At 44.2% G+C, this 265,868-nt stretch overlaps 4 protein-coding genes and 1 long non-coding RNA gene across 11 annotated transcripts; 1 reads left to right on the forward strand and 4 right to left on the reverse strand.

Moving 5' to 3' along the window:
- Nucleotides 1-8,851: 8,851 nt before the first annotated feature.
- Nucleotides 8,852-31,929, reverse strand: SPARC (secreted protein acidic and cysteine rich). Its single transcript, XM_005898217.3, has 10 exons — nucleotides 31,783-31,929; nucleotides 20,545-20,614; nucleotides 19,620-19,682; nucleotides 18,929-19,016; nucleotides 17,432-17,553; nucleotides 15,536-15,656; nucleotides 13,688-13,821; nucleotides 12,537-12,685; nucleotides 10,532-10,680; nucleotides 8,852-10,062 (listed from the first exon to the last, which is right to left on the reverse strand). The coding sequence occupies exons 2-10, from the start codon at nucleotides 20,599-20,601 to the stop codon at nucleotides 10,034-10,036; spliced, it is 912 nt and encodes a 303-aa protein (XP_005898279.3). The 5' UTR covers nucleotides 20,602-20,614; nucleotides 31,783-31,929; the 3' UTR covers nucleotides 8,852-10,033.
- A 1,044-nt stretch (nucleotides 31,930-32,973) lies between these two features.
- Nucleotides 32,974-41,446, reverse strand: LOC138988572 (uncharacterized). Of its 2 annotated transcripts, none has more exons than XR_011464870.1 (3): nucleotides 41,002-41,446; nucleotides 40,734-40,922; nucleotides 32,974-36,662 (listed from the first exon to the last, which is right to left on the reverse strand). It is a non-coding gene; the product is annotated as an uncharacterized lncRNA (long non-coding RNA). The 2 variants fall into 2 exon arrangements; XR_011464871.1 differs by lacking the exon at nucleotides 32,974-36,662 and adding an exon at nucleotides 36,669-37,882.
- Nucleotides 41,447-70,603: 29,157 nt separating this feature from the next.
- On the reverse strand, nucleotides 70,604-92,217 carry ATOX1 (antioxidant 1 copper chaperone). 3 transcript variants are annotated; one of them, XR_001351537.2, is made up of 5 exons: nucleotides 92,088-92,217; nucleotides 84,390-84,465; nucleotides 80,513-80,681; nucleotides 79,183-79,320; nucleotides 76,815-76,954 (listed from the first exon to the last, which is right to left on the reverse strand). XR_001351537.2 is itself a non-coding variant. In XM_014478939.2 (4 exons), exons 1-3 carry the CDS (start codon nucleotides 92,091-92,093, stop codon nucleotides 80,557-80,559), a joined length of 207 nt encoding a protein of 68 aa, XP_014334425.1. In that variant the 5' UTR covers nucleotides 92,094-92,217; the 3' UTR covers nucleotides 70,604-71,811; nucleotides 80,513-80,556. The 3 variants fall into 3 exon arrangements, 2 of the variants coding, with proteins under 2 accessions (XP_014334425.1, XP_005898280.1); XM_014478939.2 differs by lacking the exons at nucleotides 76,815-76,954; nucleotides 79,183-79,320 and adding an exon at nucleotides 70,604-71,811; XM_005898218.2 differs by lacking the exon at nucleotides 79,183-79,320.
- Nucleotides 92,218-107,377: 15,160 nt separating this feature from the next.
- G3BP1 (G3BP stress granule assembly factor 1) lies at nucleotides 107,378-141,666 on the forward strand. 3 transcript variants are annotated; one of them, XM_005898219.3, is made up of 12 exons: nucleotides 107,378-107,533; nucleotides 119,928-120,040; nucleotides 122,541-122,622; nucleotides 123,078-123,251; nucleotides 127,043-127,133; nucleotides 127,906-127,999; nucleotides 129,321-129,522; nucleotides 130,720-130,821; nucleotides 131,322-131,433; nucleotides 131,649-131,777; nucleotides 132,605-132,714; nucleotides 135,693-141,666. In XM_005898219.3, exons 2-12 carry the CDS (start codon nucleotides 119,946-119,948, stop codon nucleotides 135,897-135,899), a joined length of 1,398 nt encoding a protein of 465 aa, XP_005898281.1. In that variant the 5' UTR covers nucleotides 107,378-107,533; nucleotides 119,928-119,945; the 3' UTR covers nucleotides 135,900-141,666. The 3 variants fall into 3 exon arrangements, with proteins under 3 accessions (XP_005898281.1, XP_014334423.1, XP_070230758.1); XM_014478937.2 differs by lacking the exon at nucleotides 107,378-107,533 and adding an exon at nucleotides 107,943-108,200; XM_070374657.1 differs by lacking the exon at nucleotides 107,378-107,533 and adding an exon at nucleotides 118,732-118,838.
- Nucleotides 141,667-156,033: 14,367 nt separating this feature from the next.
- Nucleotides 156,034-242,472, reverse strand: GLRA1 (glycine receptor alpha 1). Of its 2 annotated transcripts, none has more exons than XM_005898221.2 (9): nucleotides 242,417-242,472; nucleotides 204,257-204,384; nucleotides 198,697-198,764; nucleotides 176,599-176,822; nucleotides 173,843-173,925; nucleotides 172,344-172,481; nucleotides 170,040-170,254; nucleotides 162,576-162,722; nucleotides 156,034-156,324 (listed from the first exon to the last, which is right to left on the reverse strand). In XM_005898221.2, exons 1-9 carry the CDS (start codon nucleotides 242,470-242,472, stop codon nucleotides 156,034-156,036), a joined length of 1,350 nt encoding a protein of 449 aa, XP_005898283.1. The 2 variants fall into 2 exon arrangements, with proteins under 2 accessions (XP_005898283.1, XP_005898282.1); XM_005898220.2 differs by having other exon boundaries at nucleotides 156,034-156,348.
- Nucleotides 242,473-265,868: the final 23,396 nt, after the last annotated feature.

The raw sequence follows: 265,868 nt of genomic DNA on the forward strand, positions 1-265,868 counted from the left end.
AATCACCTTTGCCATATGGTTCATAAAAAGAAAGAGGGTACTTATCACCGTAGAGAAAAACTAACAAAGGAAATACCTGGATTCCTCAGCCCCCAGAGAGGCTTGCCTCTCCTCTTAATTCCTGAATATTCAGGAATTAATAAGGAACGGAGAATTCCTGACAGATCCAAAACAGCACACAGGAAGCCTCCTGTTAAATGCTTCCTGACACAATGAGTCCACTGTTCACATCAGGTGGCCAAAGTACTGGAGCTTCAGCTTCAGCATTAGTCCTTCCAATGAATATTCAGGGTTGATTTCCTTTAGGATAGATTGGTTTGATCTCTCTGCTGTCCAAGGGACTCTTAAGAGTCTTTTCTAGCACACAGTTAAAAAGCATCAATTCTTCAGCTCTCAGCCTTCTTTATAGTCCAACTCTGCACATGACTACTGGAAAAACTATATAGCTTTGACTATACAGACCTTTGTCGGCAAAGTGATGTCTCTGCTTTTCAATGTGCTGTCTAGGCTTGTCATAGCTTTTCTTCCAAGGAGCAAGGGTCTTTTAATTTCATGGTTGCAGTCACATCCTCTGTGATTTGGAGCCCAAGAAAATAGTCTGTCACTGTTTCCATTTTTTCCCCATCTATTTGCCATGAAGTGATGGGACTGGATGCCATGATCTTAGTTTTTTGAATGTTGAGTTTTCAGCCAGCTTTTCCACTCTCCTCTTTCACCTTCATCAAGAGGCTCTTAGGTTCCTCTTTGCTTTCTGCCTTTAAGGTGGTGTCATCTGCATATATGAAGGAGGGGAAAGAGGGGTAAGAGGAGTAGACCTGAAAGGTCTCTCTGAGGGCGTGACATTTGAACTGAGTTCTGATAGTGGCAAAGAGGCAATGTTTTTGTTACTAATGAAAAGCTGGTAATAAAAGTGTTTTAATGTGGAAAGCTGGGGAAAGAGTGTAGTTTCAACAACTGGGACAGCAAGTGCAAAGGCCGTGAGGCAGGGCAGACCTCAGCTATTTCAGGAATACAAAGGAGGCCATTATAGCTCTAGTAGAGTGACTAGGATGTGCTGGGAGACATGGCTAGTTGTTGTTGTTCAGTCCCCCAGTCATGTGCAACTCTTTGCAACCCCACGGACTGCAGCACGCCAGGCCTCCCTGTTCCTCACCATCTCCCAAAGTTTGCCCAAGTTCATGTCCATTGCATCGGTGATGTCATCCAGCCATCTCATCTTCTGATGCCATCTTCTCTTTCTGCCCTCCATCTTTCCCAGCATCAGGGACTTTTCCAATGAGTCAGCTGTTTGCATCAGGGGACCAAAATACTTGAGTGTTAGCTTCAGCATCAGTCCTTGCAAGAGTATTCAGGGTTGATTTTCCTTAAGATTGACTGGTTTGATCTACTTGCTGTCCAAGGGACTCTCAGGAGTCTTCTCCAGCACCATAGTTTGAAGGCAATTCTTTGGCACTCTGCCTTCTTTACGGTCCAGGTCTCACAACCATACATGGCCACTGGGAAGACCATAGCCTTGACTATATGGACCTTTGTCAGCAGAGTAATGTCTCTGCTTTACAACACACTGTCTAGGTTTGTCATATGTTTCCTGCCAAGAAGCAAACGTCTTCTGATTTCATGGCTGATGTCACCATCCACAGTGATTTTAGAGCCCAAGAAGAGGAAATCTGTCACTAATTCCACCTCTTCCCCCTTTGTTTGCCATGGAGTAATGGGGCCGGATGCCATGATCTTAGTTTTTTTAGTATTTAGTTTTAAGCCAGCTCTTTCACTCATGTCCTTCACCCTCATCAAGAAGGTCTTTAGTTCCTCTTCACCTTCTGCCATTAGAGTGCATCTGCATATCTGAGATTGTTGATGTTTCCCCTGTCTTGATTCCAGCTTCTAACTCATCCAGCCTGGCATTTTTCATGTTGTGCTCAGCATATAGATTAAACGAACAGGGCGACAGCAGACAGCCCTGTCATACTCCTTTCTCAATCTTGAACCAATCAGTTGTTCCCTACAGGGTTGTAGCTGTTGCTTCTTGACCCGCATATAGGTTTCTCAGGAGACAGGTAAGATGGTCTAGTATTCCCATCTCTTTAAGAACTTTCCACAGTTTGTTATGATCCACACAGTCAAAAGGCTTTGGTGTAGTTGATGAAACAGCAGTAGATGTTTTTCTGGAATTCCCTAGCTTTCTCTGTGATCCAGCAAATGTTGGCAATTTGATCTCTGGTTCCTCTTATTTTTCTAACTAGGACATCTGGAAGTTCTTGTTTCGTATAATGCTGAAGCCTAGCATGCAAGATTTTAAGCGTGACCTTACTAGCATGGGTTCAGTTCAGTTGCTCAGTTACGTCCGACTCTTTGAGACCCCATGAACCACAGCACGCCAGGCCTTCCTGTCCATCACCAACTCCCGGAGTCTACCCAAACCCATGTCCATTGAGTTGGTGGTGTCATCCAGCCATCTCATCCTCTGTCATCCCCTTCTCCTCCTGCCCTCAATCTTTCCCAGCATCAGGGTCTTTTCAAATGAGTCAGCTCTTCGCATCAGGTGGCCAAAGTATTAGAGTTTCAGCTTCAACATCAGTCCTTCCAATGAATACCCAGGACTGATCTCCTTTAGGATGGACTGATTGGATCTCCTTGCAGTCCAAGGGACTCTCAAGAGTCTTCTCCAACACCACAGTTTAAAAACATCAATTCTTCGGCGCTCAGCTTTCTTTATAGTCCAACTCTCACATTCATACATGACTACTAGAAAAACCATAGCCTTGACTAGACGGACCTTTGTTGACTAAGTAATATCACTGCTTTTTAATATGCTGTCTAGGTTGGTCATAACTTTCCTTCCAAGCATGGGAGATGAGTGCAATTGTTCAGTGGTCAGCACATTCTTTAGTACTACCCTTCTTGGGAATCGGGATGAGGATTGACCTTTTCCAGTCCTGTAGCCACTGCTGGGTCTTACAGAGTTGCTGACATATTGAATGCAACACCTTGATGGCATCATCCTTTAGGATTTTGAAGAGTTCTACTGGAATTCCATCACATCCACTAACTTATTAGCTTTATTCCATCACATCCAACACAGCAGTGTTTCCTAAGGCCCACCTGACTTCACTCTCCAGAATGTCTGGCTCTGGGTGGCTGACCTCACCATCGTAGCAATCTGGTTCATTTGGATCTTTTTTGTACAGTTCTTCTGTGTATTCTTTCCATCTTTTCTTGAGTCCTTCAGTGTCTACTAGGTCTCAACCACTTATGTCCTTTATTGTGCCCATCTTGGGGCAAAATGTCCTCTTGATACCCCCAATTTTCCTGAAGAGGTCTCTAGTCTTTCCTCTTCTGTTTTTCTCTTCTAGTTTTATACACTGTTCATTGATAAAGGTCTTCTTGTCTCTCTGTGCTATTCTCTGGAAATCTGCATTTGGTTGGATGTACCTTTTCCCTTCTCCCTTGCTTTTCGTTTCTCGTCTTTCTTTAGCTATTTGAAAGGCCTCCTCAGATAACCACTTTGCCTTCTTGTTTGTCTTTTTATTCAAAATGGTTTTGTTTGCTGCCTCCCATACATTATTACAGACCTCCATCACAGTTCTTCAGGCACACTGTTTATAAGCTCTAATCCCTTGAATCTATTCGTTACCTCCACTGCATACTCATAGGGGATTTGATTTAAGTCATACCTGGTTGGCCTAGTGGTTTTCCCTGCTTTCTTTGGTTTAAGCCTGAATTTTGCTATGAGAAGCTGATGATCTGAGCCACAGTTAGATCCAGGTCTTGTTTTTGCTGATTGTATACAGCTTCTCCATCTTCAGCTATAAAGAATATAACCAGTTTGATTTCAGTGTTGACCATGCATTCTTTGGCAGAGTTCAGAGGCTGTCACAGCAAGTATACTGGGGTGGTTTGCCATTCCCTCCTCCAGTGGATCATGTCAGAACTCTCCACTATGACTCGTCCATTTTGGGTGGCCCTAACCCTGCACAGTTCATAGCTTCATTGAGTTATGCAAACCCCTTCAATACGACAAGGCAGTGATCCGTGAAGGGGGGGCATGGCTAGAGGGATCATTTATTAGACACCATCTGTAAACAAGACACAACCCTCTCTCCTGGTACTTACTTTCTCATCTGCTCAGACTGCTTGCTTCCTGCCCACAAATACTTCCTTCTATTAATACACCTCTGAGTCTTATCTACCTTTCAAGACCAGCACCTGTCCATCTCCTCCCAGAAGCTTCCTTGACTCTCCCAGCTCTTAGACATGGCAGGGTGGGGGTGGGGAGATTGGCACCCAGTATGTGTTGAAGCAGGAAGCTCTGTTTACTCTCTTGCCTCCTAAGCCAGTGTTTCTCAGGGTGTGGTCTTCAGACCACTTGCGTCACAGTTTCCCTAAAATGTTCCTAAGTTTTAAAAGTGTTTTTAGTGAAATATTTAAGTTTTAGCAAGTGGAATAATGTATATTTCTATGCTCACCATCTGTTTTTAAGAACTTTACCACTCATCCATGCTTGCTTCAGTAATCATAAATACAGGTGAAACCTGAGTGCTTGTCAGAAGTGCAGATTCCAAGGCTCTAGCCTGGGTCTACTCATTCAGAATCTCTGGAAAAAGAGCTGTGCATTTTTAACAATCCGTTTTCCCTCTTCCTACCTCACCCACCATGATTCCTATGCATAGTGAAGTTTGACAATCACTGGCATATCTTAGTTAAAATCTGCTCCATCAAGCAGTGGTCTGTTCTTCTTACAGCCAGCTCCGAAGGTTTTAATCTTTGCTATGCATCAGAGGCACCTGGGGGAACTTTCAGATATGCAGATCCCAGGCTCCTCCCTAACCTTGTAAATCAGAATGGGTCACAGGGATGTCAGCAAACTCTATGACCAAAACCTAGAAAAGGTGGATTTTGAATGGTTGCCGGGGGCTGGGGGAAGAGGGGGCATGGAGTGGGGAAGACCCGTCTCCCTTGTTCTGTTTGAAACATTCCTGGCATCATCTAAATCGGATTCTGATATCCTTACACTTGCTTTCCTCCAGAATAATGTCGGCAAGCATTTCCTATGCCTCTTTGTGCTGGGCAGAGCTGCCTGCAAGAGCCCTGACCCATGTCTGGGCTGCATTCCCAGCTGAGACATTAACTCAGTGAGTGGACTGGAGGTTGAGTCACCAGATTTAGCAAAGTTTTAAGTATGTAATGAATAATTTTCTAATAGAAGTATGTTCTAAACATTCCACGGGACATACACTAAAAAAAAAAATTGTTTATATAAAATTCAAGTTTAACTGAAAGTCCTGTGTTTTATCTGGCAGTCTTGCCTTTGGCAGTATCTTCTGCTCCTGCAAACCTCCGTTTCCACGTTTGGAAGATGAGGGGGCCTCGGCTAGATGACTTCTGTAGGTTCTTAGGACTTGGATGCTGTAGTAGTTCAGAGGCATCCCACAGTTCTGGGAGCCCTTCTCCCCGGCTCCACCAGAGGGCGCCCTGGCTCTCCTCAGCGGGTTCGGGGATTACGGTTCAGGGAGCAGACTGCTCGGTCCCTCTGGCTCTTGGGGGCCATCTGGAAACCGGGTTGTGAGGCTTCTATGTCCCCAGGTCTTTACTCATCCCTGGGACCGCTGGTTCAGAAGGAAAGACGGGGAGAGCTCATAGGATGGGACCATCTTATCCAGCTGCCGCTCTACCATTATTTAGAAGGGGAGGCTGGACCCCTTAGGGGAAGGCCCTAATCCAGGCAAAGACCACTGTCCTGGAAACTAGGCTTTAAGTCCCTCTCCAGAGCCCCTTTACCTCATGAGGGTTCCCTTATTTCTGTTTCCGGCTGGACATATTTTAACCCTTGCAGTTCTAAAACCAAAACCAGTGTAGAGACCAGGCAGCCCAGCACAGCCTAACCACTGTGACATGCCTGAGCACCTTCACAAAGAGGATGTGGTCTTGAAACTTTGTAAATGAGAGAGCACCAGGGATAAAGGACTCATCTAGGCAGTGGGGAAAGTGCAGGAATGTTGCCATCAACATCATCTTCCTCTCTGCCAGATACAATGACCCGGGGGGCAGGGGCCATTATCATCAGGATTTTACAGATGAGGAAACAAGCTCAGTGTTTGGTCATTGGGCTAAATGGGGCTCAGACCAGTTCTGTAGCTGTTGGGAGAGAAGACCTAGAAGATCTCTAAAGGGCCCCCACCCCCTTCAAGAAAAAGAGGAATTGCTCAAAGGGAGAGATACCCACCACTTCAGGACTGGAAATGATTTTAGGAGACTTACCAATTTGGCATTGAATTAAGTGTAATTCAATTCTCTTCTGGACCATTTGATTATCAAAGAGAAAGTCTTTTCTTCCTTTAATAAGAAACAGCATCCTTCAGGCACAGGGAATATTTGTAATCACATTACATTTTTTTCCACTGTTTTTTTTTTTTTTTTTTTTTTTTTTTTATGTCAATAGTAAATGATACTGATTTTTCTCTCAGGGTAATGAGATGATTTCCTTTAAATGTTAATTTTTTTTTTTTAAGAGATTTGACTTACAGGGAGCAAAGCACTGATGGAAGGAGAATATGAAAACATTGCCTGTAAGGATTCTGAGGGCCCCCTCAACTCAGCTCCTCAGCGTTGCTGCCACCCCAGCTTGTCCTCCTAGGGCTCCTTGATGCTGCCTTTCCCTTGAAAATTCAGCAAAACTCCCTAGAGGGAGAATTCTAGATATGGGTGGAGGGGGGAAGCTCTGGTTTCCAATTTCCCCCCATTTTATGAAAAATGAGCAAGTCACTCAGCCTCCCTGAACCTCAATTTCCTCCTCTGTGAGTATGGGGAGCAGAGCTGTTCTGAGAGCGAGAGCTGTGTATTATACAGGTGATCTCCCCCAGGTTGACCCAGGCACAAGGACTGCATCCTACAGTCTCCGGGAAATGTCACAGCTCCATCCCTACCTGAAGGAACAACCCATTCCAGCCAGGTTCCGTCAGAGCTCTCTGCTTTATGGCCTTTGCCGCACATGTTTCTGCCTCAAACGGTCTGACTTGTGCACAGTCTGCCTAGCCAGGATGAAAGCTCCAGGGCAGCAGAGGCCATGCCTGCGCTTACTCGAGAGAACATAAAACGTTATTGCGGGCATCTGGTAAACACCATAGATGAAGGAATGAGCCAGTTCCGAAATGCACCCTGTCAGTCTCTGCCTGGATTCCTCTAGATGATGGCACTAGGCTGGACTTGCTTCCACAAATGGCCAGGATCAAACTGCCCAGTTCTTGCCTCCCATTGTGTGAACAAGCAACACTGTAATACAAGTTTATGAGTTTTATGATTTTTTTAAATGACTTTGAATTGTTAGCAGTTTGAAAATAATGTAAGAGAGGGATAAACCAACTCTAGACTTGGCATCTGGAGACCTCGCTCTGTGTGTGGCCCATTGCAATGGACACTTTCTGGAACTATTTCTCTGTCTCAAAGGGGAGCCTCAGAACACCAGCTTGAAATATCACACCAGCATGATGGGCATGCCTGGGCCTTGAAAAAATGCTCAGTGGACTTAGTGGTGGGCCTTTCCAGAACTAGAGCGTTCTTTTTAAAGGCAGTCTAATCTTGTCTCTGTTTCAAAATCCTCCAACAACTTCCACTGCAAACAAAAAAATAAAATCCAAACTCCTCACATGGCCTACCAGACTTCAGGGTCTGGCCTCTGCCCACCTGTTCAGCTTCACCCAGTACCAGACAGCCCTCAGCCTGGACACCAGCCATGCAGGGGGACTTGTCATGTTCCCCACCCACTCAAGACCTTTGCCTGGGCTGTTCCCCTGCCTGGAATGCCCTTTCCCCGACCCTTCTCCTCTCTCACCTCGGCCCCTCCAAACACATCATTCTTTTCCTTCGTGACCCAGGTTTTTCAAGGAAGCCCTAGAACAGCCCTGTGCAATAGAACACTCTGTGATGATGAAAATGTTCTGGATCTGCCCTGTTCAGTAGGGTAACCGCTAACCACATTTTGCTGTTGAGCACTTGAAATGTTTCTGGAGTGACTGAGGGACTGAATTTTAAATTTTAAGTTAAATTTAAATCTAAATAGCCAGGCATGGGGAGTGATTACCGTGGCACAAGAGTAATCCTGATTCCTTCTGTGACATACACTGCTGGTTTCTTATATTCTCCCTTCAGTGTGAAAAGTGAAAGTATTAGTCACTCAGTCCAACTCTTTGTGACCCCATAGACTGTAGCCCACCAGGCTCCTCTGTCCATGGAATTCTCCAGGCAAGAATACTGGAGTGGGTAGCCATTCCCTTCTCCAGGGGATCTTCCCAACCCAGGGATCAAACCTGTGTGTCCCTCTTTGCAGTTGGATTCTTTACTGTCTGAACCACCAGGGGAGCCCTTCAGTGCTCCTATCACATATTATCATTTGTATTTAGTTGGGCATTTTTAAAACCCATTCCTCGTTAGACTGTAAGTTCCAGAAGAACAAACGCTTTATCTGCTTTGCCATAGCTGTGTCTGTAGTACCTGGAATGGGATCAGTCCATAGTAAGTACATCATAAACATTTCTTGATGGATGGGTGAATGAATGAGTGAATGCTTAGTGAAGGCATTGCTTTCATTGGTGCTTTCCCTGGTTGCTTAGCCCGGTGCTCTGATAATGAAATGCAATCATGAAAAAGGTCAGCCCCCAGGTCATAAAATTAAAAGCTAAATCCATGCTTATAGGCACCATACATTCCCGTGTATAAGTAAGCTTGTGTGTACAAAAGGGTAATAATGCATTTGCGAGGCTTTGCCTCTGTGTATTCACGTGTGGACATGTTACGTCCACAAAGCTCCATGTCAGGGAAATGAGGTCACTAGAACACATGCAACGTCACTCAGGGAGGCAGTTTCTAAATCAGTACTTTTTATTTTGAAAGATTTGTCAAACTCTTCACACCGTGGCAAGAGTTTGCATGATTAATAAGAAGCAGCTTTTTCATGAAATGCTTGGAGGTGAACGAGTTCTCAGCCTGTGAGATCCGACCATCCCATTGATTTTGAAATTTCTTTTGATTAATAGAAAGAAAAAGTGGGGAGGGGAGAAGAGGAGGAACATGCTAGCGACTGAAAGATCTCTGGTGACAGCCATCCAGATGTGAAAAAAGAAAACAGAAAACCCAAAAGAAAACCAATTTGCCACCTGCCCTTTTTCTGTTTTACCATGTTCTGCTCCTCGCTCTTGATTTTGGTCTTTCTGGCTGAAACAGCCTCCCTGTCCTGCATCTCCTAAAGGTAGTTTGGAGGGGAGCAGCCCTGCAGGACGTGGTGATCCACCTCTCAGAGGTGTGGGGGATTCCAGAGAACGGATGGGCCATGGTTCTGGAAAGTCTGAGCAAATTGCCTAATGCAAAAAGAAATGGCACTGCAAAGTGAGGAGGGGAGATGGTGAAGAACTGGGTATATGTGAGAGTTTATGTACTTTCAGAACACAGCCTCAGTTTCCTTCTCTCAGTCACAGCCCCTGACCATAAGATTCGTTATCTGCAGTTCTGGCTGGTGGATTCTGCAGCTCTCTCCCACCACTGATCCTCTAGCCCTAGAAGCATCCTTGCCAACATCACGTGCCTGTTACTTCCCTTTGTCCATCTTCAGGCCACTTAGGGATGACCCCCTGGCAGCCAATACCCTGATATAAAATTAACACAAAGTCTGACTTGGTGAATATTAGTTTCGCACAGAAAAGTAGAAAATCTGAAGATGCAATGTGTGTTGAAGGCAGACTCGAGCAGATCAAGTGTTCCACCCATGTGCCACCAAGACAATGGGCGGAGGTGCACGCGGCAAGAGGAAAACGGGACCATTCATGGGTGAGCTAGAGGCCGTGAGAGCTGAGTTACAGCTAAGAATGTCGTGACTTGGGTTAAAATGTCTGTGTTTAGCACCGTTAATGTATTCGTTTAAGTCTATATTAGCACCTTGACCCCAGGCAGAACAACAAACCATCCAAACATTTTAAACATTGGGGAAAACAGGAGGGGGAAGGTCAAAGAGAGAGAATCTGGTTCTGCAGGAGGAGGCATGGCTTTAGATCACGAGGTCCTTGTCGATGTCCTCTGCAAGGCAAGAAGGAGCAGAATTAGACTTGGGGGCCGGGGTCAATGAGGAAATGCTTCCCAAGGAGTTGGCGGATCCCGCCCATCCCGGGGGCCGGGGGCCAGGTAACCAGTCCAAAGTCACCAAGGGAGTCTGTGACTGAGAACTTTGGTCTCCCCTGTCCCTGGCTGGTCCTTGTCACTTGTGCTGCCAAATTACACGTGCTGTTTCCTGTAGGTGCCTGTCAGTTCCCAAAGCAGTGCTAGACACAGAGTGAGTACTGATGCTTGAAAAGGGAGAGAGAGACAACGGATGGATAGAGAAGGACCAGGAAGTCACCTGAAAGAGCGAGGCCCACCCAGGCAGGGAGAGCAGACAGGAGTTAACCAGGCACAGAGAAGAGACGGACAGGAAGGACAGACACACAGACAGCAGCAAAGAGGGAGTCTTTGTCCTCTCGGACAGTGGATCCTTTGCTCAAACACTCACTCTCCTTGATGCCGAAGCAGCCGGCCCACTCGTCCAGGGCGATGTACTTGTCGTTGTCCAGGTCACAGGTCTCGAAAAAGCGGGTGGTGCAGTGTTCCATGGGGATAAGGGGGGCGCGCAGTGGGGCCAGCTCGGTGTGAGACAGGTACCTGCAGGGGTGAGGTGGGGAGAGGCTGAGGCTGAGCGAGCCCCACAGCCCTGCTTGGGGAGACAGAGGGAGGGAGCCTGCCCCTTGGGGCTGAAGGAGAGGATGTTCCACAGGCTCTGCCACTGACCTGCTGTGGTTCTGAGCATACAGCACTGCCCTACTCTGACCATCAGTTTCCTCCTCCATCAAAGGGGGAGGAGTTGATCATAATGTCTAAAGGGCCCTTCCAGGTCTGAGGTCTGAAAGACTCTGCACTTTCACTGCTAAGGGCCCAGTTTGATCCCTGGTCAGGAAACTATGATCCCATAAGATGTGTGGCTGGAAAAATAAAAGGAAGAGGGTGCCGACTTCTGGGGAGGGAGCGTGGGAAGGGACTGGAATTGGCAGGCAGAGGGTGAATAGAACTTTATCTTTTATGTACTGTGTCCCTTGTGAGAGGGAGGCCTTCTGGTTTCTCTCCCCATCTCCTGTTCCTGTCCTCCCAGCTGGCCTGGACTCCAGAGCACATGTAGGATTTTTTTCCCTTGTTCCCCAGAGCCCTCCATTAGTTGTCCTCAAAACACTCTTGCCCAAGGAGCCCCAGGCCCTCCTATCTGGCCCAACTCGTGGAAGGGATTGGTTGAACTGAAGCTCCTCCCCCTTCTTTGTATATCAGTGAGGAAATCGAGCCCCAGGGAGGGGCAGGGACTCAGGCAAGTTCACGGGGCAGCTCTGGGACAAGGAGAGGGGAAGGACGGAGACTCTGACCCAGGCTGCTTTCCCAGATGCAGGGTCCTTGCAGCCCCATCTGGAAGCCTCCCTCCAGGCCCCTTCCTTGCTCAGCCTGAGTCCAGATGTTCCTACTTCTCCCCTCCCCTTCACGGTATGACTCAGATGGATCCCAGCCATGGAAAGAGCCTGGGAGAGAAGCTACAGGCAGTTTCCCAGCACTCAGGAGACCCCAGCCCCCCAGGATCACCCACAGGGTAGGCTGGACCAGGAGGGAGGGTTGAGCCTCCCAGAGGGGTGCAGCCCTGGGCATCCTGTGCAAGCAGAGCAGCCCTCCTTTTGAGCTGCTCCAGGAGCACACAGCAAGGGAAGGCAGGACGAGAGGGGCCGGTCCTGCTCAGCTGCAGACCATCAGCCACCACCTGCAACTTCCGGGCACATTCCTTACTTTTTCCTTCCATTGTGAGAAACAGACCACCACCCAGAGGGTGAGCTCCATGGGGGCAAGGGCCTACGTGGTAGTTCTCACTACAGTTAAATCCCCTGCCTGGAATTGTGCTCGACATGTAATAGACACTCAATAAATGTTGGTTGGCTGACCAACTCCTGGCCTATCCCACAGGGCGTTTACACAGCACTTCCTAACTCATTTCAACATGGGGCAGGAGTGATCAAACCAAAGCCTTGCCATGGAGACGGGATGGGCACTCTGATGGTCTTAAGAACTTCCAGAGCCAGTTTGCCCCATTGGGGCCGGGTCTCAGGGCCTTGCTGCCCCACCTCAGCCTTGCCAGCCCACGGAGTCTGGCGCTCCTTCCCAGCTCCTTCTACCTTGCTAAATGGATACCCAAGACTGGCACTCACGGGGTTAAGGAGGGGTTTTCAGTTCTGATGGCTTCTGCCTCTTAGGCAGTAAGGAGGGAGTGTCTCATGGCACTAAATCCTTTCTACATCCTTTCTCCTACACCTATCCTCTCTTGTCGCAGCCCTTAGGCAGGCTATGGGCCTCCAGGGCTGGGAGCAGCAGAGGCCACCGAGAAGTCTTCTGACCACATCTAGTGCACCTAGCAGCCCTGACCAGCGACTGCCCACTCCAGGGCCAAGCTAGAGGCAGCTCCCCTCCGTGATCGTGAGGTTCTGGGGTCTTACCCGTCAATGGGGTGCTGATCCAGCTGCCCGAACTGCCAGTGCACAGGGAAGATGTACATGTTGTAGTTCTTCTCGAAGTCCCGGGCCAGCAGTTCCACGGGATGGTCGCCAGCCTCCAGGCGCTTCTCATTCTCGTGGATCTTTTTCACCTGTGGGAGCAGAGATGCTGTGTGACAAAGGGTCCAGGAGGTTGTCGGGGCCAGTCAAGGTCCCTTCCCCCGACAGGAGGCCAGAGTAGGCAGAGACCAGCCAAAGTCAGGGTTCGGAATGAGGGAAGGTGGTCCAGGGGTTAAGACTGTGCTTCCACTGCAGGGGCACAGGTTTGATCCCTGTCAGGGACCTAAGATCCCACATGCTGAGCAGAGTGGCCAGGAAAAAAAAGACCAAATGAGGGAAGGAGGTGGTTAGATGAGTACCAGCATTATCTCATCCACAGAAGTGGAGGCATGGGGCCATCTCAATCAGAATGACTGGGGAGTGTGTCAAAATGCAGCTTCCCGGGCCTTCCTTCACAGAGACACTGGTTCATTGTGCCTGAGGTGGGGCCCAGGGAGCTGTATTTTATCAGTACTCCTAGTGCTTGATATGTCCCTTAAAGTCCACAGACTCAGAAGGAAAAAGGAATAGAATTGTTTATGTCTCGTACTTAACATGGAGCTAAACAAAGTGAGCAGGTCCTTTCATTACAGGACTCCTCAGAGCCTTTAGGTTGTGAATGTGCTCTGCCTGCATGCTAAGTCACTTCAGTCATGTTCGACTCTTTTTGACCCAGTGGAGTATATAGCTCGCCAGGCTCCTCTGTTCGTGGGATTCTCCAGGCAAGAATACTGGAGTGGGTTGCTATGCCTTCTTCCTCCAGGGGATCTTCCCAGTCCAGGGATTGAACCCATGTCTCTTATGTCTCCTGCATTGGCAGGTGGGTTCTTTACCACTACGCCACCTGGGAAGCCCCTGAATGTGTTCTAGGAGCTTTCAAAGGCCGCACAGAGGAGCCTGGGACAGAGGTGCTCGTTGGAGCAGGGATGTGGGCTTACATTTGGGGGCCTCGATCTGGGAATGGGACTGGGGATCTCAGCCAGCCTGGGGCCCGAAGTCAGGGCCAGCTCAGGGTTGACCAAGTGCCCTGAGATAGAATGAAAAAAGACCCTTACTCGCAGCTTCTGCTTCTCGGTCAGGAGGTTGTTGTCCTCGTCCCTCTCGTACAGCGTGACCAGGACGTTCTTGAGCCAGTCCCGCATGCGCAAGGGGAATTCAGTCAGCTCGGAGTCCAGGCAGGGGGGGATGTCTAGGATCAACACACAGAGGTGGTCAGCACAGACCCTGACTCCCTGCCCGAGGGCCAATGTGCTGGCCACGTTGCTCTCCCCACCCCCGCCCTTCTCCTGCTACTGCTTCAGTCTGTGGCCTTGGCACCGGGCTCAGCCTCTCTGGGCTGCAGTTTCTTCATACCTTTTGAACAAAGGAGATTGGGGGGGTGGGGAGAACACTCTGCAAATGGACAAGTACAAAGGCACATCCCCTGTTCCCTTGACTTTGATCTGATCTGGGGAGGGAAATGGTTTGCTCCAGAGACTCCTGCTTTTCTGGGTGTTGGGCCCTGAAAACAGAGGCCAGGACCCACCATGATGATGTTGACCCTTGAGAGGTGTTTGAAGCTGGGAGACTGAGGAACAGCATTCACTCAGAGGCCCAGCTTAGCCGGGGTGGGGGTTCAGGTATGCTTAATCGCCAGAACATTCTTAGTGATAGGATTTCATCCTGGTCTTTGGAACTCAAGGTGACATAATGTCGGTCCTGGAGATTTCATCTAAGTCCACCCTCATGGAATTATTAGAGATCAGTGTGGAGAGAAAGGGCTTGCTTAAGGCCACATTATCAGAGCCTCATTCAGCACCAGGGCATGTGGGTGCCAGGGGGCCTAGGGGTCCATCGTTCCCCAATCCTTGGGCCTGTGGAAAGTCCCCTCTGTGGTTAGGACCATGACCTTCTTCACCAGCAGCTGGGGAGTGGAAGAGAACATCTGAGAGGGAAATGCTAGGAGTCGGAGCAAGCGATACGCCCCAGAGAACAGAAGAGCCACTGGCACAAGCGTCAGTCTCACTGCCCAAGGATTCCTCCCCTGCCCTCCTTCCCCAGGCCTGAGCCGTCTCTTTTCACATCCAGGGTCCTGTAACTAGAAGAGCGGTGCTGACCACAGGAGAACCTGGTTCCCCCTCCTCCACCTTTCTGCACTCTGCACACCTGAGACAGGGGAGTGGCCCTCCCCGGTGTCATCTGGTGCCAGAATGTACCAGACACACCATGCGGATGTTGTCTTGGAGGGGAGCAGAGGGGGCCTTGCCTGTCTCGGATGACAGGGAGGCAGACACGCTGGAGCCTGGCCAGAGCAGGAGCCTGGGCCAGCTGAGTCTGCACCTGGGATCACTCCCCAGAGGCCAGGCAAACCTGGCATCCCTGCCCCCAGCACCTGGCTCCCAGGTTTCTAGAAGCAGGTGCTTAATCATATGTTTTACGCAGGCAGATGGGAATGTAGCAGAGTAAAAGGGCCTAGGATATGACAATATTGAGTAACAGGGCCTAAAGGGAACTGACAGGATTGCCTTGATTTTAAAGCACTCAAATCAAGTATTAGGCCCAGGAAGAACATCATTTTTGCTGCATAACTTTGAAGCAGGAAAGATTGTGGTTATACCTATAGAAGAACTTCCTCGTCATTACAGAAAAGAAGTGAGCTGTCTCAGATGCCAGTGAGAGGCTCCAGAAATCCGCCCTGATCCTGTGTTCCCTCCACTGCTCAGTCCTTCCCTGGAGGGGTCCTGAGTATAGATACCAGCTCATAAACAATCATCTCATTTTATAACTGGGATCCCTGACGCTCAGACAGGGGAAGAGAGGTGCCCAAGATCACACAGCACAGAGGTGGCAGAGCCAGCATCAGTGCCAGGTTGGTGCCTCCTCCCCGAGATGGGAGGCTTGGCAGGGCCCGAGGAGAGACTCACATTTGCAAGGCCCGATGTAGTCCAGGTGGAGTTTGTGGCCCTTCTTGGTGCCCTCCAGTGTGCACTTGGTGGCAAAGAAGTGGCAGGAAGAGTCGAAGGTCTTGTTGTCGTTGCTGCACACCTGTCGGCAAAGCAGAGCGCCTCGCGCTCATTCCCAAAGCCCTTCGCCAGTACTGCCATCCATGCCCATTTCAGAGATGGGGACACTGAGGGCCAGGCAAGGAACGTGATTAGCCCAGGGTCCACACAGTGAGTTAGGGGTGGGGCCCTGGCAAGGAGCCACTCTTTAGGCTCCTAAGTCAATGTTCAGCCCATGCTGAGAGCCGCTGCTGGTCTCTGAGCAGCAGAATGACAGAGTCAGGGCTGAGATATGGGAAAGCAAACCTGGGAGATACAGAAAAGATGAATTGAAGGTGAGGATGAGGGAAAGGTAGAGTACGCAGAAGAATTAATACAGCAGGCCTGGGATTGTTATCCTTAGAAAGGCCTTCAAGCGATGTTGGCCCTTGGCTGGTGTCTGGGAGCGAGGCTGGTGAACAGTTGTCTGCACTGTTAGAAAACTGTCCACAAATGATGCAGTGTCTCAATTTGCCTGGGTTGCTCATACAGACAGTATGGTTCATGCTGAACATCTCTTTTCCTGCTCGGAGTCTGGCATTTGGGTATATGCCAGGCATGGGATGCCTGCGTGGCCAGGCTTCAACTAAACAGTGGGTGCTGAGTCTGTAATGGGCTTCGTTGGGCAGAAGCCTTGCTCGCATGAGGCTGCAGTTCATCTTTGTAGCCGGGGAAAGAGACCCTTCATGGCAGGGGGAGAATAAGCAAGACTGTGCATGGATCCCTCCACATTCAGCCTTTTTCCAATTCCCTTTTCATCCAGCTACATATCCTTAACTATTAGCAGTGAGTGCAAAGATGTGGTGAGTTATGTTGGTCCTTCTTGCGAATCTCTGCGCATGAGGATGGCGGAGCAGAGATGCTGTGGGCTGAACAAGGGCAGTGACAGGAAGGAGTTGTGTCAGGAGGAGAGAAGCCTTGTCTTGAACACCCTGCACATACTTACTGCTTACATATCACTGCAGAGGGATTACTGATGGGCACTGGTGACCAGTGTGATAGGTGGTGAAGGGGTGAGGAGGAGGGAAGAGCTGACGAAGATGCTAAAATTTGGACCTCAAAGGGTAAGTTGTACTGGGGAGAGGTTGAAGATGGAGAGATCAGGTGGAGGTTGTGGGAATGATCCTGGAACTCAATTTGTGGCCCTGAGCTAGGTGACCACTAGCAAAATGGTTGATATGCATGAGTGCTCAATAAATATTTACTTGGATGGATGGATGGACAGATGAGTCCTATTGGAGACTGAATGGACAGCTTTGAAAGTTTTTTTAAATAGTACATATTGGGTACTTACTAAGTACCAGGCATTATCTGACAAATCCCTGCAATAGCTCTATGAGATAAAGTCTATTTCTGACCCATCTTTAGGGGTGAGAAAACTTGGAGAGGATCAGGAACATAGCTAAGATCTCACACTTGATGTCAACCTTTGCTGTGACCCAGAACCCACATGTTTGGACCTGATGCTTTGCCAAGATTCTCCCACATGAGAAAGTCCCTCGTGTGTGTTCCTTTCTGAGTCTCAGTAGGGCTGGAAGCTGGTGGTGCTGAGTAAATTCTTGCCCGTTGCTGGAGAGTCCAGTGACAGTCACTCTCCAGTGACTGCTGGAGCATCCCAGACAGAGACCCTCTCTGGCTGGGTCTCTTGCTGTGACTAGACCTACTGAGGGGACTTCTGAGCCTGGAGCTGCCCTGTGGGATCCCCCAGGCTGGCAGTGTTCTGGGCAGACGCCCTGAGGGCCGCAGTCCTCACCCCCCGCCCTGTCCCTTGGGCCTCACCTTCTCAAACTCGCCGATGGGGGCAGGGCAGCTGGTGGGGTCCTGGCACACACACATGGGGGTGTTGTTCTCGTCCAGTTCGCACACCTTGCCGTGTTTGCAGTGGTGGTTCTGGCAGGGGTCTGGTACAGCACGAGGGCAACATGGTTAGCCTCACCCGGGCTAGCACATCCATCGCGACCCAACCCACATGGATCCTTGGACAGAAGTCCTCAGCGTTGGCCCCCAACTCAACCTTTGGGCAGCCCTGCACCCTCCCTTCTCTTCTGCTGAAATCAGCTTGTCGGGGAGCAGTTGGCTCTGTCTGGAGACTAGATATTTGGTCTGAGGTCAGGGCCAGGCATACCTGCGGGGGCTGGGGATTCAGTCTGGGACCCAGGAGCACTGGGTGCCATATGGCTCCCCCGAGGATAGAAGCAACCACTGTGTTCTCGGCTGTTCATGGATCAGTGACAGTGAGGTATTTTGGACTTCTAGAATAGACTTTCTAGGATGACTTGGAAAGTCAGCTGTTGTCACGGAGCCAGGAAGCTATGCAGCCCAGCAAAACAGACCTGAGTGTCCGTAGCGGAAAAGGGAACAGAGCCCCAGGACCAGACTGAACAATAGAGTCTGCCTGTGTCTCGTAAACACCGGATAAGGGACATGGAGGGGAAGGAACAGGACTCAGTAGATGCCCTTCTGCTCCAGTGGATACTCAGGCCCTGAGGATGAGAGCTCATCTAGCCTTTCCTCCTGGTGCTTGACTACGGTGTCGTAGTCTTCCTCTGTTAGATGCCTGACCTGCCAGGTCCTGGGCAAGGGTGCCTCTACTTTCATCTCGTAGTCCCTCGACAACCCTGGGGCAAGGGTCCACTGTCTTCACCCTTCCCCACAGAAGACATGAGCAAGCTGTGCTCAGAGAAGGTTTGAGGGCTGTCAGAGGACATTGCAGAAAGTTTGGAGGCAGACCTTGGTTGGTCCACCTCCAGAGTTGGGACTTTAGCCCCTAGAGTGCGGTGAGTCTCCATTCTGTGGGTTAGGGATGCTGGACTGTGGGCGGGAGCCAGAAGCCCCAGGTCATGGTTCTCACAGCCTTATAGGAGTTGTGTCAGGCTTCCAGGCTTATTTCCTCATGGCCATGTGAAAATTAAATAAGCTTATAAGTGTGAAAGCGTCTGGGGCCATCAAGTGACCGGATGGGACTGGCAATCTCAGTAGGAACCTGACACCCAACTCTGGAACTAGATTAAAGTGCTGCAAGGGTACAAGGCCACTTCCAGCTTGAGACTTCCCTTCCTGGCACTCACAGCCTGGCTATAAATAGATCTTTCCAGATTCCAGAAAACACTCCCAACCTTTCAGTCAAGGCAGTTTGTCCTTCACAGCCCCTCCCACAGGGAGGACCCCACCCTGCGTTTCCTTGGGAAGGAACCTCACACAGGCTTGGCCCACACCCCAGGCCTGGGCGGCAGAGGGCAAAGGCTTGGTGTAACAAGATAAGGAGAAGGGACCTACTCTCGGCCACCACCTCCTCCTCGGTTTCCTCAGCACCATCATCGAATTCTCCTACTTCCACCTGGACGGGGTTGGCTCCCACGGGTACCTGGGGTGGAGGGAGAAGAGTGAGTCAAATGCCCCACCCCACCCCCAGACCTGGAGGAAAGGGGCAAAGGCTGGAGGGGACTTGCCCGAAGCCTTGGGTACCCACAGGGGATGGGGATAGACATGCTGAAATGGGTGCTGGGTTCAGATCCCAGGAGGCACAAGTGCCAGGTCCAGAATTGAGACTGAATCTATGGACTCGCTGTACCTCAAGGGCCCAGAACTCTATGGAGATGCCCTAGAGGCCACCAGGGGTGTCAGGGCAAGAGGGGGTGCCAAGCTCCCTCCCCTTCCAGCTGCACCAGGGTAGTCTCCCTTTCATCAGTTGATATTTGGGGAGACTCTGGATGACCATCTGAGAAAAAAATGTCACACAATTCAAACAGTAAAAAACAAATTTCGAATCATAGCTCCCACCTATGAGGTTGCAGGGAGAGTCTGGGGAGCACTCGGGCGTGTGTCATCATTGGGGGATCTACAGGATTTACATCTGTGCTGTGCATGCATGTGGGAAGGGGAACAATGGCCTGCTCCGACAGCCCCCGTCTGGATTCCCCAGTGAGCGGATGTTGGCAGAGACGAGTCTGGGGCCCCCACCACCTACCTCGGCCACCTCGGCCACGGTTTCTTCCACCACTTCTGTCTCATCAGGCAAGGCTTCCTGTTGCTGTTGGGAGGTGAAAATGGGGTTCAGAGAGGTTGGGGCCCGGGCCAGCTTCCCACCACTAACATGCCTCAGCCTGGACCACTGAAGCTGGAGAGCTGGGAGAGAGGCTCATGGGAGATCCCCCGAGGCTGTGCCTCAGGACCTGCCGTGGGTAGACAACTCGGGCACAGGAGAAGCCAAACACGCAGGCCCTGTGGGGCTCCGGAGCACCGCGCTTTGTATAGTTATATCTGGAGTGTCTATCAAAACCCAAAAAGCATTTCCGCAGCTTAGACTCCCATAATGATAGGAGACCAACTGGTCTGATGCAGACCAACTCCCTTCAGATGGGAACACTGAGACCCATAGGGGATGAACCCTGAATTTTAACAGATGTCAGTATCTTCCCCACAAGTGTGATACTATCATCATCATCATTATTTGGCAATTCCTTCTTGGAGTCAATTTGGAGTGAGAAGAAGCAAGATAGCACATGACTTTGAGGTGCCTGGCTGGCTGGGGCTTGTTTTCCCATCACTCCCATTAGCATCCCCTTCTCTTCTGGAAGTCTTCATATGATAAAGAGCTCACTTCCTTCTAAAACAATCCTAGTCGCTTTCTGGGGAAGCTCTGGTCGCTAAACAAGTACATCTTCACATTACATGGAAATCTCTCTTCCCTGGAATCTCCTCCCAATGATCCTCATTCAGTTTTTATTTTGAGCTTATTAGTTTAAGGGAAAAAAATCTTAAAAAAAAAAAAAAAAGACAACTCAAGAAGGGGAAGTGCTTGTCCCCTCTGAACATCCAGGGCTGGTAGATTCAATGCCCCTGCGCTGGTGGTGGGAGGTAAGACCAAGAAGATGTGACTTTCAGGTACTCACAGGGGCTGCCAAGGCCCTCCCGGCCAGGCAAAGGAGAAAGAAGATCCAGGCCCTCATGGTGCTGGGAACCCTGTTGGGAGAAGAGAGATGAATAATTCAGTGAGGGCGAGGTTTCTCGACGGAGAGTTCCTCCTGACACTGAATTCCTGTGACATGCAAAATAATTTTAGATGATCCATGGTAAACGATAGTGAAAGACAGGGAGAAAGTTGCTTCTACTTGGTTCTCTTTTAATCCTGATGGTATGAGAAAGTCTCAGTTTGGTGCTAACGAGTCTTTAACATCTAACACTCTTCTCTCACCCTTTTGAACAGAGGGCAGGCCTCTGGCTCAGAGCCTCCGCAGGAAATGACATCCAGCTGGAATTTAGTACAGTTGTTGTCTCCTTTGTATCTAGTTTAACAGTTTCCTTCTATTTATGACAAAAGTACGCAGGTTTTTCCATTTACGGTAGGGATCTTGTCTCTTTCCTCAGTACATTTATTTAAATTTTTAAACAGTGATTGGACAAAGACAACTGGTTAATTAATCAAGTCTGGGCAATGTTGAACCGGATCTTGTTCAAGGGCCCTTCAATCGCTGATGTTCTAGGATTCTTTTCTTCCTATACCCCAGACTCTTCCCCTCCTCTTCCTCCTCTCCTGTCTTTCCCCTGACCTCCTTCTCCCTGCTGCTGCTGCTGCTGCTGCATCATTTTAGTCGTGTCCGACTCTGTGCGACCCCGTAGACCGCAGCCCACCAGGCTCCCCAATCCCTGGGATTCTCCAGGCAAGAATACTGGAGTTGGTTGCCATTTCCTCCTCCAATCCTTCTCCCTGCTGCTGCTGCTGCTGCTAAGTTGCTTCAGTCGTCCGACTCTGTGTGACCCCATAGACGGCAGCCCACCAGGCTTCCCCGTCCCTGGGATTCTCCAGGCAAGAACACTGGAATGGGTTGCCATTTCCTTCTCCAATGCATGAAAGGGAAAAGTGAAAGCGAAGTCGCTCAGTCGTGTCCGATTCTTAGCGACCCCATGGACTACAGCCTACCCGGCTCTTCCGTCCATGGATTTTCCAGGCAAGAGTACTGGAGTGGGGTGCCATTGCCTTCTCCGATCCTTCTCCCTACCCCTCTTTAATAAGAGAATTTAATAGGCAGCAACCCCTTGCCAATTTGAGACAGTGAGGCCTACATTCTAAAACAAAGAACGATAGTTTTCAAGTATAGCCAGTGGAGACTTATGGCATACTTTCCTCCATTCTGCCCAGGAGGGATGGCACTTCTCTGGATTCTGTGTGGAAACTACCCAAATGCTTGCATATGTTTTGTGTTACCTTCTGTTTCCCCTTCACAGCTAAAAGATGTTAACTGAGATCTAGAAAGTTCTCTAGAAAATTCTCCCACCCAGGTCACTGCTGAAACCTTCCTCTTGATGCTGAGCTCTCGACTCTAACAATCTAATGACTGGAGGGCATCTTGGAGCAGAATCTCTGATGATTTGCTGCCAGAATGCTGTCCCTAACCAAGGAACTGTGGTGGGGATGTTTTGTTTCTTGTCCTAACTCAATGAACTTCCATTTCCAAATGGCTTTAGAAAGTCCTTCCTTCTACTGTTCAGCTTGCCTCCCTTCAAGCTTCTCCTGGTCTGCTGTGATCATCCATCTATGCCACACAGAGCAAGCATGCTCCCCTGCTCCTAAGCAGCTTTTAGTCAATGTGGGCAGTGGCCATGTCTTCCCCCATTTGTCCCTGGCTCCTTCCAAGATTTCTCAACTGACCAAGCACCTCGGTGGGAGGTACCATGACATCATGGAAGAAACACTTAGCTTGGAGCTAAATCCCAAGGATTCTGGTTCTGTCTCAATATTAACTTGGTATATTGGTTCAATCCTTCATCCTCTCTAGACCATGGTTTTCCTCTTCTATTACTTGAGAGGGTTCGACTAGCTGAGCTTTGAGGTGGTAGCCTGAGCCCTTGAGATGCCCTTTAACTGTCCCAAGCACATGCTGGTCTTGACAAACATCATCCCCTCCATTATCCCCATCTTCACTTAAATTATGGTATTTGCGTAGCAGAAAGAGGCACCAGAAGGGAAGACTTCATAATGGTCCTCTATTGGGGTTGAAATAGACACTAAACCTCAGTATTCCATGGCATGTATAAGAAATAAAACCAACAGAAATTTAAAGAAATCAACCTGGGGGCTTGGCTTTGCTTCACGGTGTCCCCAACTCCAATCTGAATGCAGTCTTCCCTTTCCAGGAGGTTTTGGAAATGTTCCTCACCCCTTCCCCCCGACACAGAGTTGTATGTTGTCTTCCCTCCTCCACTTCTCTCAGGCCTAGAGGTAGAAAAATCTCCTTTCTTGCTTCCCCGCTTGGAGACAAAAGCAAAACAATGCCTGCATGTGGCTTTGGATGAAAGGAACAGGAGAGAAAGCATGAATGAAAGGCTTGTCTGAGATCGTTAGAAGTTGAAGGGTCAGAGACTCATAACAGGAATAAAAAAAGTCACCTTGTCTGGGCTCCAATGACAGACAAGTCATACTGTTAGAGAAGCAGCCCAGCTAGGGCTGGAAATGCAATAAGCTTCAGGTTGGAGAGCCAGGAAGACTAGCGTCTCCAGGGTTTGTGTCCTTCATCCGAGCAGAGGAACTGCTCCTCCTCTGTGACCAGGGAAAGATATGTGGGTTGGCTCTTCTGTCTGTCCTACCTCACCAGCCTTGCTCTTTCCCAGTGGCACACTGACTCTTTCTGCCACCCCCATCCTTGGTGCTGCAGCCAGAAGAGAAAAGTCATTCTAGATCTCACGGTGCATTAAAATTTCTAAAGGCCTCACACACTGGCACCACGGCATGGGAGGGCTGTGAGTCCCGTTGTTCCGATGAGCGGTCTGAGATGGAGAGGGAGGAAGTCAGACAACATTCAGGCCCCTTCCAAGTTGACAAAACTCCTCCTCATGGACTTGGGTTGTGCCTCATAGAGGTTTTCTTTGAGACTGGGGTGGGGATCGGGGAGAAGAGTGGGATGTTAAGAAAAGGACACACAGTCTTGGAGGAGGAGGTGTTTCCCTAATTTGGGGGTTTGCCAAGTTTTCCCTCATCCCAACATCCTCTTCATCCAGATTGTTTGATGGGAGGGAAGGGCAGCATTGGACGGTTCTCGAATGTATGACCATACTCCCTGCATACCCATGAGCTTCCTGTCTGAGGTTCTCTAACCACCACTGGTCAAAGAGGCCAGGTGCCCATCCTGCAAAGGTCAGGGCGTGCATCAGTAACCCTAGCAAGGTCAGAACACAGGGCCAAACCCCAGCATCCAGAAATGATCAGCTGTGCACACATCCTTTGCCAATCAAACCTAGGCCTGGCATGCCCATCTGGTGAAAATATAAACACCTTTGTATAAATGAGCAGTATTAAATAAAAACTCTGTATCTCTTTAGTTTGTAATGATGCCTGTGTTTATCCTTTTAAGAATGTTTTCATAATCTGGCATCCCACTGGGGGCTGAAGGCATGTCTTTCTACCTTATAGTACAGAAGAGAGGGCTGAGGCCCAGAGGGGAAAAAACCTGCCCAGAGCCCCAGGGAGAGGGTGGCAGGGCTGAATGAAGACCAAGGCTGCCCCCCTCCACCTCTGGCCTGCCCTCTGCCTCACCTGCTGTTTCCCTTGGCAGCAGTTCCTCCGCTAGGTGCTCACCTGATGGGGCCCAGTTGGGCTGTGAACTGGCCCAAGGTACCCTGGAGGAAATGAGACTGGGGGGGGGGAGGTGGGCGGGGGAGCAGGAGGTGTGTTTCCCTTGGCCCAGCGGTCATCAGATGCAGACTTAGCTCACTCCCACCCCGCCACTGCCCCTGCCTCTTGTTCCGAACATCCAGTCCTTTCCTTTTGCCTTTATTTGCTCTGGAGACGGCTGAAAACCCGTCTCTGGCTGCCAGCAGGACCCGAAGCTGAGGTCACCTCTCCTCCTTTAGAAAGAGTCTGGGGATGGAAAAATACAGCCTCCACCCCCCCCCACCCCACCCAAGTTCATCTCCCTTGAAACATAAAGGGCCTCCTGTGGGCTTTCTCTGGACACTGAAGGGTTGCTGAAGGACAGAACTAGGGAAAAATCTTGGAATCATTAAATTTTAGACTTTGGATCTTGGAATCATAGACCCCTGAGGACATGAAGCACAGAATCTGGGTTACAGTCATCAAATCTGATTTGAGTAGAAGAGTTTATGAAGCAATGCAGTCTAACAGAACTTTCTAAGATGATGAAAATATTCTATATCTGCATTGTGTAATGTGATGGCTAGTGGCCACCGGTGGTTATTGAACACTTGAAATGTTGCTAGTGCAAATGAAGGGCTGAAGTTTTCCTTGTATTTCATTTTAATTAACTTAAATTCTACGTAACCACATGTGGGTAGTGGCTACCATATTAAGACAGAGCTTGCTTAGTCCCTCAGTCATGCCCAACTCTTTGCAATCCTGTGGACTATAGCCCACCAGGCTCCTCTGTCCATGGGATTCTCCAGGCAAGAACACTGGAGTAGGTTGCCTTTCCCTTCTTCAGGGGATCTTCCAAACCCAGGGGTCAAACTCAGGTCTCCTTCATTGCCAGTGGATTCTTTACTATCTGAGCCACCAGGGAAGCCCATATTAGACAGAGTGGTTATCAACTTTTATAGAGGCATTATGGCAGAGAGGTAAGCCCAGGGGCTCTGGAGACAGAATATATAGGTTCAAACCCTGGTTCTGCCATATAGCAGTTGTGTGACTTTCAGAAAGTGATTTTCCCTCTCTGGGCCTCAGTTTATTTCTCCATCTTTAAAATGAAAATAACATACTTACCTTGAAAGACTCATGGGTGATTACAAGAGATAAGCATCAGAAGAGTATCTTAAAAAACAAAGATCCCAGAATCTCCATTCCCCTTGAAAATCCAGGACAAGAATCCTAGCTCTTTGTTCATGGCCCAGGGGGAACAGGTGCTGGGCTGGAACAAAGTAGGCATTGCTCCTTTTGGTCTCGGGCACTCCAGCCCAGCCTCCACAGGCACAGTGAGGAAGCCAGGCCCCAGGCTGCCCTCTCAGTTGGGCTGCTGACGCAAAGCAGGCATCTTGCTTCCACCATTTGGCTTACTAACAAGGGTTCCCAAAACACATGTTCCTGGTAAACAAGCCCAAAGAGAGGAAAACAAGTCTAGAGGCTAATAAAGGAACTCGTGAGTGAGCCAGGCCCACCAGAATGCCAGGACTCAGAAGGAGGCCTGAGACAGTCCAGAGAGGTGCCACTGTGGCCAATGTGGCCACGTGGGCACTCACACCCCAGGGAGCACACACAGCCACTCAGAGGTGATGTGGAAGTCAGGATCCCTGGGATTGAGTCTTGGCAGTGCTGCCCCCAGCCCACCCTTCAAATTAGGATAGGCTCCTCTGCTCCTTGGCTTCACCTAGTGCCACTCCTCTGCACAACGCAGAGGTTGTTTTAGATCAGTGGTGTTCAGAGTCATACAAGCCAGGGAGCCTTTCTCTCAATGAAGTCTTCTGCGGAAGTCCAAGTTTGAAATAACTAAGAGCCGTTTACTTTTCTTGTACATATGAATGCACTATTATCTATTCAATGAATCAGCTTGAAATTAAAAAAAAAAAAACATTGTTGAGATGGGAGCTGGCACTGGGACACTCCCTGAGATGCCTTGGAGAACCTCTAAGTTCTTTCATGAGAAGAGTTTGAAGACCCTGAGGCCACAGTCCCTAAGGTTCCTTTCAGCCCTGACGTTCCAAGTCAGCTGAGTCAGAAGCCTATCAGAGGACCGCCTTTCCCAGCTTGGGCCTTGACTCCCTGCTTCCACTTCTAACAATTCTTGCTGGAAGGGAAGAAGCTAAGGGAAACATTTAGGGCAGCAGTCCCCAACCTTTTTGGCACCAGGGACCAGTTTCATGGAAGACAATTTTTCCACAGACCAGGGCGGAGTGGAGCATGTGATTAAAGCACATTCTATTCATTGTGCTGCTGCTGCTAAGTCGCTTCAGTCATGTCCGACTCTGTGCGACCCCATTGCTATTATTATTACATCAGCTCCACCTCAGATCATCAGGCATTAGGTCCTGGAAGTTGAGGACCCCTGTTTTAGGGTGCTTAAGCACAGGTTTGAAGAGGTTCAGAGGCAACTCGGAAATAGCCCCAGAGCATGAGACTGGTATCAGTCTGACAGATGTTCCATAAACACATCTAAGATGCCACGTTTTGCTGTGGTTAGAAGCCCCAGGGTGGAGCTTTAGGCTCTCCCCGTTGGCTCCCCCTAGCGACCACTGGTGCATCTGGGTGACCACAAATGGAAGGGATGAGAAATAACATCAAAGTGTCCAGGCTGTCACATCCTAAACATAGCAAGCAAATCCATGGCACATGTGGCTCCACCTGCCCCTCCTGTGCATGTGGCAGACATTACTAATCAATCATATGACCTTTCCCCCTAAAGTCCAGTTCAGTTCAGTCGCTCAGTCGCGTCCGACTCTCTGCAACCCCATGAATCGAAGCACGCCAGGCCTCCCTGTCCATCACCAACTCGTGGAGTTCACTCAAACTCATGTCCATCAAGATGGTGATGCCATCCAGCCATCTTATCCTCTGTCGTCCCCTTCTCCTCGTTGGACTCAAATCCTGGACACAGTTCTTTTGGCAGTTGCTACCAATGGATTGGTGGTATCATGCCAAGCAACACCTCTTTGCCATGCTTCTGATTTTAGAGATAGGAAGACTGAGGATCAGAGAGGGAAAATAATTCACTTGAGGTCATACGTGGCAAGCTGGTATCTGGACTGAACTTCCAGATATTCAGAAATATCAGGACGTTTGGGAAATTGTTTATTTTTCCATTTGATTAGTCTAGGATCCTATGGCCATAACTAACACATAAGGGGCCAGAAAGATCCTCATAATAAAACATAATAACATAAAGGGTGCTGCAGTCATGTCCGACTCTGTGCGACCCCATAGACGGCAGCCCACCAGGCTCCCCCGTCCCTGGGATTCTCCAGGCAAGAACACTGGAGTGGATTGCCATTTCCTTCTCCAATGCATGAAAGTGAAAAGTGAAAGGGAAGTCACTCAGTCGTGTCCGACTCTTAGCAACCCCATGGACTGCAGCCCATCAGGCTCCTCCGTCCGTGGGATTTTCCAGGCAAGAGTACCGGAGTGGGGTGCCATTGCCTTCTCCGAAAGATCCTCATATGAAATGGGTTAATACCACATTTCTGAAACAACCCAGCTAGAGTGAGAGTTGGTATCTCCATTTCTACTTTGCCTACAGACATCAAGGTCTATAACTGGACAAGTGAGTGCAGAGTTAATGTCCTGTCTAGACATCTCCTGGATAAGAAGGAGACTGTTTTCCTAAATAATTCTGTCAAGTCACTGGTTGCAGTCACCTCTTAGCCACCTCCTGTTGCCCTAATGACAAAGCCATGTGGGCTGTGTCAGGTCATGGCAAGCCAGCAAAGGAGGAATAGAGGTAGCTCTTATCACTTGTTATCCATGGGGCTTGTTGACTACAGGGAGGAGTGTCAGGAGAGTACCAAACTGCTCAAAGGAAACCAACAAAAAAAGCCAAAATGAACATCTGGATGTTTCCAGATGTCTGAAAATTTGGCTCAGACATGTTTGCTGCGTGACTTTGAGTTATTCTCCCTTCCTGAGTCTCAATTTCTGTCTATAATATACAACAGGTGCTCAGATGGTAAAGAATCTGCAGGCAGTGCAGGAGACTGGGGTTCAATTTATGGGTTGGGAAGATCCCCTGGAGAAGGAAATGGCAACCCCATCCAGTATTCTAGCTGGGAGAATCCCATGGACAGAGGAGCCTGTTGGTTGACATACAGTCCATGAGGTCGCAAAGAGTCAGACGTGACTGAGCAACTAACACTCAGGCGTCTATCCCTCCGCCATGACCTGTAGTTAGGTCTGGCTGTGCATGTCTGTGTGTGGCTACAAATGGCAATTGTGTATTTGCATAAGTGACCAGTGACCTTGAGTGACCAGTCACTGACCAGTGACCAGTGACCACTGTGTGAAGCTTTGTATGTGATGCTGCGTGTCTACCTGACTCAGCATCTGTGGGTTTCAGCCCATATAGGTGAGGGTCAGAGTTTTCATATGCATCAGATGGACATCCGAGACTTGCCTGTGAGTCAAGGTATTCCTCAGAGAGAGCCATGAGTACATGACCCCCTGTGTCTGCTCATGTATTGAAACATTTATTTTCAGCTGTGCCAGTGGGTGCCTGTCGGTGAAATCAATGTTTATATACTTGGCATCCTCGTGGGTTTGTGTCTGTCCCTGTTTATCCCTGCACACATACCTGTCTAAATAACGTCAAAAATCAAATATTTTCCTGTTTACCTCACATCCTCAGCTCTTTCCTCCACCATCCTTTTCTATTTATAGCTTATTTTTTTAGCAAGGAAAACTGCTCTTGTGAATAGCAAACCCCAGCCACACAATTGGTTGACAAGTCTCTACAGATGGATAAAGATTTTAGCACGACTATTATGCAATCCAAGTTCCCCTAGCCCCTCCTCTCTTGTTTCCTTTTCAACTAGGGGGCCAGGAGCTGTTAAAGGGGGCAGCCAGGGGGCCGACTATTCTTTCTAATGAAAGCAGCACCTGGCAGTTGGGTTCACAGGACTTCAGAGCTGAAAGGGCACCTGGAGACCCTAGGTTAGATTCCCCATTTAACAGATTAGGGAACTGAGTCTGGAGATGGGAAGTGTCTTTCCAAATGTCACTGTGAGTTAGGTTCCACCTCTGCCTTTGCCTTGGACACTGGAGGGTGCAACACTCTTGGGAAATATGAAGGTGCCCAAATCAAAAGAATTTGGACAATATTTATTTTGCTTACATGTGCGTGTCACCACTTTTAGTAAAGGGAAGTTGTATCCAAACCCTAAGATGATGAAGCTGCCGAACAAAAAAGCCGGGAATGATGTCACCAAGTCTTTGGATGCCATCAATTCATCCATTCTAAAAACCCATCTCATTAGGTGAGAGGGCCACAGTGTAGCAGGCGCTTCTCTGTGTATCATCCCCGTTTTGTCCACATAGTATCCCTTTGAGGTGGTGGTGTTATCACTTTTTGAACCAAGGAGGACCTGGTTCCCCTTGAACCTGGGGCTCAGAAAGAAGAAGCCATTAGTTCAAGGTCAAATGGCACCTTTGAGGTAGAGGTGGTTTTAAAACTTGGGTCTTCAAGTAGCCTATCCCAGGAAGCAGGAAGCATCTTATAGCCCCACAGCTGCCCTGGGGTCCCGGGAGATTGGGAGATTGGGAGGGCAGGACCTATAATTTGCCCTCTTGGGATGGAGTGGAGTGGGGGACATTCAGACCTACAGAGCCTGATATTCTGTTTCTAGTGTCCCCTCCCAGCCAGCAGGCAGAGACCCTGAAAAAAAGGTTACCGTGGCAACTCGCATTCCTCCTAGAGTGAGTCATAGCAAAGAAGAGCCTTTTGGTGGGTGGGACTTGGAGAAAGTTTCAAAAGTTGATTCCTTCTCCAGGCACCCTCCCTTCCCTCCCCCTCCCTCCCTCAACTCCAGCTCCCGGCTTTGTCGATGTGGCAGCTGATGGCTGCAAGTTAACTCTCTCTTCCCCCCAACCACTCCCATTTCAAAGCTTTTCATCTTCCTGCAAATACACCTTCACTTCCAGTCCCCACCCTCTCCATCTCCCACATCATGCCCTCTGACTACTTGGAGGGGCAGGCGTCCATTTGAGAATATTTTTAAGACTGAAGGCTGTGAACACCCTCTTGGATATTGCCACTAACTCTGTCTCTATTTCTGTCTGTGTCTATCTCTCTCTCACACACACACAACTGTATATACAATTTTAAGGGGCTTGCAATTTCTCAAAAACTAGCCAAAGGCTAGTCCATGAATTCTGCTTTAAGAGACCTTCATTGGAAAGTTCAGAAGACGTCGGGCATCCCAAACATCATTGAGTCCATTCCTCTTACTTTACAGACAGGGAGACTAAGTCCAGGGGAGACATTTACCTAAGATCACATGTAAAATGTATGTCTTCAGTCTGTCCCCCTACTTCAGATGTGCTTCTCATCCTCTCTCAGCACTTGGGGTGCACAGAAATTCAACCGCAGAGAAAACCCTTTCTCTTTGTGTTCTGCATAGAATAGCATTTTCTGGAGGAAAACATGTGCCCCTCTGTTTCTTTTTGGGTGGACTGGGCTTCCTGGAAGACATGCCTTCCCCAAGGCCCCCCTTTCCACTTGGTGCTCTTAGGGACTCAGGAAGCCTGCTCATGAACCAGCCAGTGAAGCCATAGGTAGGAAGGGCTTTACCTGAAGACCTAACAGCAGCCTAGAGTTTGAACTTCTCATGGCAAAGGTGTGAGAAGGTCGCCCTGAAACCCTCTCCATCTTGTCTTCTCCCTCCCACTCTTTGCAGCACACCACCACCACACCCAGTCTCCCATCGGACCCTGCGCCTCTCTGGACCCTATCGGATATCAGGGGTCTTCAAATCTAGACACACGGAGGGCTACTACTGCTGAGTTTCCTGCGTTTACACCCTGGGGAGCCCGGGATGAGAACAATGCCTAACCCCGGGCTGATTGTCTGACAGTGCTATTTCAGGCTGAATGGCACCGGAATTGGTGTGTGTGTGTGTGTGTGGGTGTGTGTTGGAGAGGGTGGAGGTTGAGAGGGGAGAAATTCCAGGGCAACAGGAGCCTTCACAGAGGTGCTGATGAAAGGTGAAGACCCCCTCTTATCCCTCCAAAGATCAGTTTATCACCCAGGCCAAGTCCCTTTAGGAAAACAGAGTGCAAGAACCAAGTTTAGAAAGTTTCTCCTCCTGGAATGGGAAGCAGGGCAGACTCTGGTGGCCCATCCCTCTTGCAGCTGTGCCCAGATCATATTCCCAGGAAAGGAAGAGGTGGCCCCCACTTGTAAAGGCAGCGTCTGAAACCCGAGAGACAGGCGCAGAGAGGGACAGGGAGAAAATACTCTCTCAGAGACAGTCGGATTACTTTCTGCAAATCCGAAGGGGAGACCACATGATCTCAGTTTCACCTGAGGAGTTAACAGGCAGCAAGTCTGTGTCCCTTGCCCTTCAGGAGAGCAAGGATGGAGTCCCTCGCCCAGAGACCTCCCAACACAGCTTCTTTTCCTTGTACACAAAGTGAGGAGTGGGCCAGGGTGCAGGCGGTGCAGGCCTAGAAGAGGGACAGGCAGGGCAGGGGTCGGACATACCTCAGTGGCAGGCAGGCAGGCAGCAGGCAAGCTCCGGGCAGTCTGGAGGTCTGCAGGAATGTGAGGGGCTTAGAGCCTGGCAACAGGAAACCACTCAGAGCTCTGGGCTGGGTCTGTCTCCCCCTCCACCCCGTGGTCCCTCCTCCTCCTGTGTCTCCTCCTTCCCCTCCCCTCCCCTCCCCTTCTCCCCACAGCCAAAGCTGTCTCTGTCTTCCAAGCCTTTCCTCCTCTCCTCGCGGTGGGCTGTCCTGACCCGCCTCCCAACCCCGCCCGCCACATGGGTTCTGGAGCTCTTGCCTAGACAGACTGACCGAGCAGAGCGCTGGGACTGGAAAGGCTGGGGGAATCATCTAGAACAGTCCCTTCCTCATTCAGAGGGGAACTGAGGCCTAGAGGGGACAAGGGATCACCCACCCAGGGTTCCCAAGGGGAATATCGAGGCCCAAGTGTCTGGAGTGTCTGACCGATGATCTTTACAAGAGCTCCCTGGCATCATGCAGTGCTGAGGAGGGCAGAGCCCTGCGAGGGGGTTGTATCTGTGGCAAAGGCAAGGCCAGGACTTGCCTCTGTACAGACTGAAGAAGCTGCCATTGATGGCGTCATCACTGATGGCTCGGGATACTGTCTAAAAATAACCACTCAAACTCTTAGCTGTGCCACCGATAGACACAGAAGGGGTTGGCCATCTAGCTGGGGAAATCTGTGTCATCAGTATAGAATAGATAAGGTGATTGCTGATACATATTACGATCACAGAGATAACAATGACCAAGGTTTACTTGGGACTTAGAATTTTCTCGGCAAACCCTTGACATAGATACTGTTACTATGCTGATTTTACTAATCAGGAAACAGAGGCGCTAAGAAGCTGTTACTTGCCCAAGATCACCTGTCTAGAAGTGGGGTAGGCAGGCGGATTCTACATTCAGTCCGGGTCACTTCTTTTTTAAATTAGGTATTTATTTTTGGCTGCCCTGGGTCTTTGTTGCTGCAGGTGGGCTTTCTCTGGCTGGCGATGAGTGAGGCGTACTCATCATTGTGGTGCTTTGGCTTCTCATCGTGGTGGCTTCTCTAGCCGCGGAGCACAGGATCCAAGGTGCATGGGTTCAGTAGTTGTGGCACACGGGTTTAGCCGCTCCACAGCATGTAGGACCTTCCCAGATGAGGGATTAAACCTGTGTCCCCTGCATTAGCAAGTAGATTAGCCTCTAGATACCAGGAAGTCCCAACCTGGTTCACTTTGATGTGGATGAACTCTTGATATGACAGGTCTTAGTTAAATATTTATGAGAATATCAGTGAGTGTATGAATATTTATGAGTGCGCAGCTCACATCTGGAGAAGTGTAAGAATTAATATCTGGTCCTTGTCGTCAAGGTGCTTGGATCTTGCTGAGATCCAAGCCTTAGGCATTCACCCACTCATATGAGTGGTTCAGACTCTGAGGTTTATCCCTGGGGGGTTAGAGTGGCAGGGTTTCTGAGTTGGAGCAGGCAGAGAAGGCTTCCTGCAATAGGTAGCTCTCAAAGCATGAACTGGGTTTGAATAAAATGAAAAGGGAGAAGGCAGAGAACATTCTCATGAATTTCTGCACGATGTGGGCTCTGCCTTCTCTGCCATCCTCTCCTCCTGTCACTCTCCTCCTTTTTTCACTCTACTCTATCCTCACTGGCTTCCTTTCAGTTCCTCAACAATTGAAACATTATTGCCACCCCAGGGGCTTTGCACTTGCTCTCACCTCTGTTGGGAACTTTCTCCCATCTGATTTTCTTGTGCCTGGAGTTTTTTTGCCCTTCAGATCTCTGTCCTAATGTCAGCTCCTAAAAGAGGCTCTCACAGGCTTAGTTCAGCACCTTGCCCTGCTTTGCGTCCTTCCTGGCACTTGTCATGATCAGGAGTGATTTGTCACCTGTGCTGGACAGACACGGCCTGAGAACAGGCACTTCACGTGTCTTATCCGCTGCAGCGCTCCAAGTCTAGAGCAGTGGTCAGCACAGAACAGGCACTTCACGTGTCTTATCCGCTGCAGTGCTCCAAGTCTAGAGCAGTGGCCAGCACAAAGCTGGCTCTCAGTCAGAGTGGAAGCTGTCTTTTACTAGGGTTCCAGCCTGCAATAGTGCCCAGTGCTGGTCTTCACTGGTCTTCAGGTGCAGTAAAGTCAGGAAGAAAAAGATAAATAGCATATGATATTGCTTATATGCAAATCTAAAAAGAATCATACGAATGACCTTACATACAAAACCAAAACAGACTCAGAGACTTAAAGAACGAATTTATGGTTAGCAGTGGGGAAGGGTTGGGGGGGCATAAATTGGGAGATTGCAATTGACATAGACACACTGCTGCTGCTGCTGCTGCTGCTGCTAAGTCGCTTCAGTCGTTTCTGACTCTGTGCGACCCCACAGATGGCAGCCCACCAGGCTCCCCCGTCCCTGGGATTCTCCAGGCAAGAACACTGGAGTGGGTTGCCATTGCCTTCTCCAGTGCATGAAAGTGAAAAGTGAAAATGAAGTCGCTCAGTCATGTTTGACTCAGCGACCCCATGGACTGCAGCCCACCGGGCTCCTCCGTCCATGGGATTTTCCAGGCAAGAGTACTGGAGTGCGGTGCCATCACCTTCTCCCATAGACACACTACTATATATAAAACAGATAGCTAACAAGGACCTACTGTATAGCACAGGGAATGTTCCTCAATATTCTGTAACAACCTAAATGGGAAAAGAATTTGAAAAAGAACAGATACACTTACATGTATAACTGAATCACTTTGCTGTATACCCGAAACTAACACAACATTGTTATCAACTGTACTCCACTATAAAATGCAAAGTTAAAAAAAAGGGAGGGGGGAGATTCTTGAACCTGAGAAAGTCTGGGTGTCTGTGCATTTTTCATTAGAGAAGGCCCATGGCTTCCTTCAGGTTTTGAAAGGGATGAGTCAGAAATCCATGAAAGTATTTCTGCACCAGCTGACCACCAAGACCTCTCCCAGTTGCACAGATCAAGAGCTCTGCCTCAGCTGTTTAGTACAGGGTGCTGGCAGATTCCTCAGATATCTGTTTGCACTGTGGACAGATGTGTGCTTTTATAGGATTGGTTGCTATAGCTCCCAGGGATCATGGGGACTAAAATTAACTTAAACATTGTGTTTTTCTTCATAAACTAAGATAATGATTCTGATGAAAGTGAGCTGATGGAACCATTCCCAGTGTTTGGCTGGAGTTCTCACGAGGCCTTCAGCTCAGGAGCTAGAAAGCTGACTGGGGCTAGGCCAAAGCTCTGGGACAAAGATCCCATCTGGGGGCTCTCTGTGGGGGGACCCTGAGCCTGGATTCCTCAGAGGAAAACTTGGAAGGTTTTCTGTCTAGGTCCTCCCTAGCACCCTGAGGGGACAGGAGCCTCTGAAGCAAGATGGCTTGGACCTAGGGAGGGAGACCATTAGGACTAAGGCTGGTCCTCTGGTCACCACCAAGGGAAGAGAGAGAAGTATACTTGGGCCAGGGGTGCTGGTCCTGGGTGCCAGGCCCTGCTCTGACACTGCGTCGCTGAGTGACACAGGCTCATCCCTGCTCCTGTCTGAGCTATGCCTTTTCCTTGGTTAGTATACTGGACAGCATGATGGTAGTCCTGTGTGTGCTCAGCTGCTTCACCTGTGTCCAACTCTTTGCCACCCTGTGGGCTGTAGCCCACCAGGCTCCTCTGTCCATGGGGTTCTCCAGGCAAGAATACTGGAGTGGGTAGCCATTCTCTTCTCCAGGGGATCTTCCCAACCCAGGGATTGAACCCAGGTCTCCTGCATTGCAGGCAGATTCTTTACCGTCTGAACCACCAGGGAAGCCCCATAGTAGTCATAAGAGCCAATATTTGTTAAACACCTTCTATGTGCCAAGCACTGAGCTAAGTGCTTGGTGCATATTTTCTGACCTAACCTTTATGAGATAGGAACTATTATCCCCATTTTAGAGATGTGGAAAGTGAAATTTCAGATCCATAATTTGCCCAAGCTCATGCACCAAGTACATGATTGAATCAGAGATTCAAATCCAGGTATAAGGGACACCAGTGCCCAAGTGCTTAACCTACTACACTCCACTTCTCCTAAGTTCCCCTCCATCTCTGCCGTCTGTGGGCTCTGGACTGTACCACCACTGGGTGCCCATCTCCCTAGTCGGGTGTGTTGCTGACCCCACATCAGATTGGATCAGCTTTTCACCTTGCAGAATGAGAAGTCAGCCCCTTGGGGTCCCTACCAGCTGCCCATCACCCCGTCCAGCTTCTCACCCGCTGTGCTCCTTTAGGTACCACCCCTGCTCCCTTGATCCTTCCCTTCTTGACATAGCACCCAGCACAGCTTTAGAACTCCAGGACAGTGCCCACAAGTGCACGGTGTCCAGGCTCCCATACCTCCCAGAACGTCAGCTGCCTCCATCACTCATTCATGGATTCCACTCCACAGAGGCTGTATCCATAAGTAGGGCCAAGGCTGTCTTCATGCCTTTTACATTCTAACAGCTAGAGGCAGGTGATAAATAAAGTTTCAGGTTGTGATCAGTCCTATGAATGAACTAAACAGGATGACTTGAGAAGGTAATGGGAGAATTATTTACTGATAGGGTGGTCAGGGTAGGCCTTTGGAGGAGGTCAATTTTGGAGAAAAAATGAATGATGAGTCAGTGAGAAGGGCTGGGGGAGGAGTGTTCCAGGCAAGGGGAGAATAACTGCCAAGACCCTGACTTCTTCAAGTGACTGAAAATGTGGCTAAAATTATAGATCAGAGATTTCCCTTCTCCTCATGGCCTTCCTCATCCTCCTCTCCTTCCTCTTCCTCTGCTTCATCCCTGTTCTTCATCTCCTTTCTCAGTGAATGACAGAGCCATCCTGTGAAGGAATTGGGGAAATAGGGAATTAGAACCTAGGCTGTAGATATAGAGAAACTGAGGCCACAGTCCCTCAGTGGAGATGGGACTCCAAACCAGGTCTCCTGAGCCCTGGCTCAGAGACCGAATCTCAGGCTCACTGAGAGCCTGCTCACCCTTCTGCTCGTAACTCCAGAGCTTCTGTCTCCTGGACCACATGATGGACCATCTCTGGGAGCTGAACTGGGGTCGGGTGGGCCACCAGTGTTAGCAGGTACGAGCAGAACTACCTAGAGAGGAAGCGAGAGGTCCAAGCTCTGGAAACAGACGGGGAGACTGTCAATTTGGCTTCTAGCAAGAAGGAAGGCAACCAAGCAGAAAGTTAAGTAAATAGAAGCAGTGCCAAGAAACGTCCCCTCAGGCCTCACATCAGAAGCAGTGTCAGCATCTCAGTGGTTCAGAGCTCCAAGGCCGTAAATCCTGAGTGGGCCTTGCGAGCAAAAAAAAAAAAGTTTTGTATGTGGGAACTTGAGGGCCTCGGGGAGACCAGCTCCCCTTGGAACAATTATGAGTAAACTAGAAAGAGAGATGACAATTTCCAATCTTTCTCAGCAGACACTGGGCAAAACACTTATGTTCATTAGCTCTTTTAAACTTCCCTTAATATACACACTTAGCTAGGATATTAGTTTTCCATTATTGCTATAATAAATTATCCCAAACTTGGTGCCTTAAAACACACATTTATGACTTTACATTTCTGGAGGTCCTAAAATCAAGGTCTTGGCAGGGCTGTGTTCCTTCTGAAGGCCTGAGGGGAGAATCTGTGTCCTTGCCTTTTTCAGCTTCTAGAGGCCAGCTGCCTTGCTTCACCTGTGGCCTGTTCTCCATCCTCCAAGCACATCTTTCCAACCTCTGTTTCCTGTGTTGCATCTCCTTTTACTGACTTTACCCTCTCACCTCCCTCTTATAGAGACTCTTGTGATTACATTGAGCTCACCCGGATAATCTAGGATAATCTTCCCATCTCCAAGGCCTAACTTCACCTGCAAAGTTGGTCCCTTTGGCCATATTTATAGTTACAGGAATAAGAACATGGACTTTCTGGAGGAGAGTGGGTATTATTTTGTCTACCATAGGGAGGTACAATTGCTTCCCAGGTGGCATTAGTGGTAAAGAACCCACCTGCCAATGTAGAAGATGCAGAAGACTCGGGTTCAGTCCCTGGGTTGGGAAGATCCCCTGGAGGAGGAAAAGACAACCCACTCCAGTATTCTTACCTGGAGAATCTCATGGACTGAGGATCCTAGCAGACTATAGTCCATGGGCTTGCAGAGTCAGAAACGACTGAAGTGACTTAACATGCATGCATGGAGGTGCAATTACTGTTCCCATTCCAGAGATGAGGAAAGAAAGGTTCAGAGAATTAAATAGCTTGCTCAAAGTCCCACTGTTGTAAAGCTAGAAATCTACACAAGTAGCTTAACTCCAGACCCCAGCTCTCTGTCGCTTCCCTAATCACAACCCTGCCTGTGCCATGTGAGGCTCCCTCCCTTCCCCTATCTGACCCAAGCCCACCCATCCTTTGAGCTCAGGCTGAATCTTTGTTAGTCTTTCAAAGTTTAAAGCTGATAGAGCCCTTCAGCTCTATCCAGGCCTACTCCTCCTTGTATGGCTGGGGAAATGGAGGATTGTACAGCCCAAGGTCACAGTATAGAAAGCTAGGCTTAGAGCCCTGGTCTCCAGGCCCAAGTGGAGGCCAACTCTGGCTGCTCCAAGTCTCTGGAGGCAGGGACGGGGCCACCTGATCCCTTTGGACTTAAGATTATGTATCAAAACTCTGACACACACCATTTGTGCATCTGGCTGAAGGTCAAGCCTGCCAAACTAAGACAGCCCAGGCAGAGGGAGACTGACTCAGCCTGTCTTCCTGTTACTGTATCTTTCCCTGGGCGGGCCCTCCCATTGGCTGAAGGGCACAAAGAGCCCATTGTTCTCTGGTTGTTGGGCTGAGTGGCGAATGACCAGGGCAAGGCCAAAGGGAGAGGAGGGTGGAATTTCATGTCAGCACCCGCTGTACTCTCAGCACTCCCACCAGCAAATTCACATTCCCCATCAGCTCTCAACAGTTTATAAAGGACTTTTCTTCCCATATCTTAGGGAGCAGCACAGTCAGTCCCTCAGGTAGAAAAGTAAGGATTCACTCAGCACATTCAGGGCTTGAGCAGACAGAACGTTCTGCTCATGGTCACCCAGATGGCCCAGTGAAGCTGAAATGACCACTCCAAACTGGTCTGAGGATCTTTCTACTAACCAGCTGCCTCTACCTGGGGTCAAGGGAGAACTTACCGAGGCATCCCCTTCCCCACTGAGGTGGCAAAGCATTCATCATATGTTGGCTGCACTCTCTCGAGTTGACACAAACCACCACCCCCCACCAATGAACAGTGTTTGAGTTGCAATTAGGTTCTGCCTTTAGTAGGACCCTGCCTGTAGTCTATCCTCGAGTGGTGTATCTTTTCTCTGCACCTCGATTTTCTTGTCTTATTAAATAAGCATGATTATACATCTGACCCTCCTGAGTACAAAGTCAGTGTTAGATTCAGAGAGAGTAGGTTTCAGAGAGTGAGTTAACAAGAGCAAAGTTGAAAGGCCCAACTTTGGAGTCAGATCTCTGGGTCTGGATCCTGTGGCAAGTGACTTAACTCTAAAACTCTGGGCAGGGACTCCCCTGGTGGTCTAGTGGTTAAGACTCTGCATTTCCACTGCAGGGGGCAAAGGTTCAAGCCCTGGTCAGGGAATTTAAGATCCCGCAGACTGCAAGGTACAGCCAAAAATTAAGGGAAAACAAACAAACAAACAATAAAACTTGGGGCATAGTATTTCAGATCCAACCTCAGTTTACTCAAATGTAATGGTACAATCCACCCCCTTCCCAGTCCCCTGCCTTTATGAGGATCTTGTAAGGATTAAATGAAATTATATATGTAGTGTGTTTGGCTCACTGTTTCATATCCTGCACTATCAAAAAATGTGAGCTATCTTATCATTAGAGCATTAAAAATTTCCCAAAGCATGTCCACATACTCTTAGTCCTCAGATAAAAAGGGGGACCCTGGGTTCAAGTGAGTTTGGGAAGTGTGGCATCAGCCACCTTCCTCATGGTTATTCCTGAGCCACAAGACAGTGTTAAAGCCTCTGAGAAGTTCTGCAGGAAAGAAACTCTTTTTTGGTCTGTTTGTTTGTTTGTTTAGGCTGCACCATTCGGCATTCAGGATCTTATTTCCCTGACCAGGGAAAACCTTTATGTGTCCCTCTTTTCAGTGAACTTCTGAATATGTCCCAGAGAACTCTGTTTCCATGAAAATGCCTTTGAGGGATGTCTGTTGGATCCAATGTCCTTGTCCAGGAAGGTGAAGTAACTTGTTCTGGGTCATGAGGCCAGTGAATGGTAGACCCGGGGCTTGACCCAAGCTCATGAATTCTTTGGCATAGTGCTCTATTAAAGCATGCTGAGGAAAGGTCTCCTGCTAGAGGTATAGACACATCATCATCAAGTTGCTCAATTGTGTCCAACTCTGTGACCCTGTGGTCTGCCAGGCTCCTCTGTCCATGGGATTCTCCAGGCAAGAATACTGGACTGGGTGGCCATTTCTTTCTCCACGGGATCTTCCCGACCCAGGGATCAAACCTAGGTTTGATCCGCCTGCATTGCAGGTGGATTCATTACCATTTAAACCACCAGGGAAGCCCAGAAATGTAGACAAATTCTCTCTAAATGTCAAAGATTCGTGTACAGAGTACATAGACTTTTACTCTGTCTTTGAGGTCCTGTATCCATGACTGAAGGTGCCAGGCTCCGTTCGGACTGAGCTATCTCCCCGTAGCCCTGGGTGGGGTTGGAGGAGCTCGACGATGGATTAGTTCTGCCTCCTCCCATCCCTGGCTCTGTAACACTCCAGCTGCTGGTCTGGGTCCAGGGAACACTCACACGCAGGCACCAATTTTCTCCTGAAACCCCACACGCCTGGAAATCTTTTCTGAAGGAGGGGGAAAGCCCTATAACCCAGTCCGGCAACGTGGCAGATCTTACGTGTTCCCTGACGTGGCCAGCAAACCAAGCCTCTCTTCAGTTTTAGCAGCTGTGGACCCAGGGGTAATGACGGCCCCGCCAGCCCAGCGACGTGGCAACCGGTGCTGTGACTCAGCTGCCCTGGGGGACAGCCTAGAGCCTCCATCCTTCTTTTCTGGGTCTCAGGAGATGGGGACACAGAAAGGAGATCTGGATTAACCAATTACCAATTAACCCCTTACCCCTGTCTCCAAGTCTCTTTTCCCCCACCATTGCCTGGCAGACTCACTCTCTTCTGGGGCTGATCCAGTAGGTCATCTCTCTCCACTCCTGGCTTCAGTTCTCAGACAGCAGCTTCTTGTAATGAATCTTCGAGACTTTCCACACCAGTGACGTTCACACAGGCTGCTATGGGAGTTTCATAGAGGAGCCTTAAGGAGACAGAAAGAAAGCCAAAAGGGCAGATCTCCAGATTCCCAGTCCATTTCTGCCTTCGACCAGAGCAGAACTACATTAAAAAAAAAAAAATTATTGGAGTATAGTTGATTTACAGTGTTGTGTTGGTTTTAGGTGTACAGCAAAGTGAATCAGTTGTATATAAACATATGTCCATTTTTTTGTTTTTAGATTCTTTTCCCATATAGGCCGTTATAGAGTACTGAGTAGAGTTCCTTGTGCTACACAGCGGGTCCTTATTAGTTACCTAGAGCAGAACTACTTTTACCTGTCTGACATATCAGGCTATTGCCTAAGATTTCATTACTTAATAAAAAAAATTGAAATGCACGAGTTTATTTTTAGCCCACTGGCTTTACCGGTGAAGAAAAAAATGAGCAAAGAGAGAGAGCGAGAGCAATCTGTCCCAAGACACAGAGTATCACAAACTCACAAGCTGTACCCAGCCCCGTGGGAAAGGAAAGAGCTCCATGAGCCAAATGTGAGCCCCGGACAATGTCAGACCCACTCCGCAGAAGCTTGAAGTCTCTTCACCCCAGGTAAGTAGCCATGAGGAAGGGGCTCCATCCACCTGCCAGGTACATCCCTGGAGAAGAAACCAGTGTTACCAGGGAGACAGGGTCATCATCTTTGGGAGCAGGCAGGTGACAGGTTTGAGAAGTTCCTCTAGACAAAGTGCTGGATCTAGCCGGGGGTGGGGGAGGGGCTTGGTCAACTTGGAGAGAACATGCCCCACCCAGAGACTCTCAGATCCCTTGCTGCTGCTGCTAAGTCGCTTCAGTCGTATCCGACTCTGTGCGACCCCATAGACGGCAGCCCACCAGGCTCCCCCGTCCCTGGGATTCTCCAGGCAAGAACACTGGAGTGGGTTGCCATTTCCTTCTCCAATGCATGAAATTAAAAATGGAAGTGAAGTCACTCAGTCATGTCCGACTCAGGCAAGAGTACTGGAGTGGGTTGCCATTCTCAGATCCCTTACCCCCTTTTTAAATATTTTCTCCTTCAAACAAAATCCATCTGCTGGAGGTATCTCTTATCAGCCACCAGTCTGGCAGCTTTATTGATGGGAGCTGAGGCTGGTTCACCTTTCCCAAAGGTCCCTCTTCTGTATCCTTCTGGGAGAAAGACCAATGTCTTACTTTCTGGTTATGAAAACTTTAGAGAGACCTAGCCTTGTGCTTCCTTCTCTCTGCTTTTCTCTTCCTCTTCTCCATCTTCTCATTTCCCATCTTCCTTTTTTTAATCTGAACCCTTTCTTTTTCAAATCCCTTATGACTATACAGTGGAGTGAGAAATAGATTTAAGGGACTAGATCTGATAGACAGAGTGCCTGATGAACTATGGATGAAGGTTCGTGACATTGTACAGGAGATAGGAATCAAGACTATCCCCAAGAAAAAGGAATGCAAAAAAGCAAAATGGCTGTCTGAGGAGGCCTTACAAATAGCTATGAAAAGAAGGGAAGCAAAAAGCAAAGGAGAAAAAGAAAGATATACCCATTTGAATGCAGAGTTCCAAAGAATAGCAAGGAGAGATAAGAAAGCCTCCCTCAGTGATCAATGCAAAGAAATAGAGGAAAACAATAGAATCGAAAAGACTACAGATCACTTCAAGAAAATTAGAGATACCAAGGGAACATTTCATGCAAAGATGGGCTCAATAAAGGACAGAAATGGTATGGACCTAACAGAAGCAGAAGATATTAAGAAGAGGTGGCAAGAATACACAGAAGAACTGTACAAAAAAGATCTTCACGACCCAGATAATCATGATGGTGTGATCACTCACCTAGAGCCAGACATCCTGGAATGTGAAGTCAAGTGGGCGTTAGGAAGCATCACTATGAACAAAGCTAGTGGAGGTGATGGAATTCCAGTTGAGCTATTTCAAATCCTGAAAGATGATGCTGTGAAAGTGCTGCACTCAATATGCCAACAAATTTGGAAAACTCAGCAGTAGCCACAGGACTGGAAGAGGTCAGTTTTCTTTCCAATCCCAAAGAAAGGCAATGCCAAAGAATGTTCAAACTACCACACAATTTCACTCATCTCACATGCTAATAAAGTAATGCTTAAAATTCTCCACAGGCTTCAGCAATACATGAACCATGAACTTCCAGATGTTCAAGCTGGTTCTAGAAAAGGCAGAGGAACCAGAGATCAAATTGCCAACATCTGATGGATCATCGAAAAAGCAAGAGAGTTACAGGAGAATATCTATTTCTGCTTTATTGATTATGCCAAAGCCTTTGACTGTGTGGATCACAATCAACTGTGGAAAATTCTGAAAGAGATGGGAATACCAGACCACCTGATCTGCCTCTTGAGAAACCTATATGCAGGTCAGAAGCAACAGTTAGAACTGGACATGGAACAACGGACTGGTTCCAAATAGGGAAAGGAGTACGTCAAGGCTGTATATTGTCACCCTGCTTATTTGATTCATATGCAGAGTACATCATGAGAAACGCTGGGCTGGAGGAATCAAGGTTGCCAGGAGAAATATTAATAACCTCAGATATGCAGATGACACCACCCTTATGGCAGAAAGTGAAGAAGAACTAAAGAGCCTCTTGATGAAAGTGAAAGAGGAGAGTGAAAAAGTTGGCTTAAAGCTCAACATTTGGAAAACTAAGATCATGGCATCTGATCCCATCACTTGATGGGAAATAGATGGGTAAACAGTGGAAACAGTGGATGACTTTATTTTTGGGGGCTCCAAAATCACTGCAGATGGTGACTGCAACCATGAAATTAAAAGACACTTACTCCTTGGAAGGAAAGTTATGACCAACCCGGATAGCATATTAAAAAGCAGAGACATTTCTTGGCTATGATTTTTCCAGTGGTCATGTATGGATGTGAGAGTTGGACTGTGAAGAAAGCTGAGCGCCAAAGAATTGATGCTTTTGCACTGTGGTGTTGGAGAAGACTCTTGAGAGTCCCTTGGACTGCAAGGAGATCCAACCAGTCCATCCTAAAGGAGATCAGTCCTGGATGTTCATTGGAAGGACTGATGTTGAAGCTGAAACTCTCATTCTTTGGCCACCTGATGCAAAGACCTGACTCATTTGAAAAGACCCTGATGCTGGGAAAGATTGAGGGCAGGAGGGGAAGGGGACGACAGAAGATGAGATGGTTGGATGGTATCACTGACTCGATGGACATGGGTTTGGGTGGACTCCAGGAGTTGGTGAGGGACAGGGAGGCCTGGCGTGCTGCGGTTCATGGGGTCACAAAGAGTCGGACACAACTGAGTGACTGAACTGACTTTCTTTTTCTGTTCTTCTCATTTCTTTCTTTCTTTATTTATTTGGCTGCACCAAGTCTTGGCTGCAGCATGTGGGATCCCATTCCCCTGCTTTGGGAGTGCAGAGGCTTAGCCACTGGACCACCAGGTAGTCCCTTCCCATCTTTCTGAAGAGAGTAGTGGACCAGGCATCAAGGGGCCCGAGTTCCTCACTCCATAAATAACTTAGGCAAGTCATCTCCCTTCTCTGGGCACTTGGCTCATTTGTAAAATGAGGCTGTCGGGTTAGGTCACAATTTCCAAATGGTGGGGGATGAGGATCAAGGTGAGGGGGCTCAGATTCTCTCCTTAGACACTCCCCCCCACCAAGGCAGCTGTTGTTGGGATATTTTAATCGGGTTCTGCAGCTAAATAACTCTTGAAAAGCACTATGTCATTTAATTCAAGGCCTTGAAGACTTTCAGTTCAGTGTTTCCTCTTCTCTTTCTCTACTGTTTCCTGTGTCTCTCCCTCCCCTCTCAGGTTTTCTAGTGGAGCCTTGTGATTCTCCAGGGTGGCAACCCTGAGTCTGCCCTGCTATCTCTCAGGAGGCCAGACTTTGCCCTTTGACTTGCAATGTGGGAGAAGTAATCATTTCTTTTCTGAAACCCCAGAACCGTAAGGGCCCCACCCCAGAGCTATGAGTAGTCAGAGCCAGCCACCCATCTTGGCCCCCGGTCCCAACACCGAGATCTCCACACCCTGCCCTCCCCCACTAAATGGCCCACTTCCCAGCCTTATCCCAAGTTGGATTATTCTCCTGATTCAGACATTTTTGTGGTGTGAAATCATCCCCGCCCCAGCCAGCTGAAGCCAGGAGCTCGCTCCAGCCCACAGCAGCTGGCCAGCCCTCCCTTCTCCTGCCACGTCCCACACCCTCAGCTCCTCTGCTCCAGGGGCTCAGAATTTCCATCTGATGTCCTTCCAAGGCTAAAGAGAGATTCAGACGGAGTGGCAGGGGCATGGCTGCTCTGTCCCTTCCCTGCAGCTCCTGTGCAGCTGCTGGCACAACGTGGCTAACTCCCAGGTCAAGGCGATTAAGATGAGTTTGTGAGATCCAGACAGAGGGACAGAGTTCAAGAAAGACAGAGGAACAGGCTCAGACAGAGAAGAGAAAGACATTGACCGAGCATGCCATGATTAAGAGAGAAGCAGAAGTGAGGAGAGAGGGGAAAAGGCACCCACAGAGAAACAAATGTGGAGAAATCGACCCAAAACTCAGCAATAAGACCAGAGGGTGACTGCATGTCCTCTTGATGTTAGACTAAAGCCTGGACTAACACACCCATCCAGGGACCACCTTCTCTAGGAGATGTACTGTTGTTTGACTTGTTTACTATTGATTAGGGGGCCTGGCTCTGAAGTTACATATTAATCCATAGATTTCTGTCCAGTTGAAGGCAGAACCCCAGAGGCTGGAGTTTTAAGGCCTTGTAGGACATTAACCAGTTTTGTATATGACCTAGCAGACTCTCCAGCTTTCCTTCAGTGCCCATGTAGACATGATCTCTCTTTGAACTCTCCTGGAATCAGCTTTACCACCCTGCTATTCCCTCATGAACAGGTTAAATAAATCATTGACATGTGCCCATTTTTTATTTTTATGAAAGTTTTTAACTTAAGAAAAAACAAACTGGTTTTGACAGGAGAAGCAAAAAATAGAATGAGGCAGATAAGGAAAGAGTGAGAGGCAGAGAGAGAAAGGGAAAGAGAGAGAGAGACGCACTGAGAAATCAGCAGGAAAAAGCAACACAGAGAAACAGAAAGAGCTAAAGGCAGAGATGAGACTTCTCTGGCGGTCCAGTGGTTAGGACTCAGTGCTTTGTCTGCCAGGGCCCAGGTTCAGCCCCTGGTTGGGAAACCAAGATCCTGCAAGCCTCGTGGCATGGCCAAAAGAAAAAAGAGATCAAGGCAGAGGAACTGAGACCCAGTCAAACTCATACACAAAGTCAGAGAGAGAGAAGGAGAGAGAGAGAAGAGCTAATAGCAGAGCACAGGGTCAGCCATGCATACGCACAAAACCATAAATAGTGGTAGCTTCTGGAGAGGGGATGGATTGAGCGGAAACGGAGGTGAGCGGTACTTTATACCAACTTATTACTTCCCTAGTGCATTTTTTATGGACATATAATTGCCTGTTGTTGGGTGCTTTTAAAATAGACACAGAGGGCAAGGCCAAAAGACACTGAGAGAGAAAAAGGAACCACCAAAGAGAGATGGCTGGCAGTAAGAGCAGCACAGGTAGGGCAAGTGAAACTTGATGGGAGGCCATGAGGCAGGATCAAGAACGGTTCACACCTGCTCCTGTGCTCACTGAGCCTGGAGCCCTTTTGGGCTGGGTGTGGGGCTGTCAGAAGTCTGTGTGGGAGGCAGGCAGGGAGCCAGAAGAAGCAGAGAAGAGGCAGACATGGAGGAGAGAGATGAGCAGGAACAAACAGATCCAGGGCCGGTTGAGAGACAATCAGGAGCTGCGGCCAGGCCTCCTCCCTCCTCCCAGAACCTGGGCACCCAGGCCTGAAGGGAGGCACCTTTCAGAGACGTTGTGGGGTCCAGGAGATAGAGGATGGGGGAGCCTCCCAGAGATGCTTCTCCAGGGCATGGAATGTGCCCTGAGAGCTGCCAGGCCCACAGGCAACCACCTCCGGTACATCAGCCTTATAAGGAGAAGCAGACCGAGGGCCTGTCACGTTCAACCCAGTTCATGAAAGGAGATAACTCAGGCCCAGGCAGGAGGAGAGACTTGTTCAAGATCACATGGTTAATTTGAATATCATCAGGAGGAGGAGCCAAGTCAATGACTCCTTCTTTGATGTTTTTTCCATTCTAGCCTCACCACTTTCCATTTTCCACACAGCAACTAGAATGGCTCTTTTAAAATGCTCATCACTCTGTCCCTTCCCTGCTGGAAACCCTTGCAGAATTCTCTCCCCCAGTGCCATTTTCTAGCTAATGAGATGTATGGCACTTGAGAAGGATCCTTTCAGGAATCTGACTCAGCTGGGTAGTCCATCTCTCTTTTAAAATATCAAATTATACAGATAGGGGCTCTACCCTGCCCGCCCACTGCAAATTTGCCCAAGGCCACGTACATCCTAGAGGCAGCTCTTCTTGTGGCTCAATCCAAATGTCTTATGTATAATGTCCTCAGCAGGCTCTTAACATGGGCTCTCTCCTCAGATCCCTACTGGCATGTAGAGTAGACTTAGCTGGCCCTGTTCATCCCTTCTCCTTCCCAAAGTAGTGAAGTCCTATCATAAGGTAGACACTCATTCTTGGTGGGATGAAAAAGGACTCCAAAGGACAGTTGTTATTTGAAGTCATACTTAGATTTGGCATGCAGAAGTCCACCTTTTCGCCTTTTCTTCCTTCTTTCTTCTTGCTGCCTGGAATGAAGGCATAATGGCTGGAGCACCAGCAGCTATATTGGACCACAAAATTACCTCAAGAGTGGAAGCCATTAGCTAAGGGGATGGAGACGAAAAAGAGCCTGGGGTCTGATGACCAAAGAACTGCCATAACAACCCTGGACACACTACCTCCAGCCATCTGATCTCAGCTTAGTGAATTCCTGAGAGAAGCCTTCACTAACCACCTAATCTCATGGATGGGTGGTATCATTGACTCAATGGACATGAGTTTGAACAAACTCCAGGAAATAGTGAAGGTCAGGGAAGCCTGGTGTGCTGCAGTCCATGGGGTTGAAAAAGTCGGGCACTACTGAGCTACTGAACAGCAACAACCCACCCCTAATCTCCAGTCACTCTGTCATCCACCCTGGGGGGATTTTCTTCCTTATCACAAGATAAATTCACCTGTGCTTTTTCATGGGCTTGTTCTCTATCTCCCTCTCCCCCAGAATCTAAGTGTTGCATGAACAGGGCTCTTGCATGTCTTGGTCACTGGTACAGCACTTGTGTTTCACACAACGCCTACATTTCTTCAACAGAGATGGTTTTTCCTTTTTCAAGAATTCCCCACATGAATTTTGTGTTTTTTTAATCACAATTTTTAGAAAATCAGTCTTAGTAGGTGCAACGATTAGGTTTAAGGAATAGTGATACAATTTTAAAGAAATTTACACTAATAAATCTTAAGGCTCACTGAAACTTGGTTTGATTTTTTTAAAATATAAATTTATTTAATTGGAGGTTAATTACTTTACAATATTGTATTGGTTTTGCCATACATCAACATGAATCCGCCACAGGTATACACTTGTTGATTTTTTTTAAATTTTATTTATTTATTTTTTGGCTACATTATGAGGCATGTGGGAATCTTAGTTCCCCGACCAGGGATCAAACCCACGCCCCCTACACTGGATACCCTTGGACCACCAGGGAAGTCCCTATGCATTTTAAAATTGGATATTCTGTTAGATTCAAGTGTAGAGTAGAGATACAATGTGCTGGGGATTCAGGAGGAGAGCTTGCTGTTGCAAGGGTCCAGGGATTAACAGTGAGGATGGAAATGTGGAAGCACAGTTGAGAGCTAGCTCTAAAGTACCATGAAGAGACTCTTGAACACGAATCTGATGATGTCACTGCCCTACAAAAACACTTCCTTCCCCACAGAATACCCTTCAAACTCCTTAAGGCAGGTTGGGTCCCTGCATAGCCTGGCCCCTGCCTACCCTCCAGCCTCATCTCTCAACACTTCCTATACCGTTCCTCCCCACCCAACACAACACACATTCTAATAAACTGACCCACAGTAACTGCTGCGGGCCACCAGGATCTCTTGAACCTATGGCTGCCTTTGTGTATCCTCTTCTCCCCACCAAGTTCTCTATGGACTTGAACTGCTCATTCTTACCCTCCATTAATGCTCAGCCTAGACATGGCTTCCTCTGGAAAGCTTCTCTGATTCCAGAGAACTGGGTTAGGTACCTCCCCTACAGGCTGTGTAGTTGTTTTTTCATCTCTCCTCCGCCCTCTGCTGTTTCCTGGGCCAGGGAATGAAGCCTTGTTCATTGTGCCCCAGCGTTTGCACTGCGCCCCACCCAGAGGGGGCGCTCCGTCACTCATTTGAGTGAATGGGATTATACCAAAAGGAGGAGGGTAAAGATAAAGCAAGAGGGCTGATTCCATTTACAATGGTCTCTTACGTCTCGTCCGCCCCAGACTCATACAGCTTTCTGGCTCCCTGTCCTTAGAGAGGTCTTCTCTGAGGTCCACACTCAGCCCTCAGGCTGTAACCCCGAGCCAGGTGGGGCTTGGACTGAATACAGGTAGGGATTCTTCCACCCCCTCTGGTCCTTCTCCGGTTTCCAACCTAGAGTTTCAGCCCCAAGGACACGCAGCATCCATCTTCCCTCAACAGCTCAGCTGGTCAGAGGATAAGAAAGAAGGCCCTGTGCTCCCAGGGAGAGCAGCCAAGGGAGCGGATCTGGAGTAGGGGTGGGGATGGGACAGGACAGGGGAAGTGGGGAAGGCCGGGGGGTGGGGGGGAAGGGATGGGCGAGAGTTGGGTGTGGGGGTCGGGGGTAGGGATCCACTTCAGGAGCTCTCAGAGCCCTTCACCCGTGACCTCCCAGGGCCTCTCCTCTCTGATGAAAAGCATCATTTCCCCTAATGTTTCTCAGCAACTCTCAAAGATCCAGAGAGAGGCAGCCAGGGATGGCCAGGAGAGAGGAGGTTATCTCTTAAAATACGGGGATGGGGGATGGGGAGTAGGGAGAGGGGGACAGTGGGTCATCCTGACCAGGGTTTTCCAGATTCAGGCATAAGGCACCACTTTCACCACCCTTGTGGTGTCCTCCTGAAACCTATCCTCTTATTTGCTTTATTTAAGCTTATTTTTTAAAGCTTCAGATCAGATCAGATCAGTCGCTCAGTCATGTCCGACTCTTTGCGACCCCATGAATCGCAGCACGCCAGGCCTCCCTGTCCATCACCGGTTCCCAGAGTTCACTGAGACTCACGTCCTTCGGGTCAGTGATGCCATCCAGCCATCTCATCCTCTGTCGTCCCCTTCTCCTCTTGCCCCCAGTCCCTCCCAGCATCAGAGTCTTTTCCAATGAGTCAACTCTTCACGTGAGGTGGCCAAAGTACTGGAGCTTCAGCTTCAGCATCATTCCTTCCAAAGAAATCCCAGGGCTGATCTCCTTCAGAATGGACTGGTTGGATCTCCTTGCAGTCCAAGGGACTCTCAAGAGTCTTCTCCAACACCACAGTTCAAAAGCATCAATTCTTTGGCACTCAGCCTTCTTCACAGTCCAACTCTCACATCCATACATGACCACAGGAAAAACCATAACCTTGACTAGATGAACCTTTGTTGGCAAAGTAATGCCTCTGCTTTTGAATATGCTATCTAGGTTGGTCATAACTTTCCTTCCAAGGAGTAAGCGTCTTTTAATTTCATGGCTGCAGTCACCATCTGCAGTGATTTTGGAGCCCAGAAAAATAAAGTCTGACACTGTTTCCACTGTTTCCCCATCTATTTCCCATGAAGCGATGGGACTGGATCTTCGTTTTCTGAATGTTGAGCTTTAAGCTTAAAGCTTAGATCCATTTAATTTTTTAATATAGATTTTTATTTATTTGACTGTGTCGGGTCTTAGTTCCTGCATGCAGGATCTTTAGTTTCAACATTCGAACTTTTAGTTATGGCACGTGGGATCTAGTTCCCTGACCGAGGATGGAACCCAGGCCCCCTGCTTTGGGAGTCTCAGTCACTGGACCACCAGGGAAGTCCCAAATGCAATTCATTTAAATGAGAGCTTATAAAACTTAAATGGAAATGTATCCCTGGCTGTGCCAGCTGTGTCCTGCTTGCCCCTGAGATCCATTCCCCAGCCTTCCGCATCTACACACCTCAGTGGCCTGTTTCCACTTGGGAGGGGCCAGTGGGGAGCACAGTAGGAAACTGGGAAGAGCAGGAAGAATGAGGTTGGTGTGTTGATTTCCCCCAGCTCCTTCCCTGGGGGATCACAGCAAACTGACTCTGTCCCTCAACCCAGGGGCCCAGCTCTCATCCAAGGCCCCCTTCTTGTTCTTGTAACCATCTTTCCCATCACCTCCTCAGGCCTCAAGCTATTGCTGGCCCTGGGGACTTGCACCGTCTCTGTGGCTTACCTACATGGGCCCACATCTGTATAAATAGCCCCTTGATTAAATTCTCAGATTACCCATTTTGAAAGTGCCATCTGTTTCCTGCCAGGAACCTGACTGATAAACTTGTCATACACAGAAAGCAATTGACACAGTGCTAAGAAAATGATGATGTCAAATTCTAACTCAGTCTAAAAAGGAATGAGGAACATTTTTTTTTTTTTTTTTTTTTTTTGACCACGCTGCCTGGCATGTGGGACAGTAGTTCCCTGACCAGGGATCAAGCCAGAGCCTCCTGCATTGGAAACATAGAGTCTTAAACAGTGGACTGCCAGGAAAGTCCCTGGTAATTTCTATATAATGCTATAAAACACGGAGAAGGCAATGGCACCCCACTCCAGTACTCTTGCCTGGAAAATCCCATGGATGGAGGAGCCTGGTAGGCTGCAGTCCATGGAGTCGCTAGGAGTCGGACACGACTGAGCAACTTCACTTTCACTTTTCACTTCCATGCATTGGAGAAGGAAATGGCAACCCACTCCAGTATTCTTGCCTGGAGAATCCCAGGGATGGGAGAGCCTGTTGGGCTGCCGTCTATGGAGTCGCACAGAGTCGGACACTACTGAAGCGACTTAGTAGCAGTAGCAGCAGCAGCTATAAAACAAGCTCCAGGACATATTAGGTTAAAACAACAACAACAACAAAACAAGGTGCTAAACAGTGTTTAGAGTGCAAGAGACAAATAAAAACGTGTATATGTGTTTGCTTATATTTTCAAAGAGAAATGAATGAAAGATAAACCAAAACTTAACAGAAATGTTTTCCTTAAGGAGAGAGAAAAAGGCAAAAGCTAGCTTTCTGAATATACCTTGTTATAGAATTCTAACTTTGGAACTATGAAATGTTTTACATAATTTAAAATGTGCTGTGCATGCATGCTCAGTTGTATCCAGCTCTTTTTGACCCTATGGACTGTACTCTGCCAGACTCCTCTGCCCATGGAATTTCCAAGCAAGAATACTGGGGTGGGTTGTCATTTCCTTCTCCAGGGGATCTTCCCGACCCAGGGATCAAACCTGTGTCTCCTATATCTTTTGCACTGGCAGAAGGATTCTTTACCACTGTGCCACCTGGGAAGCCCTAATTTAAAATGCTTAATTATATCAAAGAGATAAGTAAATCTAAAAAGAAAAAGATACAGGAACAACTGAACCTCATTGTATATCAAGTTGGTAGCATAACCATCCTAAGAATCATTATTTCAAGTAAATTTAATAGTATTTTGGCTGTTCACCCTTAATGAGATATATACTCATTATATCTGGAAGGGGGAAAAGATGTATTCCATAGACTTACTTTTCATATTAATATTATCCAGATATTATTATCTGGATACAGTAGGTAAAGAAATTATATGTGGTAGAGGAATCATATTGATACCGTTAGCACTTAGCATTTGGAGCCTAAGAGATAAATTTTTTAAAAATAAAAAATGAAAATGCTGGGCATTCAGAGCCCTGAGCTTATCACTTTTCTTTCCTTGTCTTTGCCAGCACCCTTAGAAGCAGCCAATCAGCTGCATCATCCTCCTTCATTTCAGTAAGATGCTCTATGACAGCAAATACTTGATCACTTAGAGCCTTGGCTTCTCTGGGTACTTGGTTATGAGAATCTGTGGCTGACAGTTTGTTTGTTTATGGCTGCCCTGGTTCTTTGTTGCTGTGTCGGGGCTTTCTCTAGTGGCAGTGAGCAGGGCTTTCTGTTTGTTGTGGTGCTGGGGCTTCTCAGTGTTTTGGCTTCTCTTGTTGCAGTGCACAGGCTCTAGACGTGTGGGCTTCAGTGGTTGCAGTACGTGGGCTCAGAGGCTGCCACTTGCCAGCCCTAAAGTGTGGGCAGTTTCAGCACACGGCCTTAGTTGCCCCAAGGCATGTGGGATCTTCCCCAACCAGGGATCGAACCCGTGTTCCCTCCATTGGCAGGGAAGTGCCAGCTAATAGTGCCACCATTTGCCATGGACTGCAAGTATCCCCTTTAGGACTGAAAACAGGTCATTAGTGCCTTAAAATCCAGCCAGACTAGAGAACCAATTTAAAAAACTCATTTTAATATTCTGTTCCTCAGGGGCCATTCTCATATCAATCTGTGTCTGAATCAAACCACCGGTTTTCAGGAAATGAAGGATTAGAGGAGAATATTTAGAAACACTGTGAGAATCCAACCAGCCATACCAGAATGTGAGAAATTCTGCAGGACAAATGAAATGGTTTCTTCAATAAATGGTGTAAAAAAGGTCGGTGGGGGTAGGAACTACAATAGATTAATGGGATGTAAGAAGAGTGTAGGGTGTGGGTTTCTTTGTATCTTGATTCAAATCAGCCAAATAGAAATAAAGATTTTTAAGATAATCTGGAAAATTTGAACACAGACTGGGTATTGAACGATAATAAGAAATTACTTTTTTTTTTAAATTTTATTTATTTTCACTGGGACTGCTTTACAATTGTTGTTTTGGTCTCTCCCATACATCAGTATGAATCAGTCATAGGTATACATATGTCCCCTCCCTCTTGATCCCCCCTCCCACCTCCCATCGCATCCCACCCCTCTAGGTTGTCACAGAGCACTACTTCGAGCACATCCCCACTGGCTCTCTGTTTAGCATATGATAATGTACGTATTTCAGTGCTGATCTCTCAGTTCATCCCAGAGCCCAGTTCGTCCCAGGGGCACTCTCTCCTGCCCTGGGGCACTCTCTCCTGCCCCTGCTGTGTCGTGGGTCCGTTCTCTAGGTTTGAGTCTCTATTCCTGCCCTGCAAACAGATTCCTCAGTACCATTTTTCTAGATTCCATATATATGCATTAACATATTTGTTTTTCTCTTTCTGACTTACTTCACTCTGTATAACAGGCTCTAGATTCATCCATCTGATTAGAACTGACTAAGATTTGTTCCTTTTAATGGCTGAGTGATATTCCAATGTATATATAACAAATTCCATTGTATGTACCCACAACTTCTTTATCCATTCACCTGTTGATGTACATCTAGGTTCCTTCCGTGTCCTGGCTATTGTAAACAGTGCTGCAATGAACATTGGAGTACATGTGTTTTTTTCAATTATGGTTTTCTCATGGTATATGCCCAGTAGTGGGATTGCTGGGTCATATGGTAGTTTTATTCCTATATATACTAAGGAATTACTTTCAATTGTGTTAGGTGAGATGAGGCAATTGTGGCTCCACCAAAAACAAAGTTCTTATCTATTAGCTTTACATACTGAAATATTTATGGTTGTGATGGTATAATGTAAATACAAGATTTGTTTTTAAATACTCATAAGAAAAAGTGTGTGATGGAGCTGGGTATGTAAACAAGTTTGATGAACTCTTGATAATGATTAGAGCTGGATGCTGAGTACTTAGAAGGTTAATAATATTATTCTCTTTGTTTTGAATTCTGCTTGAAACTTCCCACAAAACATTTAGATAACAATATTGAATTAAACTAAATTGTTTCTGTTTCTTGTGAAGGTTCTGATCCTAACATGGGCTCCCTTGTTGTTAAAAAATAAAAATAAAAAAGATTATTAGCAAGTGAGTGGTGTTAGCAATTTACTAGCTCCAAACCATGACTTTCTCCTTTGCATGATCAGAAGGCTTGGAAAAATATTTAAAGGAAATTAGTTTATTTACTCTGTGGATTCAGTGTAGTTTCATGCAAAAAATAATCTTCAGGACAGAAAGTGGTCTGTGTCCCACCTTGAGAAGCTCTGGTATTATAAAGTGAACCCAGGATTCAGGGCAGGAGGCCTGGGATCTAATTCTCACTCAGTACTGTCTCACAGGAAGTTCCCTTGCCTTGGGTTCTTTCTCTGTAAAATGGGAGAAATCAGGCTAAAAGATCTCAAGGATCCCTCCAATTATGTCGTGCTGTGATTTAGTAAATGATCAACGTGTCTAACAACTCATTCAGTCATTCAACAACCGATTTTTTCAACACCTGCTATTGATGGTGTTTATGCTGGGATGAGCCTGGACATAGTCTCTGCCTTCATAGAGCTTAGAGTCTAGCTGTAATTGGCTATTTCCAAAAGAATGTCAGTTATTCTGAAAAATAGACAGTGGCGTATTGGCACATTTTGGAAGGAGCCTGACCATTTTCTCCCAGGTCTCCTGTCCACTCAAATCCTGACTCTTCCTCCCCAAACTGCCTGCATTTCAGAACAACTGCTGCCTCTGGGACCAGGAGATGCAATCCTCTGAGTGCCTAGGTGGGGGCGGCGGGGGGGGCGGTGTTCTTATCCTGAAGCAGAGTCTTCCCTCCCCACACGGGGGCTGAGAGTGGGGAGAGGGATGGGCCAGGGGGAAACTTGGGTGCAATAAAATGGGGAAAGCGTCAGTGAAGGCAGAGGGACAAAAGGTACCAGCCCACGGCTTCCCTTACCTCACTGCAAGTGCTAGAATAAAGATACCACACTTTCCTATTCCTCTGCAGGGAGATAATGTAAAATGTCACTACGCGACTTTTTAACTAACCCATCAATGGGAATCCATCAATAGGAATCCATCCAAAGAATTGTTTTAACCTTTCTGCCTCAGTCTTCTCTGTGGGTTAGGGGTAAAGGTATCTATCCCCATAAAGCAATTAAAATCCTTAGCACAGTAACTGGAACATTTCACTGCTTCTTGCCCACTCCATGCATTCACCAGACCCAGAAACAACTGCCTAGCTTGCCTAGCCTTCCTGGAGTATAACTATCTTTTGTTTATTTTATTTTATTTATTTTGGAGTGTAACCTTCTTGTTGATTATCTGTGACCCTTGCTCTCAGTCTCCCTTTGGACCCAGAAAACTCAACTTTGGAACCCTGGTCATTCAATTTATGGCCCCTGGGTTGAATGACCCAAGCAGGTATGCTTGGAACACTCAAGAAATCAATCAAATTCTTTTCTATGAGTGTTCATTGGAATACTAATGACCATTAAGAACAGCCAGGAGGCTAGGATGGATTTGATCCTTTTTTTTTCCTAAAAGACTTTTGCAAATTCCCTTGGTAGACACACCCAGCCCTTGTCTCTATTAACACTAACCCCAGGCCAGTCCCATCACTTCACGGTAAATAGGGGGAAAAGTTCATCACTGACTCAATGGAGGGGAATTTGAGCAGACTCCAGGAGATGGTAAAGGAAAGGGAAGCTTGGCATGCTGCAGTCCAGGGGGTTGCAAAGAGTCAGACACAATTTAGAAACTGAACAAAAAAGCGAGAGGCCATTTCTATGTCCTTACTCTAACGTGCCCTATCTCATCTCCAGAATAGATCGTTTTACCCTTGGTTTAAAGAGGCATGTCCCAGTACCTCCATAACAATCCTAGACCCTTTAAAATTTATCTATCATCCAGTGGTTTCCCATCTCCCATGTAGTTAAGGCAGACTTCTCAGCTCTCCTTCAAGACTCTCCAACATCTGACCTCAACATATGCCATCATCTTTTATGCAACTTGTACTTAATTCACACTTTAGTGATTATTCTCTGCAGACTGCTTGGCTACTTTCTTGGTTTTTCTCAAGTTCAACAAATGCTTATTGGACTTTAAACAAAACCTTTCCCTTTCTGTATGATCTGTTAGAAATTTCAGATGCCTCCAGGCATATGTGAAGATTTGGTTAAATAGCCCAGTTTAACACAAGAGGGAGGGATGGAGCCTTACTGAACTGGAGAGTATCTGGTCTATAAAAGATATTCAAATTTAAAATGCTATGAACAAAGTAGTCACCAAACAAAACACATCTGTTGGCCTAGGACCTTCAGAAAATCATTGCTATCAGTTCTTTAATAGTACACCCCCAATTCCAAGTGAAATTATACACAGACTTTAAATATATTAACGCATAACGGTAGCGTTTTATCAGTGTAAATTTATTTTCTGATTTTAAACATTGTTTTGGGAATTTCCTAGAGGTCCAGTAGTTAGGACTTTGGACTTTCACTGCCAAGGACCCAGGTTCAATCCCTGGTAAAAGAACTAAGATCTGCAACCTTCTCAGTGGCTTGGCCAAAATAAATAAATAGCTAAACAAACATTGTCTTATCTGTTTGTGAAAGCCAGTCAACATGAAGAGCAGGCACTGATGATCACAAAAACTTAAAACTGGGATTTAGGTTTCAATTATAGACTTCAATCAGCCTCACAGCCAATTCATTGAATAATATATTTTTTACACCATAATATTGAGAGAATATCAATTTATAGATATAGTTGAAAATGGGCACAGTTTTTAAACAGCTCATTTTGAAACACAGAATATTTTGCAGTTAAACGGAGAATAACTCTTGAGAGTCCCTTGGACAGCAAGGAGATCAAGCCAGTCAATCCTAAAGGAAATCAACCCTGAATATTTACTGGAAGGACTGATGCTGAAGCTGAAGCTCCAATATTTTGGACACCTGGTTCGAAGAGCCAACTTACTTGAAAAGATCCTGAAGCTGGGAAAGATTGAGGGCAGGAGGAAAAGGGGGTGACAGAGGATGAATGGTTGAATGGCATCACTGACTCAATGGATATGAGTTTGAGCAAACTCCAGGAGATAATGAAGGACAGGGAAGCCTAATGTACTGCGGTCCATGGGGTCACAAAGAGTCAGACACGATTTAGCAACTGAACAACAAACAGAGAATAAAGGAGAAGCTTGATTCCAAAGTCTACACACACAAAAAAAACTTAACTTGGTAGTTAATCCCTGATATTTTGTAGACTTCTCTTTCTCAGAAATAGAAACACTGATTTTTAACTGAATGTGTGATGAACAGACTTTTAAAAACTGAATTTCCTCAAGTTCTTTGCAGATGGATGAGGTTATGTAACTAAGTTCTGGCCTAACAATGTACCCAGTAGTGTCATATGCAACTTTGGGGAAATGTCGTGCTGACAGAATGCAATTGGGGTGGGTGGAGCTTAAGCAGCCACTTTGGAACACAACATTTAAAGCCCATGTGGAGTGTGGCAGAGAAGCAAAATAGGGTGACTCCAGGTCTCGCATGATCATGAAGCTGTGGAGTCCTATCCCAAGGAGAGAGGTGCAAGGCCTTGCACCAGGGCCACCCAGGTGGAGACCACAGCCAAGGTTGCCTCTGAAGCTAACCCTTTGTAACTGTTGCCAAAAGCCCCCTTGATCATCACCAGCAAGCTTCCTGACCCCAAATTGGGCCAAAATGCCTACCTCGGTACTTACCCTATAGTGCCCTAACAAATCACCTAGTGCCACCCTTCCAGCAGGGATTTTCTATGTCTTGAGACTATAAAAATTGGCTGCTAACCCGTGAAAGGGCTTTCCAGGTGGCACTAGTGGTAAAGAACCTGCCTGCCAATGCAGGAGACATAAGAGATGTGGGTTCGATCCCTGGGTCAGGAAGATCTCCTGGGGGAGGGCATGGCAACCCACTCCAGTATTTTTGCCTGAAGAATCCTGTGGACAGAGGAACCTGGTGGGCTACAATCCATAGGGTCACAAAGAGTCAGAGGGGACTGAAGCGACTGAGCGTGCAACCCACGAAAAAAGCCTTAGCTCTCTCTTGAGCCAGCCCTCTGTTCTAACAGCATCCTGTTGGCTCTCCCTGGTCTGTCAGGAGGTCAGCCTGATGCATTTGCAGCACCCTCATTATCTCTGCTCCCTGCTCTTAATAAACTCACTCCCTTCTGAAATACTGTGTGTCTGGAAATTCTTTTCCAGCCCACACTCGGGCTGCCCTGACAGAAGCCAGAACTCCAGTCCTTGATAACTTGCCTCCAAATTTTGTTTGTTTGAGGGAAGAACATATTTCTGTGTTATTTAAGGCATTGCTATTTTTTCATTTGGTTTTTGATACTTACAGCTGAAACTGTGATACATAAAATTAAACTGATAATGGTCTTGAATGGGTTAAAATTTGTTACCTAACACTAATAAGTGTGCCTGTTGTTCCTTAAGATGTTCAAGTGAGTCTAATATCTAAAACAGCTGATGGGGAGCAGAATATGCCACTCCAAAATATGAAGGATGATTCTCAAACTTTTGGTCTTGAACCCATTTACTGCCTTAAAAATTATTGTGAGGGAGTTTCCTGGTGGCTTAGTGGTTAGGATTCTGGGCTCTCACTGCCATGGCCCAGGTTCAGTCCCTAATTGGGGAACTGAGATCCCATAAGATGTGTGGCATGGCCAAAAAAAAAAAAAAAATTGTTGTGACTTTGAATAAATGTTTTATTTAGTTATATTTGTCAATATTCACTGTGTTAGAAGTGAACACTAAGACCTTTTTAAAGAACAAGAATATACACACACCCCATTAGGTATTAGAGCAAAACAACATCTGGAGCCAACACATCACGTACCCTCTAGAAAACTCCACTGGATCCTTGGGAGAGAATGATAGTGAAAGAGGCAAATAACATCTTAGTGTATTATGAGCATATAGTTTGGAACTTGTGGACCCTTAAAGGGACCCCCAGAACCCTGGGACCACACTTTGAGAACCACTGATCTAAAATATGAAATTTTGATCAAATATTTGGGGAAGCTGGACATACCTTCAGTGCTTTAAGAATCTCAGAACAGGATGATGCCTAAGAATCAGCAGTAGATAGTTCTTGGGGTTTTGGGGGGCTACCAGCACCCATTCTCCATTCTTTGGGCACCATGCCTTGATTTCCCTCTTGGGTAATGACACCCTCTCCTGCATTCTCAGTCCAGCTTAGAGAAAGAGGCTAATTAAACTAGTCTAATTCCTAGCAGTAGGGCAGTAGGAATGAGGAGAGGAGAGAATTTGATGGGGACAGGAATGGTTTAATTACTTAAGTTACTTAGCATTCCAGGCTCCATGATAATAGTGACTGTTTCACGGAGGAGCATGAGGTGGAAGGCCGGTCTGAAGCAAAGGATCTGGCTGTTTTCCTCCTGGGCTATACTAGTAGTGGATGTGAGATCCAGAGTAGAAACAGCCTCTCCAAGTTCACACTGGGAGGCCCAAATGAACATGAAGCCAACAGGAGAGAGACAGAGTCCCATCCTGGGACATTGGTCTGAGTCCCTAAACCAGCCCAGGGCAGCCATCGCTATTTATCTGCTCTTCTGCTTAATCTGAAGACCTTCTATTTCACTCGGGGAGCTCTCTGTCCATGTTCAGCCAACGCACCCTCCTTACAATGAAGAGAGAGGGCATGTGACCCAGGGCTGGTCAATAACTTGTAGGCAGGTCTGTGCCTGGAAGCTTCTGAGGAAACTTGTGATAGGAAGGAGCCTTTGCTCTTTGTCCCTGTCTTCTCAGATTGCAGGCATGAGATGAGAAGGGGAGCAGCAGAGGAGCGAGAGGCACCAGGAAGGCTGCCAGAGGAACGAGTTGCTTTACAGAGTGAGATAAACGTGTTTGGATGCAAACATCTGTGACACACAGCAGCCTGCGATCCCTACATGGTAGACAGCCCTGCTCCTGGCCTTTTTGTTTACAGGAGCCTGTCAAGTCCCTTTGGGGCATATGCTGCTTTGGCTTGGGGGCTCTGTCACTTTCAGGAGAAAAAGTCAGATTTCTGGCTCTGAGGAGATCTTGTGTTTACTCAAGCGGGTGGCTAACCTCTTCTCACATCTCTGAGACAATGTGAGCCCTAGTCATAGCTTTAAGACAAGAGGAGATGATATTTGTTACGTGGCAGAGGAGAATCACCCTGTGGTTTCAGAGGAACAGTGGAGCAGGAGGGTGAGAGAGGAAGAAAGTCCCGGGAGAGGGCAAAGAGCAGCCTGAAGGAGAGCAGAAAACGTGTCCCAGCTTTGGAAAGGAACTGAAACAGCGTCTGGGGCCACTGTCTGGGTCATGCACATAATTCTGATGACTCTACAGCCAAGCTATGTAGGGGAGGCTCCTCCAACTTTTAGCAAACTGCAGTTGGCCCTCCCACTCCTGAGACATGTGAAGAACTGCATTCTTTGGGGGCTGGGCCTCTCTGTTCTGGACTTTTCCTCTTTCCTGGGGAGGGTCAGGGAGAAGTTGGAGGGAGAAAAAGACTTCATGTGAGCATGTGCCAACTTTACAGTCAGAAAATCCGAATCGAAGTCCTGATTCTGCACCAAATTGCTGGAGATCTTGAGCAATGTATTTCATTTCTCGAGACTCAGTTTCTTCCTGTGTAAAATGATCATTGTAAGAGTCATCTCATAGAGTTGTTGCAAGGGTTAGATGAGCTGGGAAGATGTAACATGAAAGTGTTACATGAGGAGTAACCACTGGGGGAACCGGGTAGAGAGTACAGGGACCTCTGAGTACTCTTGCTACTACCTTGCAGCTTCTTATGAATCTATGATTATTTCAAAGTTAAAAGTTCTAAAAAAATTCTTCTTTTTTTCATTAATAGGAAGAAAGAGACAAAAACTTACAAGGCCAGGTGCAGGGTTTTGTATTTTCCTAGCAGTCGAGCAGAGACAATGAGAGAATTTGAAGGGGACAGGAATGGATTAGTTAATTAGATTAATTAACTAGATCCTTTATAATGCTCTTAGAGATATAAAGTAAAGATTATAGAGCTTTTAAATGACTGGTGGTGGTGGGACTTTGTTTTCTTCGATCGTGGCTCTGCCCAGACTAGGCTGCTCGAAGCTTTGGAATTTTCCAGGGTTATGCTCTCACAGAGGCAGGTCAGCTATGTTGATCCCCTTTCATTGCTCCAGCCCCACCACCCTCGCAACAGGCTGCGCAGCCGTCCCAAACCCCACAACATTCCTCTCAGAAATGTGGTCAGAGTCAGGAAATAATACTTGGCTCCTGGGTTTTTCTAGAACCTTCTCTAAGATACCAAGTCTTTCAGTCCCCTGACCTCATCCCTTCCCTCCTGTGTCTCTGGAATGGATTAAAAGCCTCTGGCGCAGGAGGATATTATATTAGCAAGTAATGTGCTTAGCTCAGAGCCTGGCACATAGAAAGTGTACATTAAATTCAAGCTATCACAGTTCATGGAAAGCATCAGGACAAGTTAGTATGTGACCCAGCCCTGCTATCAAGATGCTGATGACGTTCACTAAATCTCTGAGCCTCTCTGGATCAGTTCTTCCTTCTCTGAAATAATGAAAGAGCTGAACCAAAAAATAGGTCTCTCTACTCTAAAGATCTCTGAAACTCTTGACGGAAAGTCTGAGCCATTCCCTGCTAAGAAGCTGCCCTGGCTTTGAAACACTGAGTTATCAATGCCTCAGTAAACTACACCTCCTCTAGGGAACTCCCAGCCCAAGAGGGAAGGCTACTGAATGACAGAGAGCTTTTCAAGATATTTGGCTGGGGCTATGCTGACTCAGAAGAAACAAACAGTACAATTCTCAGTCCTGAAGGTAACAAGAAGTCTCCTGCCAGTCCCCAGAGAGAAAGCCCACTGTTCGCTCATGGAACGGGGCAGGGCTTTCATAGAATTCTAGAATGTCAGTGCTGGAAAATCTCTTAGGGAGTTTCTAGTTCAGGGGTTTTTAAGCCATGTTCTGTGGGAGCTTCCACAGTTCCACAAACTGTTAATATTCATCTCCTTTTGTATACCTCAAATTGTATTTAAAACTGTGACTGGAAAACAACGAAGACACCAATATTGGTCACCTGTAACTTTCAACACATCGGAAAGGAAAATTCATTAGTATGTTGTGGCAGAGTCCACTGATATTGTCCCCTAAATCTACCCTTCCTTCTTTGTTGTGGAAACTTCAGTTGGTGTGGGTGTTGCGGGGGGGTCCATGGCCACCCAGGTTAAACACCACATTTCCCAGCCTCCCTTGTAGCTAGGTAAGGCCATGTAATGAAGTTTTGGTTAGTGGGATATAAGTAACGGTTGTGAGTGCTACTTCTGGGTGTTTTTTTTTATGTGAGGGTCTATGCTCTTCTTCCCTTTTCTCACTGGCTGTAGTGTGGACATGATGCTGAAGCTCAGTCAGCTACCTTGGACTTGGAAGTCTCATGTTGAAGATGATGGGAAAAAATAGAGAAGGGATCTTGGGTCATTGATGATCATTTCATTTACCTGCCTGTTTGTGGCTCAGATGGTAAAGAATCTGCCTGCAGTGCAGGAGATCTGGATTCAATCCCTGGGTTGGGAAGATCCCATGGAGAAGGGAATGACAACCCATTCCAATATTCTTGTCTGGAGAATTCCATAGACAGAGGAGCCTGGCAGGCTACAGTTCATGGGGTTGCAAAGAGTCAGCCATGATGACCATTTAGTTTTAACTTGATTATATTGAGTTCCTGGACTGTTTATCTCCAGATTTCATTTATATGAAGGAGACATAAACCTCTGTCATATTTAAAGTGAAGTCACTCAGTCATGTCCGACTCTGCGAACCCGTGGACTGTAGCCTGCCAGGCTCCTCCATCTATGGGATTTTCCAGGCAAGAGTACTGGAGTGGGTTGCCATTTCCTTCTCCAGGGGATCTTCCCGACCCAGAGATTGAACCCTTGTCTACCTGCATTATAGGCAGACGCTTTATCCTGTCACATTTAAGCCACTTTTATTTTCTTATTGTTGTTGTTTTTGATATTTTGGTGCTCAGCTTGTGGGATCTTATTTCCCCAACCAGGGATTGAACCCAGGTCCTTGGCAATGAAAGCACAGAGCCCTAACCATTGGACTGCCAGGAAATTCCCAAGCCACTTTTATTTTGGAGTTAGTGCTTGTTTAGTCTCTAAGTCATGTCCAACTCTTTCATGACACCATGGACTGTAGCCTGCAGGTTCCTCTGTCCATGGGATTTCCCAGGTAAGAATATTGGAGTGGGTTGCCATTTCCTTCTCCAAGTAAGAATATTGGAGTGGGTTGCCATTTCCTTCTCCAAGGAAACTGCCAGTTGTAACTACCACTCGGGTCAGGAAATATAATTTTGCAGTCATACAGAAGAACTCCACATGCTCTGACTCAATCACAGCAACCTCTTTGCTCCTAAAAGCACAATATCCATAAGATGTTATGGAAAAATCCAAATGAACTTTCAGGCCAACCCAATATACAGGATAAAGTTTAAGACTTTGTTTGATCAAAGTCTTCCTCTGGTCAAAAGTTAGAAAATAATGGAAATAGTGTGACCACCTCATTTCACAGAGGGAGAACATGAAGTTCAGAGAGGGGAAAGGACTTTCTAATATCAATCAGCAAATTAGTGGCAGAGAAAACTAAGACTTTCTCTGACACCTTAGCATTTCATTTTCTAATTCTTTCTAGGGGAAGGGGCCCTTGATACAAGGTATCAGCCTTACCTAGTTACTCAAGGATAGGAAAGATTTGCAAATACAGTCTGTTTAGTACAGGGCATTTCATCCTTGACCAGCACCAAACCTGGCTCTTTCCACTCAGATCTCAGGGCAGAGAGGCCGCCAGTGGTTCTCCCCAGATGGCTTTGCATTTGAACCTTGAAGGATCCATCAGCAAAGGTGGAGTCACAGACACAGAGCCATGCAGTGGGGATGCTAATTGGATGAAGTGATCTCAGCATTTCTCAGAACCCAGCATAGGGCATCTCTCCCATGGTGCTGTGTGCAACCACCCTGATACACAAAGGTCCTCAGAAAGCACTGTGGTTAAGTGTATTGCTGAGTCTCTAGAACCAATAGGAGTGAGATGCAGGCTGGAGCAAACCCGAGCTCTTCTGCCATATTCAATCAAATGTTGTGATCTGCATGGGGCTACGCCCAAGTCAGAATTCCAGGGAATCCCTTGTGCTCATGAAAGTCAATTATGTTACACGGTGAAAAGTGCCCCTTGTGCTTTCACGTAGGACCTGACAGCATCTCATATTGGCCAGACTCCACAGTCCTCTCTCTCCTAGGTTTTTGGATGTTTAAGGATCGGCTTATTGGCTTCTGCCTTATCCTATGGATTAAAATTAAATTAAAATTAGCAATCAAAGTTTAGCAAAGATGTTATATATTCTGTGTTTGGGGGTAGAGTTGTGTTCTGAGGACTCCAAGTTTTGAAAACAACACAATCTCTTCTTTTGGAAAATCCATGAATTATGGTATCAGTATATTGAAGGCTCTGTGAATTCCCAGAGTAGAGAATTTTGCTTGACTTTGACTGACCTAGAATTTCCCAAACTTTTTTGACTTTTGGCTCTTGTGTTTCACTAACACCATGGCCAATGATGCTGACCCCCTTTGAGGGATAAAGGATGCATTAATACACATGGATCCCATATACAACACGGCTAGAAATGCACCCTTCTGGCCCAGGTAGCTCATCTTTCTGGAAAAGTACAGAATTATCCCATATTCTGTAAAAACCCATTCCTAACAGACCCAAGAAGCAGTTGTGGAACTGACCTCAACCTGCCTAGTCTGGGGTGGGTTCCCACTGGTTTGGCCTCAACGCCTGGCACCTGGCTTGTTGTACCAAGATCCCTGGCCAGCCGGCAGCCACCCAGTGTGTGTCTGGGCTTGTTTTTCCTTCCTCTCCCTGCTCTTTTTAGAACACGGCTGAATGGCTCCAGTCTCCTGGCCCTTCTCCCAGCCAACACTGGACCCCTCCAAGTCTGGCCAGCTCCTCTCCCACCCGCCTTGATAAACACCAGCTCCAAGCTGGGAACCACAGTGCTGGGCTGTTTTCCTCTGTCCTGCCCCACCAGGAAGCCTTCCCTTTGCCTGGGCTTCCTTCTTGGGGCCGTGGCTGCCCACTCATTTTTAACTCATCGTCAGCCCAGTCACCTGAAGAAAAAGAGATTGCAGGGAGACCCAGGATGAAAGAGTCTTTAATCCTGTGGCTTTTGGAGTTTTGTTTTTAGCAGGAAAACCTTATTTCCAAAACAAATTATTGTGAAGAATTTACCAGTTTATAAACAGATAAATAAGGACATTTATGGCAGGCTTGTTTATTCCAGCAAAACACTGGAAAGAAACGAAATGACCATTGGGAGGGAATGGGTTTAATAAAATTATGGTGAAGTCATTCAATGGAATATTATGCAGCCCCCTAACAACATGAGGCAGTTCCCAATGATAATGACAAAAGTGCTAGGAAAATCCTTCCTCCTTATGGAAAATGTTTGGTTGATAATTTAATTTTGGGGCAAAAATGAAGATTACCGCTCACATTGCTATAATGGACCAATACCTATTCAAAATTGTCTTATATTTTTATGGTACTTAAATATGATGATCAAACATCCCAGTTCACCCAGAACTGAGGGGTTTCCCAGGACACAGGATGTTAAGTGGTAAAACTAAAAAAATCTCAGGCAAGGAGATGAGGTCATTCTTCTATACTCAGCAAGTTAAGACTGTTTTAGAAAGAATAAGATCATTACCAATTTTAGCCCCCAGTATATTCACAAATAAAATTGAACCAATATTTGTTTTATAAATAGAAGGGCAAAACTATGTGGATTAATATGAAATGTGGAATCATTGTAAGATGCTGTGAAATGCAAAAAAAAAAAGCCAAAGTACAGAATACTGTGCTAAGTATGTTCCCATTTTATATGTTTTTTCTCTTTTGTTTTTCCTAAAGTTCAGCATCAGAGAACAGTAAAGGACTTATCTGTATAATATAAAAATGAAGTTTATGACTTCTTGTCTATTTGTGTACCCCATTGTAAAATGGCTGGAATGATTCTTACCAAGTTTTGAGAATATATTTGGGAGGGTCTGACTTAAAATATAGGCTTCACAGGTGACTTAAAATACAGGTTGCTTGGCATACAAAATTTTCATTCTAGGGGTCCTTGGTGGTTTGGTGGTTGTCACTAAGTCGTGTTCAACTCTTGTGACCCCCATGGACTGTAGCCCACCAGACTCCTCTGCCAATGGGATTCTCCAGGCAAGAATACTGGAATGGGTTGCCATGCCCTTCTCCAGGGGATCTTCTCACCCAAGGATTGAAACTGAATCTCCTGCATTGCAGGTGGCCTCCTGCACTGCAGGCAGATTCTTTACCAACTGGGCCACCAGGGAAGCCCCAGGGGTCCTTGGGAGGGTATGTCATAGAGATAAGCAGTCATTCTCCAGAGAAGCTGACTCTGGTTAACAAGAGAGGCCCACAAAGTCACCAATTGGAAAAGATGCACCGGATGGGTTTGGGTCCACTGACAGAGAGAATGAAAAGTGGTTTCCAGTCAATGTCCAAAGTAGAGTCACAAGGTAGACTCTCCAAGTGGAAGACCTTGGTGTTCAGGCTGCTTCCCATGTGAGGAATGGGATCAGATGCCCATGCATGTAAGGATGATTGTTCCCAGTGGAGTTACTCTTTTGGATCTTAAAGCTTGCATTTGCAGACTATTCCTGAAAGATGCTTATGAAATTGGTGATAATCAGTGCCCCCAAGAAAGAGAACCACAGATCTAAGATGAACTGGATGTTCATTTTTCATTGTATATCCTGTTGAACTGTTGGCAGTGTTCTCCACGTTTATATATCATCTTTTTTCTTTTAATTTATGAGCTATTACAAGCACACAAAGAAAGTTTAGAGAATAGTAAGTTAGCATCTTTGTATGTACCTGCTGGCTTTAACAAATCTTAATGTTTTGCCATATGTGGTTGTATAGAAAAACTTATAGTTTTCTTCCTGTGTCTTTCTCCTTTGCTGTCACACAGAACACTTTCTGTTTTTTGCCAATTTATGTTGGAGAAGGCAATGGCACCCCACTCCATTAACTCTTGCCTGGAAAATCCCATGGACGGAGGAGCCTGGTGGGCTGCCGTCTATGGGGTCACACAGAGTCGGACACGACTGAAGTGACTTAGCACAGCATAGCATATGTTTGAAATGTAATTAATTTACGATGTTTGTTAGTTTCAAGTGCACAGCAAAGTGCTTCAGTTATATAGATATATATTCTTTTTCAGGTTCCTTCCCACTATAGGCTATTACAAGATATTGAGTGTATTTCCCTGTGCTATTCGGTCAGTCCTTGTTGTTTACCTGTTTTTTCTACGTATAGTGGTTTGCATCTGCTAATCCCAAACTCCCAATCCCTCACTCCCGCACCTACCCTCATCCTTGGCAACCACAAATCTGTTGTATATATCTGTGATTATGTTTCTATTTCATAGATATGTTCATTTGATAGTTCATTTTATTCATATATATTGTTCATTTTAGATTCCACATGTAAGTGATAGCATATGGTATTTGTCTTTCTCTTTCTGATTTTGCTCAGAATGATAATCTCCTGATTCATTTATGCTGCTGCAAATGGCATTATTTCATTCCTTTTTATGGCTGAGTAATTTTCTGTTGTGTATATATTCCACATCTTCTTCATCCATTCATCTGTCTATGGACATTTTTTTGGATATGTCTTGGCTATGTCTTGTGAATAATACTGCTATGAACATGAGGGAACATGTATCTTTTTGAATTATAGTTTTGTCTGGGTATATGCTCAGGAGTGGGATTGCTGAACCATATGGCAACTCTGATTTTTTGAGGAGCCTCTATACTTTCTCCAGAGCTACATGAATTTACAGTCCCACCAACAGTGTAGGAGGGTTCCATTTTCTCCACACTCTGTCTAGCATTTGTATACTTCTTAAAAATAACATTTATTTATTTATGGCTGCACTGGATCTTTGTTTCTGCACGCGGGCTACTCTCTAGTTGCCGTGTGCAGGCTCCTCATTGCAGCGGGCTCTCTTGTGGAGCATGGGCTCTAGGGCTTCAGTAGTTGGGGTTTGCGGGCTCTAGAGCAGAGGCTCAGTAGTTGTGGTGCATGGACTCAGTTGCCCCATGGCATGTGAGTTCCTAGTTCCAGGACCAAGGATTGAACCTGTGTCCCCCGCATTGGTATGCAGAGTCTTAACCACTGGACTACCAGGGAAGCCCCTGTAGACTTTTTAATGATGGGCAATCTGACTGGTGTGAGGTGGTTAATCTTAACAAATAAGAGGATCAGTCATTTTTTATTTTATTTTTTAGTTTCATCATAGCATGTGGGAAATTAGTTCCCTAACTAGGGATTGAACCCGTGCTTCCTGCAATGTAAGCATGGAGTCTTAACCACTGGACCTCCAGGGAAGTCCCAAGAGAATCAATCTTGATAGAAAGGTGCTGGGGGCCTAGAACCTCACCATCTATTTCTCTTTCCCCTGAGGCACCTGTAGGAACCTTGGGTTTCCATAGAACACAGTTTGAAATTACTGATCTAGTCCATGGATTGATACAATTTCTCTGCAAAGGGCAAGATAGTAAACACTTTAGACTTTGTGGACAATCTCTGTTGCAACTATCCAACTCAGCCATTGTAGTGAAGAAGCAACCACAGATAATACATCCAGGATGAAAATGTGTCCATGGAAACTACTTAGTGAAAGAAGCAGGTTACAAAACATCAGCACCAATAAAATTATTAAAATGATTATTGAGGGCTGCCCTGGTGGCTCAGGGGTAAAGAATCCACTTGCCGATGCAGGGGACATGGGCTTGATCCCTGATCCAGGAAGATCCCACATGCTGCAGGGCAACTTATCCCGTGCGCTGCAATTACTGAGACTGTGCTCTAGGGCCCCGGAGCTGCAACCACTGAGCCCATGGCATCCCAGAGCCCATGCTCTGCAACAAGAGAAGCAGCTGCAATGAGAAACCTGTGCACTGAAACTAGAGAGGGTTAAAGAAATAAACTAGGTAGGTTAAATAATTTGCCAGTAGATATGGAGCTGGGATTTAAACCCACACAGTCTAATTGCAGAGCCTGAGTTTGAAACACTACAGTATATTGCCTTTTATGTTCATATATATATATATATATATATATATATATATATATATTTAATAGGGCTTCCTGGTAGCTCAGTGGTAAAGAATCTGCCTGCAATGCAGGAGATGCATCAGATGTGGGTTCGATCCCTGTGTTGGAAGGATCCACTGGAGGGAGATTTGGAAACCTACTCCATTATTCTTGCTTGGAGAATCCCATGGACTGAAGAGCCTGGTGGGCTACAGTTGCAAAGGGTTGGACATACTGGGCAACTGAGCATGCATACACATAAATATTTAAATAAGCACGAAAAAGATGTAGAAAGAAATACACCAAAACGTTACACAGACTTTCTTCATCATGTAGAGATTATAATGCAGGGAGTGATTTATAAATAAGATGGTTTTAATTCTGTATCACCATCACAACTTACATAGTTCCATTATGAGGCAGTAGGAGTTTTTCTTTCTAAAGAGCTGTCCAGTTCTAACATTCTAGAATTCCTCAAGGCCTCTGCCACCTCTGGAGTTTGGTGTGAGGAGGAGGCAGAGGCAGGAGGTGGTGGTGGAAGGGTCTGGGGAGCTTGTCTCACAGCGCTGGAGGGCACTTGAAGCTCTTAGAGGTTCCGGGCTGCTCCCCCAGCCTCTAACCTTCCACCTCTCCCTCTAGCCCTTCCTACCATCTCAGCGGCTTTTCTGGCCTCTCTAATTACCAGGAATACAGAGGAAACCACAGCTTCTGTTTAGACCAGAAGGAAGAAAAGAAAAAAAGGAGTTAGATACCCGTCAGTGGCACTTAAGGGAGGATGGTTTCCAAACTGGACCCTGGGAGGGGCAGTGACGGAGCAGGGGAGGGGTCAGGTCTGAGATGGGCGGCGGCCTGACCAGGTAGCCTCAGACCTATTATGGAGCCATAGGATTCAGGAACACACTCCCCAAAATGTCAAGCGAAGTGGGGTGGGAATCAAGTCAAGTCGGGTGGGGTGGCACATGTGCCGGGTGCCAGGAACCATATGAGTGGGCCTAGCAGCAGTGGGGGCTCAGGGCTGCTTGGCCTTCTTGTGTTTTCTCAGCTTCCACTATCAAAAGGGCATCAACGAGGACTTCCCTGGAAGTTCAGTGGTTAAGACTCCATGCTTCCCCTGTAGGGGGCACAGGTTCAATTCCTTGTCAGGGAACTAAGATCCTACCTGCCCTGAGGTACAGCTAAAAAAAAAGGGAGGGGGGGCATTAACAAGGAGGCTGGTGACCAGGTGGTCTGATGACTCCAGCTGTGTCCCCGAGGAAGAGCTGAGGGGGTGGGCCAGGGATGGGAGTAGGAATGGGTAAGGGAGTGTGTTCTGCCTCTGAGGCACCACCATGGGGAGGGGCTAGACTGATGCCTGAGTGTCATGATATATCTAGCCTCCATTATGAGAAGTGCTGGGGAGGTGTGTGTGGGCTCAACACCAGAATTTCCCCGCCTCCCAGAGCTGTCTGGAGTTGAGCCAGTTGCTTGTAGAGATCTCTCTCAGGGCTGGTGTGCAGGCCAAGACTTGGGGCCCCACTGTTGGGGGGAGGCAGGGTGGGTGTGTGTGGACATTGGACTGGACAACCAGCCAGGTCTTCTTCCCCAAAACCCTGCAATGATGATAACAGTAGTCAGGCTGAGCACCCACCGTGTGCCTGCATCATCTCATTTCACTGTGAGAAAAAGGCATAGTTATTATTTTACAGATGAGAAAACTGAGATCCTGAAGACAGTTAAGCAACCTCCCAAGCTCATGCCACCAGGCAACAGCCAGGCTGGCACTGAACCCATCTGTTTGTCTACAGAGCCTGCATTCTCATCTAAGATCCAGCTGGCTTCTAGCTGCCTGGGGATTTTTAGTCCTAAAAGGACTAGGATGCTAGGAGCCCAGGATGAGCAGACCAGTGAGGGATGGCATCCTTGTTTCCAGAGGCTTTGATATTCTCTTTCAAAGTTCTGACTGGCAGTCTGAGATCTGTAGACCTATCCCTTCCTGGGGAGCAGATAGGCTCCCCAAGCTCTCTCATCCACTTAAACTAAGTGACCACAGCCCCTAAAGACATGGAAACCTAAAAGCAGCTCTGCGGGACACTCCCCAGAAATTACAGGCTTGTGTTTTTGAAGAGACCATCCCTAATTAAAGGAGAATGCCACGGAGAGGGCTGTGACCTGAACAACCACCGCTCTCCTCCCACTCAGCGCCATGCTTGAGGGTCCATTTTTCCTTCTCATAGTCTGCAGGGTTGAAAGGACCCAGACCTGTAGATCTGCAAATTCTAGTTTTCAAACTTCAAATTGTATAATGGTGAAACTTTTTGTTCAAAAGACTTGATTTGTGGAATGCCACTATCAAGCATTAGGCACTCCTATTTCAGTCCCAGAGTCTTACGTAAGCCACCTTGTATAATCTCACAATAGCCAGCTGAGGTAGATATATCATGATCCGTGTTCTACAGATGAGGAAGTGAGTTGCACAAAAGAATCCATTACTTTTCCCTCAAGGCCATGCAGTTAGTAGGTAGTGGATGTAGAATTTGCACCCAGATCTGCTCAAGTCCTGAGTGTGGCTCAATACCTCTGGGCTCTAGGAGGGAGCTGGGTAGGTAAAACTATGTTAAGCTGCCTTGGTTTGGCTTCTGCCTTGGTTTGGCATCTGCCTTGGTTTGGCACACTCCTGTGCCCTGTGGAGCCATTGTGGAACCAGACCGGCACCAGAGAGTAGTTTAAAAAACTGGAAACAAGTCCAGTGTCCATCAATGTTGAATGAATAATACTTTGTGGTATGGCCATACAATGGCATACTACTCAGTGATAGGAAGAAATAAACTACTGAGACCTCAATAACATGAGTGAATGTCAAAGTCACTGTGGTGAGTGGGAAAAGCCAGACAGAAATGAGTCTATTCTGTATGACTGTATTTATAGAAAAGTCTAGGAACTGAAAACTGATTGATAGCGGCAGAAAGCAGATTGGTGGTTACTTGGGGGTGGAGGGAGGGATGGGAGGATTACTAAGGGGTCTGATGAGAGTTTCCCAGGTGATGAACATCACTCTCTTGATTGTGGTGATAGTTTCATGAGTGTGTCTGTATATCCTTTAATATTATATATAGGCTTAAGTTGTGTGCCATTTATCAAATGAAGTTATACCTCATTAAAGTTGTTAAAAAAAAAAAGTCAAAAACTTGTGTTTAGCAGGAGACATGGATAGGAGATGACTTGTTCAAGCTTGCTCAGGGTCGACGGGCTCCCTCTGTGGACCCTCTGCTACCCTCTCCCAAGTCCAGCACTGGACCCTGCCCGGGCTCTGCCTCCAGCACCACAGGGCTTGTGTGGCTTCTCTCCAGCCCTGGGGATGTCAGCCCTGGAAAAGGTAAGGCTTTGGCCATGGAGGACACGGGGGGAAGGTGGACAGAGGCAAAGGTGACGGGAGCCTGGAATAGTGAGCCCCAAGAGGGGCTCCAGACTTCTGTATTCACACAGGGACCTTTTACAAAAATATAAACCTGCTAAAAGGATTGGACCAGGTAATTTCTGCCTCTGTAAGATTAACTCAAAGGATGCCTCCTACACATCTACCATGTCTGAGTCTGTCCTGGTCCACTGTCTTACAGGGACCAGATACAAATGAATGTCATATTATTAGAGAAATGCTAATCAAAACTACAATGAAACATCACCTCACACCAGTCAGAATGGCCATCATCAAAAAGTCTACAAACAATAAATGCTGGAGAGGGTGTGGAGAAAAGGGGACCTTCTTGCACCATTGGTGCGAATGTAAATTGATACAGCCACTATGGAAGACGGTATGGAGAGTCCTTAAAAAACTAGGAATAAAACCACCATGTGACCCAGCAATCCCACTCCTAGGCATATACCCTGAGGAAACCAAAATTGAAAAAGACACATGTACCCCAATGTTTATTGTAGTACTATTTACAATAGCTAGAACATGGAAGCAACCTAGATGTCCACTGACAGATGAATCGATAAAGACGGTGTGGGATATATACACAATGGAATATTACTCAGCCATAAAAAGGAATGCATTTGAGTCAGTTCTAATGAGGTGGATGAACCTAGAGCCTATCATACAGAGTGAAGTAAGTCGGAAAGAGAAGGATAAAAATTGTAAACTAACACATATATATGGAATCTAGAAAGATGGTACAGATTAATGTATTTACGGGGCAGCAGTGGAGATACAGAGAACAGTCTATGAACATGGGGAGAGGGGAGGGGAGGGCGAGGTGTATGGAGAGAGTAACATGGAAAATCATATTACCTTATGCAAAATAGATAGCCAATGGGAATTTGCTGTATGTCTCAGGAAACAAACAGGGGCTCTGGGGTGGGATGGGACGGGAGATGGGTGGGAGGTTCAAAAGGGAGGGGACCTATGTACATCTGTGACTGATTCATGCTAATGTTTGACAGAAAACAACAAAATTCTGTAAAGCAATTATCCTTCAATTAAAAGATAAAAAAAAAAAAAAAAAAGACTGACATAAACATAAGGGCAGGATGCACAATAAAAAGCCCCCAAATAGCCGCCATTACACATCCAATCAAATATCCCCACTGTGCCTGCTTTCTGCACTGAGGGAACAGATGTGTGGCCTGATCTTGAGGACAGGAAAGACACATGGATGAAAAGCTTTGCCTCAGCCCTGAAGCTAGGAGGATAAATGCTGGGAGGGCCAAGAGGAGATATAAATTACTTCCAGTTGTGGAGGTTTCCTGGAGGCTGTGGTATGCAAGGGAGGGAAAGGAATTTGTACGTGGAGACAGGCGGTGGTGGGGAGGCGGGCGAGATCATTCCATCTTGAGGCAGTGTGAACAAAAGCAAGGCAGCTGGGAGATGCAGCTGGCTGCAGAGAGGGCTGGGAAGGCTGGGCAGGTGGGCTGGGGTCAGGCACTGGGGCAAGCACCGGGGTGACATGTGGACACATTTGCTCCCCCCACAACACACACACACATCCTGCTGTGGGATCTCATTGGCTCCTGCTGCTTGGGGCATTAAAGACCAAAACCTAGGGCCTCAGCTGGAAACCTGGATTCCAGCAGGGAGTGGTAGGGTGGAGAAGAATCAAAGCAAAGGACCTCCTCCAAGGACCACTTGCCCCAAGAGGCACCAGTGTCTCCATCCTTGGGCGTTCCCAGTGGGCCAGCCAGCATCAACCAGGTCTCCTGGGAAACTGTGAAAATGGAAAAACTCAAGTTTGTACTCCCAGAGTCCACAGAAACGGTCTTCAACATCTCTGTGGATGGTCAAAGCCAAAGAATAGCACCATCTTGTGGCCAAGACACCTAGATACCGGGAAGGCTGGGAGAGGCCCTGTGCCCCTGAGGGACCACAAAGGCAGAATTGGATGAGACTTGTTTTAATGCTCTCATAATGGGCCAGAACTACACTAGCACACAGTTTAGAGCTGGCAGAGTTTTACTTAAGGCCCCGGGGGTGCAGATACTGTGCGCTGTACAGATGAGGAAACTACTTCTGGGACACATGGAGTGACTGGTCCAAGATCACAGGTGGCCGAAGGCAGAGCCAGGTCTCATCTCAGGTCACTGTTCAAAGCAGTGATGTGGTTCCCAAGACCTTTCAGTAGGAATGCCAGGTCAAAACTGCTCCCACAAGATGCCTTTTTTCCCCTTTCTCTTACAATCATGCAGTGAAGTTTCCAGGATCTAAATGCTGTGCGATGACCTCATCTCGCCCCAGTGGCCCATGGGAGATGTGCTTATATATTCTTCTGTTTCAAACATTCCTGTTTTAATTTCTACCATGGCATAACCCACATAACCATAAACTCTTTGAGACACTCAGAAATGTTCAAGCGTGTAAAAGGGTCCTGAGATAAAACAGTTTGAGAGCTGCTGCCTTAAAGTATTTTAAAAAAAGTAAATAAAGCTATACAAACGAAAACATTCCCTTTGTTTTGATATAACTGAATCAACTCTGTGAGGCACTAACTTTTAGGTTGACTGGGATTCTAATTGCCATCTCTATAGATATTTGATTAATTAAATACACATCAAAAAAATGTACGTGAATAGAGAATGTTCACTGAGTGATTTCTAACTGGCAAGCACTCTCTAAGTGATTTACATGAGTCATCTCATTTAATCCCCACAACCACCATTTGCAAGAGATGCTGTTACCACATTTTATGCCTGTGGACACCAACAGATTACGTGGCCCAGCTGGGAGATGTGGAGCTTGGACTCTACCCCAGACAGTCTCTCTCTTCCCATTATTCTGATATACAAGCACATCTTCCCATCATTATTCCCATTACCATACAATTTTACATCCCTTAAATGCATTCACTTGACAGACAAGTTTTTCAACATATGGAGTCTAAGAAAGTAGTGAAAAGAAAGAGGATCACCAACCAAACCCAACACCTTCACTTATAGATGAGGAAAAGTGAGGCCCAGAGAGGGTGAGTGATCTGCAAAAGCTCATACAGCCAAGATTCAGGATCCACTGGACCTGGGAGCTGTCAGAATGCCAACCCAAGGAAGCACTGTAGTTATTTCCTTCACAGCAACATGTGAGCAGCACAGCATGTAAGCAAGTGACAAGACCAGGCAAGAGACAGTATCACCAGCAAAATTGGCTTGACTTTATTGCAGGGAAGCTACAGAGGAGCAGGACAAATGAGGGTCTCCGCAGGAACTACCATTGCTGAGCAGGATTGCCAGGTCCTAGATCTGTCTGGAGGGCAGGAGAGGATCAGCATCCTGGAAGAAATGAGAAGTGAGGTGGAACACTGGTGCCATCTGCTGTGCACATGGAGACATTACAAACGCAGTAAAGATTCACGAAGAGGCAGTCGCAGGGGGTGAAGTGGGAAACCCAGGTGCCGAATAGGACTAGAACCCCATGTCCAGCCCTGCACGCTGCTCCTACAAGAATGCCTTGACCTTGCTAAGCCGATCACTGCTGAAGCCCTCTTCCAGGCTCTCGCAGGGCTGCTGGAGCTCTTCCTCTGCCCTGTTTCAACTTAACTGGGATGGCAACAAAAAAAAAAGCCATGAGCAAACAAATCTGCTAAGAGCCAGATGATCAAGGAGACCTAATAACCAATAAATATTCATCCTCTGGTTCCTGAACCTGGCTTCGAATCAGTCACTGAGGAGCCTCTTAAAACAGACTCAGAGACAGATGCTGCCTGGTGTGTGGGAGTAAAACTGGCTTGATCAGTGATTCTCACCCAGTGCTGTGGTGTGAACCTCCAGGAGCCTCTTCATACTACACATCGTTACTGACAGGTGTGCAGACCAAACACTATGATGCCTGAATTTGCTGTGAATATGGGGGTGGTGAGAGTGGGCCGTGGATGAGATGATGGCAATGACTCGATAATGTTGGATCTGGGTGACGGGCATGTGGAGATTCATTTTACGCCTACACTTGCATAGTTTTGACAGTTCCTATAATTAAAAAAAAAAATCTAAAATAGATAAATTATGAAAACTACTATGAGAACGTTCTATCTAGCCATTGAAAGGAATGAAGCACTGGTACATGCTAAGCTTGAGTGAATCCTGAAAACATTATGCTGAGTGAAAGAAGCCAGACACAAAAGGTCATATAATGTTTCCTTTTGTAGGAAACATCCAGAATAGGTGCGTCCAGAAGGGCAGAAAGCAGATTTGTGGTTGCCAGGGGATGGAGAGAGGAGGCATCGGGGAATGAGTGTGAGCTTCAGTGGGTACAGGGAGTCTTCCCAGTGTGATGAAAGTTTTGAAACTGGAGTGGAGGCACAACACTGTGAACACACTATACAGGCCCACGCGCGGCACATGTGAGGAACGGTGAGCTGAACGTTATGAGAATTTCACCTCAGTTTAAAAGGAAGAGCCTACTATGAGAAAAAACACACATTAAGCTATACATGGTTTACAATTGGCAGGTTTTACTTTATATATATATATATTTATTTTAAATTTATTCATTTGCCTGTGTTGGGTCTTGGTTGCAGCATGGGGGATCTAGTTCCCTGAGGAGGGATTGAACTTGGGCCCCCTGAATTGGGTGTGCAGAGTGTTAGCCACTGAACCACTGGACCACCAGGGAAGTCTAGGTATTAATTTTTTAGTTAAAATTTACATGCTCAGTCAGGAGTTTCCAATTCAGTGTGTCTACACTGGGGCTCCCACATGTGTGGAGCCACTGAGTAACTTTTCCCTTCCTCCATCCATCCTTGCAATAGAGACTTGTATAAACACAATCTTTTACCTAATATAAAATAGGGCTACTTAGGTTAGATGGAGGGGCCCAGGGTCCCCCCTTCCCTCTCAAAACCCCAGGGACACAGGATCCACCATGATGAACACTGCTGCTGCTGCTAAGTTGCTTCAGTCATGTCCGACTCTGTGCAACCCCATAGATGGCAGCCCACTAGGCTCCTCTGTCCCTGGGATTCTCCAGGCAAGAATACTGGAGTGGGTTGCCATTTCCTTCTCCAATGCATGAAAGTGAAAAGTGAAAGTGAAGTCGCTCAGTCGTGCCTGACTCTTAGCAACCCCATGGACTGCAGCCCATCAGGCCCCTCCATCCATGGGATTTTCCAGGCAAGAGTACTGGAGTGGGTCACCATTGCCTTCTCTGGATGAACACTGGTATGGTGGAAACATTACTCTCCCTTTAAAGAGCGTCCTTCATATTCAAAGGGATGTCATAGCAACCCCCACAAGGCAGGAAAGCAAGGTAGAGGTTACAGCCCCATTTTATAGGAGAGAGGACTAGGTCTCAGGAATAAAAGACAAATGTCCAAAGTCAGAGTGTGAACTGAGGGCAGAGCTAAAACTAGACCCCTGGAATACTGATTATTCACCCTGGGCTCCTTCCTGAACATGGTTGTATCCGTGGGCAGAAAGGGGAAGAGGAAGACAGGCACACCTGATCTGCATATGATGTCACCAGACACACAGGACATCGCCACAGCGCAGATTCCAACACCCACCTTTAGGAAGGAGGCTGCGGCTGAAGGTCACTGCCGTGGCGCGCCAGGCGGTTGGACACCTGACTTGCAGCCTGCTCCTGGCACTCATCTGCGTGAAGCTTTGGTCAAGTCACTTCCCTTCTCCAGGCCTCGTGTTTCCTGATTACAGTGAGAGCCATGGCCGACATTAGGGATGTTGTGATTGTTGTCATCCACGCATTAAAGGTGCACAGGGGCAGTGCCCCCTAGGAGGACTGTGCTCTGAAGGGTTCTGAGGCTGTGACTGGGCACAGAGGGAAGGAATGCTGCATGGATGACTAAAGTCTGCCCTGGCTCCGCAGTGAAGGGTGCTGGCACGGTGCCACCTGCCTTTCTGGATTGTGTAAAATCAAAGGGAACAGCCAGCTTAAACACGCTGCTGAGGTTTGTTTCTGTTGTTTTTCACCTTTGACGGCTGTGTTATACTTTAGTGTACAATGTGATGATCTGTAACTTATCAGATGAATACACCCACATGGAGAAGGAAAGGGCAACCCACTCCGGTATTCTTGCCTGGAGAATCCCATGGACAAAGGAGCCTGGTGGGCTACAGTCCAAGGGGTCGCAGAGTTGGACACGACCGAGCGACTAACACACACACACACCCCCATACCCTCACCAGACTAGTGTTCATTTTTCTAGAATTTCCATAGATGAAAGCATACAGTACGTTTCCTTTTCTTGGCTTCTTTCACTCACTTCTTTTATATGTGAGATTCACTGAAGTTGTTGCGTGGACAATAGTATTCAATTACATGGCTATTCCACAGTTTGTTTACTCACCTAGTGATGGCCACTGAGTTGTTTCCAGCTTTGGGCTATTACAAGTCAAGCCACTACCAGTATTTACAAGTCTTTGTATGGACAGTGCTTCCCATTTCTCTTGGGTAAATACTAGGCAAGGAATGGCTGGGTCATATAGTAAGCTTTAAGAAGCTACCAAACTGATCACACTTGTTTTTGCACCAGTCTGGGAAAAGGGCGTGTTTGGGAAGCTGATAACAGTTCTAAGTGGGGATGGAAGCCAAGGTGAATTCACTTACCTGGTCAGTGAGCAAAGCTTAGGGACTAAGTGAAGTATAATACCTCTGAAGGGACCATTATATTACCAAAGTAAAAGGCACACTGCCCAGGGCCAGACGCTTACATTTAAACCCTGTTGATCACAAACTATAGCCCAAAGTCATAGAGGCGTCTCCGGGATACATCAAGCAGTGCTCTTTCTGCTCGCAGGAGACTGGAAGGAGTCCCTGAGCTTGTGGTTTGCATTAGGTAATGATATACTTGGTGGCCATGTCAGGGCCTTACCCACCTGCCCATGTTGGTCCATCCTGCAGGCTGCTGGACGGGGCCTCTCTATTTGGGGCCAAGGTAGGAGACAGCCTTTCCTGTTTTCCCCAGGGTCTCCAGCAAAGTGTCCACGCTGTGCTCAGAGTTGATACAGACCTTTTTGTTGGGCAGGTCAATGTCAAATTGAACTCCTGCAGGAAGTGGGGTGGGGAAGACAGACATATACCCAGTCAGGCTCTTAAATTGTTCACCCCACTCTTTCCCTCTCCTCTAGACCAGGGATTGGCAAACTTCTGAAAGGGGCCAGAGAGCCCATGGTTTAGGAACTGTGAGCTGCATGGACTCGGCCCCATCATCTTCTGTAGATTGTTTTGTGTTGTTGTGGCTTCCCTGCTGGCTCAGCTGGCAGGGAATCCACCTGCAATGTGGAAGACCTGGGTTTGATTCCTGGGTTGGGAAGATCCTCTGGAGAAGGGAAAGGCTACCCGTATTCTGGCCTGGAGAATTCCATGACTTGAATAGTCCATGGGGTCACAGAGTTGGACATGACTGAGCGACTTTCGCTTTTGTGTCCGACTCTTTTGCGAATGCATGTATTGCAGCTTGCCAGGCTCCTCTGCTCATGGGATTTCCCAGGCAAGAATCTGGAGTGGGTTGCCATTTCCTTCTCCAGGGGATCTTTCTGACCCAGGGATCGAACCCATTTCTCTTGTGGTTCCTGAATTGGTAGGCAGATCTTTACCACGTGAGCCACCTGGAAAGCCCCATATTGTTTTACACGCCTGAAAAAATGTAAAAACCATTCTCAGCTATGCAATAACAGACTGTGGGCCCAAAGGCTATAATTTGTCTATCTCTCCTCTAAATAAGGGCTGTAAAAATATTTTTTTTCTTAATTGCAAAAGTAATACAGACATGCCAATTTTTTTTTTGGCCACATTCTGTGGTTTGTGGGATCTTAGTTCCCTGACCAGGGATCGACCCTGTGCCCCCTGCAGTGGAAGCATGAAGTCTTAACCACTGAACTGCCTGGGAAGTCCCCAGACACACCATTAAAAAAAAAAAGACAAGCATTTTTGAATAAAATTTGAAAGTGTAAGGCCCCCGACTATTTCCTGCCTATAAGAATCACTGAATAATAGGGACCCATCCAGTGTTTCTCCTGATGGACAAATGAAAAGTCATTTTCCAAAGTAGCATCATACTCTGTAAACAAGTTACTTATATGTCACTTTCCAGTGTCCAGGACACCTTGCCATCTTAGCACATATAGAGACTTACTTCATTCTTTTTGACAGCCACACCATATCCCACAGTGTTACTATATCACAGGGCTTCCCAGGTGGCCCAGTGGTAAAGAATCTGCCTGTCACTGCAGGAGATACAAGAGACTCAGGTTTGATCCCTGAATCAGGAAGATCCCCTGGAGCAGAGAATGGCAACCCTCTCGGTATTCTTCCCTTGAGAATCTTATGGACAGAGGAACCTGGAGGGCTACGGGCCATGGGATCACAAAGAGTTAGACACAACTGAGCAACTGTGCACACACACACCATCTATCTACTCAGTCCCCATCTACAAGACACTGAGGTTGCTTCCAATTTCTCACTATGATCAAAACAATGTAGATATACTTGAACATATCTTATAAAACTTGTGAAAATATTTCTATACCATGAATTCATAAAATGGAAAGTGTGGGGCAAAATATTGGTGTACTTTAAATGTTCACAGATATTGCAGAACTGCCCTCCTAAAGAGCTGTGTCCATTTAAGGACCCTTGGTGGCATATGTGAGTAGGTACAAACGGGTCTTGTTGAAATAACAAAGGCAGAGTCCCAGGCTTGGCTTCACCACTGATCTCGGCTGGGTCCTGCCCATCACAGGCCCTAGTCTCCCCATCAAACATGAAGGAGTTGGGGTCAGCCAGCCCTTGTGGGCGCACCAGCGAAGGGACCTCAAAAAGCACATGGCACAGGATTTAGTCCTAACCTGACTCTGGACCTACTGGACACCAGGGGCGGAGGGCAGTGCATCCTGGCTGCACTCTGGGTTTTGTCTTTTGCTTCAGAAGGGCCTCCTCCTCTTTAGAGTAAATATTCTGGTGGCATCATAGAGCTGGAAGACACTCTGGGATCATGAGACCCAGTGGGTTTCAAAGCTATGTTTCTAGCAACCCAGGTCCCCAGGCAGGTGTTCTGGAGCTGGCAAGAGTGAAAGCAGGCTGGCCTTCACTTCATCCAGACCTGCTGCTTGTATACAGAGGCTTCCGAGCAGGGTTTTACTCTTTTAAAAAAGAAAAAAAATGCATTTATTTTTGGCTGCACTGGAACTTCGTTGCTGTGCGAGCTTTTCTCCAGTTGTGGTGAGTGTGGGCTACTCTCTGGTTGTGGCGCACAGGCTTCTCATTGCAGCAGCTCCTCTTGTGGAGCACAGGCTCTAGGGCACATGGGCTCAGTAGTTGCAGTTCCCGGGTTTTAGAACACAGGCTTAGTAGTGCACGAGCTTAGCTGCTCAGTGGCACGTAGGATCTTCCCAACCCAGCCCAGGGATCGAACCCATGTCTCCTGCACTGGCAGGCATATTCTTTACCACTGAGCCACCAGGTAAGCTGTGGAGTTTCACCTTAAAGCATCCAGAGCAAAGCTAAGAGACTGACATTCCCATACTACAGCTGGGGAAAGCCAGGCCCCAGAAGAGGAGGCCATGGTCACACAGGAAGTTAGTGGTCAAGTTCTTTCCATTGCTTCAGATTTTTTCAAGTTCAGGTTCCAGTTTATAGTCTAGAAATTAGCCGTGGACTCACTATGAGACTCTGGGCAAGTCACTTCCTGCTCTGGGGCCTGGTGTCAACATCCCCATTCCACAGATGGAAAGTATAGCTCAGAGAACTGTTTTAAGTGCTAACAAGATGACAACCCCATGAGAGCCCTTGGAAAACTGGGTGTTATTATTGTGGGAGGTCTGACTCAATGGACATGAACTTGGGCAGAGTCCCCGAGATGATGAGTGACAGGAAGGCCTGGTGTGCTACAGTCCATTGGGTTGAGAAGAGTCGGACATGACTTGATGACTGAACAACAAAAACAGTGGGAGTTGGGAGGAAAGTTTAAGAAGGAGGGGGCATATGAATACCTGTGACTAATTTATGTTGATGTATGGCAGAAACCAACAAAATATTATAAAGCAATTATCCTTCAATTAAAAATAAATACAAAGAGAAAGAAAATTGGGTGTTTTATTATCCAGGGTTTTAGAAATGAAAATCTTAAAAGATGGATTGCCCCCAGGACTCTGATTACAACTCTGTTGTTATCTCATGGAACCCCAGACCCTAGCCCACTCTGGGCCTCAGTTTCCGCAGATGAGAAGTGAGGGGACTGGAGAATGGTTTTCTAAATACACCCAAAAGGGGTGCTTTAGAAGTTCTGCCAGCATGACTGACTGAAAGTTTGTTTCTTAAAATGTTACAACTTTTAAAATCTTAATAGAAAATGACACTCAAATGTATCACATAACAAAAGTTACCACAGTGGAGATGAATGTAACATAGTAACTAGTCCTGCAAGGGCTCCTCCAGGCCAGATTTACTGGCTGAGTCATTTACTGGCTGTGTGATACCAATAGATCATTCAACCTCTCTGAACTTCAGTTCCCTCCTGCTCGCAACAGAGATGGTCAAAGAAACTATCTGAAACGGTTGTGGTGAGGATTAAATGACATGATCCACAGAAGCCATGAAGCAGAGTACTTGGCACATGCCAAGTAACTCAGTACGTTTTGGTTTCACTGTTATTATCAGCTTAAACTCAAGATTCTCCTGCTCCATGCCTGCATTCATTTAATGTAAGTGTACCAGTCTCCCCACCCCATCCCCAACCCAGGGCCACTCACTCACCTCCTAGCTTGTTGAGGACTCGAGTGACTGCGTTAGAGCAGCCTTCACAGGTCATATCCACGGAGAACTCGTGCTTCTGAAACAGACAAAGGGGACCATGAGCCAGGTCCTGCACAGGGACCCCCACACCCACTAGCAGGCAGGCCCACTCAGGGCCCCAAGACAGAGGGCAGAGAGAAAGGGAAGATCGGGCTGTCATCAGACTCATCAGTAGCTTGAGTCTCACTCTACTAAATTGTACAGTGGAGTAACTCAGGTTCTCTATATCTCAGAGGTGGTTGTGTTAAAGGACAGAATCCCTAGAAAATTTTTAGCAGTATCTGGCACACAATGTATCGAATCACCTGGGAAGGAAGTTTAAAATGCGGGTTTCTAGTCTCACCTTCAACATCCTGGTTTTTCAGCTATGCAATTGTCTGAGGATCACTAGTAACTCTGGTCAGGGGAGTGGGGGGAGGCATGCTCTGAGCAGTGCTGATCTGGGGGTCGTAATTATGCATCAGATCACTCCCTGCATTAGAATCACCTGGGAGCTTATTAAAAACTATGGGTTCTGGTCAGCAATCCAAAGGGCTGAGGTGTCCACTACCGCCAATAAGCTTCCATGGTGATTCTGAAGTACAGAGACCACTGTCGCATTCCAAGTACCTCAGAGGCAGCACTTAAGTCCCAGAAAGGGAGAGAATTTGCCTGGGTTCCCAGTGAGCTAAAGCTGGCCCAGTAAGAGAACTCAGGTTTCTGGACTCTCCATGTGGGCTCAACATCCTACCATATCCAGGATATCTAACAAACCAAGGGCATGAAGGCAAGCTCCCAGAACATGAGTTCTATTCAGTTCACTGCTGCATCCCCAGTAAAGGGAAAGGTGAGTGCCTGGCACAGGGGAGGGGCTTAATACAGTTTGTTGAGGGAATGGATAATTGATACAGCTGCTTGAAGAACCCTGGGTTCTTCCTTTGGTTTCAAACAAAGGTTATTTATACCAATACTTCCTTTATTGTAATCTCTGAAAATGAGACCTGGCTTCAGATCCCAGCTCTGGCACTTAGTAGCTGTGTGACCATGAGTAAGGAACTTTACTTATTCCTTTGTGCCTTGGTTTCTATATCTGCAAAATGGGGATGAGAGTTCCTTTCCAGGCTGGTGAAGACGATGAACACAGGATTTTAAGCATAGCAGCCAGCATGCAAGATGGCCCCATGATCTCTTCAGTTTAGTTCAGTTTAGTCACTCAGTCGTGTCCAACTCTTTGCGACCCCATGGACTGCAGCACGCCAGGCTTCCCTGTCCATCACCAACTCCTGGAGTTTATGCAAGCTCATGTCCATTGAGTAGGTGATGCCATCCAACTATCTCATCCTCTGTTGTCCCCTTCTCCTTCCACCTTCAAATCTTTCCCAGTATCAGGGTCTTTTCAAATGAGTCAGTTCTTCACATCAGGTGGCCAAAGTATTGGAGTTTCAGCTTCAGCATCAGTTCTTCCAATGAATATTCAGGATTGATTTCCTTTAGGATGGACTAGTTCGATCTCCTTGCAGTCCAAGGGATTCTCAAGAGTCTTCTCCAACACCATAGATCAAGAGCATCAATTCTTCGGCACTCAGCTTTCTTTATAGTCCAACTCTCACATCCATACATGACTACTGGAAAAACCATAGCCTTGACTAGACGGACCTTTGTTGGCAAAGAAATGTCTCTGCTTTTTAATATGCTGTCTAGGTTGGTCATAACTTTTCTTCCAAGGAGCAAGCATCTTTTAATTTCATGGCTGCAGTCATCATCTGCAGTTATTTTGAAGCCCCCCAAAATAAAGTCTGTCACTGTTTCCCCATCTACTGGCCATGAAGTGATGGGACCAGATGCCATGATCTTGGTTTTCTGAATGTTGAGTTTTAAGACAACTTTTTCACTCTCCTCTTTCGCTTTCATCAAGAGGCTCTCTAGTTCTTCACTTTCTGCCATAAGGGTGGTATCATCTGCATATCTGAGGTTACTGGTATTTCTCCCGGCAATCTTGATTCCAGCTTGTGCTTCATCCAGCCCAGCATTTCTCATGATGTACTCTGTATATAAGTTAAATAAGCAGGGTGACAATATACAGCCTTGATGTACTCCTTTCTCTATTTGGAACCAGTCTGTTGTTCCATGTCCAGTTCTAACTGTTGCTTCCTGACATGCATATAGATTTCTCAGGAGGCAGGTCAGGTGGTGTGGTATTCCCCTCTCTTTAAGAATTTTCCACAGTTTGTGGTGATCCACATAGTCAAAGGCTTTGGCATAGTCAATAAAGCAGATGCTTTTCTGGAACTCTCTTGCTTTTTTGATGATCCAATGGATGTTGGCAATTTGATCTCTGGTTCCTCTGCCTTTTCTAAATCCAGCTTGAACATCTGGAAGTTCACAGTTCACATACTATTGAAGCCTGGCTTGGAGAATTTTGAGCATTACTTTACTAGCATGTGAGATGACTGCAATTGTGTGGTAGTTTGAGCATTCTTTGGAACTGCCTTTCTTCAGGATTGGGATGAAAACTGACCTTTTCCAGTCCTGAGTTTTCCAAATTTGCTGGCATATCGAGTGCAGCACTTTCACAATATCATCTTTTAGTATCTGAAATAGCTCAACTGGAATTCCATCACCTCCACTAGCTTTGTTCGTAATGATGCTTCCTAAAGCCCACTTGACTTTGCATTCCAGGATGTCTGGCTCTAGGTGAGTGATCACACCATCATGATTATCTGGGTCATGAAGATCTTTTTTGTACAGTTCTTCTGTGTATTCTTGCCACCTCTTCTTAATATCTTCTGCTTCTATTAGGTCCATAACATTTCTGTCCTTTATTATGCCCATCTTTGCATGAAATGTTCTCTTGATATCTCTAATTTTCTTGAAGAGATCTCTAGTCTTTCCCATTCTATTGTTTTTCTCTATTTCTTTACACTGAGCATTGAAGAAGGCTTTCTTATCTCTCTTTGCTATTCTTTGGAACGGTGCATTCAAATGGGTATATCTTTCCTTTTCTCCTTTGCCTTTTGCTTCTCTTCTATGATATCTGCCTCTTGGTATTTATGCCCTTGAGTAGTCTCATCCCAATGTCTTGTAGAATATGGCTGAAGTGATGTTAGGGGACCTTGGAGGCTAACTCATAAAAGACATGTGTTGTCTGCCTTACTCTCCCTAGGATCATTCACTCCAGAGGAAACTGGCTGTCATGTCCTAAGGACTCTCAAGCAAACCTATGGAGAGGTGCATACAGTGAGGAACTGAGCCCTTTGGCCAACAGCCATGTGAGGGAGCCCTCTTGGAAGCTGATCCTCCTTCAGAGGGCCACAGCCCTGGACAATATGGTTACCGCACCTCCTGAGAGCCCCTGAGCCAGAAACACCAGTAAACTGCTTCCAGAGTCCTGACTCTCACAAACTGTAAGTTAATGAATATTTGTTGTCTTAAACCACTAAGTTTGGGGGGCAATTAATTAGGAGTGATAGATAACTAGTATGTTAGGTAAAGAGATTGGAGCCTAGTCGTAGGTTCCACTGGGGTAAAAAGTTAGCTATCAGGGACTTTCCTGGTGGCCCAGTGGCTAAGACTCTGCAGTCTCACTGCCAAGGGCTGGGGTTCAATCCCCAGTTGGGGAACTAAACTCTGTGGTGTGGCAAAAAAAAAAAAAAGTTAGCTATTCAGATTATTATTGTTATTACTTTATTCCACTTCCCTCTTTTCTATCCCTTCAAAAGAAGAAAAAACAAAAACCTATGGCTACATTTTTCATGGAGTATTTCAAATCTGTTACCTTAATAGGAATTCTGGGCATAGCACTGTATCTTACTGGAAGACCTCAGGCAAAATCCTTGCCCTTAAGGGCCCCAGTTCCCTTATCTAAACCATTAACCAAGTAAGTTTTCTCAGCCTCAGTGCACTTAAGAATCACATCGGGCCTTGGGGACCAGCCAGGTCTGCAGGCTGCCTCAGTGGGCACTGTGGCTCTGGGTGGGCCCTGGGACCCTCCATTTTTATTTTAACCCACTGAGGAGACAGAAGGGTAAGACCACACACCTGAGAAAAACTGGTCTAAATGGCTTCTCAGGCTCTCTCCAAGTCTCAAACCATCTTTGGGTCTGGATTATCATCATGCTGTACAAGGGAAACTGAGGCCAAGAGTGAAGTACTTCGGTTTTTCAGTGCTGAGTTATATAACCATCATTTGCATCATTACACAACCAGAAAACCACTATTTTACTGAGGCCAAATCTGCAAAACTTGCCTTAAAGAAAATAGTCTTCCTTTTCTTCTAGTTAAACACATTTGATTCTTTCAGCTAATTTTGTGACTATTCGGCAACAACCACAACAAATTCTGGAAATAAGGATTTCTAGTGAGGACTCCAAAATCTTGCCTTTAACAGGTGGTTCTCAGTAACAGCATCACCTGGGAACATGCCAGAAATGCAGACTCTCATGTCCTACCATCAGGCCTCCTGAATCAGAATCCTCGGTTTTTAACAAGACACCCAGCTCATTCCTGCCCACATAATAGTTTAAGATGCTGCTCCAGCACACAAACTGGCAAACTACAGCCTGCCTGCAACCTGGCTTTGTAAAGTTTTACTGAAACACAGCTAAGCTCATTCATTTACTTTCACACTAGAGGGGCCGAGTTGAGGACCTGTAACAGACCATATGGTTCATGAAGACTTAGATATTTACTGTCTGGCCCTTTAAGAAAAAGTTTGCTGACTCCTGCTCTAGAGTAATTGGTAATCAAGATTAGTCAGTGGGGCGGGGCTTCCCTGGTGGTCCAGTGGTTAAGACTTAGCCTTCTAATGCAGAGGTTGCAGATTCGATCCCTGGTTGGGGAGCTAAGATCCTACAAAACTTACAGCCAAAAAACCAAAACATAAAGCAGAAGCAATATTGTAACAAATTCAATAAAGATTTTTAAAATAGTCCACAACAACAACAACAGATTGGTCAATAGCTTGCATCTGTATACCAATCCAAAGCTTTAATGGGTTTGCAAGACCAATATAAGACCTAAATCTGTTGAGTACCCACTATGTGAAATGCTCTTTATATAGTATCTAAGTCAGTCCCCACCCAGCTTGGAAAGGGAGCTAGTCACCCTACTAAGGAGAAAACTGAGGTTCCAGGGGTTAACTAAGTCACCCAGTCACGTGGTGGGTATATATGGAGGTTGGGACTTGAACTCAGGTTTTCCTGGCTCCAGAGACACCTTGCTGGTTCCAGACTAGCAAATGGGGCTGCAGAAACCCTGAGATAGGGACACCTTGGGAAGGAGCACAAGTTTTTGCTGCCCAAGGACCTAAAGTCAATAGATCTCTAGAGCTTTCTTTTGTTGGCTATGAAGGACAGGTCTCTTTCAATCCTGCACAGTACAGAGGTCAGAAGCCAGCAGACGGGCAATCGTTATTCAGTGCTCTCTTCAGTACCTCTGAGTTGCAAAAGCAACTGTGGGGGTTGTGGAAAGCCTCCTTAATGAGTAGAGTAATCCGTTCTTTACAGAGAATCCTAGGACTGGCCCCACCACTGAATGCTTGACTTTGCACAGAGCCAGCCCCTCAGCGCCTCTGCTCTGCTACCTATAAAACAGTTTCTGTAAAGAAGATGAAAAAGCCCAGTCATCTGTACAATCCTTTAATAGAATCTCAGAACTGGAAGGGCGGGAATGGAATGGAGTCATACTATCCAGACGCCTCCCAGAGGCGAAATGCTTTCTCAAATATCCAGAATATTCAGTCTTTGAACACCTTGATGATTGGAAATTTACTAATATTAGAGTGCCTACTATGTGCCAGGCATTGTCCATGCATGTCTTTGTTTAATCACAACAACCCCACAAGATAGGCCTTAGTATTGTCACTTCTTGACAGCTGAGGTTAGGTCACTCACTCAGGGTGACAGAGAACAGCCACTGTGGTCCTTGTTAACACAGGGTTGAAACCTGCCTGCTGTAGTTCTACCCAATTTGTTCTAGGTCTACACAAGAGCTACCATTCCTTCAGGACTATGTCAGTGGCTGAGCTATGAATTTTACTGGCACTTTTTTCCTGTTACTACTACTGACAGTCCTATGAGGTTGCAGTTTTTAATCCCCATTGTATGCTGAGGAAATCAAGGGACAGAAAGGTAAAGCAGTGTGTCTAAAGTCACCAGCTGGCAAGGGTGGGGGTTGGGGCACAGATTTTTCAAAGGAGTTTCAGAGATTCCAAGTGTTTGTGTGAGAAACCTTTCAGGTGACTCATTGTTCCCTTTCCGGCTTTGGTGTGAGTCCCTTGATTAATACCCTTCTTCCTTCAGCTGTTCATCTCATGATAATACTGCCAAGTGCCCTCTTCATTCTGATCATCCACTCTGGTGGGTCTTTTGTCAAAATCTCCAGAAGTATAAAAAAATAAATGCCCAGAATTTAACGTAGAATAGAGCCACCCTCAAGCTGGCTTTTCCCTCATGCCACCCAGCCACGGAAACCTGGTAGCCTCCACTATCCCAGACCCAGAGTGATTAGTGTTGTTCTCTGACACTGTCACAGGCAGATTTGCTCAACTCGGAGGGCTGGTTCTCTCAGGTTCTTTGTTCATACTTTGGGTTGTCTGAGGATTTGTCTCAAGGTGCCTGGCAAGACCCAAGGGAAATGACACTTGAGATGTTTGTAACCTGGCCCGGAGGAGCCTCTGGCTCACCTGTCAGCTCCCCAAAGCTAGGCTGCTAAGACACAGGGCATCTGTGGGATACCTCTAGGTACCCACTTGGAGCAGAGCCATAAAATCAGGCAACCCTGGGGAAAAGTGTTAAGCACCACAAGACACCAGCCAGGAGCCCCGAGATCAGATCAGGAACAGAACTTCCTCCCAAGCCAGCATGACTACTTTTATTGAGCAATTATCATGTGAGTTCAGGAGAGACTTGGACCCTGAAGATAAGAGGCTTAATCTGAGCGCACCCATTTCTCAACACCACCCTGAATAAATTAGTGGACCTTGTTTTGTAATCTGAAAAAGGCCTTAATTTTTTACCTACAAAATGAGACCACGAGACTGAGTCAGTTGCAAAGGTGCCCTAAGACCTGCTCTGCCCATCCCAAACTCTGCCACTGAGCAACTGGTGACTTTGGGCAGGACCCCGAACCTCTCTGGAGCCCATGGGTTCAGGTTCATTAAGTGACCGGTAGGAAAGGTTGAAAGCACTCTCTCCATTCAGCACGGCCCAACTTGAAACTCAAGAGTGGGCAGGGGAAGGGAAGAAAAACACAGATCTCTGAACATCCGTCCTATATGGGAGGCAAAAGCCACCGCAAACCCTTCTTTCAGGCCAGCTCCGCCGGAAGAGGCATCCAGGTGGGACACCAACTCCCTCCCTGTGTGATCTCTGCGACTCCCTGCCCCTATTGGAGTGGTCTCAGTTTCGCCGTCTATGCCTGAAAGGTTTAGGCTTGTAATCGCATGAAGGCTAGGAGCTTCCATATGCTGAAGCCTGACTCCCAGATAAAATTCTTTTTGGGATCCGATTTTCTGGAGGGTCGCAGAAGCTGGGGGGAGCTAGGTGGGAGGGGCAAGAAGTGAGGCGACAGTTTCGGCCGCTGCCAGAGCCCTTGAAGAGGGACGTCTGACCCAACGGCGGTGCAAACGAGCAAGCCGGAGGCCGCGGTTCTGCGCGGGGCGGGGACGGCGCGACCACTTACCGGCATGATTGAGGAGGAGGTGGTGGCTGCGGCGGTGACTACGCCTCCACCGGCTCTGAGCGCTGACGCGGCCACGCTTCCGGGTGTGCACGCCACAGGAGCCGCCCTCTGGCCCCGGCCCCGCCCCCTCCGGTCCTGGCCCCGCCCGCTCTGGCCTTGCGGGCTGGCAGCCACCTGAAGGCCGTTGGCCTCTCCGCTGACTTCCGGCCGGCACGGGGCCCCTGGACGCCAGCCACGTCTGCGCTAGGCGGTGGGAGGGACAGCTCGGCTAGCTTGCCTTGTTGGTTGGCCATTTTTAGAACGCCTGCTCGGTGTCAGGCTGATATTAGGGGCTGGGAAGGCCGGGCCCCCCGCTGTGAACAGGCCAGACACAGCCTCCACCCCACCCCCGTCCCTCCCTAGAGGGACAATCTCAGTTACTTACTTAGTATTTGCTGATTGCCAGCCGTGGGGCGGCACTATGCTAGGCATCCAAGATGCACTAATGAACAAGACACAGCCTAGCAGGGAGCCAGGGAAGCAAGAGGATCATGCAGGACAATACAAGTGTTAAAGGAGCTTGTGCCTTTGGAGCCATGAAAGGATCTCTCGCTCAGACTGTAGAGGATGGGGACGGTTCATGAAGAGAGGAGGCTTGCAGAGGAGGAAGTCGTGCTTCATCTCAAGATGGAAGATGGACCCATTGGGAAGGAAGGAGACAGAACAGCATGTAAAAGTTGAAAGGGGGACGTCCCTGGTGGTCTAGTGGTTAAGAACCTGCTTTGCAAGAAGATGTGTGCGCTCAGTCCTGTCTAACGTCTTTGCAACCCCATGGACTGTTGACTGTTAAGTCCACCAAGCTTAAGTGTCCACAGTCAAATAAGTATTAAAGTTGAAAGGCATTAGAGGGCATGCCTTGGGAGGCCGAGATATTTAGACTGAGAGGCAGGCACAGAAAGAGATGGGGAAACAAGCTACAAAGACATGAGACCCATATCCATGAGTGAAGACACACAGAGGCAGAGAAGTTCTAGTATCTTACAAAGAGGTGTACCAAGACCCAGGACTTCACACACACACACAGAGTACCAGGCTGGTTCTATCCTTGTAATATCCAAGGGGCTCCACCATCCAAGTTAGTAGTGTCAAAGTTCTCTCACCAGTCAAACTGCTTGGAGAGCTTATTAAAAACTCAGATTTCTAGTCCTTTCCTTAGATATACTGTCCCTTAGTTTCCAGGTGCACTTATAGTCTCCTTCCTCCTTCTGGTTTTGGGGAACCACGTTGAACATAACTGTTTTTTTCTGCTATGCTGCACAGCATTCAGGATCTTAGATCTCTGACCAGGGATCGAATCTGTGCCCCCTGCAGTGGAACCACAGAGTCTTAGAAACTGGACTGCCAGAGAAGTACCAAACTATAGTTTCGGTACATACATGGAACCCTTTTGAGAAAGTGCTGGTTGTTGATTTATTGTCTCAGTTCCAATTCAACCTTTTTGCCTGCTTGTGAAAATCTGAACCATTTAAACATTGTTTTATTGCCTAATGGCACGATATTAAGCATTGTCAATAAAGACCCTGGAGATACTGGAGGAGAAAAGGTTTTCCTTTCTGATTCTGGTGTGCTCATTCTCCAGGCTCTTGCAGTATGTGTAATTGGTCTCTGCTTAGCTTCTGAGGTGGAGAAGGCAATGGCACCCCACTCCAGTACTCTTGCCTGGAAAATCCCATGGACAGAGGAGCCTGGTAGGCTGTAGTCCATGGGGTCGCTAAGAGTACGACACGACTGAGCGACTTCACTTTCACTTTTCACTTTAACGCACTGGAGAAGGAAATGGCAACCCACTCCAGTGTTCTTGCCTGGAGAATCCCAGGGATGGGGGAGCCTGGTGGGCTGCCGTCTATGGGATCACACAGAGTCAGATAAGACTGAAGTGACTTAGCATAGCATAGCTTCTGAGGATGACTTCCCCAGCACCAGGCTCCTGCTGTGTAAGGGACCAGCAGGACCTAGCAGCCAGCAGCTCCCCCCAGGACCTACCCTGCTTATGTGCTTTCATACAGTAACTGGGGTGAGATGATTTTCTATGAATAGCTTTCTCCAGCATCCTAGTGGATAGTTTTCCAGCCTATAGGGTGAATTTCTAGCACATTCCACCAGCATGGTACCATAGCCACTCCTCTGCCATTCACAAGGGCTGGAGCTTAGCCTGGGTGTGTGGGGTGCAGGATTCTTCATTGGGCACAACCATTGTACTATTTTAGCCCTATGGCCAGTGGCTGTGCCCCAAATCTGCTACTCCTTTATTCTTTCAAGTTCTCTTTACTTCTCAGTGGCCAGTCCCTCTTTACTCATGTTAGTTGCTCAATCATGTCTGAGTCTCTTCAACCCCAGGCTCCTGTCATGAAATTCTCCAGGCAAGAATGCTGGAGTGGTCAGCCATTTCTCTGAGAATATTTTATCAATTGCCGAAAAAATAAGAATAGGAGCATCTTGGATGATTTCATTAATAATTTAAATAGATTTCTATTTACATTAATTTATATTGATCTTATATCCCACACAAATATATTCAAAATTTTGTATCTCATACATTGTTATTAGATGTCTATCAGTTCAGTTCAGTTCAGTCACTCAGTCAGTCGTGTCTGACTCTTTGCGACCCCATGAATTTCAGCACTCCAGGCCCACCTGTCCATCACCAATTCCCAGAGTTCACTCAAACTCATGTCCATCGAGTCGGTGATAACATCCAGACATCTCATCCTCTGTCGTCCCCTTCTCCTCCTGCCCCCAATCCCTCCCAGCATTAGAGTCTTTTCCAATGAGTCAAATCTTTGCATGAGGTGGCCAAAGTATTGGAGTTTCAGCTTTAGCATCATTCCTTCCAAAGAACACCCAGGACTGGTTGGATCTCCTTGCAGTCCAAGGGACTCTCAAGAGTCTTCTCCAGCACCACAGTTCAAAAGCATCAATTCTTCAGCGCTCAGCCTTCTTCACAGTCCAACTCTCACATCCATACACAACCACTGGAAAAACCATAGCCCTGACTAGACGGACCTTTGTTGGCAAAGTAATGTCTCTGCTTTTCAATATGCTATATAGGTTGGTCTTAACTTTTCTTCCAAGGAGTAAGCATCTTTTAATTTCATGGCTGCAGTCACCATCTGCAGTGATTTTGGAGCCCCAAAAAATAAAGTCAGCCACTGTTTCCCCATCTATTTCCCATGAAGTGATGGGACCAGATGCCATGATCTTCATTTTCTGAATGTTGAGCTTTAAGCCAACTTTTTCAGTCTCCTCTTTCACTTTCATCAAGAGGCTTTTTAGTTCCTCTTTACTTTCTGCTATAAGGGTGGTGTTATCTGCATATCTGAGGTTATTGATATTTCTCCCGGCAATCTTGATTCCAGCTTGTGCTTCTTCCAGCCCAGCGTTTCTCATTATGTATTCTGTATATAAGTTAAATAAGCAGGGTGACAATATACAGCCTTGACGTACTCCTTTTCCTATTTGTCTATAGGACATTAGAAAAACTGGCAAAAAGATATCATTACTAAATTTCAAAAAGTAGAATTCCTTTTTGTGTGATTCAGTTATACATATTCTGTGTATCATTCTTATCCTTTACAATAGTATAGGCAATTTTTATTTCCTTTTTGAAACTTTCCTTTGTCACATTTTAATTTAAAAATTTTTTCTTTGTTTTGGCTGTGCTGGGTCTTTGCTGCCTGGGCTTTCTCTAGTTGCAGCAAGTGGAGGCTACTCTAGTTATGTTATGCAGGCTTCTCATTGTGGTGGCTTAAGTTGGTGCGGCTCACAGGCTCTAGAGCTCAGGCTCAGTAGTTGTGTGCATAGACTTAGTTGCCCTGCAGCATGTGGAATCTTCCAGGACCAGGGATCAAACTGTGTCCCCTCCGTTGGCAGGCAAATTCTTAACCCGTGGACCACCAGGGAAGCCCTTGCCATATTTTCTATAAGGAAAATATATTAAAAAATCACAGGGAAAAATATTTTTAAAAAGCAGACTTCGGGAATTCTGAGTTTCAGACTGCCCAATAATCTCATTACTAGCCTTCTCAACTTGGGTAAGTCACTTCATCACAAGCCAGTGGGCCTGGGAAGTGGGCCCTTTCTGACTGTTGGGAGGATAGGAATGTATAGACTATAGTCACGTGTAGTGGTGGTTGGAATCAAGATTGCCAGGAGAAATATCAATAACCTCAGATATACAGATGACACCACCCTTATGGCTTAAAGTGAAGAAGAACTAAAGAGCCTCTTGATGAAAGTGAAAGAGGAGAGTGAAAAAGTTAGCTTAAAACTCAACATTCAGAAAACTAAGATCATGGCATCTGGTCCCATCACTTCATGGGAAATAGATGGGGAAACAGTGGAAACAGTATATTCTGGGCTCCAATATAGCTGCAGGTGGTGATTGAAGCCATGAAATTAAAAGACGCTTACTCCTTGGAAGGAAAGTTATGACCAACCTAGATAGTATGTTAAAAAGCAGAGACATTACTTTGTTAACAAAGGTCTGTCTAGTTAAGGCTATGGTTTTTCCAGTGGTTGTGTATGGATGTGAGAGTTGGACTATAAAGAATGCTGAGTGCCGAAGAATTGATGTTTTTGAACTGTGGTGCTGGAGAAGGCTCTTGAGAGTCCCTTGGACTGCAAGGAGATCCAACCAGTCCATCCTAAAGGAGATGAGTCCTGGATGTTCATTGGAAGGACTGATGTTGAAGCTGAAACTCCAATACTTTGGCCACCTGATACAAAGAACTGACTCACTAGAAAAGACTCGGATGCTGGGAAGGATTGAAGGTGGGAGGAGAAGGGGACGACAGAGGATGAGATGGCTTGATGGCAGCACTGACTCGATGGACATGAGTTTGGGTGGGACATGAGTTTGGGTGGACTCTGGGAGTTGGTGATGGACAGGGAAGCCCGGCGTGCTGCGGTACATGGGGTCCCAGAGTTGGACACAGTTGAGCGACTGAACTGAACTGAGTGGTGGGTGGGTTCTCAGACATTAATCGGTGCTTTCTTCCAGGAATACCCTACCTCTAAACTCCACCTACTGGAGTGATCCTATGGCAGATACTGGGGTTTGTCTGTGTCTGTTAAAGTTGCTCACTTGTGTCCAACTCTTTGCCCGCCAGTCTACAGGCTGGAATACTGGAGTGGGTAAGCCTTTCCCTTTTCCAGGGTATCTTCCCAATCCAGGGATAGAACTGGGGTCTCCTGCATTGCAGGCAGATTCTTGACCAGCTGAGCTACCAAGGAAGCCCTACCCTGGGGTTAAGCTTTGCAAAGAGAAACTTTTGTAGCTGCTGTTTACTCCCTCTAGTAGACCAAGTGTCTATTTTCTGTGTTATAATAAAGGTATGTACTAGCTGCTTCATTGCTTTATCCACTGAGGAACACGTAGCCTAGATTCAAAGGTCCTGAGCTGAAAGGGCCTGCAGAGAAGCCCAGGCATGAGAAGAGAAGGGGTACAAAGCCAATATATCTCGGGCTGCAGGCTTGGGAGGGGGAGCCTAGCATCTGGCAAAGTTTCAAACTGACTCAATCTGGCCTGTAGACATATTTTATTCAGTTCCAAAAGTGTTCAAAACATTTTTGGAGTAGCTAACCACATTTAAGAACACTGAGTGTGGTTGAACAACATTGTGAATGTACTTCATGCTACTGAATTTTAAATTTTAAAATGGTCGGATTGGTAAATTTTATGTTCTGTGTATTTTACCACAATTAAAAACAAATCTACTTAAAAAAAATCTACTTGTAGAATGGCATGTAAAATTAGTTGCTTCTTTGTTACAAGAACTGAGAAGCACTTTTGGGGGGTGGGGGGCGCTGTGCTAGGTCTTTGTTACTGTGCGTGGGCTTTCTTTAGCTGCGGTGAGCAGGGGCTGCTCTCTGATTGCAGTGCGAGAGCTTCTCATGGCAGTAGCTCCTCTTGTTGCAGACAGGCTCCAGGTGCTTGGGCTCAGGAGTTGTGCCACATGAGCTTAGTTGTTCTGCCACATATGGGGTCTTAGTTCCCAGGTCAGGGATGGAACCCATGTCCCCTATATTGGCAGGTGGATTCTTAACCACTGGACCACCAGGGAAGCCCAAGGGACACATTAAAAAAAAAAAACACAACTAGAATTCCAAATAAAGTTTTAAAAAAGAATAAATTCAGTTATAGTCCTAGAATATGTCATTGCATTTTTAAAGTGAGAGCAAAACAGTTGTATACCATTAATAAAGTGTTAAGAAAAAAGAAAAAGAACAGAGTGATGTCATATGATGACCCAGATTTGAGTATCTCCTGAAAAACTGGAAGATCTGGAAACCTATCTGTAATTGGCAGGATAGGCCAGGTAATGCTGTGGTATTAATAATAACAAACATTCCCCAAACCTCAAAGGCTTGAAGCACAGATTTCTTTCTTGCTCATGCATTTTGCCCATCAGAGATGGGGAACCTTGGAGGAATGGCTCTGTGCAAATTATTTTTGCCCAGAGATCCAGGTCGACGGGGATTATCCATATGGGACAACATTGAATACTGGGGTGAGTGTGGGTAGGGAAAACCTTGACGAACGATCACCAGCTCAAAAGACTTCTCTGCCTGGAAGATATCTGGGTCACTTCTGCTCACACTGTTTTGATCAAAGCAAAATGCATGGTCATGTCTATCTTTAAAGGGAACAGGAAGGGGCTTCCCTGGTGGTCCAGCGGTTAAGCATCCACCTTGCAATGCAGGGGACATGGTTCAATCCCTGGTCAGTGAACCAATATCTCACATGCCGCAGGGGAACTAAGCCTGTGTACAGCAACTACTGAGCTCTCAGGCCACAACTAGAGTCCCAGTGAAAGATCCTGCAACACCCAACAAAGATCTGGAGTTCCACAACTAAAATCCAACACAGCCAAATAAATAAACATTTCAAAAAATAAACAATGAAGGGGACAGGAAAGTATAGTCCTGCCAGGAACCAGGAAAGAGGAGAAACCACAGGATCAGAAAATAACACTGAGTTGGGAAGATCCCTGGCAGAAGGGAATGGCTACCCACTCCAGTATTACAAAGTACCAAGAGTACTTTGAATGAATGAAAACTAAGCCTTTCTCCCACCCTGGCCCAATTTCATCTCCCTGATGACTGCTGGCTCCAAAATCACTGCAGATGGTGACTGCAGCCATGAAATTAAAAAACACTTGCTCCTTGGAAGAAAAGTTATGACCAACCTAGATAGCATATTCAAAAGCAGAGACATTATTTTGTCAACAAAGGTCCATCTAGTCAAAGCTATGGTTTTTCCAGTAGTCATGTATGGATGTGAGAGCTGAACTATAAAGAAAGCTGAGCACCGAAGAACTGATGCTTTTGAACTGTGGTGTTGAAGACTCTTGGGAGTTCCTTGGACTGCAAGGAGATCCAACCAGTCCATCCTAAAGGAAATCAGTCCTGGGTGTTCATTGGAAGGACTGATGTTGAAGATGAAACTCCAATACTTTGGCCACCTGATATGAAGAGCTGACTCATTTGAAAAGACCCTGATGCTGGGAAAGATTGAAGGCCAGAGGAGAAGGGGACGACAGAGGATGAGATGGTTTGATGGCATCACCGACTCAATGGACGTTGAGTTTGACTAAACTCCGGAAGTTGGCAATGGACAGGGAGGCCTGGCGTGCCGCAGTCCATGGGGTTGCAAAGAGTCGGACATGACTGACCAATTGAACTGAACTGAACTGATGACTGCTGGGGATTCTTTAGACAAGGAACAAACTCTTTGGGCCACCACAGTGCCCAGCATGCTTCAGTGGACTCCGAGCACTGTGGCCAAAAGTAAAGAGGATATTCGTCAGACACCCTCCTCTTATTCCTTTCTTGTTGTTGTTGTTCAGTCACTCAGTCGTGTCTGACTCTTTGTGACCCCATGGACTGCAGCATGCCAGGCTTTGCTATCTTTCACCGTCCTCCGGAGCTTGATAAAACTCATGTCCATTAAGTCAGTGATGCCATCCAAGCATCTCATCCTCTGTCATGCTCTTCTCCTCCTGCCTTCAATATTTCCCAGCATCAGGGTCTTTTCTAATGAGTTGGCTCTTCGCATCAGGTGGCCAAAGTATTGGAGCTTGTTCCTTTATTCTCTGTCAAACTACTGTAGACTTCTAGGATTTAAAGCTGTGTTCCATGAGACAGTCCAGACAAACCTGTGTTCAATTCCTGGCTGTTTTGGACAATTAACCTCTCCAAATCTCAGTATCTTTTCCTGTAAAATAAAGATAATATTAATAATTTGACCTGTATTCATAGTGCTGTTGTGAGAAAAAAGACAGGGCTCATAAAATGATCAGTTTAGTGCCTGGTACATAAAAGCACTCAAAACCTACTCTTAGAGTTATGACAAGCTAATTTTAAAATTACATAATATAGGAAACGTTTCTTAATGTAAAAAAAAAAATTGAAAAATAATACAGATAAAGTGAAAGTCTCCTTCAAACTCTTAGGTCACTGTCCTCCATAGAGGTAGTAACTGATCAGATTGCTCTACATCTTTCCAGATAGTTTCCTATGCATTTACAAACACTGCTAAACACATGCACATAATAGTTGTTGGCATTTTGTTTATTTATGGCTGTGCCGAGTGTTGCAGTGCATGGGCTCTTTGGTGCTGTGCGTGGGCTTTCTCTAGTTGCAGAGAGTGGGGACTACTCATTGCTGTGGCTTCTCTTGTTGCAGAGCACAGGTTCTAGAGTGCACAGGCTTCAGTGGTGGTGCATGGGCTTAGTTGCCGTGCATCATGTGGGATCTTAGTTCCCACACCAGGGATCAAACCTGTGTTCTCTGAGCTGGCAGATGGATTCTTAACCACTGGACCACCAGGGAAGCTCTAAGTTTTGGTATTTTTTAAGCATACATGACATACTGTACATAATTTGCGAGATGCTCTTTTTTTTATTAATATCCTCTTGAGATTTATGCTATATATTATTGTAGCATATACTTAAAATATGAATATTGTGAATATAAATACACATATATACATAAACTAGCTCAATCTTTAAAATCACTGCATAAAATCCTCTAGTATGTATTATTATAAATTTAGATATTCCCTTATTGCGAGATGTTTAGATTATTTTTCAGTATTACAAACAATACTGTAATGAACATCTTTGCTCACTGTATACATGTGGTAGTGTTTCTTCAGAGTAAGTGTAGAAAAGTAGAACTTCTGAGTCATAGGGTTATGAATTTTTAAAAAAATTTTATTGCAGTAGAGTTAATTTACAATTAGTTTCTGGTCCAGCAAAGTGATTCAGTTATACATACTTAATAGTTTGCATTTGCTAATCTCAAACTTCCAATCCATCCCTACCCCATCCCCGGTGGATTTTAACAGTTGCTTTGAAATAGCCCTCAGAATGGTTATGCTAACTTATATTTCTACTAATAGTATATGAAAATAACTCTTTTCCCACACCCTGGTCAACATTTTTAGAAAGTATTGATTTATTTACTTATTTATATTTGGCTGTGATGGGTCTTTGTTGTGGCATACGGGCGCTTTAGTTTTGGCTCGTGGCCTTAGTTGTTCTGCGGCATGTGGGATCTTAGTTTCCCAACCAAGGATTGAACACTAGTCCGCTGACTTGGAAGGTGATTTCTTAACACCTTTGTGAGGAGTGACTCAAACGTGGTGCCTAGAGCACCATGCCTATCACACAGTAGGTGGTCGATACATGCTACGTTATTTGCAGTTCCAAGTTTTGTCCCTCTTTGAAGCCATGGGAAGCGAGGACACCTACGTCTATAGATGGTACCAGAGTGTGCTCTTTTTGCAAAGAGCTTTGGCTGTAGCTTACAGGGATTTGCTGTGGATTCAACTCTCTTTGTCTATGCAGCAATACCTGGTGCCTTGCCCGAGAGAAGGAAAGAAAATCCCAGCCTCTCAGGGGTTTCTGAGGAGGTCTTGCCTCCTTTCTCTACCTGTGGCTGCTGTATTGTCCTTCCCTGGGCAGTACTGACAAGTGGGTAAAAGAAGATGGACTTGAAGTCAGGGAGTCCTAGTTTCTAGCCCTCGGTGTGTGACCTTGGGCAAGTTGCTTACTCTCACTGAGCCTGTTTCTGAGATAGAGTTGTTGTGACTACTAAATGAGATGATTTTTATAGAGAACATTAGCAGGATGCCTGGCTCATGGTCACAATTTGAAGATGTGACATGTCTGCAGACAGTCAGTCACAAAAGAGAGAGGGATTCAGTTAGGCATGCATTTATAAGCCAGTGAAGGGTCTATGGGATCTTCATATGATTTTTGTAAGGTAAGGGGAAAAAGGAAAAGAGGTTAGCAATCTGGGAGGGAGGCAGATTAAAACTTTAATGTCTCATTTCCCAAACACCTTGTATACCTAAAGGGCTAATGTAGAGTATTCCATCCTGTTTGTTTTAAAGATCAAAGTTTTCATATGTGTAGTTCCTCATATCACTGTTATGAGGCGCCTCATATCAATGTTAAGTAAAATCCATACTTAACGTTGAATTTTTGAAAAGTACATGCACATGTTTAAAAAAATTAGGGCTTTCCTGATGCCTCAGATGTAAAGAATCCACCTGTAATGCAGGAGACCTGGGTTCAATCCCTGAGACAGGAAGATCCTCTGGAGAAGAGAATGGCTACCCACTACAGTATTATAAAGTACCAAAGGGTACTTTGAATGAATGAAAACTAAGCCTTTCTCCCACCCTGGCCCAATTTCATCTCCCTGTTAGCAATCATTAACAGTTTCTTATGATTCCACCTTCAAGATATTACCTGTGCATGTACAGCAAAACCATTCAGGATTGTGCATGGACAACTACAGCAATACAGAATATCTTAATAGAAATAATTGTCCCATTAATAATGGTTCCCCCTCCTTTTCTTCCTGTCTTCACTTACATCTCTTGGAGATCTTTATAACCATATACATAGATCTGCTTCATTTTCTCTATGGTTGCTTGACAGTCCACTGCAAGAGTGCATTGTATGGTTGTATTTTATCCACCTAGTCTCATATAGTTCCATATTTAGGTTGTTTCCTATTTCTACTGCAAGTAGTTAATCACCGTTTCTGAGTAATTAGCTATATTGGAAATGCTGATTCAATTTTTAAAAAAAAACATTGCACCAGGTCTTAGTTGCAATCACTTCAGTCTTTGTTGTGACATGCAGGATCTTTAGTGTGGCCTGCAGATCTTTAGCTGTGTCATGTGGGATCTAGTTCCTTGACCAGGAATCGAACCCAGGCCCCCTGCCTTGGGAGCTCAGAGCCATAGCCACTGGACCACAAGTCTTGGACATACTCATTCTGATGATACTCTTAGGAGCATTCCTTACCTAATACACCACCCTTCCATTCTCTCCACAAAACTGTACTTTCTGGGGTCTTGCCCATGCATCTTTCTGTTACTATTAATAAACAGAAGTTCATGTGCCAGATGCACAGCGAGGCTAAACAATCTGAAATGTTGGAGTTTGGAGCAGAGAAAGGTTTATTGGAGGGTCATGCATGGGGAATAGGTGAGTCAGGTTAAAAAAACCCCCAAACTCCCTGACTGTTTTTAGAGTGGTTTTTACTGGTAAAATTTGGGGTGAGGGTGAAACTGTTTACCTCAGCTTGGGACTTGAATCCAGCCAAAACCCATGGAACCTGGTTTTAGGACCTAATGAAGCTCAGGTTCTTGAAGTCTCATTGCAGAAAGAATTCAGTGAGAGATAAAGTGATAGGTAAGAAGTGGATTTATTCAGATTCAGAGAGAAGGGCCTCTCCACAGACAGTGTGGGCCATTGCAGAGGGCGAGTATGGGCTTGAAATATGGGATGGTTAGTTTATGTAGGCTGGGTAATTTCATATGCTAATGAGTGAGAGGATTATTCCATCTATTTTGGAGAAGGGTAGAGATTTTCAGGAGTTGGGCCATGCCCACTCCTTGGTCTTGTGAACTGTCATGGCGCCTCTGGGTGTGTCATTTCATTTGCTGATTGAGGATCAAGGTCTAGTCTTGTCTGCCATCTTAGTCCCATTTGGCCACCCCCCACCCATGACTATCTTCTGATTAGTCAGTGGTGAGGTAATGGGATGGTTCTAGGGAACTTGACTCTCAGCCTTAAGATACCATCCTCCTCCTGGGTGGGGGCCTTAGTTCCAGAACTCAAAAGATATTGTTATGCATATTTCTTAAGGAGGAACCGGGACCCTACCCCCAGGCTGCACTATCCTTTCCTGACTGCTCCTCCTTTGTCTCTGCATCTTCTCCCTTCCCTGACTAGCAACAATTTGAACCAGCCCTTTGGAACTCAAGGAGGGTCAAGGAGGCTTAAATCTTTCCCCTCCCCAAAATAAGAAATAGGCCATAGAAAGGATATGTACCTGAAGAGTCCCACAGGATCTTGCTGTTTCCTTTCCACCCTGTTTCTCAGAGCTCTGGGGAGAACTGGCAGAAAAAAAAGGGTGAAGTCATATTCTGAGGGGTTTGCACAATTTGCTTACCAGTGGAAAGACTAGGAGGAGGGCGGGTACTCTCCCTTAGATGATTAGATCAGGGTTTCTCACCCCAGCAGTATTAATTTGGCCCCTTCATCAAGGGGCTCTCCTAGGCTTCCCTGGCTTGCATCTGTTAGATGCCAGTAGCCCCTCTATGTAGTTGTGAAAAGATCATGTCTCCTGAGGGCAAAATCTCCCTCATCTGGAGAACCAGCACTCCAGACACTTCCAGGGTGGTAAATTATTCACTGAACATTTACTAAGTATCCAGCATCTGCCTCCTGAGGGTTTATGATTCCAGTACAGAAATGACCACAGGAAGATGCCAACTTGCTCTCTCCTGTGGAAGACAGTCACAGCTACCTGAGGGGTCTTGTCCACATTCTCTCTCTAGTAATCTATTTCCCTTTCCTTTCTTCCTACAGACAGACAAAACCATAGGGGAAAACAGTATCATTGTAACACCTTCAAGTAACATTATCCTTGCCACTCCCAATCTAGGGGAATGACTTGTTTTAAATCCTCCCCCAGCCCCACCACACCCCCCGCCCCACCCTTCCTCCACACTTACATACCTATTTAAGCATATGGAAATCAAGAGTTCTGGTTTTTCATTTTTAACATAAATTGGAACACATTGTATATTTTGTTCAACTTGATTTTTGTCAGTTAATCCAATTAACAACTGGAGATCAGCTCATATCAGTATAGTTTGACCTCATTCTCTTCTAGTTTTTTCTCATTCTCTTTTAAACTGCTGTACAGTAGTCTATATTATGGGTATATTACCGCTAGTCAGTTTGCAAATTCATGAGTAGTTATGTTTTCAGTTTTTAAATATCATAACAAAATGGACAGTGCTGTAATGAACACCAAGTACATGCCTCTTGGTAAAGCCACATGGCTTTCAAGCAAGAAGGGAAATAAACACAATTTTAACAGACTGCCAAAAGTCCTACAAAAAGAACTGTCTGTATCACTTAAAATTCGCTCCAAATGTGATCAAGAATAGCCTGGACCCCCGATCTCAGGCCAACTGGGTTAAATTACCAATCTGTGAATTTCAAGGGTTGCTAACCAGCTCTCATTAGCTTTTCAATTTGGAAAGTTGTCTTGTAAAATGCAAAACTCTTAGTCCACCCTTTTAAGAAACCTTTGGGGGCTCTCCACCGCTCTCAGAATAAAGCTCAAGTTTCTTAGCAAGGTAAACACGATCCTGTAGGTTCCTTACTCCAGAAAACCTTTAGCAGCTTCTGCCTGAGCCGAGTTCCCTCAGGTGCCTCCACAGCCCCACACACCGGTTCCCCAGTTTGGGGAGCTCTCCGCGCGGCGTCCGGGCTAGTTGAATGGATGACAGCCAGCAGGGACAGCGTCTCGATCGTCTCTGATCCCAGCCCCTGGAGCCCAATAAATGCTGAATGAGCCAAGTCGTTGCTGGATGGGGCTTAGGGGGCCAAAGGGATGCTCCCACTTGGCTCCTGGGGCCGCACCTCCGACTTCACCGGCTGCTGTCCGCGCCCCCTTGTCTCCAATAGAGAGGCTCCACGTGCTTCATTTCCAAATTTGCAAAACTTAACGCGAGCCCCTGCTGCAGGGTCACATGCCTGGAAGGAGAACGGGACAGAGGCGTGACCCTGTGTTTTCATATAAAACCGCTCATGGTGACCTATGGGCCCAACAAAACAGTAAGAGACGTGGACAGGACCAGTCTGGAGCGCCTGAAGTGTTTCGCGGAAGCTTCGGGGTGTTCACAAAGGCGTTTGACAAGCTACCTTGTCAAAACATAAGGACCCGAAGAAATAAACCCCCACAGCCACAGTATTGGAAATCTGAATGACAATGGTGGTGACGCCCAGGATGTTGCAGGAAGGCCCAAACCGTTAGGAGAATTTACAAACTCCCGTTTCTGAATGGACGCGCACGAATGACTTGCAGCAGCACTTGCTAAGAACCGCGGGGTGGAAATATGTCTTTAAACTCAGTGCTCTTCACGTGATCCTTTTTTTTTTTTAAACAGGATCTTAGGTACACAATGGGAGTTACTTTCCCCTCTGGTTTCCCTGAATAGTTGTCCAATAGTGCTGACTAATGGTGGGAGCCACCAAGTGCCCTTAGGCGGCCACATGGAAATAAAGTTGGTATAAAAAAGAAACAAAACAACCAAACAACGGGAAACTTTATCACCTGGTTCCCCTGGTATCAAACTGTGCGGAAAAGGTGGGATCAGGGGTCTCAGGGATCGCACCCAAGGAGTGAAGAAAGGAAACGAAAAAGGAGACAGAAGCAGGGACCAGTAGAACCTCAGAACCGCCCCAGAGGGCACGGCGACCCGGGGCTCGGTCTCCTTGGTGCTGTCCAACCCCCGCGTCAATCAGCTCCTTCCCGCTCTGCGATTGGCCGGGGGCTTCCTTGGCCATCCTGGCGCCCACCTCCTAGTTGCTTGGGGTTTACTTCCCCAAAGTACACGGGCCCCACCTTGTGGAGCAACCGCTCCTGCAGGGAGAACTGATCTCCGCCCAGGGGAAGACGTTTTAACGAATGGGAGCGGTCCCACATATTTATTGGCTACAATGGACATCGATCAAAGAACTTCCCTCCCTCCTTCACACCGTACCCTTCACTTATTGGCCTCTCTCAATGCCAATTCGTTACTAGGGAAACGAGCTCTTCACAGTCTCATAGGCATGAGTTAAAGCCAATCAAGAGCCACGCCTTCATCCTGAGTAAGTACCCAATTGCTGCTCGAAAAGCCCAGAGGACGCAGTCGGGATTGGCCACCAGCCTGGCCGACCTGGCCGCAACAAGTTAGGCTGAGTCACCGTTATATAGCCCGGCGACGGAGCACGCGTGTGTGCGGACGCAGTTGCGTGAGGGGTTTTTTTACCTTTTGCCGTCCCGTGGAGCAGAGCTTGTTCCTCTCCCGCTCAGCCGTGCAGGTAAGCCGGAGCGTGGGCGGGGCTGGGCGGCCCCAGGACGCGGACTAACTGGGGCTCTGATGGGAGGGAGGAGAAGTCCGAACGGCGACCGCGCCAGGCGCGCCCACCGTCCGCCCCCCTTCCCCAACGGCCGCAGGCGCGCGCGGCGGGCGCACGGGCGCGCGGCGACTCTCCGCCCCCCGCCCCCACTGGCCCGGCGCGCGTGGCCGTGTCCGCGTCCGCCGCGTGCGCGTGCCGCGCCCAACGGCCACGCGGGGCGAGAGCGAGCCGCGGCCGCCGCCCGGGCCCCAGGGTGATCTTGGGGGCCTGGGGCCCCGCGCGGCCGGATCGTCAGCTTTTCCCGCTCGCTTTCCCCGCGCGCCAGCGAGGCCTTCCTCCTTTGGTGGGAGCTCCAGCTTAACCTAGACCAGAGGAGGCTTTTCTTTGATGGTGGTGGGGGGTGGGGGGAGGTGAGGCACGAAAGTGCAGTGAGAATTTGTCGACACTGGAAGCCGAAATGCTGCTCCTAGGTTTTCGATTTTTTGTACAGGGAGTAAAGGAGGGGCAGCGAGTTCATGGGTATTGAGTGATGATAATAACTAACATTTTTCTAAGCCCTCACTATGTGCCAGGCACTGTGCGGAGCAACTTGTGTGTTTCTTCTTTACTCCTGAAACGCCCCGATGAGGTAGGTACAGTGATTTTCTATTTTTACAGCCGACTCGAAGGCCCAGAGATGGAGTGACACGGTCAGAGGCACACGGGCCCATAAGGGGCAGGTATTTGTTTGAACTCAGGCCTTCTGACTCCTAGTCCCCGAACCCGCTTCATTCTTTGTTCCAGCGTTCTGTGCGGCCACAGGGTATCTTTGCCCCCAGAGCTCTAGTCCCTGGGGGCAACCGCAGCCTCGGAAGACCGACTGCAGAGGCATTTATTTGTACTTGGGCCACTTGCGGGTTTCCAGGGAGAAGAGGGTTGGACATGGGATTATGACAAAGGGTAAGAAAGGGTTCCTTTCTGCACATCTTCCTACAGGTTTGCTGCCCTAAATGCTTCTGGGGAAAGTGTAGAATAAAATCAATACGTCCAGGTGATCCTGGACAGTGTTCCTCCTCGGATTCGATCTTTACGGCCTGATGATGGGAAGTTATCGCCAGCAGGAAGTTAGGCTCTGATATTAGATCTTGAATCTTTTTTTCCCTCCGTTTTTTAATTGGAGCAAGGTTTTGAGAAAGACCTTCCACAAGATTAACTTCCTCGTTTTCTGAAGTTGAAAAAAATGAGGTTGCAGAGCGATGAGGTTCAAGTCTGGCCAGCATGTGTAAGTGAAATTTTGAAATTGGAGTGGAAAGCTTGGTGCCCACTTACAGTACAGGCTTGACCCTCTGTGGAGCCTAAGCTGGATGAATTAGGGATGATTGAGGTGTTGGAAATCTTACCCTTCTGGCAGTTAGGAACTTCTATGGATGAAAAGCTTTTGTCTTCATACATTTATTATTTTGTAGATGCTCCCGTTATATGCAAAGGTAGAAGACACTTTCAAAAACTTGAGTGTAAATTTTTCTAGTGGAGTTACATTTGAGATTTTTCAAAGCTAGTTTATTCCTTGGCTTAATGAAATAATAAATATTCCTGTGTTGCAGGTATGAATCATTACTTGGCATCACAAATGTCTCTACTTGAGCTAAAGCTGCAATGAGTTTTGGAGCTAACTCTTCCGAATTAATTTTGATTGAAATGACTGTCAACCTTTTCCTTTCTCTCTTAAAAATCTATTTTGTGTGTGCATACACTTTTTAGAATTGACCTTTATATAAGAATTTTTTTGCTGCTAAGTGAAAGTCTCTCAGTCATGTCCGACTCTTTGCGACCCCATGGACTGTAGCCTGCCAGGCTCTTCTATCCATGGAATTCTCCAGGCCAGAAAATTGTATTGGTAGCTGTTCCCTTCTCCAGGGGATCTTCCCAACCCAAGGATCAAACCCAGGTCTTCTGCATTCAGACAGATTCTTTACTGTCTGAGCCACTAGGGAAGCCCTTATTTTGCTGCTAGAGGGAACACATGATTCACATCTTCATAAGTAAATTAAAAAGCTTTGAAACACTTTTGTATTTCCATTTACCCAGTAATTTCCATATTTCTTAACTGAAAGTAGCAGTAAATACAGGATCGAAATATCTTATGAATAGGCTTTTAATCTTTGTTGGTGTTGTCCTGAATGGCAGATAGCTTGGAGTAGAACATTGTTTTCCTTGGAACTTGCCTTTTTAAAAAAAATTTATATGTTAAAAAAAATTTTTTTGCCTGTGCTGGGTCTTTGTTGAGGCATGTAGGATCTAGTTCCCTGAGCAGGGAGTGAACCTGGGCCCCCTGCACTGGGATCTTGGAGTCCTAACCATTGGACCACCAGGGAAGTTCCGGAACCTGCCTTCTTGTAACCATTACAGTTACCTGCATTTAGACACCAGTTAACTAGTAACATTTTAAGTTATCAAATGTTGAAACACTAATGACCAACATTTAAACTGTTAATTTTGAGTCCACTAATTGTTACTTGAGGTAAATATCAGAATGAAAGTTTGTGCATTAAATGAGGGAAATTTTTGCTAGTTTCCCCTTTAGATATTTTAAAAAATCTCTTGACTTCAGGCAAATGGGTTCCAGTTGGGTAGGAATATGAAAATGTATTTCACAGATTGGTAGCCTGGTTGATGACTTGTGCTTTCATTTATCTGGAGCGAATTAATTAATTGAAGCAAATTGTGATAATATAAGACTTGTCTGCCTTCCAGTCTCCCATCCAAACTAGAGATTACTTTTGTTGTTAAATCCTTTTAATATAAGCTTTTGTACCTCTTCTAACTGGTAGAAAAGTAGGTAGTTCTTTGTTCTTTTATTTAACTCAGGTTTGCTGTTCTCAGCTGACAGTCTGTTAAGGGAACATTAGATTTGGTAATGTTTCTTGGTGACCTACTTCACAGCAGGTTTTGGTAATTTACATTTTTAATAATTGGTTTTAGTAGTTTGGTTAGAAAGTAAAGGGCAGAAGTTAGTTTTAAATTTGTATAGGTTTGTGAACTGTATATACTTAAGATGGATGGGGCAGTGTTAAAAGATGAAATTTGATATAAAGCCTGCATGTATGACCTAAACCAATTTTTCTTTTTGCCAGTTTATAACATTAGTCACTTGATCTCAACATTTTGCAGATTTGTTTTTTAAAATATTTCAAAATTCAAGTATAAATTGTATATTCATTTAATTGTGCTTTAAGACTGCCTTGGCAAGGTTTACTGATTTTAAAAAGAAGATAATTGTTTAAGTAGGTAAGAAAAGCTTTTTTTCCCACCTCTGGCTAGTCAGTTTTTAACAGCTATAGGACATTTAGTACAATACTATCCTCCCAGCCATGGAGTTAAATTTGAGGTTCAGCACTATAATCACTTGTAGTTGGTGATCACTCTATGGTGAACAACTACATTTATGTTTTTAAATCTCAAAAATCAGCATTCTGTTAATTTTTTTAGTATCCTTAGTCATGTCATCTGGCTTTGGTTGGGAAAACTTAATTGCAAACCTGATTAGGTGAAGAGGGTGAAGAATTAGGAAAAATTTGCACATGAAGAGTAGGAAGAGGGAGCTTTACAGAGCAGAAAGTAATTAAAAGTTCTCTTGAAGACTGTGGCCTTTGTAAATAAAATCAAGGCTTTAGATGACATCAAGTGATAGATTTCCACTTCTGACCACTGGCCAGTCTCATGTCAGACTGCTTAGCTGTTTAGCCTGTGTGATGTATTTCAGATATTTAATAAAAAGCAAATACTAGAGATGGTTCATAGAGAAAACTGGCTTCTTGCATGGGACACACTTGGACTTGGTGGGAGTGTCATCCTTCGGTGGCTGTGTGGCAGCATCCTTGCCTGTTTGTATAACCCTTTATGTATTTTGAAGTTCTTTCACACATTTTAGGTGTTCTCATGTTTTTGCTTATAAGACCTAGAGCTCCGTAACCCAAGTAATTGTCTTCAACTATTTTGTAAAGCTCGTGGTGTATCTAGTAGAGATATGTGCTAGATATATTTCCTTCTTTAAAAAATTTTCAAGGTTTTAGAATCTTGGAAGGCATCAGTGGCACCTGCCTTTTTAGGTTTTTTTTTTTTTAACCTGCCTCAAGTATACCCCATGTTTATCAACTATCTTAAGCTTACTTCTGGCATACATCCACCTATACTTTATGAGATCTAAATCATGTTTAAGGAATTTCATAGATGAAGTATTATAAAAGTATTTTTTTGTCTTAGGCCAGATTTTTGCTTAATTGTAAATCTAGTTGACTGGGTTTTACTGCTGGATTGGGGGAGGGATATTAAAAACCAAGAAAAGTTAGTGAATTAAGTTTCCCAATTCTTAAGTTTTTTTCTCTTAGGGAAACTTGTTTTTGAGATAATTTTAGATTTACAGGAGAGTTGGAATACAGACATGTCTTGTATATCCTTCACTCATCTTGCTTGTTAGCATCATACCTAATCATGATGCATTTATCGACAGTAAGAAATTGATGTTGATAAAGTCCCGTTAACTAAAGGACTGACGTTATTTGTATTTCCTTAGTTTTTCCACTGATGTCCTTTTTTCTGTTTCAGAATCCAGGCCAAGATACCACATTGCAGTTAGTCCTCCAGTCTCCCTGGTTTCGCTCCTCTCATTTGTGCCAGTTTGTTGTATTTTCTTTGTGTTTAATGACCTTGACACTTGATCTCAATTTGAGTGTACTTGGTGTTGGGTAGACTAAGGTTATAGAAGTTGGGGAAAATACAGAGGTGATTTAGCCTTCCCACCACGTCCCGGGGCACATAATGTCAATCCTGGTTGACTTTAACCTTGATCACTTGATAATATGGTGGCTCCCAGGTAGTATTTCTTTCCTTTGCATTATTTTCATTAGAAGCTAGTCACTAAGGAAGGAGAGCCTTAGAATTTGTGAACATGTATTAAAGCTGCCACTGTAGGTAACTGAACATTTTGCGGGGAAGACACTTGGAACTTAAGCAGATACTCTGTTTCTCTAGTTTCCCTGCTAAATTTTTTCATTTATTAGTAGATGTTGCCTGCAGCTCTTGAGGTGTTCTCATGGTAATTCTATATTTCCCTTGTTTTTTTCTACATTTAAAATTTTTTGTAAGAAAGGTGTCTATTTTCATTTAAAAAAATTACTTATTTGGCTGTGCAGGGTCTTCACACAGGATCTTTAGTTGTGGCTCTGAACTCTTCATTATGGCATGTGGGAGCTAGTTCCCTGACTAGGGATTGAACCCAGGTTCCCTGCATTGGAAGCACAGAGTTTTAACTGGTGGACCACCAGAAAAGTCCTGCTATATTTTTTAAGAACTTCATTTTCCCATTTTTTAAACACTTTACCCATTAATTTTTGGATTTTTAGTTATTTTAGGGGGTTGTAATCCAGTGTTCTTCTAACTTAATTTTGCTTTTTTACTTATTACTTTATTGCTTCAGTTCTAGTTTTGACTTGTGTCCTTTTGATGTTTGCCTTTTTTTTTTTTTTAAAGCATTTCCTTTATCAGATACTTCAGACTCACCTTGTATTTTTGCCTGTCCCATTTCTCCAAGGAGTTGTCAGGAAGAACTTTGAAGGAGGGTAACAGGTGGTAAATGTGAGGAGTTTGGAAAATAGATTGAACAGTAGTAAGTTCAGTGATGGTTATGCTGCTCTTGCTGTGCGCTAGAGTAGCTTGGTTTCTGCAATAGTTTCTCTGGTTCCTGGAAAGCGTTTTTATTTCTGATAGTTAAGCCAGATTTCACATGTTTGAGTACATAGCATAGCCTTGCAGCAAACTTCACAATAGTTTAGTACACTTATGTTAGTAGACAGAAACTCTCACTGTTTATTTCTTCTTAGTGTTTTTGATAGGTATTAAAATAGAGTAAAAAAATTCCTTAAATGTCTCTGTCTCAGAATTGACAGTTAACATTTTGCATCACTTTTTAAAATTTGCTTATTTTCATGTGTAGGTTCCCATTCTCCTCTCTTCTTGTGAGACAACCTTTTGTCTTTCCAAGCTGTTATATTAGTGGGTTAAAAAATAGCTTTATTGAGGTATGATTGACATACAGTAAACTGCACATACTTGAAGTGTAGAATCTGATAGCTTTTGGCATTGTTTATACCCATGAAACCATCACCACAGCCAAGACTGCAGTGAAAATAGCGCTCATCCCCCAGAGTCGCTTGTGCTCCTTTGCATTCTCTCTCTCTTGTCCACTCCCCCTCCTCCTCTGCCCCCCCGGGATCCCTTACCTGCTTTCTGTCACTGAAGATCAGTTTATACTTTCTAGAATTTTTATATAAATGGAATTATACAATATGTGCTTCTTTTTTTTTTTTAATTGCTGACTAGTATTGACTGTTCTGTTCTATAATATACAACAATTTGTTTATCCATCACCTGCTGGAGGAAATTGGTTTGTTTCCAGCTTTTGGCTATTACAAATAGAGCTTCTTAAAAACTGCCTAACTTTTCCAAAGTGGTTATACTGTTTTACATTCCTGCCAGCAGTGTTTGAATGTTCCTTTTCCTCGATATCCTGGCCAACACTGTATGCTGCTGCTGCTGCTAAGTCACTTCAGTCATGTCCGACTCTGTGTGACCCCATAGACAGCAGCCCACCAGGCTCCCCCATCCCTGGGATTCTCCAGGCAAGAGCACTGGAGTGGGATGCTGTTTCCTTCTCTGCAACACTGTAGAGTCAGCCTTTGAAGTTGTCACTCTGACAGGTGTGTCAGTGGTACTTTACTGTGGTTTTGTTTTGCATTTCTGTAATTACCGATGATATTGATCAGCATTTTTCATAATTTCTTTGATGAATTGTCTCTAGGTCTTACACTAATTCTTCATGGGGTTATTCAGCTTTGAGAGTTCTTTTTATATTCTGGATACAAGTTGCTTTCCAGATATTTACTGCAAGCCTTTGCCTTTGCATTCTCTTAATAGTCTCTCTTGCAAAGTGAAAACCTTTTTGGCCACATCACCCAGTGTACAAAATCCTAGCTTCCTGACCAGGGATCAGACCTGCACCCCCTGCATTGGAAGCAGTGAGTCTTAACCACTGCACCTCTAGATAAGTCCCTGAAAGGTTTTAATTTTGGTGGGAGTTCACATTATCAATCTGTCTTGTTATAGAATACATTTTTGTTATATCCAAAAATGACCCAAGGTCATTAAGATTCTCTTTAGAATTTTTATAGTTTTAGGTTTCATCTAAAACTATTGAGTTAAATTGTAATGTACTGTGAAGCTTGAATTGAGGTTCTCTCTGTATATATGGGTATGCAGTTGTTCTAGCACCATCTGTTGAAAAGAATACCCTTTTTCTACTGAATTGTCTGCCCTTTTGGAAATCAGTTGTTTATTTATGTGTGAGTATATTTCTTTATTCTGTTTGGTTGGTCTATTTGTCTATTTTTATATCCAGACTATTTTAAAAATATATTTACCTGTGTATCTGAACAATGTACTGTTTTACATATACTGAACACGCTTAAAAACGTTTCAGGGCTATCATACAAGTACATATTTGGCAAGTGACTGTGTTTCTGAGATCTAGTTCATACTGACTTTATATGACTGCTATAAATAGGGTGACTTTATATTGTAGTTTCCCAGAAATACTCAAATTCACTCCAGTTAAACTGGTGTAGTTATCAATTGTATCGCTTTTTAATCTTTTAAGTGCTTATGTGACTATCTTAGGGCTTTCCAGAATCTGCCTTCCAGTGCAGGAGACACAGTTTGGAACCCTGGATTGGGAACATCCCCTGGAGTAGGAAATGGCAACCCATTCCAGTATTCTTGCCAGGTAAATCCTGTGCATAGAGGAACCTGGCAGGCTATAGTCCATGGATAGGGTCCATGGGGTGGCAAAGAGTTGGGCACAACTGAGCCACTGAGCATTATACATGATGCTTTGTTTATATTTTTTAAAGAGTAGAAGTTTTTATATGTAACATAGTGTGAACACACTAAAATTATTTTATCTTCACGATGCATGTTTAAAAGTTACGATACTAAGATGTGCACTTGATTTGGTTTTACAGTTTAATTGGACCAGTTACGTTCTATGGGCATACAGGCGAGTCTTCCTATGTGGCATTCATGAGTGGAACACTGTTGTCATCAAGTCAACCTAGAAGTTCAGTAAAACATAGTTTTATATTAGGTGCTTGGGCTTTTTGTAGTCCAAGGGAACTCTGTAGAAAACTTATTCTTGAAAGAGATAATCCTGTTTTTATTTTGCTAGCAAAATGGTTAAGGAAATACTCTTCTGGGTGACAGAAAATGGTGGAATGTAGAAATGTTACAGTTTTGTTACAGTTGTTTGTTACAGCTAATAGTTACAATATCAATATATTGTAACAGTTAATATTAAGTGCTTACTATCATACACTTAGTTCTTGCAGTTATGATTTTAATTTTAGAGATGAAAGAACTGAGGGGCACTAGAGAAATTGTTACTAGCTCAGGAATACAGTAGTGGATATATTTCTAAGTGGCCATGTTTTCCTTTACTTCTTTAGAGCAAAAACTGTTCTGTAATTCCCCTTTCTCTAACCTAGGACCTTTAAAGTATTTCTTGAAAAAGTAAGAGAAAGTATAATTTTTAAAATATGTTTTTCTTGTCCCCTATGCCCATTTTGGTATATTATGACAGTCACAACATTACAAAGTTGGATAGAAAATTAGTGGAATGTAAACTTTAATGAAAGTGAGTGATTTCTTCCCTTTCCCTTTATTTTTGCCAGGTCCTGTTTCTTTCATCACTGATCTTTCTAGACTATACTGATTTCCGAGTTGTAATATATGCCCCCAAAAGTTTGTCCTTTAGATCTGAAGGCAGTGTTAAGAGAGTGGTCTCCAAATTAGATATAATTGGAATGTTCAGCAGACTTACTTATTTAGTCTTGGGAGTGGCATGTTATATTTTAGGAAGTCTCCCAGTCTTCACATCAGCACAAGGAAGGAGGATTTGCTGTTGATAATTAAAAAGGATAAGACTGTTTAGTTTGTTTGCTATTTCTGATTATGGTACATGCTTCATAGTCCAAGCAGTAATGTATCCATTAGCATGTGCTGTTATATAAGTAACAACCAGAATCCATAGTATTTTAAATTTGCAAAAGCTCTTCTAGAAGGACACAGTGTTTCAGGAGTATTTAATAAATAAGGGAGGATCTTGAGAAATTTTTAGCATATATTTTCATTGGTATGCATAGTTTCTAATTATAATAGATCAGGAACTGGTAAAACATTAGTTTTTCTGAGAAAATGCAATTTGATTTTGTTTGCTTTCATTATTTTAGATATAATTTGATAGAACTGAGAGTTCTAGTGAACCAGGGTGAGACTTTATTCTCAGAAGGTACAATGTTAACATATTCCTGATAGCTTCTGTTTTATGTTTGAACTAGAAATGAAGATGGAGATTTCAGAGAGCTAATTTACCAAATAAAATTTTTCTGATGAGAATTGATTGAGTTTCATATAGACTAAATCTTTTGGGTTCAAATGCCAAAGTTTTCTTTTTTAAATGTATTTTCAGTTGGGCTGGGTTTTCTCGCTGCGTGTGAGCTTTCCCTAGCTGCAGTGGCTTCTCTTGTGGAGCACAGGCCCTAGTGCGCGCGGGCTCAGCAGTTGGTGCTCGCAGTCTCTGGAGTGTGCGACCAGTACTTGGGCCCCACGGGCTTAGTTGCTCCTCAGGATGTGGACTCTTCCTGGATCAGGGATCGACCCTGCATCCCCAGCATTGGCAGGCAGATTCTTAACCTCTCTACCACCAGGGAAGTCCTACAGTTTATTTTTTACTGGAAATGCTGACGTTATTCACAAAACTTGCAGAGTATGGTCTTAGATGACGGAAGAACTTCCCCAAACGTTTTGTAGTCACTGGTGCTGTTGGGTGTTCAGTATTGTTAATTACTCTACAGCATTTTATCGTTCCAATATTTTTTTTTATTTAAACTTTTGAGGCATAATTTGCAAACCACAAAATTATAGAATTTTAAAGTTCAATTTGAAAAGATTTTTAGTTTTGTACAATAAGCCATCACTCAAATGCGTCGAGTCCTCTCACCCCAGGCAGTTCCCCTCAGGTCCTTCCCAGTCTGTTCCCTCTCAGGCAGCTTAGGTTTTTTTTCCCTAAGCATCTTTGCTTAGTTTTCTCTGACTTTTTCTTAATCATTGAAAAAAAAAGTATCTGCTGTTACAATCTGAATTCTGGACAACCTTGACAGTTCAGCCTGACAAATGGATGATCAAAAATCTGCTTTGCTTGTATAAAATTCTAACCAAAAAAAAGATAAACATCTTTTGTGATGAAAATGATGAATGAAAGAAAGCTTTTTATTCGTGAGTGTGTCAGATACAGTTTTGGAGCTAGAAAGTTACATAGGAAATGGTCTCTTAAGAAACTTAACTCTTAAAGGAAGCTTGCAGCTTTCTTTCAAATGTTCTTTTTATCTGACCATGACTTATATAGAATTCTTGAAGCCATTGGCTATTTTAAGAATCAGTCCCCTCCTTTATTTTAAGCATTGAAGCAATATAGTTTTTTAGCACTAAAATAATGTGTATTCTGTTACTTTTTCTTTTTTTCTCAATTATTGAGATACGACAGAAGTATCTGTCAACTTCTGTAGTTGACAGAGGTATTATTTTTAAGTACTGCTACCATTTCCCTTGAGCTGATTGGTTGATATTTATTATAGATGAGCTTAAAGGAGAGACTTGAGCTGGAGTTTCCAATTTAATGGAACCATATAGTGCTTATAGTGTGAATATAATCCTTGGGAGTCTGCAAGACTATATGAGGTAATCCTGAAATAAAGTGTCATCTATTTGAAACATTTTAAAATGCTAATTGAGACCCTAGTTTGCAAGATACTCAATTCTATAAACTGTTAAACTAATAAGAAACTTGGTGAATAATACAGATTTTTCTGAGAAGCTTCAGAATTATAATAGTAAAAGAAAAAAATCACAAATGAAGTAAAGATCAATTTGCTATATAAATATAAATATGTTTCCCTTTCGTGGCTTTATGACAATGACCTAAGATAAAGCATTGATGATAATGGTGTAATCGAGCTGATGGAGTTGTTTTTGTTTTTGTTTTTTTTTAATTTGAATTATCTAGATAATCTCAAAGGGAAAGGAGAAGTTGTAGATGGGGTCTGTAAGTTTTCCTTTTTCTTAACCTTTGATATTGTAACCTGGAGGATTTTCATCATTTTGCGTGAGAAGATTGAATGTGGTAAGCAGTATTTGATAAAGTATTATTTAGAAATTTATTATGAAACTACTTAGCAGTGTCAAAGGATACAGTTAGATTGATGCTATTAGTCTAGTTTCGTAGAGTTTGGTGAAACAAGTAATAAATGGTACAGGTAATTTAAGAATAATGCAATCATAGACTAGTGAAGGATAAACATCTCCACATCCTGCTTGTGCAAGAACCAAATTCAATCCATTTTGCCCATTCTTTAAGAAAACTGTAATGCAGTTTGTCTCGTTTCTTCTTTATGCTGTAGTTAATTATACATACCTCTCTTTGCCTTTACGTTTATAAAGTTCAGGGTGATTTTATCTCCTCAAATGAAAAATTGGGTGATCTCATGCCAGATACGTTTTTGAAAGGGTTTTTTAAAGTAGTGAGTGACAGTATTTGAAAACTTACCATGTGCCAGGTGCCTTTTTAAATATTCCAGCGCACTCACTTTAAGTCTTAATTTTGAGATGGCAGGGATTATTTTGTTGAATAAAAACATCTTGCTTGTTACTTTTTGCCTGTTTTCATTTTTTGATCTAGATATAAAATAAGCAATTTAGAATTTTTTAAAGGTAGTAAAAATCTCTGATTTAGTTTGACTAAAAATGTGATATTGTGTATCTGTATTGTCAAAGCTGTATTGTCGCACTTGAACCTTATACCACCACGGTAGTATGTTGTAATGTTACAGGTGGAACACTGCTTTGTTTTTTCCTTGTGGAACCCTCAACTGAGTTTAGTAGCTTGGGAAAATTGAAATGCACGTTGCAAATATGTACCTTTGATGTTGTTATGTTCAGTTTACAAAAATTGAATATTGGGAATAATGAGTTAATTCTTCATAGGGATTACTGTCTGATTACACTAAATTTGAACGTATAAAATCTCACTGGTCTATGTGGGTTTGCTTTGTTTCTTATAATGTTTATTCCTTTTAAAACCCAAGAATTGCTGAAGTGATCTTTTTGGTCTATGAGTCAATCTCAGCTAAATGATTCAGTCTCCGCCCCTGCTCCTTTCTCCCCTTATACTTGATCTATCAGGTAGAACATATCTGATTTTTTTTTTTTCCAGGTTGAATTGACCAAAGCAATGGTTATGGAGAAGCCTAGTCCCCTGCTGGTCGGGCGGGAATTTGTGAGACAGTATTACACACTGTTGAACCAGGCCCCAGACATGCTACACAGGTAAATTTTTTTTTCCCTGAGTATCACCTAATTCTGTGTTTTAGTGAGTATTTAAGATGCTCTTATTCCCTCAAGAGGGAGGAGACATATGTATACCTATGGCTGATGCATGTTGATATATTGCAGAAACCAACACAATATTGTAATTAACCTTCAGTTGAGAATTAAAAAAAAGATTCTCTGATTCATTATGCTCTTTCTAGGGTTGTTGCATAAAAATGCTTTGTAAGTACCAAAAGGTGGTGGGTATTCAAATTTTATAATAGTACAATATGTAAATATTTGAAAATTAGACAAAGTTTCCTATACATTATCAGAAATATAATGCTTTAAATATAAATGTATATTTGTACTTTTGGTTTTTTTTTGCGTATTTTTCTCTTGGTGAACCATTAATTATTTAGTTATGAATGTATTGAAGGTACGAGACTGTTCCTGTTCTGACATATTTTTGTGTTAATATGCTTTAAAAAATTAGGATGTATGGTTTTTTGTGGAAACGATTTATTGTAAATTAAAACAGATGTATGAAATAAACGTGGGAGTCTTTAGAAAAACAATGCTAATTTTTCTATGTAGATGCAAATATTTTTATTATGCGGTGTTTTAGCAATAATCTGTTATCTTACAAGGATAGTGCATGTATCATTAATTTTAATATCCATGAAATTTTTATTTTCTAAAAAATTGTTATGTTACTCCACTAATGATGAATATATAAGTTACCTTCAGTATTTGTTCCTATAAATAATGCTGCATTGTAGAAAACTCCTCAGTCTATTTCTGTGGAATTATTAGAATACTTTTTAGAAATTTCAAAATGTATGTGTATTTGTTGGACCAGAACTATTTTTTCTCCTATACCTTTCTTGATCTTTAAAAAAAAAAAGAAGCTCTTGGTGTAAGGCCTTGTGGAATAATTAACTTCATTTCACAGGTAAAGACACGATGCTATGCTATGCTAAGTCACTTCAGTCGTGTCCGACTCTGTGTGACCCCATAGACGGCAGCCTACCAGGCTCCCCTGTCCCTGGGATTCTCCAGGCAAGAACACCGGAATGGGTTGCCATTTCCTTCTCCAGTGCGTGAAAGTGAAAAGTCAAAGTGAAGTCGCTCAGTCGTGTCCGACTCTTAGCGACCCCACAGACTGAAGCCTACCAGGCTCCTCTGTCCATGGGATTTTCCAAGCAAGAGTACTGGAGAGGGGTGCCATTGCCTTGTCCGGGTAAAGACACTAAGGGCTTAAAAATTTGCTGGTATTCGCAGGACTATTGAGTGATATCTTTAAACCATAAACATCCCCCTTTTTGTTATTTTTTGGTCAATTGTATTCTTTGCTTTTAGTGGTTAGATACATTTAGAATTTAAAATGGAGTAGGAGTTGAAACAAACTAACCAAATATGTTTCTTGTCACTGTTGTTACTTATTGATTCTAACACATGTATTTTTTCACATTTTATCTCTGAGGTACATTTTAGATACAATGAAAAGAGGATTAGCCAGCAGTGAACTAAGTGGCTGGCTAATATGGAGCCTTTTAATAACTTAAAAAGTTGAAAGGTAGTTCAGGTATCCTTAAGGGCCCAGATCTGTCCATTTTTTGGGGATCATGGGGGAAACAATCAGGATAGAGAAAAATTTGGGTTGGTTTGTGAAAGATTGTTTGTCTGGAATACAGGTGCCAAGAAATCCTAATAGTGATTATCCCCGAGTTAGGGCATTGCATGTGTGTGTTGGCAGGGCTGGGGCGGAAGTTGTTGGCACCTTCCTAATTCAGTATTGTTGTAATGAAAACAAAACAGTTGAAGATATAGGTGAATTAAAGGTATGGAGAATTAATTAAGTCTGACGCTCCTAATGCATCAGCAAAAATGGAACTCCTTAAACTCTTCTGCCTGAGTTACTGGGTTTTAATGGGAATTTATCACATGCATTCTCAGATAGAAAAGGATTCTCCAAGACTATGGAGAGAATAGCTGTTTAGCCTTGTCTAGCTCTTGCGACCCTTTGGATTGTAGCCCACCAGGGTCCTCTGTCCATGGAATTCTCCAGCCAAGAATGCTAGAGTGGGTTGCCATTTCCTTCTCCAGGGGACCTTCCCCACCCAGGGATGGAACCTGAGTCTCCTGCATTGGCAGGAATGAGCCACCAGGGAAGTCTATAGAAATCCTTACCTATCATCAAGACTACCTGTCTTCTCCGTGAGTGAAAACGGGAACTTGTGTGTTACATGGCCTTCCTGAGGTGCACTACAAGATCCCTTCCAACACGATCATTCTTTCTTGAGACCTGGAGCTTTTGACTTGCAAAAATTCCTTGACCAAATTCATTCCCATTCAGCAAATGTTATGAATGTAGGGGGTGGAGCATACAAAGATGAGAAAGAAAACACATTCGTGCCTCCAAGAATGTACTAGTGAAGCAGATGGGTTCAAACATGAACAATAAATACCTGGTCTTAGGATGCTTAAAGATGACAAGTATCTTTCTGTTTTACAGGTTTTATGGAAAGAACTCTTCTTATGTCCATGGGGGATTGGATTCAAATGGAAAGCCAGCAGATGCTGTCTATGGACAGAAAGTAAGCATTAAGCATAACAAGCTTTATGTAGGCTGTTGATCAGCTAGGAAATAACCCATTGAATTGAGGTGGATACATGCTTAATGTTTGTTGATATTTGAGAATTAAAATTGTCAACTTCTGTTTGGAAATTTAGATATTCAGTAACTTCTTGATTTTATTAGTCATTGAAAATTTTTTTGTTCATTTGGTGTGATATATTCTGAAGTTTTTTTATGTTTGAAGATAATTGGTTTTAGCATGGAGATCACCTATTGTAAACATGTTTAGATATGTTAATTGAAGATAATAGTTTTAAAAAGTCAGAGTGTCACTGGAAATATAGTATACTAAGACAAATTACAGTGGGGTCTCTGTAGTTTGTAATTCAGATGTGCACAGATCAATGCTCTTTGTTGTGTTAGAAAGTTTTTTGTTATTGGAGCTTCTGCATTATCTCTTGCCTGATTCCTTAGGAAATCCATAGGAAAGTGATGTCACAAAACTTCACCAATTGCCACACTAAGATCCGCCACGTTGATGCTCATGCTACTCTGAATGACGGTGTGGTGGTCCAGGTGATGGGCTTGCTCTCTAATAACAACCAGGCTTTGAGGAGATTCATGCAGACCTTTGTCCTTGCTCCTGAGGTATGAAAAAAAAAGATATAAAAATTTGTACATGTCTTTCTAAAGACTGTTAATTTTTGAAATTTTAAATTTACAGAAATAGTACAGTAGTAACTCCTACATGTTATCTTACCTAGAGCCATATTTGCCCACACATTTATAATTCTATTTTTTTATGTAATTCTTTTTCTATTTACCTGTGTGTTTTAATTCTAAATTGTTTGAAAAGTAAATTGGAGACATTATGGCTAGTCATCTTCAGATACTGAAGTGAACATTTCTTAAGAATGAGCACTTCATTTCTTAATCAAAGTCAGGAGGTATTTACGGGATTTCCTGGTGGTCCAGTGACTAAGATTTCCCCTCCCTCCCAGTGTAACAGGCCCAAGTTTGATTCCTGAAGGAGAAGGAGGTGGCATCCCCCTCCAATATTCTTGTCTGGAGAATTCCGTGGATAGAGGAGCCTGGCGGGCTACAATCCATAGGGTCGCAAAGAATCAGACACGACTGAGCGACTAAGCAGCAGCAGGGAACTAGATCCCATGTGCCACAACTAAGACCTGGCACAGCCAAATAAATAAATAAATACAATATTTTAAAAAAATTGTAATACAGTTATCCATCTATAGTCCGTAATTAAATTTTGATTACTGTTCCAATAATACAAAGAATAGTATTTTTTTTCCTCATCCAAGATTCAGCTCATTATGACACATTGTGTTTAGCTCTTATGTCTTTTTAGGCTCCTTTAATCTGCTGTAATTCATTAACCTTTTGTTTATCAAGATGTAGACTTAGCAGCAGCAGGCATTTTTAAAGAGGACAATCAAGTTACCATGTAGAATGTGTCAGTTTAAATTGTCTGGTAGTTCCTGATTAGTTTTAGGTTATACGTGTCTTTCCGCATTTGATATCATTTAGTCCTATTATTTGGAGGCAATGGCACCCCATTCCAGTACTCTTGCTGGGCAAATCCCATGGACGGAGGAGCCTGGTAGGCTTCAGTCTGTGGGGTCGCTAAGAGTCGGACACAACTGAGCGACTTCACTTTGACTTTTCACTTTCACGCACTGGAGAAGGAAATGGCAACCCATTCCGGTGTTCTTGCCTGGAGAATCCCAGGGACGGGGGAGCCTGGTGGGCTGCCGTCTATGGGGTCACACAGAGTCGGACACGACTGAAGTGACTTAGCAGTCCTGTTATTACTGGAGAAGGCAATGGCAGCCCACTCCAGTACTCTTGCCTGGAAATCCATGGACGGAGGAGCCTGGTGGGCTGCTGTCTATGGGGTCGCATAGAGTCGGGCACAACTGAAGCAACTTAGCAGCAGCAGCAAAAACACACATTGGTTAGCAATGGAATTAAGAGAGTTGCAATAACTCTGAAGGACATGAGATATTAGTTGCTCAGTCGTGTCTGACTTTTTGCGACCCCATGGATTATAGCCCACGAGGCTACTCTGTCCATGGAATTCTCCAGGCAAGAATACTTCAGTGGGTTGCCATTTTCTTCTCCAGGGGATCTTCCTGACCTAGGAATCAAACCCCAATTCCAGGCAGATTCTTTATCATCTGAGCCACCAGGGAACTCTACAGTTTTCTAAAAGGAGAGATGAAGGAGAAGAAAAGAATATGTGTGTGTATATATGTATATGTATATATATGTGTGTGTGTATATATATGTGTATATATATATATATATACATACACATAGCTTCCCTTGTAGCTCAGTTGGTAAAGAATCTGCCTGCAGTGCAGGAGGCCTCCCTGGGTTCAATCCCTGGGTTGGGAAGATCTCCTAAAGAAGCAAGGGGATGGCAACCCACTCCAGTATCTTTGTCTGGAAAATCTCATGGACAGAGGAGCCTGGTGGGCTCAGTCCATGGGGTCACAAAGAGTCGGGCACGACTGAGCGACTAACACTTACACTTAGTCCTATTATTAGTATTACTTAGTTAAGGTGGTGGTCACCAGGTTGACATGTAAAGTTAATGTTTTTACTTTTCTCATCAGAATGTAAATTATGCTTGCTTCTTTTTTATTTATTTTATTTTTGGCTGCACTGACTCTTTGTTGCTGTCTCTGCCTGGTGGCAAGCTGGGGCTACTCTTTATTACAATGGCTTCTCTTGTTGTGGAACACAGGTTCTTGGTGCGTGGGCTTCAGTAGTTGTGGCTCACGGGCTTAGTTGCTCCAGGGCTGTGGACTCTTCCCAGACCTGCATTGGCTCGATGGGTTCTTATCCTCTGTACCACCAGGGGATTCCTTGCGGGCTTCTTTGAGACTGTGCATGTACTTATGTTCTTCATCAAATGTTTTAGGTATTAGTTTTAAGCATTCATGAATTCTTGCTACTCTGATGGGTACAAATGGTGATCATCTAAATTTTTTTTTTGTCTGTTCGTTGGCATTCTACTGTAAGTAACTTTACCTTTTTTCCTATCATGGGATCTTTGTTTAATAGATTTAATTAATAACTTTTATTGATTTCTAAAATGTCCCAGATCTGCTAAGTGTGAACCCTTTTGAGTGGGTTTGGTTTTTTTGTTTGTTTGGGGTGGTTTTTGGAAACAGGGCACTCCATGGCACAGGAGGTTTCAGGATCACCTTGCATTTTCCCTGCTCCATCCTCTAACCCGGTTTTGGGTTCAACTGTTTCTTCAAGGAGTCCTGGTTTTTTTTTTTTTTTTTTAGTTATCATGAAAGGACCACAGGTTTTGTTGATTAATTGCATTTGAAGTGTCTTGTTGCCAGGTCCAGAATGAGCAAAGTTAGGAATCCTGTCTGTGATCTGTGTGAGCATGTGGAAGGGGCTCATGATGACTTGCTGGCTGAAAGTTTTCTCTAGAATTACCCTTAAGATAATTTTCTGTTGAAGGACAATGAATCTAAAATCCCTGTCGTTTTACTGTTTAAATATAAACTCAGTTTATTTGAAAAATCACGTGAAGTCAGTTTAGTCATGATTTTTTGAGAAAGCTTAGATTATCTGTAGTGTTAAAATTGTTGATTGACTTAAATATGCAAGAAATCATGGGATATTAATAAATTTACTTCCTATCTTTCAAGAGGAAGATTTCAGTATTACCTAAGTATAATGGATTGTTTCATAAACTGTCTCATTTAATAATCAAAACTCTAGTTTGAGTTCGTATCCCTCATTTTACAGGTGAAGAAACAGTCTTAGAAATTGAATGACTAATAAATGACATAGATTTCAACATAAGTGTCTTATACCTAGGGTAGGCAAACCTTTTTAGCTATACCACATTTGAGTGCTTGTGTCAGTATTCTTGGATACAGATTTAGGGGATTTTAAAATACGTAGTTGGTAATAACGTATTTATTGTTCAAGAAATAATTTGAGATTTGGGTTTTGGCATCTTAAATAATTGGTCAATTTTTAGATATTCAAAAATTTTATTTTATTTAAGTGGTATTTTAAGCACTCGGTATATATGAGTGCTTCTTAACAAACATGTTAAGTCTTAAAATCTTGGAGATTTTAACCTATTTGAGATTAGAGCAAGGATCTTTTCCACCTTGACTTAAAATTTGAGCCTGGATAATTTTGTTGTCAGGGCTGTCCTGTGCAATGTAGGATGCTTAGTGACATCCCTGCCCTCCACTCAGTAATTGTCAGTTCTACTCCTCGATGGGAGAACTGAAATGTCTCCAGAAGTTGCCAAATGTCTCTTGGGATGGGCAATACTGCCATTAGTTGAGAACTAATGGCCCAGGGTAATTTGATGTAGGGTAACTTGGAGTTTGAAAAGCCTGCTTATAAATGAAAACTTTTTGTTGGTATTACAGGGCTCTGTTGCAAATAAGTTCTATGTTCACAATGATATCTTCAGATACCAAGATGAGGTCTTTGGTGGCTTTATCACTGAACCTCAGGAGGGTAAGTTACTTGTCTAAATTTTTTTTTGGATGGCATCAGTTTGACTTGAAGAGAGTGTAAGTTTCTTGAATGGTTTCATAATTCTTTGTATTTTTCATTAGTAACTTTTAATTGTTAAGATATAAGAAATCTTGGCAATTTTAACCTACTTGAGGCCAACCACTTAGTCTATGCCACTGGTATTGATGGGACACATTGAACTCCCAAGTTAGTAGACAAGTTATGGCAGCAGTAGTAGCATCTTGGTCACAGTTTGCATAGGACTCTGCAGAAGTTTAGATGGTACCTCCACTGCAGTGGTGTGTGTTACTAGAGTGGAACCCTAAGTTTTAGGAATTGAAACCTTGTAATGGTCAGCAAATATGCCTGCCCATTGCTCTGGAGAGAGACTGTATTTTAGTGTTTTCTATATGACTGAGGATTCTAAGTACTTTGTATTTATTTAAGGCTGTAATACAACAACCTTACAGATAAGTACGTTATGTACTGTTGTTCCCATTTAATAAACTAGGGCACAGGAGTCATACAGCTAGTTAGGCGGTAGAACATTTGTTGGATTACCTCAGATTCCATGCTTGTAATCCAGACATTAAAATAGCCTTAGTTCTGTCCTTAAATCCTGTCTCATGATTTTATCCAGTTGCCCTATTTTATCTTTTATGTGTTATGTACTCATATCATTGCCTTTTTTTGTCATGATGAACATTGTGAAAGTGAATATATTTGTGAATTAAGTGAACACAAAGATGTTAATTTTTTTTTTCTCATTTAGAATCTGAAGAAGAAGTAGAGGAGCCTGAAGAAAGACAGCAGACACCTGAGGTGGTACCTGATGATTCTGGAACTTTTTATGATCAAACTGTCAGGTAAGGAAAACTTTGTTCATCTGTCCAGAGCTGCATGAAAACTTGAGTTGTGTAGTCCTGTTTGCTGGAGGGCAGCCATAATGCTCAGAATTGTCTCAGTGATAATTTCCCAGAAGAAAGGTTTTGCTTTTGGTGTCTAACATAAATATATAAAGCATGTTTAATATAGATTGTTCTCTGAGACCTACTTAAATAGTATCCATAAGTAGCTTTTTGGTTCAGTTTTTTTTCTTCACCATAAGTGGAAATAGATTTGAGATTTATCAAGTGTTAATAGCATAAGTGTTATTATTAACACTTGATAATTAATAATAATTTATCAAGTGTTAATAAGGCATAGCATTAAGTGCTTTGAGAGAACTAGAAGGTGTGATGGGACTGACTTTACTCACCTGGGTTGCTGGTTGAAAATGAAGATTCATTATCCTACCACAAGCCTACCAAATTAGAAGTTCAGGAGAAAAGCATATGCAGTTTTAAAAGACTGTTCCTATGACTTGTGTGGAAGTTTAAGAACTGTTTTGAATTACAGCTGATTTTTTTTTTTCCTCCAAAATTCCTTGTGTTTTTAGTGTGAGAAAATGTTTGGGTTGTAAAAACCACATGACATTTTAACCATTTTCAAGTGTACTTTATAGTAGTGTGAAGTATATGCACACAGTTGTGCAACAGATATCTAGAACTTTTTATCTTACACAACTGAAACCATACCTATTAAACAGCTCCCTTTCCCCCCTGCCTACCGCCTATTAAGAGTTTTGTGATATGTGATAGGTAAACTGTGATAATTTGAGATTTCAAGAAACAATGGTCTGCTACTGCTGCTAAGTCGCTTCAGTTGTGTCTGACTCTATGCGACCCCATAGATGGCAGCCCACCAGGCTCCCCCGTCCCTGGGATTCTCCAGGCAAGAACACTGGAGTGGGTTGCCATTTCCTTCTCCAATGCATGAAAGTGAAAAGTGAAAGTAAAGTCGCTCAGTCGTGTCCGACTCTTAGCGACCCCATGGACTGCAGCCTACCAGGCTCCTCCGTCCGTGGGATTTTCCAGGCAAGGGTACTGGAGTGGGGTGCCATTGCCTTCTCCAAACAATGGTCTAGTTCCTTTTGATATGCTTGATGCATTTACTTAATCAGAATCTAGCAAATCTGACTTGCTCATCGAGGGCTTTTCTGAAAAGTTTTCATGTTTTAATACTCAAATACATAATTTGTAGATATTTGTGGGGAGGAGGGAGCTATTTTTAGGTTCAGGTCTCTATAGGAATTTCTTGCTAAATCAATGGAAGCAGAATGATATTTCTCAAATTTTACTGTGAAAGCAATGACTTAGAAGAACATTTAGAAGAACCTGTTGCTGAACCAGAGCCTGAACCGGAACCAGAACCAGAGCAGGAACCTGTATCTGAAGTCCAGGAGGAAAAGTCTGAGCCAGTCTTGGAAGAAACTGCTCCTGAGGATGTTCAGAAGAGTTCTTCTCCAGCACCAGCAGACATAGCCCAGACAGTGCAGGAGGACTTGAGAGTATGCAGCATGTCTTCAGTTTTATTCTGCTTCTTTCTGTTGTAAAAAATCTCTTCTCCGTTTTTGTTGCTAGGATGACTTTTGTAGGTGAATTTTTGTATTCATTTGGGGAAATTCTTCCATATTGAACCATACCTCAGATAAGATGCATATTGCATTATAAAGTCAAAAGGAATTTTTTTCCCTCCTCTAAGGAAATTTGAATACTTTCAGACAAGTTTTGGGTGCTATATTATTGCCATATCAACAAACCTTCTTTTTAATACCGCATTCAAATTGCATGTTACTATGTGCTTGTTACACAAAAAAAGGATAGTGTATCTTCAAAAAAATTACATGGCACAGCAGACTTTTCCCTGAAATCTAATTGAGGACAACTTTACAGTAGAAGTAGAAACTAATTGTAATATGTTCTAATTAGAATAACTGATTTCAAAAGTTTGAAGCTTTTCAGTTACCTCTCATGAGTCACACCAGGATGATACTGGCTGAATTCACAGGACCTTTACAGCTGATGCTCTGTGAAGGAGTATGTTTTAGGGCTGTATATATGCAGCCAGGGTTCTTAAATTGTTATTTGTCTAAGAGTTATTAAGTGTCTTGAAATTTTCTGAGCATTATTCTATGGGAACTGTCAGTAACCTCCCTGGTTTGTAGTTTGCTGTTCTGTATAAAATAGGTTTGTAGGTGAGTAGTAAAGAGAAATGGTGACATGACTGTAGCTTGCAGGTGGAAAATTATGTTTATTGGAGTGAGAGTAGATGACAAGTTAGGTGGTTTAACTGTAGTCCTGGAGAGAGGTAATGACATCTTGGATTAGAGTCATGGCAGTGAAGATGAAGAGATAAGAGGTAAATAAGATCTGGTGATTTTGGTACTGATTGAGATAATTCAAGAATTGGATCATAGAGTGAGAATATCCAAGGAGGAAGAGCTGGCTTTGGAGGGAGAATTTTCCTGGATTCACAAACTTGAAATTGAGTGGAAGTAGCTGCTCATATTTTGCTGATGCTTGATAAGACCTAGGGAATTTTAGTACTAAATTTTAAGTGCTGGGGCAAAGGAATCTCAAGTTACTTAGAAACCATCTTGCCTCTTGAGAATGTGATGCACATATAATGTACAAGAAATCAAAAGCCTAGAACTTTTATATTGTTTTGCTAAGTATTATAACAACTCATGGTGGTATTCCCTTAGACCTTTTCTTGGGCATCTGTGACCAGTAAGAACCTTCCACCCAGTGGAGCTGTTCCAGTTACTGGGATACCCCCACATGTTGTTAAAGTACCAGCTTCACAGGTGAGTTTATAATTAAATTTGCATGTTAGGCAAATTTACTTATATTTTCACGTAATGTGAATTTAGAGAGGTTTAACAGATAAGACAGGGTTCCCTGATGGCTCAGTGATAAAGAATCCACCTGCCAGTGCAGGAGACACAGGTTCGATCCCTGGGTTGGGATGATCCCCTGGAGAAGGAAATGGCCACCCACTCCAGTATTCTTGCCTGGAGAATTCCATGGACAGAGGAGCCTGGCAGGCTACAGTCCATGGGGTCACAAAGAGTCGGGCACGACTTGACAACTAAGGAACAGCAACAGCAACAAATAAGGCAGAGGAGAATGGGTACAAAGTGATTTTTAATGTGTTTTTATTTTTGTTTGTTTGGGTTTTTTGGAGGGAATGGTGAGAGAACTCAAGAATGGTCATTTTCTAGTTTTAAACCTTATTGTTAGTTAGAACACTTAAAAAGGAAAAAAAAGATAAGCTTGCTTTGATTTTGACGCATACATTTTTCAGCCTCGCCCGGAGTCTAAGCCTGAATCTCAGATTCCACTTCAGAGGCCTCAGAGGGATCAGAGGGTGCGAGAACAGCGAATAAATGTTCCTCCCCAGAGGGGACCCAGACCAGGTGAGAGCTCAGAAGGGCTTCTCTACGCTGGGCATGTTGAGGATGAGAGCTTGTTTTGGGAGGGCAGTTGATATTTGTGGGTACTTAGATTTAAAAATACATTGCAGAGTGAATTGAATTATCTGTGTTTAGGGGTAGAGAGAAAACTGTTGAATGGAACAGTTACTGCAAGGTGTCTTCTTTCTCATTCCTTGCTGTTTTTGTTTCCTCTTCAGTCCGTGAGGCTGGTGAGCAAGGCGATGTGGAACCCCGAAGAATTGTGAGACACCCTGACAGTCACCAGCTCTTCATTGGCAACCTGCCTCATGAGGTGGATAAATCAGAGCTTAAAGACTTTTTTCAAAGTAGGTTATTAAGGTTTTTTTTTCCCATCTTTTTTTAAGATTTAGTTTTAATTGGAAGATAATTGCTTTACAGCGTTGTGTTGGTTTCTGCCATACAGCAATGCGAATCACCCCTAGGATACATATGCACCCTCCCTCTTGAACCTCCCTCCCACTCATGTTGTTGAGTTTTAAACACTAGATTCATCTGCTGTCCGATAGAAATAGAAGATAGTCACGTATGTAATTTTAAGTTTTCTAGTAACACTTCATTTTTTATTTGTAAGATATATTTATTTATTTGACTGCGCCGGGTCTTTGTTGCTGCACTTGGCCTTCTCTAGTCGTGGTGCACGAGCTTCTCTTTGCAGTGGCTTATTGCGGAGCACCAGCTCTAGGGTGCTTGGGCTTCAGTAGTTGGGACACACAGGCTTAGCTGCTCTGCGGCACGTGGGATCTTCCCGGACCAGGGATCAAACCCCTGTCACCTGCATTGGCAGGCAGATTCTTAACCACTAGATCACCCTGTAGTTACACTTTCAGTTCAGTTCAGTTCAGTTGCTCAGTCGTGCCCGACTCTTAGAACTGGACAATTAAATTAGTATTTCACTTAACCTAGTGTGTCTAAGACATCATCTGAATATATGTAAACATGAAATATTTTCCGTGATCCTATTGTAAGTCTTTGAAATCCTGTGTGTGTGTTGGCACACAGGGCACGTCTTTCAGAGTAGCCACAGTTCACATTCCCTATAGCCACATGTGCCTGGTGGCTGTTGGTGGACAATGTGCATGTAATATTTTTTAAAGTGTTCTAACTTATTTGATAATCTGTGTTTCACTTGCAGATTATGGGAATGTGGTAGAACTGCGTATTAACAGTGGTGGGAAATTACCCAATTTTGGGTTTGTTGTGTTTGATGATTCTGAGCCTGTTCAGAAGGTGCTTAGCAACAGGGTAAGCAATTTTCCATCTTGTATTTTTTTTTTATCTTAATGTATTCATCCATCCTTAAAACTGTGTCTTACATGTAAAGTGCAATTTATTCCAACCTGTCTGGGTAATATTTTTCATCATGTTTAACCATTATTAAAAGAATTGCCTGGGAACTTAGCAAAACAAAGTATCATATAAATAGTTTTGGCCTAAGTTGCGTGATGGAGAGTGAAGTAACTGTGGTTGCCAGTACTCTGAGATTTATGCAGATCCTTTATTCGTTGTAAGAGATGAATGAAGCACTATGTGTCTTTTAGCCAAGAACTTAGAATCAGTTTGTTTACCAGGTATACTTGGAGTTTTCCTATATAACTGTTCGGGTATAACTACGAGGAGCGTCTCCTTTTGTTCTTTAACTTGTCTGGGTTTGGAGTCAGTCTACCTTCTCCAATAGTAGAGGAATTTGTAGAATTGGAGTCTTGTTTCTGTGTCCGTATAAGACCCCTTTCCTTCCCCCACATCTTTCATTAGCAAAAAAGCTCTGTAGTAGTAGTCGTTGTAGAGAAAAACAAAGATATAAATACTGTTAATTTACTGAGATGAGTGTGGGAATTTTAAGACCTCACTTTTTTTCAATTGAGGTGAAACTCACATAACAAAATTAAACATTTTAAAGGGTACAATTCAGTGACATTTAATACACATTGTTGTGCAACCATCACCTGTCTAGTTGCAAACAGTTTCATCAAGAGTAAGTCCCTTACCCATTAAGCAGTCTCTGCCCATATCCTCTCTCCCCAGGCCCTGGCAACCACTAGTCTATTTTGAGTGTCTGCCAGTTAAAGCTTACACATTTTATTAACCATGTTAGTTAGAAATGGTTCAGATCATTATTTCCCAGTGGTTCTCTAGAATGTCTGATATTCTCCAGAATGTTAGTGGATATACTGCAAAGTTTAATGCTGTGGTTATAAGTTAGCCTTCATTTGGAAATGTGCATTATCTATCAAACTGTTTGACCACTTTTTGTGAAGCATCTCCTGCAAAACATTGAGAAATGTGGAGAAAATAATGGCTTATCTCACCCAGAACACAGGAATACTGAACCCAGAAATGTCCTAAAGGCCTTGTTGTAAATTCACCATTAAGCATGTGATAGTTCAGTGGTCACACTTTTTGGTGCAGCCTTGAATTTGTATTTTCAATGGTGTGATAATCCCAGTGGGGCCAAACAAGGTCAGAGCTGATTGCTTCCTAGTTAATTATCCAAGAGGAGGGCTTTGGTGTTTCATTGACGGCATGTGGGTGAGTCATGATATCTTTAGGCATAAGAATTGTTGAAGTAAAGTTCCTCAGAAAGGGGTGTATGTCTGGTACCTTTTTTCATTCAGATTGCTTCTGTCCTTTTGATACCTCCTTAGAGATGTCTTCTATAACTACCTTTTAAAATATCTGCAGTCACAACCTCTTATCTTTCAGGATTAAAATACTTCTGTTTTTCTCACTGTATGTAGAACGTTGCCAGGAATAGCACTTCATATTAATGTGTATGATTTATATAGTGTATAAAATATTTGTAATATTGGATGTGTTAAGATATTTATATATGTACAAATATATGTTTAATCAGAATATAAAATTTAAATTAGAATCAGAGCTCAAAAGGGACTTCCCTGCCCAACCCCTGTGCAGGTTTCCTCACATGCACTTTCAGATCATGTCTGTGTACTTTGGGAGCTTCAAATGTAGCTTGCTTTAGGTGGCTCAGACAGTAAAGAAACTGCCTGCAAGGTTTTAGATCCAGGTTCAATCCCTGGGTCAGGAAGATCCCCTGGAGAAGGGAATGGCAACCCACTCCAGTGTTCTTGCCTGGAGAATTCCATGGACAGAGGAGCCTGGTGGGCTACAGTCTATGGGGTTGCAAAGAGTTGGACATAACTGAGCAAGAAATGAGTTGGACATGACTGAGCGACTAACGCTAGCCTCACCTCACTGTCTGGGTAGAAGTTTACCTTATTCCCTTCAGCAGTTTTTTGTGTACAGAAATAGCTTGTAGAATATAACTCGTGTCTGTCCATGCTGTGTAGACTGAGTGCTTATACTTTGCTGTCAGTATGCCTGGGTTTACATTGCTCTTCTGTCACTCACTAGACTTGTGACCTGTGTAGTATGTGTTCTTTAACCTCCCTAGTACCAGTTTGCTGGTCTATATAAAATAGTTGTGATAATAACCCTTGAAGGGTTGTTGTGAAGATTAAAAGAGATAATAAAAGTGAAGTATATAGAACACTTCTGCATAGTAAGAACTGTTAGGTATTTCTTTTGAAAAAATACTTCTGTTAGAAAACCACAGAGTGCCAGCAAGGAACATAAATTGAGTTGATTGAAATCTTGAGTAACCCTTTGTTTACTATAGTTCTTTTGGCAAAAAAGAAGACCCAAGACTTTTTCCCCCTGCACTAAGATCTAGTATTGTTATTTTAGTATTTTCCCAAATTCTGTTAAGGCAAATTGCATTTTCTTAAGGTTATATTGAAATGAAATTCATGATGTTTTTGAGATGTATGTGTACTCTGCATAAACATGTACAGCAAAATCTTTCCACATTACATGATGATGGGATTTTATTCTAAGTCTCCCAGCCCCTGGAAAAGGTGGCAATTTTTATTTATATCCCACTTACATAATTCTATGAGAAGGTAAGGTTTACTTTAATAAGAGTTACTTGTACTGCTGTGTACAAGTGGACTTTTAAACTTTTGAACTAACTTGAATACCTAATCACTTTTTCATGTATCTGTTAATGGAAAAATTATGTGTTCTGAGTTTGAGACAAAAAGTGAACTGTGAGAAGGCAGCTGATTTGTAAGCTGCTGATTCTTTGTTTTTCTTTTTCTAGCTTTCTTTTATCTTTGAGAGCTAGCTCATAAGCTCTTTTGCTACTCTTTTGAGAGTAGTTCATAAGCACTCTGTAAATCTGTTCACCTTGATTCTTACAGCCCATCATGTTCAGAGGAGAGGTCCGTCTGAACGTGGAAGAAAAGAAGACTCGAGCTGCCCGTGAAGGGGACCGCCGGGATAACCGCCTGCGGGGACCTGGAGGCCCTCGAGGTGGGCTGGGTGGTGGCATGAGAGGCCCACCTCGTGGAGGCATGGTGCAGAAACCAGGATTTGGAGTGGGCAGGAGCATTGCTCCAAGGCAGTGAATTGCTCTTCACCAGTCTTCAGGCAGCAGTACAAACTAGCTCCCACAGAATGATGAATTTCTTCAGCCAACCTTGGTATCTTGGAATATGATCCTAGTCTATCATAAACTGCTTAAGTTTGTACAATTTTACTTTTTGTGTTAATGGTGTGTGCTCCTTCTCTCCCCTGCCCCCCACCTTTTAGTCCGTCACTTCCAATTTTGTGGAATATTTTAGGAAAAATGGATTTTTAAAGAAGAAAAAAAAGACTGAATTTCTTTGCTTTATTTGCATATACAGACTGGATTTTTTTTTTTTTAACAGTTTCCCCAAAGGAATGTGTCTTGCTTCTTACTGACATTTGGTATGTTTCATTCATTGGACTATTTCTTACTTACTTTCTATGTATTTCAAAAGCCTGTGAGAACTACAGGATTTGATAAACATTTTGAAGACCGGAGAAACCCAAATTGTTTTCCTCTTTGAGAGTCATGACTATCTTCTGGTGTGGAGAAATTGCCATTGGAAAAATTGACAATTTTGATTCTCGTTGATGTGGTTAAAAACTGAATAAAAGGTGTTCGAGTTTTCTTTTAAAACATGATCACAAAACAGTTCTAAAATCTACTGTTTTTGACATTGGAATTTAAGTTGTGAGATAGGTTTAAATGTCTAGAATGCAACTGATAAGCTTTTCTTGAACTGTTTTTTTTTGAAGTAGAGTTTTTTTCATGTTTAATTTGTATTTGTAAAAAAAGAAAAAAGAACAAAAAAAATTTCCAAATCTAAGTAACACAAAACCAGAGCAAAACTGTTGTGCCTTCTATTTATCTTTGATTCCAGTCTTGGCAATTGTTTAAAGAAAATAATAATAAAAAAAAAAAAGACCCCTAGATTTGTTCTATCAGGTTCAGAGTATGTTGGGAATTATGACCCCATTTTTTACTCTGTATGTCTTGTGTTCATTTGTTATGCCTTATTCTGAAATTGAGTTTCAAACTGGAATGCCTTTGAGTACAGATGCTTCTGTAGAGTCCTTTGACCTGAATAGTTCAGCATTTGTATTAAGTTTTATTTCAGTGTCTATTCAGAATCCTAATCATAGCCTATAAGAAAGAATGTGACATTAATGTTGAACTTTGATGGTGTGCTTGAGTGAGTGCTAGGTTTTTTTTTTTTTTAATCATAGCCATATGGTAAATTTTCTGTTTTGTTATGGTTCCCTTTCCCTGGTGGGCATGCAGTGGGTATTTCTTGGAAATGGCCAATTTTTATTAAAACGTTTCTGGAAGATCTGGCGATATAGACTAATACTCGTTTTGCATGGTGTGTGTTGAGTGCTGTGTGTGAGATGGGTGAAGGCTTTGTTCACACATTTGTGTAGCAAGCCTTTGTGTGATAACTTGTCACTACCAATTGAAGGGCAATGAGGTTGTCAACTTAAACTTATTTTTTTTTTTAACAGTGTTCATCTTTAAGACTATTGTTTGAGGCTAGTATATTAGTAGGAATAGGAATGTTTTGCTGTACTGGGAAACTAGGTTTACTGAAGGGCGTAATGTTAAATGAAGTTTTTGATGTTATCAGTTGGTCCTTAGTACCGCAAATATTTGAAAATTGGCAACATCTCCTTCATATATAACAACATAAAAAAACTTACATAACTGAATCCCATAGCTGGTTTTTGGGTCAGTTTAAACAACTAGTTGGTAACCACTTCATTTGGCCCAGAATTAGAAGAAATTCAGCTTGTACTTTTGTAGCTTATATTAAGCTTGTAGTAGAAAAGAAAATTTAGCCTGAGTTATTTTTGAGGAAAAAAAATTAAGTTGCAGTAACTATTAGGTGATAAAATATAGATAACCTAGAAATCATTTTTCATAAGTGAATACTAAACCATACATTTCTAAATGTTTTTCCTCCTCAGAGCAGAGCTTTAAGGGCACTAACTAAATACAGTGTTTCTCAACTTGGGGCTATTGTTATATCCTAGAGGACATGCACAAATTTGTGGGGTTTTTTGGTGGGGAGGCGGGTGGAGGGAGATGCATGCCCTGCATCTGGTGTTTGGTGAATGGGGGCCAGTGATGCCAAAATGCTCTTGGAAAATGAAGCAACCCCACTGAGAACACAGGGAGTCCTTACTCCTGTAATTCATGGTGGGTAGAATGGTGGAGTAGGACAACTGGAGTGAAGACTCATTCGTTTGAAATAGAGTCTCAGAAAAATAGCAACTAGAAATCTCTCAGGAATTATAGTAACAACTACTGTTAAGTAATTAATCCCAACTTTACTTTATTTGTACCAATTGTGTGTGTATTGTGTTTTAATTTGGAGAGGTAGCAATATACTATATGCTGCTTGTAATTTATTGCAGGGAATTCCTGCATAATTTCACAAAAGGTTGCTTCAGTAATTTCAAGTTACCATAATTGGGATATTGTGGTGGTTTGACTTGCATTGGACTTTATAAATAGGATTCAGCACCCTGGTTAACACTCTTAAGTATCTAGCTATCACTGATAACATTTACTGCTGATGTAATAAACATGTTACCCTAGGTACACATTTATTCACATATTTCACAGTTAGTGAAAATAAAATAGATGAGGGCAAGATTTTCTGTAGGGAGCATCACCTCATCACATTCAACTTAATTTTTTGTCTGTTGGAATGGCCCAACATGTAATTCTTTTCTCCTGAGCTTAAAACCCTTCACACATGAACATTTTAGCTAAGGTACACTAGTTTGGTTCAGTAGATCTCAGTCTTTTAAGACCTGTTGAAAATAAATAGACCTTTGACTGTACAAAAATACTTTTGTTTGCTTTATATTGAGGGCCATTTTGTGTTTTCCTGTGTTCTCAACATTTTGAGTTATTGCTGCGAAGTGGTGAAATGGATAATGCAAGAATAATTGTTTGGTTTTGGATCAGTAGGTTACTACCACCATGTTAGTTGAATTGCACTTTAGTTTTAGGTTAGACAACTAAATTTTTCACAGCTATACCCTGTGAATTAGGTGTTATTCCCCTCCCAAAGTAGTAGGTGAAGAAAGTACATCACGAACCTCCATGTAGTAGGAGCAGATTGGCCTCCAAAACTGATGCTTTTTTTCTAGAACCATAGTGCCTACCTGTATTTACATTTGAATACCATTAAGGGAATAGGGCATGAAATAACTACAGTGTAGAGACTTGAGTCTGCAAAACTTTCAGGTCAAGACTAGCATTACCATTTTCTATTCCCATGAGGGTAAAGTAGTTAAACATTAATTTTGTAGGGCTTCTTTTTATTTGCAGACTGTATTGTAACACATTGCTATTGAATTACTAGATTATTTTCTCATCTGGTTTGGTAATACATTTAGTACAATTTAATCTGGATGTGGAAGACAATATTTTTAGCATCATCCAGGTTAGTTGAGTTGTGTTTTTTGCTTATAACTGCCATCCTCTGATACTTTTCTTCATCCCTTTATTTGAGAAACCTGGTAGAGTTAGTGATTTAGTGGAGAACGTGGCACTTTATAGATACCGTTTGTTAGAATATATGAAAATTTCTTTCTATGAAGTTTAAATTTGTAGTCCATTGTTTCTCTTGTGGCTTATTTTAGGTAAGTTGTTTGCATTTGTCAAATCTACTGATCTATAAAAATAATTTTTATATTAAAGCTTTATTTTTGTGCTACTTAAAAGAATCTCTGTAGGAGCTGTATACAGATTACACAGTTGTTGAACTTGTAGTTGAGCAATTTTGAATCTTGTAAAAGAAGCAACTTCAACATTTATTTGAATATGGAGTTCTAGCTAAGTGCCTAATGTACCACACATTGGCAGTGGACAATTAGGGGTAGTCTTTTGCAAATGTTAGAAACCTTAAAGCATGTGTTAGAAACTTAGCAATACTTTATGTGGGATGGGTTGTAGGTTAAAGTTGCTTGTCATGTTGTACTAGGTCATTAAATGAGGACTTCTGGTTTTAGGGTAGTAATACCTTTTGGAATTTGTGTTTACTGTAATATCAAGGTTCTGGGGACCATAGATGGGCTTGTGAACTTACTAGACTGAATTAAAGATACAGTGGCACATGTGAGATAAAACTTTGATTTTTATTATTTTTAGTGGATATGTATCTAACTCTGAATGATGCTGAAATTAGATTGCTTTGCTCATGCGTTCATGCAGCAGTCTTTAATAATGGCCTGAATGAGTGAAAGGTTGATTAAAGGTGGCCTACAACCCTTAACCAGTTTTACTTTTGATCATGCTTATGTATTGGCTTAGAATCAAAGTTGTTGTCTTTTGATTGCATGACTTTCGAAGTCTCTCCTCTTCAGTTTCCACTCAAACCTGGTAACCCCCAGTGAGAAGAATATAGTATTGGAAATCAGTTCTCTTGTTACTTCCATAAACCATGTGACCTGGTCAGTTACAGAAATCTATGCAGGGTTATTACTTTGAAATGTGTCCAATGTCACAGATTCCTAAGGGACTTGTATCCATTCAGTGTGTCTTTGTGTGTTTTTTTTTTTTTAAGTAAGTGATGCTTACCCAAAAATTCACTATTGAAGTACTTTAGCAAGTATTTATTTTTCAGAAACCCACTTGTGGGAAGTTTTCCTGTATTTTTGGTAGTAATTAGAGGGATGATTATATCATTTAATATGGATATAGTTTTAACTATTGCTGTAATTAACCACTTTGGTTACTGATACTCTCCCTAAGTTTTGTTGTCACCTGTTTGGGTTTGGTTTAGATTCTTAAATTTTTTATGAGGAGTGTATGTACAATGATTTGGCCCTTTTAAATGAAGACGTAAGGAATTAGGGAAGAAGGGACTTCATTTAAAGATTCAGTGTACAATTTAAGTAGACTATGTAGAACATACATTGTGTTAAAAATAAATTTGCATAGGTATCTACATTGGTTTTCAAGAAGAGTGGGATAGGGGTGGAATTTAGCTGATGGAATATGAATAATTTATGGTTTATATAAAAGAAAGTCATAATTTTAAGTGAGAAACTATTTCTATAAAGTTCCCCCGTACTGATGATTATCACAAGAAACAGGAGGAGACTCCTAGATTTCTTAGAATATCAGTGCTGGAAAGGACTAAGGTGATTTGTATAACCCTTGCAATTTTCAAAAGGTGGATGACTCAGATGACTAGTACAGCACATTCAGGAGTTTCCAGTCCTGCCGTGTGTTTGCTTTAGTAAGCCAAAGCTGTTGAAAGGTAGGATGTGGGGAGGAAAGGGAAGGAGCCACACTGTGTGCTTATCCAGTTGCTTCATTAGCTCAGTTTTCATACCCACGTTTTTTGTTTTCTTCCAACTGTTTTAATGCCCCGTTCCAGGGCCTTTTGTCAATAAGGACATTAACTTGTGTTCCCCTCAGGGATGGGTTTACTACTAGCCGTCAGAAAGCTATTGGGTATCCTAATGTGTTAATAGCTGAAACTCAGCTGTAATTTTCTCCTAAACCCGTCAGCAGTTTGCATTCTGTACATTGTGGTGCTTTCCCCACCTTGTATTGTTACAACTGTAAGCTCCTAAGGGGCAGCAATTTGGTCTTAGCCATATACCCTGTTCAGTGCCTGGCAGCACCATGTTTGAATCAGGGTCCTAATCTGCCTTTCCAGTGGTTTTTCCTATTCTTCACGGAAGGATGTGTATGGTTTGCTGACAAGCTAGGTATTACTGATTCCGTGGCTTCAAGTGCCTTCACTCTCCTGAAGATAGACTTGCATCTGCATTCTCCCTGCCTCCCCTCCCCCCCCACCTCCCGTCTCTTACCATCAAAACCTTTTTTCCAAGACCTTGTTCAAGAGCTTTTTTTTCCTCCTTAAGAGAAAAGATGTCTTAAGATGTCTTAGGAGAGGTTAATTCATTACCCTGTGGGGGTTGGTCTGTCCAGAATTTGAAGTAAGGAGCAAATTTATTTGCATCTGCTTTTCTTCCACATTGTCCCTCCTGTTGGAAATTCTATCCCAATCTTCATTTTGAAATGTGTTCCTAGAATATTTAATACCTTTCTCTTAGCTTATAACTTATGCCTTCAACCTAGAACTAGAACATACCATAATCTCCTGGAGGACAAGGACTGGAGGATTAATCCATTCCTCCTGGAGGTACATGAAAATGAAAGCACCCTTAAATGAGGACTCACTCAGTTGAATAATGTATTCCTGTTTTCATGCTTATGAGGGAGGCATGCCTAGGGATTGGCCATAATTCAGTAAATTATAGGCATCATGCATTTCATATCGGAGGGGATTAGTGTGAAACTGAGGGGTGGGCAGAAGAGGGAGAAGTCACTGGTCATTTTGAAGTACTTCCATCCCTGGTCTGGGCAATTACCTGTTTCTTTCTGATTGCGCCCAGTATATCCTGGGCATTTTGTGTTGACGCGCAGGAGCTGTATGTGCCAAGTTTCATTGTACACCATTTCTTCCTGTACACCTACTCCGTTCGCAGTTTGCCATCACCCGTGCTACAAGTCAAAGCCACCCTAGTCACCTGCTTCCTGTCTCCTTACTCCTTACATCCTGTCTCCAGCTAATTCCTGTCAGTTCTACCTCAGCAGTCTTTCACATCCTTCCTCCTCACTTCCTTTCAGTGGCCTCTCAGCTTTCTTTACCTCTTTCTACTTCCAGTCTACTTTCTACACAATGTTAGATTCATCTTACTGAAACCTAGCTCTGACCATGTATCCCATGTACGTGTTCTGTCTTCCCTGCTAGACTGTAAGCTCCTTATGGGCAGGATCTGTGTTTCAGTCATCTTTGTATCCCATAGCACCTATCAATAAATATATCTTGAATGAACAGCATAAAGCCTTGTCTTAAGTGAAATGATGTTTTCCAGATGATACGTAGGTTTCTCTCGGGTAATTGCAAGATTTCAAAAGTGCTCCTAATATCAAGTTGGTTAAGTAGTAACAACTATGAATTAACCACAGGGAAAATTTCAGAAAACTTTTAATTTTTTTCCATTGGAATCAGCATGGATGTGTGTATATGGATGGTTCAATAAATATATTTTTATATATACATGTATCACAGAAAGTTTACATTCCATCTTCAAACTGCAGAAATAGATTTTTTTTTACAAGCCAAAAAATAACTGCCATAACATTTATGACTTCATGCAAAAAACAGGGTTGAATAAGGGACAAAGGGGAATTGGTTGTTCAAGGTTAAGAGTCCAGGGAGAAGTAAAAATATACCATAAGGAGGCGATTGCTTAACACGCTGCTTAAGGTGGTAGCCAAACAAATCCTTAACTGCAGCATTAAGGCCATACCAAGTTTATACATATATACAAAGAAATTTCCATATAAAAGACATACTATCACATTTTCTTCCAGGAAAGGATGAGGAGCTTTGTGAGTAATCCTGACCCAGTTTTCCAGGCCCGTTCATTGTTTAAGATGTCCCCAGGCTACTGAGAAATGTCTTCTACTTTGGCTAGTTGTCAGTTACTGCTGTGTGGGCTTGTGATTTTTGCAGTCTCCTACAGGGAACTATGAATTATTTTGAACCTCTTCCATCATGGATGATGAAGCATTTAGCAGCTTAGCTAACACTGCCCAATCCAGCATAATTTTTACATCTCCCAAAAAGTACTGTAATTACAGTCAGAATTGTAATTTGCATTTGTCTTACCTGTAACAGACTCTACAGTCAGTGTTGGCATTGTGACCTAAGAACTACACAGTGCCTTTCTATTCTTTGGAGTTAAAAGAGAACTTTTTGAATAAAGTGTAATGACCAGAGTGTGAGGTTTCAGGTAACAACCCCTAGAGTCACTGAAAGTTAATAACTTTGTTTTTGTTGGCGGTGCCACAAGGCATGCAGAAACTCAGTTCCCGACCAGGGATCAAGCCCGTGCCACCTGCAATGGAAGCAGAGTCTTGATCACTGGACACCTCCAGGGAAGGTCCCTTAGTAATCAACTTTTATCTCCACTGTATCACACATGTAAGTTGGCAGTTACCTTTTCGGAAAAAAGGAAATGTAAAATTACTTGCAGAAGTATCATACATGGGATTTGCTCTTCTGCCTAAACATCAAGTCAGGCAACTTTTAAGACAAAGGGCAGATCTTTTGTGCAAATATTTACATGAGTTAAATGGGGAAAGCTTGAAGGGCAAGTCCTTTGGAGCTGACTTCCAGTGATGCAGAAGTCATTTACTTTGGCAAGGTTGAGGGGAAATCTTGAGATTGGCCCATCTCAGTGAATGAATCTTGTCCCCTCCCACCCCCCCCAAAAAGAAAGTCTAAGATAAATTATGTAAATAGGGTACAGTGACTGAGCATTTATTTGATAATGTTATCACTCATTTTGGAATGTTGTAGATTAACTGCTTTTTCATTAATGTTGACTTAGCTATGAATTGGATATCAAATAGTCCTGTTCATCCCCAGTTGTCTATGGGCCAGTTTCCAAGCAGGGCCTTAGGGCATTCACAACTTTGGTTGCAAGGTAATTCGTCATGTCCCATGTTCCCTGGGTCAGTCAGTTTTGAGAATGAGGTCTCTGGAAATGGCTTGTCCTGGGAGAGGACCAGATAATGTGTGGTTTGGAAGCACTTTAGTATGTCTGAACACTTAGAAAGTGAGCAGTCACTGTACTTTCCAAGTGTACTTCACCCAGAATGACACTAGTTAATTTACATTGCTTGCAGTGATTTGAAACATTCTAGGTAAACTGAGTTTGGACTGACCCAGACAATGAGACAGGGATCCACTTCGACAGCCTTACCTCCAGGCGTAAAATCATTCAGGGTTTTGTCTTAGACTCTTTGTGGTTCATGTTGTACATGTCGAGTCTAATTCCAACAGTGAAGGTGTGTATTGCATCGTTTTTCAAACTTATTTGCAGGCTGCTCAAGTCAGTTGGTGTGTTTGTCTTGAAAGTAGAACTTGGCTATTTAACTTGCTTTGAAAAAAAAATTTTTTTTAAGAACATTGTACTTTTGTTTAATGTGTGCAGAAATCACATTGGGTAGGTATTTTATCTGGGTCCAATATACTAAGTAGCAAAGATGCACTCTTTGGGATTTAATTTACTCATCTCATTGTAACTGTTGTTAGTGCTGAAAATATAATGGATCCAATATGGGAAGATCGAACCATCAAAATACGAAATAGTCTGGATTTAAAAACTGCTCTGAAATGCACTGTGGTATGTCCATTTTTTTTTTCTGTCCCTTACGTAGTCTGGCTAAATGACATGTTGAGCATGGTACACTTTAAATGAGGTAGAAATATATCTAATGTGGGAAAAACTGAGTTTAGCAAAGTGATTATTTGATACGTAAGCACCACTTCTAAAAAAGACTTGGGGCAGTCTTTCATTTACTAGGATAGGTAATACTAACCTTCTCTTTCCCAAAAATATTCTTTCTGAAGAAAGGTAAATCATTCAGAAAGAAACTATTCTTTTTATATACTTCCATAGGCAATGACTTACTAAAACCCAGTTACTTTTGTCTTATTTTTTCCTGTTCATATTTGACTTTTTCCCCCTCCATACACTTTTTACTTTATAGTCATGATTTCGTGCTTTGAATGGAGAGATGGTCTCTGGGTTGGGAGAATTATTTTAAAGCTGAGGAAAAAAAGGGGTGTGCTAAACTGTACTTGTCTTTTAGGTCATCTCTGTTTAATATTTCAGATCAACAAAATGTAATAATATTAGCACAGTCTCTCCTTTACAAATACCTGCCTTGTACTAAGATTGGCTTGGCATGATACTTGACAAAAGATAAAACTCTAAGAGTAACTTTCTCAGAATCACTGTAGAATAGCGAGCTGAATGTGCCTTTATTGTCTTCTTTCTAGTGCCTACCTATCACAAACTAAATGCTTAATACTTGGCTTGAATTGGTGTCCTTGACGATGTGAATTTCTAGTGGGTACTTACTATATCTGCTGCTAAGATAAAGTTGAGTTTCCTGCAAGAAAGTACCGGTAAGTTTGAATTGGGTTGGAAGTATTAATATCAGCTAATGTCGAGGGGATGGAATGAACTACTTTACAAACCATGAAAGGGATACCCTTTTGGTTTTTTCTACTTTTAAGGTAGTCCTGATGTACTCCAAATCTGTCTTTCCAAACATGCCTACCGTTCATTAGACTTCAGCCAAATGGATAATCACAGTGCCTTATATTGTGCCCCTTGTTATTTACCTCCTTATTTTTAGTCATGTTCCTTCTGCCAGAATACTCTTCTCCCATCTGTCAAAATCTCACATGTTTTTTAAGGTTCCTACTTCTCAAATGGCCTGTCAGCCATGAAACGTTCAGTCCATGGCACCCTCCTTTCTCTGTCACATATTTCCCGCATTCCACACTAGTAATTACTTCAGAACTTCTATTATCCCTTCCTGTGTTGTAAGAAAAGAAGCTCTGTTATATTCTGATACCCTGCTTTCATGGTAAACTGCCTTGATGGAGTAGAATAGCTGGTAGATGAAGACAGGCAGGTGTAGGGAGGTTAAAAACAAAGCTGATAGGAAAACTGGAAAGAATATGTAAACTCTAGTCCTGGCTATAACACTTTATTTTGAAACCTCCCCCTTGAGCTTCCAGCTCAAACCTTGAAGGCCTAAACGGCTTTCTCTAGGCTGAGACATTTTGAAAAATCACCTAAAGGCAAGCACTCAACAGTTGCCTGGAGACCTGCTGAACCTGACTTGTGGTCACTAGGTAGGGTTCATTCAGAGTGCCATTTTTGCTCACCAGCATCCAGACAGCTACACAGAATACGGCTCTGGCCCTCAGAGCAGGAGCCAAGATTTGCCTGGCATTGCTGCTTATAGCTCATGGTCCTGTTATACCAAAGGCCAGACTTGTGGGTGCAACTACAGAGTCATGGATGAGGCCAAAGGGGACCTCAGAAATGTAAGAAGCCTACTCCCATGAACTGGTCTGACTAGTTTGTACACATCAAGTTACCTAGGTGATTGTTTAGTCAGAAACATAAGGAGACAAGTAGTAGCTTATTAAAAAATTTTGGGAGTGGCAGTGGGTTACGTTCATAGATTATAAAGAGTTGCTCCCTTTTTACCTCCGCAGCTACTTGAAGGAAGTGGTGATCTTGGGTTTAACACTTTGAAAGGTGACTTAAAAGGAAACTGCTTTCTTGTTAAAAGTCTGAGCCCAGATAGCCATCCTCCAAGAGACCTCTCCTGATTTCTGTCTCATCTGTTACATATCTTTTGGCTTAGTTACTCATATCCATATCACATTTCACTTCATAAATTAAGTTCTGTAATTACTCTTGGTTCCTGTGCCGTGTACTGTTTGTAGTAGGTTCTTGGTTGAGTGTTTAGAGGGACCTAAGTAAGACTTCCAGAAAAGGTCTAGTTCTTGCCCTTGAGTCCAGCCAAATCCAAGCCATTCCAAGTCACAGTGACCCCTCCTACAGGACTACACACAAGGTGTTCTCATTGTCCTCCAAATGCTGTTTATTCCCACTCTGCCCTGTTGTCAACTGATTTTGCTTGCTTCCACAGTTCTATAGCCAGAAAATGGCCCCATATCACTTCCAAATCCTTCATGTACTAAACACTGGATTAGTAGGCTCTCAGTCTTTAAAGGTGGGCTGGTTTGTATTGTTTATTACCAAGAGGGAGGCCAAGGATTATTTTGGTTCTTGATTTACACGATGCTTGATTTCCAGTCTAGTACAAAATGGTATGCCTTGGCATGTAACGTTACAGGAGGTTACATTTATGTATATTGGGATGTACCTAGGCAAAAGGAACCGTGTGTGTTATCAGAAGATAGAAGATAATATTTTGAGTTAAACTATTGTATCTTAGATACACTGTTTTTTAATGACAAAGTAAACTACCACATCAATTGCTTGACTTTATACTCAACAATTTGGGAAGATAAGAGGTTTTTACAAGCAGGTGACTAAGGTCACAGTGAAATAATTTGTTGAAGTCAAAAACAGATGAGTGGAAGAGGTAAAAATGTCATGCCTGTTTCAAAACTTGGCTTCCCATTGTCTATAATGATGTCAAACTTGGGCAAGGCTGGGACTTGGGCTAGTAATAGTAACATAATGTTTCTGAGCCTCAGTTTCCTCATCTATAAAAGAAGAAATAGGATGAGGGCCATTGTGGGAATTAAGTTATAGACTGACATACAGTAATCTTAATAGTCTACGTGTGACTGAGCACTATTCACAGTTTACTAAATACGGTGCTTCTATTTAGGTAGTACTCAAATGGTGTCTGTGGAAAAAGGGACGCAGTGCTTGTTAAGTGGAATCGGTACTAGAATTTAGGTTTCTTGGAATGTGTACAGCCTCTGAAGTGAGCTCATTCACCAGTGAGAGAATGCTTGACGCTAGGCATGAATTTTCCCTAGGCATGAAATTTCCCAGCATGAATCAGCTGCTCTGGAGGGTGCGTGGGTTTTGGCCCTCTGGGTACCAGCCTCAGTTGTGAAAGAAAGCTTTTTGGTGACCTCTTCTGGCAAACAGGAAGAAGTAAGAAGGAGTTTCAGAGTGGCTGAGATGATGAAAATGCTCTACAGTTTACAACAAGGGGATGGAGTTAACATTATATCATTTTATTGACACAGTGGGTTTGTGATGTGGGTATTATCCCCAAATACAGAAAGAAATTGAGAGTCAGAGGGGTGATGGTCTGGCTCAAGATCACTCACCTACTTGGTTGTCAGCCTTCTAACTCAGAGCTCGTGTCTTTTCCACTGTACTAGGAAAATCATGAGTGGGTTTAGAGAGGAAAGTTGAGAGGAGAAGAGGAAGAGTAAGACCATCACAGAGTCTGGGGAAGTCCTTATTTTTTCTCTGCAACTAAAGGACAACTGTACCTTTAGTGGCCTTAAAAAAAAAAATCAACAAGCTTTACAGCTAGGAAAACTTCATGCTCAACTAATTCAATACTCCTGTTTTAGAGACAGGGAAACTGAGGGGAAAATAGAACTTTACAGTGACGATACAACTACTATTTCACTATATATGTTTTATCACACATCTATCCATTCTAGAGGTCTTTTAAAATATGCCTAGCTTGAATCTTCTGGGGACAAAGGAGGAAGTGGTTATACGGTGATGGGGAGCTGGGATAGGAAGCAGTTGGTTTCCTAATGGAAGCATTATCATTTAAAAGTCTATTAATTTTTAAAAATTTGGAACCAGAAAAGAGTTCAGTCTGCACTATTCCCATTAATTTTAGGGCCAGATAAAGGGAGTGAAGATTATTTGTCATGTCATCCTGTAAGCATTTTGAAGAGATTCTATTGCTACAAAGCATAAATACATCCCTGGTGGGAAAGGCAGGAGCAGTGTTTTCTGATTATAAGCAGTGTTTGTTGGAGCTACAGAAATGATTTCAGGAACATCGTTGCAAGGATGAGGTTTGTTTGGGGGAGGGGAGGGTTTGCAGACAGCTGGCTCTACTGCACCATACTTGCTATAATAGTTCTTCTCTTTATTAGTATAACCTAGCTAGTGGTATGAATTTAGATGAACCTTCCCAATGGTATGAAGCATCTCCCCTCCCCTTTTATTTTCTGCCTTCAACTGCAGCTAGAGAGAGAGGGACAGAGGAAAATATTTCTAAGTCTTGCCCATGAAATGATGTGTGGTGACAAGCTAGGGGGAACTTGGAGTTGCTGCAGTTATTTCCACAGGGGTATTTCAGAAGTTCAGCTCTGACACATTTCTCGTTGATTCTTCCAGAGTCTCTGGCATAGAGAATTCAAACAACTGCCCTGGGAAGTGGGGTACAGCCTTTACAGGACATACATGCTAAACTACAAGAGCAGAATGTTGTCCTGATGTTGGATGGGATTCGCAGGTGAGAAGTTAGTTTTATCTGTCCTGTGAAATACCTGAGACTTTCATGGCCAGAAAATTAAGATGATAATCTCTTTGAGGACCAATATGCTCCACTTTCTTAATTTCTCCCTACCTGCCCACTGAAGGGCTGGGGTGGGATCCCAAGCCTGACACTGAAATGGGGAAGCAACGGAACCTTTTTAGAACACACAGTATATTCTTGATCAGCCCATCAAAGTATCCAGAATTTGGCTTTGATAAATTTCCTTCAATGCCCTCTGTTTACAGGGGGTGTTTGGGCCAAGAAAGGTGGAGTAGCTAGCTTACCTATATTTCCTTGGTGAGCCTGAGGTAGTGCCAGAATGAGGACCCACTTCCCACTGACCTCTGTCCACTTCAGGAAACAGGTGTGTTTACATAGAGCACTGGGTTTCTGGAGTTGCACGAGAACACAGTTGAGTCTGAAGAAAGGCAGGCCTAAAACAAGGCAATGTTGAGGAAGTGGGAAGCAGGGCGACTGACCCATCGTGCTTGGAATCTTGTCACCAGTCAGCATCTTTCACCCCCCAGGTTAGTGACCTGGTTCTGCCCTAAAGCTGGTTAATAGCCTTACGTAGAGTATAATTTTTGTCATTGCACTCTCTGAAGGGTATATTTTTGGCTTGCCATTCTCTATAGTCTGACTTACTGACTCAGTGTTCCAATGAACATTTCCCAGAGCATTGAGTTTTTCAAAATGCAAGAGCTAGAGGAAGAATAGAAATCACAGCTTTAGAGCAAATGAGACAGGAGCTACTAATCCATTCTAGTCCCCATGCTAGTACCCCATTCCCCACCCCCTCAGAAATACATCCACATCTTCTGGCAGACTTGGGTTTCAAAAACAAGGTGAACAAACTGATGAAACAGAGGAGGTGGAGGGAGACAGTGGAAGGAGGCAGACGTGGGATGGAGAGAAAAGAGGGAGAAGTAATGGTCTGGATCCTAGCTAAAGAAGCCTTAATGATCCTAAAAATTATTGGGCAATAATTTCTACTTCGGAACTCATCTCATTGTTTCAAAGAATGATGAAGCACCTTAATTATTGCTTTAAAGAACCACACGGCTCCATCAAAACAGCATGAAATAGCACCCACATATGAGCAAACTTATCTCCTGCCATTGCTGTTTACAGCCTAAGAAATCCTTAAGGAAGCAACAGGATAATAACTTGGTAGAGGCATTGTCTAGTCTGGGCCCTCAAGATTCTAGATGCCTCAAGGATGGGAGAGATGTTGGCAGCTTGCCCTTGTCCTCCTGGACATCCTGAGATCTTTAACTGGGACAGCCAGAAAGTAGTCGTCGCTTTCATTCTCTTAACCCGTGGACTAGGATGGGAAGGGCAGAATTTTTTTTTTTTTTTTTAATTCCTCATTATTATAGGGATTTCAACCTGTCTACAGAAGTTCCTCCTATCTATAGGGATTTCATCATACTCTGAGACTGAAGCCTTTGCAACATATGCTTTTCCTTACAGTGTTACAAGTAATTAAGAGCAGCCCAGCTCAATCAAAACAAAGTGTATTCTTTTACTCCTTCCTCTGGTCAGGATAAGCTTCTGGTTCCTAGAGCTGTAGGGAAATAGGAGGGTTCTTCATTCAAATTTCAGGAATTGGTTTCTGAGAGAAGGGTCTTAGTGGAAGAAGAAAAGTTATATTTTAAGAATATCCTGCTTCTAGAATTTTTGGTCTGGTTGGTTTTATTAATCAGGGGGTAGTGATCCACTCATCCTTTCTCAACAGACCTTACCAGCCCCTCAAAGTGCAAGCCTTGCAGTCAATCTGAGAATCATAGCTCACAGAGGAAACCTGATACTTGCCTGGCTCTTCAGAGCTGGCTTGGAGGGCAGCCTTTTAAATGTGTAGAAGGTGCTCATTGAATAAGTCTGGTAGCTTTCACAGTGGTGTTGATTGTCCCTGGGCTGGGCTTCCAGCCAGATGTGGGGGATATCTGGACATCTCAGATCTCCAGCCCAGTCCCAAAGCTGATACAGATTGTACCCGCGGCTCTCCAACTTCAGTTACTGCAGACATGCCGATAACTCAGCTCCCTTCAATTTCAGTGTTGCAGTTAACTAAGAAATCTAATTTTCATGGCTCTTACCAGTGATGGTACTGGCTTAGCTGGGCCACCGATCTCTTCTGCAATCTAATATGAAGCCTCACAAAACACCATCTCATCTCTTTTTAATGATGCTCATAAAAGTGCATACTTCTAATGAAAAGAACTGTCTCCTGTCATATTTATTTTCTCCCTAGTTTGAAAAAATAGCCTATGAAAGATACTGGTGAACTTCCTAGAGGAGTCCCCCTTTTTTTTAAATTTAATGACCGCTTAGAAAAAGAAGTAATTTGGATCAAATCACCTTTTGTTTTTGAAGACAAAATAAAAATAGAGTTAAGTTCACGGTATCTCTCTAATAGACACATTTTCCTTTCAATTGTGTCTATCCTTGGTCACTCCCTATAGCATTTGTCAAGAATGGACTCTTGAATACTTGAAAGGACCAGAGGATGGCAGAGCTGAGCCATTTATTTTGGCTGCTCTTGAAACAAATGAGATCTGTTGTAAACAAATAGGTGAGAAGTTGTCGGTATTATCTGCTTAATTGACATCTCCTAAATTTGACTCCTAGGAATAGCTGCAGTTTTGGAGGTGGGTGAAATCACCCACTGGTCTATGGCAGTATCGATTCTCCTCCATGCATCAGTACTGGTCTATACATGTAAAGGGTTTGAAAACCAGTAAACCACTTGTTACACCTAAATCAGTTTGACGTTAGCACTTGGCATGCATAGTCCCAGGGCATGATGTCCTTTGTGAGCAAATTGAAAGGAAATTACAAAAATATTGCCTGTTTATTAGAGCCATCTAAAAAAAAAATGGCCTCAATTGCCTACTTTGATTTTCTATAATGATGAGATCCATATAATTAATTGCTAAATCCTTACTACATTATACATTAATGATAATGTCTTCTCCTTGAGCATGCTCCATTCCTAATTCATGATGGGATTTTTGACATTATAATGATTGCTGTCTTTTCCATCACCACTGTTTACCTTCGATAAAGTAGAGCAAAAGGAAAAAACAAATCTGCCAATTGTCCAAAGATGAAGGACAACAAGAATTGTATGTCTATATACATGTGCATATGTATGCTCATGGCCACCTGGAGAGTTCAGAAATCAAAATGATATTAAACTTTCTGATGTGTGAAATTCCTACAGACCAGTTCAAACACATAGAACAGTCAGTGCTAGGAGGGAATTAGAAATCACCTGTGACACTCTCCCCATTGTATAGTTTAAGAAACCAAAGCTTAGTGATTTACCCAAGGTCACCCAAGCATATTAGTGGCAAGCCTAAAATTCGCATTCTTGTTTTCATTGCTATCGTGCATCACCTCACATTTATTTTCTGTGAGGGATACCATGTTTAGAATAGCCTGAGAAAAGATTTCGTCTCCTCTGTGTTTGAAATAATTCTGTTGTCTGGTGGATACTGTCAGCTAGACCTGGCAGCACCCAGCGGGCACACAAATTCACTATTGTGTCAGAAGTTCAAGGATCCAGCAGAGGTTGGGCAGATGGCCCAGTGATTTCCACGTCTCAAAGAGATTCTGGACACCTCCTCATGTAAGGAGACCAGTGTGATTCTGCTGTTCGAGCAGAAGCAGAATGTCTTGGAGTGACTGGTGCTGTCTTAGTTGCTGATAGTGGCCTAGTGCCTTTGCCTGATTCACCTAGACTTCAGACATGCTGAATTTAGTCTAATAATGAGTCAAGTAGAGAGAAGGGGTTCTTTAGTGTTTTTTTTTTTAATTTAAAATGATTTCCCCTTAAATAAAGTGAATAAAGTGTTAGTGAAAGGGACCGATGGCCTCTCCAGAGACCCATGTACCACTTGGAAATTAAGTTTTTCCCCACCGCCTCCCTTAAATAAAGTGAATGTAGTGCTCATGAAAGGTGCTAATAGCAGTCCAACATCTGATATTCTAGTTTTTAATTGGTAGTGATTGTTCACATCCCTCTATTTAACTTTCACCTCCTCAGACACCTGTTGCTGCTAAGTCGCTTCAGTCATGTCCGACTCCTAGCGACTCCATGGACTGTAGCCCACCAGGCTCCTCCATCCATGGGATTTTCCAGGCAAGAGTACTGGAGTGGGGTGCCATTGCCTTCTCCCAGACACCTGTTAATGGTAGGGAAATGAGCAGTCTTACTCTCATTTCCTACTCAAACTCCTACTCACTTGGCTCCCATCCCTCAGTGCTTCTTAGAAAAAGTGATTCCAGGATCCATCCCACACCCTGCAAAGCTAGAATACAGCTTCATTTTCTGCTCTACACAGGCCAAAAGAAAGGAAGGCAATGATTTATTGACCTTGGAACTTGGTTGCAAACAACTTTTTCGTTAAAGCCACAAAGCCAAATCCTTTTTTGGCTGCATAGTGCATTTTCTTGACCTGAATCACTTCTGGGTCCTTATCTTGACCCACTTCTTTGGGCCTCTGTGGGAATTAGCTATTGCACCATGGGGAATGGGAGACATTTCCCCTGGGGAAGGTGCTTTAGGGTGGGGTTAGGTTCCCAGTGTCTCACTTCTGTCCTGCCCTAAGTTAGGGATGCTCCAAAGACCCAAGTGAACCCGAAGTCACAGTACAGACTGATTGTCAACTGCCTACCACTCTGATCCACAAAAGTGCAAAGAAAGAAATGCAATCCCAGTATCCTGGTTGTAGGCCATAGCAGGGAGGATGCCGCAAGTAATAGTGCTGTCGCCCCCGGTGCAGTGGTGTGCCAGCTGCCAGACACAACTCCCTTCTGATCCCATGGCCCGCCTTGCAGACCTCCTACCTGTCCACATCCGTGTCCTGGAGCAGGCTCCCCCACTCCTGCGGTCCACTGCCTAGTCCCTCTTCTTTTCCCCCGGAGTACCCTAGCTATCTTGGGATAGTTCTGGCACTTCAGAGTTAGAAGGAAAGAGAATTTGTCTAACTTTCCTAAATGTTAAAGCTAAACAAAGCACCAAAAAGAAAAACAAAAAAAGATTTACAAAAATATAATGGGCTCTTTCCCCCCTGCCAAGCTCCCCATGTTCTTTGTGGTATATGAAATGTCAGAATATAATGAACAGACTTTATAAACATCACTGTTTCTTTCCACCCGTATCCATGTATCTAAGCGGCAGCAGCCTACGACTGCCCTTTTACCTCGTAAAACTCCACTCCGTAGAGCCACAATATAATACATCTGTTTCATCCTGCAACCCCACCTTCCCAAACATACCCCTCCTTGCAATTCCAAAGACAGACACTCTCCAAAAAAATAGACATCTGAAAAAGTGCATCTGTTTATACTCAATCTATCTGCATATTATTTCTTGAGATTATTACTTTTTTTTTTAACCATAAAAAAGATTGCATATTAGCAATATGATGAGAAAAACCATGGGGGCCATTTCTGGGCGGTGGATGGTAGGTGGGGTGGGTGGAGAAGCACAGAAATGAGAGGGCCTAGAGAGGAGCAGCAGAGAGAGAGGTCCCCAGCCTGGAGGGGTGAAGATGACTCTCCATCCTCAGTCCTCTGCATCGTCCCATCTCTTTAGTCACTCCCCTTCTCCTCTCTCCACCTTCCCCCATTTCCACCACCCGTGCCTGGGCCGCACGGCCCCCTTGAAGCAGAGGCGAAATGGCTTTTTGGCATGAGTCCACCTGGGCCAGTTTGAAGACAGGGATGGCGCTGGGAGGGGTGTGATGTGGGACACACCAGAGCAAGCTGATTTGTGACTGTTTTCCACTCTGGGAAAAATTGTCCATCACTTCTGTGACTTTTAAAAATTTAAGCAGTTACTAGGCTGATAGGTTAAGAAACAAGTCTTTTGTTCTTGTGGTTTTGCATTAATATTAAGCATGAATATATATCATATATATTACATGGCTTTGCTGCTGCTCTGGGGCAGACTGTATTCTCCTTCCAAACAGGAAAACTGCACAGCCCACGGACTCAAATTTTTGAAAGTGGTTTTTACCACTCCCCACCGCTGCGCCCACCCCGAACCCTCCCCTTCCTCCCCGCCTCTCAGTTCCCATATTAGAAAAACCCCTCCCTCCCCCTGCCACCCCTACCCAAGGTTGAATAGATAGTGCCACATTCTGAGCCATGCATCGCCGCATTTGAGAGATGGCGCACACGCACCTCGCTTCCCCTCTTCCTCCTCCTCCGGCCCTCAGATTCCTGTGCCCCTCCCACTCTGCCCACTCCCAGCGACCCCCAGCCCAGACCCGTCACTGGTTGTGGACGTCCTCCCTGCGGACGATTTTGTAGATGATCCAGTAGAACATGTTGAAGATGAGGAAGGCCATGGGGAAGCCGATGCGGGAGATTTTGTCGATCTTCTTGGCCCGCTGGATGAAGAGTTTTCGCATCTCCTCCGGGGACTTGGATGGTGCCGGAGGGGGGTTGGTCGTGTTGCTGTTGTTGGCGCCCTTGACAGAGATGCCGTCCTTGGCCTGAAGGCAGGCTGGGCCCATGCCGTAGGCCGAGAAGTTGAAGCGGCCCTCTCCAGCCTCATCCTCCTGGAACAGATTCAACATGGGGCTCTACTTAAAATAAGACAGGGGCTGGGCACCCTCCCTGCAGGCACTCCCCTGGGGGCCAGGCCGTGCCCATCTGGCTCGCCCTGCCTCCCAGATGGCACCACTCTAGGCCCCTGAAGGCTCTGTGGCTGGCTGGGGAGTTATGCCTTATAGAGGGGCGCCATCAAATGCCGAAACAGATGCAAACCAGGGGATAGGTGTGTGGTGTGGAGTCTGAGACCTGTGCAATGACCTTGGCTCAGTCACCTGTGGCTGTATGACCTTGGGCAGGTCACTTCCTCAGAAGACTCTTCCTCAGAGTCACTTCCTCCTGTGACTCTCAGGGTTTTAAATTTAATTTTTTTCTTTAAGTGGGGATAAGATTCACCCCACTCCTTTAAGATGCTTTTCGATCATCAGAAGTTGTAGCTGAGCAGATACTCTGAATGCCGTTTTGTTAGAAACCCAGAGGACAATTTGGAAAGATCCCCTGCTTTGCCTCTGTTGCCTCCTTGCCCTCTCCCCTACCCCATCCCCCAGGCTTCTGTGTGTGGGTTTGGGGAGGGAGTGAATGGATCAGGAGCGAGCAAGGGCTGCAAGCCCAGGGACCACAGCTGCCTCTTACCTCCATGTTCCTGTATCCGTGGCACAGGTGTGACCTCAGACAGGCTCTGGATTTTTATCAAGATTTTCATCTGGAGTTTCTCAAGCCCTTCATCATTTGGCTCCAACTTACCTTTCCAGGCTCCCCGCCTCCCCTGCCTGTGCTCTGCACACCTGCCTGTTGCGTTGCACGTTCTCAGCCATCCCTCGTGCGTTCCCACCACCTGGCTGCATGCTCACTACCCAAGCGCCTGCTGCCTGACCCGCTTCACTTCCCCCTCTCCTCATCTGGATCGAGGGGATCCAGGGAGGGGAAGGGAGCACTCTTGCCTGCTCATATCACATGTGACTTTGTGGTCCTTCCTTGTGAGCTCTGACGTGGTCCTCAGAGTCTCGCTGAGCTGCTGATTCAGTGTGTGGCTCTGGGGGGCTTTATCGGCTCACACTGCTGACTTGAGAGTGAGCGCTTTGTGGGCAGCTGCTCTGTCTTCTGCTTGTTCCTGTGCAGGGCAGTCTGGGGGCCCTGGTGTCTGTCCAGCTCCGCCTGTGCCACCCCAGCCTGGGCCTTCATCTGGGCTTGTGATGACCTCCAGCCCCGTTTCCCTTCGGCCTCCCATCTCCCCCAGCCCTGCCACCCCTCTGGGTTGTTATGACATGGATCTTATCCATCATCCTTTGCTTAAAACTTTCTTAATAGGCTGCCACTGACTTGAGGATAATTAAAAGCTTTACATGATGACCTGGATTGCCCATCTGTGGATGCTCCATTTGACTTTCTGTGCCCTGTGGTGTTTCCATCTATTGGGAAGTGCCACACTCCTCTTGCACTCTGCTCAGGTGGTTCTCTCTGCTGAGTCTGTCTCTCCCAACCCCGCCCCTGCTTCCAGCCCCTTCTTTTCTGAACTAATTTCTACTCAGATGCCTTCCCTGAGCCTGAGGTTAGGCTTAATGTCCCTGATGTGTGATCCATACATCAGGATTCTCGGCTTTTCCTTTTTTATTTTAAATCTCTTATCGCGTTGTTTTCCTTGATTAACGTCTGTCTCTCTCATTAGAGTGTAAGCTCTATGAAGGCGAAGGCAAAGCACATCATGCTTACTGCACCTTCAACACTAGACATATGAATATATTTCCTGAGAAGGAGCTCAAAACTCTGCAAATGTTTGTTGACCAAATGGTTTACTTGCATATCCAGTCTGTCCCAGCTTCCTTTTTTTTAAAAAAATTAATTTAAATTAAAATGGTGTTGTATTCCTAGCACCTGGAGGATTTGACATATGAATGCTCAAGACATCTTTCACAAACCAGTGAATCTGGTCCAACACCCTCATTGCAGGAAGTGAGGGTAAGAAGGTGGGCTCCAGTACCTGGCAGATGGGTGCTCAACCAGTATTTTTCTGTGGGAAGGACAACAGTAGAGGGCTAGTGCCAGCACTGAGGAGAGGACTGGGGGAAGCTGGCCAAGTGACTGGACCCTGTGCTTGGGAGCGGGGCTGGGTCTGACAATCTCGTTTATCGCTCACTGTAGCAATACGGGGGGGGGGGGGGGGGGGGGGGGGCAGGTGCGGGTGAGAGGAGGGTGTGCTTGAAAATGTTTTTTCGCTGGGCTCTAGTTATGCAGGCGGAGACTCAAAATTAACTTTCTGTATTGCTTTGGGCAAATTATTTTCTGCCTTCTTCATCAGTTAAACATGAGAGGGGAGGGGATGGATGTGTGGAGGCCTCATCTGGTTAGAAGGTGATCAATTTTACATTGTATCCAGGAGAAAGGAAATTCCCTAGAGATAACTGGACAAAGCCTGCTATTCCTATTCGAGCCAGCAGATGGCAGCCAACGAATGCCCAACTGTATCTGGAGCTGCGCGGGACTGGAACGGGAAATCCGATCGAAGCCAGGGAGGTTGGTAGTGTGCCTGCCCAGTCGGGCTCACAGAGGTTTCTTAATAATCTGACTAATGAGGCTGGCTGGGGAGTTCGAGGACCAGATGGTTTCTGCCCAGCAAATGAGGTAACATGGGAGGGTGGTGGGAGTCGAGGAGCCCGGCCAAGATCATGGGCTCAGAGAAACTCGGACATGTGGCTAGTTCCTCTTCACTCACCATCTGGGGCTTAAAACCCCCTCTGCAAACTTTCTGCTAAAGGGAGGTTTCTGCAGTCCAAGCTAATGTACGGCCAGCCTGCAAGCCACATCCACAGGGCCTTATTCCAAAGGAAGCTGTTTTTTATGGTGAGCCCGATTCTGCGCCTTCAGTTTCTGACATCTGTGCCAAGTTCAGAGCCTGTGGGCACAAGGTCACACTAATTCCGATGCACACCAGGGGCCAGGCAGGAGAGACAGTGATGAAGGGAACTGGGGCCGTGGACTGCGTTCCTTACCTAAAGGCATTTGCAGTGAGCCTATACCATGTGGGATGTGAATCCAGAGGGACCAGAGGCTGTGATGTTTTGAGTGAAGCTGGAAGTGTAATCACTGGCACTTCATTGAATGCTGGCACTTCATTCCAGATTTTTAAGATACTGCTGGTGAACTTAAAGATATTTGCATGGCAAATCTGACCTTCTAGCTACTAGTTTTTGGCCTCTGCCTTGGGGTAAATCTTCATTCCTACTTAAGATCTAATAAATGCAGGGATATTTTTATCTGCTTCAGGATGGAGACGCTGATGAACAGATAAGCAGCTGGTGGTGTGTGGTCAGTGTTTTCTGAGATCAGCCGTGGGTCTTGGAAGGCCTCTGTGTGTTTCCCATCAGTGCCTCCAAGATCCTGGTCACTTTCCCCTCCTCTTTGTCCTCATCTGCACGGGAGGACTGGATGGGACCCTCTCTGAGAGCTCTTCCAGAACCAACATGCTGTGAGAGAATGAGGAAGGGACCCAGCAGAGGAATCTGATCAAATCTGCACAGTGGCCTTATTCACATTTTACCTGGCCAGAGACAAAGCTTTTGTTTTCCTCGAATACGTAAAACTGGTAGGCATTTGGCAAGGGTGGAGGCAACCTTTGCAAACACTATAGGTCCCAGAACGTTACGTATCTGCAAGGGGCTCCATTTATATTTTAGTCCATGCACAGAATGCCTGCTGGAGCTATGCAGGGCACAGTCTAGTGACCTGGTACCAGTCAAGTATTTTGGACATAGTCTTCCCATGTAAGCATCTCTGTGATAAATTATTGACATTCTTTTTGCAGAGGGAAATGCATAAAGCTGCTAGCCCCTGGTCGGGGAAAAGGGAAAATAGAAGTAAATCTCAGAGACAGTTGTGTTTGGTCAGTTCCTTGCTTAGATTGTGTTAAGAATCGGAGGCTAGGTATCTGATGGACAGTAATGGAAAGACTAAAACCAGGATCTTTCAAGAAGTCCTGTCTGGCCAGCTGCACCCAAGATGTTTGCTTCCCTCTTCCAGTGCAGCTTTTATCCTAACTCTCGTGGACAGCCTCTGTCTCGGAACGTCTGCCTGCCGCCTGCAGTAATCTGCTAGAAGTTAATTGAATCAGATTGCTGATGTTTAAGAAACATACTGAGGGAAATGTGTGCCTTTGGATCGTTTTAATTCCTGGTACATGTGTGGCAGGAATATAACTTAAATGGGATCTGATTTCATCTTTCACCAGTCCCCCATTGTGCCCATTTTACAGATGTGGATGCTGGTCCCTAGAAGAGGCTAGCTGAAAATCACATAGCAAAGAGAACTCAAGAGGCAGAGTCCTTTGTCCCAATTCTTGTGGCTGGGTAGACAGCTGCTTTCAGTAGGTCAGTCTAAGGTAGATAGGGCCTAGGTGTGTGGTGTGGCCAGTGTTTGAGTTCTTGGTTGCCCTCATCTATAGCTGGAAAAGCTCCCAGGCAGCCTCTCCGTCTGCAGGGTCTCCTTTTTTTATTCCATTAGTGTTGTTTTTTTTTTTAATCCCTTTGTGCATTTGTGCAGCAAATTCCTATTCCATGTTCACTATCTATCAGGCCTTGTGGTAAACACCAGGGCTGTATCAGTAGTACTGAGCTAGAGTAGATGTGGTCTCTGACCTGATGGAACTTACCATTCAGTGGGTGGTGTGCATGAAACAAACTCCTGATTGAATTGTAATTATAACTCGTGTCTAGAAGGAAAGAAACTGAGTATCGTCTTGGCTGACACTAAAGTGTCTTTGTGCATATCAGACTAGCGGTACTCCCCTGCTCTGGGTGTCTGAATTGGGATCACTTCCTCTGGCTGATACAGTCCACGCCAGGGCAGGACCTAAGAGAAGAGAGCTTCCTTGGCTGGGGGCCCTTGGATACAACCTGCATGATCACACTTAACAGCCTGGCATCAGCACCTCAATACAGGGCCTGCACCTTGACTAGGGTGTCAGGGAAAGGCGCCATAGCTGAGAACTGGGAAAATGAGTAGGTTCATACCAAGCAAAGTGCACTAGAAGAGCAACCAGTCTACTGGAAGAGCAGCCTGGGTGGAGAGAACAAGACACCTGAAGTCCTGTGTGTGTGTTTGAGGAACTATGAAAAAAGCCAGTGTGGATGGTGCTCAGAGAGCAAGGGGGAAAGTGACGTGAAGATGAGACTGGAGAGAAAAGCAAGTCCTCTGATCCCTAGGAGAAAGGTCTCCTGGGGGAGTGGTTACAGACTTAGGTATGGAGCCACTTTGCTCCCACAGAGTTAACAGAGGCTGGTGACTTTTCAGAGGCGGGCTGCCAGGTTTGTTTGTTTTGTTTTTTGCTTCACCACATGGCTTGCAGAATCTTACGCATATGGGATCTTAGTTCCCTGACTGGGTATTGAACCCCAGCCCCCTGCAATAGAAGTATGGAGTCTTGGCCACTGGACTGCCAAGGAAGTCCCTGCCAAGTATTTCTTTTCCTTTTGTTTTTTAAATGCCTTTCTTCATTAGGACTCAAACTTTTCAAGTATACAGTAATGTACTATTTTCTTTTCATAACCCTAATGACAAGATACGGAGAAGGAAATGGCAACCCACTCCAGTGTTCTTGCCTGGAGAATCCCAGGGACAGAGGAGCCTGGTGGGCTGCTGTCTATGGGGTCGCACAGAGTTGGACACGACAGAAGCGACTTAGAAGCAGCAGCATCAATGACAAGATAAATTTGGTATTATTTGCATATTTTAAATGCCTACTTTAATATTTAATTTCAAAGCATTTCTTTATTCTGTCTCTCATAAGGAAAGAGAATTCACTCCAGGGGAAGACCGTGCAGCATGCCTCTTCTTGAAGGTAGGAAACAAAGGCCCGGAAACTGGACATTCTACTCTAAGATCTCATGTTCTGTGATACCAATCGCTTCTGGAATCAGGCCCATTGAAACAGTGCAGCCCGCTCATAGAAAACACCAGCAAACATCATGCAGCCCTCCATGCTTTGGGTTTATAGCTAGTTGCTATCTTGGCCCCATCAGTGTTTGCTCCATCAATTCTGTCTTCAAGTGTAACCTGATAATTAGTGTTATTAGTGTTAGAAGAATGAGTGCCCATAAACCCAATCAGGGCTTTATTTATGGGAGGAGAAACTAGGACTTGTGGAACTTTGATCCGTATTTTATGCATGCTTTATCCACTGAGAAGAATGATACAGGAAAACAAGTATCATAAGACAAGGTTGCCCAGAACGCTTCTGTTTACCACCAGCATTGAGCCAAAGGCCTACCTTGTGATGTCTTCGCTTCCTCCTGAATCGGAGCAGCTCTTTGTGCTGCCGAGACACAAAGTTGACGGCGGCGTACTCAAGCAGGGCTGAGAACACGAAGAGCAGGCACACGGCCATCCAAATGTCGATGGCCTTCACATACGATACCTGGGGCAGAGGTGGGGGGAAGAACACAGATGAGGAGAGAACAGAGTGAAATATTGAGTGTGGAGGAATGTTTTCTGCTCCTTAGAAACCCCCTTCCCCATCATCTTCTGTTGTTTCCTCTCAGCTGGAATATTAGGAGGGAGGTTACTGAAGGAAACAGATGAGAAATTAATCAAGAAGACTGTACAGAATATTGAGAAAAAAGAACACGGTGCCTAGAAGAGCCCTAAAGAGAAGGGGGATGGTGTGCCCATCATTCTGTCATTGATGGAATAGAATGTGGTGTTCAGACTGAAGGTGATAGGAGAATTGTTACCTAATGGCAAAAGTAAGTGGAGGATATCAGTGAGAATGGCAGAGCAAGATCTTCAAAAACTCTCCCCCTGCAAAAAAGCAGTGAGGACTCTATAAAAAATGGTCAGAACCAGCTTTTCTCCAAACTCTGTTAATGAATTAAAGTCTAACAGCAATCCTGTAAACATTTATTTGGGAAAATCAGTTGAATCCTAGGAAGAACAGCAGGCTTCATGGCATTAGAAATAACCCAGCTTTATTGAGATATGATTCATGTATCATACACATTTACAGTATAGAAATAAATGATTTTATATCTTCACAATTATATACAGTCATCATCATAGTCAATTTTAGAACATTTTCATCACCTCCAAAAGGAACCTACTATCTTTTATCTATCATTTCCTTATTCCCCCAATTCTCTTCCTCCAATCATGGACGTTTTATGTGAATGGAATCATACAATATGTGGCCTTTCACTTAGCATAATGTTTTCAATATTCATCTATATCATAGCATATGTCAGTATTTTATTTTTTATGGCCAAATAATAGTACTCTGGGTATAACACATATCATTGATCCATTCATCAGTTAAGGACATCTGGATTGCTTCTACCTTTTGGCTCTTATTAGGAATAATGCTGCTGTGAACTTAGGTTTTTCTGTGGATGTATGTTTTTATTTCCTTTGTGATGTTTTAAGTTGCCCTGTTCCCATCGCCTTGTGTGTGGCTCTGTGCTAGTCTTGTAAAGCAACAGCCTGCAGGCACAGTGAACACCAGTATCCTGACAGCCACTGGATGGGGCAGAAGGGAGTAGGAGCTTCTTTAAAGCTGTGTTCTCAGGGAATTGTTATTTGACCTGTCTTATGGTTCTCGGAAAGAGACCACTCACAAGACTGTCTTTATTTGACCTGACTTGGAGCTGTCCCAAAGAGAGCAGCTTTTTCCTTGAGGGCATTTGTTGAAAACAATCATTGGCAAGTGTTGAACATTACATCAGCCTCAGGCCGTTGGTAACAGTTGAGGCAAACAATTGGTTGATCAAAAAGAATAAAAGGAAAACTTGGGGAATGAGTTGTCCATAAAGCTATGAGATATTCCTGGGAACCAATGTGCATTTTTAGGCCTATGTGCATGTCCGGGGTGACTTGACAAGGCTCTTAGCTGTCAACTCTGAATAAGCAGAAAGTAAAGGCTACAGCAAAGTTTTAAACTGCTTGGCTCAGTGATATGCCACATTATATTATGTAAATGTATGCTGTTGCTGCTAAGTCGCTTCAGTCGTGTCCGACTCTGTGCGACCGCATAGACAGCAGCCCACCAGGCTCCTCTGTCCATGGGATTTTCCAGGCAAGAGTACTGGAGTGGGTTGCCATTGCTTTCTCCATGTAAATGTATAATTTTTATCAAAAATATTTAAGATATACAAAAAATAATAAAGTATGGTGAATGCAATGTATGGAATGTTTATGTCCTCCCAAAAGTCGTATGTTGAAATCTCATCCCAATATGATGGTATTTGGAGATGACATCACTGGGAAGTAATTAGGTCACGAGAGTGGAGCCTTCATGAATGGGAGTAGTGCCTTTATAGAAAGAGTCCAGAGAGCTAGCTTGCTGTCTTTCTGCCCTGTGAGGATACAACAGTAAGTCAGCAGTTTGTAACTGGAAGACAATCCTCACCAGAACCAGACTACCCTGGCCCCCTGGTCTCAGATTTCCAGCCTCCAGAACTGTGAGGCAAACTTACGCTATTTATAAGCCACCCAGCTTATGGTACTTTGTTATAGAAGCCTGGATTTATTAAGTCAGGCCCATACAAAGGAGAAAACACAGTCAAAAATAGTTGTGCCCAGATATTGGACTTAATACACAAAGACTTTAAATCAGTTATATTTTTAATATGTTCAAAGAACCAAAAAAACCTTAGCTACCCAGCTAAAGAAAAGTGTGGGAACAAAGTCTAAGTAGAGCATGAAAAGCTACGAAAAAGAACTAAATAGAAATTCTAGAGTTAAAAAGTAAAATAATTGAACTGAAACTTTCACTGGAGAGAATTAAGAACATGTCTGAGTGGACAGAAGAAAGAATCAGTGAACTTGAGGTTATCCTGTCCCAGGAACAGAATGAAGAACAATGAACAGAGCCTCAGAAACGTGTGGGGGAATCATCAAGTGGACTAACCTGTGTTTGATGGGTATTTCTGAAGAAGAGACAGAAAAAGGCAGAAAGAATATCTGAACAAATAATGGCCGATATTTCCCCAAATTTGATGAAAAACACTAATGTACTCATCAAAGAAGCTAAATGTACCCCAAGTAAGATAAACGCAAAGAGTTCCACACCTAGACACACCATAATCAAACTGTCTAAAGCCAAAAAAAAAAAAAAAATCTTAAGAGCAGAAAGAGAAATAATTCATCATGTACAAGGTATACTCAGTAAGATTAACAGCTGATTTCTCGTTAGAAACCACGGGGTCTAGAAAGCAGTGGGATGAAATTAAAGATGATCTAAATAAGTGGGAAGATATTCTGTGTTCATGGATTGGAAGACCTAATATTGTTAAGATGTCAATACTCCCCAAGTTCCTGTACAGACTCAATACATTTAAAATTAAAATTTGTTTTTATTGTTGCTGCAGAAATTGACAAGCTGATCTTAAAATTTATGTTCGTGTTCATATGGAAATGCTAAGGAGCCAGAATGGGCAAAACAATCTTTAAAAAGAACAAAGGTGGAGGACTCACACTCTTCAACTTCTAAACTTACTATAAAGCTATGATACTCAAGAGTGTGATGCTGACATAAGATAAATTTGTGTGTGTGTGTGTGTGTGTGTGTGTGTGTATATCAATGGGATAGAATTGAGAGTCCAGAAGTAATCCATATTTTGGGATTTACTTAGTCAAAGCCTATGGCCAATTGACTTTTGAGAAGGATATGAATTCAATGGATGGAAAGAATAATCTTTTTAACAAACAGTGCTGGGATAACTGGATATCCACAAACAAAAGAATGATATCCCTCCCTCATTTCATATGCAAAAATAAACAAAATAGATTGAAACCCTATATTTAGAGCTAACCTATGTAACTCTCAGATGGTAAAGAATCTGCCTGCAATGTGGGAGACCTGGGTTCGATTCCTGGGTTGGGAAGATTCCCCTGGAGGAGGGCATGGCATCCCACTCCAGTATTCTTGCCTGGAGAATTCCATGGACAGAGGAGCTTCCTAGCAGACTACAGTCCATGGGGTTGCAAAGAGTTGGACATGGACTGAGCGGCTAAGCACAGTGCATGAAATTCTTAGAAAAAATGTACGTGTAAATCTTTATGATCTTGGATTAGGCACTAGTTTCTTAAGAATGATACGAAAAGTACAAACAACAATAGAAAATTTAAATTAATTTCCTTAAAGTTACAAACTTTTGTGCATAAGGAACATTTTCAATCAAGTGAAAACCTGTAGAATGGGAGAAGTATGTGCAAATCATGTTCTTAAGAGTTTAAAATCGATAATACACAAAGAACTATTACAACAATAAAGAGAAATGCCCCAATTAAAAAAAGGGTAAAAGATTTGAATTGATTCTCCATAGAAGATATAAAAATGGTCAATAAACACATGAAAAGATGCTAAACATTATTAGTTATTAGGAAAATTCAAATCAAAACTATGATGAGGTAGCACTTCACATCTATTGAGATATTTATAATCAAAGAGGTAGAATAACAAACATTAATGAGGATGTGGAGAAAGTGGAACCTTGGCAGTATTATAAAGTGGTATAGCCACTTTGGAAAATAATTTGGCATTCCTAGAAAAGTTGAGTATATAATATACCTATAACTTATATATAATATATAGTATATATTAATATAATGACTATAATGTACAATATAATAATATATATTTAAAAGTTGAAAATATATGTCCACACAAAAACTTATACACAGGAAATGCTTGTTCACAGCAGCATTATTTAAAACAGGCAATCATGGAAATAACCCAAATGCCCATCAACTAATAAATAGGTAAACGAATTGTGATCTATACATGCAACAGAATATTATACAGCCATAAAAAGAAATGAAGTAGCGATACATTCTACAACATATGTAAACCTTGAAAATATTATGCTAAATGAAAGAAGCCAGTCATAAAAGTGCACATATTGTGTGATTCCTCTTAAGTGAGACATCTAGGATAGGCAAATTCAGAGAGAACAAGGAGTGGCTGTTGATGAAGATGGGGATTCTCTGTGGGGTGATGAAAATGTTCTGGAATTAGACACTGCCGAGGGTACACAACTTTGTAAATATACTAAATGCCACTGAATTTTATGCTTTGAAAGAGGCAAGACTGTCAGGTTGAGTGTTATTAGCAAATGGAGCCCACTCTCAAGGCCAGTGTTAACAATGGGTGGAACAGAATGTTGAGTCTAGAGTCAATTATAAGTGAAGGGGACTGTGGCGTAGACTATTCATAGAGCGAGGAGCAGCATGTTGAGCCTAACATAAGGAACAGAAAGCAAGATATTCCTCCTGCTGTTGCAAATGAACAGAGCAGAATGTGCTGTCAGCTGGTAACCGTAAACAGAGAGTTTGGTTTCAAGCTTTTATAGTAAATGTAGCAGAATGCAAAGTCTAGCCTTAATGGTACAAGGGGCACATTGTTGAGTTTTCTTGTGAGGATGGATAGAGGAGAGAGTGGTGTCTAGCATAGATGACAATTGAAGTAGAATGTCATGTCTCACATTAAAAGTTAATGGAATAGTCAGTGTCATGAAAGAAAACAGTGGGGAGACTCTTCTAGATTAAAAGAGTAAACCGTATGCAATGTGTATGTTTATTGGATCTTTGATTGGATCCCTCACCATGTCCACTGATGACAGTTTTTGGACCATTGAGAAAACGTAAAGGTTCTCTAAATTTTGGTGAAATTATGGAATTATTTCTAATTCAGTGATATTATTGTATTAATGTTAATTTTTTAGCTGTGATAATATCATGTGATCATTGTCCTTATTTAGAGGTGAATTGTCATGCTGTCTGTAACCTTCAAATGCTTCAGTAAAAATTGCATCTATCTACCTGCTTACCTAGAGAGAAAGATAAAGACAATGTGGAAAATGATAACTGGAGTTGAGGTGAAGGCTAATAGGTATTCGTTGCTTATTCTTCCAACTTTTCTGCACCAGAACAGAACGTGAAGTGCCGTATTCATTGCCCATGGTGCAGAATGTTGCATTTAGCATAAGGCTGAAGGGGGCAGAGTATGGTTGGTGTCTGGCATTAATGGCAGAGCACCATGTTGGGTCTTCCCTGTAGCTCAAATGGTAAAGAATCTGCCTTCAGTGCAGGAGACCAGACCTGGTTCTGGAAGATCCTCTGGAAAAGGGAATGGCAATCCACTCCAGTATTCTTCTCTGGAGAATCCCATGGACAGAGAAGCCTGGAGGCTACAGTCCATGGGGTCACAAAGAGATGGACATGACTGAGCAACTTAACACACACATGTTGGACCTGGTGTTGAGGAATGTGGAAAGTGGTTCCAACGACTGTGGCGAACGCAGTGGAAAACAGCGCCTAGCACTCGATACAGGAGAGTAAAGCCGATTGAGGCATCACGCGCTCATAGTGAATGGAGCCGTGTTGTTACCTCAAGTGTGGGTGAATGGAGGACCGCGTGGTGTCTGGCATTAATAGTAAATGAAGCAGAACATTCCGTCTAGTGTTAAATGTGAATTAAACAGAATGTGAGGTCTAGTGTTAACGGTGAAAGGAACAGTGCTGCTTTCATCGTCAAATTGACTGGAGGAGGATTAGCGTCTGGCGTTGGTACCAATGCAGTGGGATGCTGCGTCTGGTGTGAGAAGAATGGAACAGAATGCTGGGTCTAGCACGGAGTGCATGGAGCAGAATGTGTATCTGGCATTAGCAGTGTGTGGAGTGAAATGTGCTGAGTGTTAATAGTGAACAGAGCAGAACATGGTTCAAGAGTTAATAGTGAATGTGACAGAAGGTGGTGTTTAACATTAGAAATGTCAGAATCAGACTGAGGTACTGCAGAAAAGAGTATAACAGAGCAGGCACCAGACTGCTGTCTTACGAAGGACCTGCTGGCCAGGGTGGCCCTTGGTTGACATCTAGAACTTGGATTTTGGGCATCTTCCCACTTTCCCTAATTGATAAGCATGCCCGTCCATGTTTTGACCACTGGTATAAACAGTGTGGTTTAAGCCTAACACCTGCTTTCCTCTTTGGAGTCTGGAATTTGGGGATGTGGTGGGCAGAGGGTACTTGTGTAACCAGCACCTAATAAAAACCTTTGATATTGAATCTTAAATCTCAGAACAATTTCTCTCTTTCTCTGGGTGGAAACTTGTCACACATATAGCTGTATTTTTGTTGCTGGGGTGAGAGTGAGCTCTGTGTGGTCCCTCATGGGATGGAGAGAGTGAGGAAGCTTGCACACGGATCCCTCTAGACTCTGCCTGTGTCTTTTTCTCTTATCAACTAGCTGTGTATCCTTAATCTATGGATTAAGGATAATGTGTATCCTAATCACTCTAAGGAATCTTAGCTGTGAGTTCAACAATTTGTTGAGTCTCTGAGTCCTTTGAATCTTTGTATATGGTGTGGTCTTGAAGACCCCAGACACAAAGTGCCATTGATGGTGAAAGGAGTGGAATGTTGTCCTTAGCGCTGCTGTGAAGCGGCTGGAGGAAGTGGAGTTGAGTGTTAATAGCAGATGAAGCAGAATATGTGTCTAGTGTTGGTAGAGAATGGAACAAAATGTGGTTATCTGGCAACTCTACAGAACATGATGTTCTATACAGGAAATGTTCTGGAGGAAGGGTTTCTGTGGATCTGAATGCTGGATCCTGCTGAGTTTAGAGGATCAAGAAATAATGCCTAATTCCTTGTGCAGGCCTGATCTCAGGCGGGAAAGGGAGATGTGTGTCCTCCATGTCTGTCCGGGTGTTCTGTGCTCTTGGGCGGTGGGACTTACCTTGGGCAGGGATGCTCGAGAGCCGGAGCTCTGGGTGGTCATGGTGAGCACAGTGGTGATGCCCAGGCCCACACGGGCGGGGGCAGCATCCATGTTGATCCAGAAGGAGATCCACGAGAGGATGACAATGAGCAGGCTGGGGATGTACATCTGGATCAGGTAGTAGCCCATCTGTCGCTCCAGGTGGAACCGGGCTTCGATGCAGGTGAATTTGCCTGCAGGAAATTAGAGTGGGAAGGCAAAGTGGCCTAGTGGATAGGAACAAGGTTCTGAGGTCAGAACAGTCTTGGCTGGAATCCTGGTCCAGCCTCACACTAGCCGTGTCCTTGGGTGAGCGTTTGAATCTTTCTGTGCCTCAGTTTCCTCATCTGTGGTAAATCGGGGATGATGACGATGATAGTAAATAATAATGACACCAACCTCACATGGCTACTCATGTTTACTGCGATGGCAAATGAGATGGTAAAATGAGTAAAGAACTTAGCACAGCCCTCACAAACCATTAGTGCTCAGAATGTCATTCGCCATCAGCCTCATCATGTGATTATTTGATACCTACAGGGAGAAGGTCAGCCTCTGTGGTCTGCCCTTCACAGTGCAGCCTGTTTCCACTCCACTTCCCTTTTCTTCACCTCACCCATGACCCCTACACTCCAGCCCTTGCCTTGAATATCCTCTGTACTTTCACACTTCTGAGTTTTTGAGCCTGATAATCCCTCTGCCCGGAATGCCCTTCTTCCACCCCACAACCCGCCAAGGAATCCTGCCTCTCCTGTTTAATGGTGACATCTCCCCCAGGCAGGGCGCTTCTTTTTTCCCCATGTCCCTTCAGCTCTGTTCACATGAGCATTGGATCCTTTAAGGTGTAGTACACTGAGTAGGCAAGTCGACCTCTCTTTCTCTTTCTCTGTCTTCTGCACCAGGCTGTGGACAACGCATCTCCCAGTCTGTGTGTCCCTTGAGCTGGGCCAGGCTGTCCCCTGGTGGGGTCTTGGCTCCAGTCCACTGACACACAGTTGCCAGGGGATTTTTGTACAGTTCCCTGGACTGCACCTTCCATGTGGTCAGGGCCTTGCCAGTCTTTTCTCATTGAATCCACAGAACTAGCCCGGAACTCAGCTCTTACTTAAATGTGGGTAATGAAGGGCCATTGAGATAATGAATGAGAAAAACGCTGTGGTGTATGAGAGCCGGCTGTGATTATTTGATACCTGGGGACTCACTGGCTCTCTGGACCCATGGGCCCTGCATCCTCCAGTGAGGAGGGCTGACCATGGCCTTGAGCATCCCCGGATATTGGTAATTTGGGGGGCCTGGAACCCAGTTCCTTTGAAGACTGAGGGATGACTGGTCTGCTCTCTCTCTGAGTCTCAGCTTCCCAGGGATGAAGAGAGTAGTTTTGAAGTTTCTAGGATATCTATCTCCGAGGTCACTGGAAAGGGACACCTGTCCTAAACAGAGCAGAACCCAGGCTGCCTGCTCTTCTGGGCCTTCCACTTGCATCAGAACGCACAGTGGTTTCCCTCAACTCCTCGCCCTCACCTCCTCCTCTCCTTGGCCCCTGTCACAGCCTGTCATGTGCCTCCACTTCACTGGGCTGCGTTCAGACAGCAGCCCCCCTGCCCCCCACACGCAGCTGGCATACTGACTGGCTGCCTTTTGTCCGCAGTGTTCCATAAGCTCCTTCCCTGCCTGAAACACGGCAGGCGAAGCCAGTCTTGGTCCTGCCCCAGTTCATTCCTGTGTTCATTCTTCTAGCAAAGCCTGGGCTAGGCATGGGAGGTAGAGAGCTGAGATAGAGAGTGGGCTTTTCCCTTCTCCCCTCATAGCTCACACTCTAGGGGACCCTTTCCAACTTCACTGCTTACTAATCCTCAGTGCTGGCTCGAAGCTCCCTCCTGAGATCTAGTGGGAACATCATCTGCTCTTGCCCTCTGAGAAGTGCCAGCCGCTCTGTGACACTGCTAGATGTCCTCCCACTGCCAGCTCTCCCTTCTGCCTTAGGTTCTACCCTGAGCTGAGCACACTGCTACCTGGAAGAAAGACTGTGTCTCCCAGTTCCCCTTGTCATGAGCCATGGTCCAAGCTCAAGTTACTTGCCCCAGGACTTCAGGAGGAAATGGTGGGAAATACTTTTGGTTTCAAGAGACGTTCCCTTAACCCCTGGGTAATAAATGCAGAATTAGATCCACCGTGGGTGCCTCATAAGACCCACTGAAATGGTGATGGCACGAAGGTTTGCAGTGACCTCTCGCCCTGGCTGCAGCAGGATGGGACCCCAGGAGGGTGGCCCCTTGCGCCTACCTGTGTTGTAATGCTTGGTGCAGTATCTCAAGTCCTTCTCCTCTTTCAGGATAAACTGGGGTAGAGTTAGTCCGTCTGCCACCTGCACAGCCCCCTGCTCCTGCCACTCAAAGATGAGGTCGTTCATGGTGTATCCAACTGGGATGGGATCAGAAGGAGGAGAAGTCACCACCTGGAAGCTCTTATTTGAAGCATGTCAGGGGTGTTTAGGCTTAGAGGTGAAGAGGCATCGGACCCTCAGTGGAACTCATGAGACTACATTGCTTTATTTCCCACCCTCCTCCTCCCATGGGAGGTTAAAGCTGGCTTAATTGCTTGTGTTTACTTCACAACCCTGTTACCTCTCTCACTCCTCCCAGCATCCCACCTGAGCATCCCAGCTCTCAGTTCTGTTGTCAAGTTCAGCTGACCTCTGCTGTTTTTGGCCTGTGCACCATCCTTGCAAGCACATCTCCCCCCAACCCCCGGGGAATAACTGTATGGATTGCTGTCATGGTGGGGCTGTCAGTTGGGGCACAAGGTCTGAGATGGTGACTCATTTAGGCCATCCTGAGCCTGTCACTCTTCCAGTCTGGATGTGCATAGGGTGGGGTGGGCAGCAAGCGAGCAAGGCCATGTGGGCCCCTGATTCCTCCCAGCCTGAATAAAGTGATAGCAGGTTGGGAGCTGGCTCTCCTTGGAGGTGCTACTCCAGGGAATGGTCTGTTAGTTCCTGTTGCCTAAATGCTCTGCCCTGGTTCTTGTACTTTAGCTTCTCCTTCAAATCCGTGAGGAGTTTGAACCCCTGTGCCCTTCCACTTAATTCCAGTCTTCAAATTCGTCAGATTGGTTTCTATGTTTCCAATCAAGTAAGTGAGCTACCCCATTGGTTAAAATCTTGGTTCACCTGTGATCTCCTCCATAAAGCCTTCTCTGTATCCTGTCTCCTTCCCAATCAGAAGGAAGTGCCCTTTCTGCCTTGAGGCCACAGCATTTTGTACATCTAACCACTTGCTGCTCTGCGTTAGAATTATTTGTGTGGACAGACATCTCTCTCCCCTGCTGGAATAGGCAACTCTGGGAGTTTAAGGACTCTGACTTATGTAAGCTATTACTTCTCTATTCCTGGTGAGCATGTTCACAGAGGACATGGAATAGTGCCTCTTTGGAGAATGCTGCTGGCTCTAGAGCTGGACCTGAGTCAGACCGTGTAAGGGAAGTTACATTTCTGATGCACTTTCCAAGAGCAAAGCCCCTCATCTGGTATTTTGGACTGTTACAGTATGGCAACCGACTCCAGTATTCTTGCCTGGAGAATCTCCATGGGCAGAGGGGCCTGGTGGGCTACAGTCCATGGGGTTGCAAACAGCTGGACACAACTGAGCAACTAAACACAGCACACAGCACAGTAATCTCCTGGGGTCCAGGGGTTAGGAGCAGCTGTGTGGGGATTTCTGCTGGTCCCATGGGTAAAGGAGGATCTGATTTTTTAAAATAGAGGCCTCATGCAAGGGACTCACAGCTTTCCAGTTGCATAATGCACGTCTGGACATCCATGGGGAAATTCTTCAAGTCCATGGGGCAGGCCAATGTCAGAGTGATCCTGGGAAGAGAAAGGAGTTGAATGATGCTGGATCCACAGACCAGGGAAGTTGTGCCTCCATGCTAGTTACTACCAGTGAATTAGTTATCTAGGAGAGGGCAAGGAGGTAAGGGAACTAAGCGTTTATTGAAGTAATATATGCACGTTTCCATATGAGAGAGAGAAAGGAGGTTGCCTCTAGTTACACAGAGTCTGTGGAACTTCTGGGCTTCTTTGGTGTCTGTCTGGCTTCTAGAAACCTGCCTTTAGCAAGTGCCTGAGGCCTGGAGGCCCGCATCCTTACTCTTCTGCGGAGCTCTTGGGTACGGACAGAGCCTGACTTTTAAACTGAGCGCGACCAGGCCTTAGGCATCCCCAGGTGCATCTGGAGCAGGTGTGTAGGTGGTTCTTGGCTCCTCCCTTCACACACTCATCAAAGGTGATTTCCAAGAGGCCCCCTGCCTTCTCAGTGTCCAAACACAGCTGATTCCCATCTGCGGGCTCCTGTTGGGCTCAGCTGGGAAGCAGTGGTTGCCCCAAGCTTTTGGGCTAGCTGTTGATTTTGGGTTGTTCAACCCTGGCAGAGGCTGCAGTCTCAAGCAGAGGGAGTCCCCTTAGCACAATCCGAGGTCTGCAGCTCAGCTGAGATGCAAGGCTTCAGTTTGAAGGGCTCTGCCAAGTCCCAGGCCCCTGCTGCAGGGAGTGGAGAAGAAAGACCAGTGGAGGCCAAAGAGACTTCAGTTGACAGGCCAACTCCCGCATTTGACAGGTGAGAAAACCAGGGTGTAGAGGAGGCCAGGGAGGGGCGCATGTCAGTTCACAGCAAGCTGATGGCTCAGCCAGGACTCAAAGCTGTTGCTCCTGGCCTCTGGATTTTGAACTCATGTATTTGCTGACGGGCTTTCTAGCACTGCTGTCCTGAAAAGCCAACCTCAATGTCCAAAGACCCCTAACTGGTAGTCATGTGGGGCTTAGCTGCCAGCACCTTGGCCCCACATGGTGAGGCACACAGCCCTGGGTGAACGCCCCCCTCCAGCTTTTACCCACGGCTGTGGATGTGGGCCCTTTAAGTACAAGGCGGAAGCGAGGGAGGGAAAGGAGGGAAAAGAGGGAGTGGGAGGAGGAGGGGGAAGGGAAAGGGCACATTGTTGAATTTCTGCAGATAAAAGCTCTAAAGTGGGGCAACTGTCACACTGGGTTAATTTCCTGAAGTTGAATGACCTTGGAACATCACTTTCTGCTGATTTGTCCTTCTGTCATGCTGCACTGGGGCTTAGCTTCTCGGAGATGTGAAACTAGCCTGGCTGCAGCAAATCCCTAGCCAGCAGGGCCTTGGTGGCCGTCCTGAGCCTGTCACTCTTCCAGTCTGGGTGTGCATGGGGTGGGGTGGGCAGCAAGCGAGCAAGGCCGTGTGGGCCCCTGATTCCTCCCATCCTGCCCTCCCGCAGTGCCTCCTTTCTATCCTGAGGTCCTTGAGTCCCTCTCCTACCCTGTCTGAGTCAAGTCACACTTGGGGATTAGGGCCTGTACGGCTTCTCCTATGGGCCTGGACACTTAAAGCTCGTCTCCTGATAGAATTCAAAAGATATTCCCCTGAGGAACTGGTGGAGACAGGGAGCCATTTAGGACCAGTGCCCCTTTAAGCTCTTTGAAATAGAAATATGTTCATCCAATATTTGAGTGCCTGTTGAATGTTCTAGGCTCAGAGTGGGCATTAGATCCACACTAACATAGTAGAATCTAGGTTCTGCTACTAAATAGCTGTGGGAACTCTGGCAAGTTGCTTAAACTTTCAGATCTTCACTTGTCTAATCTGTAAAATAGGCATAACAAAACCTGCTTCATAGAGTTGTTGGGAGGATTAGAAATCATACGTGGTAAGTCCCAGCCTAGTGGGTAAATTCTCAGGGAATGATGCATAGTAAGAATATTACATGGATATTGGTTCTTCCCTCCATGCCTTGCAGGAGACTGGGAATTACGTGGGATGGGGGGTGCAGAGTGTGGCAGAAAATTCTGAAGGTTTGACCCCAACTAGTGTCTGCAGGATACCTCCCAACCTGGAAAGAGGGTCTCAGGTTCTTAAAGTCAGTGCAAGGAATAGAGGATAGAAAGGTTTTATAATCAGGACGGAGCATCCCTGGTTTATACTTGTGAGCAGCACTGTCCACCCGGCAGGCCATTTATGTTGAAGTTGCTGTGATTTTTCAGACTTCGTGCCTTTGCTCCTGCTATTTTTTTTTAATTATGTAAAAAAGGTAACATGAGATCTACCCTCTTAATGCATGTTTTAGTGTACTGTCCAGTATTACTAGGCACACTGATATACAGGAGCTCTCTGGAACTTATTTATCTTGAGTAACCAAACATTCCTGGGGTGGGCATTGACTTCGAATACTCTTTTCCCATCTTGTTTTACTGAAATGCTGGGGAAGCTTGGGGGCCTAGTTTTAACCCTCCCTCTCTAGGCTGCTTCCTTAGTCTCCCTGGTTATAATGAACCATGGACTTGTAGAACCTCCCATGGTGTTTGATTCTTTCTTGCTGATTGTAAGCGGCAGAGCAGGCTCTGCCTGTTCTGCAAAGGCATTGGGTTGTCAGGGCCTGTTCACCTTTGCTTGGACCTCCTCTTGGTGTCTCCTCCCAGAAGGCGTGTTCTGAGGATTCAGGGGGTGATGAGCCTGACAGGACTCACCTAATGCTGTAGAGGACATTCCCGTTCCGGGAGATCCTCAGCAGTTTGTTGTCTGTGGTGATCTCGTGGAAGTGGGCCCCCTTCTCATTGGCAAAGAACAGGTCAGGTTTCCAGATGGAGTCCAACATGGATGGGTCCAAGTCCAGCGAGTCATCGGGGTATTCGTTGTAGGCCAGCCGGGGGTCATTCCACTGCTGCCGCAGGAAGATGTTGACCCTGTAGTCCTACAGCCAGGAGACAAGGAGGTGGACTCAGTGTTAGGCCCTGGACTGTCACGTGGTGGAGGGCCTGGGTGCTTCCGGTCAGCGTTCCCCAAAGCCCATTCTGGAGGATGTTATCAGAGTGTGGCTGCATCTCATGTGGGGGTGAGCCGTCAAGTCTGTGCATCAGGCAATAATCAGGGGAGTCATAATTATCCCTGAAAATTCTCTGGATGCCCTATTAAGCATATTCAACTCTGAACTGATATTATTTAGATGTTTTTCTTTTGAAAAACGAAAAAAAAAAGGAGGTCCATAGTAACCCTAACCTGTTTTCATCCTGTTAACATTTTGTCATGTTTGCATCAGTTTTTATTAGATAAGAGAAATAATCCATCACAGATAAAGTCCCCCTTTGATTATTAACCCCATCAGTGCAGTAATTCTCTTGACCACTAAGCTTTGAGAGTCACTATTCTAGACAGATTGAAAGAACAGAAAGACTAAAAGCTAATGCCTGAGCAGTCACACTATTTCGCCCAGTTCCCAAGAAGTGAAGGAAGGTTGGGTGGAGGGATTTTATAGTGTTCTGCTGGTCTTAGAATTCATACCACTCTGTTTTAGTACCTGCCTCCTATTACCTCTTGTTTGTTTGGGGAGGATTAATAGATGACACACCTTACTGAGTTTTAAACCCAGTGCCAAGTAAAATGCTCTCTGATGGGATTGTAGTGTAGTTACTCCACTGAAAAAAGATTACGATCAAACCAAGTAGGGAAATGTTTGATTAAACCAAATATATCAGATTTCTTTATTGCAGGACTTCTCAGAGACCTTAATATACTAAGGAGTTGTGTGTATCTCCAAGAAGGGACTAGACTATTCAGTATTCCCCTGGTTCATTTTGGCCATAGAACTCTTATTTTGTGCAGGCTACTTGTCTTCTACAGAATGTAGGTTAGAAACTGCTGTCCTAGCCAAAAACTATCCGCTTCTCCATTTTTATTTTTCTCCAGATGGGGAAACTGAAATCAAAAAATAATTGAGACTGGCCAGTGTCTCTCTGAAAAGGCAAAGCAGAGCCCATTTTGGAGCCTGGGTGCCTTGACTACTAGCTGAGGATTTGTTTGTTGGATCCTAGAGGAACTTAAAGAATCCATTTAGTTTGTATTCACATCCTGAGAAGCAATTCATGGCATGGGTAGGTCTCCATGGTGGGAAATTGGGTGATGAAGTTAAGAAATATTTCCGTTAAGGAAAGTTTTAAATTTTGTTAGAGAAACATTGTTAACTTGCAGCCCATGAATATTTCACCGCAAGTAGAAATTGGGGTGTATTTGTGTTGTCCTATGAAGAAGGGTCTAGCTCTCTCTGTTGGATTCCCAAGAGGGATTATAGTTCCCTAGAATATTATAACCTCAGTTCAAGTCCAACATTAAATGTTCTCCTTCAAGTAATAATCTCTACTTGTAAGCACCTGCTATTGCTTTTTCTCTGGCAGGATAAGGGAGGTTGTGCTCTGCTTTCTTTTGGGGGGCTGCCTCTAAATCCTAATCACTCTTGGTCTGTCATCAGCACGAACGAACTGAAACAAACAGCCCTTCTCCCCGCCCTCACCTTCACCCCGCCACTTTCCCCCTCAGCTCATGCCTCATTCTGTTCTCCTATAGAAATATCAACAGCTTCATAAAATGTTCCAAGGTATTTTATAGGATTGTTCTATAATTTAATTGAAGCCTCTCCCTCCAGGCCCATAGAAAATGGCATTTGGTCTCATAACTTCATATCTTATAAGTCCCAGGGTGGAGGGAAAACTTCAGACCAGACTGGAAGTTGATGCTTTGTTTTTCCTACTGATGGTAATGGATAGCTCCCAATCTGGTTCCATCTGATCAGGGATTAGAAATGGCCTCTTTTTGTCCTGTGGATTTTACATGAAGTGTGTGTGTGTGTGTGTGACAGAGAGAGAGAGAGAGATGAGGCACTGGGCAATTCATGTCAGAGTAAACAGACTATGAATGGTTGGACAGAAAAAGCCTTCAAGTCCCCAAACCCCAGCTGCACTTCTGATGTTCTTGCCAGTGACATGTCAAATGGTTCATGTGTCTGGAAGGAGGAAAATAAAGTGGCATCTAAAATGGCCTGTTAGGCACCAGGCACTCTTCTAGATACCGTCACATACATTTAATCCTTACAAAACCCCTGCAAGCTAGACGTTCGTATTCTCACAGTGACCTTAAGGAAACCGAGGGTTGGAAAGGTTGAGAGGCTTGTCCAAGGCCCAGAGCTAGCAAGCAGCAGAAAGTGTGAAAGTGAAAGTGTCAGTTGCTCAGTCGTGTCCGACTCTTTGCAACCCCATGGACTGTAGCACTCCAGGCTCCAATGTCCATGGGATTCTCCAGGCAAGAATACTGGAGTGGATAGCCATGCCCTTCTCCAGGAGATCTTCCCAACCTAGGGATCAAACCCACATTTCCTGCACTGCAGGCAGATTTTTTTTTTTTACTGTCTGAGTCACCAGGGAAGCCCAGTAAGTGGCAGAGCTGGAGTCTGAATCCACATCAGCCCAACCTCCTAGTGAGAACTTGTTGATTATGTCCCCTGGCAGTGGATGGCCAGTTGTTTGTGGGGACTGTTTTCTCTCATCCCTACAGCCTGCTCAGCCTAAGCCGTATCTCTGGTAGGGGCCTTAATGCCCACAGGCTTTCCTGATTGCTTCCTTTTCTGATCTGGTAAAACCAAATCACCAGAAATGTTTAATTTAGCACTTCCTCCCCATGTCTTATCTCCTTAACTTGATGGGAAACAATTAGAGGCAATGGACCTGACCTTGTAGTTCTCTTGTACCCTCCTGCCTACCTACCCAGTCTGGGTACCTGGCAGGGGAAGAGGAGGAACATAGCCAGGAAAAGTTGGAGTACAGAGAGCTTTCCCCGTTTTATGGCTGGGGAGACTGAGACTCTTGTCTAAGGTCACACAACAGTTCACAGAAGACCTGGGATTAGAATCTGGATTTACTTCTCTGGGCCCCACTGTTAAAAGAAGGAGTTAGGAGGGGATTTCCTGGAAGTCCAGCGGTTTAGATTCTACACTCTCACTACTGTGGCCTGGGTTCAATCCCTGGTTGAGAAACTAAGGTTTCTCAAGCTGGGTGATGCAGCCACTCATAAAAAAAGTTAGGCTAGATGGTCTCTAAGTGAGTGAGTGAATGAAGGTCACTCAGTCGTGTGACCCCATGGACTGTAGCCCACCAGGCTCCTCTGTCTATGGAAATCTTCAGGCAAGAATACAGGACTGGGTTGCCATTTCCTCCTCCAGGGGATTTCCTGACCCAAGGAACGAACCCAGGTCTCCTGCATTGTAGGCAGATTCTTTACCCTCTGATTCTTTACCCATCTAGGAGCCACCGGGGGAGATCCTTCCAAATCTCATAGGTAATGATTATTACTTTTATTTTTTCCAGTGACATTTAGCTGAGTGTCTAAGTGCCAGGCACTGTTCTAGGAACTGGAAAATCCACTGAGAACAAGAAAGACATGTTTATGGTGTCCCAGAGCCTACTGTATGGTGCTTACACCACACAGAGACAGGGCTCTGCTGAGGCTTAAAACAGGTCACTGGGAGATACAGAATTCAGGATCTCCATCTGGATTTGGATGTGGAGGTCAGGGAAGGTGCCAGGAAGATGCAATATTTAATGTGAAACCAAGTATGGCAGAGTCGAAAAGGAAAAGCATTTAGGGCAGTTGGAACTGCCCCTGTGATGGCCTGGAAGCAAAGCAAGAGCACATGCCTTGGAAAGAACAGCGAGTGAATGAATCAGGGCAGGAGTGGGATGAGGCACTCAGTGAGTGGAGTCTTCAGAGAATTCCAAGTAGGGAAGGACATTATTATAGTTGCATTTTATTACTGATATTTAAAAATACTTTAGTTTTCTTATTACAGAAGTAATGCATGTTGATTATAAAAAATAGAAACATACATTACCTAAAAGAAGAAAAACAAAATAAAAACTGTAGGGTTTTATTATGAAATGCTTCATAAGTAGTGAGGGTAAGAGATGTGGAGACTGTGTCTGACACCCACAGGCAACTTGTCTCCTCCTCCCAGTGGCCTGGCTCCTCCCCTCTGCTTCGATTGATTTTATTGTCCCTGGTTGGTAAACAGCAGTGGGAAATGCCATTCAGAAGGAATCAATATAATTGCTGTAATCGACTGAGAGCTAAATGCTGTCTCGCTTACTTGGCCGTACACTCAACGTTGGTTGGTATTCAACACGCTGGGCATCCATGTTCAAGTTCATGGGCAGGAGGAGCAGCATTGGGGTTCTCCACCCGAGAATCTCAGGTCCTACCTCCTGCAGTTGGCTTCTAGTCCTCAGACCCTCAAGGTGGCCCATCTTCTAAGTCCGAGGGGGCAGGACTGCCAGAGCTCTGGCTCAGCAGGCTCTAGTATCCACCCTCCAGTCTCACCTCTGAGAGTCCCTGATGGCCTGATTTCTGGAAACTGGGCAGCTTGCATGCTTGTGAGACCGAGGTAGAGCATTCATTCATCTGTTCTTTCATTCAACAAACATTTATTGAAGGCTTCCTGTGTGCCACCCCTCTCCCCACTCCTGTTATGTCTGATTTCCCACTCTAACCTCTCCCAGTAACCTCCTCTAAAATTGTAAATTGTGGTGAAATGGGAAGCATGAGGTACTTTAGTGGGAAAGCGCTAAAAGCCTGGTGAGAGTGTTGGTGGGAAGGGGACATGGAGGGCAAGGTATGCGCCCACTGCAGTCAGAACCCAGAGACATTACCCAAGAGGAGAATGAAGAACCAGATTCTTATGTCTTCCTGCTCTCAAAGGAACGTCTCTTCTCTAAATGAGATGCAACTCAGTAAACACTTATGAGGCCCAGTAGGAAAACAATGAGCGTGGAGGCTCAGGCTTCTACCCTCATGGAGCTCAGATTACCTAGCCATCCAGGAAAGGAATGGACACAAACCTAATGTACAAAAGTGAATGTGATAATGGTCAGAAAAGGTTCTATTAGATATTGCTGCTATTAGCTAAGCAGCTGTTAGATACTGCTTTTAGGTTGTTAAGATTACTTCCAGGTGAATCTGGAAGTGATTTTGGGGAGAAGGTAGCATTTGAAATGGCCCCTATCAGGTTGTTTCATCCTCCTGAAGTTAGCATCTTTAGATCTGATATTGTTCTGAAATAAGAGCAATACTTAATTTCTGCTGGAAAGGAAGCCAGTAATGTGTGAGGAAGAAGGACAGGGCTGAGGAATACAGACATAAAGCATGACTGGATGTGAGGGACTGAGGGCTGCAGTCTTGGTGTATATAGGATATGGTTTGTAGAGTTGGAGCGTCAGAGGAATTTCATGTGGAAGGAATAGCATAAGCAAGGTTGTAGGCAGGGGCATTCACACAGTTCAGTTTAGCTCAACCATCAGCTGCATAAGTAATAAAACGTCTCCCTTATTGAGGACCTACTATGTACTAGGCATTTTGCTAAGCATGCCATAAATTGCACCTCATTTTATCTTTAAAACATTCCTATGACTATAGGTATTTTCACCTTAATTTTATAGATGAAGGCTCAGGAAAATTAAGTATTTCGTCCAAAAAACACATAGCAAATAGTGAGGTTGAAATCTGGTTTGTCTGATTATATAAAGCACATTCTCTCAATCACTCTGCTGTGTTGAGGCTGTAGAAAGGATTGATTTGAGACTGTGGGTATCCTTAACTACCAAACCAAAGTATTTGGATCTTATTTTGTAGCCGGTTGGGTACTACTGAGGTTTTAAGCAGCGGAGCAATAGCACAGTATGACTTCAGAAAGATCAGTGTGGCAGGTGTGACCGTGAAGTGTTGAAGTGAGAGAAAACAGGTCCAGGGAGACCTGCTTTGAGGCCAGTGTGACAGTGCAGTGAAAGAGGAGGAGGAGCTAAACTAAGGTAGTAGGGATCGGGAGTGGGACACAGGAATCATTGCTCTCTGTCATCACTGTCATCTTCTTCCTCAAATATTACATGTAGACTTCTGTCTCAGCTCCGTCATTTTACAGATTGTCCAGAGAGGGAAAGGAGACTTTTCCTAGGCCACACAGCAATCCAGTGTGGTACTTTTATACAGAAATCTTGCCCTACTCTATTGCTTTTCCTAATCACTTGTAGAACTTTGAGGGCAGGAGGAGGAGAACTAAGGTGAATCTGCCATCAGGTAGGCTCTGATCTCTTAGAGAAACTGAGACAGCTCTGACTGGGTTTGGGATAAGATGCCTGAGAGCTGGACCTGTCTGCTAAGAGCTGGGGAACAGGGGCATTGAGAGAAAAAGGGTCCAGGCCTCATTCATGAGCTGCTGCTGCTTTTCAAGCTTTCCAGACCTTCGAGATGCGTTGTGGAACTGAAGTCGTAGATGTTGCCCCCAAATGTGAGGAAAGTCAGCCCCAGTCTCTTCACAGTCCTGCGAGAGTGTGGAGCTGACTCACCAGCACATGCAGAGTTTACTGAGTCCCGACTGAGTGCTAGGCACAGTGCTAAGTGCTTGAATGAACCCTCTCCCCAGCTTCTCACAGGGACACTGTTTTATGGATAAATTGAGCCTGAGAATTCTTAACGCTTTGTCTAAAGTTAGTGACAGGCTTCTCTGGTAGCTCAGTGGTAAAGAATCTGCCTGCCAATGCAGGAGATGTGAGTTCGATCTCTGGTTGGAAAGATTCCCTGGAGAAGAAAATGGCAACCCACTCCAGTATTCTTGCCTGGGAAATCTCATGGACTAAGGAGCCTGGCAGGCTACAGTCCTTGGGGTCACAAAAGAGTCAGACACGACTGAGTGACCAAATGACAAATGAAGGCACATAGAGGTTAAAGTGCTTTTCCTGACATCACACAGCTAGTAAGTGGCAAAGCTGAAATTTGAACCCAGGATGTTAATGCCAGAGCCTGAGCATATAGACTATACCACCCAGGATCTCCCAGTTTTGTACTGAGCCACAGTTCTGTGATACCTCGGTGCCATCAGCAACTGCCTCTGGCTGTTGTTATGTACCTGTGGGTTTGTAGAGACCTGCAGCTAGCAGAAAGTATTGAAAAAGGGCAAAGGTCTAAACGCTTCTGCCCCAGGTCCAGCGGGCGAGCACTCCTGCCTTGTTCCTGGCTTGCCCCTTGGACTTGACCCTTTGTCTGCTCTACACTCAGGTTCAGAGCTGGCGGAGTCCCTACGCCTGACATTGCCCCTTGGGCTCCAGGTGCCTACTCCTCCCTCTTCTAAGTCACTACCCCGCCTGGAGAATTCTCATTTGGATAACACACAATCAGGACTGCATTTGTTGTGAGGAGCTGTAGGTGGTTTGGACCAGTGGAGCAGAGCCTCTTTGTCTGTCTTTAGGGGATCACTAAAGCCCAGCATGAGTTTAATAATTACATAAAAATGCTAATAGCAGCTACTTTTATTGGGTGTCTAACATTTCCTAGAACTTTATATGCATTGTGTTTCTACACTTTTTATCAACCTAGAACACTGTATATTATTATACTCATTTCACAGGGGAGGAAACTGAAATTCAGAGAGGTTAAACAGAGGTTAAGTGACTTGCCTAGAGTCCCATAGCTTGTAGGTGCTAGAGCAGGAATATGAATCCAGGAATGTCTGGCTCCCAATTTCATATTCTCTTGACAATTACATGCTGCCTCTCTATTTTCTTTTCTTTTTTTTGAAAACCAAGTTCCTAGATAGGGAGGTGAAAGAAATATAGTGGACATAGTGTACTGGGACCTCACTGAGCCCCTGTGACAGGTTGGCTCAGACATGTCCTCATGGTCAGTATCAGGTGGAGAACTTTGGATTATAATACAAGCTGAGGTGGATTCGTAACTGGTTACCAAAGGATGTAGATTGAAGGGTGACTATTCACTTGAAAAGAGGAAAGAGGACAATATTGCAGTTGTTGTTTAGTCGCTAAGTTGTGTCCGACTCTTTGTGACCCCATGGACGCCAGCACACCAGGCTCCTTTGTCCATGGCATTTCCTAGGCAAGAATACTGTAGTGGGTTGCCATTTCCTTTTCCAAGGAATCTTCCTGACCCAGAGATCGAACCTGCGTCTCCTGCATTGACAGGGAGAGTCTTTACCACTGAGCCACCAGGGAAGCCCAATATTGGCAGTACAGGGCATAAAAGTGAGCTGAGCCACTAGAAAACTTGGAAATATAGGAAATAAGGTTGACCTCTGAGAGTTAAACTAACAGCAGAGATGAACATGCAGCAGAGAACTTCGGCAAGGCTCAGCACCATCACAATGACCCATGTGTAATCGCAGTGATTTATAACAGGCCTCTGCTTGTAATTTAATCAGTGGAACCCTAACTTATTGTATCATGTCTTGTTTAGAGAATTATTATATAAACATATTGAAGACATTCATTCAGTGGTACAAGAAGGGGCAGTTTGAGGATCAGGGATTTGGTGATTGGTAAATTAGCATCTGGAGGGCGGGGTCACCCTGCTTGGGGGAGCACCAATTTTTTCATCACTAAAAAGTTTTTTTTTTTTAAGAAATCTTTTTTTATTTGTTTGGCTGTGTCAGGTGTTAGTTGCGGAATGCGGACTCCTTTGTTACCGTGCACGGGCTTCTCTCTAGCTGAGGCATGCGGACTCGGTAGTTGTGGTGTGCAGGCTTGGTTGCCCCAAGGCATGTGGGATCTCAGTTCCCTGACCAGGGATCAAACCCATGTCCCCTGCATTGAAAGGCAGGTTCTTAACCACTGGACCACCAGGGAAGTCCCTGAAAAGAGGGTTTCTATGCGGTGAGACAAGGATGGCATCTTAGACCTGTCTCTGGACCACATGAAATTTCCTCAAAACCTTCTTTTCCTCCAGTTTGGTATGTCAAAAGCATACTTTTCATGTGCTTTCTTGGTACTGGGAGAGGGGTGCTTTCATGGAGGACACGTGCATGCTATTATTGGAATGGGAAGTCCCATTATGAATTAAAATGACTTGGTGGTCTTCTTTACCCACTTCAGTTTTTCATGGGTTTGGTTGTCGTTAGTCAGCCCTCCTGAATCTGACCTGATGGAGTGCCAACCCTGTGCTGCCATAAATTCAAGACTGTGATGCCTCCCTTGGTGGAGTCCTGGAGAGGGCCATCCAGCAGACCGTGCCAAGGCTAGCTATGATCTGTTTTCTGCCTCGAACAGACTCTAAAAGCAAATGTGAGGCCTCTCTTCTTGGCTTCCTCTCAGTCATCAGTTTACCAAGGTTTTGTGGAGTGTTGAGCTATGTCTAACTGGATGACATTTACTAGACTTTTTCTTGGATTTCCTCGACTCCAGAGTGTAAGCGACCTAGCCTTAGCTGTGTAGACAGGCTGAAAGTGTGATGGAAAAAGCAACAAACAAGGATCTTATACACAGTGCTAACCAACGTCACACAATATTCAGAACTAACCTGACAAGAAATGTGTGACTTGTGTGTATATATATAGAAGTTATACATATATATATATGTGAAAAAATTATTCTAAAACCTTACTGAGAGGCATAACGGAATATCTCTATAAATGGAGAGACATACCACATTCATACAGTATTGTTAAGACGTCAGCTGTCTGCAAATGAATCTATGCATTCATTGCAATCCCAATTAAACTCAGGCAATTTTCATAGGATCAACAAACTGATTCTACAGTTCATATGAAAAAGAAAATAGACTAGAAATGACAATAAAACCTTATAAAGGAGGAACAACAGAGGATTTTTTTCTCCTGGACATAGAAAACAGAGCAAGGGGACAATAAACTGAGACTATTTATACACACAGCTGTTTCGTAGCCCACCATATATATAGGCTTCCCAGTTGGCTCTGTGGGTAAAGAATCCACCTGCAGTGCAGGAGACACAGGAGGTGAGGGTTTGATCCCTGGGTCAGGAAGGTCCCCTGGAGGAGGAAATGGCATTTAAAGACAGCATGTCTAATCAGTGGAGAAATAATGGCTACTAAGAATAATGCTGGAAAATTATCTAATCAGAGAAAAATAGAGTTAAACCATCATCAACTACTTTACAGCAAACTAAACTCCAAATGGGTTATGGAGGTACATATAAAAGAGGGAACTTATGATATTATTCAAATTGTGCGTACGTGCTCAGTTGCTCAGTCATGTCCAACTCTTTGTGACCCCATGGACTGTAGCCCACTAGGCTCCTCTGTCCATGGGATTCTTCAGGCAAGAATACTGGAGTGGTTGCCATTCACTTCTCCAGGGACTGATCTTCCCAACCCAGGGATTGAACCTGTGTCTCCTATGTCTTCTGCATTGGCAGGTGGATTCTTTTCCACTGAGCCAACTGGGAAGCCCAGTATGTAAAAACAGGCAAACAAAAAGGCAAAGATACTCAAATTCACTAAGAATCTAGAGTGAAAATTAAAAATGACAACGAAATACCATTAAATCTCATTTTGTAAAATTTAAAAGCTTGGTAATATCTTGAGTTGGCAAGGATAAAAACACTGTTGTGGGGACAGTCAATTATTGAAGCTTGTTTGGAAGTGATTTGGGCAATAATATTTGTCACAATAGTGCAGGTCCCTTGATAAAGTAATTCCACCTCAGTGATATATCCTAAGGAAACATGCAAAGAGTCATCCAAGACTATTCACGGTGACACTTGTTTGTAGTAGTGAAAGCTTCATAAGCTCAGAGAGGAGTGGTTAAATACCATGGAAAGATGTTATGTCCAGACCGTGGAATTTTATAGGTAGGCCGCGAGTCTGGACATATTGATTAAAATCATTTTGTAATGTGTTGAATGTAATAATAATAAACCATTGTAATGTTTCTAAATTTAAGGGTGGGTAGAGCATTAAGAATGAGGTAGGTCTATAGGTGGGCTTCCTGCCAATGCAGGAGACATAAGAGAGGCAACTTTGCTCAATCATGTCTGACTCTTTGTGACCCCATGAACTGTGGCCCACAGGCTCCTCTGTCCATGGGATTCTCCAGGCAAGAATATTGGAGTAAGTTGCCATTTCCTCCTCCAGGGGATCTTTCTGACCCAGGGTAGAAGCCAGGTCTCCTGCATTGCAGGTGGATTCTTTACCACTGCACCATATGGTTCTCTTCAATGTTCATTGCAGCACTATTTACAGTAGGCAGAACATGGAAGGAACCTAAATGTCCATCGACAGATGAATAGATAAAGATGTGATACATATATACAATGGACTACTACTCAGCCATAGAAAGGAATGGAATTTGGTCATTTGTAGCGATCTGGATGAACCTAGAGTCTGTCACACAGAGTGAAGTAAGTCAGAAAGAGAAAAACTAATATTGTATATTAACACATATATGTGGAATCTAGAAAAATAGTACTGATGAAGCTATTTGCAGGGCAGGAACAGAGACTCAGACTACAGAACGGACTTGCAAACATGGCAGGGAAAGGAGAGGGTGGGACAAATTGAGAGAGTAGTATTGACATATATACACTACCATGTGTGAAACAGAGACCTAATGGGAGGCTGCTGTGTAGCTCAGCCCAGTGTTTCGTGATGGCCTGCAGGGGTGGAATGGGTGGGGGGTGAGAGGGAGACTCAAGAGGGAGGGAATACATGTGTGCATGGTATACAGAAGAAACTAACACAACACTGTAAACAATTATATACTTCAAAAAATAAAAAGATGTGGGGAAAAAAGATTCAGCTTAAAAATGAACTGTGGTATGTAGCTGCTGTTAAAAACAATGCTTTGAGGCCCACTAACCCAGAGTGTGGAGGGCTTGGTCCCAGTGCACTCCACTCTGAGCACTCCTCGGGGCCTGGGTTCACTTCTTGGCCTTTTGGCTCAAGATGGACATTGACATGCTGGCTGTACTGGGAGAGCACCCCGGAGGCAAAGAGACAGAACCAGGGAGAATGACCGAGGGAGCCAGGTGTGGGGAGGGAGTGAGGGGACTGACCACAGTTTTTGGAAGGGCTGTCAGGTGCATAGGTTGGTTCTCTGTGGCCCCAGCATCAGAATGAAAGCCCTGGGCAAACGGAGATGTAAGAGGTGTCCCAAGATGAAACGGGCTGCCTTGGGAGGTGCAGGGGTTCCCATCGCCGGGCGTGTGCAAGCCAAAACCACAATGTTTGTGGCAGAGATTCTGAGAACAGATGGGGGTTCAACTGGAGAACCTTCAAGGTTAATTCTCTCCCCAAATATTGACTGAGCTCCTCTGGTTCAGGCAACGTGTTCGGTACTGGAAATAGAGGGATGATTGAGAGAGACAGGGTCCCCACTCTCAATAAGAAAGCAAACAAAATCACAAACTAACAAGCAAACCATTACTTTTTAGATATAACTGAAGATAATAGAACATGAAGCGACAGTGACTGGAATGGGGGACATTTTTAGATAGGGAGTTGGGAAGGACCTCTGAAAAGATAGCTGAGACCTGAAAGAATGAGAGTCATTCATGCAAATATTTTTCTGGACAGAAGGAGCAGAACGTAGTAAAAGGATTAAGAAACTGTCATAGAATTTGAAGCAGAGTGCTGTGATCTGATTTAGGGTTTAAAAGGCTTCCTCTTGGCGCTATGGGAAGTGGTGAGGATGGGAGGAAAGGAGGCAGGGAGGCCAGTTAAGAGGCCGTTTTAGTCAAGCAGGAGAGAGATGGTGCCAGGTTGAGCTAGACCTGACAGCAGCAGAGTTGGAAAGAAGTGGATGGACCTAAGTTTTATCTTGTATGATTCAAAATCAATTCATTCAGTCAACTGATCCCAGTTCAATTCAATCAGTTGATTCAATTTAGTCAATCGATCCCAGAAGTAGGCTGGCATTGAGAAGTGACTGCTTCCTAAACAATGTGTTAACTTTTATGGTTAGACATAAGGACATTTAATCTCCTTACATGGAAGCTGTTTTCATACATCTTGAACTCTCATTTCCAAATATCCACAAGGATGGGTGGCCAAGGCCTTTTGAGATACCCGTTCTGTAGAATTGCACAAATCCTACTTGTTATCCAAATCTGAGTGCAGAAGACCAGGACAAGGTTGTATTTCCATGACCCTGCCTCCCTTTGGCACAGTAGCCTCTCCTCTTATCCGATAACTAGTGAGGATGTTTCTTGGCTGGAAAAGCTTGGGTGAATTAAGCCTCTCTGAGCTTCAGTTTCCTCATCTATAAAATGGAATTATTAGGTTATATGAAATAATCTCCATAATTTGCTAACTACCAATGCCTGATTTTTAGAAAAATGCTCAATAAATGACCACCACCACCTCATCTTTTTCCACAGCAAGCTTTGTGAAAGAATTATCTTCCCAGTGTCTTCTCATATTTTTGTCTTTTGCTTTCTTCATGTCCCTGAATTACATTCCCCACCTTCATACATGCTTCCCTCCTCTCACATCCCATTGCCAAATCCACTGAATACAGTTCTCTTTTCTTAGTTGACATGGCTCCTCTTTTAACACCGTTGAACACACACACTGGTTTTTAAACCCCTTCTGTTTGGGTTATTCCACTAAGCCATTCTCTCCTGGAAGGTTTTAACATGGAGAGAACCATGATCAGACTTCTACTCCAAAAAAAAAGCTACTCAAAGCCACAACACAGCATTTCACAGCATCTGGCACGTCGTGCCTGTTCAGTGAACATGCCCTAACTTTGCTGCTGGTGCGGCCATTCTCTGTGTTCTGGCAGTGTCCTGTGCACACCTCTGTAATCTCACCCATCACACTGTGGTCTTGTCTCTGGTTTCCTTTCTCTAGGAGACTCCTTAAAAGAAGGGCCCTACTAGTCACAAATGTCTGGTGTCTCTTTCCTTATGGGAGGATTACAGTCGTTTTCAGATAGGGCCACGAGGCTTTCCTCGGTTAGTGAAACGTGAGCAGAGGTGGTAGATGTCACTGCTGGGTGGAAAGCATTAACTTGCCAGTGTGCTACTGTTTAATGCCTTCTTTGCACAGCAAGTGTGCAACCATGTGTCAATGTGGAAATGCAAGGCTCAGCCATGACATGGAGGACAGTAGTCCTGGAGGGTCCCCCAGATCTGTGGCAGACTTTAGAAGAGGGATATATCAGTCTTTGTGATTTTAAGACTCTAGGGTTTGGGTGGTGGTTGTTGGTACAGGAAAGCCTAGCGTAATGTGAGTAAAGCTGATCTATATCCCTTGAGCCTATGTAATGCTGCCTTCAGTACATTCAGTATGCTGCTGCGGCTGCTAAATTGCTTCAGTCGTGTCCGACCCCATAGATGGCAGTCCACCAGGCTCCCCCGTCCCTGGGATTCTCCAGGCAAGAACACTGGAGTGTGTTGCCATTTCCTTCTCCAATGCATGAAAGTGAAAAAATAAAGTGAAGTCACTCAATCGTGTCCGACTCCTAGCGACCCCATGGACTGCAGCCCACCAGGCCCCTCCGTCCATGGGATTTTCCAGGCAAGAGTACTGGAGTGGGGTGCCATTACCTTCTCCGACATTCAGTATAGGACCTTAAAAATGGGGGTGGAAACAATGAATAAATAGGGAACAGAAGGGGGAAAAAACCACTTAGGCTTATGTATTGGTGACTGTGGCTGATTATTTTAGTAGTTAATAATCTGTTACATTTCTGTAGCATTCATAAAGGACTCTCATACCCATTTCTTGTGTATTCCTACACTCCATTCCTAGAGCCAGGTGCCAAGGGAGAAGTGAGTCTCAGTGGTATTAGACAGTGGCAGAGCTAGAGCTCAAACACTTGTCTCTTGTTTCCTGGTTCAGGGCTCTGTCCAATTCTCCCCTAATATCTACAAATAAGGCCAGGGACGTGGGCTCTAGTTGGCTCGATTGTCACCCATCACCAGGGGTCCTGGCCACAGTGTGCCTGTCTCTATGCCAGGCTAGCCCAACCCTTGGCAAGAGAGGCTGGAGCACACGTACTTATCGTGGAAATGCCGGGATTCGTGCCCAAAGGATGTCATTAGCCACACTCGCACATTCTGTCTCTCTCTCACATCTGTTGACATTGAGTTCCACATAAATTCCAGCTGTCTGTGTGTCCCCATGTGTGCACACTCACATGTACACCTGCACACTGTATAGTCATACCCACATGCTGATACACATTTAAATATTCTTTCATGTATTCATATCTTTTTGTATGGACATACATTCTCACATGCATGCACACAGAATTCATATTTGAGGGATGGCTCAAATGCTGATACATACTTAAATGCATGCATCAATATTCACAAATATCCACACACAGTTACATAACTGAAAATAATACCCTTCATGTGTTTTAACTCTTAACCATGTTCACATATTCTTAAATGTACATGCAGATACATGCACATCCCCATTACACATGTTCACATGTGTGATTATAACCATAGAAGTATACCTACTTATGTTCATATCCATACGTGATCAGACACTTTTCTCTCTGAGGTTACCTGTCTATATGGGCTTTCTTGGTGGCTCAGACAGTAAAGAATCTACCTGTAATGCAGGAGACCTGGGTTCGATCCCTGGGTCAGGAAGATCCCCTGGAGAAAGAAATGGCAACCCACTCCAGTATTCTTACCTGGAGAATTCTATCAACAGAGGAGCCTGGCAGGCTACAGTCCATGGTGTCGAAAAGAGACACGACTGAGGGACTAACACTACCTGTCTAAATATATTCAAACTAGTGTGCACAGGTACACAGGCCTATGTGTGCATTTGCACAAACATATGGCCCCACAATATACACATGCGTGCACATCCTCCAATGACATATAGATGCTGCAGAGCACACACTGATGTGCCCACGTAAGCATGTGTGGTCCCGTTGAGGTCCTAGGTCCACATTTTTGTCTTATGGAGTGCTGGAGGTGCTGCTGTAGACCAGCAGTCCTCCTTCCCTTTCTCCTTCCTACTTTCCTGTCCCAACTTCTACTTTCGTCTTTTTGCACAGATTCAGAATCACTCCAAAGGTTGAATGAAGGTCAGCTAGCCTCAGCGCTAGCCCCGTCAGGAATGGATGGAGACCCCTATTGCTTTGCTGGCTGCCTGCCTACTCTCAGCTCTGGTGAATAAAGCTGAGCCCTGGGAGGCAGACAGTCAGGCCTAGGGACTCCAGCTGGTTATAGAGCTGCTCTGCACTCCTGCTGCTCTTAGAGAACAGACACAGCCTGGAAAGTTTCTGACATTGGACTGTGACCATATTACCACAGACCCAGGGTACACGACCAGCTCATTGTATGGTTGGTGAGACCGAGCCCTGGGCTGGAAGTATGGGGGCCTGGGTATGTTTGTTCAGTGAAGTTCCCTTTCAACTCTGACTTCCTTATGATGAAAAAAAAAAAAGCAAGGGCTGGATAATCCCAAATATCTGGACATTAAGTGTTTACATTTGGCTCAGGAGAACATGGGGTTTGGGGTGATATCTGACTTCAATTCCTACTTCTGCCACCGATTAGCTGTGTGTCCTTACGCAAGGGACCTAACCTTTGTGAGCCTAAGTTTTCTTATCTGTAAAACTCAGCAGTGGCTACAGGACTGGAAAAGGTCAATTTTCACTCTAATCCCAAAGAAGGGCAATGTCAAAGAATGTTCAAACTACCGCACAATTGCACTCATTTCACATGCTAGCAAGGTTATGCTCAAAATCCTTCCAGCTAGTCTTCAGCAATACATGAACTGAGAAATTCCAGATAAACAAGTGGATTTAGAAAAGGCAGAGGAACCAGAGATCAAATTTCCAACATTTGTTGGCTCGTAGAGAAAATAAGGGAATTCCAGAAAAACATCTGCTTTATTGATTACACTAAAGCCTTTGATTGTGTGGATCACAACAAACTGTGAAAAATTCTTAAAGAGATGGGAATACCAGACAACCTTATCTGCCTCCTGAGAAATCTGTAGAACCAGAAATGGAACAACAGACTGGTTCAAAATTGGGAAAGGGGTATGTCACGGCTATATATTGTCACCCTACTTATTTAACTTCTGTGCCAAGTACATCATGTGAAATGCCAGGCTGGATGAATCCCAAGCTGGAATCAAGATTGGTGGGAGAAATATCAACAACCTCAGCTATGTAGATATGGGCTTCCCCAGTGGCTCAAGTGGTAAAGAATCTACCTGCAATGCAGGAGACCTGGGTTTGATCCCTGGGTCGGGAAGATCCCCTAGAGAAAGAAATGGCTACCCACTCCAGTATTCTTCCCTGGCAGGCTACAGTCCACTGGGTTGCAAAGAGTCAGGCACAACTGAGCGATGAACATTTTCAGATACGCAGATGATACCACTCTAATGGCATAAAGTGAAGAGGAACTAAAGAGCATCTTGATGAAGGTGAAAGAGGAGAGTTAAAAAGCTGGCTCAAAACTCAAAATTCAAAAAACTAGGATCATAGCATCTGGTGCCATCACTTTATGGCAAATAGAAGGGGAAAAAGTAGAAGCAGTGACAGATTTTATTTTGTTGGGCTCCAGAATCACTGCAGATGGTTGACTGCAGTCATTAAATTAAAAAATACTTGCTCTGGAAAGAAAACTGGCAAACCTAGACAGCATGTTGCAAAGCAGAGACATCACTTTGTCAACAAAGGTCCATAGAGTCAAAGCTATAATTTTTCCAGTACTCATATATGGATGTGACAGTCGAACCATAAAGAAGGCTGAGTGCCAAAGAATTGATGCTTTTGAGTTGTGGTGCTGGAGAAGACTCTGGAGAGTCCCTTGGACTGCAAGAGGATCAAACCAGTCAATCCTAAGGAAATCAACCCTGAATATTTATTGAAAGGATTGATGCTGAAGCGCCAATAATTTGGCCACCTGATGTGAAGAGCTGACCCATTGGAAAAGACCCTAATGCTGGGAAAGATTGAGGGCAGGAGGAGAAGGGGGCAGCAGAATATCAGATGGTTAGGTAGCATGGCCAACTCAATGGACATGAATTTGCGCAAACTCCAGGAGATAGTGGAGGACAGAGTAGCCTGGTGTGCTACAGACTATGAGATCACAGAGCTGGACATGACTTAGTGACTAAACAACACAAATGGAGATAACATGTCCTGCCTCATGGGGGTTGTTGTGAGGTGTAAATAAGATGATACACATGGAGTGCTCTGCATAATGCCTGACACACAGTAGCATTTAACGTGTGGTCGTTGCCCTTTTTTGTGTTCCACATTAATACAAGTCTGTAGTCTTGCTTTTGAATGCAATCTTGTTTTCTAAGCATATTCTGAGTGACAAGGAAATAGGCTTGAATGGGAAAGTGATCCAGAGGGTTTGGTTGGTGGGATCTAGGGGAGAAAGAAGCTGCAGGGGAGTGGAGCTCTTGGCCATTGCAAGGTGGCCTGGCCCTGGGCTTCTGTGGCACCCAGTGCGTGCTGTGTGACCTTGCTCAGTCAGTGTCACCACTCTAGACATTGGACTCCCTTTCAGTAAAATAAAGACTGACTTAGTTTCTTAGCAGTTTTTCTACCTTTGAGATTTTAGGTTTTCTCCTGAATTATCTGCAATGTATATTAAACACATATTGATAATTAAGAACCCCATAGGAAAAAAAAAATCACCGTATTACTGAATGTGGAAGCCAGAAAATGACAACTCTACTTTGGATTAACTTTAGTTAATAAAGACAAAACTGTGTCAGCTGTGGCCCATGCCCAAAGAAGTACCTCATGCCAGTCCTTCACGTTCTGTCTAAACATTATTTATCTCTGCCCCAGGCAGCCATCTCTCTGGGCTCCTCCCCTCATTGGTTACCTCCATTTTCAGTACTATTTTCTCCTGAGCCATGCTGAGCCTGGCATGATTTGAGGTTGGGTTTCCACTTTGGATAACACTTAGGTTGCTGCTTAAGTGTGTTTGTGGGCCTGGGGTCCCTCAGTTTCCCATGTCTGTGCTCTTCAACCATTCTGTCTTTTTACATGTCTTTTTCTTGGGGATGGTTTCCTGGCAGTTGTGAGAATTGGACCCTATTTCCTGCTTGGTCACTAACTAGTTCTGGGATGGGGGTGTCTCCAAATCTCCATTTCCTCAGCTGTACACTGGGGAGCATTGTGTCTGCCAAGTCTGCTTTATAGAGTGGTTTTCAGAGCAAGTGTTTGGTGAAGGAATGAAGTGAGAGAACGCATGTGAAAGCTGTTGAAAATGACAAGTGGCATCTGAAATAAGAACTACCATCCATTGTGTGTGTCCTTTGTGTCTGACCCTGTGCTCAGCGCTTCCATGCCTCATCTGCCAGTCCTCACACAGTCCCAGGTGGATGCTCTTGGTCCCCTGCTCTACGAAGGAGGAGGCTGACATAGGCTACCTTGTGCGTGTCCACAGAGCTGAGTCTCAGATTTCGTCCGGGCACGAAAGACTATGTCCTGATTGCTATACTGTCTCTGTAGAAAGCATATGTAGCAGGAATAAAGTCTGAAGAGGTAGACAGGATATACTGGAGAAGGGAAAACTAAGGCTCAGAGAACTCAAGGAATTGCTCAGGATCACACAACTAATCTGGGGTGACTTTGGGGCTTCAGTGCCCAGAGCCCCCATCATTGCCCCCATCATTCTCATCATCGTCATTGGAAGCAGTAAGAGCACTTACAAAGCATTTACTCTGAGAAATGCTTTCCTGTTTATAATTTCCATCCATAATAACTTCAGGAGGCAAAAGAAATTAACTGGGTGAAGTAGTATGACATTAATCACCCCTGGGATTTTACAGACAACGAAGTTGAGGCTTAAAGATAACAAAGCAACTCAGCCTCTTACATAAAGTGAGTGAATCCAGGTTTCCTTCAGAGCCTCAGCTTTTAACCACCATGCAAAACAAGAGCAAACCACCACTCCATTAGTAATCTGTAATAAGGAAATAGATTTCCATGCGACTGTTATAGGAAAGCAGGGGTGGGCTTGGAGTGCAGATGCGTACACCTGTCTCGAATAACCAAGTTCCTTACGTAACGGGGTCATATGTAAACCGTTACTTGGTTTGATAACTCTTTACCATTTTGGAAGAAGAGTGGAAGTTTCAACATTTGCCACACGCACTATGAATGATGCAGATGTCCGTGCATGTCTGGTCTGGAGGGAGAAGAACAGCAGAGGGCTTCACTAGGAGCTCTGAGAAGGCGTCCATTCACAGGGTGGAACGACTTGGCTTTTGGACCTGGAGGTCCAGTGAAAAGCAGCCATGCTTGTTCTAGTCGATAGGCGGGACAACCTCCACATGGAGATTAAAGGCCTGTTAGTTTTAGGGACTTTGATTGCTTGATTTGACCATATTAAAACAGACCTCTCCGCAAAAGGATAGATTTTGGATCATTTGCCCCATGACATATAGAACTCAGCAATTTTTGCCAATCTGGGACTAAAAAGTTAGATCTAATTGGTATAAATATTTCAGTCCAAATAATGGTTTGAATCAACAGACAATATATCAGATTTGGCTTACTTATTTAAAAAAAATTACTGAATACCTGTTATTAAATCACTGTGCCAGGTGCTGAGGTTACCACAGGAAATGAGACAAGATTCTGGCCCCCAAAGAACTGAACTACATTCCAGTGAGAGGAGGGACACACGGGCAGATGGTGAGAGTGTGAGAATGCACGGCCAGCGCATTCAATGGGGATTGCAGCACACGTCGTGAGAACGGGTAGAAGGAACCCATCCTAGCATTAGGTCAGCGCACATATGAACTTACACACGTGTACATGCGTGTTAAGAGTGTGAAGGCTTCCTGTGGTGGTCATCCTAAGCAGGGAGTTAAGAATCTGAGGGTTGGCAATGGAAAGGAAGCTGGAGTGGGGGCCCTGGGCAGAGGCCTCCGCAGCATCAAGAGAAGGCTGGAAACCAGAGAGCAAGCACCTCCTGGGTGGAGAAGGCTGAGCAATTCCATTCATCCAGAATGGGAAGTGAGAGGGAAGAGATGCAGCCAACCAGAATCAGAGGGGCCTTGCAAGCTTGATGCTGAAGGTGAGGGGGCTCTGGGGGAGGTGTTAAAGCAGGGGACCAGTGTGGTTAGGTATGTATCTTAGAAAGACCACAGTGTGAGGAAGAATAGATTGGAGGGGGCAGGAGGCAAGTTGGGGACACTTTGCAGTAATGTGAGCAAGGCACTGTGGCACCCTGAGCTAGACTAGAGGCAGGTGGGCATCCAGGGATGGATGGTTTAGAGGATTTGAAGGCAGTAACATCTATAGGACTTCGTGATTGACTGACTGCTTCTCATTCTGCTCATAAAGAGTTGATTTGAGGCCGCTTTGTTTTCTCACAAGCTTTATTGCACCCTTCAAAACAAGTACAATTGAATTTTTGTTTTCAAGCATTGAGAAAAATATTTTAAAGTAGATTACATTTATTTATAATTATTAACATAAGATTTACTCCTTGCAGAAATTAGAAAAATATAAAAGTACTGAAGGATATGAAATCCTCCATAAGATGATGATTCAGGGATAACTGCTATTAACATTTTGGTTGTTTTTCCTTCTAGAATTTTTTCTACTCTAACAGATATATTTTAAAATTTTAACTGTGGGAATTTTTAAATATATACAAACATAGAAGAATCAACCAAGTATACCCATCTCAGCTTGTATAACCCGTCTTTTGCTATTCTACAGCTGAATTTTACACTTACAAGCAGGTCTTTATATTTTCTTTTAATCTAAAACTTTCACCTCCTGATAGAATTTTGCTTTTGTAATCCTGAGTGTTTAGCATGTGCTAGCCCCCAACTCCTTGGTCATTTTCAGATATATGTCTTCACTCAAAACATTGAACAGGACAGTAAAAATGTCCAAATCCCATGAAGCCCTGAAAAACACCAGATTTCCCACTTCTTTGAGCAAGACCAGTACAGAGGGTAAATATTTCAGGGGGAGAGATCTCCCGGGCAGTAAGTAGCAGCCTGTGTTCTGACTCACTCACCATAGTTGTCTCAGCAATGGAACCGAAGCTGTTGATGAAAATGTTGCAGCTGACATTCACTGGGGGACCTGCCAATTAAAAGAGATTCTTGCTTAGCTCCATGGCCATGAAAAAAATCCCCCAGACGAGACCCATTCATGAAATGCTGAATTTAGGGATAGATCCCCTTTGGTGGAGGAGACCCTGACTTGTCCTCCACCCCACTCTTAGGCAGCAGGGACTCGTAGCCACATCATTATGCCAGATTCCCAGGTCCCCAAGTGAGCACCAGGTACAGAACACCAGAGGCTGAGATGTACTTTCATTAACACGAGATGATTCATCATCCTGCCATATGGTTGAAATGCCTTCCCCAAACCCCACCGGCTGCCTTCTAATTTGTGGCCGAAATGTATTTACAGCTACAACATTTGGAGGCCATCTTGGGAATTGCAAGAAACAGCAAGTTCCTTGCCTTGAACTTCTGAACCAAGGATGATTGTCTGAAAGGGCGTTGATGGGAATTACCAGCTGAGGAATCCAGAGGGAACCTCAAGGGAAGTCCATAAGTCTTTGGTAAATACTTTCCAAGCAAGCTTTTTGAATCCTACTGCAAGGGTAGGAAAGAAGAGGAGGATTATTTGCCCTTCGGAATCTCATTGCTAGCAGGACCTCTGTCCAATTGAAGCCCAGTCTCTTCATTTTGTACAATTAGTTACCATTAACTGAGCAGGGTTTTCTGTTGCACTGAGAGTGTTACTAATGTTATCTCATTGTATCCTCTCAGTAGCTCCATGAGAAGACACGGTTATTCCCATTATTTTACAGACGTGGAAGCGGGCTCAGACAGGCTGTTTGTCCACAGCCACACAGCTAGTAAACGGTCAAGCCTGAGTTCAGATTGGTCTAATTCTGAAGCTAGTGGTTTTAATGACTATACTTTTGGAGAGAGGTTCAGAGAAAGGAAGGGGCATGCTCAAGATCATAATGTGGCAAAATCCAGGATTTTAAGCACTGGGTTTCCACTCATGCTGGCAAGAGGGCCAGTATAAAATAACCAGGAAAGAATGTGAGGCCGTGGGTAAAAGTTATATAAACAGTAAGAGTCCAGGTGTGAGAGAGGTTCTGAAGAGCGAGGCATTAGGGAAGCCCTTGTGAAGGTGATGATGACCTTGAGCTGATTTTGAAGGGGGTTCATACTTGGATAATAGGTTATGATCCTTCACTTGAAAATGGCAACATGCCATTTGTGAATTTTTTCCAGGTCCACTTTCTGGTTGATCCCCATGAGGTCCTGAGGTAGGCAGGGCAAAATTATTGTTGCTAGGTCCCTCTAGCAATGAGATTCCCAGCTTCATAATAGAGCAGAGAACTTTAGTAGCTCACCTGGGCTTCTGTACCCAGCAAGTGGTAGAGCCAGGACTTGAATCCAAGTTTTCTTATACCCACTCCTCTCTGTTCATCTTGAAAAATTAGCCCAAGCATTTCACCCAAACTCAGCCAAGATTCTTTTCTTTTCAGAAATCCTAGGGTATAGAAAGGGACTCAATCCTGCTGTGAGGATCCAGGCTTTCCTTCCAAGGGCTTGCCAGGATCCCTGTGTTTGAGACACAGCCCCAGACTCTCACTGGCTCTTTTCTCTGAGGCATGCCCCTTCCCTTTTCTGGAATGCAATTTCCCCATCGACTTGGGAGAGTAGATCTTGATCTGGGCAGTCATTCTCAGCTCCATGGGTTTGGAATTCCCTTATGGAAGCTCTCAGTTGAATTACAAGGTTACTGTATAGGATTGCAGGGCTGGAGTGTTTCTGAAGGATCACTTAACCAACCGTTTCTCAAACTGAGGTGCAGACGTAGAATCACCTGGGGAACTTGTTAAACTACAGACTCCTCAGCCCAACCCCAGACCCAGTGAACCCAAATCTGTAGGGATTTAGCCCAGAGTTTATTGTTTAATGAGTGGCCTGAGTGATCCTCATGCAGAGCTGGGTTTAGGAACCATTGGTACTCATTCAGGGCTGAGCACTTGATCACCTCTAGCAGTGGGGAACTCATTTCATCTCGAGCAGCACTTTCCATAGTTGGATAGCTCTGCCTGCTAAAAATTTTTTCCTAATGCTGAGCAGAAATCTGCCTTCTTGGTCACTTTCACCAGAACAAAGGCTCATTAGGGTTCCCCTCCAGCTCCTCATTTAGACTCAGATACAGGTTTCTCTTTTCATTTAGCCTCATACCATTAAGATGCCCCAAAGAGTTACTGCCTGTGCCTTGAAATGATGTGCACAGAGTTCCCACCCAGGCCCTGCCAGTATCTGGTGCTGTGACTCCCATATAAATTAGATCCTGATTTATGTGTGCGAGAGGGCACCAGCCAAAAGGACCTCATGGGGAGGTGTGGTTCATTGAAATAAATCTGAAATTAAATTATCCTCAAGAAAATTACAATCTGGCTGCCTTTGGCAGCAGTGTAATGTATATATTTCATTAAATATTAAAGTTTAATTTTGGTCTTGTGTGTATGTTTGCATTGGGCCGTGCCCTCGATCCTGGGAGCCATTGTGATACACAGAGTCTTAGCGAAGATACAGCATATCAAAGCTGGCAGGGCCTGGTTCTCCTGGATCATTTCACAGATGCAGAAACAGAGGCCCAGAAGCGTCAAGTGATTTACTGTGGGTCACAGACATCAGGTAACTAGTAAGAGGGTTAGAATCCAGTTTTTGAGCGCTCTACTTCAGTGTTAGGATTTTCATTGCCACTGTGTTCTGCAGAGCCCACTCTCCCCAGCACGCATATCTTCAGACGAAATTGTTGAGTGATTCATCACTCTGTGGGGTCCTCAAACAAGGCAGGCCCCTTCCTGTTGTCTTGGGGTCATAGGGGCCTACTCTGCCTGGCCTTTACAGGAGCTCTGTAGTTTGTGGGGGGCTTTTGGGACATGTGAAAGGGGCCGTGGGGCTCAGAAGCAGGAGGTACCCTGAAATCAATGTTTCAGCCCTCACCACAAGGGAAAGTAGAGATCTTGCTCCTCTTCACCTGGGGTGGGGTTCCAAGAAGATGTGCTTTGCTCAGAGCCCAAGTCAGAGGAGATTATAGGGGGTCGAGATAGTGTAGGGTTGGGAAAGGCCCAAGGGATTGTCTTGTCCGGTATGTTTTGGGTCCGAGTGTTTGGAATAATGTTTTCAGGGTGGGGAGGGAAAGGGCCCTAATTCAATGGTTATGTCCACCGCTATGTAAGTAAGTAAATAAATAAATGAATCAGGCAGTAAACAACTAAATAAATCACTAGCATTAGACAGAATTGAGTCAGAGCAGCTAGCTGGGTTAAAGTCCCCAGTCTTGGCAGCATGACTTGGGTAAGTCACTTAATTATTCTACATAGCCTATTTTTCGGAGAAGGCAATAGCACCCCACTCCAGTACTTTTGCCTGGAAAATCCTATGGATGGAGGAGCCTGGTAGGCTGCAGTCCATGGGGTTGCTAGAGTCGTCAGACACGACTGAGCGACTTCACTTTCACTTTTCACTTTCATGCATTGGAGAAGGAAATGGCAACCCACTGCAGTGTTCTTGCCTAGTGGGCTGCCGTCTATGGGGTTGCACAGAGTCGAACATGACTAAAGCGACTTAGCAGCAGCAGCAGCATATTTTTAGGGTCATTTGCTCATGCGTTCATTTATGATGGGTTTACTGTGGGCCTTCTATGTGCCAAGTACAGTGATACGCACAAAGGATAACTAGCACATGAAACTCGGAGGCCCCTATGTTCAGCAGGTGGACAAGACTAAGGCACTTCTACTCAGCCTGGAGTTCTGAAGGAGCCCACGAGGGGGCGCTGGGGGACGGAATTGCTGAAAACTGCGAAGCTGCAGATGCAAACTGGTGGTCAGTTTTCTCTGATGTGTTTGATTTGGCCAATGGTGTTTCCCAACGATATGGTTTAGCTGCCAACTTGGAAGATTTCACATAACCCCCTGACTTAAGTCTCATCTGGGAAGGCACGCCACCCAGGGCCTGCTTCCTACCTGGCGGGAACCTGGCTGCCCTTAGCAGAGCGTGTACTTTCTGGTTCTCTCTGCTTACCCCCATCCTATTTCAGTTGTGCGCCGTACCTGCTGGGGCCCTCTGGGTGTTTGAGACCGTGACTCTGGTGAAGGGCTTATATGCCGACTCACTGTCTTTGAGGGAAGAAAGGTGGTGTTCAATCCTGGAAGAGAATGGCCTCAGGAGTGAGGTGCTGGGGAGCAAGAGCACCTCGACATCAACAGGTGTGGGAACTGGGCCCCCACACAAGCCTCAGTGCACTTCCCAGCCTGTTTTCCATTTGCAGAGCGCTCTGAGAAGGGGACTTGGAGGGTGGGGGGTTGAGGGAGCCGATACTAGGAAGCTGTTAACAGCTGCCACATCTCTTGTTCGGTCTTGGATTTGAGCCAAAAGGAACAGCAAGGAAGGGCATCTGGAATCAAGGATTGATCAGGGTTGGCTGTGGGTCTTTGAAATAAGATTTTTGCAGGGGTGCTGGGAGGAAGGTCAGGGTGCACAGGCTCCCAAGGAGGTCCTCAAGTCTGCGCATGCAGAAACCTGCCCAGCAGTTAGAGGTGGATGGTTACAGTTTCCTGAGGCATCAGTGGATGACAGGAACTGGCCCCTCTTGTTGTAAGACATAAGAGCTCAGAGGACTGTGAGCCAGAAGAAGCTTCTCAGATCACTTCATTTGTGGTTAATAAATGGGCCACCCATAAGGGCATATCTGGCTCCCAAACATGTTTTGCTTGTATTTACATGTGTTAGGTTTCAGGAAGTTTCTCCTAAATCTTGATTTGTGGCTTTTCTTGGACTTTTGGATGGTCAGGCAGCACAAGACCCGCAGTCCTGTAGGGTGACGAGGGACTGGGGGGACGGAAGGGCTGCCTACTTTCCAGGGACCTGCAGCACTATTTTTTTGCATATTTCTACCACCCCCTATTGTCTTACTAGGCACTTGAAATTGTGGCTCTTATTAAGTGAGAGTTCCAAAATTATTTGTTATTCCAGGGGAAGCTTTCAGTGGATGAACTGTAGTTAGAAGCTTCTCATCTAAGACAAATAAAAGTACAGCTGCTTGGGGGAGAAGCAAGGTGGGGGACTTGCTCGTGTCTTCTGTTTCTCTCTTTTGGGACACAGGGAAGAAGCGCCAGGACTCCATGAGGCACAGTGTAAAAACCACAGAGATAGCCTGCTCCATCCCTGCCCAGGCCAGGAGACTGAAACCGGGAAAAAGGAAGAGGCTTATCTAAGCTCAGAGAATAAGTTTGTACCCAAAGCGAAACCTGAACTCATTTCTCTACATTCTGCGTTCATTGCTTGTCCATTAGTAAAGCTAGCAAGTGGGTTTAGTTCCCATACTGACACAGGCAACCAGAGATCCTGTTGAGTTGTACTCTCCGAGGCTTTGTTTGGCCTTGGTGAATTGACTAATAGTATCTGCCTTAGGGGTAGAGAAAAGAGTCATGGAATTCATACCATCTGCATACAATTCAGTGGGCTTGCTGCCACAATCTGGGAAAGTGGATCCCTGGGGCTCTGAAAGGCAAGATTATCTACCTTTGAAATTGGGCCTGATCCTGGCGTCGTATCCAGAAGTCCTCCCCATGAGTTTATCCAGGAAATCGGACGGTGACATGGGCTTGGAAGCAGACCGAGCAGCTTCAGCCTCCTTGGAAGCAGCAAGACTAAGAAAGGAAAGAGGAGGCAGATGGTTAATGAGGGCTTTTCTCACACTGAGATCAGATCCCAGCCTTGCTCAGCCCAGTTCTAGGAACCACTGGAGAAGTAGGTAATATGGGTCCTTAATGAGGTAAGGCCCAGGCTACCTTGTTTATCCAGCCCAGGTATCAGCCTGCATGGGATCCTGGCAGGTGGCCGAGAGTGTCTGATTGATGCTAAGAAACTGCTGATTCTTTTAAGGCTGCATCTCTAAGGTTTTGGGCAATCACCCTTGACTGCTGGTTTCCCTGGGAGAGGAGACTGAAGGGATAACTTCCCACAAGGCCCAGCCCTGTGTTTTGGGAGCCTGTACTTTCAGAGGTCCATGGAACAGTGCAGCCAGAAAAAATCTTAGAGATCAAGTAGTCCAGCCTTTTTGGGCTTCCCTAGCTGCTCGGTGGTAAAGGATCCTCCTGCCAATGCAGGAGATGTGGGTTCGATCCCTGGGTCAGGAATATCCCCTGGAGGAGGAAATGGCCACCCACTCCAGTATTCTTGCCTGGGAAATCCCATGGACACAGGAGCCTGGCAGGTTACAGTCCATGGGGCTGTAAAAGAGTCAGGCATGACTGAGTGACTAAACAACAACAACAGTCCAGTCTTTCCCCAAAGTTTCTCTTCAGAATGAGCTGCTAATTTTTTTTTTTTTTTTTAAAGAAGATGCCCAAGTCAAATGCATTTGGGAACACAAATAGAACCAGGCATCTTTACCTTGGGTCTTCTCAGAACCTTTGACAAACTTAGATGCTTATACTTATGGGACTCTCTCAAAACACTTTCAAAAATGCTTTCTCAAAAACACTCTCAAAAAAGTTTCAAAACACTTTCAAAAAACTGAGACACAGCTAGTGAAGGAGATGTAGGTTCCAGGTAAATCAGGGGTCACTTGCCTGGATGTAGCCAGAATTGGGGGATTTGAAATCAAACTGGGGATGCTTCACATTGTTTCTGTCACCCTGCTTCCACAGCAAAGCAGTTTTAGGTGTTCCTTTGTACCGTAGTATGTAGTACAAATGACTGAGGTCTAAGAACAGGGGCCCTTCCCCTGCCATACTCTCTGGGGGCATGCACATGTCTAGAACAGTCAAGATTGGAAGCTGAAGGGTTGATGATCAATTATTTCTGTTGCTTTGGGTGACTGAGCTTCCCCGACCTGAAATGATTATATCCAGGAGATACCTGGAAGCTGGTGCAGCCCCACTGTGTGTGCTCTGGGGCTTGTATGCTGGCAGAGGTGCATGTGTAGAGATGCACGTGTGTGTCGCAAAAAATGAGAGCTTCTGTCACCTGGCCAAGCTGGACGTGGTGTTCCCCAAGGAACACCCCAAGGATTTGCGCTGCCTCTTATGTTCTTTGCCGTGGCTCCTTTTCTGGTTTCAGTGTTGTCGCTGTCTAAGTGGTCCCCTCTAATGGACGGCCCTCATAGCCCTGTCTCCACCCTGTCTTTTCCCACAGGCCCCCTTTCTTCATTTGCAGACACCTGGGACACATGTCCATCTGGATGTCCTGCCAAGCCATGCCTCAAGTGCATTCCAAACCAGATGCTGCAGCTTCCTTCCCAAGCTTCCCTCCCAAAGTTGCCCTGGTGGCATCTATGTCTTCCTGTTCTCTAGGACCAGATTCTTCAGGACTGTTTTGTCTCTGTGTCCCTTCTCCTGCCACGTCCCCTCTCTCACTGTGGCCTTTCCAGCCATGCAGGTGTCATGACTGTGCTATCTTGTTGGAAGTTACTCGTGTTTGTGTTCCGAGACCAGCAATTGTGGTGGGGTGCCTTCATTGTCTGTTTATTTAATCTTCTACTGTGTCTACCATGGTATGTCTCACACATACTTGGTGCTCAATAATGGCCAAATGAATGAAACAATATTTTAATTAATTAGTCAAATATCTTGGTTAGTAGGAAGTATTCAGAAATATTCATGTATGGATTAGCAATTTTAAAATAAGTAGACTATTATACTCACTAATGAAAAATAGTGAAAATAATCAGTTATTCCTTTGAAGTTTCAGAAAATTTTCTAGGATGGTTGCACTCATGCTTAGTAATCTGAAGATTCCTTAGTCATATCCTAAAGGGCTCTTTTTAAAAGATTTCTTAATTGAAGAATAATTGCTTTACAGAATTTTGTGGTTTTCTGTCATACATCAGCAAGAATCAGCCATAGGTACACCCATGTCCCCTCCCTCCAATCTCCCTTCCCATCCCACTATTCAGCCTGTCACAGAGCCCCCATTTGAGTTCCCTGAGTCACACAGCAAATTCTCATTGGCTATCTATTTTATATATGGTATTGTAATTTTCTATGTTACTCTCTCCATACATCTCCCCTCCTCCCTCCTCTCCTCCCGCCATGTACATAAGTCTGTTCTCTATGTATGATTCTCCATTGCTTCCCTGAAAATAAATTCATCAGTGCCATCTCTTTAGATTCCATATATATGGGTCAGTATACGATATTTACATTTCTCTTTCTGACTTACTTCTCTCCGTTTAATATGCTCTAGCTTCTTCTACCTCATTAGAATGGATTCAAATGCTTTCCTTTTTATGGCTGAGTAGAAGATCCAACCAGTCCGTCCTAAAGGAGGTCAATCTTGAGTGTTCATTGGTAGGACTGATGTTGAAGCTGAAACTCCAATACTCTGGCCACCTGATGCGAAAAGCTGACTCATTGGAAAAGACTCTGATGCTGGGAAAGATTGAGGGTAGGAGGCGAAGGGGATAACAGAGGATGAGATGGTTGGATGGCATCACCAACTCAATGGACATGGGTTTGGGTGAACTCCGGGAGTTGGTGATAGACAGGGAGGCCTGGAGTGCTGCAGTTCATGGGGTTGCAAAGAGTCGGACACGACAGAGCGACTGAACTGAGCTGAGTATTCCATTGTATATGTGTACCACAGCTTCTTTATCCATTCATCTGTTGATGTACATCTAGGCTGTAAAGGGCTTGTTTTGATGGAAAGAATAAGGGACAATGCATTATATTGTTTTTACAAGTGTGAGTATAGATGTCTGTGAGTTTGTGTGACGTGGGTAGGTTTCTAGGTGTGATGAATATGCATGTTTTGTTTATAAATGAATGGATGTGGGTGGATGTGTGGGGACTAGGGTATGTATGAGGGCATTTGCGGATATAGAGAGGATTGTGTTACATAGAAACTCTGTACAGAGAAACACTGGGCTAGATGAAACATAAGCTGGAATCAAGATTGCTGGGAGAAATATCAATAACCTCAGATATGCAGATGACACCACCCTTATGGCAGAAAGTGAAGAAGAACTAAAGAGCCTCTTGATGAAAGTGAAAGAAGAGAGTAAAAAAGTTGGCTTAAAGCTCAACATTCAGAAAACGAAGATCATGGCATCCAGTCCCATCATTTCATGGCAGATAGATTGGGATAAAGTGAAAACAGTGAGAGACTTTATTTTGGGGGGCTCCAAAATCACTGCAGATGGTGACTGCAGCCACGAAATTAAAAGACGCTTACTCCTTGGAAGGAAAGTTATGACCAACCTAGATAGCATATTTAAAAGCAGAGACATTACTTTGCCAACAAAGGTCCATCTAGTCAAGGCTATGGTTTTTCCAGTAGTCATGTATGGATGTGAGAGTTGGACTATAAAGAAGGTTGAGCACCAAAGAATTGATGATTTTGAATTGTGGTGTTGGGTGTTGGAGAAGACTCTTGAGAATCCCTTGGAATGCAAGGAGATCAAACCAGTCCACCCTAAAGGAAATCAGTCCTGAATATTCATTGGAAGGACTGATGTTGAAGCTGAAACTCCAATACTTTGGCCACCTGGTGTGAAGAACTGACTCACTGGAAAAGACCCTGATGCTGGCAATGATTGAAGGAAGGAGGAGAAGGAAATGACAGAGGATGAGATGGTTGGATGGCATCACTGACTCAATGGACATGAGTTTGAGTAAATTCTGGGAGTTGGTGATGGACAGGGAGGCCTGGCGTGCTGCAGTCTATGGGGTCACAAAAAGTTGGACACGACTGAGCAACTGAACTGAAGTGAACTGTGTTACATAGATTTGGATATACAAAAATATGAAGACCCGTGTTCCTGTCAAAGTGTGTTGTTAAGAGTGATATTTAGTATGGGTGTTTTTGTGTGTACATATAGCAACCCACTCTAGTATTCTTGCCTGGAGAATCCCATGGATGGAGGAGCCTGGTGGTCTATAGCCCATGGGGTCGCAAAGAGTTAGACACGACTGAGCGACTTAACTTTCACTTTCATGGCATGTATGTAGACATGGGGTACAGGGTGTGAAAATGTCAAATGCCTTTGTGGCTGTACGTGTGTGGTATATATATTGTATGTGTGTGTTACTGAATGGTACTGTCACATGTAATATAGAATGGTTCATAAAGAGTGACAAGAACAGATGATTTGGAATCAATCCTGTCTCAGTCATTTACTGGCTGTGTGACCATGGGAACATTACCTAACGTCTCTAAACTGCAGTTGCCTGACACACCAAAAGAAGTGTTGCACAAGGAGTCACTGAGGTAGCACAGGTAAACAATGTCAAAGATGGGTCTCGGTTCACGGCCAGCACTCAGTCTACTGTCTCGCTCTTCCATTCCCGTGTGTGTGTGTGTGTGTGTGTGGCAGTTGAGAGTCAGTCTGGACTTTCTCCTGGCCTCACTGCTGCTTTCAGCTGCACTGTAGCCCCTGCATGACTTGGAAGTCCTGCCAAACGCCTTCCGTGGCCTTACTTTACCATAGTCCCAGCTTTTTCTCCATTCAGCACCAGACCCATGGCTTCTGTGTGACTCTGGTGTGACAAAGGGAACCACGGGCACATAACCGGTGATTTATGACTTCACTGCTGCTATGATTCACTTCTCGAACCACTCCAGGAGTGGCAGTTATGAAGCTTTCATAAGCTCCTATCCTCTCTCAGCCCCTCCCCTCAGATAATAAGGTTTGGGAACGTGGTCCTCTCTCCTAGCTGTTACTATAGCATAAGACTTCTTTTGCCCTCAGGCCTCTTTCATAATCCTGAATCCCATTAGGCAGTACGGTGAGAAAATGAATTTGCCCCAAAATATTCCCTACCATTTGCTGTTAGCAAAATATGCCATTTAATATCTGAATCCTCCCCAAGCTGAAGCATCTTCTGATTATCCTAGCTCATACGTCTGCAGCAAGGCACTTACAGTCTGGTCACCTGGCCTTTGACTCACCAACAGTCCTTGTATGGTGAACTGAACTGGTGGGAACTGAGACTCTGAGAAATTAACTGGCCTCACATCACACAGCCCTTGAGTAAGGGAAAAGATTAGAACTCACATTTTCAAGCCCTGCTTCTTCCAAATGCTATGACATATAGGAAAAACTTTTGTAAACTACGAAGAATATAAATCATGATAGTAGGTGGTGTTACTACTTGTTTTGAAGCTCTGTTGTATTGTTACAGCCAAGAAAATCAAAACCTGTGTCTGACCCCTGGCAATCCCTGTACACACTCTGAATTTACCACACTTGAAACTGGGGAAGAAGTAGTGTGACTTAGCAAATAAATGCGTCTCTGTTTTGTCAGGTGGCTCACAGTAGAATTCTTGGAAATTTTGAGATTCTCTAGTCTAGCCCCTCCCATGTATCATGGTTTCTTGGAACACTGACAGTTTTTTCCGAGTTTTTTTTTTTTCTGTTTTTTCTTTTTTTTTTTTTTTTTACAGATGTAGGAGGTTTGGGTATTATAATACCCATTGATTTATATGAGGATATTAAAGAAATACTGAGTTGAAGTTCTTTTTTTTTTTTTTCTTCTTTTCTTTTCTTTTAAAATTTTTTTTCTATGGAGGATATTTAGGCTTGCCATTAAACTAAAGATTATCACTTTTTCCCCTCCTAGCTAAGCACCTTCATTTGCTTGAAGGTTCAGGATGGGGAGCATGCGTATATCTGAAATTAAAAAAATAAAAAAGAAAAAAAAAAAAAAAATAAGAACTCGAAGATATCGAGTTTTTTTTTTTTGAATCATTTTTACTATTAGTCACTTTAAAGTTTTCATTGCATTGACATGTACGTTTTGAAGGCTTTATCTTGTTTTCTGTGTATATTTCTAATCATCTTGAAAATTCATAGTTTCGGTCACAGTAATGTCAGATGTTGAAATATTTATACTTATTTAAAAGTGGATATGGAGGTGATATGTTTTAAATATTTGTTATTTAGGGAAAAAAGTTCTCCTTGAATTATCTCACTTCTTTAAAAAGAAAGGTAACTTTGTATTTCACTCTTCACAAATGAAAAACCAGTATTACTTGCCGTAATAGAGGACAACCATAGCAGTGAATACAATGAAAACAAAACAGAAAGAGAAGAGTTTAAAATCCTAGTTAAATTCTGTTGCTGGCTGACATCCCGAACCTGAGATCTGCCTTCAGTTCCAAAAGAAGATCAGCGAGTGCTGGAAAGATGTTAGAGACACGGTAACACCCAATGGAGACTTTCTTCCTGGGATAATGCAAATGACTGAAATGATGATTCTAGGTTATTATTATGTTTTGAACCACCTAAAATCGCCTCCCATCCCTTCCTGCCCTCGTCCAAAATGTCTCTAATTCTTTTTCTGATACATCCTCCATTTGAATGTCAAATAGCCACGCCTTTCCACTTGATGATCATTGTACATTTCTGGCTATATTTAGACAGCACGTTTTGCACAGAATTATTTCTAGGGCCCCCTCAAGTAAATCTGTGCTTTGCGCCTCTGTGCGGAGAAAATAGGTGTCCAGGGGCCCTTCATGCACGTTTGCAGCCACTGCCTCTGGTGAGCTTAAGCCTTTGCTTGTAGATAGTGAGGGACTGGACGCAGAGGCTGGGAGTGAGTACGAGAAATGAAATACTTGATTGTTAGGATTTGCTGACCCTATGAAAGTATTTGGAAATGATGCAAATTGTTTCAGGGATTACTGAGATGTAATGTGGTGAATCAGACTTGATTTAGACAGATTTGATTAATAGTCATTTTCAGAATGTCCGTAAGGTCTCCTGGGACTAAGGGTTCTGTCCCTCGTTGAGAAGGCTTATGGCGATAGCTGCACTGACTGGACAGAGCCTTGAACTGTCTAGCGCCTCTTAGGGCATTTGTCGAGTTAGGAAACTTTGGTACTTAAAGGACCTCAGTTTTGACTCCTAATGGCAGAGATTAAGCAAAAGTCCAGGAGTCTGTTCTACAGTGGCATTGGAGGGAGGGTGACAGAGTAAAGAGGGGGCTTTGTGACCTTTGATGAATCACTTCCCTTTTGAGCTTTCAGTTTCCCAAGCTATAAAATGAGGGGATTAGAATAATCTCTAAGAGTCCTTCTGGTTCTAAACCATCATTTTAGTAATCTATAATATTCCCTCTTTTTAAAATTTTCTTCTTTACTCATCTGGTCTTGGGACCTGAATTTATCTGGAGCCCTCAGGGGAGGATGAGTGTGTGTGTGTCTTGCTGCCTTCCCATTCAGTCCCCTCATTTTTCTTCAGTGGAACAGCTCATTTCTCAGGGATTTGTTGGAAGCCATGCCCGATCAATGCTCAGATTCTCATTCCCTAGTTGCAGCATCAATTGGAAATAGGGAATCAATGTGCAGTTGTCAATCTGAATTTCAAATGAGTTGGGCTTGGCAGTTAGCCTGGGGAGAAACTATTTCAATTAGACCCTTCATGGTACCACATGCCCAAGGACCACGGTGGGTGGGGGTAGCTGTGGGGGGTCCCTCCATCTTGACGCCAACAGATTCCATGTCTTGAGTTCACCATGGGCAGGGAAGTCAGGAGGTCAGGGATTGGGGGGAAAAGGGAGGGAGGGCAAAATGAGGGGCAGAAGAGTGATTCAGAGGCTGAGGACAGCCAAGGGAGGGATGCAGGGAGCTGGAGGAGGAAGCTGGAGACACAGAGTAAGAAGAGAAGTGGGGGTGGGAGAGAGAGGAAGAGGAAAGTGGAGGTGTCTGTGGCGTGGCCAGTGCTACAAACGAGGAAGTCAGTGAGCACAGAGGGTGTGTACCAACTGCACCTGGGGGGAGGAGGTGGCTTCCAAGAGGCTTTGTGGAGATAGTGTTTTTTACAGTAAAACGTGAAGGTTGAGTATGGAATTGACCTGGAGAAAACAGAGGAGAGTGTTTGGGGTAGAAGGAACAGCATGTGTAAAGTCTAGAGGTGAGAGAGGACTTGGAGAATTAAAGAGAAGTTTAGTGAGCATGTGTGGGAGTGAAGGAGGGAAATGAAGGGGGGAGAGAGAGAGAGTGGGAGGGACACAGAAAAAGGGAAAGGATGAAGAATTGAGAATGGAGCACTGAGTCTTCAAGGTTGGGAGTAGCCAGGAATGCATTCCCTGTTCTGTGTCCTTGTGGTGGGTCTGGAAGTTAAGGAAGATTGTCCCTCCTCGATGCCTTGTTAGTACAAATAATCCATCTGGATTTCTCAGCTGTTGTCTGGTTAAATTAAATTGTAGCCTGGCCAAGGTTGGGAAATGCAGTCTCCAAAAGACCCCTCCAAATAGTGGGCGTCCAACTTGGTTTCCAGGCAGATGTGTCCTCTGACTTGGGCCAGAACATCCCCTTTGCCTTGGCAGGGAGGTAATCTAATGAACTGGTGTTTATTCCTTATAGAAAGTCCCAGGTCAACTTAGTCAGGTGTTGACAGAAGGTCTGTCTATGTTTCCAGGAGCATTTGCTTCCTGTTGTTGTTTTTGTTCAGTCACTAAGTCATGTCAGACTCTTTGCGACCCCATGAATTGCAGCATGCCAGACTTCCCTGTTTTTCACTGTCTACCAGAGTTTGCTCAAACTCATGTCCATTGACTCAGTGATACCATCCAACCATCTCATTCTCTGTCACCCCCTTCTTCTCTTGCCCTCTCAATCTTTCCCAGCATCAGGGTCTTTTCCAATGAGTCAGCTCTTCACATCAGGTGGCCAAAGTATTGGAGCGTCAGCTTCATCCTTCCAGTGAATATTCAGGGTTGATTTCCTTTAGGATTGACTAGTTTGATCTCTTTGCTGTCCAAGGGACTCTCAAGAGTCTTCTCCATCTCCACAGTTTGAAAGCATCAATTCTTTGGCACTCAACCTTCTTTATGGTCCAACTCTCATATCCATACATGACTGCTGGAAAAACCATAGTTTGACTATATGGACCTTTGTCAACAAAGTGATGTCTCCACTTTTCAATACACTGTCTAGGTTTGTCATAGCTATTCTTCCAAGGAACAAGCATCTTTTTATTTTGTGGCTGCAGTCACCACCTGCATTGATTTTGGAGCCCAAGAAAATGAGATCTGACACTGTTTCCACTTTTTCCCTTTACTTCATACACAATTATAAAAGTCATTGTGGAATAGAGGGAGAAATATGAAGGTGGGGCTGGGAAACTGAGATATAGTTTTGGCTCTGTGTCTAAATTTTTCTTGGGCTAATTCTTTTTCTCAGATGGTCCCCAGTTTCTCCATCTGGAAAATGGAAGTTTTGGATTAGGTCAGCCATGGTAAACACTTTACTTTGAGCAGCTGCTTGGAAGATGGGTCTGGAGCCTGACCCAGCAGGAAAGGGGAACAGGGTGGATTATCAGTCACTGTCAAGAGACTAGATTATTGAGTGGGGGCTTGTCTGATTTTTATGGGTTCTCTTGCTCTACAGTCCTCTGATCCTTCTAATTTATTATGCACCTACTACATGGATAAGGCGCTGTGGAGGAGAGGCGGATAAATATGTTGCTGTCTACAGAAGAAGCCTTCTGTGTGGACTGAGTTGGTGTTTGTCTACAGTGCCTGACAGGTAGTAGCACTCAATGATCTTTTCTTTTCTTTTTTTTTTCTTGTCCACACCACACAGCTTGTGGGATTTTAGTTCCCTGACCAGGGATTGAACCCAGCCCTCAGCCATGAAAGCACAGAGTCCTAACTACTGGACTGCCAGGGAATTTCCAATGATCATTTGTCGATGAGTAGCTTTTGCCCACTTATTGTTTATAGTTCAGCAGATAGACTAGAGTAGGTACATGTAAACAACTATAAGAGGTTGCCCTCAGCCTAAGGAGCATAACTGGAGTGCTCTGGTGGTTCAGAGGAAGAAGGCAGTATTTGGAGGCAGATGGGGACAGAAATCAGAATTTTTCTGAGTTTTGTGAACTTTTGCCTCTGTACACGTTTGGGAAGACCTGACATTTGTTGATGTCCGTGTTGTATATTTTTGGGGAGAAAGCTTTCTTCTGCCTGTGGGGCTGTCCTTAGAAAGGAATGGAGGGATGATGTGAGGGGTAGGTATCCTAGGTCCTAGGAAGGGATGAGGCTGAGTAAGGCTGGCACTCTCTGACCTTGTGGACTGAACCAGTTTCCTGTCTGTTACTCTGACACCAGGGACTCGGGGGTTGTTGCACAGTGTGGGCCTTGCTGGTCACTGTCAGCTTTGCCTGGGTTGCACCCTCAGGTCAACAGCTGGCTGGCTTTGGCCAGCTGTGCAATTCCGGTTTTATTTGATTGCAGTAAGGGGCTTAGGTTGGCCTGGAGTGCCTGACATGTTATTAGTTTCACTTCATGATCTGCTAAGCACCCCTTAGGGAGCAGAATGGCGCAGTTGGCATGCCCTGAGCCTGCTTCTCCAGGTCTTATGAAGCAAGACTCCCTTCCCTTTTCTGTCTTACCTTCTGCAGCTAGATCTGCCTCTTATAAGGAACCATTATCTGGATAAGAAGTGCAAGTATTTGAACAGGGTTCTTGTCTGCAGTGAGATGAAATCTTGGGGGCATACCCAGTGGTCCAGTGGTTGAGACTCTGCCTTCCAACGCAAGGGATGGGGGTTCAATCACTGGTCAGGAAACTAAGGTCTCATGTGCTTCAGGGGTGCAGCCAAAGATTTAAAGAAACAAAACAAACCTTGGATCCTTGAGGCTGAAAGGAACCTTGAGGTTCCATCTGGTTCTTCCCCTGCCCTTAGGGAAGTCAGATTCTCTTGGGATGTCTCACATTCCTTAGCATTGCTTCCAGTCTGTTCTTCTAGATAGCTTTCCCTCCATTAATTCTTCTGTTGCTTTTATTTAAGTATCCTCATGAAGTAGGGTGAGAAGAATGAGGCGCCTGTCAAAATTCAAAGAGGCTCTTACTTTGAGATCTGTGTAGGTACCAACCCTGCACGTGCAGAGCCCTGAAAGTGAGCGCCTCCTTAAAGTTTGTGCCCTCACTTGCTTTACCCCAGTCCTTGTCCTCCTAGAGCATCCTAGGTCCTCAAACCCAGTCGATCAAAGGTAGAGTTTCCTGTGGATAATCAAGTGTGGTCACCTAAAGATGGATGTCTGCCTCTCACAGCATCTCATTTAATTTTCAGAAAGCTTCATTTTAATTTTTATTGTTTGCTGGCAAAAAATCCCCTAACATTAAATATTTTATCACAGTTTATCCTTTAAACAACCTGAGAGGAAGGGATGTCTGCCCCCATTTTAAAGTAAGAAAATTAAGGCTTAAGGAGCTTGTGGCTTGATTGTCTAACTCTGGCATACCACACTGCATTTGCTTAAACCGTGCCAATGTTTTCTTTCTTCTCATCTCCCTTCTTCTTACCTCATGTGCTTGTTTCAGGACCAGAATCATGGCAGTCCTTGATGTTTTCTGGTTCAAGTTCAACCTTCATGTCTCCAACCTTCCTTTTCCCCAAACTGGGACAGTTATATGTTATGTAGACAAGACCCCAAAAACATGACTTTGGCAAACTTCTTCCATTTGGTTTTCATGAAGTGCAAAGCCTGGCACCTGGTCAGGGCTCAATAGGTATTTGTTAAATGGCTTGTATACGCCTGGTACTTCAGAGGAAGCAGAATTTAGCTGTGCAGGTACTTAGCATCAATGATGTGATTTGACTGGAATAAAAAAGCCCTGAATTCTGGCCCTGATAGCTTTAATCAGTCTCTGGGGGAAAATACCTGATGTCCTCTGGGAAAGTCCAAGGCAGGAAAATAAAAGGAGAAGCCATCTTTTTCTTTCAGGAGCATGTATAGCCATCCTACAGAACGACTGAGATTAATGTCCTAGGTCAAACCTATGCCTTTCATTTCCCCCTCCTAGGTCACTAAATATAATTCTGCAACTATCGTCTCACTTTGCCCTGACTGTCCCTGTGTATCTCACTTCAGGAAGTTTTCCTGTGCCTCTGATCTACAGTGTCATTCAGTGGTCTGGTTCCACAAAGAATTATTGGCTTAAGCCTGTTAGCTTCAAGTAACCCCCTAGATGAGTCACAATGTTAGGAATTCGGGTGGGGGGCTATTCTTCAGAGGCTTGGTTGCTGAACAGGCCTATGGGGGTTACTCTGCTGGAGTCAAAGCTCTTAGCAGGCCCTGTGTAATTAGCATGCATCCCACGAGTTGGACAGGAGAGCAAATGGCTCTCATTACCTTCAATGCAGTTTTCTTTTTAATCAGATAAATCCCACTGGAAAAGTATGTCTTTGTAGAGAATGCAGCTCAGGGATTCTATACAAAAAGTTTTGGGAAAAAAAGACTGCATTGATCAGCAGGGAATTGTCATTTGATGTGGCAAAGTTCTGGGAGTATGAATATTGAGAAATATTAATAGTAATATGATAAAAACAGAAAGATGTGTTATTAGCTAATGATAGTAATAGCTACTATTCACTGAGTACTTACTATGTGCTGAGCACTTTCAATCCTATGATGATGACAGCATTACCTTCATTTTTTAGATGGGGAAACTGATGCTTGCATTTTCTGAAATTTAGCAGAGGTCATATAGCTTGTAAGTGGCAGACCCCACTTATAATCAATAGTCAGTTGTTGGTATCTAAAGCCCACACTGTTTTATTGACTATCCCAAGTGATAGAGATTTCCAGAGTCCCTCTGAGGTGCTGCTCTGGCTTATAGTAGAAATGTTTGTATGACTCTTTGGAACTGTGAGTGAGAATTCATGGAGCTCTGAGAATTGGAAATTATGGGTTGAGAAGAATCTGACGATCACTTTCACACAAATAACACTTTTGGTATACTTGGCACTTCCAATTCATTTGATCTTCCTGCCACCTGCATGACAGCATCTCCAGGTACAGCTGATGACACTGAGGATCAACTGAAAGGTTAAGATCTCATCTCAGCATCTCAGACGGCAGAGCCCTAACGTGACCAGGGTCTGGGGCATCTTCTGCTTGACTATTTGGCCAGACCCAACAGACAGGAAGGGAGTGAATAAATCCTTCTTGACTATTTATTAAATTGTCACTCAGAATTTCTCTGTAGTCAACTTGTCTTTCATTTAATTTTCTCTGTCTCAGTTCACCCATCTTTGAAATACCACCTTCCTTTATCAACTTTAGAGTGGTAAAGGGCATGATGCTTAAAGATGCTGTAGCAATAAATTCCTTTCTTAGGTTAGTCAACTTTTTGCATTCACTAAGTACTTTGAGATCATTATCATCTCATTTGAGATGGCATTAATTTATTGCTTCACTTATTTACTTATTTATCTGAAATAATTATGAAGTGCCTACTGTATGTCAAAGGTTGTATTAGATGACTGAGTAGAATATAAATAATAAAAATATAACAACCCTTATTGAGTGGTTATAAAGGACCAGGCCTTACACAAAGAGCTTTATTTATGGTACTGAATCCTGAATCTAATCCTTTCAGTCAGTCAGTTCAGTAATAATCCTTTGGGTTGGATTAATTACCCCCATTTTACTTATGAGGAAACTGAGATTTATAGAGGTTAAATGTTATTTGTGCTAAGTCACTGCAGTTGGGTTTGATTCTTTGCCATACTTTGGACCGCAGCCTGCCAGGCTCTTCTGTCCATGGGATTCTCCAGGCAAGAATACTGGAGGGGGTTGACGTGCCCTCCTCCAAAGGATCTTTCCAACCTAGGGATCTAATCCTCATCTCTTGTCTCCTGCATTGGCAGGCAGGTTCTTTACCACTAGCAGCACCTGGGAAGCCCTATTTAGGTACAGCTAACCCCAGAGTTTGTTGTGTGTGGATCACAACAAAGTGTGGAAAATTCTTAAAGAGATGGGAATACCAGACCACCTGACCTTCCTCCTGAGAAACCTCTATGCAGGTCAAGAAGCAACAGTTAGAGCCAAACATGAAACAACAGACTGGTTCCAAACTGGGAAAGGAGTACATCAAGGCTGTATGTTGTCACCCTGTTTATTTAACTTATATGCAGAATACATCATGCTAAATTCTGAGCTAAATGAATCACAAGCTGGAATCAAGATTGCCGGGAGAAATATCAATGACCTCAGATATGCAGATAACACCACCCTTATGGCAGAAAGTGAAGAGGAACTAAAAAGCCTCTTGATGAGAGTGAAAGAGGAGAGTGAAAAAGTTGGCTTAAAACTCAACTTTCAAAAAACTAAGATCATGGCATCAAGTCCCATTACTTCATGGCATATGGATGGGGAAACAGTGGAAACAGTGACCAACTTTATTTTCGTGGGCTCCAAAATCACTGCAGATAGTGACTTCAGTCGTGAAATTAAAAGACACTTGCTCCTTGAAAGAAAAGCTATGACAAATCTAGACCGTATATTAAAAAGCAGAGACATTACTTTGTCAACGAAGGTCTGTCTAGTCAAATCAATGGTTTTTCCAGTAGTCATATGTGGATGTGAGAGTTGGACTATAAAGAAAGGTGAGTGCCGAAGAATTGATGCTTTTGAACTGTGATGTTGAAGAAGACTCTTGAGAGTCCCTTGGACTGCAAGGAGATCCAATCAGTCCATCCTAAAGGAAATCAGTCCTGAATATTCATTGGAAGGACTGATGCTGAAGCTCCAATACTTTGGCCACCTGATGCAAAGAGCTAACTCATTGGCAAAGACCCTGATGCTGGGAAAGATAGAAGGCAGGAGGAGAAGGGGATGACAGAGGCTGAGATGATTGGATGGCATCACTGACTCAATGGACATGAATTTGAGCAATCTCCGGGAGTTGGTGAAGGACAGGGAGGCCTGGCATGCTGCAGTCCATGGAGTCCCAAATAGTTGGACATGACTGAGCTACTGAACAACAAAATCCAGAGACTTCTCTTTTAAATATCTTAATAATAGATATGCTATAGCTCTTGTATTCAAAGAACTCCCAAATTAATTGAGGGAAACCTGTGTGAAGACCAATTAGTGCTTGGATGTCTGAACCTATTAGAAAACCATATTACTTTCCCCTCCCAAATCTGTGCTGGTTCAGACCTAGTGTGGAAAATAAGCCAAGTTGCAATGAACCCCTAGGAAATGTACTGGCAAAAGGGGTCTATTTGTTCCAGAGAAAACAGGTTTTCTTTCCTAAGAGTGAATCTTAGATGTGTGTGGTCTTCAGGCATCCAAGAGACTATGATTCAAAGGAGGGTGTTGAGAAAATAGTAAACAGTCTTCAGTGGGCACTGGGGAAGAAATGACCTTAAACTGTAGAAAAAGCAACTTGGATTCAAATCTGCATCTGCCATTAATAAACTGAGTGGATGGTCTTCAGAAAGAGCACACTTAACTGTGAGTTGAGAGGATTTAGTTGAAGTGGGTATTTGTATGTAAATACAGAGTTTTATTGATGCTTCCAATCTCTAATAAGGCTCTAAATAGCCCTCCTTGATTCCCCTGAATCCTCTAAGACAGAGAGCTGCAGCTATGCTTAGTGGAGTGGAACTTCTTTGTCTTACTTAGCAGGTTCTAACGTTTTGGGGAAGAAGTGGGTAGAAGAGTCATAGAATTATGGAACTGGGACATCTTGTGCGTTAAAAAAAAGATATTTTTTGAGCACCTTATATAAATTAATGATTTAGATGACATTCAGAAGGAATGTCATCTCCATTTATAGACAAGGAAATTGACTAAAGAGATTAACTAACAAGAATCGCAATGGCTACCAATGATCATTTTCTAATTGCTGCCCACCTTGTTAAGAAGTTTCCCATACATGCTTTCTAATCCACTCAACCACTCGGTGAGGTGGGTACCATTTTCTTCTCTAGTTTTCACTTGAGGAAATGGAGACTTGGAAAGGTTAAATGACGTAATCAAGGTAATTTGGTGGCTGAGTTGATATGTGACTCTAATTGAGGTGGAATTTTGCCATATGTTTTGGAGCAGCTGTTCAAATGTGCTAATATAGCTCACTCAACTTGAATATGCATTGTTTTAAGTTCCTGCTCCTCTGCGGCTTAGTACCAGCTTCTGCAAGTAGTATTTACTGAGGAGTATTCAGAAGACATGTCAGTGAAGCCTGAGGGACTCAATGAGCTGAAAACAAGGTAGATGGATGATGATGCTAGACGGCTAGTGTCCCTTCCTGGTTTTAGGAGGAAGGAGGGCTGGTGGTGAAAGGGTGGCAAGGGTCATTGCTGAGACTGTCTTTTCCTTTTGAGGGTTTCCTCCCTTTTCACCCTATACCTTCAGGATCCTCTAGCGGGGTCACCTCCCTGTGCTCCATAGGAGGACCAAATAGGGATCCAAATTCCACGGCCCTCTGCTTCTTGTTGCATGGCTCTGAGGCAAATGGAACAAACTGGGTGTAGGATCAGAAGTCCTAAGTTTGACTACTACTCATTTCTCTTCTTTCTTCCATGATCATAAATGCATCCTTTGTTGTACTGAAGCATCACTTTCCTCATCCATAGAGTGTCGATCCTTCCTGTCCTAACTTACAGATCACTACCAGTGGTCCAGTAGCTAAGAATCCAGGCTTCCACTGCAGGGGGTGTGGTTTTGATCCCTGGGCATTCATGCTCTTCTGTTTACGACCTGTGTGGCCTCAGACAAGTTACTTATCATCTTTGTTTCTGCATCTGTAAAACGGGTATTGTTGTTGTCACTCACAGAGTTGTGACAGAGATCAAATAGGTCTTCTGCAGTGCTTACTTTGGTACCTGGAACATTGTAAATGTTCAAGACAGTTTTTATTGATTTCAATTTTCATTGGTTGCTCTAGGCTGTATGATAGGGAATGAATATATGAACTTCTAGAGGCTTCTTTGCATTTTACACTTGAATCTACAAAGACCACCCACATTCACACCTAGAGGAATACAACAGCATTCTCTGGTAATTCTTCTGCTCTGTTCTTAGTAATTTATCTCTTAAGTAGTAAATTAATAGAATTACTTTGGCATTTCAATCAATAGGATTAAGATGATCTGATGGTAACGGAGTAGTAATTGCTGCTGCACAGATGGAAACTGTCCAGTGGCAAAAACTGTTCTTCACAAGCTGGCTGGCAGCCCTCAGACCAGATTCTTTCCATCCTTTAGAAAAATAACATTTTCCTCTGATGATAAAAGCCATGAATGCATATTAGAAAAATACAACAAGGTTCAAAGAAAAAGTAAAACCTACCTGGAAATCCTATTATCTAGATACCTACTGTTAACATATTAGTAAATTTCCTCTAGGTTTTTTTTTTTCTTTATAGATTATAATCAGTTTTGTTTCCTGCTTTTTTACTGAAGGTTCTAAATGAGAATTTTATTTCTTCTTGTTATTAAACCTTTAGAAAGATAATTGTGAGTGACTGCATGAACCAGTGTGTGACTATATCAGCATTCATTTAGCTGTCCGTCTTTGATGGCCATTTATATTATTTCCAATTTTGAACTATTATAATTTATGCCGTGAAAAGCCCCCGTGCCCACAAACCTGTGTTTATGGCCTGGAAGCAAAATTGCTGAGTCAAAGGGTATGAATGTTTCTAAGGCAGAAAGCCTCTAGCAATGTCAAGGGACCCCTCCCTACTCCAGGACCAGCAGCTTGGCTCCTCACTGAAGATGAATTCCTCACAAGGGGAAGTCTGCTAGTGGCCAGCGCTGAAAGCAATGGTGAGTAAGTGGAAGCTGAAGAAGAGAGGTGACCACTTCTTTTTCCTTTTTCTGTTTTAATGCATATTACCCAAGAAGCCCTAGACACTGGAATGTGCTGGAGGGGAGAAGGAGAGATCTTGGTGACAGTGGAGTTTGGCAATTCAGCGTAGTTTGGTGCAATGCATTTCATTTGCTATTAAACTGCCCTGCTTATGTTTTTTTTGCCTATGTCATATTCCATTTTTATCCCTGAAAATATTTGTATATAATGAGCATACCATAAACACTTGCAATGGGGAGTAGGATATCATGGCGAACTCAAATTTGGTTCTACCGTGTAGCTGTATGATCTTGGGCAAGTTACTTAACCTCTTCAAATCTGTTTTTTAAATTTTTTGTCAGTAAAATAGCGTTAATAATAGTGCTCCTAGGGTGGTTGTAATTAAAGGAGAAAATCAGGTGTTGATATCGTGCTAGATAAAAACTACTTAGTATCTTAGCCATTATTACAAATAAAAATAAAAGTCTTTGTTGGTAAGACTCAAATATTCTTCATTAAAATCTTATGTAGTCTAGATTACACCTGACAATTCTGAAGAAATTCAGAAAAACCTAGAGATAAAAGAAGCTGATATGGCAAGAAATACTGGATGTGGACTGTACTTCATATCTTGGCTAATTTATTATTTTCCATCACAGGTCCTGCATCTTAAGAGGGACATTAACAGGTTGGAGCAGGTCCAGAAAGGAACAACTGGGCTGGTAAACAAACTTGGAATTGACCTGTAAGGAATAATTAAAGACTCTGTGGGTGTTTGGCTCAGAGAAAACATAGACAGAGAGATCATTTTTTAACAAATCTCTGAAGGGCTGTCATGGGGAAGAGAGACTCAACTTAGTAAAATAATATTTTTGGATATTTACTGTTTGCCAGGCACTGAACCAAGCCCTCTGCAGATATTGTTTATGTCTTCTTTTCCAGAGCACTACATGAGGTATGTATTTGTGTTCCTGTCATCCACATGAAGCAACCAAGGCACAGATGGCAGAAATGACTTGGTTGAAAGTTACATGGCTAGTAGGTGGTAGGGTAGGAATACAACCTGATCCTTCTGGTTCCACAGTTTAGGTACCTTCTGTAGGCTATTGACTTGTTCCAACTGACTAGGGAAGGCAGATGGGACTTTCAGAGTGGGAAGTGGCTGTCCAATGTGAGGAAAGAATATTTTAACCATTCGAGCTATCAGGTAATGGAAGAGACTCCCTAAGGAGATGGTGAGTTTCTTGCTTCTGGAAGTGTTCACACACAGGCTGAACTCTTAGTATCGTACTGTAAGGATGAAGCAGTCAGGGAGTAGGCTAGAGTCGAGTTTACTACTTATTGTATGACCTTGAAAGTTGCTTATCTTCTCTGACCCTCAGTTTCTTCCTTTGGAAACTAGGAATACTTAATTCTAATTTTAGGTTTGTTGGAAAAGTAAAACATTCAGATAAATTGCTTAGCCAGGAATCTGTTCATTATATGTTAAGTGAACAATTATCTATGGTTTTTAAAAAATTTATCTGCACCTGTGCTTCTCGTTTTATAGAGTGAGCCTATCTGTTCATTTCTTCCTGGAGGTCACTTCCAGATTTGGAGATGTTACCTGCAGAGTAGGTACGCTAGCTCACTTCTGCCGAGGCAGGTACCTAGGTGTCCTCTCAAGCAAATGACAGATTGGACTTTGGAACAGGGGTAGACAGTGGAGTGCATGAAATGAAGTATGTTTAGACTGTAATCCTAAGCAACAATATAGATGTTATTGAGAGAGACTAGAAGCATTTTACCCTGTTGATCAACTATCAGATGGGTGTGAAGGGCCCACTGTGTGCCCAGCACCTTCCATGTGGATTAAGCATATATCCAATCAGTTGGGGCACTCTCTTTGTCTTCAAGGACCTCAGTGCGTGGGTTGGCTCAGACAGCTATGAAAAGATGAAAGAATAGGACTGAATGTCATTCTGTGCTGAGTCCTTTGGCACAGGGCAGTTAGGGAAGGGATGCTTAGAGGCAGGAGGTTGGAAAAAATGATCTAGGAAGATTTCTTTCTGGCCTGGGATTTCCTCTGTTCAGTGGTTCTCAGGATTGCATCCTCATAGGCACTATGTGGTAATGTTGCAGTTGTAGCTCCCTTGGGCATATTCTCTAGTCATTTCCCTAAGACGTCTCCTAGAACCTGGGAGTATACTGATCATTGTTGCTCATTGCTAAGGAAGGGCTGTCCTTCTTAGACACAGAGAACAAGCCAATCCTTCCTCCTTTCAGGGCTCCTTTTAGGCCCCTGTTTTTCAGACATCAGTGATGCCCCTCACCAGCATTGTCCATGCCTCTCACCAACATCAGCCATGCCTCTCATCAACATCAAACATACCTTTCACCAACATCAGCTGTGCCTTTCACCCACATCAGCTATGGCCCCCAACAGCATCAGCTATGGCCCTCACCAATATCAGCCATGGCCCTCACCAACATCAACCATGGCTCCCACCAACATTAGTCATGCCGCCCCCACCCCCCCGCATATCAGCCATGGCCCCCAACACCAACCATGCCCCTCACCAACACCGGTCATGCCTTTCACCAACATCAACCATGCCTTTTACCAACACCAGCCATGCCTCCCACCAACATCAGCCATGGCTCCCAACACCAGCCATATCTCTCACCAACACCAGCCATGGCCCCCACCAACATCAGCCATGGCTCCCAACAGCAACCATGCCCCTCACCAACACCAGCCATGCCTCTCACCAATATCAACCATGCCTTTCACCAACACCAGCCATACCTCTCACTAACATCAGCCACGGCTCCCCACAACATCAGCATGACTCACTGGTGGGAGACATGAGTTGGCTGCTGAGAATAAAGCTTTTATTGTAATTCTTTTTGTGAAAGTTCTTCCTTCTCCTCTTTCAACAAAATAAGCAGATGTCACCTGCTTTGGGAAATGCCTTCCTTTCTCCTCCTCTTATTTCCTCCTCCTTTTATTATTCTCCTTAGCATTTGCTTCTTCCCACCAACATTCCTTTCCCCTCCTGGTCTTCTAGGTTTTCCTTTCCCTTCATTTGTTTCTAAATCCTAGAATGATAGAGCTGAGAGAGACATTATTGACTACGCCAAAGCCTTTGACTGTGTGGATCACAATAAACTGTGGAAAATTCTGAAAGAGATGGGAATACCAGACCACCTGATCTGCCTCTTGAGAAACCTATATGCAGGTCAGAAAGCAACAGTTAGAATTGGACATGGAAAAACAGACTGGTTCCAAATAGGAAAAGGAGTACGTCAAGGCTGTATATTGTCACCCTGCTTATTTAACTTATATGCAGAGTACATCATGAGAAACGCTGGACTGGAAGAAGCACAAGCTGGAATCAAGATTGCCAGGAGAAATATCAATAACCTCAGATATGCAGATGACACCACCCTTATGGCAGAAAGTGAAGAGGAACTAAAAAGCCTCTTGATGAAAGTGAAAGTGGAGAGTGAAAAAGTTGGCTTAAAGCTCAACATTCAGAAAACGAAGATCATGTCATCCGGTCCGATCACTTCATGGGAAATAGATGGGGAAACAGTGGAAACAGTGTCAGACTTTATTTTGGGGGGCTCCAAAATCACTGCAGATGGTGACTGCAGCCATGAAATTAAAAGACGCTTACTCCTTGGAAGGAAAGTTATGACCAACCTAGATAGCATATTCAAAAGCAGAGACATTACTTTGCCAACAAAGGTTCATCTAGTCATGGCTATGGTTTTTCCTGTGGTCATGTATGGATGTGAGAGTTGGACTGTGAAGAAGGCTGAGCGCTGAAGAATTGATGCTTTTGAACTGTGGTGTTGGAGAAGACTCTTGAGAGTCCCTTGGACTGCAAGGAGATCCAACCAGTCCATCCTGAAGGAGATCAGCCCTGGGATTTCTTTGGAAGGAATGATGCTAAAGCTGAAACTCCAGTACTTTGGCCACCTCATGTGAATAGTTGACTCATTGGAAAAGACTCTGATGCTGGGAGGGATTGGGGGCGTGAGAAGAAGGGGATGACAGAGGATGAGATGGCTGGATGGCATCACTGACTTGATGGACGTGAGTCTCAGTGAACTCCGGGAGTTGGTGATGGACAGGGAGGCCTGGCGTGCTGTGATTCATGGGGTCTCAAAGAGTCAGAGACGACTGAGCAACTGAACTGAACTGAGTCCAGTCCCTCCATCCATTTTACAGTTTAGAATACTGTGGTCCCGGGAGGGAAAGAGACTCCCATGTGAGTTCTTGGCCAAACCCACCCAGAGTAGACCCAAGATAAGTGCTCTTTCTTCTTTCTTCTTCTTCTCTCTTTCTTTTTCTCTCCCTTCTTGTCCCCCCCTTTTATTCCTTGCCCAGTACTATTCTTTTTTTTTTTTTTTCCCATCTTTTCGTAAACCCCATGGTGATAGACGGAAAGGAAATCAGGGCTTTGAGCAGCAGATCTGAGGGGAAGGGTGTTGTCAGCTCCTCCTCACCTCCCTTCCTCACTGGCAAAGACTGTGTTTGGAGAAAGCCTCTCAGTTTTCTGCCTCAGAGGCTCTGTTCCTTCCCCTCTGCCCCACCACATCTTTGGAGAGGTTTGTACAATGTCTTAGGAAGACTTTGTATTGGATTGGCAGGGTGGCTGGCCTACAGGCATCCAGCTTGGGAATATTCCCTGCCTCAGTTTCCTCATCCACAAAAGAGGATGAAACTAGTACTTACTTCAGAGGACTGCTGTAAATATTAGTTAACGTATGTGGAGCGTTTAGAGAAGTTCCTGGCATATCGTAGGTTCTTAATGCATGCTTTGTATAAAATTATTAATTATAGATATTATTTAGAGGAATTCCTGTCTGTCATGCACAGGGTTGGGAGTCACAGATGTCATTCTTACATAAGAAGGGGATGGAAACCTATGAAAGTAGCTTCAGTAGACACTTGTTGGTGACCTCATCCCCACTGTGCTCTGCCAGGCGAATATGCCTACTTCTTACCCAAATGTGCCATCGTTTCCCAACCATTTGAATTCAGATAGCAGCTCATGTCTATGATTCACTCTGAGAAAGCTGTTTAGGACTTCAAGTTAAGCCTTGCTCAGAACCTACCCAATCTCACAAGTCTTACTGGCGTTTTCCAGTTAAAACAATAGCACTGTCCAAGGTAGAATGATAGGATACAGTACTCCCCAAGCCCAAATCAGTTGCATATCATCTGACAGGTTTTGTCCAATTCATATACTGTGACTTAATTGCTTTTTAATTTGATTTTTTTGTTGTTGTTTAAAATAAACTCTCAGTATTATAATGTGAAGAGTTGACTCATTGGAAAAGACTCTGATGCTGGGAGGGATTGGGGGCAGGAGGAAAAGGGGACAACAGAGGATGAGAAGGCTGGATGACATCACCAACTCGATGTCCGTGAGTTTGAGTGAACTCCGGGAGATGGTGATGGACAGGGAGGCCTGGCGTGCTGCAGTTCATGGGGTTGCGAAGAGTCAGACACGGCTGAGCGACTGAACTAACTGACTGATTATAATGAAATTGATAATTCTAGTACCTAGGAAAATAAAATTCATGATAAAGTATAACAAAATTATCCTGAACCACTGAAATCTATGTTACATACTATCAGTGGGACAATCATGAAATTTTAGGAAAAATCATCCTGATGTGAAGAGAGTTAGAGGTCTTCGTCTTTGTCTGGGCTGGACATTAATTCATGGTTGACTTTTCCCTCTGGCCTCAGTTTCCCCCTGGGAATTGAAGGAATGGGGTCAGAAAATTCTTTCCCTAAGTTTTTTTTTTTTTAATGACCTAGAGGATGCTATGAAATTACATACAGAATTGTGCAGGGCTCTAGTCACTCTGATGAAAATATATTCCAACCATCACTTGTTGAAAAAACCCAAATCTCTAATGTAACTCTGGCTTCCATTTTCCAATGACATTTTGCTTCCAGCACAATGACTTCAGTGGGAAAAGCAACTTCCATTTGCTTGAGAAAGCCCTTCAGAAACCCCAAACTGTCTCAGCCCCTAGGCTCGATTTTACTTGGAAGATACCAAGCAACTGGGCCTGGGTTTCACCTTTCTCCAAGTGTCTTTTTTCCCTACCTGGTATAGGTTGTCTTTTTATTAAGGTGAGCTCCAAGTTTATTTTTGTGCCCATGCTTTCTGATATCCTCTTTCTTTCTTAAAAAAAAAAAAATACTTTCCAGCTTTCAAAAGTAATAAATATTGTTGTAAAACATCCTAGCATTACTAAAATATTTAATGTAAGAAGTAAAAGCACCCAATAGTCTCATTCTCAATAGATAATAACAACTATGAACAGTTTTGGGTCCATTTCTCTAGACTTTTTTCCCATGTGAGAACAATGAAACATTTAAAAAAATAAAAATGGGACCCTACTATATATACTGTTTGCTTCTTGCTTTCCCCCCTATTGAATCTTTTTTCCTCAGTATTTTTGACTTTTTTGCATGGACTGAGGTCATCTGCCTTTGGCACTTACTGACTGTGAGACTGTAGATGAATCACTCTTCGGCTCAGGGTTTCAGTTTCCTCATCGGTAAAAGGAAACAGCCCCTTCCCACTTCGCTGTGATGTAAGCTTTAAGGGAGAGAGCATGTGAAAGTGTAGGCACCCTGCGGTGGCCTCCAGTGAACCCTCCTCTGTCCTGTTCTCCTGTTTGACTGGGTTTGGAGCACTGACCATGACCTGAAATTCTGATTTCCCGGGTTGTTTCTTTGTTTATACCACCTCTAGAAGTTAAGCTGTGTGAGAGCAAAGACCGCATCTCTTCTGCTCATCACCGAATCTGTCCCCCAAATGTAGGAAGATTACTAGTTTATGGTATAAAGTCAATAAATATTGTTTAGATGATGAAGAAATTATCCCTGCTCAGCCTTGCTTCCGAATGATGAAAGACCCCTAGGGAGAGAACAGGGCAGAGCAGGACTGGGCTGAGTCTTAGGTCACGGGAGATAGCTGGCCCATCCAGTGTTCCTAAACTCCCCATCCTCCCATTTTCCCTTTCTGTAAGCCCTTTTCCTCTGCCTGCATCATCCTCTCTTGGCCCTCTTTGTCACCTGGTGTCACTAGGTGTCACCTAGTCATTCTTTATGGCCCAGTTTAAGTGCTTTGATTCCTATTAAAATTGTCTTCAACTTTGTAGTGCACCACACCTGCCCCCCACCCCCCAACCCCAGGCAGAGTTGTGTGTGTATTAGTTGCTCAGTCATGTCCAACTCTGCGATCCCATGGACCATAGCCTGCCAGGCTCCTTGTCCATGGGATTTTCCAGGCAAGAATACTGGAGTGGGTTGCCATTTCCTTCTCCAGGGGATCTTCAATTCCTGACCCAGGGATTGAACCTGGGTCTCCTGCATTGCAGGCAGATTCTTTACCATGTAAGCCACCGAGGAAGCCCCTAGGCAGAGTTAGTCAGATTCTTCTTTATGATCCCACAATGCTTTGCACGTGCATTGCTATCACTCTACATGTCTTTTCCTGTTGAATTCTTAGGGTGATTTGGCAGGGAAGGATAATTATCATTGCCATTTTACAGATGAGGAAAACTGAGGCTTAGACATCTTAAAAACAATCTTGCTGCAAGTCATGGAGTGGTATACCATCGCGTTTTGACTTCCCTGGTGGCTCAGATAGTAAAGCATCTGCCTACAATGAGGGAGACCTGGGTTCAATCCCTGTGTTGGGAAGATCCCCTGGAGGAGGAAATGGCACCCACCCCAGTATTCTTGCCTGGAAAATCCCATGGACGGAGGAGCCTGGTAGGCTACAGTCCATTGGGTTGCAAAGAGTCAGACACGACTGAGTGACTTCACTTTCTTTTCTTTTATACCATCACAAGTGGTTTAACAAGGATTCCGGAACATATTTGACTGATGGCAAGCCAGAGTTTTTAACTGCTGGGGTCAACTTAAGAATTATGCAATGACAATTGGATTTTTATGAAGTCCAATCTTATTTTAGGGATAGAGAAACTGAGACTCAGTTACAAAGTCAGAGCAGGGCTTTCAGAGGGAGGAAAATTCTGCTCTATTCTCTAGGCTGTCCAATCGAGGTGGTATGGAGGTTGACTCTTTTACTGAACCTTGTCACCCTCTTTGTCAGGAGGTATAGCTTTTCATATTCCAAGGCATTTTCAGTGAATTCCTCCAAGACCCTTCCCTTTGGGCATGATGCAGTCTTTTCTTGGCTCCTGTCAAGAGTTTTTCTCTTCTACTAGATGTTTTTGGTCACATCACAAAAACTGGCTCCAGTGAGGTCTGTGTTTCCTGCACAACTGAAAGCCATTTTCAAAAGTTTGCCTTGTCTTATGGAAAGGGGCCTCTCTGCGGACCCAGGCCCCAGTGGGAGGCAGCCATATGTGCAATGGCACAGATGTTTTGAGAGGCCCAGAGTTTGGACATCCTTGGCTAGACAGCAAGGATAAGGCTAAACAACTCTCTGCAATAGCTCTCGAGCCAGGGCTGAGCTGTATGTCTAGCTCACTCTCACTGTGACTCATTTCTTGGAGCAAAAAGGTGTCACTGTGAGACATAGCAGTGCATTGCATTGGCTGGTTGGAAGCCTTCTGGTCCTGGGCTTCAGCAGAGCCAATAAGAGAAGGATGGGAGCAGGTATATGGGGACAAAACAATTCAATTCAACAAGATCTGAATATCTAACATACATGAGCCACTGGGGTAATACTGTCAATGAGGGGAATGGAGCAAGCTGAAAACCCTGGTGAGCACCTTTTCTTCATGTTGGCCTTTCACATGAACCAAGAAACCCATTAAGAACCTAGTCTTTGAAGGGCTTATCGTCCAACTGAACAAGTAGAAGGGCACCCAAATGTTTGTAAGGCCACAGTGTGCGAACTGAGTGCTGAAGGTAATGCCTACATTTCCGAGGAGATTTAGGAAGGAGAATCCATGCCCAGTTCTGGGTAGGGATGGTGGCAGTCTGGGGTTGCTTCATGGAGGAAGTGTTGTTAGAGGTGGCTTGTGAGGTGTGGATAGGTTCGGAGAGAAGTGGAGAGGGAATTCACTAAGGGCTTGTGCTCTGCTCAGAAAAAGTGCTTAAAGGTGACTGCATTTGTCTATTGGCAAAGTTTTCTCCATTTTTTAAGATGAGGAACTTGAGGCTCAGAAGGGTTGAGCAAACTGCCAAGATAATACAGCTAGGAAGTGACAGAGACAGGTTTCAAAAATCAAATGAACTTGAATCCAGAATTGGTGGGTGTGCCTTTCAGGGTGAAAATGAGGGAGGGATCTTCCTAGATTTAAGGAACGTTAGGGACCAGTGGGAGAAAAGTACAGAGATGAGAACAATGGGCATGTAACAGACCAATGAGAAATTCAATTGAGGTAGAATTTGGTTTGTGTGAAGTGAAGGAGCTGGAAATGGAAGTGGTGGCTGTTTTGTGGCAAGCTGAGAGTGGGGTCATACTCGAGCCTGGTGTTCTCAGCGAAGGGCAGCATAAATGCACAGATGAATGAGATCCATCTGTATGTGTACTGACAAGGTATTGCTGGGTGAAAAAAGGGAAGTTGCAGAGCATAGCATTTAGTATAGCCCTATTTTTGTAAAACAGAAACAGCTCAGGATTGAGCACAGCTGTTAAAGACTCTGAGTCGCATGGCTTGGATTTCAGTCTGGCACTGCCATTTCTAAGCTGGGCAGCCCTAGGAAAATCACTAAACTTCTCTGTTTCCTCATCTGTAACTTCATCTATACAATGGGATGAATAATAGTATATCCTTACAGGATTGTTCTGAAGATTACATGAGTTAATGCATATTCAAATTTTAGAAAGGCTTCTTGTCATTATCATGTTATTAAGATTATCTGGAAAGATGAATATTGAATTGTTAAGTGATTTACCTTAGGGAGTAGGACTTCTGTGTCTTTTAGCTTTAAGCATATCTCCCTTTGTGGTTTAAATATTTTATGGCAAACATGTATAATGTTTATAATGTAAACAGACAAAACAGCAAGTTTATTTCAAAAGTTAACATTAGGAGGTTGAGATGAGAAGACTTTATTTCTATTGTGTTTTTTTCTCCTACTGGCAACAGGCCTGCTAGTGACACATTCAGAATTGTCTCTGGTGTGCCTCAGATGGCTGCTGGGAATAGGTGTCTGAGACGCATTGTTTGGGTTTCCCACAGGCCTTGTCTAGAGTGATGCTCCTGCTTGTAAAGGAGAGCTAGCTTGGTCCTTGCTGGCTCTCCCCGTTCTGCTCCCTGCCCTCATCTGGGTATGTTTTCCTGGCCTAGAGGTGTTCTGAGAAACCCTCGGGGTCTGCTTTGGGAGTGGAAGGTCCCGAGTTTGTGGTGAGGTCTCCGATGCTGGATATTGGGGTGCCTCTCCAATCTTATGTACAGAAGGTGAAGGGAAACTGGGTATCCTCAATCCTGTGTATTTGGAGGTTAGAGCATGAAGCTTGAAAAGGTCTTTGGTCTGAATTCCAGGGACTGGCAGTTAAAAAAGAAAAAGATGAGCCTGAGATTATGCTGCCTTTTTTCCTTGCCTCCCTGCTCAGTCATTCTCTCCCATCATACCCGATAGCGCTTTCAGTGGAGTGATTAGGGGACAAAGAAAGGCTGTACTGCAGGGACCCGTCTCTACCCTGAGACAGAGCTCTAACCACATGCTCTCTGCCCAGGGTGGAAAGTAGTGTAATATTCCTCCTCTGTGAAGGGTGGAGATTAAACACTCACATCCATTTATGGATGTATGTTAACTTTATATCTAGAACCACCTGCAGGAGATGAGCTTTTGATTATTTGAAGAAGCAAACTCATCTCTTTTTTGCCTCCATCTTCTTCCAGTTCAGTCTCCTCCCTGCTTTTCCTCCCAGGTTCATTCTTGGAATAACAGTGGAAATACAATGGTTAAGGGAATGTTTTGTGCACTCAGACTTATCTTTGAATCCTAGTTCTGCTTCTTATGAGTTGCCTTACCTTGGGTAAACTACATAACCTATTTATGCCTCAGTTTTGTCACCTGTAATATGGGAATATCATAATACTTAGGTCTAAGGATTTGTGACATGAGGCACATAATGTTGTTAGCACAGTATCTAGCATTCAATGAACACTTGATAAATAGTAACGATTGGTATTGAGTGGTTGCAGTCAAGGCTGAGATGGAGCATCGTAAAGGAAGGAAGGAAGGGATACCCACCTGCAGTATCTGTTAACGTAAATGATATGCTAGCTCTGTGCCCCAGCGATTCCATTTCTGTTCTTGTTATCTGCCTGGAAAAATGGCCTGTGTTCATTCACAAAGATGTAGGTTCACTGTGATTATTGCAGCACTGATTTCAGTGGAAAAATTGGAAAAAAGTAGAAATGTACATCAATACGGAAGTGGCTGGAAAACAGTGGGATATCCATAACATATGTTCTGCAGTAGCTAAAAGAATGAGGTGGAGATGTTCACCTCAACAGATAAAGCTTTCCAAGACATGCTGATATGTGAACAGAGTAAGTTGTAGAATCATATGGGCAATTTGATTCCATGAAATGATAGTATATATATTTCAATGAATAGTATATACAACTCAATAGATAGTATATATAGTTCAATAGATTTCAATATATATTTAAACATATGTATGTATAACTATTGAACTATATATACTATCACTTTGTGTGTGTATATTTATATATATGTGTGTGCATATATAATATATACATATATGAATAAAAGTTATCAAGTAGGTTACCTCTTGAAGAAATAAAAGCTGGGAGGGACCTGGAGATCATCATCAAAGGGGATTTTAGGTTTAAGTCTAATATTAGCATTTTTAAAAAATAGAACATATATATATATATATATATATATAGTACAATTTAAAAAGGTTAAGAAGAGAGAAAGAAATACCTATCTGGCTAAGAATCCGAAGACAATGACTATCAAATCAAAACCCTGATGGGAAATTCCCAGCTCATAACCCCTGTGGCCCCCTGGTCGAGGGTGGAGGCTATTAGCCTGATAGCCATATCAGTTCACAGGGGCTGCAACTTTGAGAGGAATATATAAAGAGGGGTACCTATTAAGGAGGGCACTGTATATACTGTTAGGGATGTAGATAGTCCAGCTGTAGATTAGGGATATATATATATATATATACACACACACACACACCAACTTTAAGAAGAAAGAGGCAATGTGGTGAGCTAGGAGGAAGGAAGTTTATATTTGAATCTGACATAACCCTGAGATTAACAGTGTGTCTTAAGGAAGTCACTTTTCTAAGTCTCGGTTTTCTTGACTCTAAAATGGGGATAGTAGCAACTGCCTTATATCTATTTTTTTAAGGTGGTTGGAAAGCTCATATGGGAATGCAGGTGCGAAATACTCTATAGACTGTGGAGTGCTCTTGTAAGAGAACCCCGCAAGTCTTCTGGCAGCCAGGGTTGCAGCAGCCTTGCCGCATTCCTCTGGAGCTGGGGAGTGTTGCAGAACTGAGCGCAGAGCAGTAAACACGCAGCTCTCAAAGGCTGAAGATCTTGACAGTCACTCTATTAGATGTGTAAGATACTAATATGCTTTTGGAAAGGATGACGGGTTAAAGGGCTAGAGAGGAAGGAAGGAAGGACATCATTCTGAGATCAGACAGATGACAGAAGGGACGGCAGTCTCTGAACATCTGGGGAGTCCTAAATAAGCCTCCAGTTATGCAGAGTTAATAGTACAATGTCCACAGGAAGACTTGTCAGCGAGATCATCCTTGGAGAAAGAAAGCACAGATTCCCTCCTTCTGATCACCTTTGATCTGCCTCTCCCATCAGTCCCTATAGACTCACTGCTGTGCTCCAGGGCCCCTTGGTGCCAGCATTCAAAGCCAGTTCCTCAGGTGCCCCTTCTCTTCATCCACCCATCACACAATTGTACTTCCCAGCTGTGTGAATGAGACTATTTGGTGCACTAGGATTACCCCCCTAGTTTGGAGATACAAATAGCTCCCTGAGGAACCCTTCTTAAGGTGCATGTTTGTGTTTATGAGGGAGCACAGCAAGTGAAAGGGTCAAAGGAAGCAAAGCACAGCAGCAGAGTCCCGGGCACAACGTGTTGTGGAAGAATAAGTTTGGGGGATGAGCACATTTGTGTAGGGCCTTGGGTGGGCTGGCATTCACTTTCGAGGAAGTCATTTGTTCTCTCCCCATCTGCAAGATAAATGGATTGGTCCATGTCCAGAGTCCCTGGTCAGAATGGTTTAGAGCCTTGTTATTCAAACCTGTGGTCCACAGAAGCAGAAGCATCATCTGGGGGCTGCTAGAAATGCAGGCTCTCAGGCTCCACCCCAGACCTCCTGAGTCTGAATCAGCATCTTAATGAGATCCTCAGGGGATCCACACACATTGAAGTTTGAGAAGCTCTGACTTAGTGACTCCTGTTACCTTTAGAGATTTCTGGGTCCCCATCCTCAGAGATGCTGTTTTAGTTAGTTTAGTATGATGGTGGGAAACTGTATGCTTGACAAGCCCCTCATAGCTAGATGTGAGAGCTGTTGAATTACAGAACTGCCCCAAGTCTCCATGATTCTAGCAAAATATTCTCTGGGCGTGAATGGGTGGGAGATGGAGACTGGACTTCGCGAGCGAGGGAGCAGAGCCTTGTTCTCTAGGGGCCTGGGGTTGCCCAGTATACGAGGCAAGAGAGAACGCTGCCCATTTCACGGCTGGGATAATGACTGTCAGCAGCTCCCCGTTAAGATGGTAAACTCATTTAGCAACAGACGCTGAAAAACAGCCGAATTCAAAAGCAGAGAGTGGTAATCTAATTGCACTGAATTAGCCTCGGGGGACTCGGACAATATCAACTTCAGAAAACCACAAAGGGATCCTTTATAAGGAGTTTCAAAAGCGCCAGGGCTTCAGCACCCCTCATAAGGGCTTGCACTACAAAGCATAAGCACTGTGCATAGAAGCCCCTCTCCCCAGCATCTCAGGGCATTGTTCCCTTCCAATGTGCTTTCTGAATGAATTTCCTGGCTGGCCTGATGGTGTTTTCAGTTGTGGGAGGCTGAACAGGGAGTTGGTTCAGGAGAGACAGCTGGAGTTCAGGGCTGCGAGGCCTTCATCCATTCAGTCCTGTGAACACCATCTGTGCCTGAGGACTGGTCTGTGAACCAGTGAATTTTCTGGTGGTCTTTCTGGCTCTGACATTGTCTTATTTCTGAGGTCCTTCTCATTTCTTAAAGCCAGAGTCTTACATAACCAAGGTGATTTCCTTTTAATAATCCTTGGTCGCATATGAGTTTGTGTGTGTATGTGCGTGTTCATCGCCCAATTTATTATCCAAGCCATTTCAGAGAAGGAAAAGGCACGAGTGGATGTGTATTTATGGCATGACTTGGAAAATTTACAGAGATCAGATGATAATTTGGAGATCAGGAGCCGGGGGAAGACTTGTCTCTGACCTGCATTTCATTTACTTTTTGTAGCAAATTACAAATCCCAATTCACAAAAGTAGCTTGAATTCCTTCTACATCCCTCCTGGGAGGTGGATTTCCAGTCTCTGCTTGCATACCTCCACTGACAGGGACCCTCACTACAACTGAGGCAGCCGGTACGCAGTTGACTGATCTGTCAGAAGGTTCTGAATTACATTAAAACAGAATTTGTGTGTGTGCATTAAAAATATATTTATCTATTAATTCCAGTTCTTCTCTCAGAGCCATATAGAATAATTCAAATCTAATATTTCCCAAATGGGGTCCCTGAGTACCTAGAGGGTTTATTAAATAGTAATGAGGACTCAGAATCCATTTTAAACATTTCAGAGATTATCAAATTGCATATTTACTTCTGACAAGGCTCTATAGACTAACAAGAAAGCATCACACCTTTTCTTTTGTATTTTTTTAGGTTAACTCATTGTGGTGGCATTGCTTATCACATGATGTTCAGTATTTCTGGCAGTTTATCTTTGGTTAGTAAAGATGGGGAAAACAAGTTAACAATGGATGGGATTTGGTAAACAAATTTTTAAAAACTTAGCCTTATAGGGGAGGGAAAAACCTAAAGAGAATCACTGACAAGAGTATAGACGCCTTTGGTCTCTTTCTCAGGCCTCTCTTTAGATCTCTGAGGATAATGATCAGACGTCATATTTTCTCATCATACAAAGCATTTTCTGGGGAAACTGACATATTTATGGAATCTGTCAATAATCATGTCTAGATTGGGATAGCTTTCCAGGAAGTGAGATTATTTATTATGGTCCTCAATTCTTTTAGACCTTTGAACGTGAATATAATTCTTATAATAATTGAAATACCCTGCTACCAAAACTGCTCTATTGTGAAGGAGATTGGGAGGTGATAATCCTTGACTGGCACAGGGAAAATTAATTTTAGAGACAGTGATTTGTCAATTCTCTTTATTTTATAGCTGGGGAAAGTGAGGCTGGAAAGGTCAGGAAACCCTCTCAAGGGCATGCCACTAGCTAAATTCTGGATCCTGGGTCTTCTACCCTTGAGGCCAAGGCCACTTTGCCTAAAGGAGCAGAGAACCTGCAGAATAGTGTCAAGATGGCCAGGCAGGAGACAGTGCCATCCATCTTAAAAATCATTCTGGCTTCTGCCAGCTGATGAAGGAAATAAAGTTAATGACGCCCACATAAATGTGATGCTGTCGCAGGCCGCGTGCACAGACTGTCTGAAGGGGAGCTCTGCGGGCCCTCTGACGAAGGAAAAAGGTATTTAATGGAGCTTTAAAAGGAGCAGTGTCTCCCCTTTCTGCAAGGACAGGGACTGTGGCATCTATTAGCTCTGTCTCCCCTGCAGAGTGCCTAGTTTTGGACTGGGCACGTTAACACAAATAAATGCCTGGTGTAGGAAAGAAGGCAGTATCGTCACTGAGGTAAATTCAGCTTGAGCCTTTGTGGGAATGGACCTCTGTCTTTTATGAAGACCTTATGTGAGTTGGGAGGGATATTAGAGGTGTTGGAGTTAATTGTTTGAGTGGATTGGTAAGAGAACTGAGTCCCTATGAAGGAAAGGGATTCATCAGAGCCATGCTGCAGGATAAGAGAAAAGTCAAACTCTCCAAGTAAGGCTCTCAAATCGGCTTTCCACGGCACCGCATGGTCGCAGCCTCTTTCATAAGGTGGTCTCAAAAATAAATTCCCTCCATTTCCCCTGATAGGTCATTCCCAGTTTTGTAAGTATGCAGAAGTTATGTGCTGATTCATGACTCCATTTACCAGGTTGACGTTCTTGTCCAAAATGTCCCTCAGGAATGAAAAACATGAGATTTTCTCTTTCTCAAGCTTCCTGAGCCCCCAAAGAGGGTAGACTGACATTTTGATTGGCCCTAAGGCAAAGTTGCCCAAGGGGCATCTTTCCTGGGGAAAAAGTCCTTGGCCTGCTCCAGAAGCTCCTAGACACTTTCCGCAGTGCCCAAAATGCAGCAGGTAAGATTTGAGAAGGAATACAGCTACGCTACCAGGAGGGAAAGATCCACGTTGTCATTTGCTCCTCTTGGCAAGCTTGGAGAACGGGAAGCCAGAAGAGCTACCTCAGAAGAAAGCTCATTTACCTTTCAGCTGGGTGGTTTTTCAGGACTGAGATATGAAGCAATCTGTTTACCATGCTCCTTTTGACCTCAGTGAGGTAGAGACAGCTTTCCTTCAAGGTTTCCATGACCTTTCTTAGCCAGAGAGTACCATATTCAGTACAAAACTCTGTGCAAGGAAACACCTATGGGTTGGCAGACAGAAGTGATAATAAAGGAAAGCTGATCATCTTTTGGGAAAACCACCCATGGGTTAGACGTGGTTTATCTCCTCTGCCTTTATTCTGGTCTCAAGCACAAGCTAGGTCTTTGTTTGCTTCACTCTTGTGCCTTTTGTGTTCCAGGGGGGCATTTTCTTAAAGAAAAGACTTTCCTCCTCATTACAATTGGTTCATCAGAGTCTTAGGTTAAATATTTGATCATTCTTTACCAGTGGTTCCCAACTGTGGGCAATTTTGTGCCCTCCTCCCATCCCAGACTTCTGGAGACATTTTTGATTGTCATGACTAAGGGAGAGAGGGTTATTGATGCCAAAGATACTGTTAAACATCTTAAAATGCATAGTTCAGCCCTCATATCACAGAATTTTCCAAAATGTTCAAAATGTCAGTAGTGCCAAGATCGAGAAACATGATTATATACCATGGATCTATTGAGTTACTCAGAAGATGAGAAAATATGGGGCTCACCCTGGGCCCTTTCCCAGCCATAAGCCAGTGTAAGGGCTCTGGGAATCAAATCAAGTTTCCTTCTACTTAAAAAGAGGTTGGAAAGGAATATGCTCCCATTAAAAACAAAAACAAAAACATATCTTTGCTTATTGCTTTTGACCAGTCTGGATATAAAGCCCCATCCCAAACTAAAAACAAAGAGACAGCATTTAGTTTATTGAATACTTGAATATCACTCATAGAATTTTAGAACCGCAGGTTTTTTAAAATATAAGGCAAGAACCTCAGCCAACTCACTTCATTTTACTTACAGGGACACAGTTGTAAGGACTGCAATGCTGTTTGTCCCCCTGTATCCTCTTATTCTTCCCCCTCAGTTTTTTCTAAGGCTTCAATTCCTTCTCTTTGTTGGCATGCAAACTCACTTTGCATGTTGTTTTGTTTGTTTTGCTGTCATTGTTGTCATTTTGCTGGTTGTGTGTGGATGCAGCAGCACTTCTGTCATCAAGAGCCTTTCCTTTCCTAGCCCCCAGATTTCCCCAGCAAGGTGAGCAGCTGGCCTTCATTTAATCTAAGGACTACCTGGGTGCCTGAGATGATTGGATTGGCTCATTGCAACATGGTACCTGTCCCCTGGGGGAGAAGGTGTTATTCACATGGAATCTGCTAGGGAACCAGTCTCCAATTACCTCTACATACATTCTCTTGAGCCCCCAGGTTTTAATGCTTCTGTATTTTCACCTAAACTTTAAAAAATGAGAGAGTAATGAAAATGCCAATTAGACATAGACAGTACTTTCTCTCCTTGTGACCTTTTTATTTTTCTCATCTCTCTGAAAAATTGCTGAGGGTATTTCCCTAGTTCAATTCTTATATTTCCTATTTTATGTTTCATGTTCTAAAACAACCTTTATTCCCCAAATAATGTAGCCATTTCTGTATTTTGAAAGTGCAACAGCACCGTTCCCTTCCCAGCTCTCCATAGTCATGACTCTTCTTTCCTTATAAACACATGGCATTATATCCCATATTCATTGTAGCTCCTGTCTGCCTTGTCGCAGGTAGGGGATGGAGATGTGGAGTTATGCGTCCTGATAAGCCACCACCCATAATTTAAAAAATTAACACAGTGGATTCCTAACCTTATCTAAATGATTACAGTGCCAACCTTTCAGACTGTCTCCCTATTGTGAAAGACAATGTCTGAGAGAAGAAAAATCAAGCATTACATACTGTTCAGCAAGAAAAAAAGGAGTTGGAAGGAAGGATGTGCTTGGTCCTATTAATTTGCACTTTAATCTCTCTGGTTCAATTCTGTCTCAGAAAGCCAAACAGAATCAATTTGCATACAAATGTTACCAAGTATCCCACCTCCACAGCGTTTTCCACTTCTACTATGTATGTAGAAGAGAAAGAATTTGGTATTGTTCAGAGCATACTTCCTGCCCTTTAGCCCATAAAGTAGCTACATTTCACAAGGCCCTGGATTGTTGCACTTTTTAAATTTGATTCCTTGAGTATTTGTATTCTGAGCTATGGGCAGGACTATGGCCTATCAAATAATTATTTGAACTGGAGATTAGAAGCTTTAGCGTTGGGTATCTCAGAGAAGGAGAGAGGTCTTTTCTTCATCCCAAGAGAAACATATGAAGAGAGGATCACGTGTAGACCCTTACAATCTGGAGAGAGGTGTTATTCATTTAATAAACCAACCGCTGGATTAATCAAACCAACAATTCATATGCAGAGTTCACAATAATGTAAAAATGAAAAAAAAATCCAACAAGAAATATTTGCTGTAGATTTATGATGGGAAAGACTAATATGTGTTGGTTTACTTATTTTTAAAAATAACCTAGAGTGGATTTTTCAAGTGACTGTTAATCCAATGTGATGGTAAAACATGAGAGGCAGACGTCTAAAATGAAGAAGATTAATGATCCCTGCAGGTCATGGGAGAAGACTAATTTTTTTCAATTCATGTAAATGGAATTTATCATAACCATCTCTGAAGATGGCATGATTCACCCACTTACGAAAAGACTACATTTCAATGCTTCCTGAAGAGGTGATTTTTCACTTTTCACTTGTGCTAATGTAAGAATGCTAAGCCTATGGGCAGAAAATTTTAACCTAGGAGATGGTGGCTGGGGGAACTCATTTCTGAGTTGGAGATAGACAGAAATTAAAAAAACAAAACAAATGAGACTTGTCCCTCAGTTCAGGATCTGCAGCTAGCAAGCAGAGTTTGGAAAGATGAATGGGAGATAGGAGGGAGTCAAAGTTTCAAAAGAGAAATGTGTTCCGGAGTCTGTTCCTGAGTAGATTCCCCTCTGCACCCACGTTCAGAGCTTTACAACCTGAGGTCATAACGCTATTGTTTCCAATCACTGAGCCTCAGCAACAACCCCCCACTCCCACACCGCAGAAAAAGAAAACAACAACAAAAAAGGAGAGAAAATAATATGTTCTATGTCCAGTGGGTTCGAGTGCAACCTTCCCCGTCACCGCTAGTTGTCACTTGGCTCCCAGACGGGAGAGCTGAGATTTTCGGCACTGCGGTTAGAGAGAATGCAGTCCTAATTAAACTGAGTAACTCCTAAAGCTTCCCCTTAAAGTCCTCAGCCGAGTGAGAGTCAATATGCAGGGGGTTTGGGGGAGAGTGATGGGGCAGGGAGTGTAAAAGGCAGAAGGACAAACAAATCGCAAGAAACAGCTGCCAGGGCGGCCACTGTCTCAGACCTCCACGCACAAGCCAGACACCCTGCGGGCGGTTGGAGGGGGGGTGGAGGGACGGAGCGGGGGATGGAAGGACCCGATTGCCGCGGTATACAGCACCCTCCTCCCCCCGAATGAGGGGATCACGGACAGAGTCAGCCTCCATGCTCCTTTCCCCCATTTCCATCAGAGCGATGTGGTCAGTAAAAATTGCATACCTGAAGAATACAATGGTCTCCCAAAGGTAGAGTCGAAGAGTATTGAAGCTGTACATTTTTCAGGTCCTTGTGCTTTGTAGTCCACGAGTTATGGGGGCAAAAATGTTTCAAATTGGCACTTACAAAACCTGCGAGCGCTGCTGAAGAAAATAATCCAAATCCTAAGGGGAGGTGGGGAACAGGGGCGCGGAGGGAGAGCCCCAGGGGAAATCGGAGCAACGGGGCTCTAGGTACCACGGACAGAGGCAGCCTCTAAGCGTTTCAGCACCACGGAGAGCGTCCAGCCCTGCTTTTCAGGAGCGCGAAGAGTATTGCTGTTTGTTAAACTCCAGCGTGTCTGTTGGCTCCCTGCGGCGCTGGGGAGGCACGTTTGGGGGTGGGTATATTTTCTTTTTTACCCCTGTTTTTCTGTTTAAACGGCCAGCCCCGTGAAAGGAAAAAAAAATCTATGGAGATCAGAACGCTGGCCTCGGACCGTTAGATTGGGCGAGCATCCTGGGTAGGGAGATCAGGGCTTTATGCCCCTGGGCTGGCCTGAGGGGGTTAGGGGCTAGGGGAAGCGATTGACGGTGTTGCCTTCAGTTAAATCCCGGAGAATGTGCCAGGCTGGTGCATCACCACCGAGTCCCGGAATCTCGTTACCCTGCCTGCGTACCCGTCTGCTGTTGCCTTGCGATCCCTGTTCTCTGGTCCCCGCCGAATAAGTTATGATCGCTGCAGAAGAGGTGTCCCATTGCTTGGGGCTGCAGACGTGAGAGAGCTCAGGGCAAGTTTCAGGGGCTGCCGGGGTCCATGGCGACCCCGCGGGGCTCAGGAGCGCAAGGCTTCAGATGCATCTCGGCTTTCTGAGCTCGCCCATCTTCCTCAGGCCAGGACTCCTTCAGGTCTTCAGACTTTCTTACTGCATTAATTTAACAAACTGGCGGCGTGGGGGATTGGTGGTAGGGGGGTGGCGGGAGATGGCTGACGGGAGGGGGTGGAGAGAAAAAAAGGGGGGGAAAACTCCTTAGTATCTTCAAACCCTCCCACTCGAAGCGCTCATTGGCCCGTGGCTGCGAAAACCAGATCTTTTCCCAGTGTTTGGCCAATTGCGTGTTAGACTGTGGATTGAGTTTAACGCTTAGAGTGCTGAATGAGATTCGTGTCTCCCCTCTCCATTGCAGGTTGGTGGTGGAGTGGGAGGTTATGGAGTTAATCTCTCGAGGTCTTTCAAAATATTGCCTTTATTTTTAAAGACTGTAGTTGTACGTTAGTGAAGCAAACACCACGGGTCCCAGTTCAGACGTGACTTTGGGCTCAGTTTATCATCTTGAAAGGGAAGAATTGAACTTGATCTCTGAGTTTCTTTAGAGCTCTGAAGTAGTATGGTTTGGCTCCACCAAAAAAAAAAAAAAGGAGAAGGGAGGAGAGGTTTCAGAAAGAAGTCTGATCCATAAAGGAAGATTCCCCACTCCCTCTCTCCTCAGGACCACTGCAGCAGGAAAAGACAGGAGAAATTCCTTGAGCGGTTTACACAGCCGAGAGGGAGCAGTCCTGGCCTCACTGCAAGATATGTCCTCTTTCTACTGGGCAGGAGACAGTTTTATTTATATTCATAAGCTTGGGGAACAGAGCCTCAGAGAGCTGCGGCTTGCTACAGAATAATAGTAGCGCCAAGTTGTACATACAGGTATCCAGTACTTACTGCTCCCATTCTCTGGTTTTTCCTTCTTCCTCCTGCTTCTGTTTCCCCAGCTTATTTGAATCTCAGAAACCAGCTATACATTTCACTCTAGAGCCCAGCTGGGGAGGTGGAGTTAATCAGATTTTCTCCAAGCTATCGGACTTTAGTGGATTAATAGCCTCTGCAGGATTTTCTGGCTGATTTGAACTGGCTGGGACACTGGGGTCTCTCTCTCTCCCAGCCTACTGAAAGGAGGTAACCCCTCCTTCTTACCTAGTAGCTTTAGGAATTCCTTCTTTTGAGTTTTTGGAGGCTGAATAGCCTCCAAAATAGCCTCAAAAATTCTCCCTAGAATAGTTCTTAACAGCTTATTTCTCTCCAAGCTCAGGCTTTCTCTGAGCAAAGAAGTCTGGAAAACTTTGTCCACCAGTCTCCTATCAGCAGGGATTCGCCCCCTACTTTCCACGCTGTTACAGCACACCCTTCATTACTTCCTTTTCTATTGGCTCCCCCACACCAGAACAGTGATGAGTTGTTTAGAACTCCCATGAAATTCTGACTAGTGACTGAGTAGGAAATTTTGCTTTGAAGGTGAATATTCACATGAGTCTGATACAAATTTATATTGTCAGTCTGTTATCTATCTACTCCTATCTATCTATCTATCAGTAACCTTGGTTAGTATGCCTTCAATGCACCAGGCACTGTTGTGCACTTCACATAATCTCATTTACTTCTTACAGTCATACCTTGAAATAAATATTATCTTTGTGAATGTGTTCCTATACTTCTTTATGTGCCCACCTTGAGTTTGCTTGGAAAAGACAAGCACACATATTTCTGTGGATATAAACTGGCCTATCCCACCTGCCTAATTCTGAAGTGAATGTGAAATGTATATGTGTATTTGTACACTTGGGTTTGTGAATAGGTTTCTGTCCACATAGACGTATATGTTTGTATCCATCTGTGTCATTGCTGTGCCCGTGGAGGTACTGAAGTAAACTGTGAGCTGGCAACTTTGTTTTTGCTCCTGACCTGGCTAGGAAGCTGCAGGCAGGTAGGGATGCTGTGTGTACAGTTAGTTTTTCTTTTCTTTTAGGAGATGCTGTGTGTGTGTGTGTGTGTGTGGTGTTGCTGTTTATGGGTGTGAATGGCTCTAAGACTGTGGCCTCTGCAGGAGATGAGAGTAATTATTGCCTGTTTTCTAGTAGGCTTCTGTTTAATGTGAGGCTTCTACTTTTATTTAACTAGCACACATAACCTGAGTATGTGCCAAGCATTGGGGATGTAATAATACATAAGATAACTAGTACTTTGTACCTCTGGGACATATGGTCACTTCAGATTTACAGTGGTAAAAGTTTCTCATTTTTACTTCATACCTCACATATTTCTTATGCCTTAAACAGTATACCCAGATCTTCCTGTCTTGTGTATGTCACTTTTGCAAATAAAAACCATGACCTCCATGGTCAGGGATTTTTGTTCTTATTTTCTCTCAGCTTTAAAAAACCTGGATGACATTGGATAAATGACCAAACCTCTCTGGCCTAAGTCAAACAAAGATAGTCATGCCCACTCCTCTCCCAATAAGAAGCTGCATAGAAGCAATGGCATTCAAGTCTAATCTTAGGGTGACCACCATACTCTGAAACAGAACTCTTAATGGAGTGGGATGGATTGGCTTCAGTTGATGGTCTTTTGCTATTAGTGAACATCCTTTGTAGCCTAAGTCCAGTACTTTATTGGTCCCTTATAGGCCCCAGTAGCCAGATTTGAACTCCTCCAAATATGACTAAATTATGACATGCACTGAGACCTTATTTTATTACTAGAGGAGACACATTCTTTCATTAACTCAACAAACACTTATTGAACATTTACTTCATGTCAGGCACTGCTCTAGACACTGGGTATACAGCACAGAATAAAACAGGTAAATATCCCTCTTCCATTGGAGAATATCTTCTAGCAGATGGAGACAGAAGATAAATAAGTAAATTATGATGTATTAGGCAATAATAAGGATTAAAAAGGAAAAAGCAGGGTAAAGGGTCAGAGACCAACTCTGAGATGGTCTTTTACATAGGGTAGTCAGATCACGTTTCCCAGGTAACACTAGTAAAGAATCTGCCTGCAAAGTAGGAGACGTCGATTTGATCCCTGGATTGCCAAGATCCTCCGGAGAAGGAAATGGCAACCCATTCCAATATTCTTGCCTGGGAAATTCCATGGACAGAGGAACCTGATGGGCTACAGTGCATGTGGCTGCAGAAAGTTGAACACAACTTGAGCGACTAGCGGCAGCGTTGGAGGACTGCAACTGTGGCATGGCAGATCAGGGACTGCCTTCTGAAAAGGAGATCTTTGAAAAAATGACTGAAGAAAGTGAGGAAGTGAGCCCTGTGAACTTCAGGGAGGGGAGAAAGAGCTTTCCAGGCATCAGAAAGGCAAATTCAAAGACCCGGAGTGGGGAGTATGCTTAGAGTGTGCAAGAAACAGCAAGGAGGCCAGTGTGCCTGGGTGGAGTGAGTGAAGGAGAGGGTGCCTGAAAAGAGTTTAGAAAGTAGTTAGGGACTAGATTGTATTCTACCTCCAAGGCATAGTAAGGACTTTGAGTTGTATTTTCAGTGAGACCCACTGGAAGGTTTTGAGCAAAGCAGTAACAATATCTGACAACATTTTAACAAGGTTAGTTTGGCTGCTGTGTTTAGAATAAATGTGCAGGGAGGAGAGAGGCAAAATGAAAGCTTCAGACTAGTTAGGAGCTACTGAAAAAAAAAAAATCCATGTGAGATTCTTAGAGACTCTTCCTATTCCACTCTTTTATATATTGAAGAGGAAAATTAGCAGAGTTGGGATAAGAATACAGGTACCCTAATTTTGGCTAAAGGATCTTTCCACTGTTTTTTTTTTTTTTTTAATTCCAACTAAGATAAAGGTTAAGGAAATCTACAAGGGAAGAGCTTTACCAGGCTTGTTACTGATATATACCTAGCACTTGGCACAGTGCCTGGCATATAGGAAATGCTCAGTAACTATTTCTTGCAAGGATAAATGAGTGAGTGAATGAAAGAAGAACAGAAATGTTCAGGCAGAGAACCCGAAGGGAGGGAAAGAAGAGGGAGAAAAAGAAGAGGAAGGAACAGTGTTATTCAGGTGAGATTATGTTGTCCTGAGCCAGCTAATGTAATTAACACAATGGCAATCCTCTGTCCAGAATGACATTCACAGAGGAGAGTGCTGGAGACTTCAGTGCTGCTTTAACAGGCTCTGGTGATACTTTGTAAAGAGAGATGGATATTTGGAGCAACTAAGCAGCTTGCCTAATTGTGCTGAAGTGTTATGATGAATTTGGGTCTTAAAATGGGACTAAGGAAGAGACTTTCCTCCAAGGAGCTGCCAGCTTGCTGCCAGCCTTTCCTAACCCAACTTAGAGAATGCACTTGCTACTTTTAAACATTTTTAGTCACAAAGCAATAGTCTGTTCTTTGTGGTTTAAAAGATCTTTTATTTATTTGGCTGTGCCAGGTCTTAGCTGCAGCAGATAGGATCTAGTTCCCTGACCAGGGATCAAACCTGGACCCCCTGCATTGGGGGTGTTGAATCTTAGTAACTGGACCACCAGGAAAGTCCTATGTTCTTTGGGCTTTAAAGAAGGGAACTCAGAGATATTTAGGAAGTCTCAATGGTTGTTGTTGCTCAGTTGTGTCCAACTCTTTGTGACCCCATTCCAGGCTTCCCTGTCCTTCACCACCTCCCAGAGCTTGCTCAAACTCATGTCCAATGAGTCAGTGGACATTGATGCCATCCAACCATCTCATGCTCTGTTGTTCCTTTCTCCTCCAGCCTTTAATTTTTCCCAGCATCAGGGTCTTTTCTAATGAGTTGACTCTTCACATCAGGTGGCCAAAGTGTTGGAGCTTCAGCTTCAGCCATCAGTTCTTCCAATGAATATTCAGGGTTGATTTCCTTTAGGATTGACTGGTTTGATCTCCTTGCAGTCCAAGGGACTCTCAAGAGTCTTCTCCAACACCACAGTTCAAAAGCATCAATTCTTTGGTGCTCAGCCTTCTTTGTGGTCCAACTCTCACATCCATACATGACTAATGGAAAAACTATAGCTTTGACTGTATAGACCTTTGTCAGCAAATTAATGTCTCTGCTTTTTAATATGCTGTCTAAGTTAGTCATAGCCTTTCTTCCAAGGAGCAAGTGTCTTTTAATTTCATGGCTTCAGTCACCATTGACAGTGATTTTGGAGCCCAAGAAAATAAAGTCTTGTTACTTTCCATTGTTTTCCTGTCTTTTGGTGATGAATTGATGGGACCAGATGCCATGATTTTAGTTTTTTGAATGTTTTAAGTTTTAAGTCAGCTTTTTCACTCTCCTCTTTCACCTTCATAAGAGGCTCTTTAGCTCCTCTTTACTTTTTGCCATAAGGGTGGTGACATCTGCATATCTGAGGTTATTGATATTTCTCCCGGCAATCTTGATTCCAGTTTGTGCTTCATCCAGCCCAGCATTTTGCAAGATGTATTCTTCACACAAGGTAAATAAGCAAGGTGACAACATACAGCCTTGACATACTCCTTTCCTAACTTTGGAACCAGTCCATTGTTCCATATCTGGTTCTAACTATTGTTTCTTGACCTGCATACAGGTCTCACAGGAGGCAGATGCATAAAATACTGAGAGAGCTTTCCTTCCACTTTATAGCCTGGTCACCCCGGGGTCAGGAAAGTGGTGTGACTGGCTTAATGTTCCACCACAAAGTTGAATCTAGACCTCAAAACTCCTGCCTCTCACGTCATGGCTCCCAATGCCTTCACTCAGAGACGTAAAATACAAGCAGAGAAGGTTGGATGAGAGAGGACAAAAGCTTCATATCATGTTGATCAGACCCTGGCTTTCTTCCTGGAGACTCTTGGATTCTCTTTCACTGCCAGGTCTGTACTTCCACCCTGGGCTCTAGCAGCTTGACGTCCATGTGAGACTTTTTATTACCCCTCATGCTTCATTTTCTTTTCTCCCTCAAGCCGTCTCTGCCTCTTTTCCCCCTGCTTTCTTCTCAATCTGCCCTTGACTCTGATTTCATGTTTATTCAGTCTGTTCCTCTTATTGGGTCTCTCATTTTCTACTGCCTCTACAAGGACTTTTGGCATCAACAAAGTTCAGCAGAGGATACATCTTTTTTTCTGAGTTTTCACTCAGTGATTCATTCATTAGTTTTAAAAGGACATGTAGTTTAAACACTGGCTGTGTGTGTGTGACACAGTGCTGTGGTTTTACATGTTTCACCAAAGGTTTGTTCATTCAGTTTTTAACAACTATTTAAGTACCTTCTCGGTGCTAGAAGCTATGGCAAACAGTAAAACAAGAAGAGCCTACACAGTGTTGCCTGAAGGGAGGAGGTGATGAAAAGAGATTCTTGTACTGCATCTTTAAAAACTGATGTATAGAACAGTCTTATGGACTCTGTGGGAGAGGGAGAGGGTGGGAAGATTTGGGAGAATGACATTGAAACATGTAAAATATCATGTAAGAAACGAGTTGCCAGTCCAGGTTCGATGCGATACTGGATGCTTGGGGCTAGTGCACTGGGACGACCCAGAGGGATGGTATGAGGAGGGAGGAGGGGGAGGAGGGTTCAGGATGGGGAACACATGTATACCTGTGGTGGATTCATTTTGATATTTGGCAAAACTAATACAATTATGTAAAATTTAAAAATAAAATAAAAAAAATAAATAAAAACTGTTTAAAATGGGGAAAACAGATGTGTGTGTGTGTGTGTGTGTGTGTGTGTGTGTGTGTAGTGCACAAACTATTAACAAAATGGAAGCTATCAAGAGAAAAGCAAATATCATATATTAATGCAAATATATGGAATCTAGAAAAATGGTAGAGTTGAGCCTGTGTGCAGGGTAGCAGCAGAGACACAGACATAGAGAACAGACTTGTGGACACAGTAGGGGAGGGAGAGGGTGGGATGAATGGAGAGAGCAGCTTTGACATGTACACCCTCCCATAGGCAACACAGACAGCCGGTGGGGATTTACTGTATGACACGGGGAGCTCAACCCAGAGCTCTGTGACAGCCTAGAGGGGTGGGATGGGCTGGGGTGTGGGAAGGAGGGCAAAGAGAGAGGGGATATATGGATACCTATGGCTAATTTATGCTGATGTAATGCAGAAACCAACACAGTATTGTAAAGCAGTTATCCTCCAAATTAAAAATAAATTAAAAAAAAAGATATTGAAGAAAAAAAGTAAGCTATCATGACAGAGAACATAACCTGCCTGCCTCTCTATGTCCCCTCCCAGGCATTATCTACCAAAGGGACTATATTAATATTATTCTAATTTCTATTGCTTCTCATTTGCTTGTTTTTGTCTAATTAAAATCATCTTTGTTCACAAGCGGAACTGACACGAAATGTTCCTTTTTAAAAATGTCCTCTTCAGGTTTTGGTGTAGATTGTGGTGGCTTCATCAACGAGTTGTGAATGTTTCTTCTTTTCTTTTCTTTAGAAAAGTCTGTGTAAAATTGGTGTTATTTCTTTTTTGAATGTTTAGAAATGTTCATTGGTGAAGCCATTTAGGCCTGGTGGTTTCTTAGTAGAAGGTTTTACTTTACAGATTCAATTTATTTGGTAGGTGTAGGACTGTTAAGACTGTATATTTATCCTTGTATCTGTTTTAATAAGTTGTGTTTTTCCCTGGGCATTTGTCCATTTTAGGTAAATTTTCACATTTAATTGCATAAAATTCTGTCATCTTCTTATCGTTTTAGTCTGTTGAGTCTGTAGTGATGTCTTTTGTTTGTTATACTGGTAGTTTGTACTTTATCTCTTTTTTCTTGATTACTTTTTCTAGGGTATTAGCAATTTTATTAGCCCCTTCAAATAGCCAGCTTTAATTTTTTCTATATTATAAATTTGTTTTCTGTTATTTTTTTCCCCCTCTCAACTTATTCATTTTTTTGGTAGGGGGTTAATTTCCTTGTTTTTCTGGCTTTTTGAAATGGATGCTTATATAATTGGGTTTTAACTTTTCTTATTTTCTAATAATGTATGTATGCAATGTATTTAATATACATACATACATATATATAACTTTGTATTCTTTCCTGATTTTTACTTTAGATGCATCCCACAAATTGTTATATTTTCAATATTATTCAGTTCAAAATATTTTCTAGTTAAAATATTAAATCCTTAAGGTATTTGGAAGTGTATTGTTCAATGATATCATTTCATTCTTTCTGCCTTACATCGCAGTGGCTCCCTACGATTGGTTTCTTTCTTTCTTTTTTAAGTTGAAGTGTAGTTGATTTACAATATTGGGTTAGTTTTTGGTGTATAGAAAAGTGATTTAGACATATTATATATATTCTTTTCCATTACAGTTTATTATGAGATAGTGAATATAGTTCCCTGAGCTATACCATAGGACCTTGTTATCTGTTTTATATATAGCAGTTTGTATCTGTTAATGCCAAACTCCTAATTTATTCCTTTCTCCTCTTACCCCCCTGATAACCATAAGTTTGTTTTCTGTGTCTGTGAGTCTATTTCTGATTCATAAATAAGTTCATATATGTCATTATTTTACAGTCCACCTATAAATGATATCACATGGATTTGTCTTTCTTTTTCTGACTTCACTTAGTGTGGTAATCTCTAGGGCCATCTATGTTGCTATAAATAGCATTATTTCATTCCTTTTTAATGGCTGAGTTATATTCCATTGTATATATGTACCACATCTTCTTTATCCATTCATCTGTCAGTGGACATCTGGGTTGCTTCCATGTCTTGGCTATTGTGAACAGTGCTGCAATGAACACTGCGGTGCATGGATCTTTTCGAATTGCAGTTTTCTCTGGATATATGCTCTGGATTGGAATTGTGGAATCATATGGAAACTTTATTTTTAGTTTTTTAAAGAATATCCTTACTGTTCTCCACAGTGGCTGTACCTATTTACATTCCCACCAAGAGTGTAGGAGGCTTCCCATTCCTCCCCCATCTCTTTAGATTTTCTTTTTGAGTATACTGCTTGAAGCTCAAAGTCTTTTAAATTTGTGTCTTGATGTATTTCATCAATACTCAGTATTTCTTTAATTACTGCTTCTTTACTTTCTCTTGTCCATCTAGAATCCCAGTTTCACATGTTAGATCTTTTCATTATATGCCTTATGTTGCTCATGCTTATTTCCGCATTTTTATATCCCTCTCTCCACATCAGTCTGGATGTTTTCTACTCTCTTGATTAATCTTCTCATTGCTGTGTTTAACCTTGTTTTTCACTTATTTATTAAACTAATTTCAATTGTTTTAATATTCAGGTTGGCATTTCCACTTCTTTTTCTTTTTTAAAAATAGATTCCACTTCTCTGAAGAAATTCTCCATCTTTTCACCTATTTTCTGGAAGATATTAATCATAATTATTTTACAGTTCCTGTCTGATAATTCTAAAATCTGGGTTATCTATTACTTTGTTTCTGTTGCCTGGTATTTTAAAAATTGGATTTAGGTCATTTGTGCCTGTATACTGCCATGCCTGGTATTTTTGAAGTGAACACCTTAAATTGTCTATGAAAAATTATAGTGGCTTTGAATCATGTTATCTTCTAGAAAGGATTGAATTTCCTCGTGGCTGACAGAGTTTGGAGAGCTCACCTTGATCCAGCTGTGGGTTGAGGTGATCTAAAGCTGTGTTTCAGGCTTTGTGAGGGGCATCTGTTCTGATTCCCTTTATCCTTGGGTATAGCCTACAGGGTCTCAGCTGAAAACCAGCTGTATCTTCCCTTTGATGGGTCCTAAGTTCCAACTTTTGTTTCCCCAAATCTATGGGACTGCTAAAAGCATTGCTTCACTTTTTTTTAAACCTCTTTGCAGGTGCTTCTTCAAAACCAGTCTTTTATTTCTATTTTGTAACGAAGCTTTCCCTGACCATCTTCCCTATGGTATCTCCCATCACTATCTTTTTGTTTTATGTTTAGATTTATGGAAAATTCCCATATGCCCTTCACTCAGTTTTCCCTAATGTTAATGCTTTACATATCACGGTACATTTGTCAGGACTAAGGAATAAATATTGGTACATTACTAATAACAAAACTGTAGGATTTATTTGGAGTTTTTCAATTCATTTTTTTCCCCTGATAGTCTGTTTACTGTCTCAGGGTCCAGGATACCACATCATATTTAGTCATCACATCACCTTAATCTCCTCAGAATTGTGACAGATTCTCAGTCTTTGTTTTTCATGACCTTAGCAGTTTTGAAGAGTCCTGGTCAGGTATTTTGGAGAATGTCACTCAGTTTGAGTTTGAATGATTTTAGTTTATTCTCATGATTAGACTGAAGTAATGAGTTTTTGGAAGAATATCAGAGTGGTGAAGTGCCCTTCTTGTCATTTGATATCATTAGGTACATGATATCACCATGATTTATCACTGTAGATGTTAACCTTGATCATTTGGGTAAGGTAGTGTCTGGCAGGTTCCTGCACTGCAGAGCCACTATTTGTCCATTCTCATCTTCTGTTCTTTGGAAGCAACTCTGTCATTAAGTCCAGCTCTTACTCAAGGACTGGAAAATGAGCTTCACCTCCTAGAGGAGGTTATCAGCTAGATTTGCTTGGTTCCTCAGACTCTCACCACATACATGTGCATCTGAGAATTTGGCAAATGTATGGAGAAACCCAATCCTAAAGGAAATCAACCCTATATACTCATTGGAAGGAATGAGGCTGAAAGAGGCAAGTCATTGGAAAAGACCCTGATGCAGGGAAAGACTGATGTCAGGAGAAGAGGGTGACAGAGGCTGAGATAGTTGGATGGCATCACGGACCCAATGGACATGAGTTTGAGCAAATTCCGGGAGATGGTGAAGGACAGGGAAGCCTGGTGTGCTGCAGTCCATGGGGTCACACAGAATTGGACATGACTCAGTGACTGAACAGTGACAGAAACTGCTTGCAAAATATGCAGCTCACTTTTCTGTGGTTCCTTTTTCTCTAGGATATTGGCTCTTCCGTAATTTCTGGCTGCCTGTAACTATTTTTTTTTGTTTGTCCCTTCAGCCCAGTGGAACTGCTAGGCCCCTGTTTTCTGTTTTGCCTTTTTTGTCCTGCAGTGAGTATCAGAAAACACGAGTGGAGGAAGCACTAATTTAGGACCCACTTCAATATGTTTCCTTTCCTCTGGCCCTTCAAGACACAGTTGCCTTGTTTCCCATTGCCTTCCAACTCCTGATTTTATTTTTGATCCAGTTTTTATAGCTGTTCTCAGTATGAGGGTTTGTCAGATACAAATTACTTCTTCATAGCCAGGAGGCAGTAGGGAGCCGCTGACAGTGTCCCACAGCCACTCTGTGTTATGTGCCTGGCTTCTTTAACGCGCTCACTTTTGGTCCCATCTTTCTGTCTATCTCACCTGATGCTTTCCTCAGGGATTAGCCTTTGTTACTTTTCTACTTCTTCTCTTCCCTCAAGCAGTTTTTCTTTGCTAGCTCTTATTTCTACTTTTACATCCAACTCATAGTTCATTCTTTACACAGCAGTGGAGTAATCTTTAAAATATTAAATCTTCACATTGAACTCCATTTGCTCTTAGAATGAAATACAATTCCTCACCATGGACTTATCATGGTCAACCCGACCTCCCTCACTGACCACATTTCCTGCCTCTCTCCCCTTATCTCAGCAAGCTACGGATGTTTTTCCACTTGTCTTTGAACTCAGATCTTCCTATGCTTTGTTTTTTCCTCATTCATATCTTAGTTAAAATGTTACCTTCTCAATAAAGCCTTCCATGACCATCCTTTCTGAAGTCCCTCTCCGCCATCATCATTACTCTTTTTTTTTCTTCCTAATACTTGAGTTCAGTTCAGTTCAGTCGCTCAGTCGTGTCCGACTCTTTGCGACCCCATGAATAGCAGCACGCTAGGCCTCCCTGTCCATCACCAACTACCGGAGTTCACTCAGACTCACGTCCATCGAGTCAGTGATGCCATCCAGCCATCTCATCCTCTGTCGTCCCCTTCTCCTCCTTCCCCCAATCCCTCCCAGCATCAGAGTCTTTTCCAATGAGTCAACTTTTCACATGAGGTGACCAAAGTACTGGAGTTTCAGCTTCAGCATCATTCCTTCCAAAGAAATCCCAGGGCTGATCTCCTTTAGAATGGACTGGTTGGATCTCCTTGCAGTCCAAGGGACTCTCAAGAGTCTTCTCCAACACCATAGTTCAAAAGAATCAATTCTTCGGCACTCAGTCTTCTTCACAGTCCAATTTTCACATCCATACATGACCACAGGAAAAACCATAGCCTTGACTAGATGGACCTTTGTTGGCAAAGTAATGTCTCTGCTTTTGACTATGCTATTTAGGTTGGTCATAACTTTCCAAGGAGTAAGCATCTTTTAATTTCATGGCTGCAGTCACCATCTGCAGTGATTTTGGAGCCCCCAAAATAAAGTCTGACTTTATTTAAAGAGAAATATTTATTTATTTATTTAAAGGGAAACTGTTTCCACTGTTTCCCCATCTATTTCCCATGAAGTGTTGGGACCAGGTGCCATGATCTTCATTTTCTGAATGTTGAGCTTTAAGCCAACTTTTTCACTCTCCTCTTTCACCTTCATCAAGAGGCTTTTTAGTTCCTCTTCACTTTCTGCCATAAGGGTGGTGTCATCTGCATATCTGTGGTGATTGATATTTCTCCTGGCAATCTTGATTCCAGCTTGTGCTTCTTCCAGCCCAGCGTTTCTCATGATGTACTCTGCATAGAAGTTCAATAAGCAGGGTGACAATATACAGCCTTGGCATACTCCTTTTCCTATTTGGAACCAGTCTGTTGTTCCATATCCAGTTCTAACTGTTGCTTCCTGACCTGCATACAGATTTCTCAAGAGGCAGGTCAGATGGTCTGGTATTCCCATCTCTTTCAGAATTTTCCACAGTTTATTGTGATCCACACAGTCAAAGGCTTTGGCATAGTCAATAAAGCAGAAATAGATGTCTTGCTTTTTCCATGATCCAGCAGATGTTGGCAATTTGATCTCTGGTTCCTCTGCCTTTTCTAAAACAAGCTTGAACATCAGGAAATTCACTGTTCACATATTGCTGAAGCCTGGCTTGGAGAATTTTGAGCATTACTTTACTAGCATGTGAGATGAGTGCAATTGTGCAGTAGTTTGAGCATTCTTTGGCATTGCCTTTCTTTGGGATTGGAGCCTCATCTAAATTTTTTTTGCTCATTTACATATTTACCTTTTCATGTTAGAATGTAAGCACCACAATAATAGGAACTTTCTTCTTCTCTCCTATATTGCCAATGCCTGTTGGCACATTGTAAGCATTAAATGAATGAATGAAATCCTACAAGATTTCTTTACCATATAACATGCACTCTGCTCATTCTCCTGATAAACTCTCTCATTAAGTTATCACAATAACATTGTGGAGGATACTCTATTATTGCCCCCATGTTACAGAGGGATAATGTTTAAGGCACAGAGAGATCAAGTGTTCAGTTATAGCAGGTAACTGGTGGTACTGGGGTTTGGTTCCAAGCCTGCACTTTAAACTCCCACCATCACTTTTTAGACTGATGCTCTGTATTGTACACTTCAGGTTATTTATTATAATCAATTAGGTTTTCTATTAATTTTACACGTGGCAACTTCCTCTCAACTAGATAATAGTTTCCTTGATGACAAAAATGTGGCTGTGTTGTGTGGATTTGTGCCAGGAGGAGTTTTGAGAATAAGTGTCCGTTGTTTTTGCCCTGCCAGTATCTATTCACTTTTCTGGTATCAATACCTGAATTTTGCTTGAGGAATACCCTGTCACTTCACCCACTGTCACTCCAGGTGGTTTGGGTGGAGTTATCCCAAGATCCAAGAGTGGGAGAGCCTGATACAGGACTGTATAATCAATCTACTCCAGTCCCTGGACAGTAACTTGCTCAGGAATAAACATATGACTCAAATCTATCCAATCATAATGAGTTAGACTTAATGCCTTGAGGATGTAAATTGGAGAGCCCACTCCGCTTCCCACCCCCCGACTCCCATTAAAAGGGAAAAAAAAGATGAAGCCAATACTGAGGAAATCAGAATGGAGAGTTGGAGAGAAGCCAGATTCCCAATAATACTATTTGAGCACCTGCATTGAGCTAGCCTCAAACCGTGATCTCCTCTGTCCCCTTTAGTTAAATGGACCAATCCATTTATTTTGTTCTTAAGCCAGTTTCAGCTGCATTTCTCTTCCCTTTACACTGGAAAGAGCCCTGATTCATGTAGTTCTCCATAAATGCCTGTTGATGGTTGACTGGCCATGTGGACATGCAACTTGTACCTAACCCAAGAGTGCATCCTTGTAGCCTGACTAGAGGCAGAAGCATGTCTTATGTGCCTTGAAGAAAATCTCACCATGTACCTGCCTCTGCTCTCTGCTTTCAGACCATGACTCTGTGTGAGGGCGGGCACTTCTTTCTCCTGTGGTGGTAATGATGAATCAGATGGAATGGCTGCTGATGCTTGGATGTCAATTAGTGAAACTCTAACTGCAGGGAAACCTCTCAGACAGGTCCTAAGTGTCTTAATCTCTCAGTAGGCTTTCTCCTCTAAAGGCTTAGGTGGCTGATAGTGTGTTTGAGTTGCTGATCCTTTCTTTGATCACGCCTTATAGGATTATTCTGTAATGAGATGGTGCCGAGGAAGTGAGGCTGTGATTTGGTTGTCGTACTCATGCTTAGGCAAACTCCATCCTTTCAGTTTTCTTCCTTCTTCTTTTGCTCCCTTCAGTGGCATAGAAACCCTTCAGTGGCATTCTCACCAAAGCACATAACTTTTGATTCCTCCAGCTCTCACCAAACTGTAGAAGAGTCAGAGGGATCCTCAAACAGGAAAATAGGATTTATCAGTTCCTTGCATACCCAGGGCACTTTCCCCTTGTTATCATCTTATTTCAAAACCATGACACCTGATCCTTATGGCAATGTGGGGGTAGTCAGGGTTAAGTGTTACTACTTCCAATTTACAGAAGAGGAAAATAAGGTTCAGAGAGAGAGAGAGCGCTACAGGACAGCAGATCCATTCCAAGACCAGTACTCTCATTTCCTTACTGCAACAGGACCCTCTGACCACCCAGGTCTTTGGAACAGCAGATGGTCAGTAATACTTCTTATTCTTCCAGACCAGGCTCTGATGGTGTCTCTTCTAGGCTGTCTTCATACACGACCTAGCTGGAAAAGATCTCTTGTCAGAACCTGTGTGGCACCCCTCCAGGTATTCCTATGCTTTCATCATTTTCTACCTTGTATATAATGATCTGTGTATAGTTTTATCTTCTTTCTGAGAATTTAAGCTCCCTTGTCCCCTCAGCACATAGATAGCAGAGTGTTTGATCTATGCTGGGTATTTGGGGAATGTTTACTGAGAGTGTGAACAAGTAAATAAATGCTTAATTTTTTTCTTTTTTATAAGAGTGGCAGGAGGTGACCACTCCTGTAAGGTGTATTCCAAGGGTCCAGAATTGTTTCTTCAGTACCTAGAGGACCGTTAGGTGGAAGAAGGATTGAACTTGTTCTCACGACCCTAAAAGGCAGAAATAAGCCCAATGGGTAGACATTTCAGAGGAACATGTTTCAGCTCATTGTAGGATTTCCTGTAACCAAAGCTCTTGAAAGGTGGTGGATATGCCTTATAAGGTAGTTAATATGTGTAATTGAAGGCATGAAAGCAGATTTGGGGTGACGATGAGTGCAGAGGACATTCCAGCATCTTAGGAGGGGTTAGGCTTCTAGGTTCAAGAGATCTTCATTGTGGTTGGTCGTGGAATGCTCTAGGGAGAAAAACTTGTACTCAAAAGGTAAATCTTACTCAGTTGATACCCACATAGATGGTGGTCACAATGACTAAGAATGTGGGCTTCAGCGTCTAAATCCTGGCTTTGCTACTTGCTAATGTGTGACCTTGGCAAAGTTACTTAATGTCTCTGAACCTTGGTTTCCTGATCTGTAAAATGGTGATGGTAACAATATCCACCTCATTGGGAGAGTGTGTAGTCATGCACACAAAAAGGAAACATATCCTGGCACAGAGAAAGTGCAGGATTATTATTATAATTGCTATTACCACCACTCTTCCCCTTCCACCATGATCCCTAGCCTGAGTGTGATCTGCGCTTCCTGGGGGCTGTGTCCATTCTTCCTCTTGGTAACATCTCAGAGGTCCCGGCAGGGCTCTCAGAGTCCCTGCAGTGTTTGCCTTTGAGCAGTTAGCTGACAGCTGACTTTGAGATTGGAGATCTGAGCCTTTGAGGCCTCCAGCCACTTTCCAAAGCCAACAGTGCAAGATAAAAACACAATATCCTTTCTCTACTCTCCTGGGATCCTGGTTGCTGCCGCTCATTAAAGTCAGTTTTCTTCTAATTTTCAGAAGCAAGGGGTCCTTTTTTGTTTTAAAAGCTTCATGTCTAACATTGGGTTCCCAAAAGGCTGTTGGCAGTTTCTTCAGTTTCCCCCCAAATCCCTGACCTGAATTTCCAGTGCTTGGGTTATTAGTGCATCAACAAAACATGTACTCTGGGATCAGAAAATCCATTCTTGTCCTTTGGCCATTTAGAACAGGGCAAGAGGAGATTTCCAGTTTCCAGGCAATCCTTTGGTTGAGAGCAAGGTTGCTCCCAGACTCATTCTCTGTCCTGAGAGATTTGAGATTTAATAATTTAGTTGCTAAGTCATGTCCAACTCTTTTCAGTCCCATGAACTGTAGCCTGCCAGGTTCCTCTGTCCATGGGATTCTCCAGGCAAGAATACTGGAGTGGGTTGCCATTTCCTTCTCCAGGGCATCTTCCCAACTCAGGGATCGAACCCGGGTCTCCTGCATTATAGGCAGATTCTTTACTGTCTAAGGCACCAGGGAAGCCCTCTTGAGATTTAACAAGTGTGGAAAAAATTGACTCAAAGACTCTCTTATATAATTTTTCTTTTATATAAGCTCCTTGATAAGAAATGATTACATACAGTAGGTGCTTAGTAAATGTTTTATCTACACGATATCTCCATTTTAAAGGAGAGGAATGAAGTAGTGTTTTAATTTCTGTTTTAAATGTACAGGAAAAAGGTCACAGTAACTCAGCCCACCCAGCTATTAAGGGATAGAGTTGAGACTCTAAGTCTGACCCCCAAACTTGGATCACTTTAAAGTGAATCATGCTGTCTTCTATTAGGAGGGCTATAAATGAGGATTTATTATTTATATTATTATTTATTATTTATATAATGCATTTAACAAATGAACAGAACACAGTTGTAGAAACCCCAGACTCATATGATGACCCATCCGTACAATGGGCTAATGTGTACACCTTCATGTTTATGACTCAGGCCAACCCAGACATCAAAGTTCATATCCTTGATTTATAAGTAGGAACAAATAGACTCCAGGAAGTGAAGGAGTTTACTCAAAGTAGTAAAACAGCCCCAAGAAGCAAAACAGGATGCAAAACACTGCTTCCTAAACCTTTTGAAAGTGAAAGTCGCTCAGTTGTGTCTGACTCTTTGCGACCCCATGGACTATACAGTCCATGGAATTCTCCAGGCCAGAATACTGGAGTGGGTAGCCTTTCCCTTCTCCAGGGGATCTTCCCAACCCAGGGATTGAACCCAGGTCTCCCACATTGCAGGTGGATTATTTACCCACTGAGCCACAAGAGAAGCCCAAGAATACTGGAGTGGGTAGCCTATTCCTTTTCTAGGTGGATCTTCCCAACCCAGGAATTGAACTGGGGTCTCCTGCATTGCAGTCAGACTCTACCAACAGAACTATCAAAATGTACCACCTAAACCATTTAGATGGTGCATTTTTCATCATATCACATCACATCACAGTTATAGCCCTCCAAGAAAGAAATTTTTAAAAATCACCCTCAAAATATACCTTCTTTAACTTTTTTCAAAGCACTTTGAGGAATCCTAGTGGGGTCTCCCTATGATCCACCAAGCCTGGCAGGGTGGACTCTCAATACCCTGTTTTAGTAATGACAGACCCGAGGTCAGGAGGTTTGCCTCTTGTCAAACAAGAGGGTGATTGGGCAAGAAAGGTTAAAAGCAGCTGTTCTCACATACGTGAGGCTCTGCTCTGGTTCTCCTCTGCTTCATTTTTTTTGTTTTGCCCACTTTCCCCATCCCTTGAGTTGTTAGGTTTCTTTTAACCACTCAGGGTCTCCAGTCCAGTGCTTCCTTGGGCTTCCTCTTTCTAGTCACTCATTTGGTCCACACACTGAATGTCAGGTAGTTGGTGAAGAAGAGTTGACCTGAAAACCAGTTCTCCTGCCTACCCCTCACCCCCCCACTCCTTTTATCTCTCTGAAACCTATTTACTGGTACCTGTCCTACCCCTAAGGGTTTTATAGATACACATTTAAGTTGATGGTAACCTAAAGTGTTAACCCCTGTGTAACAGAGGTCACTGTGAGAATGGGAAAAAGTCAACAGCAAGTTCTTAGAGACGAGGAGAGAGCTTGATGTTGAGGTTATGAGATCAGTCTTTGGAGTCAGATAATGTGTGATTGTGTGTGATCCCTTATTAACTGTGTGACCTTAGGCAAGTTAGTTAAATCTTTCTAGCCTTGTTTCCCAGTGTAGTAAATGTGTCCAATTTATAGAGTAACCTTGTGAAGATTATAGGAGGTAACTAATATAAACTGTTGAGCATAACGCATGTATTATTTTATTACTATAGTAAATGCTAAATAAATGGTAGCACCATTAATTGGGTAGATAAGACTTACATAAAATAATTCAGATATGAAGCAGACACTATTTGAACAACTGCAGAATCTCCAGTGCCTATTTCAGAATCTGGCAGAAAGTTGAGGTTCTAGGTCTATCTCTGTGGGTTCATTCATGCGTGTTCAATTGCTAAGTTGTGTCTGACTCTTTGTAATTCCATGGACCATAGCCCACCAGCCTCCTTTGTCCATGGGATTTCCCAGGTGAGAACACTGGGATAGGTTGCCATTTCCTTCTCCAGGGGATCTTCCTGAACCAGCTATCGAACTCCTGTCTCCTGCATTGGTAGGTGGGTTCTTTACCACTGAGCCACCAGGGAAGACCTCAATATCAATGGGTATCACCTATTAAATGCTTTTCTTGCTCCAGGAATATGCTAAGAGTTTGGTGTGCCTTGTGTCAATTAATCCTCCAACAACCCGTGAGGAGTGTATTCTGGGCCTCTAACAGCTAAGGTTTGGAGAGTTCGTCATTCATGGTCACGTGTAATCTAAAGATGACACACTACTATAGTCAAGGTGGTATCTGCCTCCCAAACCTGTGTTCACCCTCTAATTTGAGGAGTGAGTTATTCAGTCACACAACATTTCTCCTGGGAGAGGTGCTGGATCTAAAATGGCACAGTCCCTCCCCAAAAGGATTCATCAGTTGGGAAGTAGACTCCAGTAACATGGGGAAGGATGACGAGGTCCATGAACAGAGCAGCACCAGAGCTGTGAGCACACTCCAAGGGACTTGTTGGCTTCTGGAAAGTGAAAGTGATAGCCACTGATAGTCGTGTCCAACTCTTTGCAACCTTGTGGACTGTAGCCTGCCAGGCTTCTCTGTCCATGGAATTCTCCAGGCAAGAATACTGGAGTGGGTTGCCGTTTCCTTCTCCAGGGAAATCGTCCCAATCCAGGGATCAAACCTGGGTCTCCCTCAATGCAGTCAGATTCTTTACTGTCTGAGCTCCTGGAGGAGGTGGAATTCAGACTTTGGAGACAGGTGAATGGTAGACCAATGAGAGGAGGGCATGCTAGATAGTCAGCTTACCTGGGGCCAGGAGTAGGGGCAGAACTCCCTTGGGAGATGGCCTGTGGGTCTCCACAGAGGGTATGGAGGAGAGCAGTGAGGAATAAAGCGTAAGAGCAAAGTGAAGGCCAAACTGCACAAATGTTCAAGAGCAGCTTAATGAGGGCTAAGGCAAGCTGGGCCAAGTCGAGTTAGAAATTAACACAGACTTGAAAATGTGGGAGCTCACACACAGAAAGTATCTGCTAGAGCGTGGGAAGGCCACAATGAATTTGAACCATTTTTTATTTTTTGGAGACCATCTTCCATGCTGGAAAGGAAGCTGTGAATGTCAGGTAGGTGGGCTGGGTCAGGAGAGGTCATTTTAGGGAGTGGAAGTTTGGAGTCGTCTGATGTAAGACACAGGGTCTCAGCTCTCTTGTCCCCCTTCTCGCCCCAGGGAATGTGCACATGCAGTGAGATAAGGTGAACTGTCTGCAAGCCTCAAAGCCTTGTGTGCACTGCATGGTGATGATAACTGAGGGGGCAAAAGATGGGCTGGGTCTCTCTGATGATTCTGCTGAGGGCCAGTCCTGCTGCTTCCATGGGGCTCCCGGAAGAGGCCCCGCTGGGTGTTTTCTGCAGCTGCATTGCAGCCACACCACCTTACAGTGTTATTCCACCAACCAATTGAGAGGTTATTGAGTTATCGAACACTCTGGGAGCACTGCAGGTGGGAGGCAGCTCCCGCAAACCGCATTTGCTTCTCTGTGATTACATTGCAGTCTGTAAAGGAGAACAGTTCCCATATTTATGTGTGGGTTTCCAAATGGAAGTGAGAGCAAGCAATTGAGCATATGATACCCTCTTCTTTCTTTCTCTTTAAAAATTACCATCAGTGCTGTTCTAGGCCTGGGCCAGTTCTGTGCCGTATAATACATTTGGTGGCCTTGGAGAACTGGCCCTCCATCGGTAGGTGTGGTCTCAGTACAGGGCAGCAGGGTTGAGCACTGAGAGCACTTAATTTGAAGCCAGACAGAGTCACCCAAATGAGACCACCCCAATTACTTCCCTTCACTTTGGCTGGAACTAGAGCAACTCAGTATGGTCAATACTGATCTGTCATGGTAACTAACAAGAATGTATGTCATTGGTTAAGCAAACAGAAGGACAATCACTGACACTTAAATCATTCAGGACTTAAGTCATTGAAACATTCTGAAGCCAGGAATGCACGAAGGTAAATGAGAAATGGGTCTTCAGTGGCACAAAAGTCAGGAGCCATCAGTCCTCATTTTCTCTCTGATCCTATGGGTCTTCTCTAGAAACCCTGGTCCAATCTCCTTATCTCCCTCTCAGAGAAGACCCTAAACATATGGCCTCGAGCATCCATTGATTTGGGGAACACTGAGAAAACAAGAAGGCTGGTATCCACAGCCTGCGGCATGCTATTCCAGGCCCTTCATAGCTTAGAAGTCATATCTCTTTTGTTCCATCTTTCTGTACTCTTTTGTTTTCAGTTGGTCTAAAGTGTTCTTTCTGAATTTGATGGCTAATGAAATGTTAGACACCATTCAAAGTCCTGCTGAAAAAGACCACTTCCTCTCTATAGCTTCTCCTGCACTCCGTCTGCGTGGTTCTCTCTTGCTTGTACGAACCTAGGGCCCTTGGCTTGTGTTAGAGCAGTTTCCAGACTTTGGGCTTCGTGGGTCTGGTGTCTGGGAATATGGTTTACATGGACAAAGATGTGGAAATGAAGTATGTGGTAAGGCAGTTGTTTGCACTTCAGTATTTCTGTTTATACCAAGAAGGTCTCCTGTTGGTGCTGCTATGACTTCACACTTTTTTGCCACTCACCAGTTTCTCATTTTGAAATAACGGCATGGGACAGAGCAGGCCTCAGGCCCAGAGTGGTTGTAGGTAGCTAGAATTTAATAGCACTCATTTAATTACATGGTTTTTATTTCGGTTCATCTTCTGATTTTGGCCAGTAATATGGGTTTTCTGTTTATAAAAATGTTATAATATTAAAAAAGAAGCTATGGAAGTAAGGAAAATGAGTTGATGGACAAAAAGGATTAAATAATAGAAATTTTCTGCAGCTGAGGCAAGTGTCGTGGAAGTCATACGCAGTGACCAAAATTTAACTGAAATGAATTCTGTAGGAGGAGAATTGATTGTGCATCCTCTTCTCTCAGGTCTGGAGGGCAGAGGTTATGTCTCATTCATCTCTGAGGTCTCCTAGGTAGGAGATGGCAAGGTGCCTTCTGTAGGTCAGATCTGCTCCACTGCCTGGTTTTGTGTGGCCCGCCGGCTGGGAACAGCTCTTACATTTTTTACCAAGGTTGAAAACAATTGAAAGAATAATATTTTGTGACACGTGAAAATTATATGAAATTCAAATATAAGTTCTTTTGTAAATACAGCTACTTCCATTTATTTATGTAGGTCTATGGCTGCTTAGATCCAACCAGTCCATCCTAAAGGAGATCAGTCCTGGGTGTTCATTGGAAGGACTGATGCTGAAGCTGAAACTCCAGTACTTTGGCCACCTCATGTGAATAGTTGACTCATTGGAAAAGATCCTGATGCTGGGAGGGATTGGGGGCAGGAGGCGAAGGGGCGACAGAGGATGAGATGGCTGGATGGCATCACCGACTCCATGGACGTGAGTCTGAGTGAACTCTGGGAGTTGGTGATGGACAGGGAGGCCTGGCGTGCTGCGGTTCATGGGATCGCAAAGAGTCGGACACGACTGAGTGACTGAACTGAACTGAACTGATGGCTGCTTTCATGCCACAAGGGCAGAGTTGAGCATTTGTGACAAAGATGGCACAGCCCACATGCCTGAAGTGTTTACTGTCTGGCCCTTTGTAGAAAAAGTTCACAAACCCCTAGACTCAGGAGGCCTGGTGTAGGCCCCTGCACTTTTACTTAGCCCCCAGGTGACCTTGGGCACACCAAGTCCATTCTCCCCGC

This window comes from Bos mutus, chromosome 7, assembly GCF_027580195.1.
Source record: "Bos mutus isolate GX-2022 chromosome 7, NWIPB_WYAK_1.1, whole genome shotgun sequence".
NCBI classification, from domain to species: Eukaryota; Metazoa; Chordata; class Mammalia; order Artiodactyla; family Bovidae; genus Bos; species Bos mutus.

Excerpts from the sequence above, each read along its gene's own strand:
- SPARC (XM_005898217.3), bottom strand. The coding sequence starts at position 20,601 with ATGAGGGCCTGGATCTTCTTTCTCCTTTGCCTGGCCGGGAGGGCCTTG. Across the intron at positions 12,686-13,687 it reads CCGAGAAGCAGAAGCTGCGA|GTGAAAAAGATCCACGAGAA; the intron begins GTAAGGGTCTTT and ends CTGCTCCCACAG. Across the intron at positions 10,681-12,536 it reads GATCAGCACCCCATTGACGG|GTACCTGTCTCACACCGAGC; the intron begins GTAAGACCCCAG and ends TCACCCCTGCAG.
- ATOX1 (XM_014478939.2), bottom strand. Across the intron at positions 80,682-84,389 it reads AGTCCTCAACAAGCTAGGAG|GAGTTCAATTTGACATTGAC; the intron begins GTGAGTGAGTGG and ends CACTTCCTGCAG.
- GLRA1 (XM_005898220.2), bottom strand. The coding sequence starts at position 242,472 with ATGTACAGCTTCAATACTCTTCGACTCTACCTTTGGGAGACCATTGTA. Across the intron at positions 176,823-198,696 it reads CCATTGCTGAGACAACTATG|GACTACAGGGTCAACATCTT; the intron begins GTGAGTGAGTCA and ends TCCTGGCTGTAG. Across the intron at positions 172,482-173,842 it reads CATTATGCAACTGGAAAGCT|TTGGATACACCATGAACGAC; the intron begins GTGAGTCCCTTG and ends ATCCCATCCCAG.
- G3BP1 (XM_014478937.2), top strand. The coding sequence starts at position 108,102 with ATGATAATAACTAACATTTTTCTAAGCCCTCACTATGTGCCAGGCACT. Across the intron at positions 123,252-127,042 it reads CCTTTGTCCTTGCTCCTGAG|GGCTCTGTTGCAAATAAGTT; the intron begins GTATGAAAAAAA and ends TTGGTATTACAG. Across the intron at positions 131,778-132,604 it reads GCTTAAAGACTTTTTTCAAA|ATTATGGGAATGTGGTAGAA; the intron begins GTAGGTTATTAA and ends TTTCACTTGCAG.